The 288,358-nt window shown below is 37.3% G+C and overlaps 3 protein-coding genes and 1 pseudogene across 4 annotated transcripts in view; 1 reads left to right on the top strand and 3 right to left on the bottom strand.

Annotated features, from left to right (window-relative positions):
- Window positions 1–40,231: 40,231 nt before the first annotated feature.
- FAM171B (family with sequence similarity 171 member B) lies at window positions 40,232–102,050 on the bottom strand. Its single transcript, XM_032406547.1, has 8 exons — window positions 101,644–102,050; window positions 64,274–64,507; window positions 58,616–58,708; window positions 55,306–55,464; window positions 51,448–51,618; window positions 47,637–47,753; window positions 42,959–43,082; window positions 40,232–42,694 (listed from the first exon to the last, which is right to left on the bottom strand). Exons 1-8 carry the CDS (start codon window positions 101,882–101,884, stop codon window positions 41,350–41,352), a joined length of 2,484 nt encoding a protein of 827 aa, XP_032262438.1. The 5' UTR covers window positions 101,885–102,050; the 3' UTR covers window positions 40,232–41,349.
- Window positions 102,051–106,029: 3,979 nt separating this feature from the next.
- LOC116640701 lies at window positions 106,030–111,797 on the top strand (annotated as a pseudogene).
- A 4,497-nt stretch (window positions 111,798–116,294) lies between these two features.
- ITGAV (integrin subunit alpha V) lies at window positions 116,295–210,776 on the bottom strand. 2 transcript variants are annotated; one of them, XM_032406568.1, is made up of 30 exons: window positions 210,270–210,776; window positions 199,516–199,643; window positions 171,014–171,105; window positions 168,406–168,520; window positions 163,188–163,249; window positions 161,170–161,215; window positions 158,327–158,452; window positions 156,415–156,459; window positions 155,389–155,432; window positions 155,241–155,297; window positions 152,927–152,979; window positions 152,317–152,519; window positions 147,511–147,702; window positions 145,291–145,336; window positions 143,827–143,934; window positions 141,833–141,891; window positions 140,136–140,290; window positions 131,999–132,136; window positions 130,291–130,358; window positions 129,485–129,632; window positions 128,863–128,955; window positions 126,475–126,554; window positions 125,445–125,525; window positions 124,849–124,954; window positions 124,097–124,255; window positions 122,779–122,889; window positions 121,173–121,286; window positions 120,968–121,075; window positions 120,244–120,366; window positions 116,295–119,988 (listed from the first exon to the last, which is right to left on the bottom strand). In XM_032406568.1, exons 1-30 carry the CDS (start codon window positions 210,452–210,454, stop codon window positions 119,893–119,895), a joined length of 3,141 nt encoding a protein of 1,046 aa, XP_032262459.1. In that variant the 5' UTR covers window positions 210,455–210,776; the 3' UTR covers window positions 116,295–119,892. The 2 variants fall into 2 exon arrangements, with proteins under 2 accessions (XP_032262459.1, XP_032262450.1); XM_032406559.1 differs by having other exon boundaries at window positions 199,516–199,646.
- Window positions 210,777–283,612: 72,836 nt separating this feature from the next.
- ZC3H15 (zinc finger CCCH-type containing 15) overlaps window positions 283,613–288,358 on the bottom strand; it is a 21,069-nt gene continuing 16,323 nt past the window's right edge. The window contains exons 7-10 of the mRNA XM_032406580.1: window positions 287,533–287,679; window positions 287,266–287,367; window positions 286,403–286,526; window positions 283,613–284,431 (exon numbers count right to left, since the gene is read on the bottom strand). Coding sequence (XP_032262471.1) covers window positions 284,241–284,431; window positions 286,403–286,526; window positions 287,266–287,367; window positions 287,533–287,679 — 564 coding nt within the window. The 3' untranslated portion in view covers window positions 283,613–284,240. The remainder of the gene's footprint in view (window positions 284,432–286,402; window positions 286,527–287,265; window positions 287,368–287,532; window positions 287,680–288,358) is intronic.

The raw sequence follows: 288,358 nt of genomic DNA on the forward strand, positions 1-288,358 counted from the left end.
AAAACGTCAAAGAGTACAGAGAAATTGACCCCACCCCCTGATCCTGATGCAAGGACAGTATGAAAAAATAAATATGCTTTTCTGACAGGGCTGCAGTAAAGTCCTTAGAAGGAATACAGGCTAAGGCAAGAGGGGAGGAAAGGTGGGAAGGACTGAAACATTTTATGGAAAGATCACAGGTGTAGGGAGCTCATGGTAGTGGAATCAGAAGTCCAGAGAAAAAAAAATTCAGGAGTTTGGATGGGAAGGGGAGTGAGCTGTTAGGGAAGAAAGGAAACACAAAGTATTATAGCGATAAAGGTGAGAATAAAGAAGATGGGACTTCACTTGAGAAGTGACCAACAAATGGAAATTTAAGGCAGAGTGAACAAGTTATTTCAAAGTTTTAGTTGCTGCTTGGTTGTGGCCCCGGGTGGAGAGACTCACAGGTGGATGTGACCTTCAGCACAGGATGCTCCTTACACTCAATTTCTCAGTGGCAAATATATGATGCCCAATCGTGTTGCCAGGTGTCATGGCAACAAAGGCATATAAGGAGGCAGCAGGAGTCTAAATCAACAGAAGGCTGTTGGGCAGTGGGGCTGTGCACTGGTGGGAAAAGTAACCCAGAACCCAGGGCCAGGTGAGGGTTGGGGGACATGGTGGGAGACTTGGGTGAAAGGAGGCTGGCAGTTGGCTCAAACCCTTTTCTGTATCTCAATCTCCCCTAGCCCTGCAGTACAATCACAGAGTGGAAGAGCTGAATGAATTTTTGGAGATCCTGGGGTGGGTTGGTTGGTTGGTTGGTTGGTTGGTTGGTTGGTTGGTCAGAGAGAGAGAGGGCGCACGTGCACAAGCAGGGGGAGCGGCAGGCAGAGAGAGAAGCAGGCTCCTTGCTGAGCAAGGAGCCCGATGTGGGACTCAATCCCAGGATCCTACGATCATGACCCAAACCGAAGGCAGGCGTTCAACTTACTGAGCCACCCAGGTATCCCCCTAGGGTTTATTTTAATGAGGAAAATAAAGTTTAAAGGGTTTTAATGTCTCACCCAAGGTGAGAAGCCAAAGCAAAAACAAAAATTCACATTTTCTTGCTCCTAGTCTGACACTAGAACACAGTGATATTCTTTCTCAGCCTCTTTCTCTGAGTCTCTCTCAGCTTTTAATTGAGGGAATATTATCCCATTTTAAATAAATCTTTTTCTGATTCTGGCTAGAGAATGTTTTCTGGAGCTTGTAAAGGCAGAATATCTTTCTTAACAGTGAAGTATAGTTGTAGAATTAGTATTGTACTGAGCAAATACCTTCATGAATATTATCATGATTAATTACTACATATATAATGTGTTTCTTGTGTATATGGTAATAAATATTTTTATTCAAAGAAGCCATTATAATGAAATATTCAAAGGTACACATTTGCAGGAACATTTCCAAAAGCAATTAGAAGATTAAAAATTGATGGAACTGTTTTCTAAGTGATGTCTACTGTGAAACAAGTTCTACTTTTAACATGTTCTTTGAAGAGGATGACCAATTTTCTTTAAGTTAAAATGTCATTATGGTTGAATGAGTGAATGATCTCTTTGGAGCAGAGGGAGCATTTTTCAAGTCTGAATAGGAAACATTGATTTGTATAAGACAATTTGGCATATCATAGAAGCTTAAATCACTGGAGAGGCTCTAGTGTTTGAAAGTTGGATTTCAGCATGTGAATAAATTGTACTGTTTTGTGACCATCTGTTCCATACTGAAACACATTTGTCACATGTATACTTGTTCAAATATTTGAAATCCTGAGAGAAAGGACTAGAAGATATAACACTAAAGATCAAATTGTGCTTCAGATGCAACTTTAATTTAGTAGTAATATGCTGGTATATTATTCTTACAGTACAAAGGAGTAAGGTAGCAATATTTTAAGTAGTTGCTTTTATTTTAAAAATGTCAACAATGGACCAGAAGTATATTTCAGTGATATTTCAATAGTATCTGGATAAGACCATTAAGGTATAGTGACAAAAATTCCTCTTTCAAAAAATGCCATCAGGGCACCTGCCTGGCTCAGTCAGCAGAGCGTGCAACTCTTGATCTTGGGGTTGTGAGTTCAAGCCCCACGTTGGGTGTAGAAATTACTTTAAAAAAAAAAAAAAACATTATATAAGCTAAAACTTTAGAAGAAATATGTGCAAGCTAGAAATAATTAAATAGATCCCTTTTACACTTTATAAAACCACTAAAATATGCTAAAGTTAATTTTCCAAAGTTTCACACACCTATGTCACTGATTACTTAAAATAAAAATAGCAGTTTCCTCCTTACTAGTTTTTCATTATTATGGATAATTAATGACTCTGAAATGCTAAAATTCTAGTGTTTGCTTCAGCAGCACATATATTAAATGCTAAAATTCTAGATGTTCATTACAGAAGAAAGAATAAGAATCTAATGGTCATGGTTTTCAGTTGTAAAATTTTTAAAAATAAGTTATTTTGAAGAAAAATCAAAATTATTAAAATACTTTGATCCTGATTATTTCAATAAATTTTGAAGTACTAATTATATAGTTTAAAATAACATATGAGGGACACCTGGCTGGCACAGTAGGTTGAGCGCCAACTCCTGGTTTTGGCTCAGATGGTGATCTTAGGGTCATGATCTCAGAGTCGTGGGGTCAAGCCCCAGGTGGGGCTCCAAGCTCAGCATGGAGTCTGCTTGAAACTCTCTCTCCCTCTCCTTCTGCCCCACCCCCTCCGCATGCTAGCTTGCTCTCTCTCAAATAAGTAAGTCTAAATAAAATAAAATAATGAAACCATGTTAAATATGGCATAGATTTTGAAATTAAAATATGGTACCAGCACTGATTTACATTATTTTGTTTATAAAAATCTTCTCTCAGGGGCGCCTGGGTGGCTCAGTCATTAAGCGTCTGCCTTTGGCTCAGGTCATGATCCCAGGGTCCTCGGATCAAGCCCCGTAACCGGTTCCCTGCTCCGTGGGAAGACTGCTTCTCCCTCTCCCACTCTCCCTGCTTGTGTTCCCTCTCTTACTGTGTCTCTCTCTGTCAAATAAATAAATAAAATCTTTAAAAAAAATAAATAAAATAAAAATTTTCTTTCAGAGATATAATTTTAAAAATTCCAGTTCCTAATTTTACTGTAGACTGTAGAGGGCTAAGAAATTGTGTACAAAAATATAAAACAAGAATATGATAATGATAATTCTCAAATGTAATATTTTTAACTTTCAATTGATTGTTTTGACAATAGGAAGCTTTAAAATATGTTACTTTATATTGTTACCAGGATAAAATTCACCCAAATTCCTTCTGAATAATTAGTATTTTATATGATGTTAAAAGTATTTTAAAATTAAATCTGAAATACATCATATCTACATGTATTCCCTAGCTTCCCAAATGCCTTCATTATTTCAAAGGATGATATCAAAATGACAGTACCCTATTTCCTAGAAACCAGAGAGTCACAGAATTTAATGAGAGACTATTACATAATTTAATGAAAAAGAATATTTTCTAGAGAAAAAAATGACCAAAAGAATATGAAAGAATATATCTTTAATGTTCTATATGAGAATTTAGCTATCACAATTCCTAGTGGTTCTTCACACAATGTACTAAAGATGAACTTTTTTCACTTTTATTGAGGCATAATTAAATAAAATTGTAATTTAATATGTTCATCATGATGATTTTATATATGTATACATTGTGAAAGGATTCCACCTAAAATATAGATATACATATATTTAGGTTCTACTCTTTCAGCAAATTTAAATTATATAAGACAGTGTTATCAAGTATAGTCACTATATGTTATTCTTGAGGAACCTCCATACTGTCTTCCATACTGGCTACACCAATTTACAATTCTACCAACAGTTTACAAGTGTTCCCTTTTCTATATATCCTCACCAATGCTTGTTATTTCTTGTCTTTTTTTTCTTTTCTTTTTTTTTAGCATAGTTGACACACAATGTTACATTAGTTTCAGGTATACAACTTAGTGATTTGACAAGTTTATACATGATGCTACATTCACCACAAGTATAGCTACCATCTGTCCCATTACATCGCTATTACAGTATCATGGACTGTATTCCTTATGCTCTGCTTTTTATTCCCGTGACTTACTCATTCCATACCTAGAGGCCCATATCTCCCTTTTCTCTTCATCCATTTCACCCAACCCCCACCAATCTTCCTTCTGGAAACTATCAGTTTGTTCTCTGTATTTACAGTTCTAATTCTGCTTTTTGTTTATTCATTTTTTTAGATTTCCATTTATGAGCGGAATCACATGGTATTTGTCTTTCTCAATCTGACTTATTTCATTGATCATAATACCCTCTAGGTCCATCCATGTTGTCTCAAATGGTATGATCTCATCCCTTTTTATGGTTGTGTATGTTCCATTGTATATATATACCACATTTCCTTATCCATTCATCTGTTGGTGGACACTAAATTTGCTTCCATGTTTTGGCTATTGCAAATAATGCTGCAGTAAACATAAGGGTGCATATATCCTTTCGAGTTAGTATTTTCATTTTCCTTGGGTAAATACCCAATAGTGGAATTATTGGATCATTATTTTCCACAGTGGTTATAGCAATTTACATTCCCACCAAAAGTGCCTGAGGGTTCCTTTTCCTCCACATCTTCACCAACACTTGTTTTTTGTCTTCTTGATTTTAGCCATTCTGACAGGTGTGAAGTGATATCTCATTGTGGTTTTGATTTGCATTTCCCTGATGATTAGCGATGTTGAGCCTCTTTTCATGTGCGTCAACCGTCTGTATGTCTTTGAAGAAATGTCTGTTCAGGTCTTCTGCCTGTTTTTTAATTATTCCAATTATTTCGTTGTTGGTTTTTTGGGTTGTTGGTGTTTTGTTTTTGTTTTGGTGTTGAGTTAGATAAGTACTTTATATATCTTGGATGTTAACCCCTCATTGGTTATATTATTTGCAAATATCTTCTCCCATTTGGTAGGTTGCCTTTTGGTTTTGTTGATGGTTTTCTTCACTGTGCAAAAGCTTTTAATTTTGGTGTAGTCCCAATATTTTATTTTTGCTTTTGTTTCCATTGCCAGAGAGGAGATATCTAGAAAAATGTTGCTAAGGTCAAAGTCAAAGAAATTACTGCCTATATTTTCTTCTGGGGTTTTTATGGTTTCACGTCTCACATTTAAGTCTTGAATCCATTTTGAATTTATTTTTGTATATGGCATAAGAAAGTGGTCCAGTTTTATTCTTTAGCGTGTAGATATCCAGTTTTCCCAACACCTGTTTGTTGAAGAGACTGTCTTTTCCCTATTGCATTTTCTTGCCTTCTTTGTCATAGATTGACCATGTAAATTTAGGTTTATTTCTGGGCTATCTATTCTGTTCCACAGATCTATGTCTATTTTTGTGCCAGTATTTTACTGTTTTGATTACTACAACTTTGTATATATCTTCAAATCTGTAATTATGATACCTCCAGCTTTGTTTTTCTGTCTCAAGATTGCTTTGGCTATTTGGAGTCTTTTGTGATTTCATGCAAATTGTAAGATTATTTGTTCTAGTTCTGTGAAAAGTGTTGGTAATTTGATAGAAATTGCATTGACTCTTTAGATTGCTTTGGGTAGTATGGACATTTTTTTAAAGATTTATTTATTTATTTATTATTTTAGAGAGAGAGAGCTTGCACATGACTAGGGGGAAGGGCAGAGGGAGAGAGAGAAGGAGAGAAGCAAACTCCCTGCTGAGCATGGATCCCAATGCATGCTTGATCTTCCAATTCTGAGATCATGACCTGAGCTGAAATCAAGAGTCAGACACTTAACTGACTGAGCCACCCAGGGGCCCCAGTATGGACATTTTAATATTAATTCTTTCAATCCTAGAGCATGGAATGTCTTTCCATTTGTTTGTGTCATCTTTAATTTCTTTCACTGGTGTTTTAGAGTTTTCAGAGGACAGGTCTCATCTTTGCTAAGTTTATTCCTAGGTATTTTATTCTTTTTGGTACAGTTGTACCAAAATAACTGCATTTCATTATTAGTGTAAAGAAAAACAACTAATTTCTGTGTACTGATTTTTTATCCTGCAACTTTGCTGAATTTATTGCTCCTAGTAGTTTTTTTGGTGGACTCTTTAGGGTTTTCTATGTATAGTACCATGTCATCTGTGAATAGTGACAGTTTAACATCTTTCTTACCAATTTGGACACCTTCATATTTCTTTTTCTTGTCTGATTGATGTGGCTAGGACTTCTAATACTATGTTGAATAAAAGTAGCAAGACTGGGTATTATTTTCTTGTTCCTGATATTAGAGGGAAAGCTCTCAGTTTTTCACCAATGAGTATGATGTTAGCTGTGGCTTTTTTACATATGTTACATTGAAGTATGTTCCTTCTAAACCCAGTTTGTTGAGAGTTTTTATCATAAATTGGTTATGAACTTCATCAAAGGCTTTTTCTGTACCTATTGAAATGATAATATGATTTTTATCTTTTGTTAATATGGTGTATCATGTTGATTGATTTGCAAATATTGAACCATTCTGGCATCCCCAGAATAATCCCCTTTTGATCAGGGTGAATGACATTTTTAATGTATTTTTGAATGCAGTTTGCTAATATTTTGTTGAGGACTTTTGCATCTATGTTCATCAGGAATAATAATGACCTTATTTTTAAATAAATATTTATTAATATAGTATGATTGATACTATTAGGAATTAATATGATGCAATTAAGCAAATTGACTTAGATCAGTTTACAAGAGAGAAGATGATATACCTAAGGTCACATAAATTGATTCTTGCCACCATTAAATGTCAAACAGTTTTGACCCTTGTTACTAAAGAGAAACCAACTAACATTGAATCAAGGTAAATAATGCAGTATTTTAGGAAGTTCAGCTTGCTGGAGTCTGGGGAATAGGTTGGGAAAAAAATATAAGAGATAAGAATACCAGTGAGGAGATTGTTACTATAGCCCAGGTGAGGCAAGAGTCAAGGTACAGCATGGTACGATAGAACAAGTCCAGGCACTGGCGTCAGAGAGATTTCAATTCAGATACTGGCTCTACCACTTATCAGCAGGTAACTGTGGGGGAGTTCACTTCTATTTTCTCAGAATCAATTTTCAATTTTATAATGACCTTTTCTGTTATTACTTTCTCCTAAAGTCTATTTTGTCTGAAATAAGTAAAACTACCTCAGCTTTCTTTTAGTTTCCATTTGCACGGAATATCTATTTCCATTGTGGCACTTTTAGTCTGTGCATTCCATTGATCTATATATTTGTTTTTGTGCCAGCACCTTACTGTTTTGATTACTATAGTTTTATAATATAGCTTAAAATCAGGAAGTGTGATGCCTCCTGCTTTGTTTTTCTTTCTTGGAATTGCTTTGGCTATTTAGGTCTTTTGTGGTCACATAAATTTTAGGATTATTTTCTACTTTTTATAAAATGCCATGTGAATCTAGATTGGGATTTCATTGAATATAGGTGGCTTTTCATAGTATGGACATTTTAACAATATTCTTCCAATCCATGGACATGGGATAACTTTTTATTTGTATCTTTTTTCTTTTGTCAATGTCTTACAGTTCTCAGTATAGAGATCTTTCACCTCCTTGGTTAAGTTTATCTCAAGTATTTTGTTTTTTATGTAAGTAGGATCAATTTCTTTATTTCTTAGATAATTTATTGTTAGTGTATAGAAATGCTACTGATTTTTATTTAATTTTGTATCCTGCAAATTTGCTTAATTCATTTAGATCTGGTTTTTTGGTAGGATCTTTAGGATTATATATATATATAAAATATATCACCTGCAAATAGAGACAATTTTACTTCTTCAGTTCTAATTGCAAAGCATTTTACTTTTCTTGCCAGATTGCTCTGGCTAGGACCTCCACTATGTTAAATAGCAGTGGTGAGAGTGGGCATCTTTGTCTTGTTACTGATCTTTGAGGAAAAGTTTTCAACCTTTCACCATTGAGTATGATGTTAGCTGTGGGCTTGTCATATATGGTTTTTGTTATGTTGAGATACATTCCCTCTATATGTAATTTGTTAACAGTTTTCAAAAAAAAAAAAAGTTTTCATCACTGGGGCCCCTGGGTGGCTCAGTCGTTAAGCATCTGCCTTCAGCTCAGGTCATGATCCCAGGGTCCTGGAATCGAGCCCCGCATTGGGCTCCCTGCTCAGCAGGAAGCCTGCTTCTTCCTCTCCCACTCCCCCTGCTTGTGTTCCCTCTCTTGCTGTGTCATTCTCTGTCAAATAAATAAATAAAATCTTAAAAAAAAAAAAAGAGTTTTCATCATGAATCAGGGGTGACTAGGTGGCATAGTCAGTTAAGCATCTGACTCAGTTTCTGCTCAGGTCATGATCTTGGTGTCATGGGATCGAGCCCCACGTTGGGCTCTGCACTCAGCCTGGAGTCTGCTTGGGATTCTTTCTCCTCTCCCTCTGTCCCTCCCATTTGTGTTTGTGCTCTCTCTCTCCCTCTCAAATAAATAAATCTTAAAAGAAGCTTTCATCATAAATCAATGTTGGATTTTGCCAAATGCTTTTTCTGCATCTACTGAGATGCTCATATGATTTTTTTTCTTTTACTCTATTAGTGTGAAGTATCACATTGATTTTGTGAATGTTGATCCATCCTTGCATCCCAAGGATAAATCCCACGTCATTTCATGGTGAATGATTTTTTAAATGTCCTGCTGAATTTGGTTTGCTAGTTTGTTTGGGTTTTATTTGTTTGTTTGTTTTTGATAATTTTTGCATCTATATACATCAAAGATATTAGCCTGTAGTTTTCTGGTGGTGTCCTTTTCTGGCTTGGTATCTGAGTAATGTTTGCTTTCCTCCTCTTTGATTTTTTTGAGAAGGATTGGTGTTAAATCCTTAAGTGTTATAAAATTCACCAGTGAAACCATCTGGTCCTGTGCTTTTCTTCATTGGGAGATTCTTAATTACTGGTTCAATCTTCTTACTAATAATTGGTCTATTCAGATTTTCTATTCCTTCCTTATTCAGTTTTGGTAATTATACTTTTCTAAGAATTTTTCCATTTATTCTAAGTTGTTCAATTCATTGCTGTATAGTTTTTCATAGTAGCCTCTTGTGATCCATTGTATTTCTGTGGTATCAGTTGTAATGTCTCCTTTTTTTTCAAGATTTATTTATTTTAGAGAGAGAGAGTGCAGTGGGGAGGAGCAGAGGGCAAGGCAGAGAGAATCTGAAGCAGACTCCGTGCGGAGCCTGATCAGGGCTTGATCTCACAACCCTGAGATCATGACCTGAGCTGAAACCAAGAGTCAAGATCCTTAACTGACTGCACCACCCAGGTGCCCCATAATGTCTCCTTTTTTATTTATGATTTTTTTAGTTGAGCCCTTTCTAGTTAGTGTAGCTAAACGTCTGTCAATTTTTTTTATCTTTTCAAAGGATCACATTGTAGTTTTGTTTATGTTTTCTATTTTTTCCTGTTCTTTATTTCAATTATGTCTACGTTAATCTTTATTAAATTTTTTTCTTTCTGCTAACTTAGGGATTTTTTTTTCCTTTTTCTAGTTTCTTAAGCATTGAGTTAGTTTATTTGTTTGAGATCTTTCTTATTTCTTAAGTAGGTATTTATTGCTATCAACCTCCTTCTTAGAACTGCTTTTACTGAATTCCATAGTTTTGACATATTGTGTTTTTATTTTCATTTGTCTCAAGATATTTTTTTATTTCCCTTTCATTTCTTTTTTTTTTTTCCTCTATTGGTTATTCATGAGAGTGTTATTTAATTTACATGTATTCATGAATTTTCCAGTTTTCCTCGCATTATTAATTTCTAGTTTCATACCAGTGTGGCCACAGAAACAATTTCAATCTTTTTTTCCAGTTTTATTGAGGAATTATTGACATACATCACTGAATAAATTTAAGGCATATAGCATAACAGTTTGATTTACATATATTGTGAATGATAACCACAATTAGTTCAGTTAACATCCATTCTCATATAGATAAAATGAAAAGAAAAGGAAGAATAAAGGAAAAAATTTTTCCTTGTAATGAGAACTCAGGTTTAGTCTCTTACCAACTTTCATATATATCATACAGCAATGTTAGCCATAATCATCATGTACATGGCATCGCAAATATTTATCTTATAACCTGAAGTTTGTACTTTTGAGAACCTTCCTCCAATTCCTCCTTCCCCCACTACTTGCCTCTGGCAACCACAACTCTAATTTTTTTCCTATGAGTTTGGGGCGGGCTATTTTTTGGGGGGTTTTTTGTGGTTTTTGTTTTGTTTTGTTTGTTTTTAAATTCTACATATGAATGAGATATACAGTATTTGTCTCTCTCTGTCTTAACTTAATTCACTAAGCATAGTGCCCTCAGGGTCCTTCCATCTGGTTGCAAATGGTAGGAATTTTTCATTTTTATGGTTGAATAATATTCCATTGTGTGTGTGTATACACACACACACACACACAAACACACACACACAAACTTCTTTATCCATTCATTCATTGAAGGAAGCTTAAGTTGTTTCCTTGTTTGGGTTATTGTAAATAATGCTTCTATGAACATGGAAGTGAAGATACCTTTTTGAGTTAGTGTTTTTGTTATATTTGCCTATATTCCCAGAAGTAGAATTGCTTGGATCATATGGTTGTTCTATTTTTAATTTTTTGAGGATCCTCCATACTGTTTTTCATAGTGGCTATACCAATATACATTTCTGCTAACAGAGCCCAAGTGTTCCTTTTTTCCACAACCATGTCAGCATTTTTTATCTCTTGTCTTTTTGATGGTGTCCATTCTAACAGGCATAAGGTAATATCTCATTTTGGTTTTAATTTGCATTTTCCTAATGACTACATATGTTACTGTTGGCCTTTTGTATATCTTCTTTGAAGAAATGTCTATTCAGGTCCTATGCCCATTTTTAATTTCATTATTTGTTTATTTACTATTGAGTTATATGAGTTTTTTTATGTTTTTGATGTTAATCACTTTTCAGATATATGATTTACAAATATTTTTTCCCATTCCATAGGCTAAGCTTTCACTTTATTGATTTTTTTGCTGTGTGGAAGTGTTTTAGTTTGATATGGTCTCACTCATTTATTTCTGATTTTGTTGCTTGTGCTTCAGGTGTCATATCCAAAAAATCATTTCCAAGACCCATTCCAATGAGTTTTTTTCTGTTTTCTTCTAGGAATTTTATGGCTTCAGGTTTTACTTTTAAGTCTTTAATCCATTTCAGGTTAATTTTTTGAGTGGTGTAAGATACAAGTCCAGTTTCTTTTTTTTTATATTTCAATCTTCTTAAATTTGCCAAGGAAATATCTTTTTCCATCCCTTTGCTTTCGGTTTTTAAGGCCAAAGTGAGACTGTTGTAGGCAGCATGTAGTTGGATCTTATTTATAATCCATTCTGCCATTCTATGTCTTTTGACCAGAAAATTAAATCTATTTAAGTATAAAGTTGTTATTGATATATATGGACTTGCTATTGCCATTTTGTTAATTGTTTTCTGGTTGTTTTGTGTATCCATTGTTATTGTTTTGGTCCTGCTGTCTCTTTAAGATATGGTGTCTTTTGGTATTGGTATGCTTTAGCTTCTTTATCATGTCCTTTTGTGTAATTACCACAGGTTTTTTCTTTGTGGTTTCTGTGAGGACTATATAAAATAGCTTAAAATTGTAACACCCTATTTTAAACTGATAAGAAATTCAATAAAATTCCTAAACTTTATACTTTTACTTCTCCTGCTCGCATGTTATGTTGTTGATATTATAGTTTGCATATTTTTTATATTGTGTGACAACAGATTATTGTAGTTATGGTTATTTTTACTGTATTTGTTCCTTCACTTATAAACTAGAGTTTTAAGTGAACTGCATACCACCATTACTATATTATAGAATTAATTTTGACTGTATATTTACCATTACCATAAGTTTTGCATTATTTCTTAAGTTTTGGTGATACGACTTAGCATATTGTACTTCCACTCAAAGAAGTTCCTTTAGCATTTCTTAAAAGGCTGGTCTAGTCCTACAGACTTCTTCAGCCTTTGTTTGTTCAAGAAAGGCTTTATCTCAGGGCACCTGGCTGACTCAGTTGGAGGAGTGTGCAGCTCTTAATCTCATGGTGGTGAGTTCAAGCCCCATGTTGGTTATAGAGATTACTTAAAAAATAAATAAAATTTTAAAAAAGAAAGTCTTTATCTCTTCTTCATTTCTGATAGATAGCTTTAGTGGGTATAGAATTTATATTGACAGGTTTCTTTCTTTCAAAATTTTGAATATATCATCCCAATCTCTCCTGGACTGAAACATTTCTGTTGAGAAACCCACTGATTGTCTTGTGTGGGTTTCCTTGTATATAATTACTTTTTTTTCTCTTCCTACTTTCAAAATTCTTTGTCTTTGACTTTTGACAATTTAATTATAATGTGTCTCAGTGTATGTTGACTTATCTGAATACAATGTATTTGGGGTCCTTTTTGCATCATGGATCTAGATGTCCATTTCTCTCCCATTAGGGAAGTTTTCAGCTTTAGATATATTTCTGTCCCTTTCTCTTCTCCTGGAATTCCCATAATATGGATATTGTTTCTTTTGATTGTGTTCCATATGTCTTAGAGGTTTTCTTCACTCTTTTCATACTTTTTTCATTTTGCTCCTCTGACTAGATAATTTCAAACATCTTCTAGATTATTGATTCTTTCTTCTGTATGGTGAGTCCTCATGTGAAGCTCTCTATTGAATTCTTCCTCTCAATCATTGTATTTTTCTAGCTCTATGGTGTCTATATTTCTTTGTTTTTGATCCTGTTTCTTTGTTGAAATCATTCTGTTCATGCATTGTTTTCCTAATTTTGTTTAGTTGTCTGTCTAATTGTTCTTATAGTTCAATAAACTTCTTTAAAAGGATTATTCTAAATCTTTTGACAGTTCACAGATCTTCATTTCTTTAAGGTCAGTTATTGGAGCTTTATTAGTTTCCTTTGGTGCTGTCATGTTTCCCAGATATTTCATGATCCTTGATTCCTTACATTAGTATCTGCATAGATGAGTAAGTGGTCTTCTCGTCTAGACTTTTCAAGTTCACTTTCGCAGAGACAGTTCTTCATCAGTCAGTTCAGAGTGGGTTTCTGGATAAGTCTGCCAATAATGTCCTTGGTCAGGTGGAACTTGCTAATCTCTGTTTTTTGAGGGTAAAGTTAACTGCCCAAGTTCTGAAGTTGGAGGAGTGCCACTGGCCTGGAACAGTTGGATAGGATTTCTAGCTTGGTTCCAGCCTATGTGAGGCTATAGGATGGGTTCCGTGGTTGCCTGGGTTCTCTGATCAGGCTTACTAGGTGGTTCGAATTGGGTACTATACTCAGAAGTAGGGTTTGGTTATGAATTAGCTTTCTTGCCATGGCTGGGCAGCAGGATGTACCTCAGGGCCTGCACAGCTCATTGTTTGGTGAACCAAATCTGGCAAGACTGTATACTGAATTCGCTGGCCATATGGGAAAGGGAAAGCCATGGGCTGGGCTCTATTCAAGTACCACTGTAAATAGGGCTGTTAGATAGGCTATATAGCTTCCCGTGGGCTCTGATTAGGTTCCCTGGCCTGATGTACAGATAGCCATATTCAGCAATGGGTGGTATTACAAATATTCCCTGCCTGAGCACAGTGAGAGAACCAGCTCCAAGGCCAGTAAGGCTCTTTATAGTCTTGACTCATGCCAAGCTGTGCCCTAAGTTCCCTGGCCAGAGTCACTGGCTTTGGCCTGCAGACTATCAGCTCTGCCTGCTGGACTCTATTCAAACATTGCTGGGTTCTGTAACTTTCCAGGCACTCTGGCCAGGCTTTTTGGTTGAATGGAGCTGAAAATTTCATTGAGCAATGGGTGAAACTATGAATTAGCTTCCCCACCTGGGTGGGGTTGGGGAATCCTCCATGCCTGCCACTGGCTTTGTTGGTGATCAACTCTGCCTACTCTGCTTGAGATTTGCTTGGCTATGCAGCTTCCAGATATTCCTGCCAGCCTTTTTGGTCGGTCAAGGCTAGGAGCTTTACTCAGCAGTATAAGGAGTTATGACTCAGCTCCCCTGTGTGTGCTGGGGCAGACCAGGCTACAGGACCAGCAAAACTCTTCAGTTGAGGACCTGAATCAGGGAGAACTTTATTCAACTGTTCTCTGCTCAGACTGTGCTACTGGTTTTGTTCTACCAATGAGCAAAGCTGCTGGTTATAAGTACTAATTGGATACTGTAGTTAGGAACCCAGTCCTCCAAGATCTGAGTGCTGGTTCCTGCAAGCCCCTTTCCCTTCTATATTACAGTCATATTCCTAATTTTCAAGCCCTATAGATTCTTCTGCAGTCCTTGTTGGGGAGACCAGAATTAGGGCTCCCAAGAAATAAACAGCAATGTTGAAGGAGCTGGTTGTCCACTCTGGGCTCTCTTTTCTCAGGGGAGATCTCTCAGGGTGTTGCTGCACCAGCCTGGGAAAAAGGCAATGTAGTCAGCATGTAGCTACTCCCTCTACCCATCTAATGCAGGCTGTCTTGGTCTTTGTGGTACAGGGAGGTGCTTCAGCTTCACCCTTGTGTTCTAGAATTCTCTTGGTGGTGCTTTGTCCATGAATAGTTATTAGTTGTTCTTCTTGTGAAGGTGGATGAAGTTAGGAACAACCTATTTTGCCATCTTGGTGATACCATTTTCCTGTTGAAGATTTTTGTGATTTCTAGTTTCATAACACTATTGTCAGAAAAGATGGTTGATATGATTTCAGTCTTCTTAAATAATAAGATGTTTTGTGGCCTAACATATGATTTATCCTGGAGAATGTTTCATGTGTGATTGAGAAGAATGTATGTCCTGCTCCTGCTGAACAGAATGTTCTATAAATGTCTGTTAAGTCCATCTGGTCTAACATGTCATTTAAGTCCAATGGTTTCTCATTGATTTTTTGTTGTTGTTGTTCAGATGAACTATCCATTGATAAAAGTGTCAGATTGAATTTCCCTACTATAATTGTATTGCTGTCTATTTCTCCCTCCCATTGTATTAATATTTGCTTAATATATTTAGGTTCTCCTGTGTTGGGTGCATAAATGCTTATAAATATTATATACTCTTATTGGATTGACATCTTTATCACTGTATATTGTCCTTCTTTGTCTCTTATAACAATTTTTGGCTGGTATTCTATTGTGTCTAACATAAGTATATATACCTTTGCTTTCTTTAGGTTTCCATTTGCATAAAATATCTTTTTCCATCTCATCACTTTCACTTGTGTGTCCTTAAAGCTGAAGTGAGACCCTTTTAGGCAGCATATAGTTGTCTTGGTTTTTTATCCATTCATCTGATCTGCATCTTTTTTTCCCCTAAAGATTTTATGTATTTATTTATTTACTTACTTACTTATTTAGCATAAGAGTTGGGGGAGGAGTACAGGGAGAGGGAGACAGAGAATCCCAAGCAGACTCGATGCTGAGTGAGGAGCCTGATGCAGGGCTCAATCTTAGGATGCTAAGATCATGACCTGAGCAAAAATCAAGAGTTGGATGCTTAATTGAATGAGCCACCCAGGTGCCTCATGCTCTACATCTTTTGATTGGGGAATTTAGCCCATTTAAGTTTAAAATAATTATTGATAAGTATGGACTTTCTATTGCCATTTTAAAAATTTTTCTGGCTGTTTTGTAAGTATTTTGTTTCATTTTCTTCTCTTGCCCTCTTTCTCTGTGATTTGATGATTTTGTAGTTATATGCTTAGATTTCTTTCTCTTTACATTTTATCTATTATAGGTTTTTGCTTTGTGATTACCATGAGGCTGACATAAAATGCTGCGTATTTATTGATGTGGTTTTGGAATATACATGAGGTTCAGTGAGGTGGAGCCTGGAGCCAACAACCAAGAAAGAATTCTCGAGATGTCTTTGGTGCAAAATGGTGGTTTATTAAAGCACAGGGACAGGACCCATGGGCAGAAAGAGCTGCTGCACTGGGTTTGTGAGGGGTGGCTGATTATATACTATGGGGTTGGGGGAGGTAAGGAAAAAGGGAGGTTTCCAAAGAACTTTCATATGCTAAAGAAGACTCACAGGATACCGAAGGCCTCGCCATTGTCAAGTTAAGGCTGTTTACCTCTCTAGTAAGGCATTAACAGTAGGATAGTTGGGAGCTTCCTGGAAGAACATTATACTCTGCCCACTTCAAGTATCTGTGGATGGGCTGCAGGTTATAAAGACATTTGATTGTATTTACATTCCTTTCTGGAAGCTATTGCTAAGGCTTTTGTAAGTAAACTGAGGGAGACTCAGGTCTTGCAGGATTGTGATCTCTATAAGTTAACTATTTTTCCTTTAGGGCAGCCAGGAGTGCCTGGGGCGAAGGTGTTGTGGGGTGCCAGCTTCTGCTTCATCTTCAGCTTGCCTTCTGTTCCCTCATCATTTATAAGTCTACTTTAAGCTGATAAAAACTTAACTTTAAAGGCATACTGAAGCTCTACATTTTTACATTCCTCACATTTTGTGTTTTTGATGTCACATTTTACATCTTTTTACCTTGTTTAACCATTAACAAATTATTGTAGCTAGAGTTACTTTTAATGCTTTTATCTTCTAACTTTTATACCTGAGTTATAAGTGATTTACCCATCATCATTATATCATTGCACTATTCTGAATTTAGCTGTATATTTTCCTCTACCAGTGAGATTTATTCTGTCATATGTTTACCTATTACTAATATTCTTCCTTCAGCTTGAAAAACTCCCTTAAACATTTCTTCTAAGTCTAGTCTAGTGATGATGAACTCCTTCAGCTTTTACTTCTGGAAAACTCTTTATCTCTCCTTCAATTCTGAATGATAACTTTTCCAAGTAGAATATTCTTGGTTGGCAGTTTTTTCCTTTCAGCGCTTTGAATATGTCATGCCACATCTTTTTGCCCTGTAAAATTTCTCCAGAAAAATCTGCTGAAAGTCTTCCCTGTACATAAGTTTTTTTTTCTCTCTTTCTGATTTTACTATTCTTTCCTTATCTTTAATGTTTGACAATTTGAATATAACATGTATTGGTATGGGTCTCCAGATTTATTTTGTTGAATTCTATGGGTTTTCTAAATCTGGATATCTGTTTCACTCCCCAGGTTAGGAATGATTTCAGTCATTATTTCTTTAAATAAATTTTCTGCTCCTTTCTCTCATTTCTTCTTTGTCTTAGATCCCTACAATGTAAATATTGTTCCTCTTGATGTTGTCCCATAAGTCCCTTAAGCTATTCCCCCCCGCCCTTTTTTTAAATTCTTTTTCCTTTTTGCTGTTCTGACTGGATGAATTCTACTGCCCTGTATTCAGGTTCATTGAGTCTTTTTTCTGCTTTATCTAACTTGATGTTGGGTCCCTCTATTTAATTTTTCTATTCAATTATTGTATACTTCAGCTGGTGCTCTCTTATATTTTCTGTTTGTTAAAATTCTTACTTTTTCATGCATTGTTCTCCTGAGCTCCATAAGCATCTCTTTATGACAGTTATTTGAACTCTATCAGATAAATCACTGTCTCCATTTCATTAAGGTCTATTTCTATAGTTTTAGCTTGTTCTTCTATTTGGAATATATTCCTTTGTTTATTCATCTTCCTTGAATCTCTGTGTTGGTTTCTGCACATTAGATAAGTTAGTCACCTCTCCCAGTTTTGAGGAACAATCTTGTGCATAAGATGAATTTTATTGTTTACCTGTGTCTGAGCTCTTGGTTGTCTCTCAATTTTGTGTGATTGTCCAAGTTGCCTTCTTTGTTCTGTGGCTCACAGTAGTTAACAATGTACCAAGACTGTCAGTGTCCCAAAGGAGAGGATCATAGTCAGCCCCTGGATGAAACCTGTTTGGCAGCAAGACCCTCAGGCAGCAGCTGGGAAAGTATGTATTTGGGTGCCTTCCATGGAGAAACTGGGAGATGAGCTTTTTTCCTGCTCCCCCTGTGCTGGACCCTGGGGAATAGCCATGGGGTGGGGGTGGGGGAGTGCAAGGAATGTTCTGTACCCATTAAGAACTGCTTCTTTGTTTGCTACTATCCTGGGGGACTTGTGAATGCAACCCCTGGGGAAACAATCAGTTAAGAACTATTTCTTTGTTTGCTACAGTCATGTATGAATCTTCATGAATTTAAGTCCTGCTTGCTATCAAAGCCAGATGATCTAGGCATCTGTCTCTTGGTTGGCAGCCCCAACAGCTGGGGTACCAGACATATGTACAAGTTCCTTCCCTGGAAAAACTGGTTACTTGGAGTAGGTTAGAAGAAGAGGTCAATGGAAATATCCACAGGCTTCCCTGGTCTTGAGAGAGGACCACACAGTCATCCTCTATATAAATGTTAAATTAGAAGTCTGACCCTCAGCAGTAGCTTTTAAGGTATACAAATAGGCCTCTTTCACAGAAAGATGAACGTGGGCATTTTTTTGCCCACTGCCTCTGTGCTGAGCCCTGGGGACATAGCCACAGTGAGTTCTTGCAAGCCCCTTAAGAACTATTTCTTTGTTTGCTATAGTCTTGTTGGTCCTTCTGGATGTAAACCTCATTGGTTTTCAGAGTTAGTTATTTGGGGGCCTGTCCCTCAGTTGGAAGTCTTAAAACTTGGGGCACCAGATTTGGGATCCAAACATTTTGCTCCTCAGTTTGAAGCTAGGAGTTGAGAGTTCCCTCCTGATTGTTTGGCTCTATGCTAGGAGTGAATTTATGACAAAGGTGTGTCTCAGCCTTTCCTACCCATTTCAGTGTAGTTGATGTGGGTATTTTCTTGTTTGCCTGATATATAGGAGTCACTCAACTAGTCTCTGGATTTCTTTCAGGGGGACTTGCTCCATGTATAGCTGTAGATTTAGTTGTGTGCTTAGGAAGAAGTTAATTCACAAGATTCCTATATTGCCATCTTGGATCAAAACTCCAAGAAGTTCTTGTCTCCTTTTTTTGAAGACTTTATTTTTTTTAGGCAGTTTCAGTTTTACAAGAAAATCAAGAGAAAGGTATAGAGATTTATCATATACCTCTCGCCCTCATGCATGCATAGCCTCTCCTATTATCAACATCACTCACCAAAATGATACCTATTTTACCAAGGATGAACCTATATTGACATATCATAATCACCAAAGTCCACAAATCACCAAAACCCATAAAGAGTGAACTTTAGGGTTCTTTCTTGGTATTGTACATTCTGTGAGTTTGGACAAATGTAATAACATATATCCATCATTGTAACATCATACAGAATATTTTCACTGTCCTAAAAATCTTCTATGCTCTGCATGTTTATCCCCCCACCACAATGCCTCCATAGTTTTGCCTTTTCTAGAATGTCATATTGTTGGAATTATATGGTATGTAACCTCTTCAGATTGACATCTCATTTAGTAATATGCACTTAAGTTTGCACCAGGTCTTTTCATGGCTTGATAGGTCCTTTCTTTTTAGCTCTGAAAAACATTCCATTGTCTGTTTTATACATTCACCTACAGAAGCCATGTAGGACATCTTGGTTGCTTCCCAAACTTCCTTTTTATACAAGAAGATATTTCCAAGGATTGTTTTAATTACAAAATGAGTTATTTGTGGTTCCTTTGTTTCTTTTAATTTTATAAAATTTTTGTTGTGGTTAGACCCCTACTATAAATTCTGAAAGTTTAAAGAGTTTCTCTTCTACAAATATTATTCCATTGAAGGTCTATTCTTTTTCTTTTGAAAAGGCACCTCAAATCAGAAAAAAATCTTTTCAAAAATAATTTTTATTCAATATATCACACTGAGGTTCTATGCTTTTGACAGAACCAAGAGACTGTGTGTGTATATATATGTTTGTGTGTACACAGGTATGTCTATTTTGAAAACTTTACAAGGAGCTTTCAGGAAATTGTTAGTTTGAAGAGGTAAATGAATAACTACAGAAACAATTCAAATTTGATATAATTGTTCAGAAAACAAATTAACTACTCACCATATTATTGAATTTTTGTTCCAAGGGACAGAGAAGGTCCTCATCCTCCAGAAGCTTAATATCTACCAGGGAGGGGAGATAGGTAGACAACCTACGTAATTTTAAATATGAAAATGAACAAAAAATAAGGGCAGGATAATATAATAGGAAGTGTCTAGGGATTAGGGTTCAGAAGCCAACTTAGATGGGGTAAGAGAAGGTCTAAGGAATTCAGCAGAGATTTTTTTTTAAGATTTATTTCAGAGAGGGGCACCTGGGTGGCTTAGTTGTTAAGTGTCTGCCTTCGGCTCAGGTCATGATCCCAGGGTCTTGGGATCGAGCCCCACATCGGGCTCCCTGCTCCACGGGAAGCCTGCTTCTCCCTCTCCCACTCCCTGCTTGTGTTCCCTCTCTCGTTGTGTCTCTCTCTGTCAAATAAATAAAATCTTAAAAAAAAAAAAGATTTATTTCAGAGAGAGAGCGCGTGTGTGTGGGTGTACCTGTGCGTGCAGAGCAGAAAGGCAGAGGAAGAGAGAATCCTCAAGAAGACCCCCCACTGAGTGCAGAGCCTGAGACAGGGCTCAATCCTAGGACCCTGAAATCATGACCTGAGCTGAAATCAAAAATCAGCCACTTAACTGACTAAGCCACTCAGGCATCCCTCAGCAGAGACCTTAATAACAATAATCAGAAACAGACAGGAGCATCCCAAAGAGGGAAGGGCAAATGCAATATTCCAAGGCCAGAAACATCTTAGAAGTTTCAAGGAATTAGAAAGAAAAAAAAAAAAACAAGGTGAGTTTAAAATACACTGTTCCAATGTGGGGAACAGTAGTGGAAAGAAATGCTTTTATAGAACCAAGGAAAGAATGGACCAGGGGATGCATATAGAAAGGCAGAGCCTTTTCCAGATAATCAATGAGGTTCCCATAACATGTAGTTCAGATCTCAAAAGATTTTACTTGGCAGAGATGAGTATTAGAGTTGTGCTTCTCAAACTACATTGCTTACACATCACCTGGGAGATCTTATTAAAATGTGAATGTGAAAAGATAGCTGCCATTATTTTTGTTTTCTTACATATCATTTGAAGGCTATAACAGACATATATTTTTTTAAAGATTTTATTTATTTATTTGACAGAGTGAGAAAGAACAAGCGGGGGGTGGGGCAGCAGGCAGAGGCAGAGGGAGAAGCAGGCTCCCCACTGAGCAAGAACCTGACACAGGGCTCCATTCCAGGACCCTGGGATCATGACCTGAGCCGAAGGCAGATGCTTAACTGACTGAGCCAGCCGGGCGCCCCTATAACAGACATATTTGAGCCATGGTTCAGCTGTGCACTGTCCAGTGTGGTAGCTACTAACCACATGTAGCTATTAAGCACTTGCAATGTGGCTAGTCCAAATGATACAGGTCATAAATGTAAATGCACCCAGGATTTTAAGACTTAGTATGAAGGGGTGCCTGGGTGGCTCAGTCGTTAAGCGTCTGCCTTCGGCTCAGGTCAGGATCCCGGGGTCCTGGGATCGAGCCCCACATCGGGCTCCCTGCTCCGCGGGGAAGCCTGCTTCTCCCTCTCCTACTCCCCCTGCTTGTGTTCCCTCTCTCCCTGTGTCTCTCTCTGTCAAATAAATTAAAAAAAAAAAAAAAAAGACTTAGTATGAAAAAAAAAAGGTAAAATATCTCACTAATTTTTTAATATTGATTATGTGTTTAAGTGACGCTTTTTGGATATATGCTTAAATAAAAATATTATTAAAAGATAAAAAATAAAATGTGAATGTGAATTAAATGTATCTCGGAGCAGCACTGACGAGTCTACATTTATAGCAAGTTCACAGGTGATGCTGATGCTGGTCTAAGGAACTAGAAAAGTAGGAAGTACTTAGAAAAGTATTAGGTATTAGATTTACAAATCTTGCTCATCATCGAAATCACCTGTCTTCTGGTAAATATATTTTGTTGTGGACTCATCCACTTGGAATTTTTGAAAATAGAACCCAAGAATGTTAAAACAAAAACAAAACTCCTTAGGTGGCACAGCTACCAAGCTTGAAGAGGACTGACAAAATACTACAGGGCAAGGAAATAAAATATGGTAAGTAGGAAGGTATTATGTATAAATACAAATACATAAATATAAGTTAGCCACACTCTGTTGTTTAGAAAGATGTTTTACTGTTGTAGACTTCAGAAAATAATCTCCAGCTGAAATCAACCAAAGATTACTTTAAAATGGGATAACATAATGATCTCTGGATTAAAAGATCAAGAGAGAAAGTTCAAGTTGCTGAGAGAAAGAATAAAGTGGACCGGAAACTAAGGAAATGTTATTCCTGTCAGATTTCAGCTACTAATCGGCTTTGTGGCCTGGGGTGAGCCACTGAAACTCTCTAACCCACACTTTATCATAAATAAAATAAGATCTCTGAAGTTTCTTTTAGTGTTTAAACTCTAGGCCTCTCTAGTAAAGAAAGAATTCTTATTCCCACCTGGTGGGAATTACAATGCCATGTCCCCTAGGGCTTTTTTCCCTTTTGTACTGAGACTGGGCAGCAATCCTTTTGTAACCAAACTAACCTGAGTTCACTCCTTGGTGAGTTACTGTCAGGGAGTAAGAATTCCTGTCCCCTCAAAGATCCTTCTAGCTGGACTAAGAATCAAATTGACATGAGACAGATTAATAGGAGAAAATCAAATTTAATACCGTATATATAGGGAATCTGCACAGACATGGAAATTCCAAAGACAGGCAAAATGAGGTATATATGTCATCCTGAACTACAGGGAAGGGAGTCGGGGTCTGGGACTTGAGTAAAGGAATGCATTTCATAGGGTGATAAGAGCAGATGTTTGGTGATTAGATATTTGCCCTGCCATACAGATGGATCACTCAGATAAAATTTATCTCTGTTAATAGCCATTATTCCGGGAAAGACCACCAACTTAGCTGCTTCTGTGTGATTAAGGGAAGGACAGAAGTTTCTCTTGAGCCCACAAGGGCTCAACTGCCTTCAGCTCAAAATAATCCACATACCAAAATGGCACATTTAGGGTCGGGGGGACCTGTCCTGAAACCCTTCATTACAGATGGAGACCAGGTGGAGGTGTCAAACAAAGGACATTTTATTTGCAGCAAATAAGGAGATCACAGGGAATAACTTCCAAAGCCATGATTCATGTGGGGGGTGAGGAGGTTAGGGTTAGGATGACTATTCAGAAAAAGGAGTATTGTCATCATATATAGAGGTGGGCATAAGGTTGCAAAGGCATACTTAGAAAACATGCCTATACATGTACCTATGTTATGTTAATGAAACTTGTGCTCCTCCTTGGGGGCAGATTTTAAGGATAAAAGTAACTGTCAGACGCCCCATGGTCCATCTGCACAGATGTGAGTCACTGGTCAAGCTCAAATTGGTCTCAATGCCAGCAGGAGCTCTTCTTGCTGATTGCCTCTAAAAGATAAGGTTAATATATCTGTGAAGACAAAGGGGGGCCAGTTGGGGTCTTGCTGGTGATAGTTATAACCCCATTAACCCTCTGGGTCACATTTTCACCATTGTGGAAAAAGGTATCTGTGTTCCCTTATTGTGGACACCCCAAAACTTCATCAATGATCCTTATTCCCCACCCAAGTTTCTGGAAGGAATACCAGTAAAGTACTCTCCTCATCACCATAGAAGGTGAGATGAGGGGATAGCTCTCTTCATAAACACCCCCTCTCCAGAAAGGGTGCTTCTCTGCTTCCCAGTCTTCCTCTTACATTAATAAGATAGGGGTAGGGAGTGCGAAATTTGCACCAATTCTGCAAAAGGGTAGGGCTCAATAACCCCTTTGAAGAGATGGTTGGCCTGATAACTGAGCATTCTCTGTACTTAAGACACATGTTTTTGTTCTTCTATGGCTAACAGGAGAGCTCCTATATTTTGGTACATTCTCTTAAAAGTTTAGAATATATTCAAAATTTGAGTGAAGAGATCAAGAAAAATTTTCTAGAAGCATTTTTTTTCTGAAGAAAATTGTATAATTACTTTAAAATTTATAACTTATACTTCAGATTAATAAAAATTTAGAAAAAAATACTGGGGCGGGGGTATGTCAAAAATAACCCAGGTTCCTTTGACTTATGAGTCACTGGATAACAGGCCCATTAAAACCCTCTTTTAATGCCTTTTCAAAGTTGTTAAATCATTCTAGAGAGCTGAACAATTATTATAGTTCTCTGAGACAATATGAAGTATGAGAGGCAAACTATGCATGAGAGCAGCTGAGCTGTATTGCCCATCCTATTAAATCCCATAAATAATGTTTATTGATTTATAATTTGTAATTTGTAGAGGCTGCTTTTAGGCAAACAGGGTTGAACAATGGAATGCAGAAAGGCCCACAGCGACCACCTGGCTGAATACAGGCAGACCCATCAGACTGCCCACCTCAAAATATCTATAGACCCCAACTAACCAATAGATTACTTACAACTAGGCACAGTTCCCAAAAAAAGGAAAGATTCTGTATGTAGCCCTATTTCCTCATCTTCTCACTTTAAAAAGAGCCCCCACCCACTGCCTCGTTGCAGACAGCCCCTCCCCTGCTGTCCCGCCCGCCGCTCCCTTGCAGGTGTGTTCAACAAACTTCTATCGCCTTCCTTCTGCCTCAGGTGAATTCTTTCACTGCCTATGCCACCAGCTTCCACCTGATGGTCACTCCACATTTGGGGGCCCCCATCTGATCAAGAGACACCCCATTTGGGCACCACATAATTGACTTACAAAATTATATTAGTTTCGGGTATGTAACAGTGATTCTATATTTTTATACATTATGAAATGATCACCTCCGTAGGTACAGTTTGTCACTATACAAAGTTGTTAAAATATTATTGACTATATTCCCTGTGTTGTACGTTATATCCCTGAGACTTACTTATTTTGTAACTGGAAGTTTGTACCTATGATCCCCTTCACCTATTTTGCCCATCCCCCAACCCCTTCCCCTCTGGCAATATAAATTTATTCTCTGTATCTATGATCTGTTTCTGTTTTGTTTTGTAGATTCCAAGTATGAGTGGAATCATACAGTATTTGTCTTTCTCTATCTGACTTATTTCACTTAGCATGATACCCGTTAGGTTCATTCATGCTATTACAAATGGCAAGGTTTGATTCATTTTTATGACTGAGTAGTATTACGTTGTGTGTGTATATACATCTTTATCCATTCATCTATCCATGGACACATTGCTTTCATCTCATGGCTTTTGGAAAAATGCTACAAAGAACATGGGGTGCATATATCTTTTTGAATTAGTGTTTTCATTTTTGTTGAATAAACACCCAAAAGTAGAATTCCTGGATCATACAGTATTTCTATTTTTAAATTTTTGAGGATCCTCCATACTATTTTCCACAGTGGCTGCACCAATTTACGTTCCCACCAACAGTGCATGAGTGTTCCCTTTTCCCCACATCCTCATCAGCATGTGTTATTTCTTGTCTTTTTGATAATAGCCATTTTGACTGGTATGAGGTAGTATCTTATTGTGGTTTTGATTTGCATTTCTCTGATGATTATTGATGTTGAGCATCTCTTTATGTGCCTATTGGCCATCCATAAGTCTTTGGAAAAATGTCTATTCAGGTCTTCTGCCCATGTTTTAATTATGTTGCTTTTTTGTTATTGAAGTGTATGAGTTCTTTATATATTTTGGATATCAATCCTTTATTGGATATATCATTTGCAAATATTTTCTCTCATTCAGTATGTTGCCTTTTGGGTTTGTTGATTTTTTTTTTTTTCACTGTATACATACTTTTTATTTTTGGTGTAGTCCCATTTGTTTATCTTTGCCATTATTGCTCTTGCCTGAGAAGACCTATCCAAAAAAAATATTGCTAAGATCAATGTCATATAGCTTATCCTCTATTTTTTCTTCTAGGAGTTTTATGTCTTACATTTAGGTCTTTAATCCATTTTTGAGGGTTTTTGTGTGTGTATGGTGTAAGAATGTGGTCCAGTTTTTTCTTTTGCAAGTAGTTGTCCAGTTTTTCCCAGCACCATTTGTTGAAGAGACTGTCTTTTCCCCAGTGCATATTCTTGCCTTAATTGTTGTAGATTAATTGATCATATAAGGGGGGGTTTATTTCTAGGCTCTCTATTCTGTTCCATTGAACTGTGTGTCTATTTTTGTGCCAATACCATTATTAGTGCAGCTAATTTGATTAGTACAGCTTTGTAGTATATCTTGAAATCTGTGATGGTGATACTTCCAGATTTGTTTTTTCTTAAGATTGCTTTGTATGATGGAGTCTTTAGGGTTTTCTATATATAGTATCATTTTATCTGCAAATAGTGATAGCTTTACTACTTTTTTCAATTTGGATGCCTTGTCTTGTTTTGTTTTTCATTGTTTGGGTTTTTTGGGGTTTGGTTTGGTTTTGGTTTTGGTTTTTTTGCCTGATTGCTCTGCCTAGGATTTCCAATACTATGTTGAATAAAAGTGGCAAGAGTGGGCGTCCTTGTCTTGTTCTTGATCTTAGAGGAAAAGCTTTCAGATTTTCACCACTGAATATGATTATTAGCTGTGGTTTTGTCCTATAAAGACTTCATTATGTTGAGGTATAGTCTCTCTAAATCCTCTTTGTTGAGAGTTTTTATCATAAGTGGATGTTGAATTTTGTCAAATGTTTTTTCTGCATCTACTGAAATGATCATATGACTTTTATTGGTATAATTCACCTGTGAAGTCACCTGGACCTGGGCATTTGTTTTGGGGAAGTTTTGATTACTGTTCCAATTCTGTTACTAGTAGTCGGTCTGTTCAGATTTTCTATTTCTTCATGATTCACTGTTTGAAGATTGTGTGTTTCTAGGAATTTATCCATTTCTTCTAGATTGTCTAATTTGTTAGCATATAATTATAGTATTTCTTATTTGTATTTCTGTAGTATCAGTTGTAATTTTTCCTCTTTCATTTAGGTCCTTTCTCATTTTTTATTGATGAGTCTAGCTAAAAGTTTGTCAACTTTATCTTTTCAAAGAACCAGCTCTTGGTTTCATTGATCTTTTTTTTGTCTCTATTTCATTTATTTCTGCTCTGATCTTTATTATTTCCTTCCTCTACTCACCTTGGGTATTTTTTGTTCTTCTTTTACTAGTTCCTTTAGGTGTAAGGTTAGATTGTTTGAGTTTTTCTTGTTTCTTAAGGTAGGTGTGTATCACTGTAAATTTTCCTCTTAGAACTGCTTTTACTGCATCCTAAGGATTTTGGACCATTTTCATTTTCATTCATTTCTATGTATTGTTTTAATTTCCTCTTTGATTTCTTCATTAACCCATTGGTTGTTTCATAGCATGTTGTTTATCCTCCATGTGTTTGTGTTTTTGCCAGTCTTTTTTCTTATGAATGATTTCTAATTTCATAATGTTGCAGCTGGAAAAGCGTGATATAATTTCAGTTTTCTTAAATTTATTGAGAATTGTTTTTGTAGCCTAACGTGATCTGTGCTGGAGAATGTTTCATGTGCACTTGAAAGGAATGTATATTCTGTTGTTTTTGAATGGAGAGTTCTGTATATATGTTAAGTCCATCTAGTCTAATGGGTGTTTAAAGACCTTGTTTTCTTATTGATTTTCTGCCTGGATGATATCCATTGATGTAAACAGGGTGTTAAAGTCCCCTATTATTGTATAACTGTCAATTTATCCCTTTATGTCTGTTAATATTTGCTTTATGTGTGTAGGTGCTCCATTTTGGGTGCATAGATATTTATGATTATATCCTCTTGTTGAATTGATTCCTTTATCATTATGCATTGCCCTTCTTTTCTCTTATTACAGTCTTTGCTTTAAAGTCTTATTTTGTCTGATAAAAGTATTGCTACCTAGCTTTTTTCTTTTTTTTTTTCCACTTCCATTTCCATGGAATATCTTTTTCCATCCTTTTACTTTCAGTCTGTGAGTCTGAAGTGAATTTCTTGTAAGCAGCATATAGATGGGTGGGTCTTGTTTATTTATTCATTCACCACCCTATGTCTTTTGATTGGAGTGCTTAGATCACTTACTGATTACTGATAGATATATACTTATTGCCATTTTTAAAATTTGTTTTCTGGTTATTTTTGTAGTTCTTCTCTGTTCCTTTCTTCTCTTGCTCCCTTTCCTTGTAATCTATGATTTTCTGTAGTGTTATGTTTGGCTTTCTTTCTCTTTACTTTTTGTGTACTTACTATAGGTTTGGGGTTTGTGGTTACCATGAGGTTCTTATATAGCATCCTAAGTATGTGATGGTCTATATTAAGTTTATATTATGACTACTTATATTTGAGCACATTCTTTTTTTTTTTTTAAGATTTATTTACTTATTTTAGAGAGAGAGAAAGCACATACAAGCAAGGGGAGAGGCAATGGGAGAGGGAGAGAATCTCAAGCAGACTCCTCACTAAGCAGGAGTTCGACGTGGGGCTTGCTCTCAAAACCCTGAGATCATGACCTGAGCCGAAACCAAGAGTTGGCCACTTAACTGACTGGGCCACCCAGGCGCCCCCATTTGAGCAAATTCTTAAACTTTTTTACTCCCTTCTCCATGTTTTATGTATATGTTGTCATATTTTACATCATTTTATTCATAATTTTCTTCTAATTATGTTTTTTTCTTTTCTACTTAAGGAAGTCCTTTCAATATTTCTTATATAAGACCTGTTTAGTGGTGATGACCTCCTTTAAATTTTGTTTGGGAAATTCTCTCTCCTTCCATTTTGAATGACATTTTTGCTAGGTAGAGTATTCTTGGTTGTAGGTTTTTTTTCTTTTAGCACTTTGAATGTATCATGCTACTCCCTTCTGGCCTGTAAAGTTTCTGCAGAAAAATCAGGTGATAGCCTTATGGGGTTTCCCTAATACATAAAATTTTGCTTCTTTCTTGCTTCTTTTAAAATTCTCTCTTTATCTTTAATCTTTGATTTTTTAATTATGTGTCATGGTGTGGGCTTCCTTGGGTTCATCTTGTGTGGAACTCTGTTTGCTTCCTGAACCTGGATTTCTGTTTCCTTCCCCATGTTAGAGAAGTTTTCAATTATTTTTTTAAATAAGGTTTCTGCTTCTTTCTCTCTTTTTCATATTATGTGAATGTTTGTTTGCTTAATGTTGTCCAAGAGATCCCTTAACCCTTTGATATTCATCTTGAGTACTTTCTATTATCCTGTCTTTCAGATAACTGATCTATTTTTCTGCATCTGCTAATCTATTGCTGATTCCATCTAGTGTTTTTTTTTTCATTTCAGTTGTGTTATTCAACTCTGATTGCTTTGTTTTTTATATTTTCTCTCTCTTTGTTGAAGTTCTCACTGAATTCTTCCAATCGTCTCTCCAGTCCAGTGAGCATAGTTATGATCATTACTTTAAACTATTTATCAGGCATATTTCTTATCTCCATTTCATTTAGTTACTTTTCTGACCTTTTATCTTATTCTTTCATTTGTAGCATATTCCTGTCTCATCTTGCTTTACTCTCTGTGTTGTTTCTATAAATTAAGTAAAACAGCTATTTTGCCTAAACCTGAAGGAATGGTTTTCTGGAAGGTCACCCTCTGTGCCTATTATGTGTGCCTGGTGACTTTGGCTGGCTGGCTGGCTAGAACTGCAGCTGGTGTGGACTGGGGATCCCAAAGCACTTCATGCTGGGGCTGCCCTGGTGGGATGGCTGGAGCTGAAGTGGACATGTCTCAGGTGGTCCTGGGTCTCTTCACATAGAGAATGCCCTGTCAGGACCTAAAGCTGAATTGGGTACAAGCCAGAAGGTCCTGGGGTGCTCCACACAGGGTATCCTGGGAGAGAGGCTGGAACCAAGCTAGGGTGCAAGCCAGGGAAGGGGGGGTCACAGAGTGCTCTGTGCAGGGGTTGCTCTGGCAGGGTAGCTGGAGCCTAGGTGAGGCACCAGCCAGGGGTCCTTGGGTGCCCTATGCAGGGGGCACTTGGGCAAGACAGCTGTAGCTGAAGTGGGTAGGGCAAGTCAGAGTATCCCAGGGTGCTCTGTGCTGGGGGTACCTTGGCACAGCAGCTAGAGCCAAGGTGGAGTGCAAGCCAGGGTATCCCAAAGTGGTCCATGCAGGGTATGCCCTGGTGGGACAGTTGGAACAGAGGAGGGCCCCAGCTGTGTTTTCTGGGGTGATCCCTGTAAGAAGCACCCTGGCAGGTAGCTGGATCTGAAGCAGGCATGAGCTAGGAGGTCTTGGAGCACTCTGCACGGGGAGTGCCCTAGGAGCCAAAGTGGGGTGGGCCTGGAGTGTTCCAGGGTGCTTTGCCCCTGTGTCACCTTGGCAAGATGGCTGGAGCTGTAGTGAGCACTGACCAGGAGTGTCCTGCTGTGTGCCATGCTGAAGTTACCTTGGTGGGATGGCTAGAGCTGGTGTGGGCCAGGGGCCTGGACCTCACTGAGGCAGTAGACCAGCCAGAGCACCTGGACCCTGCTCCTGTCCATGATATCAAGGAGGAGAAGGAATGTAAACTGTGGTATTTGCCAGCTCCTCCAACCTGGAAAGAGTTCCAGCAGCTCCCTTGCCATTTGGGAGGGTTCTAGGGTTAGTTCCTTTATATTCAAGTTGTTCTTTTAAACCATGGCTTTTTTTTTTTTTTTCCTGTAGCCCAGGGCATCCAGGGTTGGAGAGGGCTGGGGTCCAGGGCTCACTGATGCAGCAGGCCAGCTATGACTCTCATCTGTGCTATCAAGATGGAGGGGGAATGTAAACCGTGGCTCACCAGCCCCTTGGACCTGGAGAGTTCCAACAGCAACCCCACTGTTTGGCAGGGTTTTAGAGCTGGTTCCTTTATATTCCAGTTGCCCTTTTAAACCACAGCTTTTTTTTTTTTCCCTGTGTCCCGGAGCAAACAAATCTGCTCATGGTCCTGCAGTACTATTTCTCCCCACTGCAGTTCACAACAAGAAGTTGGTCCTCTTCCTTACTGTGTCTTTGTCTATCTTGCCATTCTCTATCTCTGTGTGGTCTCTCTGTCTTTTGTTGTACAGAAGCTGTTCAGTTAGCCCTAGTTCTTCTTCAGGAGGAATTGCTCTATAAATAAGTGTATAATTTGGTGTGTCCATGGAGGAGATAAGTTAAGCGTCTTCCTACATCACCATCTTGGAGTGGAACCACATCTTATATATTTTTATTTTATATATCTCATGTATTCTGAACTATTATATTTTTTTAAACTAATTTTACTACTTTTTTCTTTTACCCTTCATACTTGCTTTATAAGTGGTTGAGCTACTACCTTTATTTATTTACCTCGTCCGGTGAGACTTTTACTCTCCTATATTTTCTTATTATTAATTAGCACCTTTTCTTTTTAGCTTAGAGAAGTTCCTTTAACATATCTTGGAAAGTTGGTTTCGTGGTGAAGACCTCCTTTGGCTTTTCTTGTCTGGAAAACTCTGAATCTCTCCTTGGATTCTGAATGACAGCCTTGCCTGGGGAGGGACTTCCTGGTTGGCAGTTGTGCCCTGTCAGCACTTTGAATATGTCCTTCCTCCCTTCTGGCCTGTAAATAGTCTGTGGAGACCTACCTGGATATGCTTATGAAAATTCTCTTAGCCGTGTGTTGCTTATCTCTTATTGCCTTTAAGGTTTTCTTAATCCTTTTATCCTTAACTTTTACCATTTTAACTATAATGTTTCATTGTGTTTCTCTTTGGGTCCATCATGTTTGGAACTCTCTGGGCTTCCTGGACCTGGATGTCTGTCTCCTTCCCCAGATTAGAGAAGTTTTCAGGCATTATTTCTTCAAATAATTTTTCTGGCCCTTTTTCTCTCTCCCTTCTGGGACATCTATAATATGAAAGTTATTTCTGCTTGATGTAGTCCCAGAGGTCTCTTAATGTATCCTCACTTCTTTTAATTCTTTTTTTCATTTTGCTGTTCTGTCTGGATGTTTTCCATTGCTTTGCCTTCCAGCTTGTTGATTTGTGCTTCTATTTCATCTGTTCTGCTGTTGTACTCCTCTAGTGTATTTTTCAGTCCAGTTATGACTCCTGTTTGGTGCTTTCTTATATTTTCTATCTCTTTGTTGAAGTTCTTGTTGTGTTCAGCCAATTCTCCCAAGATCAGTGAGCATTTTTATGACCATTACTTTGAATTCTTTATTACATAGGTTGCTTATCTCCAATTCATTAAGGTCTTTTTCTGGGGATTTGTCATGTTCTTTGGTTTGGAACATATTCCTCTGTCTCCTCATTTTGCCTTTTTCTCCGTCTATATGTATTAGGCAAAATGGCTACCTCCCTTAGCCTGTATTTTTTTATTTTTTTTAATTAACATATAATGTATTGTTTGTTTCAGGGGCACAGGCCTGTGATTCATCAGTCTTACACAACACCCAGCGCTCACCACAACACATACCCTCTCCAATGTCCATAATCCAGCCATCCCGTCCCCCTCCGCCACCCCTCCAGCAACGCTCAGTTTCTTTCCTAAGATTAAGAGTCTCTTATGGTTTCATCTTATTTCATTTTTTCCTCTCTACCCCTATGATCCTCTGCCTTGTTTCTTAAATTCTGCATATCAGTGAGATCATATGATAATTGTCTTTACCTGACTGACTTATTTCGCTTAGCATAATACCCTGTAGTTCCATCCATGTCGTTGCAAATGGCAAGATTTCATTATTTTGATGGCTGCATAATAGTCCATTGCGCGCACGTGTGTGTGTGTGTGTGTGTGCGCCACATCTTCTTTCTCCATTCATCTGTCGATGGACTTCTAGGCTCTTCCCATAGTTTGGCTATTGTGGACATTGCTGCTATAAACATTGGGGGGCAGGTTCCCCTTCGGATCACTACATTTGAATCTTTGGGGTAGATACCTAGTTGTGCAATTGCTGGGTCATAGTGTAACTTTATTTTCAACTTTTTGAGGAACCTCCATACTGTTTTCCAGAGTGGCTGCACCAGCTTGCATTCCCACCAACAGTGTAGGAGGGTTCCCCTTTCTCTGCATCCTCGCCAACATCTGTCATTTCCTGACTTGTTAATTTTAGCCATTCTGACTGGTGTGAGGTGGTGTCTCATTGTGGTTTTGATTTGTGTTTCCCTGATGCCGAGTGATGTTGAGTACTGTTTCATGTGTCTGTTGGCCATTTGGATGTCTTCTTTGCAGAAATGTCTGTTCATGTCTTCTGCCCATTTCTTGATTGGATTATGTGTTCTTTGGGTGTTGAGTTTGATAAGTTCTTTATAGATTTTGGATACTAACCCTTTATCTGATAAGACATTTGCAAATATCTTCTCCCATTCTGTCGGTTGTCTTTTGGTTTTCTCAACCGTTTTCCTTTGCTGAGCAAAAGCTTTTTATCTTGATGAAGTCCGAGTAGTTCATTTTTGCCTTTGTTTCTCTTGTCTTTGGAGACATATCTAGCAAGAAGTTGCTGTGGTCGAAGTCACAGAGGTTGCTGCCTATGTTCTCCTCTAGGATTTTGATGGATTGCTGTCTCACATTTAGGTCTTTCATCCATTTTGAGTCTATTTTTGTGTATGGTGTAAAGAAATGGTCCAGTTTCATTCTTCTGCATGTGGCTGTCCAATTTTCCCAACACCATTTGTTGAAGAGACTGTCTTCTTTCCACTGGAGATTCTTTCCTGCTTTATCGAAGATTAGTTGACGATAGGGTTGAGGGTCCATTTCTGGGTTCTCTATTCTGTTCCATTGATCTATGTGTCTGTTTTTGTGCCAGTAATATATCATCTTGATGATTACAGCTTTGTAATAGAGCTTGAAGTCTGGAATTGTGATGCCACTAGCTTTGGTTTTCTTTTTCAAAATTCCTTTGGCTATTCGAGGTCTTTTCTGGTTCCATACAAGTTTTAGCCTTTAATGAGTGGTCTTGTATAGGAGCTATACCATATGGGCCAGAAGTACAATCACCCTTGGTCACCAGAGCCAGACACTGTATGGGCATCCCTTGTATGGGCTATATTTCCTACTAGCTATGATAGGCTTGCAGTTGCTGTGCAGGGACGTGGGGCCCAGGGCACTCACCCATCCCACTTCTGTGCAGGATGGCTGGGGTTCAGGGTGCTCCCCTGGCCAGTTGTAGCTTGGTATCTGTGAGGGTTTTGCAGGGCTCAGGACTCTCACCCAGGCTGTTTGCCTCTCCACTGCTGAGCAAAGAGCATGGGCCTCAGGACCCTCACTTGGCCCTGTTGTGGTTTGGGTGTTATCTTGTATGGGTGGGGCTCAGGATGCTCACCCAGCTCAGTTATGGCACATGCTCTCTGGTGCTAGCAGGTTAGAGGGAAGGCACCAAAAATGGTGCCCTTTGGCTCTGTCACCAGCATGTGAGAACGAGATTATAAAAATGTTGTCTGCCAGAACTTCCGTCCCTGGATAAAGTCCTTGAAGATTCCTGTCTTGCCAGTAGCTGCTTTAAAATTAGTAAGTGGGTCTTCCTTGCTTATGGCTTAGACACTTTTCAATCTGTGCTTTTGTGCTGGATCTCAGGGCAAATGAGTTTGTGCACAAGCCCTAAAAGAGTGGGATTTCTGTACCCTATAGGTCTATGATTCTCCTGATTTTTATTGCCCAGATTTTCAATACCAGATATTTTGGGGGCTCATCTTTCCAGTGCCAGCTCAAACGGTTGGGTTGCCTAGTGTGGGGAATAGTCCCTTCACTCCTTAAAAGAGAATCCCATATTTTGGGGATCCTTTCCTATTGTAGGGTCACCACATCAGCAGTGGGGTCCAGAGAAAGGTCATGTCTTTGCTTCTTTTATTCTTCTCAGTGCATCTCTTCTTTTGTTGTGAATATATTGAATTGTTGTAAATACATTGTTCATCTAATTCTCTAGTTCCTCCCTTTCAGAGTAAAATTATTCTATATATAGCTTAAGTTTGTTGTGTTCCTGGGAGGAAGTAAGTTCAGGGTCTTCCTACACCACTGTCTTGGATCCCCTTCCTCCCTAATTTTACATGTCCTCTTTTTTCCCAATACTTAGTGATCCTGATGAAAAAGCACGACAATAATGGCTGTAAGAACTCAGTTATCAAAATGTAACCTTCAAGTGCCAGTTAGTTTGCAGTGATGATCACGAGTTCTTAAATGGAGATAACCTTGGTTTAAGAAGGTTGAGCCATAAAAGCAACCCCTTATAATTTAAATTCATCAAATGCAGTGTCAAAAACCAATAACTAATATTTGCCTAGCCTGTGTTTTTTCCTCTATACTACCTTATTGAAGTTTTCCATCAGCCATGTAACGGCAGTGCATGAGAAATCTAGATGCCTCACCAATCCTTATAATTCAGAATATCTAAAAAAAAAAACTGATCTCTCCCAGACACCCAGTTACCCCAATAATCAGTAGTAAACACTAAATGGAAAAAAATACATGTACTGTAAAAGTACATGTTAATAATTACACACTTCTGTATCTAATGAACACAAATCTTTCAGAAGTCATATAAGTTAGAAATCAGGGTTTTTAAATAGTATTTATCACAGAAAGCTGGATATTAGGGGTAGATTTAAGCTGAATAAATATACTTTTTAAAAATACTTCCTATGTAAAACAAAAATCTATTTTTTCTAGACTGAAATATAGAAATATGTAAAATAAAAATTATTTTGCACTATTTACTCCATGTTGCTTAATAGCCACAATTATACTTTTCAATATTGTATTTAGGAAAGATTTTTAACTAAGCTGTTCAAGTGTAATAAGCCCCGAGACTCCTGGGAATGTAATTATCTCGTTTGTTTTGAATCAGACTGTCTGCAGTTAGTCTAGTGTTTTAATAAGGTCTATAAGGATTAGAATCAGTCAACATATGAATTATGAAACTTCTAGTCAACCTGTACCCTAAAAAAAAAAGGCTAAATCATGTGGGAAATTGGGTATCCCTGCGGGACTGTGGTATATTATTTACAACCATAGTGAGTATAGGAAATGTAAGATTCAGTCAAGAAAGGTTTTGTCATTGAAGGGAAAAAAGAAATCATATACTTCTCAACATGTAAACTTTCCCAACAGAAGCAGGTAGGTCTTTAGCTACTGTAGCTAACAAAGTGGAAAGAAGTGTTACTGCAGTTTTGATAAAGCCAGGTAATTTTAAAATGTGGTCTCTAAGTCTATCTAGTTTAGAAAGAAAATGGTTATCACTATTTTCTCCATTAGAAATTTGCCATATATATTTTAATGAAAATGTTTTTCCATCATTTGCAATTGATTTTATTACCTTCTTGGTATTTAACATTATAAATTGATTATAATCAATATGATTTTTTTCTAGTCAAACTCTGAAAATGTTTTTATTGGAAAAAAAAAAAAATCCAGTTGGGCAGAAGTCCACAGATCCCACCAAAAAAGAGGCTCAAAATAAAGGAAAAAGATAAGAAAGTCAAGGAAAGAGTTTATTTTGATGGAGCAAACCAATCCAAATCTAAGACAATAGAACAGAGTTCTCAAAAGAAATTAACCCCACAATTGCTTCAGAGAGAGCTTACTGATAAGAATTAATCTCCCTGTAAACCATAATAGAGAAATCTACCTATAAAAAGGCCAAAAAGTGATTCTAAGGAGTCTAGATAAAGCAACCCTGTGGTATAGTTTTAACTGGTACTATATCCCAACAGCATGTAGTTTAGGGAAAGGTCCTTAATTAGCTGTCACAAGTGTCAAGTACCGACAGGTGAATCACTTCTGATAAATTTCATTAAAAAATCTCCTGACTCCATCCAACTACCTTTCCTATAGTTCTTACATATTAGTCTTCCCATATTAATTTCCCTTCTGAGATGAGAATGTGATGACTGGCTCATGAACATCATCTGTTTGGCAGCTATGTTTCTGATTGTGATTCATGAAATCTATTTTCTGTTACAATCAGTTCCATGTGAGCTTAGGTTGGGTCCTGCGTGACAACTCTAGAAACTGCATTGTTTCTGTCAAGACTTTAGACTATCCCAGTGGGAGACCAGACCCTGGAACAAAGGTAGCCACAGCCTGGCTTACACTCTACAGGGATCTAGATGGGAGTGTCTATCTCAAACAATAGTGCTGAGGTCTTAATCTGCACTGTTATTTGTAAGTGGATTCAGAGCCCAGTTCCCATTAGAACTAACCAAAGGTATTTCTACTCCCATATTAATTTATAGAAGTTATACAAAATGTCTGAAAACATGGCAGCCAAGATAATGATTCTAAAAGATATTCTAGGGGTGCCTGGCTGACTCAGTCAGTAGAGCATGCAACTCTTGATCTCAGGGTTTTAAGGTCAAGCCCCACCTTGGGTGTAGAGATTACTTAAAAATAAAAAAATAGGAGCACCTAGGTGGCTCAGTCGGTTAAGGGTCTGACTCTTGATCTCAGCTCAGGTCTTGATCTCAGGGTTGTGAGTTCAAGCCCCATGTTGGGCTCCACACTGGGCATGGAGTGTACTTAAAAAATAGTAAATTAAATAAATAAAAATTTAAAGATATTCTAAAACCCCAAAATACAAACTGTCTGAACTTGAGTATGGTTCAGTTAGGTGAGCAGAAGGTCTCTTGAAGGAGATCTAACACCCTAAGTGTGAATAGCCCTTGTGTGATTATATTGTCTTATGTTTAAAGTCCAAATAATTTTTTTAAGTGGAGGGGGAGGGAATAATGTATCATTTTCTCACTTAGGTATTTTGGGTACTGCAATTTTATTTTACATTCTATCACGTTATCTTAAGTCTTCTCATTGAATGGAAAAATAATTTGCCTCTACTCAGCTTTAATAGTAAAAACGTGAACTTTGGAGAACATGAAATACAAAGAGAAATCAAGTTCATTATATAAACAAAGGGTATTCAAATATCTTTATTTTGCCACAGGGAGTGTAATAAAGGAAAAAGTAATAATTGAATATTTACTAGATTAAATGACAGTGTAGGGAGGAATGTTTTGTTAGCTTACCCCAAATTAAAGAATACATCAAGGAGATGCCTGGGTGGCAGAGCTGGTTGAGCATCCAGCTCTTGGTTTCCACTCGGGTTGTAATCTCAGGGTTGTGGGATTGAGACCTGAGTCAGGCTCCATGCTCAGCATGGAGTCTACCTGGAATTTTCTCTTCTCCCTATGCCCCTCCCCGCTCTCTAAAAAAAGTAAATTTTTAAATCAATGCACCAAGTACTTTTTAAATTTATTATCTTTAATGAACTATGTTTAACATTTTACAAATCTTCAGATTGTTACAGTTTTCAGCAGTAAATATAGTAATAATGGCAAATACAATGAAATGTGAGATTCCTCTGTTGAAATACAAAACATAGAAATACTTAGAAACAAGAGGGCAATATGTCAACTTAAGGTCTGAGATGGAAATTAACATGGTCAAATTCTTTACGATGCCAAAACATGGGTAGATGAGTCATTCGCTATAAATGAATACAAACTTTGAGCTTCACCTTTCTGGGAAGTTTTGAGGGACATTATTTGACCCACAGATTCCTAAAACTCTGTATGTATTGATATCAGAGGATTCAAACACAGAAAGTGATCTGAAAATGATTGCCAGAGCAAAGAAGTGCTTTTATTCCTCAACATTTGTGACCTTCGTGGTATACTGCGTATTATAAAAGGGCGTAAACCCTATACAACTGCATAAATATCATAAAAATTGATTTTATAAAGTCTCAAGATCATAATATGTATTCAAAAATACATATAGCTGTGCTTTAGTAAGCGAATCCATCAGTTAATTGAGGGATAATTTTGCTTTTAAGATATATCCAAAGTATATACAAAGGATCCACAAATGTTAACAATTTGTGATCAAAATTCTCAAGAGTTACATTTGCAAAAAACTGTTGGTTTTCAATTTAAAAATTTAAGAAAGTTGTGAATATTGTAGGGTAATTATTACTTGGGTTAAGAAAAAGTAGATGGCTTCAGCTTTTTAACAGGAAATTTGTGAACTACTCACAAATGAGAAGTTACACATTTTTGATCATTAGAAAAGGTAAATTGCCTATACTTTCCCATTGAGAACAGAATGTGCAGTGTATAAAAAAAAAAATTCTGAAACCAAAAAAAGTATTTCTAGAAAAGCCCCTGGGGATACATCTCATTTCCTTTTACATAAGAATGAATAAGTGGCATACTTGAATGATATACCCTTATACCAACATGTGTATTCCATTACCAAGCTAAAAGATGAAACATTTTTATTTAAAGGTAGGGAAAATATAAACTTAAAATATTGAAGTGCACCATTTTACTACATAGTTTCTAACTTCATTCCAACATAACTTATCAATATAAACTGGAGTCAAAAAAACACGAAAGAGAAATGTTACTTGCATGCAAAACTCATTGTTCCAACATGAAACACTAGGTCTATATTTTTTAATTAACAAAAACTGCACATCTGTTTAATTTGGCTAACACAAAGAAAATGCACATTAAAGAAAGATGTTAGCATATTATCCTTCCAATAAAGCAAGTCTATATCAAAGGCACTTCAGCAGAGCACTAACTCTGTAACCTTTTCCAAGTCATTTTCATTTATGCCACTTTTAATGCATCTTTCTGTAGACCAATAAGAAACCTCCTACTCAAAAAACTAAACCTCGGTATTACCCCAAATATTTCTCCCTCCTATGGATTGGATAAAATATGGCAAACTTTTGCCTGTGTTTTTAAGTTCTTTGGGTTAATTCAGAAAGGAGTATTATCTGACAGGTTAGGTGTTATAGGAAAAACTAAAGTAATTACATTACTTTAATGGAAGGAAAAGGAAAACTGGCTGAAGTCGACTATCTTGGGGAAAAAAAAACGGTTGTCTTTCACTGACTATCCATCTATAATTTGACTAAAGCTAATATGGCTAATTTTGCTTCTTTCAAATTGTTTATGTGCCTTGGGTCTCTATGTTGCTCCCATGTTGAATAGAAGAGGATGAGAAATAAAGTAATTTAGTTTTACTTTTCCCCCAAGGGAAAGGGGAAGCTGCTTCAGATATTTGCCTTCATGGAAATTTTAAGAAAAATGGGATGAGCTGATTTTAATTAACAAAGAGCTTTATTTTTAGGACATATGAATGATAATTCAGAGTTGAAGACAATTATAATTAAAAACAGCTGTTGAATGTATTCATTCTGAATTCTTTTCTATATGAAAAGAGCATGGATATATTACTTTCAAAACTAGAAAAAATGTTGCAAATGCTCTAAGTGATTTAAAAAAAACTTTTACTTCTCCATTAAATTGAAATATTTTCTAAAACGTGTTTTATGAATGTCAAGAGAAAAACATCTGGATATATACCCTAATATTCTGAAGGTTTTTTTTGAGTCGTAGGGAAATAGAATTTATTTTCCTGCTCATCAACATTTAAAAAAAAAATGAAATGTTCATTTCTTTTAGCTTCACATATTTTGTTAATAAACTGAAAGTTTCTTATGATCACCTAAATATTAAATTTTAAATCAAGTTTAAAATGAATGAATGGCGGGGGAATAGAAAAAATATCCTAAAGCTGATTTTAGCCTACATGTATCAGTGAGTCTTAAAGATATAGGCTTTTTTTTTTTTTTTCAGATTGCTAAAAGTTTTCCTTGACAGCTAAGCTCATTTCACTATAGAAGCAGGGAAAAAAAGAAAATTTAAAATAAAAATGAAAGTATCAGAGCGTTCATTTTTCAGATTTCTAAATAACAAGTTAACATCTTACCATTTATTCTGTGAAGTTATATCCAAAAACAACCAAAGAGCTGCTATTTCCCTCTCTAACAACCAAGTAGCTTCTTGCCTATCTTACATGAGTAAGATTTATTTTCGGGTTGATACAGAACACATGCCGTTTATTGCAGAAAAGGAAATATTGTTTGGCCTTTAAATTCTAGAGTAACACCAATAGAGAACATTTATCGTTATTTTCACCTATAGGCAGAGGAGAACATAACAGTAATATTTCACAAGACTATGATGCCCAAAGAATACAGTTTCATTTCTAAATGTTTCGCAGGGGCAGGCATCAAAGCAGAGGCAACATTTTTGAAAGCAACTTTAGGGGAGTACACATTTCACTGTTACTCTTAAGAGGGCTAAATTGGCTGAATGAGCAACATTTTCAGATAACTAACAAACATCCTGAAACTATTTTACATTTTGAGCTCTTGGATACTTCAAATTCATCACCCAAAAATAAATGAAAAGAATAGGCCAGAAAAAGCATTCCTTGGTATCTTTCTCTTTCAGTAGTGAATTGCCATTTTACTATTTACTCTGCTTGAGACATGTCCAGGGACCATGAGCTTGCTCAGTCTCAACTTCTTAAAAAGTTCATACAGCAATTTACAAGAAGCAAGAATAAACAACACGAGACAGCGGAGACACAACCACCCTCGGTGTTAATTTATGGGAAGCAGTGGGCGTTCCTCGCGCTTCTTCCAGATATTAGTCTTGCTATCCTTTTTGGCTAGTGGTGGTCTGCCCCTTTTTTTCGTGGGGGATATATTGGCCTCAAAATCTTCAGCAGTGCTTTTTCTTCCTGGAGACTCTTCCCCAGGGTGTTCCATGATAGCCCCACTCCCTCCGTCTAGGATGTGCCTTAAAGCCGGGTCCTCAGGGGAGCAAACAGTGGTCCCACTCTCGCTACTGCTCAGGTCTAAATCTTCTAAGTAAAGGATCTTAGGCGGATGCATGCTTTTGATGAAAGTTTTCTCCCTCTCGAGTTTTCTACTTGAGTGGTGCTCATTCATGTCCACCCCAGAGTCCAAACTCGTGTCATTGCTCTGGGCTCTCTTGCCCTTTTTCAGGTCTATAAAGGAATGTCTCACTTGTGCGACTGGTTTTCCATCAAGAGACACAAACCATGCTCTGGGGTGGGGGGAAGGCTTTCCTTTGGACAGCTCCAGGAGGGTCTGTTCTGAAATTCCTTGAAGCTCTGATGAGAAGGGAGTCATTACGACAGCTTCATTTAGTGTTCCAGGCACAGAAACCGATTCTAGTAAGCTGTTTGAATACCGGCTCCAATCTGAAGTTTGCGATGGCAAGCTCTGTTGCCCTTCGAGTGGGATATTCTCTTCCCGGGCAGCTGGGGGCTGTGCGTGAGAATGCACTGGCATTTTGGGCAATGTCTGTGTGAAGTTCTCTCTGCTTACTGGTTCCATCAATTGGCCATAGACTAACTGTCCCTTTCTTGGCAGAGTAGCTGACTTAGCAGTATGTACCTGCTCTGGAGTGGAGAAAAGGTCAGACGTTTGAAGAATGGCAATGGGTTGGCTGTAGAGATGCATAAGCTGTTCAGGAATGTGGGAATGTCCATACACCTCCTCATTACCTGTGAGGTATCTCTTTTCCTCTTGTGCATCACCTAGAGATGAAGATAGATTGTTGTTAATATGTTTAGGTTGTTTAGACCCTACAGTGGGCTCCAACGACTGTGTTGGGTTTCTTGAGTAATTGTTTTGATTGGCTGATAGAAATGGAACATCTTCATTGTAGATTTTAAAATTGTCCCGAGTTTTTACCATGGAAACTCTTTCTTCTGCTTCTGCCTTTGATGGCTCCTTTTTCTGAGGGCTATATGAGGAGTTTTTGGCATTAAATAACTGTGACTTGTCCTCAGCTTTTAATGCAACTTTGACTGAACTGATATGATTTATGTGTGTGGTTGAAGTTGTCTGGTCTCTCTTGAGGACTTCGAGTTTAGTGATATTTCTTTCTCTTTTCTGTGGAGTACCACACTTATCCCTAGAGTAGAAGAGATGGCACAAAGTGTTTAAAACTTATGATCCAGAAGAGTCATTAAAAAAAAAAAAAAAAAAAAACTATCCCATGACATGTGTATTATATATGCAATGCTACTGTTAGAGTATATCCACTTTTATTTTAATCTACATATTGTAAAAATCAAACTACTTATTTTTATAAATAAACTTTGTAATACCCATAACACACTGACGTGATACTATAATGATAGTTTTGTGTGTTTGTACATATTAATATTTCTCTTACCTGCAATAACAAAGAAGCACAGCAAAAAATCCAATGACAATGACTACTGTGCCTCCTAATATGGCAGTGAGGAACACCGTGTGGTAGGCAGTTATGTCCCTGGAGTCTCCATTTATACCTGAACCTATATACAGAAAATATATTATTTTAGATCAAATTTTCAACCACATCCTATTCTGGGGAAGGCAGATTAAGTATGCGTACACGGTTGTATTTGGTTGCTCCGGTCTCAACAGCAGGCTTCCCAGTGGGTGGAGCATATGTTCCCCACACTTTGGGCTTCATCAGTTGCCTTGTTCTGGTCAATGAAATGTGAGCCCCTTAAATGAGGCTGCATGACATGGCCCTGCCCTCTTGCTAAGATCCTCTAATATATGAACAGTGTATCCCACGGTACTGCCATTCCTGCAGCCTATGTTCTGGAATGAGAACAAATGTTGAACTGAACCAAGCCAAGCCCAACAGTCATGACAGTGGCTTCCAGGCCCGACAGTGAGGAAACTTGCTTCAGCAGGCGGTAAAACTGACCCATGTTGTATGGTAGCAAAATATTTGGTGGAATAAACTAGGAGAAAATATTTCTGTGCCCAGAGGTTTGGGGATAGAATGTTGGTAGTGAGGGTTGACTTATTAGCTATAATCAATTTTAAAAGAAATTTTAAAGATAAATTCAAAAAAGAATTTGCCAAGGTAAGTAGGTATGAAAGGTTTTCTAGAAAGGAAAATTGGAGGACTTGAAGGATTCCAAGTTGCAACTCTTTCAGCCTGGCCTCTAGATTAAGAAGATGCCATGCAGAGGTACAAATGACCCATTATCTTCCCATTATGAGAACACACAGATACACTGCTGTTGGAATCCGCTTAAATGCAATAAAAGTGGATTAATGCACTGGGATGATCAGTTGTAGGCTATGAAGATTCTGCATGAAAATAAATGCAATCAATGTTGAGGTAACCTGTTTTAATATCACTAAGACTGCACTTGGTTCACAAATGTATGTAACAAGTCTATTGATCATTATCAACTAGAGTCTAATATGTATTCAGGATGATAAGGTGATAAGAGTAATGAGACAACTGGTTTTCTGGCAAACTCTACCATGAGAAATGTCCAGAATAAAAGACTTGAGGATCACAAGGTCTTTGGATCCTTTAACTTTCACGTCATCTAATTTGATAAAAATAAATAATAATGATAGTAGTAAAGGTTTTGGAGAATCAGTACTGTGGTTATGCATACAAACTTTGGAGCCAGTGTGCCTCAATTAGAATCCTGGTCTATTTCTTTTTTAAGAAAAACTTGCTATTAAAATTTAATTCTCTTTAAATATATGCATTTCTTCCACCCTCACCCATTCTGGGGAGGAACAGAAAACCCCCACCCCCTCCATTCAGGAGATTCCATGTATAAAGCCTGATATGGTGAGGATGAAGTATAAAAATAGTATTTACAAAAGGGAAGACGGTATCTGTTGCTACCTTAACCTTCAGACACCTCCATTCCCCACCCATTCCCCATCCCCACAGGACCCTTTTGCTCCTTTAGAAAAAGTTCCTGGGAACTCATGTAAGTGTAGAGGCCTCTAGACTTGTACTCAAACCTCAACATCACTCCGTAACATTCTCATTTATTTCTTGGGCAAGTTTCCTTACTTTGTGTCTCAGTTCATATCTGTCAGATCTCACCTATGTGGGTTGTTACAAGGATTAAAAGTTAATACTTACTAAAACACTTAGTGCTTAGCACATGAGAAGCAGTCAAAGTGTTACCTGTATGACACCATTATTGTTGAATGAAACTTCAAGGTTATAAAAGAATAGGCACTCCAGTATTGGCCACACTTTCCTATATATATGGTAAGTAATAATAGACAACAAAGTATAGCATTGCACAATATGAAATTTCTTCAAACAGAAAAGAAGTAAGAGTAACAATTCTATCTGCAGATTCTTATTCAGGATCCAGAGCTGCAATGGAGTAAAGTTTGATAATAACTGGATGAAATTCAACTTCTAAGGATATATGAATATATGTTTCCGCAATAGAACCACTGTACAATAGAACCACTTTTGGAAATAAGAGGCTGATACTGTTGGGTTTCCCCAAAATTTTATATGTAGGACAACAGCAAAAAGTATGCGTGTGTGTGTGTGTGTGTGTGTGTCTAAAAAGACAAAGGCAGAAAAGGATATTTTCACTTAAATATATTTGAAAATGCATATTTAAAAACAGTCCTAAGTACTTGATTTTTAAACTCTACTATAGAAATCTATGAAAAACAACTTGATTTTAATTTCTTGTACTTATTTTCCGAGGAATTCTAGAATTCTATTTAAGACTTATTTAAAAAACAGATTTAGTATGTTATTAACCAAATTTTAAGTAAAGTAGCTCCAGCACACCAGACACTAGTCCATCAGAGGACCAACTTTGATTTTACAAAATGTGATTTTACTCAAAATCTACACTTTGCAGGGGGGGGGGAGGGGGACATTAGGGATCATCATATCCAACTCCTACAATTTAGAAATAAGAAAACTAATACTAAAATGGGTAAGTACCTATTTCAAGGTCAGCCAGATATTTACTGGCAAAGCCAGAGCTATAATCAAACTATCTGTATTTCTAGTATAGTGTTCCTTTGACTGTGATATACTTGTGGGTGGATTTTTCAAAAGCATCAGTAGAAGCTCTCTAATTCAAACTAAATGGGAATCCCACACTTCTATTTTAGTACTCTGATTCATACAAAATCTTTTCCGACATATAAGCTAAAACAAAATTTTCACCTACTCTAGAAAATTATTTGACTTTTGTAATTCATAGTCATCTTATATAAATTGATTTCAGGTATATTTTTCGTGTAAAGTACATTTCTCTATAAAACTCAAGTGTTCTTTAGGTTATTAGAAATGAAATAACTTGCATTTAGTTGAGTTGAAGTATTAAATATTAATTGTTCTTTTTCATCAATATTTCATTATAGTTGCAAATCTAGAATTAAATAAGGCCAGACAGCTGGCAAGACTGCAGGATATTTTGCATCATGAAGAACAAAAGTAACCACCCTCTGGTTTCTGAATAAATAATCTCATAAGCACAAAGTTCAAACAAAAACAGGGAGAACATCCCCCTTGATCATAATGGTTAATGGCTCATATTTCTTCTATTGGAATCCTAAATTTGGGTTTCATTGGAGGGAAAAAAAAGGTCTTGTTACCTTGCATGGTTTAAAATTCAAAGGTTGTCAATATAAAATGAAAAAAATTAAACTATTAAAAAAAGACATTTTCAGAAAGAACAGAGCCTTCAAATTATTAATAGACAGCCATAACAAAGTTAGGTGATTGAATGCTGTAGAGAAATGTATGTATATGTATGTAAAATGTCACCCACATCCTGGATCGGGGTATGCATGGGACTGTTCCGGACTAGCACCTCAGCTGGGAGCCCAGACCCTCAATAAACCAAAAGAATTCTCCGACACATGATTAAAGATGTAGGAATGACCTATGCATTCAACCTCCACACTCCCCCCAAAACTTCACTAAAATGACACTGAAAGTTTTGCTTTGTTTTGTTTTTCTAAATCAACCAGCCCACAGGTTAACGGAGAAAAGGAGAACAAGATAAAAGAGGAAGAAGGCGTTGAAGGCTGGAAAGACTTAGCAAAGCTGGCAACAGGGAAAGCCAAGAAGCAACTCAGCTGATCCCAGTGAGCACCCCAGAAGGCCCATAAAGTCGGAGCAGGCCCGTGGTGCAACCAGTCTACATGACCACAGGTTAGAAGACTTTAAGAAGATTTAATGGATAAAACATGCAATGTTTGAGTATTTTGAGAGATTTACACGACTCAAGATGCATGTGTGATTTCCTTACTACAAATCATACAGATAATCTGATAGCATGTTAAATCTAGGAAAAGTAAAATACTCATTTGTCCTAGAATATGAACAGACGGTTCCTAGTGGACAAGTCTTAGCTTTTGTCCACCTCCAGTTCCTATGTCAGGCCAAACCTTCATTTGGGGTATTGCATGTCTTATCTTGGAAACAGTATGGGGACACTATTTTTCAACAGCCCTTAACCCCAGGAGTGTGCTCATGACCCAAGTCTGGGCCAACCAAATTCTTCATCCCTAGAATGCAGGAACAGTGTGAGGAAAAGACTGCAAAGGGTCAGAGTCAGCCCTATATGCAACAGCAATCTTGCAAAGTCACACAGTCCTGCTAACTGGGGTCCCTAGGATTCCTGGCTTTTGGAATCTAGTTCTTTAGCCTTTCCTGGCATCCAGTGAACTCCCTATATCCTAATTTTATGTAATTTTTATGTAATTATCCAAGAGCTGTTCCTGTTGCTCACAACCCAAGGCTCTAACTGATGTGGGTGGAATTTATTCTTGCAAAGTAAACATTTAATTTGAACAAACTTTATACTTCACAGATTCATCAGATATCATAGCTATAAAGGACCTTAGAGTTCATTGAGCTTAATCTTTTCTTATACACATGAAAAAATATTAAAATAAAGCTGAGATCAAGAGACTAGAAGCTTTTTCCAACATTATATAGTCAGTAAGTGGCAATGTTTACAATAAAATCAAGACCTAGCAGTATCAATTCCAGTTTGCCTATTTGGATTTTTTTTCAAATTACTTTTGTTTCATTTTTACAATACCTCTAGTTCCTGGAAGTGGAGCTGCTATCCAGTAGCCCAAATGTGGTGCATCATATGTCCAAATTAAGTGATTATTATATGCCTTGACTGTTCCCCGGCCATGATTTACCCAAGCACCTATAAAAAGGCAAGTAAAAAATACCAGTTAGTTTATACGTCTTTACTGCTGATAGGAGTTTGCTGATAGTCATGTATAGAATACTTTGCAGGACTCTTTCAAAGATTATGAAAACTCTGGCAATATGTTATCCTGGGATAATACATATTATATCATAATACAGTGCATATTGGGGTGCCTGGGTAACTCAGTCGGTTGAGTGTCTGACTCTTGGTTTTGGCTCAGGATATGATCTCAGGGTCGTGAGATTGAGCCCCACGTTGGGCTCTGCACTTGGCGTGGAATCTACTTGGGATTCTCTCTCTCCCTCTCCTTCTACCTCTCCCCTCATTCACATGTGTTCTCTCTCTAAATAAATAAAGAAATAAAGTCTTTAAAATATATTTATAGTGCATATTATAATAATGTATACAATAGAATGATCTGAATGCTTGTTATGACTAAAGAAAATAAAGTCATTATAAATAAGAAAGTATACATATTTAGGGAAATCATGACTCTCCAAGTAATGTTTAAATGTGCATATCGAAGTATGTCTTAAGGATGTGAATAGTGAAATCCAAATTTATCAATAGGCGGTTATTTGTCCCCTGTTCTGGGATTCTGATTAACACTTATAATGTATATTTTACGGCCTCATTAATTTTTTTATTAAATACTGTTTGGGTCTATTACTAGTGGCATGGCTCTTTTAGAACCAAATTTTTAAGAATATTTTTTTAAATGCTATCTGCTCTGGGGTGCCTGGGTGGCTGGGTCAGTTAAGCATCCTACTCTTGATCTCAGTTCAGGTCTTGATCTCAGGCTCATGAGTTCAAGCCCTGTACTGGGCCAGTGTGGAGCCTACTTTAAAAAAAAAAAAAAAAAAAAAGTAAAATAAAATGCTATCTGATCTAATAAAATGCCATCCATAGACAAAGAATTCAGTAAAACCCAGTTCTTTTATAGAGTTCAGCATAACAACGCTTTTTTATAAATTCAGTGTGTATTTGTACTTGGTTTGTTAATTCACTGTAATGATACATCTACAACATGTAAAACAGTGTTTTTAATAAGGTAGACAAACTTGATGGAAATGGATCAGCTTACTGCTTTTAAATAGTCACATTAAGCATTACATATCTGATATATGAATTCAAATATTTTGTTACTGGAAGGTACGTTAGAGACAAGGGCCTTTGTCAGGATGAACAATCAGAACTCAACACAGCTATTCTTTGAAATGTTTTAAAACAACTCTTTTATTCAACAAATTAGGAAATTCAGGCCCAAATAAGTGGTTTAAAATCCCACTGCTGGTAAATGGACTAGACTCCAGGGCTTAGAGCTTTTACTCCAGTGATTACAACATACTATATTTGGTCTTAGTCCCCAGTCCTGGCACAGAGCTTCTAAATTCTTTGGAGTTTCCCATGTGATAAAAGGTGAAAAGAGTGCTTCTTGTTGTTCATAACAAGCCACTTTCAACCACACCTGACTTTATGTTAACGAGGTGATTTTTGGAAAGTCCCAGGGGGTGCTGGTTGCCAGGTAAAACCCACCATGTGATTACCCCTCGGGAGAGGGCAGATGGGCTGAAGATTAAGGTCAGTCACCAATGGTCAATGGCAATGAACCAGGCCTACATAATGAAGTCTCCATAAAAACCCCGGAACTACAGGGTTCAGAAGGCAGAGTTGGTAAACACATGGAGGTGGTGGGAGGGTGATGCACCCAGAGGAGAGGGTATCCTTTTATAATAAACTGATAATCTAGTAAGTAAACGGTTTTCCTGTGAGCTGTTCTAGCAAATATCGGTCATGGGGACTTCCAATTTGTAGCTAGCTGGTCAGTAGCACAGATGACAAACTGGACTTGCACTTGGCCTCTGAGGTGGGGGCCAGGGGGCAGTCTTGTGGGACTGAGTCCTTAACCTGTGGGATCTGATGCTAATTCCAGGTAGACAGTGTCTAAATTGAATAGAATTTTAGGACACCCAGCTGGTGGAGAACTGCTTGGTGTGAGAAAAACAACCCCCCTCTCCCCCCTGTATTTGGTGACCTGAAGTGAAGTACTGAGTGTAGAATCACACTGAGAGGAGACTTTTTTCCCTTACAACTATCTTTTTTACTTATATAGTTTCCATTCTTTCTTAAAAGCATGTATATATTATTTATTTACTTTTTACGGTAAACATTTGTTTGGATTTTTTTTTTCCCCTAACTACCCTTCTAATTACAGTGAAGTCTCATTCCATCTCTTTGAAGGTTGATGGCTCCCTGTTTTCAATCCACATGATTAGTTTGGGGCTCCAACACAGAACCTTAAGCCTTAATAATAAAATAAAATAAATAAATCTGTACATTCTGTTTGTAAATCACAAACACTGGTTCTGAGATGGGCACGAAAACTCCATTCTATAATTGCAATTAACCCAAGAGCTTGTGCAATTGCTACTAGGGAAAGAATCTTTCTTTCCATTAGACTTTAACCTGGCTAGGTATAAAGTCTGAGCACCTACACCCTTCTTGCCACTCTGAAGGTAAATCCTATCCCAGAAAGGTATTAGCACAGAGGAAACAGGTGAGAGAATCAAGTCCTGTGAAACTGTCTAGGCTCTGTATCCTGACTCATCCAAAACAATTATGGATCATATCCCTTTTTTTGTTTTGTTTTGGCAACTTAAAGACTCCCATCTTATTTATACAGAAACACAAGAACAAAACCAAGGGAAGCAGAGGAGGAAAACGTGCGTCTATTTAGGAGGCTAAACTCAGGGACCAAAATTGGTATCTGAGTTTCTTGTTTTGGGATTTTTTTTTTTTTTAAATAATCATTCTGTATCTTGATAATACAATGTTACTTATTTTCATGAAATTAACATACATTTCTCAATTGCCTTAACCAACCTTTTAGATACAAGTTCATATTGTCTATCAAAACAAAAGCCTGTAAGAGTAGAAATAATTTTTTAAAATGTATTTCTACTTTTCTATTCAAGATCTTGGGGGAGGCTCAGTCAGTAGAGCACACGACTCTTTTTTCTGGAGGGGGGAGAGAGAACATGAGCGGGGCGGGGGGCAGAGGGAGAAGCAGACTCCCTGCCCAGCAGGGAGCTCCATGTGGGGACTCGACGCTTAACTGAGTCACTGAGGGGGCCAAGCACATGACTCTTGATCTTGGGATTGTGAGTTTAAGCCTCATGTTGGGCATAGAGCTTTAAAAAAAAAAGGCATGTGAATGTGAGTAAATAATGCCATTTTTTTTTTTTTTTTTTTTAAAGATTTTATTTATTTATTTGAGACAGAGAGAATGAGAGAGAGAGAGAGAGAGAGCACATGAGAGGGGGAGGGTCAGAGGGAGAAGCAGGCTCCCTGCCGAGCAGGGAGCCCGATGAGGGACTCGATCCAGGGACTCCAGGATCATGACCTGAGCCGAAGGCAGTCGCTTAACCAACTGAGCCACCCAGGCGCCCAATAATGCCATTTTTTTAATGTAGTATACTGACATCATTTTCCCCATAGTTGTATTATACTAATCAAAGTGGGCCAATTTTAGTCATTTTAAAGTGCTTAAAATAGTAACATTTAGTGCCAATAGACATCAATAAAGCTGAAAAAATTTTAATAGTAATATAGAAACATATTTCTAAGAGCAAACATTCAAACATTCAAAAAGGGCAATATCCAAAATATTTTCACCTAGCTCACATACCTATGTTCATATCAAATGTCCAGGCAGGTATGTGATCCCCTGCACTTATATCATTTGTATGTAGAAGGGGGAGAGAAACTTGAATAGAGCCATCCACCTTTAATTCTTTTCCTCCAGAATATATTTTCACACATATTGCAGCAAGAGGAGTCAATTCAAGACTTTCAAAACCTAAAAAAGAAGACAGTTTATTAAAAATCATATGCAAAATACAGGTTGTCGTTGCATACTAATAAAAGTAATATGGGCCTAAAATATTTAAGTCCTTTATCCACCTAGGGTTATCCATTTTAATATCAAATAGATACTGGATCCTCATTAAAGAATTTTAAAATATATCATAAATACAGGTGATAACTATATAACTTGACAAATCAATATGAGCCTAGAGATCTAATTCTTTCGGAGTCATGTGATTTAAGGTCACTGGAATCTAATTCAGTGTTTTAAAAACCTACAAAACAACAACAAAAATACATCTCACTAGTATCCTACCCAAATAAAGGTTCTACCATATCACATCATCAATACAGATATGGGTCTAAAACTTGGTCTCTCCTGCTTCCAAGAGCACCTGTTTCAAGTACGAGGACCAACAGACTCAGTTATACTCCTTAAAGTTACCTTGTGTCAAAAACGTTCTGACTCAAAATGCAAATTTGATAGGTTTGACAAACATGAAACAAAATCAGCAATACTGTTAGCTGATAAAGGTAACAAGCTTTGATGTGCGTTTGATTAATAGCATAATTGAAAGAATATAAACTTAGGCTAAATACAAGTATTAAAATACTAGATTTCAAAGCTTGAAAAGTAGGGAAAGTGAGATTAATAGAATTGGTTATAGTGTTTTGCCTAAGGCTTTAAAGTATGATTATACATATAATTTATAACATGCCTTCTTAAATATCAGGATCTACCTATATTTCTCTATCACTGACAGGAAAAGAGTAGAAAATGCATTTGTTTTGTTTTTAAATATTAGCAATGCCAAAGTAATAATATAACCAGAATATTTATAATGAATAAAGTAATATGGTTAAAGATGTTACAATTTAATATAAATTTTCTACAAATAATTTGGTAATTTTAGATTTCCTAGTTAAATTTACTAATACATTAGAAAGAGTTGACTAAGGTATATTTATTACATATTATTTGCTCTTCATGGATAAACTTGAATCTTCAGCTTAAAAGCTAGAGTTTTGTTCATTCGTTCAGCAAATATTTATAACGAGTCCCTATTGGCACCTCATACTCATCTCGGTTCCAGAGATGCACTGGGTACATGATGTCTTACACTGGCTTGCAATATTTTTTTCACAATCCTCATATTATCAAAAATGCTTTTTTCCATTTCTTTGCCCATTGTCAGTCTTCCCCCCATTCAAATGTCAGTGTGTGGTAGAAGGTACCCTACCAGGGCTTTGAGGAAATTCTGGAAAGGCAATGTAATTGCAGGGTCATAAAAGCTGCCTCTCTGAGGAGGGGATGTGTGAGCTGTGGCCAAATGATTAAGGGGCAATCCATGCAAAGACCTCAGAAAGTGAAAAGCCCCCAAATCAGAAGTGATCTTGGTATGTGCAAGGATGAAAGAAGGCTGAAGGGCAGAGAGGGAGAAACAGCAGAAGGCCTTTGAGTCCGTGGAAAGGAATTCTCATTATCACTTCTACTATACCTGGTGTGGATCTTCAGTTATCAGACAGAGCAACTATTGACTTAATGAAAAACTTCAATTAAACATCTTTGTAAGCTTCCTGAAACACTAATCATAAGATGAGCAAAATAATGCCATACGTATTTTATAGACTAGTGACACTAGTAAAAGTCCAAGGTAAGCCCAAAGAAATGATCAAGTATCTGTTAGTAATTGTAATTTCTTGTATCGAACTGTTTGGTGAAGCCTGCTGGCTTTCTGAGGTGACTGCTTTTAACCCCACCCCCACCCCCACCCCCAGTTCTTTGCCGCCAGTGGCTTCACATGCTAAATGCAGCTGAAGCTGAGGAGCTCAACCAACCCCCCCACCACCACTTGGGATAAGGCCAACTCAAAGAAGAGAATGGTACAGGGAAAAGGATTAAAGACAACGAAAAGGAGGCAACTTGAAAAAACACTTTCGTACTCACAGAGCTCTAGAACTAAGCCACCAGCAACGTGTGGCAACTTAAATTCAAAGGGAATTGGTGCTTTAGTTCCTCAGTGCACTAGTCATCCTTCAGGAGCTCAACGGGCACATGTGGCTAGTAGCTACCACACTGGACAGAGCAGGACAGTCCCATCTGACAGCACTGCTCTGGAACTTTTAAAACGTTAGCAGCATTCTCAAGATAATGAAACATTAAATGAATAATCTCAAAAGCAGGTGGTAGAGGAATGCTGGAAGGGAGAGGATATTATGTCCCCTTCTCACTGAACCTAATGAGTCTCGTCATAAAAACTCTCCAGTGCAACACGAGCTTCCTCTATGATACGGTACACTGGTATCATTCTTGTCAATGTTTGTGCGCATCTGAGAAATCTTGGCAGGTGTCTTAGATTGGCTTCTTCAAGAACTGACCCTGAGAGAACAATTTGGAAGGAAGTACCCATCACTGAGGGAGTGGAAGAGTACAGAGAAGAAGGAAGGAAGCCAAAAGAGGATATATTAAGGAAGAGATGTGTACTCTCTTTGTACTCTTGTCTGCTGTCGAGAGCTTGCCCGTGTGAGGGCCAGCCTGCCTGCTGGACTCCGGAATGTCCTGGGCAGGTGTGTGCAGTAGGAAACACAGGCCTGTAACAGACAGTGAGGGTCACCTTGCTGGAGCATCGCTACAGCAGGTGAGAAAGAAAACAAAACCAAAACATCTACATGTTTATTACTCTAATTTCCGGTTGTTCCGCAAATGAAATGGACCAGAATAGGACACAACTGAAGTCATCAAAATTACAGATTGCCTGAGGTGATTTTTAAAAACAGTGGAGAGTCAGTTATATGTTGCAACAAGTGGCAGAACTGGTGGCACAAATGTGGACGTACAGAGGAAAGAGATTTTTATGGGGTTTATTCATGGGTGCATTAAATAAAATGTAAAATCCCATCAGGCTCTTACCTTTTAGGTCATGACAGCCATAGGTACATAGGCGCTGTTGAATCTGGGGTAGAGCTGACCCTTGAACAACATGGATTTGAACGAGCAGGCCCACTTATGTGGACTCTCTTTAATAAATACAGTACTATAAATGTATTTTCTCTTATGATTTTAACATGTTCCTTTCTCTAGCTTATTGTAAGAATATAACACATATACAAAATATGTTTTAATAGACTGCTACTGGTAGGGCTTCTGGTCAACAGTAGGCTATTAGTAGTTAAGTTTTTGGAGAATCAAAAGTTATACAAGTTTTAACAGTGGGGGGGGGACAACCCCTGCATTGTTCAAGGGTCAACGGTATATATTTTTAAAATATTTATAATTTTACTCATAGGGAATATCAAATATATTTAAGAAAAACTTCCAATTGCTTACTCTAATCTATAAACTTTTTTATGTCTAACAATTATAATTAATTTGATAAGATTGACTAGAAGGTCAAATTATAAAAATATGTATAAACTTCTTTAAATCAAATTTTCATTTTTAAATATATTTTTTAACTTGCAAAGTTATACAACATATTACTATTTCCTATACGTTGTTTACCTCCTTTGGATAGAAATATCCTGCAACTTAAATTTTCCATTAACTTAATATAATGTATGCAGAAGATTCCGGTATAACCTTTTTCATTGGATAAGAGGGAATTTCCTATAAACATTTTAATAACTAGCTTTATGTACTATTTCTATTAACTATGATTATGTAAAAAGTAGATAATACCTGATTTATTGAGAGTAATTCCAGTTGTATACAGGAAATTGTCCACTTTCAAAAATTGTTGTAGAACTGTAAGATAGCCTGTTACATTGCTAATGTGATGGTTGTCGGGTAGTTTAATTAAGGCTTTTGAAAACTGAACACTTGGTTGAGATTTGGCATCTGGAAAAGGGAAACCTCATTAACAAACAGACAAATGCATATCAAGCAGAACATCATTGCTTAGGACACTTTAACATCTCATAATTATTATTTTAAATTCAAAACTGAAATAAGTAAGAAATCTTCCTTTCTTTAGATGACACAAGGCCCTTTACCCTAGAAACTGCTTGATTCTTCTGTCCAGAATTTCTTCACCCTTTTTTTGGGTTTCACTCCAGGGACCCACATACCATTTTAGTCCATATGGTTCACTTGGGGTTTCATTTCTGTAACAGGAGTAGAGTTAATGGTGCATTCCAGAATGGGCTGGAACCAATCCAAGTGTCATTCCATTTATAAATGTTATCTCATGTTAATAACTTTGAATTGACTATCCTTTAATATAACTTAGGGAGTGAGAATTCAGAATATTGATACTTCTGTAATTAATGTATTTTTAACAATCTAAGGGTCAACTCTTAAATCATTAAAACTTATCAAAACATCAACCATTGCTTTGACTTTAAAGGCCACTGATAAAGACAGAAGCAATCAGTTAAATCATTAGAATTTTAAAAGTTCCAGTTTCTAAATAGTTACATGATAAATAAAATGTAATATAATTCTCAAAATCAGTATATAGTTTACATATGAAGCTAGAAAAATAATACCTGGAAAATAAGGGATATAAATAAAAACAACATACTTACATTATTCTTGTTTGGTTAAATTGTTAAATTTAATCGTCAATTGTTTAAATAATCTTATACCTTCCGTCTGATCACTTTACCCATACTATCTACACATTACTCTTTTAAAATGTGTCTTGAATTTCAGATTAATGGAAGCTAAATGAGACATGAAAACTGAATGCAATACCTGACCCTAAAATGGAGTCGGAAAAAAAAAATGTGTCAGTGGACAAAACGGGAATTTGGATGGTAAGTTATCCTATCAAAATAATTTTGCTGGGACGCCTGGGTGGCTCAGTCAGTTAAGCGTCTGCTTTCGGCTCAGGTCATGATCCCAGAGTCCTGGGATTGAGTCCCACATGGGGCTCCTTGCTCAGCAAGGGGCCTGCTTCTCCCTCTGCCTGCCTCTGTCTCTCTAATAAATAAATAAAATCTAAAAAAAAAAAAAAGTATAAAAAAAAAATAATAATAATTTTGCTGAACTGTGCCATGGCCACTTAATATCCCTAATTCTTAGGAATTGCATGCTTAAGTATTTAGAGGTAAAAGGCCATGATATGTGTAACTTACTTTCAAATGGTTCAGAAAAAAAAAAAAAAAGCATACCCAGAGCACAAATACACATAGTAAAGCAAATGGAATACAATGTTATCAATAGGTGACTCTGAGTAAAGGGTATGCAGGAGTTATCTGTCCCTGATTCTTCCAACTCTTCTGTATTGTGAAATTATTTCTGTATTTGAAGTTATTTCCAAATACAGAGTTAAAAACTTAAAATATGTGCCTTAATTATGTTGAAGCCCCAAATTTCTTAGAATTGAAAACATGTACACTAAGTAAAATGTCTGGCTGAGCTTCTCTAAGGTTTGTACATTCCTGAAGTTTCTAATTTCTCCTGCTCCCTTTCCCACAAATACACACAAGCCTAACACATTTTCATTGCATAAACCATACACTTTTTTGATCAAATCCTGGAAAAAAAAATATAAGCGTTTTATGGAAGTTGAGAAGTGAGGATGGGCATTTTCTAAGGAAGGATTTAACATCTGCAGAAACATCCATCCCTTCCTCATTAGCCCTATCAATAGGGAAATGAGGCAGTAAAAGGAAGTGATCTGAGACCTCAAGAGAGCTCCGTGTTATGGAGACGCACCAAGACATAGCTAGTATTTTCCAGACAAATCAGTGTTCACTATTGCTTGGTAAAATGCAAAAGAGTGGCCCATGGACACGTTCGCACTAATCCATTTCATATATTCTGGAGGAAATTACAATTTGTAATGGGGTTTGAAGAGGACAGTAAGGACTAGGAAGGTGCCAAAACAAAACCAAAACAAATTGCTGAAGAGGGACTGTTTTTGTTAAGGTCCCAACAGCATAAAATGTAGCCTCTCTCTGTCATCAGTAGTTCCAATTTACTTGTCATCCGTCTATGCACAATGCCATGTGCACCCATTTGGCCGTTCACCAGCAAACTCGGCAGCTCACAATTCTGTTAAATGCATTCGAGTTCAAGAGTTAAATGCATTCGAGTTCTGCTACTTTCCTCAGTAAATGACTCCAAAATTAATCATGCCTGAGTTTAATTTTTTTCCCAAATAATATTTCTTTTTTAATACTTTAGAAATAAATAAGATACCTTCTGAAAATGAACTTTCACAATTTCTTTTACCATGACTGTTACTGGACTCTACTTTTGAAGATTTTCTGCTTCTACCAGTCATTCCTATTATGCTCAGTCCTAAACATTAATTCCCCAATACAAAAAAAAAAAGGCAAATTGTTGTCATCTATAGAGGTTCTATAGAGGCTTTATACAATATGCAGTAAAAGAGTGACTAAATGCTGGGGTTTCCCCCTAAGGACTATTAAGGAAGATGGAGGGGCGGAGGTGGGGGGAGAGGTAAGCCTGAAACGGTCTTTCTCATGGTTGGTAAAGTGAAACTGGAGACCACAGCTTGAAACAGACCTAAAATAAGGCTTCCTGTGGTATATGCAAGTGGGGTAAATCCCATCTGCTGAGGAAAGACCTTACCTGGTCTCGGGCTTTTCCCTGCTCAGGCAGCAGGCTTAATGCTAGATGCAGGGATGAAGGTGCCTGCAAATTAGAGAATCCTAAAGTTTTCCCAATTTCACTAACCACTAAAGCCCAGTGAGAGATGTGTTTTGAAGAGAAGTTGAGAATCTCTGTGCAACATTTCCAAAAGTCAAATGTACCTACTCGGGCAGGGGTGGGAGGTGGTGGTGGTGCTAAAATGGTAAAGGACGAGTCCCGCTGCACAAAACCCCATACTGTAGTCTGACAGTGAAATAAGAATCAGTTCAGATCAACTTAGAGCAGTACTAAACCTCCCTGATCAATTTAGGGTTTTTTCCAAGGGATAACCAACATTGATTCACTAGTGAAGTACAGTTACATAATTCAAGTGATAATAATCACTTTAAGTTTTTACTTACGAGCTGAGAAGAGTTGTACTTACCAGCTAATTTCCCAGTAATTAAAACAGTGTCTTCAAAGAGCCATATATTTGCTTGGCTTTGCGGGAACAGTGAAAGTGTAACTGATGAATATACTGTGAAATATAGCACAATTAAAATGTTTTATTAAATGTAGGGGGAAACTAGGTAAATATAGTCTATTCCAGCAGTCCCTAAAATGTGGGGGCGAGGGGCGGGGGGAACTGTGGAAACAAGGAAACATAAATGTAAAGTATGATGGAGGGGGGAAATAGAAGATACAATAAAGTGAGAAAAAAAGGCCAGGGGTCAATTTTATTTTACTTAAGCCTATTTCCAGTAGTTTGTACCAAAGTGACTAATGATGTTCCCTAACCCCAGTTATATACGGTCTGGTTAAATGCTTGAATCATCCTGAAGAATCCTCTGCTATTTTCTCTATATAATGGTTACTTGTTATTTCCTTCTAATGATTTTTTAAAAATCTTGGCTCCACAATTCAAGGTTCTCTGAGATAGAGACTACATCCACTGCCTGCTTGTTTTTTTTTTAAACTTCCTGCATAAGGGCGCAGTGCGCTTCATCACACAGTAGGGTTTGCCAGCCTCTGGGCTGGCAGAGCAGGAAAACAGTTGAACACATAATGAACAAATGATCCACAGGCAACCACTGTTAGTAATGCAGGAGGAGGCCAGATCTGCCTGCAAGAGTAGGCGCCTTCAGTAACTGGTGGGACAAGTGCAGAGGACCTGAAAGATAACTACATTATTTCAAGGTCAGAAGAAGCAGGAACGAAAGACCATTTTATAAGAACAGATCAAATAAACTTACTAAAAGTGAGTTCTCATTTGATAGCTTTCCTCTATCCAATATAAGTATTTGAATTTAATAGAAATAACATAATATCCCTAAATCACTTAGGACAGGATAAAACAGATTTGCATGGGAATATTTTTCATGTTTTAAGATATTTCAAAGAGCTGTAAAGGAAATAGAAAAAAGAAGATAAAACACAAAAAGATACGAATGGATATAAAACAAAATATACTTTTTCTTGCAATAGGAAAAGAAGACTACCAGGCAAAAGTGTAATTTCAATTCAGAAGCCATTAATAGACTAATTAATGGCTTTATTAGATTGGAGAGAAAGTGTTAGGGTAGTAGCTTGGACCTTGAGATGACTGTAATTAGGGCACTTTCCCATATTTGGCCACTCTCTCAGTCACAGGTAGCTTAAAATGGGGGCAGCCCTGACAGTTTAAGGTTATGAAACCTGAGGAAAATCTTCTGAACTTCACTAAAATTTACATGTAGATTTCCTTTCACAGACAAAATGTTTCTCATTATAAAAGGGATGAATATCCACTATGGAAAGGTTGAGAAATAAAGGAGAAGAAAGTGATGGTCATCACAATCCCACAACAAAGACAATAACTATTAATATTTCAGTATACTCTTTATGGATTTTTTCCTGTGATTTTTTAAAAAAATAGCATAATATTATATACACAATATTTTTACCCTACTTTTTCATTTAAGGTAATATCATAAGCATTTCTGTCCCTCAATAGAAACCTTTTCTAACATTTTCAAGGTCACATATTTCATTTCTTGAAGTATCAAGACTTACTGAACCACTATACTAATATATACTTAGATTGTTTTCATTTTCACTATTATTGCAAAAATAATCAACATCCTTGTATATGAATATCTGTCAAATTTAGTTATTTATCTATCTGTTTTTAGGAGAGATTACTAGCAGCGGAATACTGGTCAAAGGTTATGAAGATTTTGAAGACTTTTGACACACATATTTCAAAATGGTTATCCAGATCACTTTGCTGACTTGTACTCCCACCAGCCATGTTTGAAGATATTCATCACACCTCACTTTGTCAACACTGAGTATGCACTTTTTAAAAATGTTTCTAAGGTGAAGAATCTAAGAAATGTGTATGTCTTTGGTGTACAAATCTGAGACTATTAACGAAGATAAAACATTTTGTCACATTTAGTGACAAATCATTAGTTTTTCTCTTTTTGAAAATTGCTAGGTCATAATTTTGTCCATTTACCTTATTTATTTAGCCAGGGCCTTGGTGTTTTCTTACTAATTTGTATGAATTATTTGCATATTAAGAATATTCTGGGGTGCCTGGGTGGCTTGGTTGTTAAGGGCCTGGCTTCGGCTCAGGTCATGATCCCAGGGTTCTGGAATCAAGCCCTCCATCGGGCTCCCTGCTCAGCCGGGATTCTGCTTCTCCCTGTCCCATTGCCCCTGCTTGTGTTCCCTCTCTAGCTGTCTCTAACTCTCTGTCAAATAAATAAATAAAATCTTAAAAAAAAGAATAGTCCTCCTACCGGCACCTGGGTGGCTCAGTCGGTTAAGCGTCTGACTCTTGGTTTTGGCTCAGATCATGATCTCAGGGTTGTGAGATCAAGTCCCACGTTGGGATTCTCTGCCTCTCCCTCTGCCCCTCCCCCTCCTTGTGCACTCTCTCACTTGCTCTCTCTCAGATCTTTTAAAAATATATTACTTCTTATTGTCTCATATTTTTCCTTGGACCTATTTCTTAGAGATATAATCAACAATTTATTAGCTTCAGGTGTACATGATTCAGTATTTGTATATATTGCAAAATGATCACAGTAAGTCTAGTTAACATCCACCACCATAGTTACATTTTTCCCTGTGATAAGAACTTTTAAGATCTATTCTCTTAACAACTTTCAAATATGCAATACAGTATTATTAACCATAGTCACCATGCTATATAGTACCTTTTTTAAAAATAGTGAAATCTGCTTTTTATGACCTCTTTCATTACTTTTAAGTTTATGCAGGCCATCCTAATTTTTAAAAAATCACGTAGTTTTTTAAATTTTCTTGTATTTAATAGGATTTGATTTTCCACATTTGAACTCTATGAGAAATATATTTGGAATATGAAACCTAATTCATTTACTCCAGATAATTAACCAAAACATCCTAACACTACTTACTGAATACTCAGCCTCTTCTCACTGATTTATAATGGTACCTTATCATAGATTACATTTTCTTATACATGTTAGTATCTGATTTGTATCACAGAGTTTTAATTGTGTATCTATATAATATTTTAGTTATTTGAAATGGCAAATTGCCTCTAATAAATATTCTTTTAAAATGATTTCCAGGTTTTTTTATACATTTATTCTCTGAGGATTATTCAGCCAGGATTTTTTTTAATGCATTAAAATCTATAAATTAGGAAGAACTGAAATCTTTACAATATTCAGGCTTTCTAAAGAAATTATAATGTTTTGCCATTTACCCAGGGTTTTAGTTTTTAGTTTTCTTTTTTTAAGGTCTATCAGTAACATTTGGTAGTTTTATTTTCCCAAACACATGGTTATTTCACACTTTTTTTTTAGGTTTCCCTGCATATTTTGTTTGCCCTTGTTGTTCTGAGAGGGATTTCATTATTTTCCATAACCGCTGACTACTTCTGGTATATAAGAATATGTATTGATTTGTACCAATGCTTATTCCACACTCAGTAATTCTGTCAAATTCCATTAATTCCATTAATTTTGAGCATTTTAAGATTCATGCTTTGTAATTTTCCAGGGATATGATGATAACTGGAAATAGTAAATGTTTTGATTCTTTCTAATAGCTATTCCCCCTTTTTGGTCTGTTGATATATATTTGCTCTGATAAGAACTTCTGTAATGTAAAATAATATGGACATCTGTGTTCAGTTTCTTATTTTATTAGGATCACCTCTAATATTTTATAGTTAGTATGATTTTGAGATATTTACCATGTTAAGGAGATCTTTGTGGTCCTAGTTTTCATGGAGCTTTTATGTTCTTAGTTATGCACAGATGGTGAACTCATAAAACGCATTTCAGACAGTTGTCAGTGTTATCATCTGATAGTTCTAATATGATATGTAAAATTAATAGAATGACACATTTGACATCCTTATAATCCTGTAAAGAAAAATCCTACTTGGTCTTAACAGAAATCTCTATTTAAATAATGGTGAAATTCTTTTTTACTATTCTGTTTAGGATTTTTGTATTTAGAGTTATAAGTAAGATTGGTCTATAGAAGAGTATTTGTATGTATGAGAGAGAGCACATATTAGAGCATTTAATTTTGCATTACTTTTGTTAGGTCTCAGAATCAAGGCTGTACTGGTTTTATAAAATGATTTGGAGTACCTTTTTGTTTTTTAATAGCCTTTGAATCAAGGCTATTTTTACTCAGGATATTTTATCCATGGCTATTAGTCTACCTCATCTAAAATCAACATAATCATTTATAATATCACAAAATTGTTTTAGGTTTTATAAGATTATTTAAGATTATTGCCATCAAATTTGATATAGAACATTTTTATGGTTTTTAAAATTTTATATATATTTTTCTCTTTTACTTGCCTGTTTAGATTAGCCAGATGCATGTGTAATTTATTTCAAAGAGCTAGCATTCTGTCAATTATCTCTTCTTTAAATTTTCTAATTAATGTTCATCTACTTTCATCTTTATTTCCTTTTTCCCATCTTACTTTTGGTTTCTTTCATTATTCTAACTTTCATTTAGTGATTAATTGTGCTTGATTTCTGTCTTTTAAAAAAACTAAAGCATGTAAGACCATGAATTCACCTTAGACATATCCCTATTCAGACTTTTGAGTCATGATTTATTAAATCTCATTCACAGGAATCTTAGTTTATCTAATTCATTTTCCATTTTCTTTCTCATTCTAAACTTGAACAGTGGTTCAAGAATTTAAATGTTTCCAATGTGAAACCAAATAAAGTATCTAAATTCTAATAAGAACCATCACAATTAAAAAAAAAGAAAAAAGATAGATTACCGAATGTATCACACTTCCAATCAGCCAGACTTGCATTCTAGTATCTTGTATGGCCTGTACTTCCCAATATCCAATTAGTCACACTAAGTCCTATCAATTGTTATTTTTTCCCCTCAGATGTATTGAGATATAACTGACATGACAGTGTAAGTTTACGGTGTGCGTGATGATTTGATATGTGTATATATTGTGAAACGGTTACACAGTTAATTACCAATTCTTTGCTCAGTACGCCTCTGGTACTCACCTTCTTTTCACCCCCTCTCTTGCATCAGGCTGTGGTTACCACCCACCAGGAGCACAACCACAGCTTTGGAACAAGGCTCCCTGCTTTTGGCCTAAATGTCATACACTGTTAAATAAATTCAGTTTCCAAACAACTTACAGTTATGGTACTCAAGAATCTGTAATAACTGCCTTATTATTCAGCACATAAATCTAAACTTTGTGCCTCCTCTTTTGAGAGCATCCTTTCTTCATCTGGCCCACCCTGCTTCTGGCTAACCCTCTGGGCATGCCAAGCCCCTCTCCACCACCTGCAGACAAGCTTTGTACCTGAACAGAGCTCTTGCTCAGGATTCCTTCAAACCTCTGTAGGATAAATAAATTAATTATTTAATTAAAAAAAAAAAAAAACATGTTTTCTTCAAACTGGCACTCCTTCTAACCTCTCTGTATTGACTTCACATAGATTTTCTCATTTTCAGTTCACCAGAGCAAAAGATTCCCAAAGAAGAAAAAACCAAAAAACAAACAAAAAACCATTCACATTTAGTAAAGGCAAAACACTGTGTAAGTGCTTACTTGGCATTTTTCTGGTCTTCCAAGGCAGAGGTGTCAACACGTAGCCATCTTTGTAAGCAATAATGGTTAAGCTGAGTCCTAATTTATAGAGTACTTTTATCAACACTGCTCCATTGTTTTTAGTTACTGTGGAATTTGTTTTCGTGTAGTTTACAAACACTTCTACAACTGCTTGACTCAGGTACTGACGACTGATGATGTCATTCACCTGCACTTTCAGCATAAATACAGACACTGGAGGAGAAAAAAAGCCAGAAATGGCAGCACGTTAGATCCTAGAATGTATATGTCGCTATACCTTAAAATGTCATTCAAGACATCTGAATAACAGTACAAAACTGCTGATAAAATCTGGAAATACATAATGTATGGATGAATTGATAGAAATAGGTATAAAAACATTCCAACAAGTTCATTATTCTTTCTAAAACTGAAAAAATTTGAATTTATTATTAATAAGACAGTGTTATTACTCCAATTTTTTCTGCCAATAAAAAAAAGGAAAAGGAAGCAGTGAATCTGAGGGGAAGGGAGGTTCGCTCTTCAGAAAAACACATTTTTACTTGGCCTCACTAATCCTAATGCTACCAATTAATTCAAAATATAGTCAAAGTTCCTAGAATAAAATGCAGTCTCACCAAACTAGTACATGGCTGGCTCCTTTTTTTTTGTTGTTCTGTTGTCTGGAAAGCAAGGGATGTGTTTCAAATTACAAAGTATCAAAACAACATCCTTAAAATGTCAAAAAGTATTATCTGTTAAATATATATAACAAAGCATAGTAAGATAATAAATTGAGGAAAATCAAAATTAACTTATTTCTAACTTAAGCCTCCAGCTTTATAGATCTTGACGATGTGTTCATGAATTTCCCCAACGTTAATGTCTTGTTTAAAAAGAACTTGTATCACCATGCAAATGCCTTTGTAAAGCATGTATCACAACATCTTTGCCAAAGATGACTTCTCTTCCACTACTAATGGGCTTTGGAGTCAGTCAAGGTCAATCACTGCCATCCCCTAGATATGTGACTTGGGGGAAGTTAACTTCTCAAAGTCCATTTGCTCATCTGTAAAATCAGGAGAATAACTACTTTGAGGTAATAAAATGAAATAATGCAAATAATGTGCTCAGCACAGTGGTTGGTTTTCACTTAATATCATTATTAATAATAAAAATTATTACTCCATAATTGGAGACCATTTCACAAACATCAGAGTCATCAGTAAAAAATACCTCAAGAGGGTTGCCTGGGTGGCTCAGTCAGTTAAGTGTCTGACTCTTGGTTTCTGCTCAGGTCATGATCTCAGCATCCTGAGATGGAGCCCCACATCGGGCTCCCCACTCAGCGAGGAGTCTGCTTCAGATTCTCTCTCTCTCTCTCTTTCTCTCTCTCTCTCACTTTCTGCACCAACCCCCACCCCGCACATGTGCTCTCTCTCTAAAATGAGTAAATACATCTTTTAAAAAAATACCTCACAAGGACTTATTTTGTGGCTATACATTTACGAAACCCCATTTTACTCAAAATTTTTAGCAAGAACAGCATGTCAGGTAAAAAATCCTCGTCAACACTGAGCTGCAATATCAGCTATCAAATTATTGTTACACCTTATGTATTCTAACTTTATTAATATAAACTAGACTTTAAATTGTTTTTGGACCATACCAAAGACATTTTAATTACAAGTAGAACTACTGCAGTAATCACCCAGTCCTAGGAAAGATATAATCTAGCAAGCTAGAAAAGAGCTCTGATCCTTTCAAGAATCTAAAATTGAAGGGGCGTCTGGGTGGCTCAGTCGTTAAGCGTCTGCCTTTGGCTCAGGTCATGATCCCAGGGTCCTGGGATCGAGCCCCACATCGGGCTCCCTGCTTGGCGGGAAGCCTGCTTCTCCCTCTCCCACTCCCCCTGCTTGTGTTCCTGCTCTCACTATCTCTCTGTCAAATAAATAAAATCTTTTTTAAAAAAAAAAAAATCTAAAATTGAAGTCAAATGTTATCCAAACACTATTTTATATATATTCGGACACAAACATTTTTAGTGTATTTCCTCTCATGAATCTTCATAAAATATGTTAGTACTATACATAATAATTATAACCACAAGAACTAACATATGTTGAGCCTTAATGAGCCAGGCATTGTGTTAATTTTTAAGTGCATCATGCCATTTACTCTTCAAAGCCCTCGTTACAGAAACGTTATTGCTTTCTTCGTCATATATACTGGTAACTGTGGGTTAAAGCAGTTTGTTAATCAGCCATGGCCAACCCACAGCAGAGAAAGGAAACAGGACACAAACCTGGGACCATCTCTCCTCAAAGCCTGTGCTCTCGAGCCACCGCACTGTACAGCTGCCTGACTGAACTCTTCAGGCGACTCCAGCCAGAGCTGAGAGTGCAGAGATGGGGAGAATGAATTGGGGAAAGAAAAGGGACGATTATATCCTAGACAGTCATACCTTGAAACGAGGCTCCATTAGTCTGTCTAAAACACTGTTAATTTCCAGGACAACAATCTCATATATATTCAAATATATATGGAGACTAGATAAGGCATCATTTCACATTATAAGTTCACCCCATTACTCTAAAGATAAAAAAAAAAAATGTTTGTAACATTTAAAATCAAAATATGAAGAAGGGCTGGGTATAAACATGTTCCTAATGCCAAGCCTCGCATGTATATTATCACAAAAATCTCCATATGCCTTTGTAACGTGTGTGATATCAAGTCCACTTTACCAGTGAAAAAATGAGGATTCAGACAGGTAATGTGGACTGCCCCAAGGCTCACATACATTAAGAGGCCCTGTCAGCCTTCAGTGTCCCCATGAATGACTCCAAAGCCATCTTTACGCCATGTAACGGAGTCTTGGGGTCATACTACTAAAATTAACTCCAGGACTATGGTGTTGCAATTACTGAGAAATGCTTATATAACATCAATTAAAAAGAAAAAAAAGGGTGTTCCCCAGCACACACACACACATGCTAAACTATGGCCTCAAACTCAAGTGGGAAATATAACTGGGGTAAAAACATAAATAAAAGGTTGTAATATATGTGACATGATGGCCACCTAAACCAAACATCCTTGAATAGGTCTGCCGAGTACAAATAGCTATTTACGTGTGGAGGACAAGAAGTTGCCCCATTCAAAATAATTCCCCCAGCCTCCTAGCTCCTAATCCCCTCGATGAAATTCACTGAGCCACTAGCACAAAGCGCCTAACTAATGGGGGCCAGAAAGATTCTGTGAGGACCTCAAAATGTGGCTGAAGATACACAGAAGCTAGTGGTTTCTGGCACGGAAACATCTTAGAAAGTCTATGCGTGCCTACCCCCTGTGCTTTCCCAAGTCTCCCTGCCCCCTCTCTTTCCCAAGGCTGGTCATACAGCCCCTCCTGCTGATCCGTGAGCTGTACCATAATCCCTCCCCAAAGGCCCTTTATTCCTTGTAGCCAGAGTCAGACATGGTTGCTTGCTTCCAAAGCAAGCACCTTAAATGATAGAGGGTACAACTGTAAACATAGGATGTGTTATTTAATGGGCTACCCTATCCTTCATAAGAGAAGGTGAAGGAAGGATAATGTTATGTACCAGAAATAGGATAAAGCATATGAGAAGGAGACAGCACATAACTAAAAGGGCATTAAGATTCTCTCATAAAATTTGATAATGGGTCTTATTCCAATCGAGTATACCTACAATGGCTCCTACAACAGCTTATTCAGGAATGGGAATTTTGATGAAATCATTTGCTCCAAAGATTAATTTCAGAAATTCTCAGAGCCTTTGATTTATAGACAAATTCCAATGTATAGTAAGATCTTGAGCTAAATTCATTTAAAAAACTCTATGTATTCCATCTGTTTCATCCCGTAAAAATACAGTTGCCAAAATAAGATACACTAAAGCCTCCTGACATTCTGAAGCTGGGTTTGATTAATAAATGTTTCTAAAACATTTTCTAATCCAGAATGATTTTATTTTTCCACATGTAATCATTATGTTAAAGACTAAATTTGATGAGAAAATGAATATCAAATTCAGGGAAAAAAATGACTTGCCAAGGTCAAACTTTGGCTTTGTGCACCTTGGATCTCATAGCCTCAGGACAGGATGTAACCCTGACCAGCAGAGTCTTCTCTAGCTCAAACTGGAAAAAACTAATGGTATTTGTGACACACACACACACACACACACACACACACACACACATACACCAAGCCCAGTGCTAGAAACTTTATACATGTTGTCCAATTTCATCCTAATACAAACCTGCAAGACTTTTCCCCCGTGTTAAGGCAAGGAAACTAAGGCTAAAATTGCACAAATTAAGAAGGGTAGAGGCAGGATTCACAGACAAGTTCATCTGACTCCAAGTCCCATGCATTCTACTCGCCACATCTCTCATTGAAAAGACTTAGATCGGGTTTTCAGCATATTCCGCAGCTTCCTTATTTCCTTCCAGCCAGTGCAGAGAAGGAAGTGCTTGATTTGCTGCTGACCCTCTGAGCCTCTCACCCCAGCCCCCCACCTGGTTTGTCTGGCCAAGCATAAGCAACAGCAAAACCAGCATTGAAAACAACAAAAACAAAAAGTCTCAGCTGGAGGCCTGCTCACTGCAATTAAAGGAGCATGAACAATTCTTTTTCCTCCAAATAAAAGGAAAAGTTGTAAAGATCGCCTACTCGTGACTTAATTAGGATGCTTCTGACTTCCATGATGTCAATAGCTGATCAGGCAAACAGGCCTGGCAACCAGAAGTTTTATATATATATATATATAATCTCCATATATATATGTATATATCCAGATATATATATATAATCTCCATAACAATCCCCCTTACTGGTTCTCTCCAACAAAAATACTTTGGCATTTAGATGGGGCAGATTCTGTGGTTAAATATGTAATTTTCAACCACAGGTGCTTTTGTCTCCATAATCTATCTACCCTTCTCCACTGCATTTTTCAGCTTTCCCTGCACTCAGTATTTTCTCTGTCACTTAATTATAATCATTATGTCTTGCCCACATAATCTTCTTTTCAATATGTCACCATTAGTTTAAAAACGGTTCAATATCAAATGATTTCAACTGAACCCTTAGAAAACACATAATCTAGTTGTTGAGAGACACAAAAACAAAATGCACATCAATGAGCATGGTCCTAAGGTTGCTGGGGAAAATTTTAACTATCACATGATTAAAAGCATTGTTCAGTAGTGAGAATCACTATAATTCAAAAGACTAATGTATACATAAAGAAGTGCTCCTGAAAAAGCATGTTAGAACCAACACTATATTATAGTTTTGCTATAGGATAGAGACAGGTAACTCAAAGTTGAGGAAGGGTCTAAAGCTAGCTATTTGTTTGGCTGTCATCTAGAGCTTCAAGTGGGGTGGGCTGATAAATTATAACCCCACTTCTTTTCAAGAGAACTTGACATCATCTTATTATGTTGTTACCATTATGTAGGTTACAACTGTGCCCACAGAAAAGCCACCTTATTTTCAGATTTCTCCAGTACAAAAACTAGCCGACTTCTTTCCCATTATATTTCAAGCATGTACAATCATTTCATTTAACATATAACATTTTTTCCCTCTAGGAATATAATGCTAAAAACATGTTAGGTTTATAAAGCTTTTATAGACAGATCACAGACCAAATTGTTAAGTATATGACACTCTAACAAATAAATTTTAAAACTTTACTGAGGTTTATGCATTCTAATGAGAATGAGACTAAAAATGAAGAGCATAAAAATATAGTGGAATGAAATACTTGGTTGGGAATAATTAGAAATATTCACCTACAGGGGTGACTGGGTGGCTCAGTCAGTTAAGCATCTGCTTTCAGTTCAGGTCATGGTCTCAGGGTCCTGGGGGGCCCCATGGCAGGCTCCCCTCTCAGCAGGGAGTCTGCTTTTCCCTCTCTCTCTGCCCCTCCCCCATCCCACTTGCGTGTTCTCGCTCTCAAATAAAATCTTAAAAAAAAAAAAAGAAAGAAAGAAATATTCACCTACATTACTTCACCCATCAAATGTTTATTGACTGCCCATTTTGAGCCAGATCTGCTCTAGCAGGTATTGGGAATACAAACATTAAAAAGACACTGTTTTGCCTTGAGGATTAATTTAGAATCTATGTACATAACAATTCCTAGAATAAGTATCCATCTTGAAGAGAGATACGTGCACTCCCAGGTTCACTGCAGCATTATTCACAGTAGCCAAGATATGGGAACCTAATGCACAACAGTGGATGAATGGATAAAGAAAATGTATATACATATAGTGGACTATTACTCAACCTTAAAAAAAAGAAGGAAATCCTGCCATTTGCTACAATATGGATGGACCTGGAGGACATTATGCTAAGTGAAATAAGCCTGACACAAAAAGATAAATAATGTTATGATCTTGCTTATATGTGGCATCCAGAATAATCAAATTCATAGAAGCAGAGAGTAGAATGGTGATTGCCAGGGCTGAGAGGAAGGGGAGGTGGTGGTCAAAGTGTACTAAGTTTCAGTTACATAAGATAAGTAAGTTCTGAAGACCTACTATACAGTATAATGCCTATTGCTAATAACACTGCATTACATATTTAAAATTTGCTAAAGGGAAAATCTTTAAGTGTTCTTACCACAAAAAAGAATTGATAATAATAATAATAATAATAATAATAGGGGTGGGAAGAAACTTTGCAAGGTGATGAATATGCCTACGGCCTTGATGGTGGTGATGGTTTCATGGGTATACTCCAAACTCATGGAGTGTATACATTAAATATATACTGCTTTTTACATGTCAGTTATATCTTGATAAAGTAGTTTTTAAAAATATCCAAAAAAATGTGAATTTAATACTTACTTTAGAATCAATTCCCACTATCATTTTTTGAACAGGGAGAATGCCAACATTTTTATTTCAGATCTCCAAAGCGCCTGCCCATTTATTCTCTCCTGTTTTCCATAATCTGACTTTTTGGTTCATTATAGTAGAGACTTTGTGGTGAGAACCCAAAAGATGACAAACTTCTGGCTATGACCCAAATCAGGCTTTATTCATTCTTCACCATTTTCATATAAGATATCTAGTCACAGAAATTATAATTTAGAGCTAACTATACAAATATCTTGTAATGTAAACATACAAAAATCTTGTAAACAGAAAACATCTGGTCCCAAATTTAAATGTCTGTGTATTTAAAACCTTTAGTAGAGACATAACAATCATGGTTTCACTAAAGAGAATATAAATTAATTCCCAACTCTTTAGCCTGGCATTTAAAATCTAAGATCTGGCCACCACCTTCCTTTCTAGCCTTATCTATTCGGGGATTGACAAACTACAGCCTACGGCCAATTCTGACCCACCACTTAATCCTGTAAATAAAGTTTTCTCGTCATACTGCCACAGTACTCATTTATGTATGGCCTAGGGGCTGTTTTTGCTACAACAGCAGAGTTGATAGTTGCCTCAGAGGCCACATGGCCTACAAAGATAAACAGTTACTATCTGGCACTTTCCAGAGAAAGTTTCCCAACTTCCGCTCTATATTGTCACATAAATGGGTCAAAGGTCACTATCCAAGATTGACCCACTTTCCTGCTACATTATTCATTTCCTTCTTTTATCTGAAAATACATCCCCCTTTCTTTCCATCTCTAGCCATCAAAATCCTACTCCATTCTTCGAAGTTTAGCTCAAATAAATTTGCCCTTATTTCAGTCAGATGGGACCTTCTCTTCTGTACCTACTAGTCTAATGGCACATGATACATTCTGGTCTATGTTTTGCTTCTGTTTATCTGGGAATAAGTTTCTTCACAGCCAATATTGTCTCAAACTCAACCTTGTGTTTTGCCGGAGTTTAGTAAGGGGTTCAGAATATGTATTCTAGATGAATGGAACAAGGGTCAGGAAGAAAAGCGGGAAGAAGAGTAGGAGAAAGGAGAAATGAAGGAAGAGAGGTAGAGAAAGGAAGACAGAGAAGATCAGAAGTGGCCCAAGAATGGTAACTGTAGGATTTGCACAGAGGCCGCCCGGAGTTACAGCCAGCTTTCCAGCCCCCGTATCGGGTACAATTTGAGTTTAATCCCACAGTTATCAGTGAGAAATATATTATTGCAACAATCACAACAACGAATAAATATTAAATTTCCTTTTCCTTTTGGAAATTAATACTATTCCCTCTTTTTCATAAGAATATTTAACTTGGAAATTTTCACTAGAGGATAATATGTAAGTAACAAAACTTGCTAAATAAATATCATGCAATTGTATTACGGCAAAGATTAAATCTAAAAGTTTTACTTTTACTATTACAAAACAATACCAGCAGTTTTAAAAGTCTTTCTCCTAGGGTACCAGCACAATTGCCCTATTTTAATTGGAAGGAGGGTTGAAAGATTAGGAAAAAAAGCAAGGACAACAAAGAAGCTTGTAAAGAGAAAGGACCACATTATTCACATTCTATAAAGCAGAGTGGAAAGGGCTGCAACAGTTTAATCTTTACAGCATTTCAAACATGGACACATAGCCTTCTTTTAAAGGAACAAAAGACTGCTGAATTAAAAACAAAAAACAACCAAACCTCACTAAAATAGAAAAGTCTCCTTTTCGTTGCTTAAGTACCAGATTGGATCCAAAATTCTTATTGGCTCTGGAATTTTTTTTTTTTTTTTTTTTTTTTATCTGACAGAGAGAGAAAGCACAAGAAGGCGGAGTAGCAGGGAGCAGGAGAGGGAGAAGCAGGCTCCCTGGTGAGCAAGGAGCCTGATACGGGGCTCGATCCCAGGACCCTGGGACCATGACCTGAGCCGAAGACAGACGCTTAACGACTGAGCCACCCAGGCACCCCTTGGCTCTGGAATTTAACAAACAAAAAAAAACTGTTCCTGTTTGAAGCAGAAACAAATTTATTTGCAGTAAATTAATATTACAGAGAAAATGTCAAATCTAAGAAGAAATCAAAGAAATAGAATAAGGACATTATCTCCAAAGGTGAAACATGTTACAAAGCAAGTAAAATACACATATTCTCCATTACGTCCAGAGGCTTAAACAAGTATGATTCTCCAAAACTAATGACACGGATAACGTAAAAAGAGCACATAGCGGGAGCGCTTGAGTGGCTCAGTTGGTTAAGCGCCCGACTCTTGATCTCAGCTCAGGTCTTGATCTCAGGGTCGTGAGTTCAAGCCCATGTTGGGCTCCATGCTGCGGAGCCTACTTAAAAAATAAAAATAAGCACATTGCAAACGACTCAAGAGGGAACAAATGAGAGGGCTGGGCCCTTAGCCCTTGGACTCAGTTCCTTCTTGCCCAACCCAGAAGGCCTTTTCCTCAATGGAAATAAGTCAGTCGGACTCTAGCTCCTAAAACATATTGTCCAGGCTCACTCCAGGTCATTTCACATCCTGACTTTTATCTTTTCTTCCCAATTTTTCATGCTGCCTCATAATCACTGAGAGTTACTCCTTCACTCACTCACAAATTCACTCAACATTCCTTTATAAACTGTGCTATACGTGGAGGCACTAAATGTGGCAACAGAAGATCCTAGAGCCCCGAGAAGAAAAGTGAAGAATCAGTTTTTCACTTGTTTGAAAAAGCATTGGTCCTGGCTGCCACAGAAGTACTGGGCACCTAACTCAGACGAAGGTGAAGGAAAGGGCTTGCCAAGCTCAAACGGCACGCCCCATCGTTCCAAGCACATACAACAGCAGGCATCCGTAACATAAACCTTCCAAGGGCCACATCCCCAGGGGCTAGCCAAGGAGCAATGATGCGAAGGCCCCACTGGACACCTGCAAGAATTGAGCAACAAAATCTGCCGTTAACACTCTTCCCACACCCTCCTTTGCCATAATCCCTTCTTAACATACTACATAATTTACTCATCATGTTCATTTTCTGTTTCCCCTTCTAGAATGTTAGCTCTATGACGTCATGGACTTTGTCTTATTTACTCCTGTATCCTCAAATAACAATCCTGAATTTTGAATGAATGACTGAATTAGTGGATGAATACATTTACTCTGATACCAGTAAGTAAGACCACTGGCTCAGAAGGACTTAATAATTGCAAGGGAGGATGCAAATGTGTGAAATGAGGTAGATGAGCCTTGAAGTAGAGGGTGGGACAAGGAAATGTGTAAGCAACCATTTCTGTGCGCCGACCATGTGTAAGTTACATACTTCAAGCTAAATACAAATTCTTTGATTCTTTACCACTTCTTCCTGCAGTTCATTCTTTCAACAGATATATTCATTCTTGTAATGTTGAGAAAGAACTTCAAGAAACAAGATTAGGGCAACCATCGTTGCTTTTCTTTAGGAAAGCAATTATAAAGGCACCTGGGTAGCTCAGTTGGTTAAGCGTCTGACTCTTGATTTCAGCTCAGGTTATGACCTCTGGGTTCTGAGATCAAGCCCTACCTTGGGCTCCACACTCTGGGAGAGTCTACTTGAGGATTCTCTCTCTCTCTCCCTCTCCCCCAACCCCCGCTCTCTCTCTCTCAAATAATTCTTTAAAAAAACAAAAAGAAAAGAAATTATATGAAGATTAGGTTCCACCAATTATTACTCAACTTTAAGTAATTTGTTGGATAATACTCTAGCATAGCACCAAGAAACCAAAATTGAAGTTGGAAATAAAAATGGAAACAAGTAATATAGGTGAAAACAAAAAGACTGCTATAAGGGAAAAAGCCCCATTTGGGAAAATAACTAAAGAACATTTTTAATATAAAGTTTTTATGAAATCTATTTCACAAAGACCTATGTTTCTTAATAAATTGCTATTAAAAGGAATAACCATTAGGAATCTTTGACTAGTTCATGTTTCCCCTGGGTGTTTCAAATACGTTGATAATCGTATATGGGAGAAACAAGAAGAACTCTGGAGAACCATCACTGTTCCCTCTCACGAATGTACCAATGGAAATTGGGTTAGATGTGTTAGCTAGGGTACAATACCTCTAACACGTTGGGGATGATTTAAGTATGTTTTCATTTGGACACACAGTACTATAACCTCCTTTGCAATTTAGTGACTCGGTGTTCTTAAGTATTCCCAATTAGTATAGTTTATGAAGTCTAAAGAGGACTATGTCATCCAGACCAAAAAGAGAATCAAGTTATTGCTATTTATATGCCATCCTGAAAAGGATTTGGCACACCAAACCAAAAATATCCCCCAAAAATTATCCCCCAGAAATATTTCCCACCAAGTGTCTAGAAAGGATGTAAAAATCTCCAAACAGCAAATAACTGTAGAGTGTGATTACTATTTTGAGCTGCACAATTCTAAGCCAGGGGACCTGGAGTAAGAGAGAACTCACTGCTGAAGTCCACGTTAACACATTTCTCTCGCCTGGGCTTTAAGGTAGGTCACCGGTCTGTGCCAACTGGCATGGCCTGCAGCCTCCACTTCCTGCCAGGAGAACTCTCGAGCACCAACCAAAGACCGGCATCTCTACACCCCATGTAAAGGACAGCCTACTCTTTACCCTGCAGCAGGAAAGTTTTCTTTTACCATTGTTTATAAGACAAATTCAAATTCTAAAGACAACTCAGAATCAAAGAATACGGTGCTATAAAGTACTTATTAGTACAGCACCTTGAATCTAGTGAAGCATTTTTTAAGTGCCTATTTTTACCATATCTTAATGCTGCAAAGAAATAGTGTGACTAATCTCCTCTCTTGAAATGTATGCCTAGGCTTAGCAGTTGAATATCTAAAGCCAATGAGCTAATCAACGAATATTTAGTAAACAAATCTTCTGTAATACCCAAAACAGAAAAACATCAAAAGCCTGAGATTTGGGACCACAGTCATTGATGCTCAAAGCCATGAATGGGGACATAAATTCACAGGGGTAAATTTTCATTCAGGCACAATGATAACATCTGTTGGATATCACACAAACTGGGGTGAGTCCATAATTCAAGGTACTACCCTCAAATCAATGACATTACATCATTGTGAAGTTGGGTGTTCCGTGATGGTTCTGATAAAAAGCAAATACTGAATGAAAATGAATGTCGAACAGGAAATGAAGACAGCAGTGTTCAATCTCATTCTGAGGGCTGAGAAGTTGTGCCCTGCCTAGCATATTATGTAATTAGCAAGGATGTATTATTTTTTTCAAATGACTACTAAGTTGTTGTTAGTTCACACACACACACACACACACAAATTACTGAGGCACTAAAGGTCTGTGAACCAAGAAAGTTTAGGAGCCTCTGTATCTGTTTGTTACACAATTTTATTAAGTACCTACTATATGGAAGGTCTGTACTAGTCACTGTGAGAGATGCAAAGACGTTAGTTGCCTTCAAATATGTACATGAAAGAATCAAATGGAAAGAGACACAGTACCAAGAAGAGAGCATGTAAAGTGGTTGAGCTCAGGGAAGTGTAGGATTAAACTACTCTGGTTAACAATGCTAAGCAAGAAATGAGTCATAGGTGAATTCTGAATGTACATCTTTCTACAATGTGCCTGTTCACTTTATTGTCTTAGCATAAACATTCCAGGAAACAACTGTTTTTCAAAAACACATGTGTTGTAAACACACATGTGTCTACTTAACTGTTCTCTGAATGCATGACTAATTGTTTGAATGAACAAATAAGTGAAATATTAAATGAACCTCTTACAAAACCTCAAGATTATCAGTTTGTATAATGTGTTACTATTGTTACCTTTTCTAGTACACTCAACTCCCTTGGCCTAGGATAGTGGTTCTCAACCCTGTGTAAACATTAAAATCATCTGGGGGATCTTTTGCTGTATTCCCAGCCCCCACTCCAGTCCAATTAAGTCACAATCACTGCAGATGGGGTCCAGGGAATCACATTTTTAAAAGGTCCCAGATGATTCTAATGCACAGCCAAGGTTGAGAACCACTGACCTAGGATAAAAAATAAGCATATCCCAAAGGGAGAGGGATATGACCTAACGCCATCCTCTTCAGTTCAATTGTTCTGTTTCTTTTAATATAAAAGGATTTAAATTACTTCTCTTGGAGTGCAATGGGAGTGCCCATTTAGTCCGGGGCTTGCTGGTGGCCGCTCTGTTGCACAGCCCTAAAGGCATGAGCACCCCTGAGAACCAGAGTTGTGGGATACTGATGTGAAAGAAACTGACCTGAGTGGCTGCATCTCTTAATTGTTATTGTTAGTCCTTATCTCCGTGTCCTCCTATTTAAAAGGGTTTGGCTTCACTCGATATTTTTCTTTTTTCTTTTTTTTAATGTTGTATATAGAAAATTTAGAAAATACAGAAAAAATAGAGAATAAAAGTTATTTCCTAATTCAATTTCTCAAAAGTCATTTGGATTCCATCCAGTACTTTGAAAAGCATACTGAAAAAAAAAATCAAACAGATTTACAAAATTAAGATTATGTTGTATATATGTGTATACCTGTGTATATGGTTATATAAGTGTGAAGTAAGGTGCGAAGGAAACTCACCGAATTAATATTGACTATATCAGTTGGGTCATGAGGGGGGAGCAGGATACCATTTCGCTTGCCACAACATGTGACATGACTTACTGCAGTGAGCTTTCATGACAGGCAGGAAGGAATAAAGAAGCCAATAAAGACTGTTATGAGCTGTTTTTTTTTTCAGTTAAGATCATATCGTGAGCATACATCCATGGTATTAAATATTTTTTAAAATTACCACATTTTACTATTGAAGAACATCCTATGGGTTACTATTCATTTAACTTTCTCCTATTAGTGTATGTTTAGTCATTTCTATGTTTCATATTTGCCAACAATGCTTTAGTTAAAAATCCACGTACATAAATGTTCCCCTGAATTCTCAGCTATTTCGTTGGGAGGAGAAATAGGTCAACAGTATAAACTGTCTAAAGCTTCTTGATTTGTATTACTAAAATGCTTTCCAGAGAGTGCTACCAATTTATACTGTAAACAGGAGAGCATTCATATTTTATTTTACTGCAGTCAATATATCAACATGACTGCTCCCATCTCCCCAGGGAGTTAATATGAAAAACAATATTCAGTAAAGTTTTGAAATCATTCTATTGTCCTTTAAGTTTACCTTTTACTCCCAACATTATTAGTTGCTTTGTTTTGTTTTTTCTTCATACCTCTTGATAGGGTGAGAGCGTCTCGTATGAAGAAAATTAAATACACAAACAACAGCCTAACAAAGAGCAATAAGAGCCCAACATCTATACTCTTTGGTTGTTTCGGGACTGCACTGGTGAATTCACAGTAAAATCAAGTGGAAAGGATTTAATAAAACATCCATTTTCTCTTTTACAGAGGCTTTCTTCCCTTGTTCTTTCTACATGCAAAGTATGTTTAAATCAATAAAGAGAAAATGGAATTTATTTAGAACCTGCCAGACACATGCTTCAGCGTGTCTTTTAGAAAGGGTTTGAAACCTACTGTCAGTATTTCATTAAAGCAGATGAGACCCACCCTGCTGGGAGAGTGGTTAGATTTAAACAGAAGGAGTCCCAGCCTTTTCTCCAATGCTTCTCTGCTACCTTAGTACAATGTAGCCTTTTCCCTGTCATTAGACATCTGAAAGGAATACTGACCAGGAAACAGAAAATCAGGTACTACAAGAGAGAACACCAAGTGCCGAAAGCATTAGCACAGCATCAATTCCCTGACACGTACAAGATGCAGCTAGTATTAGTAGATAACCAATATATTGCCAGACCGGGAAATTGCAAGCAAAACAAATCATTCATTAATTTATTTTCTGGGTGGAAAAAGTAACATGAAATTGAAAGATCTTAAAAGACAAAACATACGACAATGCATACGAAGTATGCATTTTATATGAAAGAAAGGTCCAGAGGTAGCATTGCAATATTTTCAAAACTTCAGGTATCAATTAAATTCACTTGAGTACACACGCACTGAATACTGATCAGGCATCAAGTAAAGTGCCAGGTCTAGAGGGAGCATGTGCAGAAACTGTGCTAAATTTTTATGTATGTTATTATATGTAATATTACCCAGTTTCAAGTCTGAAGTAGTTGAAAATTCAGCAGGAAAGGTGTACAAAAATAATATGAACAAAGTACTATGGGTATGCAGAAAAGGGAACTACGAATTCTAAATGAGGGATGTTTTCAAGTAAGAATTAATTGAGGCTGAACTTGAAGGAAGGGATAAATTTTAAAGTATGAAGTTGAAGTATGGACACGTAAGGAAGAAGGAACAGATGAGAAAGGGCACCAAAGTTGCAAAATAAATAAATAAATAAATAAATAAATGCAATGTTAAGGGAATGACAGTCAGTTGTAACAAGCAAGAGAAAAGGAGTCTGAGAACAACGGGAGATGACTGGATCGCATTCCATTGCTTATGCAATGAAAGGTTGAGCAGGGTGACAAGAACTTTCTTGTGAGGAGTGGACCATCTCACCGGGAACTATTTGTGAAATGGACTTGGATAGTAAGAAACGGAAGGTAGCTACTGAAATAGTTCAGGATCAAGTAAAGAAAGTCAAAATTAGGGCAGAGGCAGTGTAAAGAAGGATCAGAAGCAAAAACATCATGCGGCAACTGATACGATATTGAGATTGAGGCCAACTTAAATTATTCTCTTATTTCATAATAACTGAGTACCTGATACTTGTTGGTCAAGGTGAAAAGCACTGATGTTTAGCCAAACAGAACAAGATCCTGACAGGGGCCAGGAAGGCTAGTGGGAGGCTGCGGACAAGTCGACAGGCCATTTCAACTGAGAGCCCAAAGTGCTCCAACACGTCAAATGCTATGGAAACACAGAGCAGGGACACCAAGCCAGACCTCAAGGGTCCAGAATGTTTTTTTTTTGTTTTGTTTTGTTTTTTTTAACAGTTCTTGACCTGTTTTTTTATTTTATTTTATTTTATTATGTTAATCACCATACATTACATCATTAGTTTTTGACGTAGTGTTCCATGATTCATTGTTAAAAAAAAAAGAAGAAGATAGTAGGAAGGGAAAAATGAAGGGGGGGAAAATCGGAGGGGGAGATGAACCATGAGAGACTATGGACTCTCAGAATGGTTCTTGACAGAGGTGAAAGTTAAGCTGATACCAGAAAGCTCCTCTTACCTTAACAATAGAAGCTATGCAGACAGGAGAAAATTCTAGGCAGACTGAGCCGAAATGCTGAGTCTTAAGCTGGCAGAGGGCAGGAACTACAGACAAGAGAGCATAGAATGGAAGGGAAAAGGAGACAGAGAAGAAAGAGGGGCATTTGAATAGAAGCACCCATTAATACTAGACTCATCTACTCTCCTTCTGGAAAGAAATATAAATTAAATGAACTTTCAAATTTGCCCATCCTGGTCATTAGGATAAAACTCCACTAAAGAGGCTTCCCCTCTCTATACCAGAGCCAGCCATTTTTTAATCCCTTTGACAATCTGATGGATCAATGATCTCTCTTCACCTCCACCCCCCCAACACACACATATACAAATGCATGGACCCATAAATATGCAAAAATTTTGCATGCAATTTTACCGAGCTCAAAGATTCCCATAAACTAAGATTCTAAATATTGCTAAGGTCATCAGCATGTTCCCAGTTTCATATTTTTTAAAAACAAGAATGACTCTTGTAGGGGTGCCTGGGTGGCTCAGTTGGTTGAGCATCTGGCTCTTGTTTTTGGCTCAAGGTCATGATCGTGGGGTTTGAGGTCAAGCTCTGAGTTGGGCTCCAGGCTTAGCAGGGAGTCTGCTTGAGATTTTCTCTCCCCCTCCCACTAACCCTCCCTCCACCATGCACACTCCCTCTCTAAAATAAATAAATCTTAAAAAAAAAAAAAAAAAAAAAAGACAACGATAGTAGGAAGGGTAAAATGAAGGGCGGGAAATCGGAGGGCAAGACGAACCATGAGAGACTATGGACTCTGAGAAACAGAGGGTTCTAGAGGGGAGGGGTGTGGGGGGATGGGTTAGCCTGGTGATGGGTATTAAAGAGGGCACGTTCTGCATGGAGCACTGGGTGTTATGCACAAACAATGAATCATAGAATACTACATCAAAAACTAATGATGTAATGTATCGTGATTAACATAACAATAAAATTTTTTTTAAAAGCCAAAAAAAAAAAAAAAGGAACACTGTTGTAACCATACTGCTAATTTCAAAACTGTGTTTTAACTTTTGGGTATGCATCAGTCATTTTCCCCCAGAGAGACAGTACAGTCTATTTTAAAAGCCAAACAGCCAGAGTTCCAATCCCAGCTCCATCTCTCACTATTTATGTGATTATGACAAGCTATACAGCCAATCTGTACCTCAATTTCATCTATGAAATGAGAACAATAGCAGCACCTAAGAGATGTGCCTCATTGGTTCTATTGGGGAATTAAATGAAATAATATATAGTGCTTAAAGTAGCACTTGGCCATGAACATTATTAGTGTTTAGTCTTATTTCTCTATACTTGTAAATATGTTTTTTAGCTTCTGAAAATAAGTCTCTTCTGATAATTTTTGAAGAAATGCTCTGACTTCACCAAAACCTCCCCCATAAAGTTAGCACATATTTTATACACGTTTTACCTTGTATAATTTGGCCTTTCTGGAAATCTTTCTCTTACTTTAAGAAGTTTATAAGAAGGCATTTATTTCTATGAAACTAAACAATCACAATAAGATACTTTCACATGAAAGACAAATTATATAAATATAATGGAATAGAATAACTAATATTTACTAAAAAGTCCTGGAGCAAATTTTGATAAATGATCCACATTTGTGAGTTGTCAATTAGGAAAAAGACTTCATTTGTTTTTATTACTTCTATTAGGCAAAGACATTAATCATACATTTTAACCTTCATTTAATTGATCTGGAATGAACTGGATAGAAAAGGAAGTCTAGTTCAAATAAGAAATTTTATGTATTCAACATTTACTAAGCAAAAGAGGTTAACACTGGGTGCCCATCGAGTTACATTGTTCTAAGTTTCTTGTATCTATTAATTCATTTCAAGTCTCACAAACCCATTTTAAGTATTACTCTTCCCATTTTAAAAATGAGAAAATGGGATTCAAAAAGGAGACTACTCAACGTCTCATTGTGAGAAAGCAGTGAAGACAGTGTGGTGCTCAATTAAAGATATACTTTCTCAAGCAGAAAATTGAGGCATCTAAGATGTGATACCAGCCATTATGAAAGATTCTAGAACAGTAGATGAATTTGTATAAAATTCTTTTCCCTATCTCAAGCAATGCTAAAGCTGTACAGAAGCAAATTTATTACGCAACCAGATACACTGCTTTTTTTCCACTCCCAAATCTGAATACAAGCTTCTCTGAAGAGAAACTATATAACCCAATTTCTGAAGCAGTCAACTCTAAAAACAAATTATACATGCAAGAATAAAAGAAGTATCCCACTCCTAAAACAGACTGTTCTGTAACCATGGTAATAGGTAGGCACAAGAACAAACATTAAATAAACATGCTTAATCAGTATATAGTTCTATAGCCTTAGAACCACAGAACTGGCTTGAACCCCCTTTAACCAATAAATCACTGACAACTTGCCTCTTTGAACGCCTCTCTGTAAGGCAACCAATCAGCGACGATCTCGAGAATCAGCCAATCAGGAGTGGACTCACCACGCTAACAGCAAGCCAGGGAAGCCAGCTTCCGTGGTTAATATCATCCCATCACCACCTCTGCAAATTCTCCAATCTCTGAACTCAGTACTTGCCCAGAATAACTTCAGTTTCTTCCTCTGCTGAGAAAATCTCTGCCTGGCCAACATGGCTCTCCCTATCTTTAAGCACTAAATTCAGCACTTTGTTTTTTCTTTCAGATATCAAATGGTAGTCTCATCCCTCGATACACAGCATGCTGTTTCAACCTTAGCAGATACTGAACACAGTATTTTCCACATTAAAAAATAATTTCACTAACATTCTTCTAAGCCTAGTACTGCTGCATCCTTCACACCAGTACTATGCCTGTAAGGATTGTTTTCATTTTAAAAGCTTTGAAAGCAATATTACTTCATAAATAAAGTAATTCAGGAGAAAAGAATACATATTTAAATAAATATGATGCATCAAATTCAAATAACTGTACATCTTGCATAAAAGTATAGGTAGTTTTTAAATGTTCTAAATTTCTTGAAGCTCACTGAGAACAGAATAAAGAATGTAATATACACAGATTTTGAAGGACTTTTGAAAGATTTAAATTATTTCATCTATGTCTGTACCCCACTCCTTACACAAAAATAAAGTCCAGATGGGTTAAACACTTAAATATGAACAGAAAAACTTTTAGAATTAAATACAGAGGGCTTTTTTAAATTACATCAGATTAGGGAAAGAACTCTTAAGCCGGATACATAAATGTGATGATTAAGAAATTTCGTTACATCAAAATATTTCAATTTTTCCACCAAAGACTCTAAAAAACATTGTTAAAAGACAAGCTAGACACTGGAAAAAGGAATCTGCAAAAAATATAAACTACAAAGATTGCTATTCAAAAGAGATGGAAAACTACCAAATCAATAAGAAAAAAAAAAGAGAGAAAAACAGACAATGCATATAAAAAAGACAGCTCACAGAGAAGAAAAGTAGAAGAAAATTTTGAAAAAAATGCTGGGCACCTATCATTAATCAAGAACATGCAAATTGTACAGCTACTTTTGAGAGCTACTTAGACAGACCTAGAAACACTAAAAATGCACATACTAATTTGGTGATTCCATTTCTCTGTATGAACACTATAAATTCTTAGACTCATCTAAAAGGAGACACCTGCTAGTTTGACCACTGCACACAGAATAGCAAATTGCTAGATAAAACCTAATTGTACATCAGTGTGCCTTATTTATATAAATGGAATATTATGCAGCAATTAAACCCAACTAATGAAGCGTGAATGTATCAACAAGTCCCCCAAAATGCTGTTGAATGAAAAAGATCAAATTGCAAAAGGATACGTATAATATGTACATACATCTATTATAGTTTTCAAACAAAAAGATTGACACCCACTTCAGAATAATTATTACATAATATATAATAATGTAATAATAATTCTGGATAATGTGGGGTAAACGAATGAAAGTGAAGCTTGAGTCATCTCCAATTTTTATTCCTTAGGGAAAGAAATCTGAAGCAAATACAGCAAAAAGCTAATATTGGATTAATTTCAGTGATGAGTACATGGATATCCATTATATATAGACTATATGTCTATGTTTGAAATATTTCATAATTAAGATGAAAATGTCTTAAATAAAAATAACAGAAGTAGAGGAATTTATTCCTACAGTGAAGATATGAATAATCATAAAAATACAAACCAAAATCCTAGTTTCTATTTCCTGCCTTAAGTTCTACCAGCTAACCTTCCTTTTAGACACAATAGGCAAAAAAAAAGAAAAAGAAAAGAAATTGATTCCTTTCCAACCACCCCTTTATTATGTAGGTTCTAAAACTGTGTTGATCAAATAGCAGGTAATTAAGCTGTAAACAATCAGAAAATCAGCCCCTTAATAATTGAAAGTCTGTCTCACCTTACCTCCTGTTCCCACAGCACTTTAAAACTCTAGTGGGCATATTATAACATCTTGCCTTGTATTATATGTTTATGTCCATTCCACTTATAAATGACAGGTATATTGAGAATAGAAAACCTGCTCTTCAAAGTCTTTGCAAAAAGAGACTGCATAGTAAACGATCATCTGCACTTGCTATATTCAATTTGAGTGTTATACTATATGCCCATCTCTATTTGACTGTTTGAATAATTTTCCATCTTAGAATCTCAGTATATATTTAATTTTTAATTATTGGACTTTATAGACTAAGAAATTACCATCTCTAAAGTTTTCTAATTCTTTCTCTTACAACAAAGCCTGAGAGAATAGCATAACCTGCTTTATTTAGGCTAAAAACTGAGTGATAGGGTGCCTGGGTGGCTCAGTCGGTTAAGTGTCTGTCTTCCGCTCAGCTGGTGATCCCCGGGGTCCTGGGATGGAGCCCCACATCCAGCTCCCTGCTCAGCGGGGAGCCTGCCTCTCCCTCTGCCTTTGCCTCTGCCTCTACCTCTCTCTCTTCAGTAAACTCTAAAAAAAAAAAAAAAAAAAAAAAGATTTAAAAAAAACAATGATAGAGGTCAAATCTTCTATTTAGCTAACCATCAATTTAGACATAGCTGTCTTATTAGCCTTTGCCACACGTGCCAATCAATTTCACCCAACCAATCAAGAAGCAAACATTTATCCACGGACCCAACTGTTCAGGAAGCTGTTACTGCCAACCCCGCACAAGTCCAGGGTTCATACTGCGTTCCTACCCTTTGCAGGGCTCTGGGAGTAGGGAGGAAAAAGATCAGTTTGACATGCTCATTCCTCTGTTTTCAGTTACATTCAAAGAGGACAAAAAATAATTCCCAAACTACTTGCTCTGATTTATTTTTGTCCTACCAGCTTTGCAAACTTCATCTGGTTTATTTTAATTTGGACACAACCCCTATCATGACTAGGAATTTTTAATAAAGTCCTGATGAATTCTATCTGGCCTTTATAACTCATGACTTTCTCCTGCTTCCTAGAGAAATAAGAATGGCAATTTCTGAACACCTTTCTCTTAACGTGGAGTTTATAATTCTATTCCATTCTTTTATCCCATCTCTTAATGAAAACTGCTTAAATGTGTTTTGTGAATATTGTCAACATTAGAAAATTCTGAACTGGTTAGGTGCGGCTGCCATACCAATTTAAGAATTCCATCAGCTTCGAATTTCACAGAACGCAAGCTTTTAGACCTAATCAATATGTTAATCAATCAGCGGCCTCCATCAGGGTGTAAATGGCCCTCTATGGTGGAATAGTAACTGGTGATACTAGAGAGAAATAAGCTTTACTACTCCTCTGAGTATGTATTCAAAAATAGGTAAGATTTCATCTGCTTTGCAGAATTCTTTTCTAAGAAGAGTGTTTCAAGCACACCATTTCAATGGACAAATAATACTCCCCAGCACAACGCCAAGGCTAGCGAAGAGAGAGAACTGCAAAACATTCTTGTTTTCTCCATAAAGAAAAAACACTATCCTTTGAATACAAAGTTTTCCAAAGAACCAGAGCCAGTATTCATTGGCTTATTTGCATGCTGAGAATATTCTAGCTCATTTTAAGATTTTCTGGACAGAAAAAAGAATAATAAAAACTACTGTTTGAATTCAGTCTTTCTTAAAAGCCAGTTTGTCTTCTCAGCGAAACAAAAGGAATCAACAGAATAGTGAAAACTTGAAGCTCACAGATGAATACCTCACTCTGATTTTTGGCTTTCAAGTATGTTTTACTTGCTTGCTTGCTTTAGGTAACATTCCAAAGACAATGTTGTTTCTAGGTTGCTTTAAAAGAAAAACAGTAATTTTATTCCACCATATACTTCAATATTTCTTATTACAGAAACACATATGCACTTTTAGAGTCTAATTTACAAAGAAACATAATAGAACAATGAAAACAAATCTACCTTCACTTACTAGAAAGTTGTGAAACTGGCATATTTACCTTTTCTGTGTACCCACTCAACCCTTACGAACATACTACCAAGAATATATATCAAGACAGAGTATTCGTACTTCTGAAATGTTTCATTTACTAAAAATAATCCCTACTAATAATAGTAATTGATAAGTATCTGTTAAGTCCAGGTGTTTCACATGTATCAACTTTAATACTTAACAACATTCTGCAAGGCACACCTAGGCCCAAGACCACACCTAAGACGACGGAGCAGATTGTTTAATCCCAGTTGCCCAAACTCCCAAGCCCATGTTCTAACCACCAAACCACACAGCCCTGGAATGCTACCTTTCCTGGTAAAGCCATCGACCACGGAAGCACGGGTGTGAGTGCACAGAAGCTGACTTCCCCCCCTAACCAACCACACCCGAACCCTGCCTCGCTTGACTCAGCTCTCCAAGGCGGCCATACCGGCCTTCGTTTAGGTCTCAAATTCACCAAGGCCGTTCCTCTCCAACATTACAGTCATAAACTAAGAGTCAGCTAGTCACCCAGTGTTTTAAAGTGCCAATAAAAAAGTTTAATGAGGGGCGCCTGGGTGGCTCGGTCGTTAAGCGTCTGCCTCGGCTCAGGTCATGGTCCCAGGGTCCTGGGATCAAGCCCCACAGTGGGCTCTCTGCTCGGTGGGAGGCCTGCTTCTCCCTCTGCCTCTGCTGCTCCCCCTGCCTGTGCTCTCTCTCTGTCAAATAAATAAATAAAATCTTAAAAAAAAAAGTTTAATGACTGCTCTGATGTATCATACTTTCTGTGACAAAGAGGACTTTTGCTTGATAATTATTGAAGACTGATTAATTAAATGTACTTGTTTGCAGTGTAGATTTAGAAACTTGTTTTTATAATTCAGAGGCCCTAGGGCAGTATTTTGAGGAGATGAAAAGGTTCTTCCTGCAATCCTACATCTAAATTAGCACCGTGAAGTGCGGGAAAATGAAGGTGGGAAAAGGAGGGGAGCCCAAGTGAGAAGCATGAGGTGATCATCATGGACCAAAAAGTGACAAAACTAAGTGTTAATGAGAGACAAAAAATAAAAGTAAAAATGGAAGGAAACAAATATATAGGGCAGGGAAAAGAAAGGACTCTAAAAAGTGCTACAGGTTTAAGCACTATATTTTGGTATATTAATATCATGACTGACTGATGATGGTTCTCAATCTTAAAGCATCATGTAGTATTATTCAATTCATCATCTTCAAATTCATTTTAATACCATCAGCATTTGCCCCAGACTCATAAGTCTAAGGACAAACACACTTTTTTTAATTACCATGCATTTTGGAGTACCAACTGTGTGTCTAGCACTGTGATAGGCAGGAGGAGTAGATACATAAATAACAAAAAACAATTAGAGTTCCTTAGATATTTCTCTTAATATACATAGTCGTAACATGGTACAAATCAACATGCTTTCCTTGAGCACTTACGGAGTGTTAGGCATTCCGGGATGTAAAATGGGCGAATGAAGATATTTATGCTCTGAAGGAATTCAGAGGCTCAAGAGAAAGACAAAATAAACACACCAGAAACAATTCCAGACTAATTTAAAACATGTTATCAAATACTGAATCACCAAATAGAGATTGTAAGTGATCTTGTAAGAGAAAAATAATTATGGACTGGAAAAGCTCCATGGACAAAGTAGAGCAGAGCTGGGTTTTGGGGAGAGTTCTGGATAAGACAGCAGTAGGGCAGGGCCACTGGGGAGAGAAAATGTCAACAAATTTAAAATTTGCTTGGAGTTAGGACTTAGTGCAGGAAATAACTAAAAAGCCATATCAGGCTCAAAATGTTAACAGAAATCCAACCAGAACTTGCTGAGGCAAAAATGGGAATTTATCAGCTCATACAAGGAAAGGCTATACAAGCAAAACATGAGGATTAACAGTTATCTGGCCAGATCTTGGGAATGACCGAAACCAGGAACTCCATCTCCGTGTTACTGGCTTCTCCCTTTCCACTCACAGGCTACTAGCTCTATCCACATAGTGGGGAGCAAAGCTGATGAGAACTCTTCGGTTTTACTTCTTAACCATTTCCACCATCAAACGTGGATGGATGAGGGCAGCAAAAGAAAGGGGAAGAGAGGTACCAGACAATTCTATATATGACCGTGTAGAAGTTACATATAAACAACCGACCTTGATCAGTAAGAAATGACCAAGGAACAAAATAAATTGGAGGCCTAGCAGAACCTCTCACTTTGGAGAGTCCTATAACTGACTAAAATGCTACCTTTATACAAAGCACAGTCCTACCACAATGTGGTGTACATGCAATATAAATAAAATGTTATTTGCACAAATATAACAAGTCAGCAAAGTGAACCCTTCTTAAGAATTTGCCACATACAATCTATAAAGTTTATTTATTCATTTGTTACTTGAAGCTCTACTTTTTCCTCAATTTTATATAGTTCCCTAAAAAGTTGTTAATTATTTTACCATTTCAAAAAAATGATTACTTGTCCACCAAAGGTTACCTAGATGTTAAGAGAGGCATGCTGAAGCTTTTAGGGGTGAAAGTCAGGAAGCACACGACTAAGTTTCAATTGGTTCTGCAATACCGAAGGCCCTGTGAGCGTGCGCGCCCCCGCGTACATGGAGATAAAGCAAATTATAACAGAGATGAAGCAAATATGACAAAATTTTGACAACTGTTGCATCCTGGTGAAGAATATGTGGATATTCATTATGCTATTTCAATTTTCCAGTATATTTCAAAATATTCATTATAAAAAGTTGGAGGGAAGTAGAAGCCTGACAGAAGACTTCAAATTTTAATGACGATATAATAAAAGCTTAAGAAAAGGAAGCAATGTTGCAGGAAGATGCATGCAGTATGGGTATGGTCTGACTTAGAGGGAGGAAAAGAATAGCAAGACCTACTAGGTTATTGTAACAGACCCAACAAATGGAGCAGGGGCGGGGACAGAGCAAGTGGCTGCAAGAATAAATCCGACGGAATGGACTAAAGACACTGTGATGGGTACTTAAAAGAACTCATCGAGTGACAGGCGAGCGTATGAGAGGGAGAACCGAATCAATGCTGACGCCGGGTTCTCCACGTCAGGGTCAGAGAGAGGACTGAAATAGACACGATGGGCGGGGCGGGGGTGGGGCAGATCTGCTGGGTGAAGACAAGGTCTTCCACTAAATAGATTTATATAAGGTCTCTTCCATGTAAATACAGTTCACATTTCGAATGGTGGGACACGTGGTACAAAGGGTAAGGGAAGCCCTGAGAGACAACACACCACACAAGTAGCCTGAGAGGCTAATACACTGGGGCTGGAGCCCAAGGGAGAACAGCCCATATGCTCTCCCTGGTAAGCCACCTGTTTGAGTGTCTCAATCCCCCTAGCCTGGAAGATTTACAACATTTCAGGAGTTTAAAAAAAAAAAAAATTCAAAAACTGCATGATAAAATGCTTTAGGTGGCAGGAGCAAACTTCAATTGTATCCATAAAAATGCATCAATGTATCTAGCTTAAGTAAATGTGATGCCCTTTCTCTTGCTTTAGCAATTTTCAGCTAAATGGCCTCTTGCTAGGAGTCCAGCTCTAGCTTAACCTTAACGGAGAAAAACTTCATGAATACATAAAATTCCTCTCTATTAGGTGTCATAAACTTTCTGACTTAGCAACAAACCAAGCAACTGTTTTGTGTAATTACATTTTTTAAAAGTCTCAATTCGGATGGTCAACCACAATCATTAACAGGATATATTTTAAATCACTCACTTCTTTCGGTGAGGTATGGAAATGGAATTTGGGGTCACTGAAGGGGAAAGAAGAGGAGCCAAGTCGTTTTCACGACAGATTTGGAAAATGGCCACCAGGCTGGCACAGATCGGAGAGAGGGGTCCTAGGGGACATCGACACACAACTGCTCTGTTGTGTTCACGCTGAAGACTGACATATTAAGAAAACAGCACAATGTGGTCAAGGTGGTGACACCCCAACTGTTTTCATGGCAAAGTATTTCTGCCGTGTATCAACGTGAAGGCAAAAAGGACTGACTGCCAGGTCACAGCAGATCTACACTCAAAGAAATGGGCTTATGCTTGAATTCTGGATTCAATTCCTTTCTTTAAGAGAGGAGTGCATACCATCAGTCTGGTGTCTTTAAGAAGTTTGTGGGCACTGTGAAAGAAGCTACATTATTTTTTTTTTCTTTTCTAAAAATCTCAAAATGATGAGCCATAGAGGTAGGAAATAAAATTCTAGAGAATACCAAAGGTAAAACGGAATAGAATTATTATATTGTTATCACAGAAGGAAATGGAAAAAAATCTAAATTAAAAGTAAGAAGATAATGTCCTTCTTTTGCTTTTTTACATCCCTTTGAAACTCACTTTAAGTGTGCTTTCTTCCAGGAAACAGGCCAAATGATTTAGCCCAAACCTGTGTCTCCACAGTATCCTCTCTACACTCCTGCAACATAGCACTCGCCACACTCTATTATCATTTATGGTCTCTTTATCTACAGCCCCACTGGGTGTACTCTGCAATCAGGGGTGATGGAGTGCCTGGCAAACAGTAGATACTCAGGGAGCTTTGTTTAAAAAAAGAAAAAAGAAGACGAATGAAATCAGTCACTGTAGGAATCTTATTATCTCTGGCCCCATATATAAACCAATATATGTTGTACTGAATTTGAGTAAATACGTTCCTCTTCCCAGATATGTTTTTGATACCGGGCATTCTCTTGATCCCAAATATATATATACTTTGGCCACTTCATTCTGAAAGTCCTACAGCCTTTTCCCTATATAATATCCTTTTCCTATATATACTTTCCAGAGAAGCCAACTCAAGCATGGGAATGAAAGAAGGTATTCAATCAAATATTTCTCTATATGGAGTCATTCACTTATTCAATAAATATTTATACAGGAATACAACCCCAACCAAAACAATTATTGCACCTGGCCTCGTCTGACTTCTAATCTAGAGAAGACAAATATGGAAATACAGAATGGGTGCCTAGCTACAAATCAACCACATACCTTGAACAAGTAGGAGGTGCTTATGGGAGCACATAACAGAGGAACCTCGCTCAGTTTGGAAAGTCAAAGAAAACCTGTTTAAAAGGAGCATTTAAGTTAACATCTGAAGTTTGAATGCAATTAGCCAGGTGAACTGTGTGTGTGTGTGTGTGTGTGTGTGTGTGTGTGTGTGTGTGTCAAAGGCCCTGAGGCACAAAATCTGTCACACTCAAGGCACAGAGAACTGGAGCTGAGACTAGAATAGTAAATCCCGCAAAGCCTTGTGGGTCACGTTAAGACCTTCGACTTGGTTCTCAATGTCATGAGAAACGCAATCAGATTTGGATTTAAAAATAAAATAACCACTATGGGGGTGGGGGAGCAGAGGATCCCCATGGTTGCTCTGGGGAATATGGATTTTAGAGCATCAAGAATGGACATAAGGAGGCCGCTAGTGTGCTAACCTGTAGAGCATAAGAATAAACAATGCCAGTGAGGCACTCCACTGGTTTTTAATAGCAATAAGGGAGGAAGGAAGGTTGGAGAAGGTGGTCAAAGTTAAAAACTTCCAGTTTTAAGATACATAAATTCTGGGGATTATAGTTAGAGAAAAAAAAAAAAAACAATAAAGGAGACTTTTCTATTCTGGAAGGAGTGGTGAAAAAAATCAAGGGTCTCATTTTAGACATGCTTAAACTGAAATACCTGTGATATATCCACATAAAGATGTCAAAATAATTGGTGGATATATTCAGGAGTGAGCTCTGGGGAGTCTTAGCATATAGATGGTATTTAAAGCAACTTAAGTGGATGAGATCACCTTGTGAGAGGGAAGAGTGAGAAGAAAAAATACACTATCTTTTCTATTTTTATGTTTTAAAATATAAAGATATTTTAATTACCTCTATATTACAGTATCAAACAGTTTATGGTTGTAATATTAATACTTAAGCATCACTTTTTTTTAAATAACATAATTATTGCATAGCCAATTATTCAAAGCTATAGACTTGATATTGTCTATTATTGATAAGTAATGCCGATGGGGAGGACAGGTGAGTGAACTGGGTCAGCCGATTTTCATGTGCCTTTGTGAGACCCAGCTTCAAGCTGCTGGATCTGTGATGGGCCCCACATACAGTCCCTGCCAAGAGTTGCGGACCATGAGCAGCTCCTCACGTACGCGGGGCACAGCGGTCACAGTCAGAACTGGATTCGGCAGGAGGGCCTTTTTCTTGTCTGCGCCTCACGCTGTTCTCTGAAGCGGCAACTTTCCAAGTCGCAACGCGTGCTATTATTTACCTTTGGAACATCAGAATGTGTTGAAATACTAATGTCTCCATTTGGATTTTCAAATGAAAGAAAAATTCTGCAACATAAAGTTGTTCCTCAAAACAAAGAAAATTCTTCACTCTGCTATGCACTCTTCGTAGCATCTAACTTTTCCAATGTAATAAGTTATTAGTGAAACCAGGAAAGGCATGAATCAAAAAAGTGAGTAGAAGAATACAGGTTTCAGTGAGTTTTAGGAACACTATTAATTTTGAAAGCACAAAACAGCACCAGTAATGAATGCAGCAAGTTCAACTGCTGGCCGACTTAAATCGCTGTAAACCAAAATGACTATTTTGACCCCCAAACTGTTTAAAGACCAAAGATTAATGTGTGTTTCAGTGGGTGGGGAAAGGCTTAGGTTTTTATAAATGCCTTCTTGGGGAATTAATAACAACCAAGGTAGGTCCTCATCTGCTAAAACTGATTGAGGTTTATAATCAGACCTAGAGGGATTAGAGGACTCACAAAATCATCAGAGCCCTTATTAAGATTATTAAATTAATCTCAGTGACCCTATCCTTCCACAGGATGGCCAAAAGCCAAGATGCAGAGAGTTTCTGGGTTGACTGCCAAAGAATTCTGAACAGAGGGTTTTTTCAGGTATAAGGTATCCCACCAGTTTATTATATAACGAAACCTGGATATAAAGCAATCCAGAGTCATGTGATTTACCAAAAGAGATCTGTTGCATATTGGTAGCCATTCTACAAATGGGATGGAAAGCCAAAGGACGCAAGGACTGACCAAGGCACATGGATCCCAAGCAACCAGTTCTTGTAAGGGTTAAAGCCTTGGGCAGGATTAGTTATGCTGTTGTCACATTTACTAATTTTACCCATCACGTGCACACAACAGAGAAACTTCACATGCTAAGAACATACAAAACTGTTATTTGAGTCTGAATGTTACCTTTGTCCTCTTCTTACTGAGTCCACTCACAAAGGCCTCATTAACCATGGCCGGTTTTCTTAACATTTCTGGGGTCAAGGATTCCTTTGAAAATCTCTCAGATACTCTGAATACTAGATAATTGCAGACTGCATCATTAATTTCAGACTATCCATGAACCCCCTACACCCTCCCACTAACTGCTTAGAACCTCTGTCTTATAAGGTATAAAGGACAGTGAGTCCCCTCTACACACAGGGAGGAGAAAAATCCACAACTTGTGAGTACTTTCCACTCCCATGAACATACTTACCTGACCCCGTCTCATACTCATCACAGTGAGTGATATTACTTCTGACTCCTTTCTCTTCAGACTCCAAAGACTTCACCTCCTGCATTTTCACATCCCTCACTTAACCAAGCTTTATTAATTCACAAGGCCTTCCCTCTTTGAAATACTATGGTACAGAAGGAATTTTAAAATACACATTCTTTCAATTCTTCTCATTCACAAACTTGAATCCGTTGATAGGGAAAGTTTAGACGATAAAAACACTCACTCATCTTAGTCATATTTACTTGGAGGGAAATCATCAGATTATCCTTAACTCTCAGCTTTATCCGACTTTGTAACTGCCGGGTGAAACCACAATGTCTTTTCAGATACAGATGTGTTCCAGCTTATGTCACATACTTTTCAAACACTGCCAGGGCAAAGCACTTAGGGGAAGGTCACTTCTACCTCCTAGTTCCAAGAGCACAGGATTTCAAGAAGGCTTACTATAATCTGCAAAGTGAAAATTGTGTATTTTTAATTATTACATATTTTCATTGACATTAGACACTATAAATAGCATTGGAAGATCAGATTAGTTGTTTCATACATTACTAAAAAATATTTTTCTTGTTTATGATCATGGATGAGAGTTAAACTCTGATTAATTTAGGAAGTATTAAGTCCAAAATCTAATAGCACAAATATACAAAGAAACTACACTTTGGGAAGTACTTGTTTCACGAAGAGAAGGTGTCCGTCTTTAAATGCAAATATTTGGAATACACCAATTCATTTAAACATAAGTAGATAGATTTTTTTTCTAACTTCAGGTGTACAAATTGAATTAATCATAGTTTATGTTTCATGACATACTCTTATCACTAATTCATGCATGGTTCATTTTACTTAGTGAAATATTTAAATAAATCCTACTATTCCCATTACTTTTGGTGACCTTTTTTTCCCCTTACATAAAAAGCATGGCCTCCCTATTTTCATTTTTACAATAAATAGACATTCTTTTGATATCTTTGGTAATCTTGTCTCAGTCACCCAGACATTTATAAGTAAACTCTACTCATACAAATGTGAAAGAACACGTTCAAAGTTTTGAAGAAACACAATCCATTTAACTATATTGAGCATATTTTGACAACTTAATTTCCATCCTTTCCAAAAACAGGGGTTCAAGCAAGGGTGGAACGGGTCACAAAATCCAGTAAGTCGGAAACTCCAAGACACTTCCAACTTCTATTCAACTCCTGGTTATAGTTAATCCATTAGGAAAAACAAATCATCCATCTATCCATCCTGTTTCTCTTTCTGTGACAATAAAGCAGAGGAGTAGGTAGGTGGGAATAAAACCACGGATGCTGGATTTACATTACAGAAAGGCCAAAGGATATGGAATTATACAATATCCCTAGAGTACTTACCACAAAGATAAGCCAGGGTCCTCACAACATGAGCTCTGGGTTGAGCTTGGACATTTCTACCAGGTTCCAACTAACTGGACACCTTAAACCAACCAGCATTTAGGGCCATAAATAATGAATTGGTATTGCCTTAGCTGTGTAAGTGTTCTAAATGTCAGCAGAGCTAACAAATGAATTAAAACTATATAGTTTTTAAATAATATTTCTTCACTGAACAGAAACAAAACTGAACTAAGTACAATAACTGATAATGCAATTATTTTCTAAATTATTATGATATAGAAACCTCCTTTAGAAAAAAAGCACATTAAATAGAAATCGAGATCTCACTCACATATAAAAAATTCATTTTAAATCTTAATTTCTGTGCAAGACATAGAACCTTAACACGGAGATCTTAACCAGCATTATCAGCTGAAGTTTTCATAGAGGCATAATACAGGATTGGGGCGTGTTACAGTCTGGGTTCACTAGATCCCAGCAGCAGATTTGACATGTTAGTAAGGACAGAAAATGATTACCATTTCCTTGACACACTCTACCCTACGTGAAATGAAATACGCTACTCAGAATCACTCATTTTAGGCCCAAGTGAACTGGCCTTTATATTCACAGATCTTATCGTCAAGTACTTAAGAATACTGCCTGGTTCTGATGACACAAACAGTCGTAAGAGAATTTAAAAGGCTAGAATCTGGTATGTTTTAGACATATGGATTGTGCTTACACAAAAGGTGAACTAAAAAGACATCTCCAAACAATCTGCAAAGCAAACAGAGGCTGTTTCTGAAGCTTATGATGTACTGCATCACAACACACAGCTTTCGAAGTTTTAGAATTTTCCAGGTAAATACTACAAAGTATACTTTTTACCAATAGCAGATGGAAAACATTGTTTCTATGTCCTAGCTAAGGCAATTTGGACAAAAGGAAACTAAGACACATTACACTAAGCCCAGGAAATGAATGACAATGCTGCAGCTAACCTAGTCAGAACGTTGAAAGAGAATCGAGTTCAATATTTATATACTTGACTGCGGGGGGAGAGGGGAGTTTTGTTTCAAAAAAATATTTGGCTGTTTCTGTTCAATCACATTAAAAACATTACAGAACCACCACCCAAACAAACTGAACTCAAATTCAACACAATGGCATGTGTTTTTCAACCAGTAATCAACACCAAGAAATAGCTCCCTTTGGTTACTAAAATCCTGGAAAGAAATCATAATTACCCCATCTGGGAATATGGCCTTTAAAGCATGAGTACTTCAGATAGAACAGTCCATTTCTAATCCCACTTCTCCTACTGATTTTCAGATTCATTGAAATAGAAAAAAAAAAGTAAATAAATGCTTTCATGGATGGGAGATTTCAATCAGGTTTGTTTAAATCAACAAGTTTAAATCAAGTTCTTTGAATTTAATAGAAAGTATATGGTAATACTCTATCAAATGTCATAATTTTTAAATTAAATGTTATTAAGTGTGGTGGGTTCCAGCTATACAGAATAGGGGAAAAAATGTTTTAACTTCATAAGCATACCGCTTGGCCCAGCAATTCCACTCCTGGGCATTTACTGAAGAGATACGAAGATGTGCGCACCCAACGATTTGTCCAGGAATGTAGCAGCTTCATTTACAATAGTTAAAACTGGAAATAACCCAAATAGCCATCAATAAAAGGAAGCGCTAAACCAAACTGGAGTAATTCCTACAATGGACAATGGCTCAACAGTAAAAAGAAAGAAACTACTGAACATGGAACAGTATGGATGAAACCTCTGAAAATTAGACAGAGCTAAAGAAGCCAGACACAAAAGAGTACATGCTACATGATTCTATTTTACGAGGCTCTAGAAAATGCAGAATTAATCTGTGATAAAAATAATTAGAATGGTGGTTGTCTCTTGATAAGGGACAGGGATTGCCTGGGAAGGGGGCGGGAGGGAACTTTCCACGGTGATGTAAAGGTTCTATACCTTCATAAGGGTGATGGTCACATGAGCCTATCCATTTGTCAAACATACAAAATAGTACACCTAAGGTATGTACATTTCAATGTATGTACACCCCCTTCCAAAAGAAAACCCCACACAGTGGAAATGGGTGGATGTGTGGGTGAAACATTCAGCCACTGTTAAAGCTGGGAGACCAGTATGGGCTTTTTAAACACTGTTCTGTTTACTTTCCATGTATTTGACATTTTCCAAAATAAAAAGGCTAAAAATATATATCAGCAAAATGTACAATCAAAAACTTTATACCACGAATATGTATCTCTCAAGAAGCTTTTTCTGCATCCAGAAGACATTTATAAAAATGCATGGAGGTGCCCTGTATCTGCACTTCATGTGGAGAATTTGAAATGGAGCTCATTATTTTCTCTAGCTCCCCTCGCCCCACCCCCAGCAGGCCTCCCATCTAATGGGCCATCAGAGTGAATAGGATATGGTTTCTCAGCTACCACCAGCCCCCAAATCAATTCTCCCCTGATCTCTCAAATATTTATTTCTAACAAACACTGGGGCAGATGGAGAAACCCGAGCTACTGCCTACACTGGAGAAAACAATTGATTTGACAGATCTCTCTCTATTCTCACTGCTCTCTAAAGATGGTGTTTTATAAGTTAATGAGAAAACGAAAATTCACTTTTTTTACATCCTGATTATTTCAATCTCATATTCAACTTCTTTATTTCTCAGGAATACAAAGAGATATAAATTTTTAGATTAATAGTATCCAGAGAATATGAATCAAGGTCAATGTTCAATTTCTCTACTATGGACTGACAAGGCTCAGTCACATACCAGTCACTAAATATGCTGTATTCGTTTTCAAAGTTTTGCCTGTGACAAGTCCTATAGTTCTTCACATAATGTGTCCAAAGAATCAGAAGTGCCAAACAGAGTCAAACAATTAACTCAAGCTCCATAACAGCTATTTAAAGGTATATTAATACCTCCTAGGTCATAACAGGATTATAAGTGCACTTGGGTGAAGAATCTTGACAGGATGTAATAAGTGGACTCAAGTATTGGCATCAACCAGTTCTCTATAGTCAGAATAGGATAAACACTGAAATTTGCTAAAACTAAAGATCTAAACTTCACAACGTCTACTTACAAATATTTCTACCTAACATTCCTTTATTTTTACATATCCCCCATTACATTCCAGTGCAGAATTTCACAAGATAATGAAATAGCAAACACTCGGAAAGATCCTTGATGCCAGAATTTTTGTTTATTCATTTATTCATTCATTCACTCATTCAACAAATTTATCCGTGCCTATGTGCAATAGATGCTCTTCTAGGTCCTCGAAATATATGAATAATTTAACGTAATAGTGAACAGAACAAAGTTCATGTCCTTATGGAGCTTATGTTCTAGGGCGAGGAGGCAGGTTTATAGGAAGGGCTGAGGGTAGTAAGTGCCATGGAGAAGCAGTAATACAAAAGGGCATGCAGATTACTATTTAATAGAGCTGGTCAGGAAAGGCTTCTTTGTGACAGTGACATTGAGCAAACCTGAGGAAAGTGAAGTTCCAGAATTCCAGGCAGAGAAAATGGCAAGTGCAAAGACCCCATGCGGGAGCCCATTTACAAAACGAAGACACAGGGAGCCAGTGTGGTGTGGATGTACTGGAGTGAGTCGGGGTCCAAGAAGTTAAGAGACAGGAGAGGGAGGGGCACAGGGAGGAGCTAAGCCTCGATGGACTATTTTCAGTGTCTGGGCATCTAGTGTGAAAGAGCAGGGCAGCCACCAGAGGACTGTGGGCAGAAATGATGGCAGAAATGATCCTATGGAATGTTTTTCAAGAGATCACTAGCTGTGAGAGGAGAACAGACACTAAAGGAACAAAGGTTGAAACAGGAAGACCAGTTCAATCCAGAGATCACGATGTGCTCAGAGGAATATTTTAACTCGTTTGTTTATTGGTTGTATTTCGTTATACGACACAATATTCCAGTAACTAAAATCACAATCAACTGAATTGCTCTCTTGTTTGCCACTGGCTTTGGGGAGTTCATTTTTTGAGGGAAAAGCAGGAGTCATAATCCGTTACTTTTCAGGCTCTAGTTTTATCTGCTAGATAGTGATTCCTTTATTTTGATTAATCTCATATGTAAATAAGACAAAAACTGCGAGTTTCCCAAACAACAACCTTTTTCAAAATTATTTTCACGAACATCAGAAAACAAGTATTTTAATTTGCAGCTCAATACAAAAGTTGTCCTATGATTGTAGTTTTTCATAACCTTCATCACAACATATACCAGAGTGGTCAAAACCCATTTACCTAATTAATATTCCTGAAAGAAGATATATCAAAATAAAAACACACAGCAAACCACAGAATCCATCAACACTCTCTCAGAATTCTGTTTTGTCATTGGTTTCTGAAATCCCTCTCATAATGAAGACAGGCTCTCAATTGCTCTTCTGTCTTTAATTTCCTTAAGTTTAGCAAACGGCACATCTAACAACAGCCTCGCCCAAACCATGTTGGTAGCACTTTCAGTTATAAAAGCTACCTAGGAAAACCATCATATACTGCGTATCTTTCACGACTTCTAACCCGCTTGAGTGTTATTAATTGGTTTAAGAGGGTGTCAGAAACACATGCTTTCCTGCACACTTGGTGATTTCATCCTCTGCTCGGAGCACTCTGAGAAATTAAATCATCCTGTCATGGACCGCAGCTGCGGTGCCTGAGCAGGGCTCTTCGATGATGAGCAAGCGGTACAAAATAAGAGGCTGATTCCACTCTTGGAAATCTCATTTTCAACATCTCGTATATTACCAGGCAGGATTTTAAAACAAAAACAAATGTTAAAATATAATTCACTTTGGTTTTGCAGGAAACTAAGCCCACTTGCCAAAAAAACTGATGGCTTTTTTTTTTTCTTTCTAAATAGCAGGCAGCCTCTACAGCAGGGAAGGGAACTGGGGTGGGGGTGGGGAGAGGTTATTAAAATGGATAGTCCAGCTTTCTCTTTACCCTGGAGCTTTAATGGGGGGGAGGGCGGGAACTGAGGGACTGTTAACGGCCACATATTCTACAGTATATTTCCGCACCCTCACTGAATAGCGTCGAGAATCTGCCTCATTAAGTTCTACTAACAAGTAAGGAGATTACCCTCTCTGGAGGCAGGCTTTGCTGTACTAACATCACTACAGACTTTATCTTACCGGTCCACCTCTTCTTTTCCCTTTTCCTTCAATTACAAATCCTGTTCCATTTTGTTTTATTTCATCTTATTATATTGAAGGAATTCTTGCAAACTGATTTAAACCCTTCCTGGGATAAGAAAAGCCAGAAATGAAAAATAAAATATCAAGATTTCTTTCTCCAGATCTAAATTTAAATATAGCAGGCAGGGCGAGATGATGAAAAGGCGTGTGGGTGTCTATTGCAAGATTTTTCAGTCTCTAGGAAAGAAAAGGATAAAGAACAGAATGCTAAAGGGATTTGAGGTGCGTGCGTGCGTGTGTGTGTGTGTGTGTGTGTGCGCGCGCGCGCGCGCGTCATTCTCAGGGCAGAGGGAAGAATTCAGGAAGAAGAAAGGGAAAAGAAAAAGATCGATCAAGGCAGTCACTCACCCCTACTCCTCCCGACCCCTCCCCACCCTACTGCAGTGCTCCGCGCTTCCCAGAAAGCTCACCACCCAGAGGGCAGTTTCCCGAAACCAGAGCATAGCCCGAGTCCTGGGCAGGCAGTCTGGGGAGATCGGGGAGACGGGAATGGGTAGGGACAAGCGATGGGAAGCGAGCTGGCTAAGGAAGGGGCGAGGAGGCCAGCGACGCGAGCCGAGATCCCCCGCGGTGATGGGAGGGCAGGGCCGGGCTGCCGGGACCTACCTGGAACAGTGACGGTGGAGGATGCCCCCGGCACCTCTGGCCTCTCCTCCTCAGCCTCCTCCTGCTGCCGTTCCTGCTGCTGCTGCTGCTGCTGCTGTTGCTGTTGCTGTTGCTGGATGAGGCTGAGGTCGGAGCGGCTGAGCTCGGCTCGAGCGGCCGCGGGGACCAGCCGCGCCTTCAGCAGCAGCGCGGCCAGGCCGAGCAGCAGGGTACAAGGGACGCGCCGGCTGAGCCTCGCCATGGCCGAGAGCCAGAGGGCCGCGGCGGCATATTGCGGGGCTCCCGGCGGCGGCGGACGCCCGGGCTGCGGGCTCCGGCAGCGCCCGCTCGCTCGCTCCCTCGCTCCCGCTCTCGCGGTCTGCCTCGCACGCCCTCACCAGGAGGAGGAGGCCGGGAGGCAGCGGAGGGGGAGGGGGCGGCGGAGGAGGGGGAAGTTAGCATCCTGGCGCACGTGATGCGCAGGGCGGGGCGCGCCGGGAGCCCGGGGCCGCGGCTCAGCTGTCACCGCGGCGGAGCTGCTCCGGGGGCACGGGCTCCGCGCAGTGCTGGGGCGCTGGGCCGGGTGGCGGCCTCCGAGGGTACATGACAAAGAGCCTTTCCGGGCGCTGGTCGTCCAGCCCTACGGAGACACCTGGAAATTTTGCAGAAATGTGAATAAAATTCCCACCACCTGACCCCAAAGTAGAGGAGAAGGTGGTGTATGGATTACTCTCCTAAAACACTTAACGCAGCACCCACGGATCAATTAGTCGGGACCTCTTAGCCATACGGGCTTTGCTGCATCACAGCCATGATTGATTAACAATTAAACCGCAGTTCTACCGATTTTAACTTCCTCTTTCTGCTCAAGTGGGAATTTCTATGTTCTCGAATATTCTTAATTACATTTTGTCTGATTGTAGCATACACTTTTCATTTGTTCAAAAAAACATTTCCTAAATGAGTACTAGGTGCTTACTATGTGCTGGCATTTAGTCAGGGGCTTGAAATAAGCAAGATAAATCCCTGCATTCTGGGAGCTCCTACCTGTTAGGGCAATATATAAGCAAATTACCATCCAGTGTGGTGGTTGCCCCTGGAAACATACTACAACGTGCGACGGTTGCACTGAATTTGGAAGAAATTATGTGGTGTATGGGAGCACACTATGGAACACCAGGGGAGGCGGGCTTATAAAGAGTAAGAGTTCCACACATAGATGGGTGCAACTAGGTGGTCTAAAAACTGGAGCAGTGTGTGTGTGTGTGTGTGTGTGTGTGTGTGTGAAGCCCAGAGGTGTGTAATAGCACCCACCGTGTGCTTGGAAAGTTGTGAGCAATGATTGTGACAGAGTGACAATGTTTTAGATCGAAAAGGAGAATGAAAATGAGGTCATTAAAAAAAAATAATAGCAGACACTTCTATAGAATTTACTGTACCCAGGCACTATTTAAGCACTTCATATACATTAATTCCTGTAATAACTGCGGTGGCTACATAAGGAAATTGAAATTTAGGCTGCAGGTGATTATGAAGTAGTGAAAGAAACCAATCAGGGGAGGGACTTGCTACCAGTCCGCCTAGCAGGATCACTTTGCTATCAGTATGGAAGATGGATTACAAAAGGATAGATTGGAGGAGAGGAGGCCAATTTAGAGGTGTTCCCCAAAGTGGTGAGGAGATGCTGAAGTCTTGGAAATGAAAGGAGAGGAAAGTCATGGCAGATTCAGTATTTAGGGCTAGTATCAACAGAGATAGTTGATTGTTTGGGTGGGGAACGGAGAAGGAGAAAGACACCCAAATTGTCAGACTGAGATCTTGGGTGGCTACTAATGGCATCATAAAGATTAACCGGCCAAATGGACTGCAGAGTAGATGAGAGGCCGTGCGTGTTCAGTTGTGGCCTCTTTGCTTTTGGAGTGCCTGTGGACACTCCGGACATCTCCTAGTATAATGCAAATGTGATCTGATGGTGACATCACGTCATTTACCATCATAGTTGATTTAGCTGATTTGGCTGATTGGATTGTCCCATTCCACACTCACCATTTTTCTTTTCTTTTTTAAAGATTTTATTTACTTATATGACAGAGAGAGAAAGAGGAGAGAGAGCAGCACAAGCAGGGGGATTGGCAGAGGGAGAGGGAGAAGCAGGCTCCCCACCAACCAGGGAGCCCGACTCGGGGCTCGATCCCAGGGGCCCTGGGAACATGACAGAGCCACCCAGGCGCCCCGACACCATTTTTCTGCGTGGTCCTCCCAATGTTTCCAACTTCCTGGAAAAAGAAAAACAAACTTCTCAGTAGTGGAAATTTATTCTTTGCTCAAGGGTATGAAAATAATACCTATATAACCACAAAGAAACTAATATTAGTAATAATAATTAAAAAAATAGGCATTTTATGTATGTAATCTCATGGTGTCCTTAGAGCAATCCTACAAAAGAGCTTTCACTATCCTGTTTAGCAAATGGAAACACTGAGAATCAGAGAGGCTAGCTACTGTCTTGGCAAGGCTGAGCTAGTAATATGTGATTTCATCTTTCTGCACTGTTGAAAACTTTTACATGAGTTTGCATTGCTTTTTAGTAATTTTTAGACAAAAGGAACCATGTGAGCTATGTAAGTTTTGGAAAATAGATGCAAAAAGTGAGGCCCTTCACACTAAACACCATTGTTCGATCACAGCTTTGCCTTGCCTGTGTGAGCAGGAGCTACTGGGTGGGAGGCTGAATGCAGAGAGCCTTTATTAGCCTCATCAAGCTGTTTTTGTTGCATTTTCTTCCAAGTTACCTCCGCTCCTGGAGAGAGGAAAGGAGAAAATGGAAACAGCTCCAAAAACCTGACTGGCAGATCAGAAGGAAAGGAATGTGGCCAGGATTTCTGTCATATGCCTTATGGTGGCCAAGTCTTCTTTAATATGTTAGAAACTGACCTTCCAGGGGCAAAGCCACTGATTTCATGGCCCCAGTAGACGGTGGACATCAAATCCTTCAATACTATGGACTGTTTAAAGAAATAAGCTTTGTCTATCAAGACGGTTTTTAGATGATTTTTAAGTGCTCCATTACTCATATAGCTTATGCCTAATTTCTGTACAATATACAAAAGCCATATTATCTGATGCAACCAGGGCTAGTAATGAATCAAAAAAAGTTGGTCAAGAGACAAAAAAAAAATCAGTATGTCTTAAATATGTTTTAAACTGCTTATTTTACCTTAAAAAAAGCAAATGTACATTTATTTACCCATCTTCTGATGTAGGACCAAGATTGTTTTTAAGTATATAACCACATTCTAGGGTTTGAAGTCATAAACCACAATTATAATACACCTCTATTACTTACAGTTTAAGTGGAAGGAATTCTTAAACACTCTTGACAAGCAATCTGAGTGCCAGATCTTTCTATTTAAAAATTTTCCCAAATTTTACAATTTTTCACCCATTTAGTATTAAACTTTGTTTTCATAGAAAAATACACTTTGTTCAAATTTATATTTCATTGATTCCTTAAAATACATAGAACTGGCAAAAACAACTTTAGGAGCAAACATAACTGACTTTTGGCACACACACAAACCAACCGGGGAGAGCCAAACCAATCAAACATTCAGGAAGGTGTATCCCGCTAACTGCGTGTGCATTACCTGTCAGTCAGTGTGTTTTACAAAGGAGTGGAAGATGCTAGTGCCATCAGAAGGCAAAGCACACTACCATATATATATTATATAATAATTCTTCCCTGCCGAAGATCTACTGGTGCTTCCCAATTTCTCTTAGCATGAGGTCCATAATCTCTAATAGACTTACAAAGCCATTTACAATCTATCCTCCAATGACCCGGGCTCATCTTTTAATATTTGCCACATAAATACACACACACACACACACACACAAACACACACACACACACACACACACACACACACACAGCACTCCAAAGAGGGAGAGAACCAGAGAGAGAGAGAAAAGGGATTTCTTTTATTACCTTGAACTAGACTTATTTGGGTTGCCCCTAGACCTTCATATTGACTTCCTCTGCCTGGAACTCTACTCCCTCACCTCTTTTACTGGTAATCTTCCATAGAGTGTGAAGGGTTAGTTTAGATATTACTTCCTCCAGAATACACTTCCTGACACCCTTAGCTTTGATTAGGTGCCCCTGCCATGAGCTTTCACATCACCTCATATTTCCCCTTTTCTAAATAATAGAGCTTTATTATTTAAAATGGATACTAACTTGCCTGTATCCTCACTAGTATATGTGAGGCTAGGACAGGCCACAGGACCAGGGCCCTCATGTTCCCAGCTCCATCTCCAGCTCCTACCCCAATGCTTAACACTGGTTGTTGATTGCCCGCTGAATCAAAACAATAAATCAATGTTAAGAAGCAAAACTGTTGGTTAATGGAGGAAGGCCCTGAAATCAGACTGCTCTGGTATCCACCACTCACAGGTATGTGATTTACACAATATTCTAGGCCTCAATTTCCTCAGCTGTATAATGGGAGAAATAATAGAGCCTCAAGGAGGTAACAAATGAAATCATATATAAAAATACTTAAGTTTCTTGCTATAGAAACTGTTCAGTAAATGTCAGACACTACTTCTTTTATTAATATTGGTATGGTCTGTTTTATTTTTATATATTTTATAATGCATATAAAATTTCATGTTATATGTAGTCAATTCTCATTTTACTTGGTAGTTATGGTTTTTTTTTAAGTTTTTATTTATTTATTTGACAGAGAGAGACACAGCGAGAGAGGGAACACAAGCAGGGGGAGTGGGAGAGGGAGAAGCAGGCTTCCCACTGAGCAAGGAGCCCGATGCAGGGCTTGATCCCAGGACCCTGGGATCATGACCTGAGCCGAAGGCAGACGCTTAACGACTGAGCCACCCAGGCACCCTGGTAGTTATGTTCTATAAATTGACTGCAAATACTAAATTAACAACTGCTGAACCGTAGTTCCCAAGAGGAATACAGAGTTAGGTTCCTGTGAGTCTCTGGTCACAACATTTTCATCAACTAATCAATGCATAACTCCTTTTATGTGTATTTCTGTTTAAAGACCCCTTATTTATTATGTGTTATTGGTTTGTTAACATTGAGCTCACAGCCAACAATACTATAACTCATGCCTGAAAGAAGCTTATAGCACACATGTACTTTCTCTGTAAGGAACATCACAGCCTTCTTGGGCATAGGAACACGACAGAGCACTTCAGCACTGTAATCAGTGGCTGTTTGAAACAACAAAATAACCAAGGGAAAGTACAAAGCAGAAAAAAAAAGAAAAAAAAAAAACTGGTACTAAGTAGAAGACCAAAGGGACACTTAATATGAGAGCTGAAAGAAGGAAGAGCATCACCTTGTTTGACTTTAGCTGGGAATGTGAATGTTGTGTAACTCAAATTTTTCACTGCTCTGCACATTTCCATGAATAACCACGAAAGTACTGATTTGGGGGTTACAAATACATTTCAGCAAATAGGCTAATTCACAAATATGGAATCATGAATAATGAGAGCTACTGCCTATGTGTGTGTAATCTATATATAATACATTTCTTTTGATGTAAGTAAGAAAGATTGGATAAAAGAAATTATAAGGAAACCAAATAATTCTGGAAAAAAAAAAAACATGAATGCTGTCAAGAATTAAGAAAGTATCCACCCCTGCAGTCCCAGAATCCAAGCTTGCACTAGTGCAAGGCTAGCCCCCTGGGCACCAGGCTAGCACCTTCAGACTCAGCCTCCAGTTTAGCCCCTATGGCCCCAAATTCCAGGCCTGCTCCAGTGCCAGACTGGCCAGTGTGGTCCCAGTCTAGGCCCACCACAACACTAGGCCAGCACCCATGGACTCAGGCTCTAGTGGACCCAAGGTCCAGGACTGCCTCCTTGGACTCATGCACCAGACTTCCCTCCAACAACATCCATCAACATCCACAAATCAATCATTGTGATACACCACATTAACAAAATGAAGGATAAAAATCATATAATCCTCTCAATAGATGCAGAAAAAATATTTGACAAAATTTAACACCCTTTCATGATAAAAAAAAAAACTCCCAATGAATCAGATATTGAAGAAATCTCTCTCAATATGATAAAGGCATATATGACAAGCCCACAGCTAACATCATACTCAGTAGTGAAAGCTGAAAACTTTTCCTCCAAGATTAGGAACAAAACAAAGATGTCCACTCTTACCACTTTTAATAAATACAGTACTGGAGGTTCTAGCCAAAGCAATTAGATAAGAAAAAGAAATAAAAACCATCCAAGCCAGAGAGGAAGAGTAAAATTGTTTGCAGGTGACATGACCTTATATATAGAAAATCCTGAAGACTCCACCAAAACTGTTAGAACTATTAAACAAATTTAGTAAAGTTGTAGGATACAAAATTAACATACAAAAATCAGTTGCAGATCTATACACTAATAATACACTATTCAAAAAAGAAATTAAGAAAACAATTCCACTTACAGTAGCCTCAAAAACATAAACAAAAAAACCTTAGGAATAAATTTAACCAAGGAGATGAAAGATCTGTACACTGAAAACTGTAAAACACTGGTGAAAGAAATTAAGACACAAAAATGAGGGGTAGATATCCCTTGTTCATGAATGAAAAAAATTAATATTGTTTAAATGTCCATGCTCCCTATAGCCATCTATAGATTCAATACAAACCTATAAAAATTCTAGTGGCATTTTTCATAGAAATTGAAAAAATAATCCTATAATTCATATGGAACCCCAAAAGAATGTGAATTAGCCAAATCAATCTTGAGAAAAAAAAAGTCTGGAGACATTATACTACCTTTCAAATTTTGCTATGAAGCTGTAGTAGTCAGAACAGCATGGTACTGGTGTAAAAACAGACATTAGACAAATGGAACAGAATGAGGAGCCTAGAAATAAATCCAAATATTTATGGTCAAGTGATCTTTAACAAGTTGTCAAGAACACAAAATGAAGAAGGACAGTTTCTTCAATAAATGCTATTGGGAAAACCAGTTATCCACATACAGAATAATGAAATCAGACCCTATCTCACTCTATAAACAAAAAATCAACTCAGAATGGGTTAAAGATGGGGCACCTGGGTGGCTCAGTCAATTAATTGGCTGCCTTTGGCTCAGGTCATGATCTTGGGGTCCTGGGATTGAGCCCTGCATCAGTCTCCCTGCTCAGTGGGAAATCTGTTTCTCCCTCTCCCTCTGTCCCTCCCCACCACTCATGCTTTCTCTCTCTCTCTCTCAAATAAATAAATAAATAAGTAAAAATCCAAAATGGGTTAAAGACTTAACTGCACTACCTAAAAACTATAAAACTACTGGAAGAAAACACAGGGGAAAACTTCTTGATATCACTCTTGTCAGTGATTTTTTGGACATGACACCAAAAGCACCAGCATTAGAAGCAAAAACCAAGTGAGACTACATCAAACCTAAAAGCCTCTGTAGAGCAAAGGAAACAATCACCAGAGTGAAGGGACAACCTATGGAATGGGAGAAAATATTTGTAAACCACACATCTTATAAAGGGTTACTATCCAAAATACATAAGGAATTTAAACAACTCAATAGCAAGAAAACAAATAATCCAATTTAAAAATGGGCAAATAAAATAGCCCAGAAATAGACCATGCAAAAATTGTCAATTAATTTATGACAAAGAGACAAGAATATACAATGGGGAAAGGACAGTCTCTTAAGTAAATGATGCTGGAAAAACTGAACAGCAACATGCAAAAGAATGAAATGTCTATTTGACACCATATACAAAAATTAACTCAAAATGGATTAAAGACATGAGGGACTACTGGTTGCCTCAGTTGGTGGAGCATGCGACTCTTGATCTCAGGGTTGTGATTTTGAGCCTCACGTTGGGTGTAGAGATTACTTAAAAATAAAATCTAAAAAAAAAAAAAATGGATTGAGGACTTGAATATAAGTCTTAAAACTGTAAAACTCCTAGAAGAAAACATAGGCAGTAAGATCCTTGACACAACCTTGACAGTGAGTTTTTGGATCTGACTCCAAAAGCAAAGGCAACAAAATCAAAAATAAAAAAAAGTATAAGTACATCAAGCTAAAAAGCTTCTGCACAGCAAAGGAAACCATCAGCAAAATGAAAAGGCAATCTATGGAATGGGAGAAAATATCTGTAAGTAATATATACAATAAGGGGTTAATATCCTAAATATATAAAGAACTCACACAAATCAATAGCAAAAAAAACAAACAATATGATTAAAAAGTGGGCAGAGGATCTGAATAGACATTTTCCAAAGAAGACATGCCAATGGCCAACAGGTACATGAAAAGAGGCTCACCATCCCTAATCATCAGGGAAATGCCAATCAAAACCACAATGAGATCTCATCTCACACCTGTTAGAATGGCTATTACCAAAACAACAAGAAATAACAGATGTTGGCAAGATATGGAGAAAAGGGAACCCTTGTGCACTGTTGATGGGGATGTAAATTGGTGCAGCCACTGTGGAAAACAGTAGGGAGGTTCCTCAAAAAAGAAAAAATAGCAATACCATACAATCTAGCAATTCTTCTTCTGGCTGTCCAAAGAAAATGAAAACACTAATTCAAAAAGATAACTGCACTTCTATGTTCTTTGTAGCATTTTTTTCCCAATAGCTAAGATATGGAAACAACATAAGTGTTCTTCAATGGATGAATGGACAAAGAAAATGTGTTACACACACACACAATGGAGCCATAAAAAAGAATGAAATCTTGCCATTAGTGACAACATGGATGGACCTTGAGGGTGTTATGCTAAATGAAATAAGTCAGACAGAGAAAGAAATACCTTATGATCTCATTTATATGTGGAATTAAACAACAACAAACCAAGCTCATAGATACAGCGAATGGGTTGGTGGTTGCCAGAGGCAGGGGATGGAGGGTGGGAGAAATGCGTGAAGAGGGTCAAAAGTTACAAACTTCCAGTTATAAAATAAATAAGTTATGGGGACATAATGTACAGCATGGTGACTATAGTGAAATACTGTATTGCATATTTAAGAGTTGCTAAAAGAGTAGCTCTTAAAAGTCCTTTATATATATATATTTACAAAAATATATATAGTAACTATGCATGCTGACAGATGTTAACTAGACTTGGTGTGATGATCATTTTGCAATATATACAAATGTCCAATCATTATGTTGTACACCTGGAACTAATATAATGTTAAACGTCAATTATACCTTGATTTTTTAAAAAAAAGCAAAAAAAAGAAAGAAAGAAAGAAAACCAAATTGACCTACAGAATCAACACAATCCTTCTCAGAATCGGAAATGACTTCTTTGTAAAAATTGACGAACTGATTCTAAAACTCACTTGGAGTTGTATGGGACTCCACAGAGCCACAACAGTCTTGAAAAATAAGAATCAAGTAAGTAGATAGCCTCACTGGCATCCCAGCTGGCTACTGCTCTGTAGAATGCATAGATTGGGCCACAGCTGAAATGAGTTTGCATAAAATTAATGGGAAACATCTTCCAGGAGCCACACCTGCAAAACATTTTAAACTAAACTCTGCCACTTATGGGAAATAACCAGATAATAGCCCCATGTACTCCCCTTTTCTGGGCGGGAGGCTGACTCCAGATGTGGATGGTGGTATGTTGTATGGTTGATTGTCAGTCTCCTGTTGGGGAGACAAGGTGGTCTTGGATCAGACAGGTATGTCTAAGGGTTTTGGTTTTATGGAATTCATGGATGAACTGGAACAGAAGCAAATGACAGAATGCCAGGGAACAGTGGGACTGGGGTCTGAACCAGTGCTTCTGAGCATGGCAATCACTAAAGTGAGCCTTTATTAGCCAGTGGAATATAATCAGATGTGCATTTAGAGCTACCGCCAGTGTTACCAGCAGTACCAGAACTGTGTCTAGTGGAGGTATGACTAGAACACAGGCAACAACAGGTATAGTTACTCCCAAAATGGCTATCCCCAGAGCACTACACAGACATAGGAAGAAGCTGGAGATAATGCACCCAATAACCCCAGGCCACAACTGGGTGTGGCTGAGGCCAACAAGGAGTTCATGGAGCAGAATGAGGACTGTATGGTGCACTAATGGACTGTCACTGGTAGTCCCTGTACATTGTATCTTCAGAGAGCCCACCATGACAGCCAGGACAGAAGACTAGCCAGAATAAACGATGTGAGGGAGAAGACAGAATCCTTTTTAAACAAATTATTGCAAGAACTTTTACCTTTTTGGAAATATGATTTTTAAGATGTCAGTAATCAACTGTTCCTTAAATTATGACTATTCCTGCAATACTGCTGTCTTCATTAATAATGAACCATTTCATTTGAGTTTGAAAACCAAGGGACCAATTATTGAAGAGGGTTGAACAAGGTTGACATTTGTATTTCTTGGAACAAGAATCATTTACCAGGTAGGGCTACCCACACTCCTGGGGATAAAGACAGCTTAGACTTATTAACCAAAGTGGATCATATGATTTAAACAGTTACTAATGCTCAGGTTTAGAAGGCTTCTCAGGTGACAGACATGTAAGCCATTAAGATTACAGTCAGAAAACTGTATTACCTGCCGTATGTCAAAGAGTGGGCAATTTCATCTGTGGCATTTCAGGTAACCATCTATGTGCAAGCCCTCCAACCCCACTCTTGTGTTTCGTGACCTTAATTATATAAATTCATTAAATAAGTATAAATTAAAAAAAGAGAGAACTCAGGAAACCAGGACTTTATGATTTGGAAAATTCTCAACATATCCAGATTGCAAAAGATGCCAAAATTAAGAGATTCACTGTCAAGTTTGCTGTACAGAGAACACAGAGACTACACAAACTTTTGCTAATATCTCAAAATTTTCTTTGAAGAGGTTAAATGTATGACTCATAGATCTCCTCAAACAACTCAAAAGCCAAAAATAGAAACAGGATTATTTAGGAAAGATCTGTGGAGTAGCGTCTGGGTGATGGAATGAATCTTCTTGACGTACACAGGAGATCCATGAGGTTCCTGAAAATTTTATATCAGCAGAACCACTGTCGGCTTTGTCTAAAAGGGATAAAGTACAAAATGAAGAAGCATATTGGGCCCACAAAATGTTCCCAGTGGAAATAAGCTGATAATAATACTCAACTGCAAATGTGTGCTACATTTCATGGTGGGGGCTGGGGTGGGGGAGGTGGTAAAGGACAACTCAGATGGTGGAGCCGTGAGCCACAGAGAATTATCCACAGACTTTGAAACCAAATGGAGTTTCCCCAGCTGGATTTCAAAGTTGCTTGGGACCAGTGACTTCTTTTTTTCCTTCTACTTTTTTTCCTTTTTTTGAACCGGAATGTCTATAATTGTTACATGCCTGCCCCACCATGGTATGTTCAGAAAGGATAACTTTGTTTCTTTGGTTTCACAGGTCCACATATAGAGAGAAATTGTATCCCAGGTTGCATCGTAACCCAGGCCTTTCTCATACCTAATTTAGATGATTTAGATGATGAGATTCAGGACATTCAAACTAATGAGATTAAGGAGGGCTTTGTGACTTTGAGTTGATGCTGTAATGGTTTGACTTTTGGGGACTTTGACATGGTTTAATGTATTTTGTATATGAGACTGAAGTGAATCTTTGAGGGCCAGACTGTGGTGGAGATAATGCAGCCCCCCTGCCCCGCAAAAAAAAAAAAAAAGATGTCCATGACCTAATCCCTGGATTCTGTAAATATATTACCCTTCATGACAAAAGGACTACACAGTAATTTAAAACTAATTTATTATCTAGGGTATGATAAAACAATGAGGCTCATCCAATGACCAAACCTGAATGGATCTAGGAGAGGACGTGGAGTGGGTAAGGTGAAGAATTGGATGTGGAAAATTAGAGGTGAGAAGAGACCATCTCTGTATGGTGGGCAAACCACACTCTCAGGTCTGTTACTGAACCCCTGCTCCACTGCAGCTGCTTTAGAGTTCCCTTGGGAGGCTAGAGCTGTGAAATTAGTTACCACTATGTCATCTCTGTTACTTGGGGATCACTGAGTACCTGTGGGATGATTGTGGAAAGACCCTTGAGGTTCAATTTGTGCTAGTAATTTAATACCACATGGTAGTGAAATGTTTGGCTTTGGTTTAGTAGTCAAGGTTCAAGTCAAAGTCAACGCTGGTATTACTAAGAAGTAGGAAATTCGTTTATTCTTTAATAAAGTCTTCCCTCTCGTTTCCTCACTAAGTATACTGAGAAATTCAAAATCATTCACTGTCTGCCAGTTAGGTGATAATACCTCTGAATTTTGAAGGTGATTATGTCACTTATAATCTCAAAAACAACTTTCACTGCACTGTTCAAAGATGAGAAAATTTATGACACCAACTTTCTTCTCTCCTATGGGAAATTTACAATGTATCTTACACAAGATCAAGAATAATTCCTATTACTCAGGTGGTGAGCATAATTCTCCAAATTAAGTACTACTAATATATATCATTTAGTACTTTTTGTGAATAACCTTGTAGTCATTAATTAATATTCTGAATACAAAATTGGCTAAAAAGTAATCCCTAAAGATTCCATTTTGACACTCTAATATCTGAAAAATGGTATAAAAGAATTTTGAAATTAATTACTTTGAACAAATTAGATCTTTTTTTAATAACATGAAGGTAAGTTACTGTGTCAAGTTCAAGTTCAAAATCTAAATGCTCCTTTTATTAAAACACCACCAGTTTATATATTTGTTACTTTTCAGGAAATAGGGCTGACAAGGGAAGTGAACCAGGGTGCAAAAGGAAATCAAACCATGTAACTCTAGGCAATTCAGAACAGTTCAGAAAGTGAATAAAAATATTACTTGGAAATGTATTGATGTTGCACCAACTAATATTCAGGCATCCCAGCCTATCCATTAGATAGTAACAAATCTATTTTATAAAGGGTCACTAGTAATCTAGGCAGTCTTGCACAGCAGAAAGCACACGGGACCAGGAATTTGAATACATAAGCTTTAGTTCCAATCCTGCCAGTACGAATTTGGACAAGAAATGAACTCTGGACATCATTACCAGTATGTAGGGGTGAGGTAAACCCAGGCCTTTCTCATACCTAATTTAGATGATTTGTGGTTTTCAGCTGTTGGACCATGATGCACATAGATGGTGTTTTTTGTGATTGTCCTGTTTAGGGTTCACTGAGCTTCCACAACTGTACGGTTGCTACATTTTACCGTATTTTGCAACTTTTTGGTTTCAAGTTAGTCTCTCCCATTTTCTCTCTCCTAACTCCTTTTCTTTTACACCTAGATTGACCCAGAGTCACTGAGGCTGTTTATTTTGTAATCCACACCATCACAACCCCCTGCTTCACCCCCATGTGGTGCTTCAGTTTAGGTGAATTCTATTGCTCTCTAAATTCACTCATTCTTCCTTCTCTTTGTCTACTTTTAATCCCCCTCCAATGAATTTCTGATTTCAGGTACTGCATTTTTTAGCCCTAGAATTTCCACTGAGTCTTTTATTAATTTCCAATCTCTTCTGAAATGTCCATAATTTTCTAGTTTTTAACATATTTATCATTGTTACTTAAAGTCCCATCTGCTAAATTGTTTGTGGGTCTGTTTCTATTGACTCTTTTTTTTCCCCTTCAAACTATGGGTAGCATTTTCTTTTCTTCCCATTCACACACACACATAGACACACATACATGACATTGTGGATGGAACATTGCGGTCTTTATAGGTGGTGTCATCTTCCTCTCAAAGTAACTGCCTAAAGGAGCAAATGAGTTACACGTGGATCACCTTAAATTTGTGGAAGCTTGGTTTTATGCTTTGTTAGGGTGGGCCAATGGCTTTGTTCTTCATCCTAGGGCTAATCAGTCGATCTTGGGATATAGTACTTATTCCTAAGGCATAGATCCTCCAAGGTTTCAATGGAAAGACTGGGTGTTTCCAAGCTCTGTCACTGGGTAACACTCAAACTCCAATCTCATTTCTCCTACAGTAGACAGTAGCTGAAATAACTGTTCAGCTCTTCCAACCTTCCATCTGCTGTTTTCCTTTTGGGCCTCTTGGAGTCTCACTAGAGCAGGGTCATGGTCAGGGTCAGAAAAGGATTTGAGGGGAAAACATTCCTCCCTCCCACAATGTGGCTCCTTTCTTTCCCCAATTTTTAGCCATAATGGCAGTCCCGCCATTCCAGGAAATGAGGGCCCTTTTCGGCTTGCATTCTATCCAACAACAGAAAGTAACTTCCAGGAAAAAGGTGGTTCCCCTCTTTAGTAAGAGTCAAATCCCCTCCAGTTTCTGCCTGCTTTTACTAACTTCAATGTTTTCAAAAAGTTTTTTTTTCTTCTTATTTTGTTCATCACTTACCATTATTATCTGATAAAAGCTCTCCTGCCACTACTGGATTGAAAACCCCTTTTACATTTTAAAATGTCTGATTCTGTGATTTGTAATTGGTGTATTTTAACATTAGGTTCCTTTTGCTCTTTTTGTGTTACTTTTTCTCAAATAACTAACACTCTTAAGGAATTCAGACTTTCAGAGAGGCACCTCTTTGAGGTCATCCTTTTATCACATTATCGCTAATTAATCATGTGATTAAAAAACAAAAAGTCACAGAGGGAACTATAAAGTCCATACACAAACGTGGCACCATATGCTCAAGTTTATTGAAGAGACACAGGTTGCACATTGGAAACTAAGCAGAACACTGTACCAGTTTTACTAACTCAAATCAAGTCAGCAAATGACAAATTTTAGAAGACACACGCTTTGTCTCACCCAATGTGGGTGATCATAAGAGAAGCTAAACAAAGAAAATTACTGTGTTATTAGGTACCAAATTAATTTGATATATATAGCTTCCAAGTTAGTTTAAGATATTTCAAAATGTTTCAAAACTAGTAGGGAATAGGTCATGTCCAGCCTGAAATAAAATGTAGAATGTACCTTTTAGGGGTAAATAACTTCATTTGTATATCCATAGCAGAATCCCTCTGTCCTACTAACCAAAATTCTAATAAATTTAAATCTCTGTTTAGATTAGGTTTACTAAATTAACAATGACTCTGAAAATTATCTAGGTTTGGTTACATTGTTATATTGCACTTGAGAACAATGACAACAAAAATCAAGGATTTGGTACCTCTCCCAAGAAGTTCATTACATATCAGAAATTATAATGAAATACAAGCATATATGCCTGGGGTTTATTGTTCAAACTAGCCTATCAACAAGTTAAAAGGCTGGTCTCCAAAACACTGTGTATTATTTTATTTGCCATTTTTGATCCTATATTCAATTTCTGAATTTTATATTTTTTTATTTACCAAACTACCACATATACAAACTATCCAAGAGTACATACAAAGTGACATTAAGATAGGTAATGGTCATACACATGTCTTTCAAAAATGACTTATTCTTATCCAAGCTTGGCACTATGTTCTGCAACAAAGTGTCTATCAACTAATAGATTGTTTGCCTTATAAAAAGCAGCTGATCTATTATATACTGTACTTTTGCCACTTAAATCTCTCTTGGGGTCATCATTAACTATCAAAAGTCTTCCACAGCCCTCTTAAGGAAGTCAGTATAAGTATAGTCTCTTTTACTAATACTTTAATTTTCTTGTTATATGAAGTATTGATGAGAATTTACTATGAAGTAGTAGTTTCATAACACAGGTAAAATTGTGGCACTGAAGTTTTAATTGTTTTATACTTCAGAATTATGAAGACCTATATCACAATTATAATAATAATAATAATAATTCATCACAAGAGAAAAGTAAAGGGGGAAAAAAAAGAATATCCCTCACACAAACGTTTCTCAAAATATCAATTCTGAAATAAATGCCTACGTAAGAAATCAACAACAGTATCAATATTTCTTACCAATATTAAATGCTTTAAATACTATCTCACTCATATTTTTAAAAACTGATCAGATTATTAAAATTTTACACTCAAAATGGATTTTAATTCTCAATAAATCATAACACAGTAGTATTTAAAATGTTTGAAAATTAAAACAGTTTTCATAGAACTACCGTTTGACATTTTAACCAAATACATTCACATGCTGCTTTAGGGTAAAAAGAATCCCAACATTTTCCCAAACATTTTCCTCAAAGAGTAAGCTTCCAAATAATTCTTCTACCATATTTTTGTAGAGATATACATTTTCATTTTTTAAAAGAAAATACTTACTGCTTAAAACTACATTTCATAAAAGGGAACTTAAAACATCATGCTTCCAACAACATCCTTCAGTCTCCCATACAAGATTATGCAACTTGAGAGAGGCCATAAAAGTTTTAGAACAGACTGTGCAAAAGCAAACAGTAACATTTTTTTTAAAAGAGTGAATTTCTATCCAACATATACTTTCAGGGATGACTACTATTAGGTGGGAAAACAGGTAGTGAAAGTTGTCAACTTAGTGCCTGTTTGGTGGCAGACCCTAGGATAAAAATATTTTTTCTTAAAAAAACTTTAGACTTACTGGTAATAAAAATACTTATTGCATATGACTAAGATCTTTTAAGCTACTAGTAAAATCTATATTACAAACCTATTAATTTTGAGATTCATTAAAGCTAAATACAGGGTCTTGTCATGTTCTAACATATATAACTCACATTCCTCTGTTTTATGAATACATTCTAGCTTAGCCACTTGTGTAAGGAATTAGAACACAAGACATGGCAAGATAAATTTCAATTATTTTTAAAACATAGAAAAATATTCAATTATTTAAGGGAAATACTTATCACTGCCTAATGAGGACAGCAGTTAAAAACCTACTAAACTCTCAATTTCTAAAGCATAACATGATGTAATTGCACAAAAATAGGTATAATTAAGTCATTCCCAGACCTTGAGGAACTGTAAATAAATCACATATTCCTCTAGAAGAATCATCACCCTACAGGCATATAAAACTACAATGTGCCACCTGTGCAGTTTTTATATAAAAATCCTAAAAAAGTAATTTATGTTAATAAAACTACAAAAGTTTTAAAAGGCTCCCAATAACTTGAATTGCTTATAAAAGTAATTTTTATACATTATTTTGATAGCTGAGACTGGTTTTACACATGATACCGTGCTTAAACTAAGGTAATATCCATGTGAGTAGCATCATGCTATTGTTAGAAGGACCAGCAAGCTACTTTAAGAATTTCAATTCCAAGCATTTCTCATGGGGTTGGGAGGTTGTAATTTGTAAAGATTCCTCATTGATCTTAACCCATTCTCAGTTAAGTTTTGGAAATATAAGGAAAAATACATATATAGGAAGAAAATAAATTAATCCCAACTAAAAATTCTTGCTCTAAGAGCATACTACTACTAAGCAACTCTATCAAAGAACTACAGTCTTTTAACTTAAATGCTTTTTTTTTTTTTTGTATTGTAAATAGCCAGACTAAAACAATGGAATACATGGACTTTGGAAATGATTCCCAACTGCATATGGCTTTAAGCATGATGATGATTAGCGGAAATTTATCTATTACACAAAAGAGGCATTTTTGATCATAGAATTTTTAGTATAGGTTGGCTTAAAGGATTTGAAATAGAACCTAAACATACAAATTAAAATGTAAGGAAACGGACTGTGGATTAAACCAAAATAAAAATGTAATAGCACGTACCCAATTTTCATATTAAAAATACTGTATCTTTGTTATTACAAGAAAGAATTTGGATGGATCATGCTTTTTTTTTAAAGTTCTACCACATAGGTAATATTAAAATCCAAGTTCATGCAGTTATAAAGTTAGTAGCTTAAAAACTCAACTGTAGTGTAATGTATATTAACAATAAGTTCCTGTACAAAAGATGTGGATCCTAAGGTCCAGATATGGATTGCTTTAAAACAACAAAAGCAACAACAAACAACATCAACATACAAAATCAGAAACAATAATTCTAGGAGGTACTATTTTATATAAAGTGGTAACTCAGGCACTACCTGTCTTATGTACATTGAAGAACTATCACTTGAAATTTTATTATTTAAATACCTAAAAACACAAGTCAGTGGGTGTGTATTACACGTACGTTTGAATTTAATTATTACAAAAAGTTGACAAATATTGCTCTCGTTTTGTGGTTAATACCAATGGGCACCGTCAGCGGTAGAGTCTTGGAATTTCATTCCTTGCGAAAGAAACTGAAACCTGTAACGAAGTCGGTAATTCTAATGGGTCAGGATATAGCATAACTTAAAAATCACAGTTAAGTTTCTGAGTTTCCTTCACCATTTTCATGAGGTTGAAGCTGTTCCCTTTCTTGTTCTTCTTGAGGTGGCCGGACACGTTTAAAAAAGCCCATCTGTTAGTTGAAGAAAAACGAACATTACTGCCACATCAGTTAAGAAAATTAAAAGTACTAAGCGACTGTATTATCACTTAAGAAAATTTGAGTGGCACTTGGTACAACTTTTCTCCCTTCAAATATATGGTGCTTATCATGCATCATTAAAATTTCCTTTTTTCCTTCTTTTCTATTCTTCCTTCTTTCCCTTCCTCCCTTACCCTTTTCTTCTGCTTCTCCTCCCCCGCTGCTCTTCCTAAGTCCATTACTTACCCTGTACATTACAAATACCAAAACAGCCAGTAACAGCAATCCTGCTAGCACTGCTAAAATGATCACCCACACGGGCACAGGCATGGGTGCGGGCTGAATGCCCCAGGTGACATTAGTGGTAACCTGTTGGGGGAAAAAAGGTTTTGAGTTTTAAAAATAGTTCACTGAATCACTCAACAAATGTCTCAATGCCTATTACATTTTGTTTTAATGGTATTCACATTTTCTTTTCTTGTATATGATAATCTGTGATTATATATTTGGTATTGATAGCATGCATGTATGCACATAAAATTCCCAACAACAGGTTAACTTCAAGGTACCTCTGAAGTGATTTTTAAATAATCAAATCCAGCTTTGATGTATTGGTCCCATTTTTCATCCTCAAATTATAGATCTTTAAAATCTTTAGCTTTCACCTATTATAGTTAATTTCCAACTTTCTAACTTCGTGGGGAAAAAATTCCCTAAATTTTTTTTTAAAAAAATTCTCCTGGGTGAAGAACCGAGGAAATCTCTTACATAGGGATGCTAAAGTAAAAGGTCTACCTTTAATAATTCTGGAGTGAGGGAGTAAAATAATATTAAACTAGGTTATAGGCCTATCAACTAACTTTTAAATTATCAAAACAGTTAAGGTGTCATTATTTAAAATAAAATAAAAAAAATATCTGTGGCATTGAACTAAGTGCATTTATTCCATTTCCCCAAATCAATGACTTACTACTGTGGAGTTGAAGATATCCTCAATTGGAAGGTTCTTATAAGGAAATTCAATGACGTTAAAAGAAGCAGATGACTTCAGAGAGTATGAATGATTCTGGTTTTCTTTCTGTATGGAAATAACCATGAAATGATTTCCAAGATGTGAGGCCTTTTGCATATCTTGGAGAAAATGGATAGACTGGTGAATGCTGTTATCTACTTACATTCATAAAGGTCTCGGTCCACAGCAGGGACTTTACATACAGGATGGCACTCTTTCCTCTGTCTAGTCGCCCAACCTGACAGACAATCTTCAAGCACTCAGCAATTCCACAACCCTGCCAAAACAAATTCTTTACTTACAAGAAAAGGTCTTTCTATCATCTCTTCAACATATGAAAATTAGACATTTTAGTTATTTTATGTGAAGGCTAAAGAGATGATCCAGATTCTTTTGCCTTATAAGAATAATGTTTAAAATGATAGGCTAATAGTGGAGTCTATGAATGCTTTTTGTTAAAAGGGGTTGGTTTTAGGGGTGCCTGGGTGGCTTAGTTAGTTAGGCGTCTGACTCAATCTCAGCTCAGATCTTGATCTTAGGGTTGTGAGGTCAAGCCCCATGTTGGGCTCCACACTGGGCATGGAGCCTACTTAAAAAAATAAATAAAATAAAAATAAAGGGGTTTTTTGTTTTTTTTTTATGTTCAGTTAGCCAACATATAGTACATCATTAGTTTTTGATGTAGTGTTCAATGATTCATTACTTGCATAAAGGGATTGATTTTAATGTGATTTGTTATGTAAGGATAAGATCTATAATATTAAAAGATGTATTTTTATGGCCAGAAGTCAACATTCTTCTAGAACATTCTAAGATTCTAGAAGTCAACATTCTTCTAGAAGTTACTATTCTTAGGTAAACCCAGAGCATGATGATTATAGTAGGACATAAAAATCAGATCATAATATGCCTATGGAAAAGAAAAACAGAATGAATCTTGAATAGCTAGTCTATGTCAGACCTGTAGAAATCAAATGGCATGCTGATGGTCCTTGCTACATTCAGTGTTTTTATCAGTAACTGGAAGGCAGGCAGTCAAAGAAATCTGAGATGTGAGCCCTGGAACACTCTATAGATTTAAAGGTCTGGAAATGAGGATTAAGAGGTAGCTAGTTGCGATAGGTGAAGAACCAAGAGAGTAGTGTCTTAGAAGTGAATGAGGAGTGTTGCACAAACAAACAAGTGATGAATTGTGCCAAAAGTCACTGGGAGTTGAGGTGGATGAAAACTAAGAAGACCTATGGAATTTGGTGATGTGAATGTAATGGGTGCTCGCTAATGAATATAAACACTATGCTGGATTCCCCGCTAGTTGATTGTTTGCAGATCTGTTAAATTTCAAAAACTTAAATGATAAGCCACTTTATAACATTATAGTCATTACCCAGGCTGACTCAACAAAAGTGGATCATAATGCTAATTAATCTTGTAATATATTTTTGTTGAGGCCTCCAGGGTTTTTCTTACAATATTGCACTAAAGGCTCCAAGATTAGAATGAGGTCAAGAAAGAGGTCAGTTAGAATACAGCCAGAAAAATAAATTGGAATATAAATTACTTTTATTAGCAATCTACAAAGATAGATCATTTGAAGAAAATCTGGCATTAATTTGACTAGGAACAAGGAAAGTTAGAGGAGTGAATAGTATAAAAATATATGTAGTTCTTCCAAGCACAGCTGTTGTTATTTTTGAAATGTTCTTTGGCAGCAGTTCTATAATCACGTATTTTCAAATGTTTAAAGTGCTTGTTGTTGAAGTGGCACTTACCAAAGTGTGAACATCTCCTTCACTAAGGGTGAGATCCCGCTTGGTGATGAGATGGTTCCGGTCACCTTGCCCAGGAACTGTGTCATTCTTTTCGGTTTGTGAATTTGAGATCTAGGGTTACAGAGAGACTGGTGGTATATAATAGTGGAAACATTTTGCATTGACATTTTGGCATAAACTGTTACATGTGATTAAAACATGGTGACTAAAAATGTGTTAGGACAAATTTACCACTTAATATATGGTGGAAAGTAAGCACAGAGTCCTTAATATGTGGGAAGTTACCTCTGCCTAGCCATGATTTTCTTGCACAGCTAGAGGGGAGACCGATAAAACACAGGAAACAGTCTGAAATTTCACGGTGCACGTCTGTGATGAGTGTCAATCATGAGTATATATCATTTCAAAAGAACCTTTTGTTCTGTTTTCTTAACTTCCCCTAGTCCAAATTGGGCAATAGCTTCTTATCCAAATACGTGTGCTAGGATGGAGAGGACTATATCCAAAAGTACAGAATTCCACAAAATGACATTTTTCTAAGTCATGGAAGTCAAAAAAGCCAGGTTAAGTTAAATGTCAGATCTTTTTCCAAAGACAAAAATTTCAACAGCAAAACACCCGACACAATATCATATGTGGATAAAGCACAATGCAATGGAACCAAAGTCAAACTGGGTCACTCCATAAATATATGATTCATTAGGACTTCTCAGAGTAAGGAATTAATCCTTACTCGTTATACAAATAAACAATGTAATCCTTAATGTACTGGTTATGAAGAAAGATATTTTTGTAGAGTGGGTTTGTGTATTAAAATAATTGTTTTATTTTGGGCACCTGGGTGGCTTAGTTGGTTAACCGTATGCCTTTGGCTCAGGTCATGATCCCAGGGTCCTGATCGAGTCCCGCATCAGGATCCCTGCTCAGCGGAGAGACTGCTTCTCCCTCTACCCCTCCCCCCTACTCAAGATATCTGTCTCTCTCGGGGAGCCTGGATGGCTCAGTCGTTAAGCGTCTGCCTTCGGCTCAGGTCATGGTCCCAGGGTCCTGGGATCGAGCCCCGCATCGGGCTCCCTGCTCAGCGGGAAGCCTGCTTCTCCCCCTCCCACTCCCCCTGCTTGTGTTCCCTCTCTCGCTGTGTCTCTCTCTGTCAAATAAATAAATAAAATCTTTAAAAAAAAAAGATATATCTCTCTCTCTCAAATAAATAAAATCTTTAAAAATAAATAAATGTTTTATTTCATGCATTTCTCTCATAGATTTAGAAAGAAAAGCATTAAATATCATCATAATAAAGAGTTGCTATTAAGCACATTACCTTAATTCTCAAAGGGTTGATCTCCATATCTGAAGTGCAGTTCATTGGCCCATCAATATCATATTGAAGGATGTATAACAAAGTGTTATTGTTATATTTGTAAGGCCACTGAAGATTTAACATTGCCTTGCTGAATGAACTTGGACCATTGTTTCTCAGCTAATGGGGAAAAGAAAATGTAAATAATCTGAACAAAACTCTATTCCAGAATCCTCCTCCTACATCAACTTTAGGAATCATAAGCAAAGGATCTGAGTAACAGCAGAGGTTCCATAGTTACTCTGATATTACAATATGATCACATTCGTCTCTAGTATAGGGCAGTCAGTATGTGTCAGGATGAAAATATAAACAAGAGGAAAATACAAAAAAGTTTTTGATGAAAGATGGCATAGAAAATTTTCTTAAAATTTTGATGATCTGCTACAGGCACTTTCAATTTTTAGTTAGGACTGCAAAACGTCCATATGAAAATACTCAACAATGACCTACTGCTTTTGTTCAAGTAGAACTAATTAGTTTTAGACAACAATTTGTATAAAGTGCATTCTTTAACCCCTTGAACCTACTTGTCTTAAAAAAAAAAAGGAACTTCTGAATAGGGAAAAAAATTCAAAGAAATCTCCAATACATCCTTAAACAATGCAGAGTTTACATAATCATTAAAGAGACTTGTTTTTTATAAGTAGCCTATCTGTTCTTCTCTGTAAAGGCTCTCTACCACGTATCAGTTAAAGCTAACAACTGCAAACCTCATAGATGTGCTGGACAACTGGCCCGACATCTTCTTCAGTCTCGGGGTTCTCCTTATGCTCCCAGTTTGGAATTGGAAGAAAGATATGATCAGGACTTGAGACTCTAAACAATGACCAAAGAAAACCTACCATGAATACCAAAATGATATGGTCAGTTCATTTTCAAAAGTATCCTGTATCCAAATTAATCAAATCAGACTAATTAAAAATATATATATTTAAAAGAAAAAAAGCCATACGTACATGTGAACATGCACATATACCTGCACACGAACTACTCTTTATTGAATCTAATGTAACAGGTGAATTGGTAAATGAATTTGCATAAAAGTTCAACACACTTATTTTGTGCCTGCTGTTGCCACATCTGGTTTATTTCCAGAGAGTTACCAAATAAATATTTGGGGCTTTGGAATACACCTAGAGCCTTATTTCTACAGAAGCTATAGCTCTAGTAAAACTACCATGACACTTGGAGGGATACTTCCCAAAAGAAGCTATTGAGCCTTGCAGTTGCTTTTAAAAAGCAATTGCATTTTAAAGCAGTTTAAAACTCACAAGAATGAGACACTCAACTCAGTAATCATACTGACCCTCTTATCTCAACAGCAGCTAAGACAGCAAGGTCAACTCTGTAAGATACAACTGGGCTTACTTTGTCAAAGAGATTGGAGCTGAAAAAGAAAAAAATATATTTAGGCCTGAACTGAGCATGATCACCATCAAAGACATACAGAGGCAAATGCAGTGAAACTAAAAATGAACAAATTAAATGCAACAAAGAAAGGAAAAACTTACTAAAATAATTTTCATTAGCACTTAATTGCAAGAAGACCAAATTTTACTTCTTTTACTTTTGTTTTACAAGCTCAAAACTAACAATAAATTATTCTTATGATAGAAATATTGATTTTTAAAATGGTATAAGAAAAAATGAAAAACATATTTTCTACAAAGATGTTCAATACAATTTGAAAAAAAATTAGAGGCAGGGATGCCTGGGTGGCTTAAGTGTCCAACTCTTGATTTCAGCTCAGGTCATGATCTCATGGTAATGAGATCGAGCCCCGCATTGCACTCCATGCTCAGCGCAGAGTCTGCTTGAGATTCTCTCTCTTTGCCCCTCCCTCTGCTTGTTGGCTCTCTCTCTCTCAAAATAAATAAAATCTTAAAAAAAAAATGAGAGGCAACTTAAATGTACACCAATAAGGAAATGGTTAAACATATAGAGATGTGTTCAGGTAAAAAAAGAATCTTATTCTGTAAAAGAAATTGATACGACATATAACAAAATGTTCACAAGAGTATCTATGGGTAATTATTATTTTCTTTCTATATGTTTCTAGATTTTCCATATTTTTAGTACTACATTAATATTTATACAAAACAATGAATATTATTTTATTTTTAAAAACGGTATAATCAACCTTTAAAACATTGTAAGTGAAATTTTAAAAATAAAATTTAAAAAATAAAAAATAAAATAATAAAAAATGATATAATCAAGTACTGAAATTTTAGCCTCTTCTATTCCATAACATTTAGAATATGTTACATAATAGATTTTTGACAAATAACATTTCCTCAATAGTTATTACAAACTGAAAAAAGTTGTTTCTATACCTTTGGATCTGTAAATCGAATTTCACAGAAGTATCCATCTCTGATTGCTGGTGCACACTGAAACGAAGACCAGCTAGGAGCTAGAGGGGGAGGAAAGGATAGTAATGTTAATTAAAACAATGTCTAATCAGTGAAATTTAAATTCCAATGTCCAAATAAAAAAGAGTTGTTCCAAGGGGAGCCTGGGTGGCTCAGTAGTTAAGCGTCTGCCTTCGGCTCAGGTCATGATCCCAGGGTCCTGAGATTGAGCCCCGCGCATCGGGCTCCCTGCTCAGCAGGAAACCTGCTTCTCCCTCGCCCACTCTCCCTGCTTGTGTTCTCTCTCTCGCTGTGTCTCTCTGTCAAATAAATAATAAACAAGATCTAAAAAAAAAAAAAAAAAAAAAAGAGTCGTTCCAAAATAGGGTTTTTTTCTGAGCTTATAATAAAACTGAAAACACTCTAACAAAGATAATTAAATCTGATCTTCTACTGAATCTCTGATCTTCTACTGAATCTCTTTTATTTAAGTTATATGGGCCAACCATAAAGGAGCCTACTTAACAATTATTAACATAATTTTATCTCCTCATAATAATACCTAATATTAACTTTATAAAAAATGCAAAAGTGAGTATCTGTTGATTCAATGAAGGTACAGCAATTCTGCACACTGATTTGGTGACAGGAAATTAACAATTGAACTTGTGTTAATGGAGCAGGAAGGAAGAATGAATGGGTTTAAAGAGCGAGAGAACCTGGCTACACAAGGCATGAGAGGTAGGGCTAGAACCAGAACTTCTCTATGCCTATCACAACTCCACTGACAACAATCATCCTAATTCCTGCAGGGGAAAATTGTTCTTAAAGAAAATAACTGAGCTAACAAGGTAAGAGAAAGCAGGCTTCTTGGGGATCATTTATGATACACAAAAATGAAACTTCTGGGGGACTTCATCAAATTGCCTCTCACTTTAAAAAGCCTGGAGGGGGCCACTTGAAATAACTTGAAATTATCTACACTGGATGAGCTGTGAGTGAGAAGGCTAGAGAGAATGAGAACATAGAAAAATATGTCCACTTGTTAATGAGACATTGTTAAATACATGTAGAAAAACTCTATTCAGGGTACTTTGTTCAAGTCCTCCTTCCTAAGAGACCATGCATTTAGAAATAATAATGGCATTTAATGGAAAATATACCTGAAGAAATATGCAACTTTTATTGAAATATATTTGACATATAACATTGTATAATTTTAAGGCATAAAACATGTTGATTTGATACATTTATAAATTATAATATGATTGCCATTGTAGCTATAGTTAGCATCTCTATCATGTCACATAATTACCATTTCTCTTTTATGGTGGGAATAAAAATCTAGTCTCTTAGCAAGGTTAAAGTTTTTTTTTTTAGATTCTTATTTACTTATTTATCTGAGAGAGAGAGAGCATGGGGGTGGGAGCAGAGGGAGAGGGAGAAGCAGACCCCACACTGAGTGCAGAGCCCGACACAGGGCCCGATCTCATGACCCTGAGATCATGACCTGAGCCAAAACCACAAGAGTCAGACGTTTAACTGACTGAGAGACCCAGGCACCCCCACAAGGTTGATGATTATAATACAATATTGTTTATATTCACTATGCTGTGCATTAGATCTCTAAGACTTATTTACTATTAGTTGCAAGTCTGTACCTTTAAACAATATCTAACAGGAAAGATAAATATGGACTATGTAAGCCCATATTACCACAGATCTTCAAATTACCAAAGTCTTTGTGCTATAATTAAATTTTATAGAAAAAGTAACAAGAAAAAAAAAGAAAAAAACATAAGATGAAATATACTCCCATTTTTCCTTGACACTAAGAATTCTCCAGATATATGTTTGTTTACTTTTTAGAGCATTTCAGAAGCAACCCATTGAGTTCATTTTCTCAAGCTCCTGGGCTCCCTTCTCCACCTCAAGGGGAACCTGATCCAACTAAGATGCTCTTTGATTCTACCTGGGACGATGATAGAGAGTTCCAAATTCATGAGATAATTCTATCACACTTAATAATGATAGTCTTGGTATTTGTCAGAATAGCTTTAAGGATTCATTAAAGCATTACGTAAAAATATCAGAGTTACAATTTTAGTTTTTAGTTTAACCCATGTTCTCAATCCATTTAGCAATCTGAAGGCAGTATAAATACTGCTTATTGAATACAGCGTAACAGCACAATCCATTATTTTATTATCTTAGTCAAAATCAAACTCTGCTAATCATTATATTCTAAATCAAAACCAACTTAAAGACACTATTCTGAAGTATTTTTTAAAAAAAATTTCTATGGAAAAATCCACAGAAAAATATGTTTTCTTTAAAAGAAAAAAAATCCATTTAGTTAAAATATCTTACATGAGTTCCAGCCTTCATTGGGTTTCCAAGATCACATACCACCTGGCGGGTTTGGTTTTCTGTCTTAAATGCACAGGAAAGTCTTGCTAAGGCCTTTGATAGACCCAAAAAAAAAAAAAAAAAAGATTGAAAGGAAAATAAATTAATAACAAAACAAAAAAAAATACACTATAAAATTCCCAGACAATATCATGCAGTTGGATAGTTAAGTTTCTTGTTTTAAAAATATATCCATCCATTTGAGCAAATGGGGGGTGACTACGGGAGAAGCCAGAATTGTGTACAATTGCCAAATATAAATGTAAAGGTATTTCTGAAAGATCCCTGAGGATCTAGATACATAACCTTATTACCCCTAACAAATTATTTGATGGACAGGCTAAGACACTATCTATCTGACCTTGTTTCAGGCACTTAGCTAGCAATTCTAAAAATGTCCTATCAATGCATTATGCAAAGTATTAGGCTTGAAAGGAATTATGTAAGATAGGCACTCTACGGCCTAGCAATTTAGCCTTAAGTAGAATGGGTAAGCTTGTACTACACTAAATAGGGGAGTAACTCATTAATGTTAATGAGACCTATGAGTGCATTTCGGTTTTTAAAGAGGCAGCTTGCTTACTTCACTATTGCGGACAACCCCGATGAAATCAGCCTGCGGCGGGATGGAAACAATGAGCTCAGCTTCATAGGCACCTTCTCCTTGATTTTGAGCCTTAACAATCAATGTCAGAGGATTGTCGTCCCCAATATGGATCTTCTTTTGATCACTGCAAGTTAATACAAATCTAGACAATGAAAAAAACCTGCACAGGGAGAGCATGGTTGTTCAAAGAAACAAGAGAAGTACATAGCACTGACATGTTCAACAGTGTCTCAAGATATTTTAAGCCTATTTCACAGCTCAACAGAAAGCTGGAAATAGCACACTGGGGGCAAATCCAATGCTTTTCTCAGTAAAAAAAAAAAGCATTAATGCCACTAATATATCACTACCAGTCATATCTATTACTGAAGTAATTTTATATCTCTTTGTAGGTACTTATTAATTCCCTGACTTTTTTTCTAAAAGCTGAATTAATCACTCATGATTCTCAAAATATTCTTTAAAATTTATGTATCATAAAATACTAATCAGATTCCTTTAGTTAACAGGGTATCTACAATGAAATATATCTTTAAGAGGATATAATGTTACTTTGTAACACTACTCATCCTGCATGGAAATAGATCTGTCAACCCAGGCAAGTAGTGAAAACAGTGCATATTTTTCTGAAGTTCAATACTGATAGTTTTACTACTACAGAAAATCATGAATTATCCTCCAGTATAACCAGTTCACATTAAAATATACTATTGCTTTCAATAGAAAAGTGTGTTCTTCCATTTAAATTTCTTGTTATACTGTTTGTTTGGAGCAAAACTTACCTATCTACAGAAACTTCCAATTTGGGTTTGCAGACGTTGTCTTCACCACAGTCAAGCAGAATATGGGCCTAGAAAAAAGCATTTTATTTTTTCTACATGAAAAAATACAAATATAGGACACATACGCAGTGTAAATCAATATAAATCAATGTGTACGTGGATGTATGTGAATATACATAAACACACATATATTTATATACACTCATCAACTTGTTTGCATACCTGAATGTAAAAAGTATCACGGCTGCTTTGTTTTTTTTAAGATTTATTTATTTTAGAGAGAGAGAGGGCATCCGCATACACGTGCGAGCAAGGGGCAGAGGGAGAGAGAGAGAAAGAATCCTCAAGCAGACTCCCCACCGGGCGCACAGCCCAACACAGGACTCAATTCCAGGACCCTGAGATCATGACCTGAGCCGAAATCAAGAGTCAGGTGCTCAACCGACTGGAGCCACCCGGGAGCCCCATGGCTGCTTATTTTTAAATAGGTCAGTGTAGCTAGTCAAGAATGAAAAACAAGGAAAACATTCATAGGATATAATACAATTAGGTGGAACCTTTTAGTTCTATCTCAAATTAAGTTGTTATGATTCTGGAATGAAGTGTCATATAGAAGAGAAAGTACAGTCAAAAAATGAAGATTAAAAAAAAGAAGAAAAGAAATGAGGATTCAGCATGAACCTGCTGCTGCTAGCTAAGTTGTGTGATCTTGGGCAAAACAAATTTCCCTTTTAGAATTTCTTTTTGCAGACTATGCCCCTGCCAGCATCATGGAAATATGGCTGCAGAGTGTAAAAGAATAAAGAGCTGTGGGTACACAGAAGCAGTTCTGACAGGCACACCAAAGGGAACGGAAACTGGACAAATGAGTCCAGCATATACATGGCCATTTGGAAGGAGATGAAGGAAAAGGGACTAGAAGCATTGAAGTTAACCAATCTAGGATGGATGAAATAAGCAAAAACCTGAATTTTCTCCCCTTAGATCTGGAGGCTAGAGCAGTACGGAAAATCCAAAAGAGAGAAATAGTGGGAAGTAGAAGAGGAGGTTGGGCAGAATGTGAAAGAAGGAATCTAAAAATTTTTAAAAGAAGAAAGAAGAAAAAGAGGAAGCCATTCTTGGTTTGTCTATTGTTAATATTCAAAAAGCTTCAAGCCCACGGGCAGACAAAAAGAAGAGAGAAAATTTAAAGGGGGAAAATAATGAAAGACTTCCTCTTCCAAGTCACAAGGGATATGCAGCTACACAGAATAAAATTACACGATACAGATCTTAACTGTCAATTTAACTGGAATGAAACAACAATATACGTGAATTACTTAAATGACATAGATGTAATAAATAAGCAGTTGCATATGTGTACACATATACTATTTTTTACAATTAAAATGTAAATAAAAGAAAACATAGATCTAAAACTTGTTTAGCAAAATACTAAAATAGTATGAAAATACACTGGCACTTTGTTTTCCTTGAACTATTTTACTGTTTTATGTGTATGAAATATGACCCTGTCTTTCTCTGCATATAACTAAGTTCTGAGTGGCTTCAAATACTTCTGACCTGAAAATTCAGATTCCTTCCTCTACTTCTTTGACTAGAAACCCAACATTTTAAAAGCAATCCCTTAGGATATTTAAAAAGATGAATTGTAAGACTTTAAAAAATTAATGTATAGAATTAGTGACAAGTGGAGACAGTCCAGTACCTGTCGACTAATGTTGGCAGGAGTGAACTGGTTAAGAATGGGTTGCAAGCCTGTTGCATCAGCAGCTGTTCTGTAATCCAACCGATACTCCATAAAAACAGTAATCGGAGTGAGTTTGTCTCTAAATTCGGATTCATCCTAGAAACAGAAAAGCTTCCAATCAATGATAACGTCAATCTATCAAACTATCTAGAGAAATCTGTAGGTGTGCAACACAAAGCCAGCCATATTCAACCCTGATCCAATTCTACCAAAACTCTGAAAAACTACACTTATATAAGAGTATCTAAAAAGATTTGTTATTCAGTGAGAACCCTTAATCAATTTTTGTTTATAAGAGAATACTTGATTCATACAAAAATATATGACGCATGTTAATAAAACAGTCACTCCACACCTAAAATAACTAGAACATTACCAATAATGCTTAAGGTTATGTGGTCCCGTCTGGTTTCTTCCCTTGGCCTTCCTTCTCACAGGTAACCACCATCCTAAATTTTAAGTACAATGTTCCCTTGTTTGTTTTCAGTATTTCACTATATTGTATATTTGTCCTTAAACAATATATTTTTCAGTTTGCTTTTCCTTTTTTGTTTACTTCAAAGTGAGGTCATATGTATTCTGGATTTGCTTTCTGTTCAACACTCTTAAGATTCATCCATGGTGTTAGAAAGAGCTGAAGTTAATTTTTACTGTTGAGTAGTATCTCATCATGTATTAAATCCACAATATTATTTATCCATTCTCCTGTCAAAGGTTATTTGGATTGTTTTGGGCTTTTTGATTTTGCTATTACAAAAAAAAAAAAACAACAAACCAAACAATTCTACATAGTGGCAAATAGATTTCTGAGCTCTAGAAAATCATACCATATTATTTTCCTAAGTCTTCACAACTTACACTGCCATCAGCAATGTGTAAGAATTCCATTAATTCACATCTTCACCAATAAATAGGTACTGGCAGACTTTGTTTGAATGCAAGATGGTATTTGTTCATAGTTACATCTTGAAGCTTATTTATTTATTTTTTATTTTATTTATTTTTTGTTTTATATTTTTTAATTTAAATTCAATTAATTAACATACAGTGTATTATTAGTTTCAGAGGTAAGTTCAGTTATTCATCACTCTTATATAATACCCAGAGCTAATTACATCACATGCCCTCCCTAATGTCCATCACCCAGTTACCCCATCCCCCCACCATCTCCCCTCCAGCAACCCTCAGTTTGTTTCTATGATCAATATTCTCTTATGGTTTGTCTCCCTCTCTGAAATTCATCTTCTTTTATTTTTCCCTCCCTTCTCCTATGATTCTGTTTTGTTTCTTAAATTCCACATGAGTGAGATCATATAATAACTGTCTTTCTCTGACTGATTTATTTCACTTAGCATAATACCCTCTAGTTCCATCCACATCACTGCAAATGGCAAGATTTCATCTTTTTTGATGCCTGAGTAGTATTCTGATATATACATATACTTCATCTTCTTTATCTGTTCATCAGTCGACTGGCATCGGGGCTCTTTCCATAGTTTGGCTATCATGGACATTGCTGCTATAAACATTGGGGTGCAGGTGCCCTTCAGATCACTACATTTATATCTTTGGGGTATATACCTAGTAGTGGTATTGCTGGGTCATACGGTAGCTCTATTTTCAACTTTTTGAGGAACCTCCATACTGTTTTCCAGAGTGGCTGCACCAGCTTGCACTCCCACCAACAATGTAAGAGGGTTCCCCTTTCTCCGCATCCTCGCCAAAATCTGTCATTTCCTGAGTGGTTAAATTTAGCCATTCTGACCAGCGTGAGATGGTATCTCATTGTAGTTTTGATTTGTATTTCTCTGATGCCGAGTGATATTGAGATTTTTCTTAATGTGTCTATTGGCCATTTGTATGTCTTCTTTGCAGAAATTCATGATCCAATTCATGATCGTGGAACGTTTTTCCACTTCTTTGTGTCTTTTTCAATTTCTTTCATGAGTGTTCTATAGTTCACTGAATACAGATACTTTGCCTCTTTGGGTAGGCTTATTCTTAGGTATATTATGGTTTTGGGTGCAATTGTAAATGGGATCAACTCCTTAAATTCTCTTTCTTCTGCTCATTGTTAGTGTATAGAAATGCAACTGATTTCTGTGCATTGATTTTATATCCTGTCACTTTGCTGAATTCCTGTATGAGTTCTAGCAATTTTGGGGTGGAGTCTTTTGGGTTTTCCACATAGAGTATCATGTCATCTGCAAAGAGGGAGAGTTTGACTTCTTCTTTACCAATTCGGATGCCTTTTATTTCTTTTTGTTGAGGCTAGGACTTCTAGTACTATGTTGAACAGCAGTGGTGATAGTGGACATCCCTGTCATGTTCCTGACCTTGGGGGAAAAGCTATCAGTTTTTCCCCATTGGAAATGATATTCACTGTGGGCTTTTTGTATATGGCTTTTATGATATTGAGGTATCTTCCCTCTATCCCTACACTGTGAAGAGAGTTAATCAGGAAAGGATGTTGTACTTTGTCAAATGCTTTTTCTGCATCTATTGAGATCATATGATTCTTGTCCTTTCTTTTATTTATGTAGTGAATTTATTTACTTATTTTATTTATTTACATTGATTGGTTTGTGGATGCTGAACCACCCTTGCAGCCCAGGAATAAATCCCACTTGGTTGTGGTGAATAATCCTTTTAATGTACTGTTGGATCCTATTGGCTAGTATCTTGGTGACAATTTTTGCATCCATGTTCATCAGGGATATTGGTCTGTAATTCTCCTTTTTGGTGGGGTCTTGGTCTGGTTTTGGGATCAAGGTAATGCTGGCCTCATGGAACGAGTTTGGAAGTTTTCCTTCCATTTCTATTTTTTGAAACAGCTTCAGAAGAATATGTATTAATTATTCCTTAAATATTTGGTAGAATTCTCCTGGGAAGCCATCTGGTCCTGGACTCTTGCTTGTTGGGAGATTTTTGATCACTGCTTCAATTTCCTTGCAGGTATGGGTCTGTTCAGGTTTTCTATTTCTTTCTGTTTCAGTTTTGATAGTTAATACATCTCTAGGACTGCATTCTTTTTTTCCAGATTGCTTAATTTGTTGGCATATAGTTGTTCATAATATGTTCTTAAAATTGTATTTCTTCAGTGTTGGTTGTGATCTCTCCTCCTTCATTCATGATTATATTTGGGTCTTTTTTCATTTTGATAAGTCTGGCTAGGGATTTATCGATCTTATTAATTCTTTCAAAGAATCAACCCCTAGTTTTCATTGATCTGTTCTGTTCTTTTGGTTTCTATTTCATTAATTTCTGCTCTAATACTTACTAATTCTCTTCTGCTGGGTTTAGGCTTTATTTGCTCTATTTTCTCCAGCTCCTTTAGGTGTAAGGTTAGGTTGTATATTTGAGACCTTTGTTGTTTCTTGAGAAAGGCTTGTATTGCTATATACTTGCCTCTTAGGACAGCCTTTACTGCATCCCAAGAATTTTAAACAGTTATGTTTTCATTTTCATTTGTTTCCATATTTCTTTTAATTCTTCTTTAATTTCCTGGTTGACCCATTCGTTCTTTGGTAGGATGCTCCTCAGCCTCCAGTTATTTCAGTTCTCTCCAAATTTTCTCTTGTGATTGAGTTCAAGTTTCTGTTCCTTTCTGGTCTGTTACTTTTGGGCTCTCTCTTCGCTTAAAGGATCCCCTTTAAGATTTCTTGCAGAGCTGGTTTGGTGATCACAAATTCTTTTAGTGTCTGTTTGTCCTGGAAGGTTTTTATCTCTCATTCTATTTGGAATGACAGCCTTGCCAGATAAAGTGTTGTTGGCTGCATGCTTTTCTCATTTAGCACCCTGAATATATCATGCCAGTCCTTTCTGGCCTGCCAGGTCTCTGTGGATAAGTCTGCTGCCAGTCTAATGTTTCTACCCTTGTAGATTAAGGTTAAGGTTGTCTTTGCTCTTTGTCTCTGAGATTTGCAAGCTTCACTATTATATGTCAAGGTGTTGACCTAATTGTATTGTTTTTGAGGTAGGTTCTCTGTGCTTCCTGGACTTGAATGCCTGCTTCCTTCCCCAGATTAGGCAAGTTCTCAGCTAGAATTTGCTCCAAAATACCTTCTGCCCCTCTTTCTTTCCTCTTCTTCTGGGATCCCAATTATTCTAATATTGTCTCACTTTATGGTATCACTTATCTCTCAAATTCTTCCCTTGTTATCCAGTAGTTGTTTATCTCTCTTTTTCTCAGCTTCTTTATTCTCCATCATTTTGTCTTCTCTATCACTAATTCTCTCTTCTGCCTCATTTATCCTAGTAGTTAGAGCCTCCATTTTTGATTGCATCTCAATAGCCTTTTTTTATTTTGACTTGATTAGGTTTTAGTTATTTTATTTCTCCAGAAAGGGATTCTCTAGTGTCTTCTATGCTTTTTGCAAGCCCAGCAAGTATCTTTATAATTGTTATTCTGAACTCTAGGTCAGACATCTTACTTACTGTAAGATGATACTTATTAGGTCCCTGACTGATTAGGTCCCTGACAGTTAGTATTGCCTCTTGTTCTCTTTTTTGAGTTGAGTTTTTCCTTTTTGTCATCTTGTCCAGAGAAGAATAGATGAATGAAAGAACAAAATACTAAAATGGCAATGATGACCCCAGAGAAATATACACTAAACAAATCAGAAGAGACCTGAAATTGAAAAAAAAATAAAATAAAAAAATAGAGAGAGAGAGAGAGAGGAAATATAAACAGACAGGTGAAGAGAACAGAGCAATACACTGGATCCTGTATGTATTTTGGTCTGTTTGCTAGAGAACTAGGTCCCAAAATTGTAAAGAAAGAAAAACTTATATGTGTACAAAAATAAAATTAAATACATTGAAAGGATAGAATGTAACTGTAAAAATGAAAATTAAAAGACAAAATAAAAGGAAAGAAAACAAGAAAGAATATAAACAGGTGAACAGAACAGAGCAATACACTATATCCTGGGTGTATTTTGGTCTGTTTGTTAGAAGAAAGTACATCTGAAAACTGTAAAGAAAGAAAATTAAATACAAAAATAAAATGAAATACAATGAAAGTATACAATGGAACTGTAAAGATGAAAATTAGAAAGACTTTAACAAAAAAAAAAAAAGGAAGAAAAAAGGGAAGAGAGAACATGATCAGTCAGGTGAAGAGAACAGAGCAATACACTAAATTCTGGGTGTATTTTGGTCTGTTTGTAAGAAGAAACAGCATCCCAATATTGTAAAGAAAGAAAAACTTATATATATACAAAAGCAAAATTAAATACAATGAAAGGATAGAATGTAACTGTAAAAATGAAAATAAAAAAAGACTTAACAAAAGAGTTGATAAAATAAGAAATTGGTTGCAAAGAAAAAGAAAATAATTGAAATTGAAAGATTACAGAATCATGAGAAAAAAAAAACATGAATTCTATATACTCTTTTCCCCTAGCGCTAGAGTTTTGCAGTTTGTGTGATCTGTGTAAACTTGGTCTTAGCTCGATGTTCTTGCAGATCTTCTGGGGGAGGGACCTGTTGCGCTGATTTTCAGGTGTCTTTCCCCGGGGCGGAATTACACCACCCTTGCCAGGGGGCCAGGCTGAGTAAGTGGCTCCTGACTGCTCTATGCGGCTTTTGTTCCCTAAAGGCTTTTTGCGCTGCTTTAGAGGATGAGAATGAAAACGCCGCCTCCCAATCTCCGGCCCCTGAGCCAAAAGCTCGCACCCCCAAGTCCTCGTGCACCCTCAGGGAAAAACAGACAATCACTCTTGTCTTCCTGGTCTCTGTCCACCCTCTGTGCTCACCCAGCCTGTGATTGAGCATGTCTATCTCAGGCACATGACCCTGTTTGGAGTCTCCAAACCCTGCAGACTCCTGCAGCATGCACCTGCACCACTCCTCCCCGCTCCTCCCGGGGAGGGAGGGGGCTTTTGCTGGGGTTCTTCTGCTTGCTGGGCCCCTGCTTAGAGAGTGGTCACCAGACCGTGCTGTGGTTGGTGGTTTATGGCAACCCCGAGCTGAGAGCCCACTCCTGGGCTCACTGGTTGCAGCTGCTTCCCCACTCCGATGCCTGGGAGCTCTGCCACACTCAGGCACCCCTGGTCTTCCTGTGACTCTGAGGATCCTGAGACCACACTGCCCCGCCTAGGGTTGTACCCTGCTTTGCTACCTGGGCACCTTTCAGGCAGGGACATCCCTCACTGGAAGAGATTTTTAAAAGTTCTGATTTTGCACTCCGCTCCTATATCACTTTCTTGTGCTGGCTTACAGAGGCCCCTTCCCACCCCCACCCCATTTATCTTCCCATATATCGCCTTGGATTCACTTCTCTGCACCTCCTACCTTGCAGAAAGTGGTTGCTTTTCTATTTGTAGAGTTGCAGCTATTATTTTCTTAGATCTCCGGTTGAGTTTACAGGTGTTCAGAATGATTTGATAGCTATCTAGCTGAATTCCTGGGACCAGACAAAACTCAGGTCTCCTACTCCTCCACCATCCTGGAAAACCTCCAACTTGAAGCTTGTTTAAATCATGAAGAGTTATTTAATTCAATCAAAAGCTTTTCCTATATTTAAGACGTTCATGTTTTTTCTTCAGTCTTATTCATGTGTTAAGCTATACTTCTATATTTTTAAGTTAACCCACCCTAGAATAAATCAAAATTGGTCTACTTATTTTATCTTTTCTAATAAACTGCTAGGATTTAGTTTGCTTATATTTGATTTAGTAATTTTACATCTATGTCTTTCTGAAAGACTGGCATGAAATTCTTGCTTGGACTATCCTCCACCTTTCTGGGCATCAATTACACTGGCTTCATAGAATTAAGTTGGACATATTTTCTATTCTTCTATCCCTTCAAAGAGCTTAATATTGGAATGTCTCGTTCTTCATGGTTTGGTAGGTATCACCTATAAAACCATCTGTGTTTCCTTTGGTGTAAAGATTTTTAACTGGCAATTCAATTTTTAGAATGGTTTATATGGTTATATGGCTTTTTCAGGTTTTCTATTTCTTCTTATGGCAGTTGTGTTATAATTTTCTAAGAATATCCTTGTTTTGTCTAAGTTTTTCTATGTCTTAGCACAAGGTTATTACAATATTCTATTACTGTAATCCCTTCTTCACCTGTAGCTATGTCCCTTTTTAATTCCTTATTGTGTGGAATTAAATTTGTTTTGTTTTGTTTTCCCTCAATTTTTTCTTGATCAATCTTTCATTTAAATTAAATAGCATTTAAGGCTATACATTTACTTTATTTTCTGCTTCTGTGACATCCCACACATTTTGATAAGCAGAATTTTCATTATGATTCATTTCTAAGTAAATTTCCATTATGATCTCTTCTTTGATCCGTAAGTTATTTAAAATCACAATTCCTAATTCCCAATTTATCTTTATTGTTATTGCTTTCTAAAAATTGCACCATGATCAAACAGTGTATTTTCTATGATTCCAACTTTTTGAAATTTATTTAAACTTCCTTTGTGACCCATATATGGTCAATTTTTGTATTCTATATAAGTCTATTAAATTGAGGTGGTTAATTATGTTGTCTTCCAAATCTTCACTGATGTTTTTGTATTTTTTTTTATTATTATGTTATGTTAATCACCCTACATTACATCATTAATTTTTGTATTCTTTTTAAAAAGTTTTATTTTTTCTTTAAACATTTTATAAAAATTCGTATTTTGTAACTGATAATTCCAACACCTCAAGCCTTTGCAGGTTTAAAACTGTTTCTTCTGGGGCAATTACTGCTCATCCTTTCCCCAGCCACTCTGGATCACATATTCGCATACAACTCACAAGTCAAATTTTGCCAATGTAGTTTTTTTAACTGATTGCTTCTTTTTTTGGACCCTGGAGATTTTTTTTTATGTTTTGAGAATCTAGTGATATTTAAGAAATACGTTTGTTATAATTTATTCAGTAGCCTTGTTGTAGAACAGCCATTTGGAACATCCAGTTTGCCATGAGCAAAAATCCATTACTCAGATTTGATACTTTAAAAAGTCAAATTTTCTCAAGTGTTTTCTTTTTGATTTAATACCAAAAACTTTATACACAGTGAAACTCATTTAGGTTAAAAAAATAGTAAAAAGTAAAAGATAATGAAGCAGAAAAGCATCTCTTACCCGCAGATATGCTATTAGTTCCTCACACTGCATTTGTCCCCCTCTTGAAATGGTCATGTTCTTAGAGTGACCTGGTGACCGGTTATGGAGAAATAGTGCTCGTCGAATTGCTCCTTTTTGCTTGAGCTTATCCAAAAGAAGCTCCACCTGGAAGTCTATACAAACCAAAGGATTTATAACTAACAATCTTTATGGACATGTATCTCTCCTAGATACCTAGAGTTTTCATGTAAACAGAGATATTTATTACTTAAGAAGTAATTTCCTTGTAATTCACTAAAAATGTCTATACAATGTAGTGAGACTATAACATTAATTCTGAATAAATATTTAAGAGTAAATAATCAATCCAATAATCCCCAAAGTAATGTCATATATTAATCCAGACAATAGATAATGATAGTAGTAAAATAACTATCAGATGAAAAGGAAATTTTTTCTTTTACTTTAAGCTGAGAGGAAGAAGTTCAGAGCATGAAATGTATGTGAACTAAGACTTCCACCATTAATGCGAGTAGCAGCAATTTTTCGCTGATTGAAATTAAGAAATATTTAATAATATGTACCCATACCATTTTATTAGACACTATGATGAATAAACAGTTTGCATCACCTGCAACTACTACTTCTATTGAAGCTGCCATATCAGATTGTCAAATATGTCCCTCATGAAGCAGGTGACCAAAGTTGACTGGATCAAGAATTATCTTAAAACAAATGTGCAACCAATAGTCTGAAGCACAGTTGTTAGGGGGACTTCCTTCTAAGATTCAGTACTTCTTTAAATAGTTTCTTCAAAGTGGATAAGAGTGCAGACCAAGTTTCTAAATTTCTCTAAATGTTGAACTTCATGTCAAATTGGGTGAGAACACAGGGTTATTTTGCTTCCAGTTCTGTTCCACCCACCCACACTGCCCTCCTTGTGTTTCTCAAACACACTAAGCAGACTTCTGTCTCAGGCCTCTTGAAATTGCCATTTCCTCTGTGCAAAATACTCCTCCGGACATCCCCTAGGTCCTTCACTTCCTTCAGGTCTTTACTACTGAAAAGTCATCTTCCAGTGACGCCTTGCCTTGCTCCTCTATGTGAATTTTCATGCACAGACACATACCCAAAAGATTCAGTCTTCTTCCCCTGCTTTATCATTACTTCTCAGCACTTGTCACTATCATAATCACAAATCTTGGCAATAATCACTTAGCTCTCCTACCTTGCTCTCCGGACCACATAAACCATTTTCTGGAAAGCAAGAGTCAAGTTAGGAGTTTGCCATGTGGGTTAAATTTAGTGGCCCAGACTTCTTCTTCCAACATTTCTAAAGCACCTCTACTCCTGAGATTGCTGGGGGCTTCTCTAAGACATAAAATACCAACTCTTCCGTAGATCATCTATTTATAAACAGTGATACCCATTTCCCCTAGAGTTCATTTATCTCTCATTGGTAATTGTTGAACTTTCTGAAGGCCATATTTACCATTCAGTGGGCTACTTTGTTCACAGTGTCAATAAATAAATATATATTCTATCTGAATTAACTTAAAAGTCAACAAGGTAATGATGTGGCAATGTTAAGTGTCTTTAAGCATAATAGTCAAATAAAGAACAATAACAACTATTTGTGTTAACTATTCAAATATCTTAAAATACTTTGAGTGCTACAGATACAGAATTATATAATTTTTCCATAGAACACTTACTAAGTTTCGTGGGAAGTGCTCCTTTGCCATCTGCCTTTAAGCAGAACTTGACATTAAAACTGCAGAAAAATAAAAATATACACAAATCCTATAATCCAGTTTAGACATATTTTTGAATAAATCACCCCCAAATCTCACATTTCTAATACACAGTTTATATAGTGAAGCCTTTTATATCTTTTCTCATGTCTTCATATTATTCTTGAAACATGAAACTACATAGAATAACTTAGCTCATGCTTTGGTATTTTAAGCACATTTACTTTCATGGTACCTTGATGAAAGAAAAAAAAAGGAAGAAAAAGAAAAGAATCTCCTAACTTCCTCTCACATTTAGAGAACCTATTGATAAATCTCAATGAGGGAAATGACCAACCAGATTTAAAATAACATCTCACTTACTAAAAATCTCCACCAAAGCTTCCTTTAATTAGAAAGCTCCTCTAGAACAGTGTCTGTCACGATTTATTAATGGGTTGTGAGTGGGTTTATTAATGGGTCATGAAATTAGTTTAATGGGTTGGGTTAGCCACCGTCTTAAAAAAATAAATCAAATAAATAAAATTGACTGAAAGATAAGATTTCATGGAACTTTTGTTTTAATTACATACATGTCTTTAGTGGATTATGATGCAAAATGTATTTCATACTATCTGCCATAATCGAAAACATATGAAAGCTACTGCTTAGTGTATTCGAAGCCTTTGAATTATTTGCATAATTTAAAATATATTATTAGCAACTTCACAGGGGCATGCAGAGTAAGTGAGGGGAAGAAAGACAGTAAAACTTAAAGCCAAAATCTGAAAACAACTTTACTGCCAATCAATATAAATTAAGAAAAATATTACTAAATTTTTAATGCAATCCAATGAAAGAAATAAAATTTTGAAAAATGTTTTAATAACTATAATAATTCAAAAACAAAATCAGGAAAAATATTTTTTCATTAGCTCTTCTGAAGTAAAATTTTCCCAGCTTCCAATCATTCCACCCTGCATTTGTCAGAAGTTCTCTGATTTTTCTGTGTAACCAAGGAACATAAAGAACAGTATTCTCCAAAGTAGAGTACTCATGGTAATTTTAGTAGTAAATGGGTCAAGATTTTTCTTAATTTAATACTTATTTTGATATGTATGAGAAAGGTACTGGGTTTCTTTATCTTATTTTAAAATGTTTTTAAGTAAAACATGAATCAATTTAGAGAAAAAAAAAAAACTTTAGGGACGCCTGGGTGGCTTAGTCAGTTAAGAGTCCAACTCTTGATCTCAGCTCAGTTCTTGATCTTAGGGTCATGAGTTCAAGCCCCATGTTGTGCTCCATGCTGGGGGTGGAGGCTACTTAAAAAAAAAGAAAGAAAGAAAGAAAGAAAGAAAAGAAAAAAAAAACTTAAAAAATTATAAATACAGGTAGAATGAAAATACAGCAAAAATCATATAATGTAGCAAAAAATAGCATACAAATAATGGAGACTTGCAAAACACTGGACTAGAAAAGAATTCAGACATTAAACTTACAAAAAAAATTATAGTTTTCTTTAGAAACTGGTAAGGGAACAAGTAGAAGAACAAGCATATTATACTGATGAGATATTACTTATACAATAGATTTAATATATATAATACTTTTCATGCAGCTATTCAGATATTAAATCTGGAAAAGATATCTTTTAAAAATTAAAATGTTCATGGATCTGTTTAGAATTAAATATAAATGAGTTCAAAGATCTTATTAGCTTTTTCTCCTTTTTGAATATATTCATTGAGCATGCATCATTTTTTTTAAATGAAGTTCATACTGGTTTGTAGCATATTTCTAGAGCCTTCTACATATGTACTTTGGAACAGTATTTCCATAATCCAATCTATGAAAAGAGAGTATACTCACAGAAACTGTTGTACCAATATTTCAGCTCCCCACCTCATTTTCAATTGTTTTCATAATGACTACACCAATAATCACCATAATAACTATTATTAAACTAATACCCTTACCAGGAAACTTTGAGATCTGTCCCAGGCAGTGGGCAGGTTTTATTGTCTTGATTTAGAATGCTAGGGTATACTTCAAGGCCAGCATTTACAGTTATGACTGGTCTGGCCCTGGTTAAAAAAAAGAAAAAAAAAGTTATTTGAAATGTTAGATTGACCTAAGCATTTTATTAGATTTACATTCACTGCATATATAAGTGCAATGTTTACTAAAGCATAGTAAAAAGAATAAAAACAACCTAAACACAGAATGACAAACTATTCCTGTTTGCCAGGGACTGTGCTGATTTTAGCACTGAAAGTCCCATGACCTGGTAAATCCCTCAGTTCCAGGCAAAGCGGGACAACTGGCCAACCTATCTGAACTCAGTCCACCACAGCAGAATGGTTAAACACGTCGTGGGCATCTACCTAATGCAATGCAATACAGGAGAGGACATGAGTAACATAAATCCATCTGTGTGGATGGATATGAGATAATCTTTAAGATACATGCAAGATATCATTTTTATATGAGAGAGAAAAAAACCCCATCATATACAAAGGATGCATACACACACACACACACACAATTTTTTAATGCACAGAATATTTCTGGTAGGGTATACTCATAAACTAGTAACTGACATGAGATAAAGTATGTTTTTTTGTTTATGCCCTTTCTGTACTACTTGAGCTTTTACTACATGCATTATTAATTCTTTGATAACAATTTAAAAAACTGAAATGATAAAATAAATAGTTCTCCAAAGTTCAGATGCACAGATTTAAACACTATAAAACTCTAGTAGGCTCAGGTCAGTGTGCCTATCTCAATCATGATAAATCCTGGAATGGATATGAACGCACAGGTGGCGCCAAGCTGGCCCACATAAATTCCATTACCCAGAACTAATGTTAGTTATCCTGGCACGTATAAACACATCCCATGGAAGTGTAAACACCTTAATCTACTTGCGATGCCAGATGGTAGCCTAAAGCATGGGGAATTGATTAAATATAGAGAATAACTGGGAACATAGATGAAGCTGAGAAATACAGGTATGTGGATTTCTACATATTGCTCTAATAATAAAAATACTGATTTGGGGAGTTATTCCATACTGCCCTTGTGGTCACAGAATGCTGTGGCATAAACATCAAGTTAATTTCTTGCCTCTTTAGAAGAAAATGTAAACTCATATAAATGTTAAAGAGATTTAAAATGCAGAAGAATATTTTTAACACAATTTAAAGAACAAAGTGGGAAAAATCTGAATGCTTTTCTAAATTAAAAAATCTACAGCTTTCTCTACTTTGGGATTTCCTTGTATAAATGCTACTTGCCTGCAGCAAGACTTGAAAGAACAAACAAATTTTATCATTACTTCAAGAAAATTAAACTGAAATTCAAGCACTGGACTTAACTATAAAACTGCCAAATAATTCAGAATATTCCTATATTACAGGAGATGGAAACATGCTCACCTGTATAATACAGCTCTATCTACACCAAAAGCTCCTACAATTAAGTCTTAAAAGAGAGTAGAAAAACATGTAAATAATAATAATAATAATGTTTTTTAATTCACATACCATTCTATAAAACTTTCAGTGCATATAATAAAGATTTAGATATAGTTTCGAAACTATTCTTCATTAAGTGGTTGTAAGATAATATCTAAAAGGTGAAAACATATGAAAACTCTAAATAAGCTATCACTGAATGGCAAACACTCATCATAAAACTAATCTTTCATCTGGGTAGATGAGTATCTTTTTAATGGATACTTCGTAAACATTAGCAATAATAAGGAAGTGCATGTCCACCAAATACATATACCCTCAGAGGAAAAAGTTTTATAGGTGCCTGTGGATTTTACAATTTCATTATAAAATTCATTATAAATTTAAATTTCATTATAAATTTTTTCACTGTTCCAAAAAAACCAAAAAAGCACATTATATATATGTAGAATACTTAGAATAATAGCAGGTAGCATTCAAATTAACAAGAACAGAATGCATTAATTTTTATATGCAAGCTGGTAACAACAGGTTCACGATTACGAAAAAATGAAATAAGAGCTCCCCAAGGTAAGTCTGAGGAAACTCTTTCGAAGCAAAAAATACATGAGAAACCATAAAGATCGGTAGACTGGATTACATAAAAATTAAGAACTTTTTTATGCGCAAAAACCAAATGTGACAAATGAAAAATATATACATGTCAAGGAGTTAGAATCTTCAATTAAATATTTAAGGCACTGCCACAAGTTAAAAAAAAGGAAAGAAAAAAACAACATCCCAACAGAAACAAAGCAAAAAAAGAAAAAAAAGAAATTCACGAAAGTAAATATATATACAAATAAATAAAAATGCTTACCTTCCCTAATAATTAAAAATTATAAAGTAGAACAAAGTAACATTTTCCACCTATCATATAGTTTAAAGTTATTTTAAAAGAAACAACAGATGACCCTCAGTGTAGGCACAAATATGGGGAAATGATCACTCTGGTGAGTGCTTAAAAAAGTTGTGAAACCTTCTTTTGGAGGGAGTGGGATTGTAATTTGACAATATGTTTCAACAGACTTTTTTAAAAAGTGCATATCTTTGACAGCAATTCTAGAATTTTGTCCTAAGGAAATAATCAGAGATATGCCCTGGAATTGCATGCAAGGATATAAATGCCCAAACATAAAGTTAAATAAGATATGATACAGACATTTATAGAATGGGAAACATAAAATTCATCTTCAGAAGAATAATTAATAATACGGGGAAATATTCCTGATTTTAAGTAAATAAAATATGCTATTAACAGTGCCTAAGGCATACTTTTATCTTCTAAAAAACTGTATGAATGCATTGGAAAAAATTATTGAAAGATATGCTTTGCTGTATTTTCTAAACGTTCCATAACAAATTTATTACATAAATAACCAAAAAAATCTCTTGAAATAACACTAACAGGTAAAAATGAACTTCCTGTCCTATTTCTAAAAGTACTTCAACACACTTGTATATTGGGCTCATATGAACTGTTTCAACAATAAAGGTAACCAATTCTTCTGCATTATATTTCATTTAAAGAATGGACCCAAAATGATCCAGATCCATTATAATACTCCAAAGTATGGAAGAGCTAGAAAAAGGCCTCCCTTCCTGTCCTGGTTCAAACCCACAGGCAAACCTCAGGCAAATCACTTTTTTCAGTTTCTTTTCTCATCCATAAAATGGTGTAATAAAGAGATGAGCTGGCTTATATTCCTCACCAGCCTTACTGGGAGAATTAAATGAGATGATGTATTGTTTTTTAAATGACAATGATTAGTCAAGTCCATAAAAATGCTAGACCATTAAAAACAAACAAAAAAAGACCATTTAAAAAGTTAGAATGAACATTCAGCTTTTGTTTCTAGCTTCTACAACATTTTTCTCTGACATTTCATTACAGGCTTTAGGAACAACAAGAGACGAAACAGAGTATGTGTTTTATATTGGAAGCTCCCAGGAAATAGAGCTGTCTTCGCTTCAAACCCCCTTCGGTGATGAGAACAGTGCCTTCAGTATAGCAGGGGTATGAACAATACTTGAAGTATTTAATTGAAATGACTCATAACATAAATCAAGAGAGCAGTAACTAAAACTATTTCTATTAGGACTGAAAAACCTAAGAAACTCTATGTATTTCTAGGAAAGCACCTGGATATCCATTTCTGTCTATATCCGTGGCTCCTTTCATTGAATAGCCAAAGCTTGGTGGCATGCTCCGAGCAGCCCACTTCCCTTCAAGGATTTGAGATGGTACTGCATTCAACCCTGTTAATCTTCCATTGAAAATATAAACAATTCCTTTTTTATCTTCACCCCCATATGGTGCAGCAATTGCAATATCTGTAGGGGAAAAAAAGAGGGGAGAGGGGATTTGGAGACAAGTAAAAAGGAGAAGGGGAAGGAGAAGGAAAGAAGACGGAGAGTGGGAGGGCAAGGATGGAGGGAAGCAAGTCTTAGTACTTATTATTTACAAGGTGAAGATCTTAATACAGATATATTCTGCTTTCCAAACATTCCCCTAACACCACTTTGCTTTTAGGTAAGACCTCCGTTAGTACCTGTTTTGCTAATTGAAAGAAATCCGAAGAGGATTCGCTTTTACAAAGAAAAGCCAAAATAGCATTCAGCGTTTGTTTTGCAATGAACCCGTCTAGAGGCTGCGTGCACCCTGAGCAGCAAGAGTGGCACCCCTAAGCTCTTTCCCGGGGAATTACATCCAGCATCTCAGCATCAAACCACCATAGCACTGAACTGTGTGAGCATCTGTACTTTATCTCAACTTTTTTTTGCATCCATTAGCAAGATGTGTCCTAAGGTATCACAAAAGTCTGAGAGAGGTTACTTTTTGGGTCTGGGAAATTTTTCGAGTCTGGAAAAATTTTCCATATAAATTAATGATAGTTGCTTCTTCACTTTACACCATTTCTGTTTATGAAAATTTTTTTTTAAAGATTTTATTTATTTATTTGAGAGAGAGAGAGCACACATGGGCAAGGCAGAGGGAGGGACAGAGGGAAAGGGAGAAGCAGACTCCCCGCTGAACAGGGAGCCCAATGCAGGGCTCGATCCCAGGACCCTGGGATCATAACCTGAGCTGAAGGCAGACGCCTAACCGAATGAGCCACCCAGGTGCCCCTCTGCTTATAAAAGTTTTCATAGGAAGGCTCTACACTTCAGGATAGTGGCGGCGGGGGGGGGGGGGGGGGGGGGGGGGAGGGGAGATGGACCTGTATTCATACAACCCATTTATCACAATAAATACTGATTCAAAGTTTAGTAGCATATTCTTTATTCAAAAGCAACAACCTAATTTAAGGAGATTCAAGCAAAGCTGTGTGGAAATGACATTAACTTGGAGTCAGATATTCTGGGTCTTACCTTGGATAAATCGCTTAACCTTTCTGGACCTCAGAATACCTCATTCTTAAAATGGAAAGAAGGGGACATGTCAAAAGGTTCATCTAAGGTTCATTCCAGCTCTCAAAATTCTAGTTTTGTTTTTTGAAGTAGAAGTCAGTCTGCCTTGGAAATTTGAAAGTTATGACTTCATTTCAATCTTGCTCAACTTGTATTAAGATAACACAAATAAATAAGAAGTTTGAAATTCTTATTAAAAAAAAATGGTCACTACGACCTTTTCTAACTCTGAAATATATTATAAATATGTCCACTTCCCTGTGTCTGCTGGCACCATCCTAGACAAGCCATTCTCATCCTTTCCCTGGATCCCTAAAGCAACCTACGCGGCTCCCACTTCTGCTCTTGCCCCTAAAACCCACTCTCCTCAAAGCTGCCAAAGGTTAATATCATGTCACCTTCCTTCTGAAAATCCTTCAATTATTTCCCAAAGCATTTAAACACTACCTGATTTGTCTATTCATTCCACCACCACTCCTCACATCCCACCCCCCAGTTCTATCCCTCACTCACCCTTCCTATCAATCCTGGTCTTTTCCTCTGTTCCTTAAACATACCAAGCTAGTCCCCATCTTCGGATTTATACTTGCTGCTCCCTCTGCCTTAACAGCTCTTGCTCCAAGGCTTTTCAAGCTTTGTTCCTTCTGTTTATCCAAATCACAGATGAAATATCATCTTATGAGAGAGGTTTCTCCCTGACAATGAACCCATGCACTCTCCCCTCTCACTTACACTGTCTAGGTACTAGACTAATGTCTAGTATTGACTAGACTAATGTCACATTAACCTGCCTTTTTTTGTTTGTTTTAACCCACAGCCTTTATCACTGTCTGAATCTCCCCATTATGTGTTTACTCTATGGTTCCTCTACAAAACATAACCTTCACAAGAGCAAGGATGTGTCCACCTTGCCTGTGACAGCCCCTAGGTGCCAGCCATTCCAAACTGCCTTAATTATATCTTAACATACACAAACTGCTTTCAGCCTCCTCGATGCTGCATGCCCTGAGACACCAAAGACACTGTGATCGCTCGTCTTTTATGTAAGACCATTATGCCCAGGAATATCTCGAACACTGCCACGGCTGCATTCTAATGTTTACTTTTTTACATAAAAATTGCCCCTGGTGATGCTAAATTCCTTAAGGACATGCATGAGCTCCAATTTATCCTCTCCTTTTTAGCCCTTAGAACAGTGCATGGCCTGCAGTAAGAACCAACTAAGAATTTGTTATTCTTAAAAAAAAAAAAGAAAAGTAGTATTTAAATTATACAAGAGTCCTTCTTTTATCTTTCTTAAGTTTCAAAGGTAAGCATAACTTCTAACTTGACATATGCATTAAGAATGTATTTATCAGGGGCACCTGGGTGGTTCAGTCATTAAGCGTCTGCCTTCAGCTCAGGTCATGATCCCAGGGTCCTGGAATCGAGCCCCACATTGGGCTCTCTGCTTGGCGGGAGGCCTGCTTCTCCCTCTCCCACTCCCCGTGCTTGTGTTCCCTCTCTCGCTGTGTCTCTCTCTGTCAAATAAATAAAATCTTTAAGAAAAAAAAAATGTATTTATCAAAATATAATTTCCCAACAGAAGACAACTCCAGTGTTGAGAAATCATTTAATAAAAATTATCTTTAACTTTTCTAAACTTCTCATTATTTTATTTATTCTAATCATCTTCTCTCTTGGCTGACATCTGTTCAGTCTGGAAAGTCCTACTTCTTCACTCAACTGATTCCTTCCTTTGATCATTTCAGTTTTTATTTTCTGTGTTTTTTCCCTCTTTCTGGAGGGGTATTGACAAAAACTGCACATTATTGTAGAACATAACGTTACTGTTTTGTTTTCAGTATCCCTCTTGATGATACCTAGGGTTTCCTAGTGGGTGTCGGTAGAAAGGGAGGAATATAAGATGAATGGCATAACAAAGGGCTAATGTCATCAGGTTTGAACAAAGAAAAGATCCAGGTTATAACTAACAGTTCATTTTATATATATAAACTATATGTGTGTGTGTGTGTGTGTGTGTGTGTGTGTGTCTAATCTGTAAGTATATATAAATAGTTACATAAACACAGCTCAGATCATTCACAATCTATTATTCTGGGTAGTAAGATTCCAGGAGAAACTTGGGGAGAACAAAATCCTCCTCTATGGTATCCATCTCTAGAAGTAAAATCTGTTTGTAAAATCTTTGTAAAACTTCAGTATTTTTTATCTGTTGTTTTAATTGTTGTAGTCACAGATCACACATTTGATAAAAATACAGAAAGCAGAATGAGATGTTGGCCAGATCATGATATTGAGGAAATTTTCTTTACAGTGGCTGGAATACCCTTAAGACAAAGTGACAGCAAACATGCCCAGGATCTCCCAGAAAACCCAGAGACAAAGGTCCTGCTATAGCAAGGAACTCATTACATTTATTCAAGATAGAACCTTAAATTTGGCCCTATGTTTTCTAGGTAGTTTTGTTATCAATAAGTAATAGCTTAATCTGTTCTATGCTATTCTTTTCAACTTCTATTTTAAACTTTACACCAGAGTTCCATTTGGTTTATGCTCTCTTGGTCATAAAAATCTTTAGGAAGCAAAAAAATTTTAGGAAGCAAGACGTCTCTGTGAGTAGTTCTCACTAACACTGAAAACATCTAAGGGTTAATCTCAGAAATGACACTTCCAGTGCATGACATAAAACTACCCGAGAGGCAGGAGTGGAGTGGTCTTGAAGCCTAAAAAATGTTTTACTTTTCCACTACTATTTGGAAGATATGAGTCAACTGTATTTTTGAAGTTTTCTCTTTAATTTATAACTTTCTTTAAATTTTAAGGGGCATATTCCTATATATTACCGATTATTCAAAAAACCAACAGTTCAACTCTATTCTGTGATCTCTAGAGAGTTTTGTAATAGTATTTCTTTTTTAAAAAGCCTTGATAATTTGTAATCTAGCTTTTATTCTAAAATAAAAGCCAACTTTGATTTTTAAAGATACTTACAGATATTCATTAAATTATTAAATGGGACTATAATAAAACAATGAACTTATATTTTTTACTTGCCCCCACGAGGGGAGTTATAACCTCCTTCAGAATTTCTTAGACAGCCACAACAAAGTTATGGCTTTAAAAATATGAATGGCAAATCGTACTTTTGAGGGATGCAATTATAGTCAACATGGCCTTGACAACGTACCTGGGTGCGTTTTTACATTTGTATCCATACAGGACAGTAGAGGGCGCTGCTGCTAAGCAGGACAGAGACAGAAAATCACTCACCTTACACTGGGCTCCCTGGGAAGGCAGATTTCCTCTCAGAAATTAACTGTTGCAAAATTCTAATTTGAGGCTATATGAATAATAACTCGAGAATCCATTTTTTTAATTTTCTCTGCTTTTTAACAAAAAAGAGCAACTGTCGTTTAACCTGGTGTGTCACTGTCAATCACATGCTTCTTTCCAGGAAGATTTGCTAGTATGAACTTCAATAGATGAGGGTAGACACAAAATTAGGAACACACCATTGCTGAACATTGATCTTACCGTTGAAGCCATCCTGGTCCAGATCTCCCAAAGGTGCTATGGCACTGCCGAACCTCGCAAAGACCTCAAACCCATTCAGCTTGGTCGTCTGGAAGTCTCCTGAGGCTCTTTGCAGAGACACAGATACCTGCCCCACTTCTTGGAGTTTGCCGTCAGAACCACGATCCATGAAAAGAGGTGCTCCAATAAACACATCTGCGTAACTAAAAGAACAGAATCTTTGTCACCAAAGCAAGATCAAATTCCATCTATTAATAGTAATTTTTTTCTTATTTAAAACTCAGTCTCCCTCTTTCCATATCTCTCATAACCAAACTGAAGCATAAAATCATTTCAAATTCAAACCTTCTTCCATGAGTAATTCATAAGAAACCATGAGTAATTCATAAAAATTATTTTATTCCTTCACATCATAAAAGCTACTGAAAGAAATTATGAACAACATAGAGGTTTTCTCGTATTCGTGATAAGATTGCTTCAAATTGGTTCCTTAAAAAGAAAGATTAGCAGGAAGAGGACAAAGAAACAAAAGAAAAAAATGTTTAGTTTTAGTAAAGCATTCATAAACATGAGAGGAAAACTGTTCCTGGAAACATCTTTTTAAACTTACTCATCCCCATTAATGTCAGTGGCAGCGACAGAAAATCCAAAATATGCAGCCATCTGGATAACAAAAAGAAAATGAAATGTTTACACTTCATCCAACTAGTTTGGACAGTTAATATTTGTGGTATATTTATCAAACAGAAAGGGTTATTTTTTTTTCTCTGCACATAGTGCTTCAATCTTAATTTCTTTTCTTTTGTTTATTCTACCAACACTATCAGGTAATGAGGCTTTTTTATGTTCCTAGATTTATGGGCAAAACATATCCCATGTATATCATTTCAGTGTCTTCAACACATCCCACTTAAGTCCACGCATAACCAGTGCTCCTGCCCAGGCCTAAACTACTATCTCCCTTTCTCTCTACTACCCATCATTGCCAGACATAGACACACTACCAGAAAGACATACAGTCATAGACAGAAGTTTTAAATGAGCCCAAGAAGTTATCAGTGGGAGTTTATGCAGTAAACATAATAGATAATAATTATTAATAGATCATAAATGGCTCTTCCTATGTGAAAACACTGCTACTCTCAAGAAATCACTCTTTAGAAAGACACTGGAATGACTATGTTCTTGTCTCACGTCCCAACTGATTACTTGCCAGGGGCTTTGCTTTTGAATTATACACAGTACAAATGTTTTTGGATTTATTACAGGATTATGTGTAGAGAGAAGGAATGTCCTTTCCCCCACTACAGGAGACTACTGGCCATCACGGACAGAGTAGCCTGGCTGGAAATAAATGTGAAAAGAAAAGTTCTAAAGATAACCCAACACGCAAAGCAAAACTAAAAGAGATGACAGTTTAAAGATGAACTAAGGTGAGGAATGAGTCAACAAACCAAAAAAAGGAAAGTTAGCAAAGCTTCCAAAATTTGATTAGTGGAGCTATTAAGAGGGAATGATACGGGAGATTCCTACATTATCTATTTTGGGTTGATTCAGTTAACTACGACAATGATAGGGGCAGTCTGCATTCAATTACAAGATCAGAGCATGTGTATGAAGTGCATTGTATTTGCACTGCAATTTAACAGAATACTATGGTCAGGTCCTAGTCTTGCAGGATGCTCTACTTAAAACTGTAAAGAAAGCAGGGCATTTACTGCGACAAATTTTATCCTGGGCACCAGGACTGGAAGGTTTTCATTTGATTGTTACTACAACCCCATATGGAAGTTACCAGTATCCCTATTTTTACAAATGATCCACCGGATTTACAATGGCATATACCTTTGTCGGATGCAGTAAGACTGAGAATTTAGAGCCTAGCTCTGTCTTAAAGCAAAGCCCGTATTCCTCCCCCCCACCACAAAACAGCTGAGGAGTAATAAAGAAAGCATCGTGGACTGTGTACAACATGATCCAGAGACACACATGGGCATCCAACAGGAGAAGCTGCTGGAGGTCAAGAAGTCACAGCCACACAAAGGGATACCCACCCCTACCACAACGGGCCCGTCAGCTGCAGGCCATTCTGTGCTGTGTACCACCCCTGACAACCACACATGGGAAGAGGTTTCTGGGGACCATGAGTCTACTTCCTTATCCTATCGATCCTCTTGCAAAGCCCAATAATCTCTACTGAACAGGAAGTGGGCTTCAATCCCACCCAGATCTGCAAACTGGGAGACATTTATTTTTCCTGTACCTGCTAATTTTCCCTTTGTCATTTCTAACCTGTCATTTAATTCTCTGAGATATATGATACAAAATGCTATAAAATGCCTGTACCGGCAGAGAATGTCTAGTACCTAAAACTACTGCTTTTTCAAAAATATATGTATTTTTTATTTAAATTCAATTAACTAATTAATTAGTTTCAGAGGTAGAGGTCAGTGTTTCATCAGTCTTATAATTAAAAGTACTACTTTTTAACTGAAATGTTTTATTTCATGTACTACATATGAAGTTTACTTATAATATCTATAATTTACACATCTGTGCCATGCTTTGTTTTGCATCTAATAAAATTAAAAGGCATAGATCATTTCTTAAAGGAGAATTTAATGTTATCAGCAAAGAAAAAGGAAGTTTTATGGTTTTGTGTGTACGACAGGTATGTGTGCAATTTCTGTATTTCCTTAAAAAACAAGCCATAATGTGCAATTACAAAAGGCTCTGCTTACATAAATTACTTTGGTTAAAGGTCAATTCTTTAAAGCTTATTTTATATTTACAATATTGAATATTAAACCAATATTTATTATATATTCAATGTAAACCATTATGATATTATCAAGAAAAGTTTTAAAACGTTAGGAATGCTGATGTTAAAATGTTAAATGAACAAAAACATTTTAAAAGCATACCTGCTCACCAGTAAAATTGTGTAAGGAGGACATGTTTTTCCCATCATAAATATAAACCTGTGGAGGAAAAACAAAAGCATATGGAACACGGTAAAATATAAGATAAGCCAGAGATTCTTTTTTTTTAGATTCCTTTTAATTTTCCTACCATTCCCAAAGTCCTCGCTGCTCTTGGAACACCTGAAACAAAGTCTGAAAAGAAAAACATAATTACTCATTTTCAAGACCAATACCGAAAACTGCAGGAGGAAATGGGTATATCAGAAAGCTTTAAGCTCTGTTTTATTATTTCAGTAGAAAACAAATTTAAAAATCTTAAAAATTGGTACTCCAGAATAAATGACCATAACATTTTTTAACTACAAAAATCAAATCTTTACAAAATACAGAAAGATTCTTGAGCACCCTCAAATAAATGTATGTATGCCCTCAGGCATTTGTAATCTTGGAGCAAAGTGAAATAGGGTAGAGGTGGCAGTGACACAGGAATGTGGTCAAAATCAGCTAAGGTCTCTGATTCCTAAATTGAGCTCTGAAGGAAGATGGATGGACAGAGAATGGGGTAACAATCTTACAGGCAGAGCCCAGAAAGTTAGAAATTATGTCTACAGGAAGAAGAAACTAAAGCCCTTCCACGAGGACTTAAACTATTGAAAGCAAGAAGGAAAGGGGCGCCTGGTTGGCTCAGTCATTAAGCGTCTGCCTTCGGCTCAGGTCATGATCCTGGGGTCCTGGGATCGAGCCCCGCATCGGGGGGCTCCCTGCTCCGCGGGAAGCCTGCTTCTCCCTCTCCTGCTCCCCCTGCTTGTGTTCCCTCTCTCGCTGTGTCTCTCTCTCTCTGTCAAATAAATAAATAAAATCTTTAAAAAAAAAAAAAGAAAGCAAGAAGGAAGAAGCTGAAGAAAAACTACGATGCCTGGGGCTGGAAAGGAACAGCCGGGGAAGACACAGGGGTCCCCAGCAACCGGCTGGCTCAACCTTCAGCAGCTGCTAGAGAAAGTTTAACATAGACCAAGCTCAAGTCAATGTACTAATATCTCCCTCATTTCTCTTGTTACATTATATAGCAATGGTTTCAAACTCTTTAACTGCTGAGGTTTTTCAACGCCACCTGTTTCAAATGCTTAGTCTATATTTTTAAAGAAGGATTAAATATAGTTTAAGTGCATCATACCATCTATGCCATCGCCATTAAAATCTCCGACAGCCACAGAATAACCTAAAGGGGGAACAAAATGTGAAACACCATCAGGGCACAAACAGTTACCTACAGCATACTTGCTGAGTAGGCTTTCCTTGGAAATATTTTCAAGTAGGACTGACTCCTGAACAAGGGGCTTGAACTGCACAGATCTACTTATACATGGATTTTCTTCAGTAAAGGTAGTACAGTTCTGTAAATGTATGTTCTCTTCCTTATGGTTTTCTTAACATTTTCTTTTTTCTAGCTTACTTTATTGGAGGAATACAGTATATAATATAGATGACATACAAAATATGTGTTAACTGACTTTATGTTATTGCTAAGGCTTCTGGTCAACAATAGGCAAATTAAGTTTTGGGGGAGTCAAAAGTTACATGCGGATTTTCAACTGCGCAAGGGGTTGATGCACCTAAGCCCTGCATTGTTCAAGAGTCAAAATAATTCCCTTAGTAATGTAATATTTTGTTCTCTAGGGATAGTAGATTCACTTACTATATACATGTGAATATAGAATAATAGATTCACATGTATATAGTAAGTGAATCTAAAGGAAATAGTTAAACACTCAAATAGTATATCTCTATTAGAAAAATAAGACTGTTTTATCAATTTTACAAAGGAGTCAGTTAAAAACAGTAAATTTCTTATAGAGAAGAGATCAGAGATTGCCAGAGGCAGGGGGTGATGGGATGGGCAAAATGCATGAAGGTGGTCAAACGGTACAAACACCCCCTTATAAATAAGTCATGAGATGTAATGAGAACATGGTGACTATAATTAATAATACTGCATTGTATACTGGAAGTTGTAACAGAGTAGAATTTCAAAGTTCTCATTACAAGAAAAAAAAATTTGTAACTATGTGTGGTGATAAATGTTAACTAAACGAATTGTGATGATTATTTCACAATATATAAAAATACCGAATCATTATGTTGTATACCTAAAAGTAATATAATATTACAAGTCAATTATATCTCAATTTCAAAAAAATGGTAAATCTGTAATTCATCCCAAAGGAGCAACAAATAACAGATTTCCTCAATCAGCAAAATACTACTTCTGTCATATGTACTTGGTTTAATAAAAGAAATTTAAAGGGAGGTAACAAAACTTAATAAATCTTAAAGACCATAGTTTAACACCATGAATAATATAGTTAACAGAAGCCTAAGAGTCAGACTGCCTGGGTTTGAATCTTAGAACAGCAAGTTATTAAGTGAGTGACTTTAGGTAAGTTATTTTGCCTCTTTGTGCCTCAGTTTCTTTCCTATAAAATGGGAATAATAGCAGTATACTTTCACAGACTTGTTACAAAGATTAAGTAAATTATTACAGATGAAGCACTTAGAACAATGCCTAGAATATGTAAGCATACTTTAAAACTTATCTATTATTATTGGCATATCTAGGTGGCTCAGTTGGTTGAGCATCCAAGTCTGGATTTTGGCTCAGGTCATGATCTCAAGGTCTTAAGATTGAGCCCCATATTAGGCTCTGTGCTGGGCCTGGAGCCTGTTTAAGGCTCTCTCTTTCTCTCTCTCTCTCTCTCCGCCTTGCCCCACCCCCCATTTGAGCACTCTCTCTCTCAAAAAAAAAAAAATTAAAAAATAAAAAATAATAAATTTTTAAAAATAAGAGCTTTCTATTATTATTAATCATTGTATAAATAACTGCTCTTAAATTTCAACTACTGAAATATAACATAACCTAAGTACTCAATAACAATTTGAAATTGTTATGTTCCTGTTCTTTGTATTTTTTAAAAAAATCTTAATCTATTTCAACATAAAAGATTTTCCTGCTTAAAGTAGCATATGCAAATACAGGAAAAATAACACTGCAACTCCATAAAATGAATCCATATTTTGGTTTTACTCACCCAAATAACTGTCATCAAAAATAGCTTGAGCAGTCCGAGTTGCTAACTGGTTATTATACTTGATGCTGTAAACTTTGGGGTCATATTTAGATACGATTTCTGCCACTTGATCCGAAATGAGCTGACCTGAAAAATATATACAAAATAAGTTTCTAATGGGAATTTATGATGCAGATGATAAATGGCACCTGCACACACAAAAATAGCATTAGAGATGAATATTTCCAATTATTAGCCTTAAATAACTCTCCATAATATTAAATCTGAAATTTAATAATTTTAAAGTCACAATTACTTCTATTCAAGCTAGTTCTTTAAAATTAGTCACTGCTAGTAAACAAAAATTATGAATACAGGATTTGTCTTAATTCACAAAATGATGTTAAATAACTGGAATAATAAAATCAAGGGCTGTTTCCCAAACAAATCCATCAGAATTTGAAAAGTCTACTGAAATAATTAAATACTTTTACTTTTGGTTCAACTTTTTTTTTCCCCCCACAAATTATTTGGATACACCTTTATGAAGAGGCCTGAATGGGTGAGTTCACTTTTCTTCACAACCTTAAGTTATCAGGTCGACAAGAAACCTAAAGCACTACACAAAAATCAGATTGTTCCCTACCCCAAGAAAGGCTGGGTAATTTATCAAAAGTCATCTCCATACATGAAGAAAATAATCTCTTCATTTCTGCTGTTTTGGAAAAAAATTCATAGCTAATGTTTATCAGTCTGTTCCAATCTGTCCAGTCACAAAGGTTGAGTCTATAGGGGTAGGAACACTTTGTTTGGGTCACTATTTTATCCTCTGTACCTAAACAGTACCTAACACATAGCAAGAACTCAATAACTATTTCTTGAATCAAAGAACACAGGAAAATCTCATCATCTCTTTTGAATAAAACAATATAATTTTATCTATTTGTACAGAGATAATTCTGAGATCTATGGAAAAATTCATTCTGACATACTTATTAATTCAGAATAAAACCTGCTGATTTTAATCTTATTAAAACAAAATATTCTCTGCCCAGCCACTGAGTCTTTCAGTTACATATCCTAGACCATTTATAATAAAATTCCAATCAACACAGTATCAATTGTCTATACCAGTCCTAGTTTTTAAATAGGTATAATACTCAAGGTATTAAAAGAACTAGTCATCTAGGGGCACCTGGGTGGCTCAGTTGGTTAAGCGTCTACCTTCAGCTCAGGTCAAGATCCCGAGGTCCTAGGATCGAACCCTGCCTCCCTGCCTCAACCTCCCTGCCTGAGCAGGGAGCCCGCTTCTCCCTCTCCCTCTGCCACTTCCCCTGTTTGTGCTCTCTCTCTCAATCTCTCTCTCTCAAATAAATAAATAAAATCTTAAGGAAAAAAAAAAAAGAACTAGTCATCTAAACATGTTCACAGCTGTGTCTCTTAAAAAGGCAGAGGTAAGAAGCGGTCCTGACTGAGAATCACAGAACCAGTCTTTGGTTCCCAGGCATTTTCAACAGACACCTCCCCCCCCTCCACTGAATGACATAACTAGCACAGAAGAAAAAAAAAAAATCAACAACAACAAATCCATGTTTTTTATCTTACTAGAAAGCATTAATATCTCCTGCTTTAATCTTGTATGCAATTAAACTGCTAATTTTGTTTTCATTTTAAAACTGTAAAACCCAATACAATTTTCCCAAATCATTTCATTTTCCAATAGATGTATAATTAATAGAAATTCAATTCTTCTGTTTCAGTTAGTATGCTGATCCATCTTTCCCTGATTTTTCTCTTTTCTTCATTTTCTCCTTTGCCATCCCTTTCAACTTTTCACTTAGTCCTATTTCCCATCCCTTCTTATTTTCTTTCTTTACTGTAATTTTTCTTCAGTAAATCTCTTTCTTTAGTTTCCTTTTCTATGAAGCAAAAGTAAGCATGGGTTAGAGTACAGAAGTAAAATTCGGAATTAGAAAGTACTTGCACATTAATATAGTCATAGATTTTTCCAGTTCTTCCAAATACTGGTAATGCTTAAATATCAGAATACCAAACAACAAAAGTTCTGACCTTGTAAACACCACTTTTTAGCAGAAAACAAACATGTGAATATATCAGCTAAATAAATAACCATGTGTACCTAATGATACATGAAACATAAAGTAAAGCAAGTAAGCAAATTTAGTTACCTGTTTTCAAACTGTCAGCAAATAATGATCTGTTATGCATTTGTACAAATGGTAATTTTGTTGGGCCTCCCAGAATGACTGAAGAATGTGTTTTATCTTTATATTGATGCCAATTTAATTACATTCTTTTGAAATCCTCTATTTTAAAAACTCCCCAAACACAAAGAAATCATTCTTGATGTCAGTAATTAATGAGAAAATAACCATTTAAATATTCTAATGAGCAAATTTGAAATACTTTAAAACCATGAGCTTTCAGAATGCCACAATTTGCCTGTCATAAATCAGTTCCACACTTCCTAATGTTTATATCATAGCCTCTGGAGTACAGAGATGAAGAAGCATATGCCACAAGCAATAAAAATAAATTGTTCTAAATTACTTCATAGATTTACTTTATAATTTACTTTAAAAATATTGTTTATTTTCTCCTAGGAATATATACCTATATATATTACAATATGCCATATATTTTATTTTCTATATATCAAAATATATATAGGATACTACAGTCCTTTTAAAAAAAGAATACTGTGTAACAGATAGTGATTATATATTTAAATTGTATTTTTCAATTTCTTTCTTTAAAATAATTTGAAAAATCTCATAGGCATCTAAGCCAAGGGAGCATTAAACACAATCATTACCGAGTAATTTAAAAAAATATTAACCTACCTTGCCAATAAAAGCTACCAGGACCACCAAGAAGTACTCTGTCAGCCTAGATTAAATCAAACAACAAAAAGATACATATTTAAAAACAGGTAGTTTGAAAACTGAAAGCAATGTAATACACATAAAAGCTATACATACATACACATCTAATATACATAAAAGTTATATATACACATATATACTCATACAACAAAATCATAAATCTCAAACCTCTCTAACTCATTCTCAGTAAATTTTCATTGCATCTTATCTAAAATACAATAAAATACAATACAAATCAAAAAGAGTTATAATGCATTTAATATATAAAATACATGAAAATACACAAATACATACACACATTGATTCTATAGACCTGGCTGCTTCACATACTTGTTATGAAGTACTACTGCAAAATATTTTTGAGTTACAATAAAGACAAAAAATCATTGATTTTGTCTATTTGTGACTACATAGGCAAATTTCCTTTATAATAATCATTAAAAATTCTTTGGCTAATGAAAAATTATTTTTCATGTCCTGCAGATCTAAACAGAAATGAAGTTAGAGGGTAAATTTTTCAGGGTGTATTACATATACAAATTACACTTGACTAGTATTTCTTGTATCTGTAACAAACTGTAAGTATCTAATTCAAGGAAACTGTATTTAGGGTTTGAGCATATTTTGGAAATTTCTTCCAGCTGGAGAGAAAAAAAAAAGTTTTCCCCCTCCAAACATACATATAGCCCTAGGAAGATTTCAACAGACAATGTTCCTGAGCTGGCTATGAAAAAGATACTTCTAAATTGTCTACTTTAAAAGGATACCTTTTATTTTAGAAATGAGTTGAAGAAAGTAAACAGTTAATTTAGCAATGAATATTCATGTACGAGAATATTTCTGGGGTTATAGTTGCATGGGCATAGGTACAGAAAACATGGACACTTTTTTTGAAACAACACCTATTTGAAAATATTTCATGAAAGTTTAAAGCTAATATTTATTAATATACTTCTCTTTGTTTTGCTTCCTCAAATTTTGAATTATTAGTAATTATGAATAAATTTTGAATTATGAATCTCGAATTGAGTTATTTAAATCAATTATGTAGTAAAGAAAGTCAACTATAATTATAGTCCTAGTCTAGAAAAAAAAGTTTTTAGTAAAGATAAAATACAAATTTTAAAAAATAAGAAAAGGCTTTATTAATTTTCTTAATCACATAATTACATAGTTTCTACTGTTTTAATAAATTTAAGGTATTTTCTAAGAAAGCCATATTAAGCTTTCTAAGGAAGCTCTACTTTTAATCAATATATGTAAGATTTCTCTAGGAGTGATTAATATTCTCAATTTGACATTCAAAATGTTCATATATCCCACCCAAAAAAAAAAACAAACAAAACACATATACAAAAGAAAATTATAGAAAGAAAAATACTTAAGAAAATTTTCCTTTGAAAACATACACTGAATTGTTATTTTAGGAAAACAGATAAAAACTATCAACTCTGGAGAGCATACTAGCTTAGTGAAAAATACACAGAGCCACACATATGAATTTTTTTACAATAATTAAGTTGCTCCTGCTTTACTTGGTGTCTATAGGCACATAATTGATGGCAAACATGCATGTTTCTCAACTTTTATGTAACGAAACTACAATTTTGTAACAAAGCTCCCACTAACAAGATTTTATGAAAAATCAATTTCAGTCAAACAGGAAAAACTTTATTATATAAATTTATCTAACTGGAAATTTTAATATTAAGTCATAATGGTTATCTGTATCTACTGAGGAGATTTTCTACTGTCCTCCATTCCCATTCTGATGTCTATTTCAAATAAGCAACGTCTGCTAGGGAGAGAATAATATAAGGCAAAGATTATCAAAATGCATGGGTCATTTTTATTAGCTGTTTTCATAAAACAGGTAATAGTTATAGAGAAGTTGAAGTATTGAGCAATTAATTTTTAACAATGGTTTAGATAATGAGATAGATCTGAATCTCATTCAGTCTTAAATGAGAACTTACTTTGGTAAAATCAATGCTGAATCCTCCTTGACAAAATCCCTGTCCATCAGCATCAATATTTTCTAAAATAAAAAAATTGGAAATATACACAAACCCAAAAACAAACACATAACAGAAAACAAAACATGAGAAAAATCTGTATCACTGTAATCATAAGATAATGTACCATGAATTGGGAATGTTCATTCACTCAAGCACTTACTGAATTATTCTCACATTCTGAAAAAGTTAGTATGTATTTTTATCAGCACCATTTTCTTAGATATGGCAAGAGAGATCAAAGTACCTGGAATGGTCACCAGGAAACAGAAACATCACCTAAAATGGTAGATTTAAAACTTATTTTTAACCACAACCCACAGCAAGATTATATAACATAACCCAGACAACCCAACATATACATATTATGTGTGTATATAATAGATATATAAATAAGACAAAATTTCACAAAACAGTATCAGTATTACCATGTACAATATATTCTGAAATTTTCTATTTTATTTCACTCCATTTTTAAAAAATTACTGGTTACGAACCACTATTTTGATTTCATAAAACAAAGATGAGTTGTGATCTACGAGTTAAAAATTCCAATCCTAGGGGCGCCTGGGTGGCTCAGTCGTTAAGCGTCTGCCTTCGGCTCAGGTCATGATCCCAGGGTCCTGGGATCAAGCCCCATGTTGGGCTCTCTGCTCAGAGGGAAGCCTGCTTCTCCCTCTCCCACTCCCCCTGCTTATGTTCCCTCTCTCGCTGTGTCTCTCTCTGTCAAACAAATAAATAAAAAATCTTTAAAAAAAAAAAAATTCCAATCCTAAATTCCTATTATTACCCTACAGTTGCTAGCCTACAGTCTTCACAAATTTATTACGAATACTAGTAAAGAGATACATACATTCCTAATACATATTTACTACACATATATTTTATAGCCAACAACCATAAAAAATCTATTGAAAACGTAGTTCAGAATTTTGGGAGAGAGCCGGACCCTCATTTAATGTTCAGCAAAAAGCAAAATATGAAACTATCTTCACAACATATTTAGAACTGCAGTCTAATGAACGTGAACACCTTTAAACATGACACTTTCAATTATTTTCCAAATGGTAACAGACTCAGTAGTTAGACTCTTTGGTGGTTACCTTTTATTTGGTAGTTCTCACAAAAGGGGACAATTTCTGGACAATTAGCCAATTAATTTAAATTAACTCTAATCATGAGTAATACTGTATCTAGAATACAGGTAAGGATGAACCTGAAGACTCTCCCTTGTTTTATTTTGAGGATAACAAGGAACAATGAAAACAATACCCTTTAGTTATCAAGGAATTCTTGTAGCCAATGTTACAATACATAAATAATTATGCTATAGTATTACTATATTTCCCACCCAAACACAGGAACCAAAAATATCTATTTTCAGTACAACTGAAAGGACAACTTCCAAAAATTTTTGTCAAATACTCCCATCAAAAATTTTGAACACATTTTAAAAACCTGGGAACTGCCCCAAGATTACACACTTAATAACTAAATTTAGAATTTGTTTTAGAAAATAGCCTCAAGAGTGTAATGCTACCCCAATGTAAATTTTTCTAACCAAGAGGGAATGGGAAAATGTGGGCTGGGGTTTCCAGCATCTAGTGAATCACACTGAGGAATTCTGCTCTGACCTCAAGTCAGCCATTTATTTCCTTTATTCAAGTTGTATTCAGGGGAACTATTTCAGGCCATTTATAAAGACATCTCTTTTTGATTTTCATACTGTATATGTATCTGCTTTATTTGGTTTCCCAGAATGTCCAGCTAGAAAACAGGACTGTCCTTTAAAATTTTCTTAACAGGTACGTATTAAACTGAGTGTTTATGCCAACGTAAAGAATTTTATGGTAACTACAAGCTATTTCAGTGAAGGTTTTTGTTTTTATTCCTATAGATGAATAATATTTCTCCTACTTGTCAAGCCTGACAGCATTATAAACAATATTACTGATTATGATAGTAAGAGCACCTTATGTTTATTAAGCCCCTTCCATGAGCCACGTACTGTACTAAAGCATTTTCCAAGGCATTATCTTTTAAAATCTTATGCAATCCTATGAGAGATACTATTATCATTCACAATGTACAGATAAGGAAGTGAAGGCTTACAGAAATGAAGTACCTTGACCACAGTCAGCCAGCTAGTAAATAAGAGAGCATGGATCTGAGCCCAGTGTGTCCACACCACTAACCTGCACTATCTCAAATCAACAGTGTACTTATAATTTCCTGAGTAACTATCAAGGGGGAAGAAAAGGCAACTAGTTTTCATAACTGAGAAAAATCTATGTACAAATAATGTCACCAGAAAGTAGAAGGAACAAAGAACGCAGCCTGAGCATGGAATTGAAAGTATTTAAGTTACATGATTTGTGGCTCTGGAACTTTTAGAAAGACACCTGGCCTATTGTGTAAAGCCATTAGGTCACAGATAGTTATGAAAAGCCAAAAGCAAACATATTCAGGAATAAAGAAATTTTTTACAGACAGTGAAGTTTCATGCCCAGGGTGTCCACACAGGTCATGTTGAAAACAAACGCAAACAAACAAAATGCCCCACAAACTACCACTACCAAAACAAGCAAAATTATCAAGTTAGCACTGTAGCCCTTCAAAATTGGCATTCCCAAGCAAAATCAATCATTGGTTGCATAATCTATTGAAGCATGAAGAAAATACAAAACACAAAAATTGTACCTCTAAAGTCTTTTATCTGAATCAGTGTTTTACACCAAGAGTGAAACAAAGGCCTAGAGTGATTAAGTAAATCACGCATAGCTACAGCAGGTTGTTGACAAAATTCGAGAATATAACCCAGGTTCTCAGATTCCCGCTCCTGAGCATTTTTCCCCCTCTCTGGTCATGTTGCCCCTTGTAATTTGGGCCTGTAGGTAGCTTCATATTGCAAAGGCTGAGCCAAAAAGCATGTACAATAATCAAGGGATACTGAAAGCCAGATTTATTAGGAAGAAAGGCATTCACTTTGATTTTTGAAGTTATTCTTTTGCTTTTTCTAAGATTTGAGGTTTTATTATCTGATCAGGGATCTGCAACTTTTTCTGTAAAAGACCAGATACTAAATATTTTAGACTTAGGGGGTATATAGTCACTGTGGCAATTACTCAGCTCTCCCTTTATAAATAACACGTAAACAAATGGGTGGGGCTATATTCCAATAAAATTTTATTTACAAAAAGAGGCTCACAAGACAGTTTGCTGACCTGATTTGGTTGTTAAATACTTTAGAAAATAAGGTTTAAAATGATTTTACAATTTCTGTGCCTATATGTAAAATTTCTGTGCCTAAACCAAATAAACAAAAGACAGATGCATCATGCAAATACTGCCTTCATCCTTTAAACACATGTTGAGTAACTGGTCATCACTGAAGAGGCAAAATGACAAAAACTATTAGCCTAACCTGGCAGTATATCCATGATGGATCATCATTAGAATGCTTGCTTTCAGAAGGGTACCAAGTACTCTTACACATCCAGAATAATCCAAACCTGTATTTGTGAAAGCTGGGTGTATTTTTTATGGATAAGCTGTGGTTAACACTGAGGCCACTGAAATGGAAAACAATTCCCATTGTTAGTATTACAAGGAAAGGATTCATCTGGAGTAAGACCTGGGTTCAAATCCTCACTAGACCACCCACTGCTATAAGAGGTAGGAAAAAATTACTTGCAACTGTCTGAATCTCAGCTCCCACATCTATCATGTGAGAATAAGGGTGATTTTTACATGCATGTCCACCATGTAAGTGGTAAGTCACAAACCTGGCATGCAAGAGTTAGCTCATTCCTCACAGCTATAAAATTATCTTTTCAAAATAGGATCGTTTTTACAATACAATTAAAAACATAATTTAGTTCTCGCATTTTCCACACACCACAAAGACAACAGTACCGTGACCAAAACAGCAACATAAAGGTGATGATACAGATAGGATCAAGCACTGAGTGCAGGGCTGCCAGCCTCCTCTGTCCTGTGTAAGTGTGCTTTCTGACCTATCCTAATAAGTAATGCAGTTCTGGGGAGGTATCGTTCTTCTGATGTGTACCTCTCACGTACAACAAATAGAGTCAAGTTGGTGGGTTAAGAAATAAGTATTAATAATAATCATTTGCAATTGCTTGGAGGTTCAAGTGCTTAGAATTTTGAAGACTGAACAGTTCCTCTGGCCTGGTGTCTTAAGTCACCTAACATGGAAAAAAAGAATTTAGCAGTAACAGTCCTACATGTTATACCTCTATTACTAATTCTCTCTACTGAACTACCTGGTGACCAATGGAACAAAGAAAGGGGCACCTGGGTGGCTCAGTCAGTAAAGTGTCTGCCTTCAGCTCAGGTCATGATCTCAGGGTCCTGAGATCGAGGTCCACATCGGGCTCCTTGCTCAGCGGGGAGCCTGCTTCTCCCTCTGCCCCTCTCCCCTGCTCGTGCTCTTTCTTTCTCTCTCTCTCCAATAAATAAATAAAATCTTAAAAAAAAAAAAAAAAAAAAGGTACTGGAATCTCCTTTGGAAAAGCATTATCAAAATTTTAAGTGCTCAAAATCATCTTTAGTCACAATATGAATTTCATCTGAAATTTCAAATAATATTAGACAACAAAGTGAGATCTTTCGGATCATCAGAAGAGGAGTAATCTTGATAACATTGACAGAGAAACTCTGATTTAAAAGAAAGAAAATCCAGGAGTGCTTGGCTGGCTCAGTCGGTTTTGAGTTTGAGCCCCAGGTTGGGTGTAAAGATTACTTAAAAAGTAAACCTTTAAAAAAATTTTTTTAATTAAAAATAAAATTAAATGAAAATTCTAACTCAAAGTCCTGAGCTCAATGTTTCACCTTCCTATACAAACTCTAGCTCTTTAAGATGTATTTTTTTACATTTAACATCATTATTAATATAAAGCTCTAGTTTTTAAATTTTGGTATCCATTAAATTCCCTTATAGAGTTTCCTAAAAAGGAAGGTACCCAGGCCTGACAAAGACCTACTGCATCAGAATCTTTTGTTCTAGGGAGTCCCACACGTATGTTAGAGAAGCTCAATGGAGCATCTTTTGACTCACACATAATATGTCTACAATTTTTAAGACACACACGCACATTTTTAACAAACTAGGCTTTCCAACCCTCTTTTAAAAGCTGGTACAACTTTCTATACATACTTGATCTGCATGGAGCATACTCCACAGTCTTTGTTCCATCCTGAAGAAAGCATGTTCCAACAGGCTCCCTCTCCTGTTTCATTTCAGTCCTCCAGTGGTACAGCGGGGCACAGGCCTGAAATCAAAGGGGATGGTCCACGGCATAAAAATTCCCTGAAAATATTAGTGTTTCAGATAATCTGTACAACTTCAGAATTCAAAAACACTTTCTAAGCATTAATAAAAATTAATCAAGCCTGTCTTATACCAAGAATTCCTTATCACAACAGTGGATACAGATTTAAAAAGTACTTCCCTCACATATTTTTTTTTTCAAAATAGTTAGCAAAACTATTTCATGTAGCACTTTTCTTGATGTTATGCACTAAGCTGATGGTCACAGATTAAATCAACATTTGAACTAAATAACATTCTCATGCATGTAGAATATACCCCTAAATTATAAAGCAAGTGATTTATTATTAAGAAAAAAATAAAAGACTTTGCAGTGCTTATTTTACATACTTTCCAAATAAATTATGACTTTTTTGTTTTCAGAGTTACAGATTTCAACACCATGTACAAGAAGTGGAACAATAACATAGTAATTTACCAAAATGTGACAATTTAATTCTGGAAAAAGGTTCAATTAACTTTCTGTAATACTTTCTTGAAGCAAAACATTAACAAAAACACTGCAGACATTAATAGTAGGTTATTTTATATTTACCCTGAAAAAAGTGAAAGGAGATGATTATTGCTACTTTTCTACATGTACTTGATGTTTCATGTACAAGGATTATTTGCTCCTTCTGCTTATTTCTGCTTCTTTGCTTTCTGCCTAGAGTGCCCCCACTCTCAACCTCATCTTTTATTTCCAGCTGGACAGACACATCCTTTAAAGCTCCTTTGAAATTTCAGCTCCTAAACAAATTCTTTCCTAATGCCCCACAATAGGATTTTTAAAAACAGTAATAAACACAATGCAGATAATTAAAACAGGGAAGGACTTTCTAAGGAAATGAAATTAAAGCTGAAATCAGAATAATGAGGAGCTAGCCAAGTGAAAATCAACAAGATGAGCATAACATAGTCAGAGGGAACAAAAACACTAAGGTACTAACTACAGTGACTTGTCATGTGGAAGGAATAAAGACCAGTGTAGCTTAAGCATGTGAGGTGGGGTAAGATGATGCCAGAGACAAGAGCCAGTGACCTGATTATGGAGATGCTCACAAGCCAGAAGAAGCAACGATTTGTCCTCTGAGCGTGATGGAAAACCACTTGACTGTTTTAATCGAGAAGAAATGCTCTGATTCACTCTGGTCCTCCTCTGGAGAATGGATTGTAGTTGGGGCAGGAGAGGAAGCAGAAAGAGGAGGACAGCACTACAGGAACCCAGGTGGGTAATGATGGTGGCTTGATACAGGGTGGAAATAGTGCAGATGATGATTATTTATTGATGGATGTGGGATATATTCTGGAAGCAAAATTGATACAGCTTGCTGGTGGATGGGGTAGGGAGTCATGCCTCTAAACAAGTTGGGGAAGTTTTATATGGAAACAGTTATCTTTTTGTTTTTTCCCTTTTTAAATTTTTATTTATTTATTTATTTATTTATTTATTTATTTATTTTATTTGAGAGAGAGAGAGCACAAGCAGGGGGAGCTGCAGAGGGAGAGGGAAAAGCAGGTTCCCCACTGAGCAGGAAGCCCGAAAGGGGGCCCAATCCCAGGACCCCGAGACCATGACCTGAGCCAAAGGCAAATGCCCAATCGACTGAGCCACCCAGGTGCCCCTGTGTTCTTTCCTTTTTGATAGTGGGTAACAAAAGTTCTATTTTAGCCATGTTCATTTTGAGTAATAATATAGGAGATATCCAAATGGAAATGCCACATAGCTTGTTTGGAAATATGACTTTGAAACTCCAAGGAGAACTAGGAGCTAGAGTGACAGATTTGGGGATTATGACATTTGGATTTTATTTATAGCAATGAGACAGAATAGGAACAGCCAGGTAAAAGGTGTAGTTAAAGAAGATGGGGGTCCAGAACACAGCCTAGGAACAACCCAATATTTAGAGACTGAGCAGAAGAGGAGACTGCAAGGAGCAGGCAAAGAAATGGGAGAAACCAGGAAAATACAGTGTTCCAGAAGCCAAGGGAAGAAAAGCATCTCAAAAAGAACGGGCTAACTGACCTTGCTGAATGGTGCTGAGACGACAAGAAACATAAGAACAAGTACCAATGATTTCAGTGACCTGACAGCCAAGGGTGACTTTGGCCATGCCTACCTGAGCCTGACTGCAGTGCTGGGAAGACAATGTGAAGAAAGTAGAGATGGTCACTGTAGAAAACACTTTCAAAAAGTTTCTGAAAAGGGAAGCCAAGTAATGAGGCATAGCGGTGGGGAAGAGGCAAAGGGAAGGTTGCTGTATTTTTAAAGAGAGGAGGTACTAGTGTGTTTGATTAATCATAGGCCCACTAGTCCTAAACCTGGCTGGATAGAAACATACTGACGGGAAGTATCAACAGGGGCAGGAGAAAGGAACAACGTAGGAATGAAGGTAGAAAGTAGCAGAACCCAAGTGACTAAACTCACCTACAAGGAAGTAACCAAAAGACTTACCAGAATTTTATCCTGTTTTGATCTCACAGATGCTCCAAACCACTGGTGAGACTTAAACTCCAATGGATCATCCTTGGCATAATCTCTATTGCCTAAGAAAAATAATGTGAGGGGGGGAGAAACAAAATATATATTCTTAGTATAACAGAGTTTATTTCAATCCAGCCAGGTGTACAAATAGTGTAATCAAATAGCCTTTGATTAATCAAATACCACATTAGCTATTTATCTCATGTACTTTATGAATGTCAGGAACTCTCAACTAATCAAAAAATAAAACACAGGATGACTAGAAGTGTGTCAGGGTTGTATTAACTATTACAATGCAGATGTGAAAAAATAATACTAAGTTTCCCAACTGCTAAGTTGTAGGATAATTAACTATTAAACAAATACTTATAATTACCTACTATATTCCCACAAGTTCTGTGATATAAAGATGTTATAAAAACAAAAAGCTACTGCCAGGATGCCTGGGTGGCTCAGTCAGTTAAGCGTCTGCCTTCAGCTCAGGTCATGATCCCAGGGTCCTGGGATCGAGTCCCACATCTGCCTCAACTGCTCAGCGCGGAGCCTGCTTCTCCCTCTCCCTCTGCCTGCCGCTCCCCCTGCTTGTGCTCTCCCTCTCTCTGACAAATAAATAAATAAAATCTAAAAAAAAAAAAAAAAAAAGCTACTGCCTTTATAAAACACCAGTAGCAAAAGACTAAAGTAAAAGACTAAGAGAGTGCAAATGACATTATAACACAGGAGTCAGAATCTAGAAAACATGATTTGGCTGGTGGGAAAAAGAATTAGATTTGGCACACTGCATGCAAGTACTTATTTTCAGTTTACGTTACTGAGAAAATTATTCCTAATGTATCAGCCACTCATGTAAAGCACTGGAAAAAGGAAAGGAAAACGAAAAGGAAAGAAAAGAATCCTTTCCATTGAAAAGCTGTTAAATTGGTCAAGGAAAAAAAATATGGAAACATACCCATAAAGCATTTGGGGAAAGAGAGACTTTTTTTTTTTTTTTTTTTTGAGAAAGATACTAATTATTTTTAAAGTCTAGTCTGTTCCTCTTAAAATCTACTTATAATAATCATTCTTTAGAGATATATATTCCAAGGGGCATCTGGATGGCACAGTGGGCTGAGTGTACGACTCTTGGTTTCAGCTCAGGTGGTGATCTCAGGGTCCTGAGATGGAGTCCCACATCAGGCTCTGCACTCAGCCTGGAGTCTGATTGAGATTTTCTCTCCCTCCCCTCTGTCCCTACCCCTACTCGCATGCAACTCTCTCAATCTAAAATAAATATTTTTTAAAAAAACAATATATATTTCAAGAACTATACTGGACAAATACAGCAGACAAGGGTCAATTTTAAGACTGCCAGCCAATGTGTAAAAATCATCAAAAGGTTTGTGTTAAATCCATTCCCTAAATTTCATTCATCTAAGGTAGTGCTTATGGTTATTCAGTTCCATTCTGAAGACTTAAGACCAACTGAAGTTATAAATAATTAATGAGAATTTCAATAATGCCAGGTGTCTTACAGACAAGGTAAAGGGTATAATACTGTTCACTATACTATTCTTTTACCTTTTCATTATTTTTTTTAGATTTACTTATTTATTTATTTGAGGGAGAGAGAGAAAGCATGAGAGAAAGACAGCACATGAGTGGGGGGGGAGGGGCAGAGGGAGAGGGAGAAGCAGACTCCCCATTGAACGGGGAGCCCAATGTGGGACTCGATCCCAGCACCCCGGGATCATGACTTGGGCCAAAAGCAGATGCTTAACTGACTGAGCCCCCCAGGAGCCCCCCTTTTTGTTATTTTGAAAAAATTTTCTTTAATGTGTCAATCTCCAAAGGCCTCTATCTGTATCTGTTCCTTGTCAGTGGTCACAAAGATACATTTTGTAAGTAGAAGGAAGGAGAGATGGAACTTAGCTAGTATATGCCCTTCACCATGAAAACCAAGGTTTCCCAACAGTAGTTGGCTTGCCTCTGAAGCCTATGTTCACCTTGCCATCACCACTAGGAACAATACATGTCAATGACCCATAGATCACTAATCCATCCGTCAATGGACTCCTTTATATTTCCCATCCTCCTACAGTTAGGTTAAAGCCACATAACTAGTCCTTGCCAATAAGCTAAGAGCAGAAGCTGCAGATGTCGCTTCCAACAGTTCAAGTAACTTAAAAGTGGATATGAGCTCATTAATCAGCAAAGAAATGCAAATCAAAACCACAATAAGATAACATCTCACACCAGTTAGGATGGCCATTATCCAAAAACAAACAAAACAAAACAAAAAAACAAAAGCTAACAAGTGTTGGAGAGCACGTGGAGAAGAGGGAACCCCTGCACACTGCAAGTGGAAATGTAAATTGATACATCCATTATGAAAAACGGTATGGAGGTTACTCAAGAAATTAAATATGGGACTGCTGTATGATCCAGGAATCCAACTTCTGGGTATATATCCAAAGGAATGAAATCACTATCCTCAAAGGGGTATCTGTATTCCCACGTTCACTGCAGCATTACCCGTAATAGACAAGATATGATAGCAACCTAAATATCTACTGACGCATGAACAGACAGTATACAGAATATTAGTTAGCCATAAAAAAAGAAGAAAATCCTGCCAGTTGAGACACTGATGGATCTAGAGAATATTATGCTAAGTGAAATAAGTTAGACACAGACAAATACTCCATTCTATCACTTATATGTGGAATCTAAAATAATCAACTCATTAGAAAACAAATAAAACAAATAAAACAAAAAAAAGTAGATATGAAATCTCCATGTTTTCTCTTACCCATCCATATAGAATCACATGATACAAGCAGCTTCGGCCCAAGCTTTAAACTATAAGAACAGCCAAATGACCCACACTAGATGACGATATGAGCAAGAAATAGTCTTTTTTTTTTAAGTGAAATTTGAGGTTTTGTTTGGAAATAAAGCTTGACTGAAGTATAGCCTAGTGTAGCTTGAGTAATATACATTCTGCTATTTCCAAAAGGGCCTGACCAACAATTACAAAGAAGTTTAGCCTCTGGACGAAATGGGATTCAACTGATAATTTTCAATGTTTTAAACCATAAAATTTATGATTACAAATACAATTTTTTTATTCCACTGCAAGCTAACTGTTCTCTTACTGTGCTACAGACTTTCTATTCTATTCCTAACTACAAAGGAAATGAAGGCATTTACCTTACCCCCTTACATTAATGAAGGAGGTAAAATGCAGCATGACTGAGAAACAGGGGTGCTTGGAAAGATTCACGTCCACTCATTGTCCCGAGACCATAGACAAATTCAGGTAATTTAGCCCAAGGGAACTGAGTTTATGAGCTAATAATGCATGTGAACGAAAAGTGTAACATTCTCAGAATTGCTACTTCCTGCTTCTGCTTTCATTTAAAACAAAGCCTTTTCAGCAAGACCCTAAAGATGTCCAAGCAGAAACAAAGCTTTTCTTTATTAGAAGAAATCTTTGTCTATACCACATCAGAAAGGTTCAAATTAAGGCTCCATATATTTCCTCATAAGCTCTACAACTGCCAATTTCAAAAACAAAATGATGCAGAACCAATATCACTATATTCTTTGTTGGGGGAGGAGGGTCTTTATTTTTTTATGTTTTTCTAAATTTTATTTTTTTATTTAAATTCAATTAATTAACATATGTATTATTAGTTTCAGAGGTAGAGGTCAGGGATTCATCGTTTTTTTTTAAGATTTTATTTATTTGACAGAGAGCACAAGCAGGTGGAACAGCCGGCAGAGGGAGAGGGGGAGGGAGAAGCAGGCTCCCCGCTGAGCAAGGAGCCTGAAGAGGCTTGATCCCAGGACCCTGGGAACATGACCTGAGCTGAAGGCAGATGCTTAACTGACTGAGCCACCCAGGCACCCCATCATTAGTCTTATATAATACAGTGCTCATTACATTACATGCCCTCCTTAATGTCTGTCACCCAGTTACCCCATCCCCCCACTGTCTCCCCTCAAGCAACCCTCAGCTTGCTTCCTATGATTAAGAGTCTCTTATGGTTTGTCTCCCTCTCTGATTTCATCTTGTTTTATTTTTTCCTCTCTTCCCCTATGATCTTCTGCTTTGTTTCTTAAATTGCACATATGAGTGAGATAATATAATCGTCCTTCTCTGATTGACTTATTTCACTTAGCATAATACCCTCTAGTTCCATTCACGTCATTGCAAATGGCAAGATTTCATTTTTTTGATGGCTGAGTAGTATTCCATTGTATACATATGCCACATCTTCTTTATCCATTCATCTGTCCACTGGCATCAGAGCTCTTTCCATAGTTTGCCTATTATGGACATTGCTGCTATAAATATTGGGGTACAGGTGCACCTTCAGATCACTACATTTGTTATCTTTGGGATATATACTAGTATTGCTATTGCTGGGTCACAGGATAGCTCTATTTTCAACTTTTTGAGGAATCTCCATACTGTTTTCCAGAGTGGCTGCACCAGCTTGCATTCCCACCAACAGTGTAAGAGGATTCCCCTTTCTCTGCATCCTCGCCAACATCTATCATTTCCTGACGTGTTAATTTTAGCCATTCTGACAGGTGTGAGGTGGTATCTCACTGTGGTTTTCATTTGTATTTCCCAGATGCCAAGTGATGTGGAGCATTTTTTCATGTGTCTGTTGGCCACTTGGATGTCTTCTTTGGACAAGTGTCTGATCATGTCTTCTGCCTACCCATTTCTTGATCAGATTATTTGTTCTTTGGGTGTTGAGTTTGATAAGTTCTTTATAGATTTTGGATACTAACCCTTTATCTGATAAGACATTTGCAAATATCTCCTCCGATTCTGTCAGTTGTCTTTTGGTTTTGTCAACTGTTTACTTTGCTGTGCAAAAGCTTTTTATCTTGATGAAGTCCCAATAGTTCATTTTTGCTTTTGTTTCCCTTGCCTTTGGAGACGTGACTAGCAAGACGTTACTGCAGCTGAGGTCACAAAAGTTGCTGCTTGTGTTCTCCTCCAGGATTTTGATGGACTCTTCTCACACTGAGGTCGTTCATCCATTTTGAGTCTATTTTTGTGTATGGTGTAAGCAAATGGTCCAGTTTCATTCTTCTGCATGTGGCTGTCCAATTTGCCCAACACCATTTGTTGAAGAGACCGTCTTTTTTCCATTGGTTGTTCTTTCCTGTTTTGTTGAAGATTAGTTGACCATAGAGTTGAGGGTCCATTTCTGGGTTCTCTATTCTGTTCTGTTGATCTATGTGCCTGTTTTTGTGCCAGGACCATACTGTCTTGATGATGACAGCTTTGTAATAGAACTCCGGGATTGTGATGCCACCAGCTTTGGTTTTCTTTTTCAACATTCCTTTGGCTATTCAGGGTCTCTTCTGGTTCCATACAAATTGTAGGATTATTTGTTCCAGCTCTGTAAAAAATTTGATGGTACTTTGATAGGGATTGTATTGAATGTATAGATTGCACTAGGTAGCACAGACATTTTAACAATATTTGTTCTTCCAATCCATGAGGATGGAACATTTCTCCAATTCTTTATGTCTCCCTCAATTTCTTTCATGAGTGTTCTATAGTTTTCTGAGTACAGATCCTTTGCCTCTTTGGGGAAGTTTATTCCTAGGTATCTTATGGTTTTTGGTGCAACTGTGAATGGGATGGACTCCTTAAATTGTTTCTTCTAGCTCATTGTTAGTGTATAGAAATGCAACTGATTTCTGTGCAATGATTTTATATCCTGCCACTTTGCTGAATTCCTGTACTAGTTCTAGCAATTTTGGGGTGGAGTCTTTTAGATTTTCCACAAAGAGTACCATGTATTCTGAGAAGACTGAGAGTTTGACTACTACTTCCTTGCCGATTCGGATCCTTTTACTTCTTTTTGTTGTCTGATTGTTGAGGCTAGGACTTCTAGTACTATGTTGAACAACAGTAGTGAGAGTGGACATCCCTGTCATTTCCTGACATTAGGGGAAAAGCTCTGTTTTTCCCTGTTGAAAATGATATTTGCTGTGGGCTTTTTGTATATGGCTTTTATGATATTGAGGTATCTTCCCTCCATCCCTACACTGTGAAGAGATTTAATCAGGAAAGGATGCTGTACTTTGTCAAATGCTTTTTCTGCATCTATTGAGAGGATCATATGGTTCTTGTCCTTTCTTTTATTTATGTAGTGTTCTTTTATTTATAGAGTGTATCACAATGATTGATTTGCAGATGTTGAGCCACACTTGCAGCCCAGGAATAAATCCCACTTGGTCATGGTGAATAATCCTTTTATTCCTGTTGGATCCTATTGGCTAGTATCTTGGTGATAATTTTTGCATCCCTGTTCATCAGGGATATTAGTCTGTAATTCTCCTTTTTGGTGGGGTCTTGGTCTGGTTTTGGGATCAAGGTAATGCTGGCCTCACAGAAAGAGTCTGAAGTTTTCTTTCCATTTATTTTTGTTGAAACAGCTTCAGAAGAATAGGTATTAATTCTTCTTTAAATGTTTGGTAGAATTCCCCTGGGAAGCCATCTGCTCCTGGACTCTTGCTTGTTGGGAGATTTTTGATCACTGCTTCAATTTCCTTGCAGGTTATGGGTCTATTCAGGTTTTCTATTTCTTCTTGTTTCAGTTTTGGTAGTTAATATATCTCTAAGAATGTATCCATTTCTTCCAGATTGCCTAATTTGTTGGCATATAGTTGTTCATAATATGTTCTTAAAATTGTTTGTATTTCTTTGGTGTTGGCTGGTGATCTCTTTCACTCATGATTTTATTATTTTGGGTCCTTTCTCTTTTCATTTTGATAAGTCTGGCTAGGGATTAAGCAATCTTATTAATTCTTTCAAAGAACCAGCTCCTAGTTTCACTGATCTGTTACACTGTTCTGGTTTCTATTTCATTGATTTCTGCTCTAACCTTTATTAATTCTCTTCTGCTGGGTTTAGGCTTTATTTGCTGTTCTTTCTCCAGCTCCTTTAGATATAAAGTTAGGTTGTGTATTTGAGACCTTTCTTGTTTCTTGAGAAAGGCTTATATTGCTATATACTTGGACTGCCTTTGCTGCATCCCAAAGGTTTTGAACAGTTGTGTTTTCATTTTGAACAGTTGTGTTCTCATTTTCATTTATTTCCATGATTTTTTTTTAATTCTTCTTTAACTTCCTGGTTGACCCATTCATTCTTTGGTAGGATGCTCTTTAGGCTCCATGTATTTCAGTTCTCTCCAAATTTCCTCTTGTGAGTGAGTTCAAGTTTCAAGCATTGTGGTTTGAAAATACGCAGGGAATGATCCCAATCTTTTGGTACCAGTTGTGACCCAGTATGTGATCTATTCTGGAGAATGTTCTATGTGCACTCGGGGAGAATGTGAATTCCGTTGCTTTAGGATGGAATGCTCTGAATATATCTGTGAAGTCCACCTGGTTCAGTATTTCACTCAAAGCCCTTGTTTCCTTGTTGATCTTCTGCTTAATTTGTCCACTGCAGTGAGTGGGGTGTCAAAGTCCCCTACTATTACTATAATTTTATCAATGTGTTTCTTTAATTTTGTTATTAATTGGTTTATATAATTGGCTGCTCCCATGTTAGGGGCATAAATATTTACAATTGTTAGATCTTCTTGTTGGATAGACCCTTTAATTATGATTTAGTGTTTTTTCCTCATCTCTTATTACAGTCTTTGGTTTAAAATCTAATTTGTCTGATACAGGATTGTTACTTTCTTTTGATGTCCATTAGCATGATAAATGGTTCTCCACCCCCTCACTTTCAATGTGGAGGTGTCTTTAAGTCTAAAGTGGGTCTCTTGCAGACAGCATATCGATGGATCTTGCTTTTTTATCCAATCTGATACCCTGTGGCTTTTGATTGGAGCATTTAGCCCATCTACATTCAGAGTAACTACTAAAAGATATGAATTTACTGCCACTGTATTCCCTGTAAAATCACTGTTTCTGTATATTGTCTCTGTTCCTTTCTGGTCTATGTTACTTTTGGGCTCTCTCTTCACTTAGAGGATCCCCTTTAATATTTCTTGCAGGACTGGTTTAGTGATCACAAATTCTTTTAGTTTCTGTTTGTCCTGGAAGCTTTTTATCTTTCCTCCTATTTTGAATGACATCCTTCCTGGATAAAGTGTTCTTGGTTGCATCTTTTTCTCATTTAGCACTGTGAATATATCATGCCAGTCCTTTCTGGCCTGCCAAGCTCTCTGTGGATAGGTCAGCTGCTGGTCTAATGTTTCTACTCTTGTGGGTTAAGGTAAAGGTTGTCCCAAGCTGCTTTCAGGATTTTCTCTTTGTCTCTGAGACTCGTAAGTTTTACTATTAGATGTTGGGGTGTTGACCTATTTGTATTGATTTTGAGGTCAGTTCTGTGCCTCCTGGACTTGAATGCCTGCTTCCTTCCCCAGATTAGGCAAGTTCTCAGCTAGAATTTGCTCCAAAATACCTTCTGCCCCTCTCTCTTTCCTCTTCTTCTGGGATCCCAATTATTCTAATATTGTCTCACTTTATGGTATCACTTATCTCTCGAATTCTTCCCTCGTGATCCAGTAGTTGTTTATCTCTCTTTTTCTCAGCTTCTTTATTCTCCATCATTTTGTCTTCTCTATCACTAATTCTCTCTTCTGCCTCATTTATTCTAGTAGTTAGAGCTTCCATTTTTGATTGCATCTCAATAGCCTTTATTTTGACTTGATTAGATTTTAGTTATTTTATTTCTCCAGAAAGGGATTCTCTAGTGTCTTCTATGCTTTCTTCAAGCCCAGCTAATATCTTTATAATCTTTATTCTTAACTCTAAGTCTGACATCTTAATTATATCCATACTGATTATGTCCCTGACAGTTAGTACTGCCTCTCATTCTCTTTTTTGCAATGAGTTCTTCCATCTTGTCATTCTGTCCAGAGAACAGATGAACGAAAGAACAAAATACTAAACTGGCAACAACAACGCCAGAGAAATATACACTAAACAAATCAGAAGAGACCCAAAATCAAAAAAAAAAAAAAAAAAAAAAAAAAAAAATTAATAAAAAAAGAGAGTGAATATAATCAGATACGTGAACAGAACAGAGGAATACACTGGATCCTGTGTGTATTTTGGTCTATTTGTTAGAAGAAACTATATCAAAAAATTGTAAAGAAAGGAAAACATATGTATATACAAAAATAAAATTAAATTCAATGAAAGGATAGAATGTACCTGTAAAGATGAAAATTTAAAAAGACTTAAATAAAAAAAAAGAAGAAAAAGAAAAGAGAGAATATGATCAGTCAGGTGAAGAGAACAGAGCAATACATTAGATCCTGGGTGTATTTTGGTCTGTTTGTTAAAAGAAACTGTATCCCAAAAGTGTAAAAAAAGACAAATTTATATAAATACAAAAATAAAATTAAATACAAAGAAAGGATAGAATGTAAGTGTAAAAATGAAAATTAAAAAAGATTTTTAAAAAAGGGCTGATAATATAAGAAATTGGTTGAAAAAGGAAAGAGGAAAAAAATTAAAATACTAAAGGATTGTGAGAAAAAAACCCATAAATTCTATATACTCTTTTCCCCTAGCGCTGGAGTTTTGCAGCTCTCCATGATCAGAAACTTGGGTCTTAGCTGGATGATTTTGCTGATCTTCTGCGGGGAGGTGCATGTTGCACTGAATTCTCAGGTGTCTTTGCCCCAGGTGGAACTGCCCTGCCCTTGCCAGGGGACCAGGCTAAGTAAGTGGCTCTATGTGGCTTTTGTTCCTTGAAGGCTTTCCATGCCACTTTAGAGGATAGAATGAGAATGGCAGCCTCCCAATTGCCAGCCCCAGAGCTGAACGGGCCCCCACTCCTCAGTGAGCCCTCAGGGAAAAGCAGGCAATCACTCTGGTCTCCCTGGTCTCCAACCACACACCGTGCTCACCCAGCCTGTGACCAAGTGTTTCTATCTCAGGCACGGGACCCCCTTTTGAGTCTCCAAACCCTGCAAACTCCTGTGGCGTGCACTCGCACAGCTCCTCCCAGGGGAGGGAGGGGGGTCTCGCTGGGGTTCTGCCACTTGCTGGGCCCCTGCTCAGAGAGTGGTCGCCCAACCAAGCAATAGTTCCAAGTTTATAGCAACTCCGAGCTGAGAGCCCACGTCTAGGGTCACTGATCACAGCCGGCTTCCCTGCTCCAATGCCTGGGAACTCTGCTGCACTCAGGCACCCCTGGTTTTCCTGTGACCCCAGGGATCCTGAGACCACACTGTACCACCTAGGATTCTGCCCCACTTTGCCACCTGAGCACCTTTCAGGCAGGGAAGTCCCTCACTGGAACAGACTTTTAAAAGTTCTGATTTTACACTCTGCTGCTATATTACTTTCTGGTGCTGGCTTACGGAGGCGCCTTCCCCCGCAGTTTATCTTCGCATATGTCGCCTCAGATTTAGTTCTCCGTACCTCCTACCTTGCAGAAAGTGGTTGCTTTTCTATTTGTAGAGTTGCAGCTATTCTTTTCTTAGATCTCTGGTTGAGTTCACAGGTATTCAGAATGATTTGATAGCTATCTAGCTGAATTCCTGGGACCAGACGAAACTAAGGTCTCCTACTCCTCCACCATCTTGGACTATCCAAACAATTATTCCTGCCTACAAGACCTGATCCAGACTCTTCAAAAATATCAATGTCAAGAAAAACAAAAAAGTAAGGAAGATTCAAGATTAAAAGAGAATGAGACACAGTAACCCAATGGAAGATATGATCTTTGAATCTTGTGTCAGGGCATCTGGGTGGCTTGGTCAATGGTTAAGCATCTGCCTTCGGCCCAGGTCATGATCCCAGGGTCCTGGGATCGAGTGCCACATTGGGCTCCCTGCTTCTCCTTCTCCTTCTGCCCCTCTCCCCTGCTCACTCTCTCTCTCTCAAATAAATGAATAAAATCTTTAAAAAAAAACTTAGGCAGGAGTCTTCAAGAAAATACGTATTACCCATTGCTTTGATTGCTTTCAGTTTCAACAAGGCCACAACCTCAGATTAACAAATTTTCAAGAAGTTTACTCAACAGGAAGTTTTCCTTTACCAATAAGAACTTTCTTCCCAGAGATCAAGCCTTAAAATACTTGATTCAGGCAGAAGTTTCATTCAGAGGAAGCGTGAATAGAGGGGAGGGTGGGGAGAAAGAAAAGGAAAGTGTAATTTCTGAACAACTTGACAAGAAGTTCATTCATAACCTGGCTGAAATTGGCAGCAATTCTGGAGCCTGAGTGAAGTAAATATTTTGAGTCACAGCCCTGAAGTCACCCTTTCAAGTGACGCTGGAACTCCACAGGCTGCTCGGCCCACACCACCAACCTTGAAACGGGAATTAGACACAGACAACTGCAGAAATCGCAGTGCTAGATGAAATGCCTCCTCAGACAAAAGTCAAGAAAGAACAAAAATTTCTTTTCTTTTAAGATTGATTTATTTTAGAGGAGGGGGAGGGACAGAGGGAGAGAGAAAATCCTGAAGCAGACTCCCCGCTGAGCACAGGGCTCTACCCCAGAACCCTGAGATCACGACCTGAGCCGAAACCAAGAGTCAGACGCTTAACTGACTGAGCCACCCAGGCACCCCAAGAACAAAGATTTCTATCCATAGTTCTAGAAAACACCTTGGAAGACTAGCTCTGATCTTCCAAATAAATTAAAGGGGAAAAGAGTATCTCACGATGGTAAAAATGAGAAGAAACTGCCCCGTGTTACATAAATTAACATAAAACTGTACTATCACTTTCAAAAATACATAGAGGAAAATATTGCTAGAGAAACTTGATGTTAATTAACAAGTAAGTCACTAGAGGGTTGGAAAATGTAATGTCTTTTTTTGCCTGCTTTTAAACTGTCAATTGCATTTTGTCAGACTCCTGCGATTGAATACTTCAGGACAGAAGCATATTGAGCAGAGTAGAGTGTCACAGCTTTAGACTCTGCCCCCTAATTAGTAGCCAGCTCTTCTCATTTCTTCTCATTTCCTTGGAATGTCTCAAAAGACACTGTTGAACATTCAACTTGCTCTACGGGGGATTTTTTTTTTTTTTTAAGATTTTATTTATTTATTTGAGAGAGAGAATGAGATGGAGAGAGAGAGCATGAGAGGGGGTAGGGTCAGAGAGAAGCAGACTCCCTGCTGAGCAGGGAGCCCGATGTGGGACTCAATCCCAGGACTCCAGGATCATGACCTGAGCCGAAGGCAGTCGCTTAACCAACTGAGCCACCCAGGTGCCCTGGGATTTTTTTTTTTTTTTAAGACAAAGTTATTTTATCACCCTAAAGCTAATTTTTGTTGTTGTTTCTTCTTTTCATACCTAAAGAATATCCTTTGGAGCAACAAGATTATATCATCTCTTTTGAAAAGGCTAAAGTCAGAAAGAATGAACCAAGGCAATAAACTTCTATTTGGAAGTTACCTGGTGTTTTTACTCATTTGGTTCCTATTCATAACTATATGACTCTATGGATAAAGAAATTATTTAGGTCCTCAGAGAGCTTATTCTTTGCTCAAATAAGTGACTGCTATAACAATGTAATATATAGCATCATGGTGACTATAGTTAATAATACTGTATTGTGTATTTTAAAGTTGCTAAGACAGTGGATCTTAAAAGTTCTCATAACAAAAAAAATTTGTAACTATGTATGGTGACAGATGTTAACTAATTGTGGTGATCATTTTGCAATATATACAAATATCAAATCATTATGTTGTATATATGAAACGAATATCATGTATCAATTGTACCTCAATAAAAACAAAATAAAATGAAACAATGCTACCCCACAGTCATCCTTTTATAAAATAAACAATTTACAAGCTTTTTTAAGCAGCTTTTTACCTCAAGCATAACTTTTGTTCAGCTGCACTTCACATAAATTTGCCTCAAAGAAAAATCTCCCAATATTGCTTACTTATTTTGAAAATTAACAGGCCAGAGAAGAAATCTCTTTGATCATTCAGTTAAATAAATCATGGGTACCTCCTACATCTAAATGCAAGGAGTATATAGCAGTAAATGAGACAGATAAGGCCTCTGGCTTTCAAGAGAGAGAAATAATAAGCAAATAATTATATAAGGTATCTTCAGGGAGTCACAAATGCTATAAAAGATATTTGAGAGAAAACAATGAAGAGGTGGTCAGGCAGTGCTGGTATTTGTAACCTAATGCTACTGTGAAATAATGTATTTCACTGATTTGGAGTTGCAAATATTAAGACACTATTAACATCTTTGAAATCTAAGTATTACATACAGTCAGTGGTGACTTAAAATTAGCATGTTTTAGAAATACATATAGTACATTTTAACATCAATGGCACTATTACATTTACAGTCAACTGATTTTTTTAAAAGGTGCCAAGAAAATTCAATGGGAAAGAAATAGTGTTTTCAACAAATGGTGCCGGGACAATTGCATATCCTTACATAGGCAAAAAGATTAATGAGAAACCTTATCTCAAACCATACCAAGAAAAAAAAAATAGATCACACACTTAAATGTAGGAGCCAAAACTATAAAATGCTTATAAGAAAATAGGAATAAAAAAAAAAAGAAAATAGGAATAAACCTTCAAATCTTAGATTAGACAAGATTTAGGAAACCAAAGTCCAAGAGATAAAAGGTTGATAAATTGGACTTAATCAAAATTTATAACTTTTAGCTTCAAAAAACATCACAAAGAAGAGTGAAAAGACAACCCACAGCATGGGAGAAAATGTTTGCAAAGCTTATATTCAATAGGAGACCTGTATCCATAATTAACACACACACACACATACACATACACACACACCTCCTCCTTGCAACTCAAGAATTAAAAAAAAACAGCCCAGTTAAAAATAGGCAAAGAATTTGAATAGATGTTTCTCCAAAGGGGATACACAGATGGCCAGTAAATACATGAAAAGATGCTCAACATCACTAGCCATCAGGTCTACACAAATCAAAACCACAATGAAATATCATTTCACATTCACTAGAATGGCTATAATAAGATAAAAGAACATATGTCCATAAGGATGTGGAGAAACTGGAATCCTCACATATTGCTAGTAGGAATGTAAAATGGTGTCGTGTGGCCAATTTTTAAAATAGTTTGGCAGTTTCTTAAAAAAGTTAAAAAGAGTTACTATATGACCCAGTAATTCCACTCCTAGGTATCCAACCAGGAGAAATTAAAACATATGTCCAGATAAAAACTTGCACATGAATGTTCATAGCAACATTATTTACAGTAACCAAAAAGTAGAAACAACCCAAATGTACATTTACTAGTGAATGAATAAACAAGGGTTCAGGGAATGCTACTGGGCAATAAAGGAGGAAAGGAGCACTGATACATGTGACCACATGGAAACTGCCAGATGCAAAAGACCACACAGTGTGTAATTCTATTTATATGAAATATCCAGAGAAGGGAAACACATAGACCTAGAAAGTGGATTTGTGACTGCTCGGGGTTAGGGGTGCAAATGGGAGAGTGGCTAACAATGAAGATGAGGTGTTTTTTTTTTAAGGTGAGGGAAATACTCTGGAATTAGATTATAATAATATCTGTGTAACTCTATAAATATGGTAAAATTCACTGAACTGTACACTTAAAAATTGCACACCAGTGAATTTTATGGTAAATTATATCTCAATAAAGCTGTTTTAAAAAACAAATGACAAACTTGTCAAGTGCAAAGATAACTGCAATACTGAGCAAAAATATATGTATATAATAAAGACTGCTTTTCAAAATTAACAGAAATAAAAAGATGCATTAGTAGGGTAATAGATCAAGAACAAGAATAGAGAATACAAAAAAAAAAAAATAGGAAGAGCTAATAAACATATGAGAAAAGACTTAACCTCCCTAGAAATCAGAAATACAAATTAAAACATAAATGTTTCACCTGTGGGACTAAGCAAGACTAAGAAAGCTTGGTTCAGGGATAGGTTGTATCATTTTTTCCTATTTAGCAAATATGTATCAGAAGTATGTTAAAAAACACATCTCACTGGCTTCTAAGTTTCATTTTTAGAAATCCTAAATAAATAAGAATACGAACAAAGACTTAATAAGCATGTTCAATGCTTTGTTATAATAGCTTTATAAAAGCAACAAAATGCCCCACAGAATAGGAGATTGAGCAAATTATAATTTTATGTGTATGTACACACACAAGTATATACACAGGCCACAGGTACATACAAAAACATACTATACACACACATACAAGTATATCCTATGGCCACTAGTTTCCGAGGTGGTTGGGATTTCAGAGATTTTTTTTTCTTTTTGCCTCTTGGTGTTTTCTCATTTGTTCAACCAATGAATATGAATTATTTATATGTTTTAAAAGGTGGGGGAAAAAGTAGTGTGGATATGTATTAATCTTCACATATAAAAGCTTTAGTCAGGAGCTTCTACAACCCCCCCACCCCTGCTTTTTTTTTTTTTTGAGAGAGAGAACATAGGCTGGGGAGGGGCAAAGAGAGAGAGAGGGAGCAAGAGAATCCCAAGCAGGCTCCACACCCAGCATGGAGCTTGACTCAGGGCTTGATCTCACTACCCTGAGATCATGACCTGTGCTGAAATCAAGAGTTGGATGCTTAACCAACTGAGCCACCCAGGTGCCCCCTACATCCCCTCTTAATCAACTTTATGTTTACATTTTCATCTCCCACACATAAAGCAGTTTTAGTTCATAAAATTCAAAAACATTTAGTAAATTGAGTTAAGCATTACTATTCCTATTCCTCTATTCTATGTTTAAATTGTTTTAGAGTCAAACTATAGAGCAGAATATTGCAAAAAATAATTCATTAAAAAAATCAAAATTCTAGATATTACTGAAAACCAAAATGGAGGTTAATGATTTCTCTGATTTAGTAACAAAAGTTTCTTAATTTAAGAAACTCTGATAGATAATATGTAGCAGTTAGATATTAGTATTAAAGGGTGATTTGCTTCATAAACTTCAAAATGTCTTTAAAAGTCTTTAGAAGCATAATTGTATTCACTTAAAATGACACAAGATAAAAATCCCTAAGCTCAGAGTGTTTGGAGTTGCAGACAACTGAAAAATAATTATTTGTGAATATAAAAGTAAGTTCTGAAATCACAATCTATGAACACGAGAAAGTGTTACTAATTCACACAGAGGTGTTGAGAAACATCTTTTATATAAAATTAGACTGTTTTCCAAAAGCAAACAAGAGTCAAAAGCAGAGCCAGAAGAAAACATGATGAGGCTTGTTTCATTGGGATTTGTATTTATTTATTTACTGAGTTATGACTACCACAGGGAACAGAGAATCGAAATCTCCTTCTCCTTCCATGAGCAATTCTGATGGTTCTGTTGGAGCCAGCACAAAGAATACAGGCCCTTTGAAAACATCTATTGCTTTATCAATGCTGGTTTGTTTCCTCCTAGCAATGAGAAGGAAATGATCCTGAAAGCATCTAACAGTTTAAAACAAAAACTCTTTACTGAAGATTTAAAAAAAAGCAGCCAAATCAATGTTAAGTCTTAAAATAATGGGTATGAGTCAGGTCAAAGTGGGGCAGGAATAAAATGGGTTTTAAAGGTTCACATAAATTTAGTTTTGGTGAAACATTTAAAGTGTTAAAATAACAACTAACTGCATGTGTATTAGTTGACTAGTAATAAAGGAAATGGATTAATTGGATTAACTGATTTCTAGGTTGCCTCCCAGCTGTCCAATTGCAGAAAGGAATGCACCAAGGAATGACAGGTTATATCAGAAGAAACAATTTCATTTAAAAAACCAAAATTTCTGGGGCGCCTGGGTGGCTCAGTCGGTAAAGCATCCAACAACCAACTCTTGCTTTCAGCTCAGGTCATGATCTCCGGGTCGTGAGATCAAGCCCTGCTTTGGGCTCTGCACTAGGCGTGGAGCCTGCTTAAGATTCCCTCTCCTTCTGCCTCCCACGCACACACTCTTTCTCTCTCTCAAAAAAATAATAAAATAAAATAAATTTAAAAAATAAAAAAAATTCCTGGGAGGCATCTCGCTAGCTTAGTAGGCAGAGCATGCAACTCTTGATCTCAAGATCATGAGTTCAATCCCCACCTTAGGCCTTGGGCTTACTTAAAAAATAATAATAATAAAATAAAATAAAGCCTTAAAATAAATGTATTTTGTATTAACCAGGGAAGGGAGACTATTTTTTTGTGTTTTTAACTTTCTAATCTGCAGTCCTGTCACAACTGTAGAGATACCTAGACAGAACTGTGAAAGAAAATGCACAAAGAGGACAAAGTCAAACAGGCTGTTTTGAGATTGCCTGATTATTTTAATTGCAATGAATTACAAACTGAATGGCACAGAGGCCAGAGAGCAGCTAAAAGTTTTCTATTTTCTATTAAATACAAAGTGTAGTAATATCCAGAAAATACTCCACAGCGTTCTTCTTGACCAGAGAACTGGCAAAGCCAGTTTGTGGGTTTGCCCACAGCCTACAGCCAAGCCATTCTGGGAATAAGTGGTAAGTGTTCCAGCAAGCTGTTTTGGGTAGGCAAGGGAGTAAGCTGACTTCTGACCTTCTCTAAGACAGATACTGATAGTGAGGGGTGACATTCATTCACTGAATTTGGAATATAAACATAGGAGCTTCTCCTTCTTTTAAGGGACATATTTAAAAATCATGAAGGAAAGTCCATATTTCTAAACAGAGACTTTGGCCAGGTGCTACACGTTCTCCTCCTTCAGTGCAAATCCCCAGTCTAATCTTTTTGGAAGAACTGAGAAAAACTAGGCAGTAGTCAGTTTGTTCACAACATCTGCTTTATAGAAGAAGCATGTTGCAAGGAGAGGATTTTCCCAAATGTCACCGTAACGGGTCAAAATGCAAACAGAAATATAATCCATTTAAGAATATCTACAATTATCTTTATTTCTTTCGTTTTCTGTAATTACTCACTTCCCCACAGCTGTTGTATGGGCATGACATAACAACTCTTTCTTCACTTGTGTACCTCTTCATTGTTTACAAAATACCTTCAGACATCATCTCATTTGATCCCCAGGATAACCCTTAGGGAAAGGTAATATGTTTATTTAACAAATGGGAAAAACTGAGGCTGGCAAACAAGTCACTTGCCCAAGGTCACATCTAAGGAGTGTGAGCCTACCTCTTCTAAGTCAAATTTGCATTCCTCATACTCACAGAGCCAAAGCAAAAAGAACAAGAGAGAGAATAAGACCAACTTATACAAGTATGGTCTAGTAGACTACTACCTAAAGTAGCTAGTATCCAACAACAAAATATATAAAAGGGTAACAGAAAAATGCCCCTATGCCCAAAGATCTCCTCGTCCTAATCTCCAGAACTTTACATGTGAATGTGTCTTCATATGGCAAAAGGAACTTTCCAGATGTGATTAAATTAAGGATCTTGAAGTGGAAGATTACTCTGGATTATTTTAGTAGACCCAACGTAATCACAAGAAGGGGCAGAAGAATTAGCGTCAGATGACGTAGCCTAAGGAAGATCAGATTAGCCATTGCTGGCTTTTAAGATGGAGGAAGGAACCGCAAGCCAAGGAATGTGGGTGGCTTCTAGAAGCTGGAAAAGGTATGAAAACAGATTCTTCCCTTGAGCCTCCAGGAGGAAGGCGGTACTGCCAAAACCCTGACTTTAGCCCAATTCACATTTTGGACATGTGACCTCCAAAACTGAAGATAATAAATTTGTGCTATTTTTAAGCCACCAAGTTTAAAGTAACATGTTACAATAACAATAAGAAACTAATTCGGGCATGAAGACAAAATTCAGGCAACAGACTATATCTAGTGCGCTACGTGAATATTCTAGATATTGTTTTGCATCCCAATATATTTTAGAATATTTTTATTTCCTAAAATACATTAATCTTAAATTAAAGCATGTTAAGCTTTCCTTAAGTCCTACTTTTCCACATCCACATTCAGATAAATTAACTATGTTTTCTACATATCAATCATCTTCATGTAAGACAAACAAATCACACCCCAAAATTATGTTCTCATTTTCACTAATTCTACAATGGTTCAAAGTTCATATTATTCTGCCAATTTAGGGAAAAATTCATTTCAGCCATTATGCAGACATTGGTTAAAACCTACGAATGGTGTGCAGTCATTACATCAATTGGTTTAAAAATCTAAGAGGGCAACTATTTCAAAGCAAATTGTACTATTTCAATCATTATCCAAATATGTAAAATAAGACACTAGGTTTTTCTTTTTTCCTAGTCGTGACTCTGTTTACATATAATGTCAAGAAAATCAGTAAGAAAAAGAAAAATAAAGAAGTCACACAAAAGGACACAACTAGAAATGCAATAAAGGTGATGTTTAGAAGTTAACAACAACAAAAAAATTGCAAGCAAAAGTCAATAGCTTGAAAAAAAAATAACACATGTTCGAGAGCTAAATTTCACAAATCCAAGAGATAAGAAATTTTAGGCTGAGGTTTCCTTTTGTTCCTGCAGGCTTAGTCATACATAAATATCATTCAATAATCAAAGTAGCAATTAAGCTTGCCATCTTGCACTGAATTTTCTACTAAATTAAACTTTCAATCACAGAACGCTATGTTTTCTCTTACTGTTTAAAAGGCATTATGTACAATATTTTGAAGATATCCATGATAATATCCATTATTTCATATAACATATATAATTCTACTAAAAAAATGACTAATAAAATTAATAAATCGGGTACTGAAAAGCGTTATTTTCTCTGTAATGTTCATATCAAACCTATGTACTATGGCAAAGAACAAGATCTATCCACTGAGCTCTTGATCCTTTTATTTTTAATACAGTGCTCTATATGTGTTAGGCTTTATGGTCACTGGATTTGGTTAGGCTGCTAGTTTAGAGTACCTCTTTAAAATTCACTTAGATGTTTCTTCAGCTTACTTTCAACTTCATTTCTCATCATGTCCTCAATGCCTTATTGCCCTCACACTATATATAGAAACTTGATACTCACACAGATACCACGTATGCGGGTCACACAGAATTACTTTTCTTTTTTTTTTTTTAAGATTTAATTTATTTGTGAGAGAGAGAGACTGTGTGTGTGTGCGCACACAAGCAGGGTGAGCGGCAGGCAGAGGGAGCAGACTCCCCAGTAAGCAGCGAGCCTGAAGTGGGACTGGATCCCAGGACCCTGGGATCATGACCTGAGCCGAAGGTAGATGCTTAACCGACTGAGCCACCCAGGTGTCCCCACACAGAATTACTCTTCATTTATAACATCTTTTACCAATCTATGCAGGTACTGTTTCCTCTACGTGGAACCCTCTTCTACATCTGGTGAATTCCATCTCCTTTTTCATTAGCTAGCTCAAATGTCACCAACTGCTTAGAAGCCTTCCTCAAAGGTACCAGCAGAGTTTGATACTTCCCAGTTACGCCTTCTTTATTTCGGTATAAATGTATTTGTGTCTACTACTCAAAGTTAAAGTGAAATAAATGTAGATTGGTCTTCCAACCATATTTCTGAAATCTTCCCTCCTTCCCTCACTACCCAAAATCATGCTCTCAGGTAGGAAGAAAAGCACACTAAGCATATTTATCTTTCTTCTGTAAGAGTTTCTTTATGCCATCTTAAAATCAAGTATTATGCCATCTTAAAATCAAAATCCAGACTTCCTTCCTTTAGCTACTACTATATGTCTTAATGCATGTGACCAGCTACAGTGAAACTGACTTCTAATAAATTATACACTGCCTAAATATCCAGGGACATCTTTGGTAAACATTAAAAGTAAAATTAGCCCCTGAATTGTTTATTTATCAGTAATATATACACCTTGTATTTGTAAAGAATGCTTTCTTTCTATTACCTTGTTTTCTAGCCAAAAAGAGAAAAATGCACCCTTTTGCTTCTATACTTTTTCTTCTTTTGAAAGACACTTTTATTTCTCTATACAAGCTGATAACCTATCATTTCTTAGTTGTGCGAGATAAGCCAGGCTTTTCCTGACTTTCATAGGCATGAGACTTAGACTCAGCCCTTGATCAAATACTACCACAAAAGCTTTGAATCTCTAGCAAGTGATGCAAAGAGGCAGAGATGGATAAGAAATTATTCTCATGGTGTCCCATGGTCAACAACAGCAATTCCAGCAGCAATAAAACACAGTACCAACAGTTCCTCTGCTAGCTTCTCTTGCTCGTTTTCAGAAAACTAGTGAGTTACCAATATCCTTCTAATAAATTTCTGTTCAGCTAAATTTAGCCAAAGTCAGTTTTTATTGCTTTTCACAAAGAACCCACCACCTATATGCAAAATACACACTTATGCATTCTACCCTAATGCCAGGTATCTCTCCATACACTAGCATACAACAGGGAGCAAAAATAAGTTTGTTTCCTGGTTTGGAGAACTTAGTCTGGCCAGGAAAACAAATACATCATAACATAACCAGAAAAAAAAAAAAAGAAAGAAAGAAAAGAAAATCAATGTAAATTTTAGCTTAATGAAACAAAAGAGCTGTGTTTAGTGCACTAAGACTGCTTGTATAGCAGAACTTGACTAAAAGGGAGAGGAGGGAAACTGGCAAAGGGTGTTCAAAATATACTATTTAACAGCAAGCATTTATACATCTCCAAAAAGCACCCTTCTGTAAAAATTTTTATAGTGATTCTGGAGCTAGCTGAGGTTTGTTCTTTTTACAGGAAGGGATAAAGTCACTATTCTGCTTTTTTAAAAGGATAAACAGCCAGGAAACAAAGGAGCCTACAGTACTTCACATAGTTACAAACATCAAATGTTGCAGCAAAAATCATCAGGGAGGCTTTTCATGTTCAACTAAACTTTCAGACTCACAAAACTACCGAAGGCCACACATACCAGCAGTCTATTTAGAGAACATAGGACAGAATCAGACATACCTCCCGAATGAGAGTGCTTACATGAACTTGCCTGTGCAGAAGTACATACATACAGCTGTCCAGAGCTCTTATCTTGGCCTCACCAAATGACAGTTCAGGTATGAAGAAACAAGATCTGGTGGGTAGAAGAGCTACCCTGGCTTCAAAGCCTCATGCCCCACAGGAATGGTATCTCTTGTAATGACTCCACAGCCAAAGGTTTCAGAATGCCCACAGAGGACATACCATTTATGAGTTAACTGTACTCAGGGAACCCCAAAGCTACGTACGGCATCCCCATCATGTACTTTCAGTCTATTGATAATTTCAACTAGTCTAAATGCAATTTACCAACCAGGGACCATTTTTAGCATAAGCAATGATATCTAGGCACTTAACCACTCAGGATCCAGTAAAATAGAACAAAAAACTTAGTAAGATCAAATTGACATGTAGAGTAGGAAAGGGTTTCAACAACCATTTTTCAACAGCTGACTATTTATAATATGCAATTTTACTGTCCCTCTATGTATTATTCAGTTAGGCTGCATTATCCTGTAGTAACAAGCATCCCTAAAATCTATAAGTTGAAAATAACAAAGAATTATTTTGTACATGTATATTGTAGGTTAGTAAGCATCTGTGCTTCCTCACTCAGGGGACCCAGGCTGATAGAGGCTCTATCATTTAAACTATCACTACTCACTATAGCATCTGGTAAGGGGAGAGGCAGAATAACACCCCAACTCCTACACCCTTCTACCCACAAATGATACACTTCTACTCATGTTTTATTGGCTAGAAAAAGTCACATGAGTGTACCCAAATTCAAAGGTTTTCCCCAGTTTTAGAAACATGATACTGATGAACAGTTGTTAATGTCTACCACATCATATAAACCAGAGCTAATTTAAATAAAATGATTTTAGGAATTTTATTTTCAAAATATTAAAAACACGGAGATGGAGCCCTTTTAAGCATTAAAGTCCCTTTTACACCCAGAAACACAACAAAGTAGCAGATAAACTACCTAATTTAAATTCTTCAGGATCACCCCAGGAATGTATTACAGAATGTTAGAAAGGGAGGTAATTTTTCCAACCAACACTGGAAAGGCCTGTTCTCTTTTCAAGACACTACAACATATAGCAAATATAAAGTAAGTGAAAAAAAAGAGTCACAGGGCAAATTCAACTATAGCATCAAGAAGGTTTGGAACAATAAGGGGACATGATAGTTCCAGACAGAGAGCAGAGACTTTAAAACAAGGAAGGAATGGTCAGTGGGGCAAACTGTGAAAGGTGCAATAAGATGAGGGATTCCAAGGGCCCACTGAGTAGGCAGCCACTAATGATTTCAGTTGGAGTCACGGATGGGTTGCCAGACTAAAGTGGCTGGACATGGGAAGTGATGAAGAGGATTCAATATCCTGCATGTGACGAAAAGGAGAAAGAAAAATAAGAGGAGATAATGTTCAAGGAGAAGCTGTTTTGATTAGTTTTTCAGGTAGAAACAGTTTAAACATGTTTGAAAGTTAAAAGAGAAAAGAAAAAAAGAAAAAGGGCAAATGTAAAACAGGGACAGAGCGATAAATGAAGGAACAGGCAGGGTCCATGAGAAGGCTGAGGGAGCCGGTGATAACAGTACAAAGCAGCTTGCATTTACTGAGCCACTGTGATGTGCCAGTCCCCGTACCAAGCCCAGAACACGTCTGAACTCACACATTTTTAATATCATTAATTTTTGAAAGAACTTACTTTAACTTAAATGTAACTACTTAAAAAAACAATGTATACAAGCAACACCGCACCAGGGAGAAGACAGTAACCTGTGCAAGTTAAACAGCTACAAATGGCAGGACCAGCGTCTGAGCCCAGGGCGGCCCCCTCAAGAAACCACACTCATCCCCTCAGCTACTGTTTCCCTTGACAGGTGACTGAGATGACAGAAAGACAGACAGAAAAGCCACTATCTCCCTTGAGATGCTGGAAAAGATAAAAGACATTTGTGGTGCAGAGATGCTTATGTGTTTGGGCTTGGATGGAGTGAGAGCTCCTCAGGTGAGAGGTGTAAGGCAAGTTTAGGGGATGCTTAAATTATAAGCATTTCTTCCACAGTCAAGACACAGTCTGTTTCTAGATACACATTGTCTTGACTAGATTACTGCAAACTATATTGTCCTCTTTTCTTAAATTGAAATGAACACCATGTGGACAAAAATTATAATGTTAGAAATGAATGTATTCTAATGTAAAAAATGAAGTCTTAATTTGTATATTCTTTTCATGAGGGAAGTCTCTATACAAAATGATTACATAAATATCATAAGGAAAAAAGGAAACAGACCAAAAATACATATCTGTACACATATAACTAAAGAACTTTATTTCTTAACTATAGTAAAAGCTCTTATGATTCATTCATTCATTCACCCATCCAATTTACTGAGCCGCAACTTGTGCTAGGCAACAGGCATTGTTCTAGGCCTTGGGGTTTCAGCAGTGAATAAAACAGATTAAAAAAAAAAACAAAACTGTCCTCATGGAACATACAAACTAATTGAGAGAATGAGACATTAACCAAAAATAAATACCTTACATAGCAATGTGAGCATTCCAGGGAAAAATAAAGCAAAAAAAAAGGACAGAGTACAAAGTGGGAAAGGGGCAACTGCAATTTTAAATAAGATGGTCAGGGAATTACTGAGAAGATGGTATTTGAGCAATTTGTGAAGCTAAAGGTGGAGCGGGCACCCGATGGACATTTGAGAAAACAATGTTCCAGGCAAAGGAAAGAGCCCATGCAAGGGTGAGGTGGGAATGTGTCTTTTGTTTATGAGCCCCTGCAAAGCGAGGCTGGAAGAAAATGGAGGGGAGAATAGAAGATGAAGGTAAAGATACAAATAGTGGGCTGGAATACTCAGGGACCTCTCAGCTAATATGAGACAGATAGGAAGATACTAGTGGAATATGAGCAGGAGTATTATAATCTGAATGTTTTAAAAGAATCACTCTGGCTGCCGTAGAGAATAGTCCAGGGGTATCCAGGGCAGAAGTGGGGAGAACAGTGAGATGTGCCAGCTCTCTTCCAACTGCCCCTCCAGGTTTCCTATGCACCCTGCTCTTTGCCCAGGATGCTGGCCAGTGTGAACTCACGGGCTGCCCCTCCTGTTGGCTCCCAGAGGGATCACAGTGGGGAGCACACACAAGATCACAGAGAGGAAGATGGGTGAGGTCAGGGTTTTAGTCGCCTGTTCCTCCCTTCCAGTTACTCTGGGCTGGCTACTGCCCTCTGACAAAAGCCACAACTCCTATCTTGTGGCTCTCTCCACCTAATCATCTGGATTCTGGTTAACTGCTCCCTTTCCTTAACTGCTCCCTTTCCTATCCCCCTTCAGACCTAAAGGCCCAATTTTAATGAGACCTTGCACAGTACTTTTTGTAAATAGTCCTTTTACTAAAAGCACCTCAAACTATCCCAATTTAAGTATACGATCTCTTTCCTGGCAGTACCCCTAATTCAGGAGTCCAGGACAACAGTCCAGGTGGGAGACAATGGTAGCTTAGACCAGGATGTTAGCAGCAGAATGTCAAGAAGCAGATTTTGATTTGCCAACAGATATAATGTCAAGAATAACTCCAGTTTTGGGCCTAAGCAACCAAAAGGATGGAATGCCATCAACTGAGATTCATTTCTTAAAATCACAAATCAATAGAAAATATGTGCAAATATATTAAAACTGGCATGCAGGACAAAGAATACTATTGCTTACAAACAAATGCAAAGATGCTTCTCTTACCGTTAAAGAAATGCAAATTAATATAACCATATAAAACAATATAACAAATGTAATATATGATATAGATACATAATATATAAAATAACATGCAATATAAAACTGAAAAAGATAAATTGACCAAAGACAAATATGGTGATAAATGGTGCTGTTGTGGATGTCAGAAAACATAATTGAAAGAGCATAAACCTCTGTGAAGAGTAATTTGCATTAACTATCAAAACTTTAAATATACATATTTAAAAATCCCCTGCTAGGACTTTATCTGACAAACATACACATTTGCACAAATACACGAGTACGAGATTTTTCACTACTACAGTGTTTATATTTACAAAAGACTAGAAACAACCTAAATGTCCAGCAACGGGAAATATGAGTTAAATAAATTAGGTTATATATACTAAAGTATAAAACACTATCAGTGATTTGCAAAGAATGAGGTAAATCTACATATATCAATATGGAAAGGAAATATCTACAAAAGATTTATATTGCTGGAGGGGGTGGGAAAGAGTCAGGTGCCTAATAGAAATATTTAGTATATTATTATTTGTGAGGGTTTTTTTTTTTTTTTTGAAGGAGATACACATATGTAGGAATAAGAAAATTCTAGAAAGATCAAAAAAATTGTGTAGAGCAATTGCCTCTAAGCAGGCTGATGTTAGAGACTCCTATATTTCATTGTATACCCTTTTGGACTATTTGAAATTTTTTGACCAAGTACATATATTATTTTTTCAATAAACAAAATAGTATATAAAGCCGGATTTCAAAAAAGTAATAAATTATCTTATACTGCATAAAAACCTATGGTGCTGAATACAGAATTATATCTGAACAATACAACCTATAAAAACTGAACTATAGTTTCATTTTATTATTTCCATTTTGTTAGAAAATATAAATGCCCTGACCATTAATATTTTGAATCAATGGTATTTCTCCATTTGTGGTAAAGTTGAGCCTATTTACATACTCTTGGGGTTTTCCAAATGTCAGCCATATATGGAAAAAACAACAGGGTTTAATGTAGATGATTTCAAATGGAAAAAAACAAACGTGACCTGATTTCTATTAAGAGTTAGTTAATGACTGACACTCATTTTGGCACTGATCAGGATGTCAAATGGAACAGTCTACATGATTCCTGTTTCACTAATATAATTCCCAGAACTAATATATTTTAGAACTAGCAGGAAACAACGATATGGGGAAAAAAAAATTAGTTATCTTCAGGCTTACCTTAAAATATTCTATCAAAGCCCAGGAAATCCAAATTGCTAAAAAAATTTTGTAAAACTATTTTACCAGAACAATGTCACATTATTTCTTTGAAGATTCTCTAAGTTTTCACAAATGTAGATAAATATACCAATACAAATGTGTACAGGATTATATATATTTTATTTCACAGATATAAATTAAAACTCAACTTATTTCTTCTCATCTTCCTTATGCAATTTTTCTCCTCTCTACCATAATCCTGACTGACACAGAAATTTATCTCTGTAGATAAGATTTTAATATTATCCAAACTATAATGCATAATTTACCCAATAAATGTGGGGTAAGATTTTTTTTTAAGTCAACCAAATCTACTTGAATATAAAAGACTCCTCAACTGGTTTTGGTAGTACCACTCAAGGCTTAGATTTCATGATTAGGGAGTTGATCTACAATTGTCAGAGAGTCATTCTTCAATTTTTCTGACAGAGAGAAGGACAGAAAGCCTTGCTCCCTCTTCTTAGAAGAGGTACGAAAACATTTTAATAGATTTTCCCCAGATTTCTACAGACTAACACTATTAGTTTGAAATTGAAGACACCCAAAACAGTGAAAATACAATGTTATTTTTAAGGCTTTTATATACACCACAAAATTGTAAGAGAAAATAATTTAAGTCTTTTGTCTTCAGGTAACTTTCTCTGGGGATGTGAGTTGCTTATATACATTGTTTTATTAAGTAGTTACATTTAAGTTAAAGTAAGTTCTTTCAAAAATTAAATGACATTAAAATATCTCAAATGGGTGGAATGAAAGGATTCAGGACAGCTGTCCCCCCACTGCTGAATGTACCACTTTGGCATATGGATTATTTTGAGCTGAAGGCACTTGAGATCCTGCGGGCTCAAGAGAAACTTTTGTCCTTCCCTTAACCACACAAAAGAAGCTAAATTGAAGGTCTTTCCCAGAATAACAGTTATTAACAGAGATAAATTTTAGCTGAGTGACCCATATGTATGGTAGGGCAAACATCTAATTATCAAACATCTGCTCTTGTTTTGTTTTTTTTTAAAGATTTTATTTATTTATTTGAGAGAGGGAGAGAGCATGAGTATGAGCAAGGGGGAGGGACAGAAGGAGAGGGAGAAGGAGGCTCCCCACTGAGCAGGGAGCCCTACTTGGGGCTCCATCCCAGGACCCTGGGATCATGACCTGAGCCAAAGGCAGAGCTTAACCAACTGAGCCACTCAAGTGCCCCAAACATGTGCTTTTCTTATCACTCCATGAAATGCATTCCTTTCCTCTGAAATCCCAGGCCCCTAGCCCCTTTCTTAGTTCAGAATGACGTATATACCTCATTTTGCCCAACTATCTTTGGAATTTCCATGTCTCCGTGGTTTCCTGGTACTTACGCCTATTAAATCTGATTCTCTCCTGTTAACCTGTCTCCTATCAATTTGATTCTTAGTCCCGCTAGAAGGACCTTTAAAGGAGACAAGCGTTCTTGCTCCCCAATAGGAGGGAAGGGAAAAGGGGGAGAAATATCAAATAGTATAAATTAAGAAAAGGGACCACTGCTTCAACCTTTACCTGTTGCATCAAATTCGATTGGCTGGCACCCGCGGTGAGAAGACCAGTCACACTTGAGGACTTGTCCTCCTTCCACAATCCCAGGCTGAGTAGTGTTCGCTTTGGGTGCTCCTACCAGAAGAAACATCCTGCTAAAATACAAACGGGGAAGATAAGATTTTAAATGGCATAAAGCATAAACAATAACTTATAATTTAGGAAAAGTAATCATTCTCTTGCTATTATTCACAATTTTTTTTAAAACCATTCACTGAGAGCATAATCATTTGGTGTTCTTACATACACACATTATTTAACATAGTTACTCATCCTAATAACATATTATAAGGCAAACTTCAGGGTTACATCTCATTTAAAAATGTGTGCTGGTCAAACTGTACACTTTAAATATATACAGTTTATCATATGTCAATTACATGTCAAAAAAGCTGTGAAAAATGTAGGCTGGCTGGAGTCTGGAACATTTTGTTTGGATTTTTGGTTTTATATTTTGTGTTTTGGGGGTTTTGTTTGTCTGTTTTTGTGGTCAGCTATAGACTTTCTATATCTTGAATGCTAAACAAAAATATATATATATATAAATGATTCTAAAGTATGGCAATTCTATGGGATGCCTGGGTGGCTTAGTAGGTTAAGCGTCTGCCTTTTGCTCAGGTCATGATCCTGGGGTCCTGGGATTGAGCCCCACGTAGGGCTCCCTGCTCAGCGGGGAGCCTGCTTCTCCCTCTCCCTCTGCCTGCCACTGCCCTTGCTTGTGCTCTCTGTCAAATAAATAAAATCTTAAAAAAAATAAAGTATGGCAATTCTAAATATTAATATTTTTCCTTTTGGAAAACTTGTTTCAGAACTGTTCTATTTCATTTTAAGTGACTAACAGATTTCGCTCTTCAGAGGATTAATCAATCCCTGGCCAAAGAATAGGATCAGTATTCAATTTCTTATCAGGATAAAATGAGCAGAAGACAAAATAATCAGGAGTTAAGTTTTTAAGCAAAAGAGACTTTTTCTTTAGTTTTTTTCCTATTCATTCAGAGAAAGAAATGGATTGAGTGTCCGCTCTACATAAAGCACAGTGCTGGGCGCTGGAGGCACCAAGATGAATAACACAACCTTGGTTCCTGCTCTTGGTGGAGTTTACATTCCATTTGGGAAGAATATAACCAAGGAAATTAGTCATGGTTACAAGTGTTCTGAAGGAAACCAACAATTGGCTGAGAGAGATTATTTGGAAATAGGGAGAGGAAACCTTCTTTAGATAAAGAAAAGTTATCTTTAAGGAATGGAGGGGAAAGACCTCCTTTAGATAAAGAGAAGTCTAAGGAAGTTTTCTGTAAAGAATGAAGAGAGACCTCATTTAGATAAAGTAGCAAGGAAATTTATTTCTAAATAAACCGAGATGTAAAGGATTAGAAGGTCACCAAGTAGTGTTTGTGTGTCAGCGGTCAGGGGCAAGGGGAGAAAGGTGGGATTAGGGAGTGGCATGAAGTGGTAGATGGGAGCACCCAGGTAGTGGGACAAAGACCCTAGGCAAGAAAGAGTCTCCAAGAGTTTCAAGAAAAGAGGTGTGGCTGAGGCAAGAGAGCAAGCTGAGAGTGACAGAAGATAAAGGTGGAAAGCTTGGCAAGAGCTAAATTAAGCAGGGCAATTCAGATAGGGTAAAACTTTGGATTTTATCATAAGGTCCATCTGAAGCCTTGGATTTTTTTTTTTTTTTTTTAAGCAAAAGGATGACACAATCTAATAAAGAAAACTAAATTTGGTGCCTTCTGGGAATAGGATTAAGGAGGGAAGGGAGCAAAATGGAACAAGGAAAGCAAGAGATTTAGCAGCTTTGAGATGATAGTGACCTAGATTGGGAGGGCGGATGGAGAAAGAGATAGGTGCACAGACTTGGGAAATATCTGAGGGCAGAATGAACAGGGATCGCTTAAGGGGGAAAGGGAAGATTAAAAATGTCACCTAGGTTTCCTTCAGGAGTGCATGAATAGGAGAACCATTTCCTGAACAAAAAAAGCTTCAAGAATAGGGAAGCAGAAGGCAGATTACAGGAAAACCAAGAATTCAGTTCTCAATGTCAGTCAGAAACATCTGCGAGACACCTAATTGCTAGTCAGGAGCTCTGAAGAGAGTTTTGCCTTAGAGATAATGTACTGAGAATGTCAACTTAGAATAGATGGGTTCACACAGAGAGAAGCTTCAGAAAGAAGAGGGCCAAAGAGCGAGCTCTGAGGAGCAAGGGCATTTAGGACTCAGGTAGAGGAAGAGCAAAGAGTAAAAGAGAATGAGAAGAAATTGATTTAAGTATAAAAGAAAACAGGATATAGTTATACACAGAAGGCCCTAAATAAATGCTATCACCATTATTTCATTTCCTTATTAACAGTCACTTAAATTCTAGCAAAGAAAATACTTAATTGCCTTTCACTTTTTTGTAAAGTAATGAACACATTTTAATATGGGATGCACTCATTTTAACCTTTATTTATCAATTTCAATTTCATTTCTTCTGGGTGGTATTTGCTAAATCATACTTAAACTAGTCAAGAGCTGGCTGCATGAATGGCTGGGTTACAGGAATCCTGCTTTCTGATATTTATCTTAAAACTCCATACTCAAAATAAAGGCAAAACTCCCAACCGAACCACACCCTGTTTAATAAAGCTTTATGCAGTCATATTTGGCATCAGTAAAACATCAATGCTGGCTCTTTCTCATCATAGCCAACTGAGTTTTCATTCAGCAGGAAAAATAAAATAAGGTCCCAAGTAAGAGAGCCCTTACCCCCCATGAATAAGAGAGCACTAAGCGTTGTCATCCTCTCCTTACTGCAGTAGAGCTGGGGAACAACTAAATTACATATATATGTATGAAATTTTCCATTTCAACAGGTCAAAAATTTGGCCACAAAAATCGTAAGACTTCCCCCATTCATCTGGATAAAATGATTTTTGAGTCCATGACAGGGAAAAAGAATATTTCAGACAAGTGTACTTTTCAAGGTCTATACCTGAAAAGACATGGAATCAATTCCTGCAATAGTCCTAATAAGCATAATACAAGCACAGGTATGCATATGATTTCAGTGCTACGGATAATAGCCAGGTTCCAGATGAGGACAGAAAAGGTGGTTCTCAGAATTTGCCTAGAAATCTATAAGCAAAACTCATTTCTGGACCGTCATCACAGTACATGTTACAGAATCGTTTATAATTTTTTTTTCAAAGCTTATTCTTCCTACCTTATAATAAATTGCTTCCTTGAAAGTGGGGGACTCTAATTTATCTTTGTGTTTGCCACATAACCAATACTCAAGAAAAGTTTTTTACTTTTTTTATTTTTTTTAAGATTTTATTTATTTATTTGAGACAGAGAGAGCGAGAGCACAAGCGGGGGGTGGGGGGTGGGGGTGGAGGGAGAAGCAGACTCCCCGCTGAGCAGGGAGCCTGATGCGGGGCTCAATCCAGGACCTTGGGATCATGACCTGCGCCAAAGGCAGATGCTTAACCAACTGAGCCACCAAGGCGCCCCAAGAAAAGTTTTTTAAATTGACAGGTAAGTAGTAAGTAAATTGGATAGTTACAGGTCTCAATCTTAAAATAGCCATGTATAAATAGCCATTTCCACTATCACCAACCCCTTGAGAATGCAGAAATCATCCTCTATTAAACATCCAATTATTTAAATTACCCTTAAAATAATTTATGTAACATATCTCTTCTTAATCTTGAGTTTCAGATACTTTCTTTACTTGGGCACTATAAGACAGAGAGACGGCTGGGAAGTTACTAGTGGATGTGGACTTAGGCAAAGACAGAAAAAGGACACAGTAGGAGGGTTCTGACTGAAAACTGCACTCCACTGGCAACACAAAGCTCGCCTTCCTTGGATAAGACCAGGAACAAGGCTGCTGCTTTTCATCAGACCATTTGCACATTGTAGGCATGAAATGATAGTAATTAGATGTACTAATATGGGTGTTCATCATGTTTTCCTAAGCGTACCTTCATGTGCAGTCTTGCACATTGGTGAAATGCCACAGAAATGGTAGAATAATATAAAAGGAATGTGTGAGCATTGTCAATTTGTAAATACTATGTTAATGGGGGGGGGGTGACCTGAGGAATAAAAGTGCTTTGTCCAAAGTGTCAACATGATATTTAAGTTACTTTTAAACAGTATTATGGAAAGTTTATAAAAGAGAAAAATGGAAAGACAGAAAAAGTAAACTACCTTAGATAAATGTTAAGTCCTAAGAGGGAGTAGTATAGAGGAAAAATTAAATATTTGTAGAGAACAGGGTATAGGATGATAAAAGAGGATATTTGACAAAATTAAAGAATATAAAAGCAACACATATTACAGAAAACAAAAGCCTGTTGATGTGTATTCGGAAGGTGAATTTTATTTCTGCCACAATAATAGAACAGTCTGTTAATGAAATGCTTTATAAAAATTAAGTAATTATTACTTTAAGTTCATCTAAGAATTAATGTCTACAACAGCTTAGTTAGGATAAGAGAAGTTACAGCGCTGAAAAAAACTTGCAATATAAACAACACTAATAGACAGTCTGATACTATAGGTTACAATCACCCAATATAAATTAATTCAGAAAATCACTTCTAAATCTCTGAGCCTCAGTTTCCTCTTCTATATAATAATGTCCACTATAATTACTTTCAAAAATTTCTGAATGTGGATAGTAGACAACAGAAAAATCTGAAAGCATCATAAAAATACAAGATGATGGCACTGGAATTAAAAACAACTAATAAAACACTCTAATAAAGTAGGAAATATAATAGTCAACATCTGTTTTCAAAGGGCTTTTTTTTTCCGTTTCCTCAAAGGACCATTAATTAACTTAAATGCAAGATCTCAAGAGAAAAAAAGGAAGAAGAGTACCAAATAGGGTACTTGCAACATTTCCTGACAATGGTGAGGAGCTGGGGAAGATACACAGGGTTACTTAAGGCTGACAAGAGATTTCACTGCTTAGCAGCAAAAATCTGAAGCTGAGCAACTTAGTTTCATATGCCTACAGCTTTCTCCTGCTAGACTCCATCTCCCTCCAAAAAGTTTACCCATGAACAGTATCAGGATCCTCATCCTCACCATTCTTCTCAAATGACTTGAGACATTTCCATTATATGATTTCAACATTGAGGTTTACATACATGAGCACACTATTAATTAACATTATGCCAATAAATTCTAAAAGATAAAGGGCAGAGTGTGTGCTGGGGGAGGAAGGAAGAGGAGTAGAAGAAAGAGGTAGAGGAAGTGGGGAGAAAGTCAGGGAGAACGTTGGGGGGCAGAGGATGGAAAGAAGAGGGAAGTGAGGTAGAGGAGAAGTGGGGAAAAGAAAAAAAGGGGAGATGAGAAGGGAGAAGGAAAAGGAAGTGAGAGAGACAAGAGGATCAGAGAAACCAACCAGGAGGATGCCCTTCAGATGCACTTCCTATCCAAAGTATACTTTAAGGGCAGTTGCTTCAGGGAATGTGACCTTCAGTACCAAGGAGAGGCAACCAGCCAAACAATGACAAGTCCTTTTTTTAAACCCTCCAAATGAACTAAGTTATTTGGCTGCTTTCAGCACTGACTTCTCCAAGATAAAGCATGTTTAATATAGTTGGCTGACTCTGGGCAGACCAATGAATGAGCCTTCATCAAAAGCAACTTTTGAAAAATTATCATACATATATGAAAAATGAGGATAAAATAGCACGGCATGAATGTTTTTTCAGAGCTGTAATTCCAGTCTCAGATTTACTTTTCATAAAAAAAAAAAAAAAATGCTACAGAGTCAACATTTATATGATGTAAAACAGGCACAGTAACTGTAAATTCTATACATTTTCTGTTTTCTTTTATAAGGTCTTATAAACCCTGGGTCTTAATCAGGAGAAATCAACAGAGTTTGCTTTTTAAATAATAAGGCTGTAGTCTATATATGTATATTATTTATGATAAGAATAAAGAACCAATATAGCCAGATCCACACTAAGTTCACAAAAATGAGCTTGCATCACCTTGTAAAGGGTTATGAAGATGGTTACAACGGTGAGGGGGAGAAATGGCACATGAATGTTGAAAAGGACATGCAGATTGTGACAGATTGAAACGGTCTTCATCCAAGTAAAGCAGTCTGGAGTTTCTCTCTAGCCACGGGAGCACTGCTGAAGAAATTTTAGTAGAATACCAGATCAAAAAGATGTTTCAGAAAGATAAAACTATTAGGAACACTTAAGATCTAAGAGCCAAATGATGGGCAAAGTGATGAGGATCTGAGTGCCACAGCCCACTCTTAGGACCGTGCTGAAATAAGGAGGCTGAAGTCGCAATGGAAAGCAGAGATGAATGCAAGAAACATTAACAACCAAGAATTTCTAGGACCTTCTGTCTGGTGACTAATCACTGACTAATATTAGCGGAGTACAGGAGGAGAGACAAAGAAAAATAGAAAATGAGAGGGAGGAATATGAAATTATTTCCAGGGCAACAGAGAAAATGATGGCACCATTAATAGAAACAAAGGTGCAACTGACCCCACTTGGTGAAAAAGAGCTCATTTTTAGTTGAGGTAAGATGGGCTAGTCAAGGAGAAATGATCCACAAGCTGTTGGAATATGAAGTTGGAGCTCTATTTTTAAATCCAAGATGCTGCCAGGGAAGCAGTTTTATTTTAAAAGCTCTCCAGGTGCTGCAAACAGGAAGTTATGATGGAGAACTACCAAATGTTCTCCAAGACCTTCTGTGACAAGGGCACACTCACCCTCACCTTGCCCTTGGGGTCACAGGAACATGAACTGTAAATAAGTCTTCATTAGTGGTTTTTTTTTTTTAAAGATTTTTTTATTTATTTGAGAGAGAGAGAGCAAGTGTACGGAGGGGCAGAGGGAGAGGGAGGTGAGAAGCAGACTCCCCTCTGAGCTGGGAGCCCAACTGGGGCCTCGATCTCTCCACTCTGAGATCATGACCTGAAATCAAGAGGCTGATCCTTAACTGACTGAGCCACCGATGGGCCCCAGGATTCATTAGTGTTTAATAGGGAAAAAGGCAAGAATTCTAATCCAGTGTTGCTTATTATAGCATTATTTAATAATAAATATAGATGTAAAATGAGAACCATATAACTTATATTTGAAGAATAAATAAGAAAATCATCCAATTACTTTCTTCTTAAAAATTAAAATTTGAACAGGAAAATTAAATGGAATTTAAATTTCATACCCTGTCTTTTGATCCCACCTTGCCCCCTACCCCACACCAATCCACCCAAACAAATAAAGATTGAAAACCCGAGGTGCCTGGGTGGCTCAGCCAGTTAAGCATCTGCCTTTGGCTCAGGTCATGATCCCAGGGTCCTGGGATCGAGCCCCACATGCTGAGCAGGGAGCATGCTTCTCCCTCTGCCACACTCTCTCTCAAGTAAATTTTTAAAATCTTAAAAAAAAAAAAAAAAAGACTGAAAACCCTTCTGGCCTCAGTGTCCTCATCCATAAGAACGAGTTTATCCGCTTCCCTACTTCCCCTGGTGGTTTGTGCTATAGAGTGAAGTGAGATATCATAAGTACATAAGTAAAAGTGCTTTGTAATTTATAAAATAGGCTAACCAACATAAGATATCATTATTATAATTAAACCTGGGGTACAATTTTTAATTTTTCCAATTATTCTCCATAAGATAAATGTGACTCTATTTCATGGCCTATATATGATCTTTAAATTTTATGTAAGTTTGGCAATATAGTCACTGTAAATTAATGCATACAAGAAAAAAAGTTATGGAATGCTAACTTTTTTTTTCATAATTTCTAAATCACAATTTTTGTGACTTTTCACTTTAAACCTAGGACTCATTACTGGAGGGATTTTCTTGAGGACTCACCTTAATATTTTTCCTTAGTTAATTTATTTTTCCTTTTCTTTAATAAACAGTGATTCATTACTTTTCACAACAATATGGAAATAATTCAATACCAATTTTTAATAACAACAAAGTGAGATCTAAAATAATTGCTGTGGGTACTTATTTATCTTTTTTAATTTAATTTTATTTTTATTTATTTTAGAGAGAGAGAGAGAGCACACAAAGGAGCAGGGGGAGGGGGAGAGGGAGAGACCGAATCCCAAGCAGACTCTGGGGCTGAGCTCAGAGCCCAACACAGCTCAATCTCACGACCCTGGGATCAGTTTGGGCGCTCAACTGACTGAGCCACCCAGGCGCCCCCCTGCTGTGGGTATTTAGACACCAAAAGAAACCAGAAGAGACAGGAGAAGACTTCATTACTGTTGCTTCCTCATTAAACCAGGCATTCTTCCTTCAGGAGAAAGGAATCTTTAATTAGCAAACATTTTTTTTCTTTTTTCTTTTAGAAGTTTATAATCACACCAAGTAACAACAACAATAAATGCAGCAGCTAAATAAACGGCATCCTCATATACCTTGGATTCCAATGCTTGTTAAATTTAAAGGCATCTTTTACAAAATTAAGCATAATTTTACATTAATCTTCGTTAAATCTGAAAAGTTCAGTAACTAGAAATCTGTTTCTATGTATTTTTTTTTAAAGTCTCAAAATTGATGTAAATTTTTTAAGGTAGGCTATATCGAGCTCACTTGTCTATCAGTAACAAAGTCACTGATGAACATTTCAAAATATTATATGGAACCAAACCCAACTCAATTTTACCTTACCATTGAAGGCCCACATGAGAGGTCATGTAACCTGTGGGTTCATAATATATTTGATGACTATAATGATTAGTCAAAGATTAGCCATCCAGCCTTGTAATCAAAAATAGTCAATATCTCATGCCAACCGTTCGATATTACTGCATTTTCCATAGTAACAACACTTAAGGTTTATCATCTTGTCGTTACCTTTATACTACTGAACTCAGAGGATTGCCACAGAATTACTCCCACCATTTGCAAAACATTCCATCAACTATGAAGTATTTAAGTGTTAACTCTTGCTAATTTAAGTACCAACTCTTGACAAAGGACAATACATATTTTTAAAACTATTAGAATTTCTTAATTAATTAATTAAATCTAAAAGAGCACCCCTGAGAAAATCTGTACCATAAAGGCACACACTTAAAAATATCTGGAAACAGGGGCGCCTGGGTGGCTCAGTCGTTAAGCATCTGCCTTGGGCTCAGGTCATGACCCCAGGGTCCTGGGATCCAGCCCCCGCAGGGAACACCCCGCAGCCTCAGCAAACACCTGCTTCTCCCTCTCCTACTCCCCCTGCTTGTGTTCCCTCTCTCGCTGTCTCTCTCTCTGTCAAATAAATAAATAAAATCTAAAAAAAAAAAAAATCTGGAAACAAAAAACCTTTTAAATAACAGATAAAACTGACAAAATGATTAAGTCAAATGACAAGGTAGAAAATGTTGCCCAAGTTAACAATTATTTTTTTATCATTCTGGAAAATTTGTGCTCAAGAGAAAGCACTGAAACTGGAGACAACAAACAAAACTGAGTTCACTACATAAAACAATGTCTAGTTTCCACTAACTGCTTCCAACCAATTTACTGCTGCAAAGGTTGTCACCAAAATGAATGGTAATCAATACTTGCACGATAAGAATAAATCCTGCTGAACCTTCTAACAGTCATGAAATAATATTTAGATCATCCTCAAATTAGGCACGAATGAGTTGGAAAAATGGTCCTATCCAAGTACTGACCATCAAAATTAGCCTCCCTCTCCCCCCTCAAAAATAATACCTTCAATATAGAGAAAATATAGAAGGGGGAAAAAAGTTACTATTTCTAAGAGCTTGTAAAGAGCCCTAAGAAAAGTTTTGCCTCTTGAAAACAAGATTTAAACCTCAGAACACATCTAGTGAACATTTATTAAATCAGTATTTCTAACGCTAATATGGGGGTGAGGTGATGACAATGAGGTCAGCGTTCAGTAAAGTCAGAGACAACTTTGAATCCAATAATGACATTAACTCTGTTACAAATCCTGACGGCCTTTTGCAACGCGAAACGCTGGCAATTTGAAAACGTAACTGAATTCTTAAATACTGCAGTATTCAAATGACCTAGAGTGAATGAAAACTCAGCAAACACCCTTGTTCTTTCTGAACAATGACCTAAATAATGAATCACTATAAAAAGAACACATGACACACTCAATTCATCTGTTCACCCTCACATGTGCAAAGGTCTGTCAGTACCAGAGATAAGACACAATGAATTCACTACGACAGTCTGGTCATTTTAGTCATCAGAAAGTCTGTAAAAGGAGTAAATGAGAAACAGAATCAGAGAGGCGGAAAGTGTGGGGGAGGGCTCGTGCAGGGAGAGCGAAAGGGACTGGTGTCTAAGTCTGTGAAGCAGACAGGCTACGGGGAAGGCGAACTGGTACCCGAGAAAAAGAAGTTCGGAAATGAGACGGTCCAAGTCCGGGACACCAGCGGAGGCGGCGCGGAGTCCGGCGGGACCAGCCTTTGTTGCTTTCCCACTTCCCCCGAATTTTAAGCACAAGTCTGCCTCAAAGCTGTTTCTCTTGAGGAGAGGAGAGAGGGGAACTGAGGGGAGGTGGTGGGGGCCGCGGGGGTTCACTTCCCCAGATATTTCATCCACCCAGAACCTAAAGCCCCCAGTGGGGGTGGGGGGCACAGACAGACAAACGCCGGGATCCCTCCCGGAGACTCTCCCTCGGGAAACAGAGGGTGGGTGCGCGCGGTGGGGGAGGGGGCTGATTCCCCTTCCAAGTGCGGCCACTTACGAAGACGCGCTGGGCACGAAGAAATCCACCGCGAAGCCGAAGTAACTTCCTTCGGGGCCGGAGTATTCGGCAGGACTGTCCACGTCGAGGTTGAAGGCGCCGCAAAGAGGCAGCAGGAATCCGGGAAGAAGGAACAGGAGGCGGCGAGGGCGAAGGCGTAGCCGCCGGCGCGGCGGAGAAGACATCGCCGAAGTGCGCGCGGCGCGCCGAGGCCGGAGCCGCGGCCACCCCTCCCGGAGCGCACGGTGTCCGCGGCCCGCCGCCGCCGCCTTCGCACGCCGAAACTTGCCCGTCACTCGCTTCGCGGCGAGTCCCGGACAGCGCCGGAGGAGGCAGGAGGGCTGAGCTGCCGAGCGGCCGCCCGGGAAGTGGGGCGCAGGGCGCGCGGGGCGGGGACAGCAGCGCCGGCGGCCCCTTGCCTCCCTCCAGCTCCGCCGCTCAGCGCTTGGGCTCGGGCTGGGGACTGCGCGGGTGAGCGCCGCACCCCCCCGTCTGAGTGCGGCGGCTGGCGGCGGGAGGAGGCGGCGAAGGGGGAGGGGCCGGCCCGGGAGGCCGGGCCGCCGCGCAGGAGGAAGTGAAGGAGGAGAGTCGTCCTGCGACTGGGGAGAGCTGAGCGCACTTCCGTGCGCGGTGTCGCCTCCTGTCCCGGGAGCGAGGTGCCTGTGCCGAAGCGGCGGTCCCTCAGAGTCCCCGGCAGCGGCCGCGCTGTCGGACGAGGGCCTCAGACCCAGCTCCAGAGGGCTAGTGGTGGATGAAGGGGTGGCCGAGCATCCCAACCCGCTCACGTCCAAGGGCACCCCACGCTCCCCGGTCGCGCCGGGAACTCCCCTGCGACTTTTGTTTAGAAGTGAGGAAAGCTTTCTTCGCCTCTCGGTTTCTGCTCCTTAAAACCCTGGCAGGCTCTCACAAACGGAACTCTATAATTAATGGTCGTCCCCCCTCCCCTCCACTCTCCCACACACACTGAACTTAATTATAAACTTCCAGAATGCTAGCACAGCCTCTTCCAGGCGAGTTGTGTTAAAGCTGAAGTTGAAGGATCGGCAAAGCAAAGAATTGGCAGTAATAGTTTTAAATCAAGTCGAACTAGTCGAAACCTTATTATAGTTTATTAGCTGACGTTGTGTGATTTCGAATAACTATCACTGATTTAAGACATTTGGGTAGAAATATCATTTTAGAGTTGGAAGAAGGAATGTGCACCATTGAAGTAAGGCCTCTCTGGACATGTTGCTTTTGGTGTGTTTCACGGCGTCCAGGCTCCTGACAGTTCGACTGAGAGACTTGAGAGCAGGATCCCTGACCTCTTTCATTATATTCTGTAGTCCTACCACCTTGCCAGGCAGAGTGAGCCATCAATAAAATGTTGAATGGAGTTGAAATGATGAGTAAACTTTGCCCAGGGACGTGACTTTCCTATATTGTGTATCATGTGCTGAAGAATTTGGTGAACAAGACTGAGAGTCTAAATGCATTGTATAGACCTTAACAACTTACAAGTACTAGAACAGTAATTTTGGATTATTTTCCCAAAGTAGCTATTAAAACTCAATCACAATGCACATTAATCTCATAGCTTTTAATTAATCCTGTGAAGGAATATGTATATAAGGAGAAATGAAATGTCTAGTTTGAATTTATAGTACTTAATTGCGTTATATATTTTGATTCTTAAATTTGTCTAAAAAATATGCAGCAAAACCTTGCCCATGTTTCACACACCACGGCCCAGCACTTGTCTAGTCTAAAGGAAATTACCATGTGAGACGGGTGATCCTATACAAAAACACAAAAATACAAATGTACCTTTCCCCTCACTGTGTTCCAGATGCACCTAAGAGGCATAAACTCAAAGGGGCTTTTATTCCTTAAAAGCCTGATAACCAATCCCCTTGGAAATCCATCCAGACAAGAAGGGCAGAAGAGTGTGGAGGTTTAAACTTAGATGAAAGTTTAGTTTTAGGAAGCCCTCCCACTCCCCAACTTCTGATCCAGGACAGAGATCCAACAGACCAGAAGAAGGGAGGAAGAACAACAGGAAAAAGAAGAATCCAAAGCAATAGCAACATCTATGTGTATTTCGGCAATACCAAAATTGAGTGAACTCCGGACCTCATTTCTATTAGGAGACAATGAACCAGACTAACTCAGTGCCTTAAGGCACTCTGGGTTACAGGGGCGCCTGGGTGGCTCAGTCATTAAGCATCTGCCTTCGGCTGAGGTCATAATCTCAGGGTCCTGGGATTGAGCTCCCTGCTCAGCAGAGAGTCTGCTTCTCCCTCTCCCTCTGCCTGCCGCTCTGCCTACTTGTGCTCTCTAGCGCTCTGTCAAATAAATAAATAAAATCTTTTTAAAATACTTTTAAAAAAGTACTCTGGGTTATAAATGCAGGCATCTTGGGACACCTGGGTGGCTCAGTCAGTTGGGTGACTGCCTTCAGCTCAGGTCATGGTCCCAGGGTCCTGGGATAGAGCCCCTCATTGGGCTCCCTGCTCAGCAGGGAGTCTGCTTCTCCCTCTCCATCTACCCCTTCCTCCCCCTCGAATGCATGCACCCGCGTACACTCGCTCTCTCTCAAATAAATAAAAGTAAATAAATAAATAAATGCAAGCTTTTTTTTTTTTACCAGAGTAGTCATGCTTGAGCAGTCAGCTACCTAGCACCTTGCAAAGTGAGGGAATTTATTACAGTGCATATTAATTCAGCCAGCACTTATGCAGGATCCACAGTGTGCCAAGGTACTGCGTGCATGGGAGAGGGAGAAGCATATTTTATTCTATGGAGGAAAAGCTCTGCCTCTCCCCCAGTCCAATGACACTGCTCTTTAACTACCTTATAACAATTCCCCAACTTAAAAGAACTGGATAATAATATATCTGCATTAAGTATAATCACTTTCTTATAGACGAAATAAAATATTAGCTGGTAAAAAAGAATTTGACTTTGAATTTTATCCTCTACCAATGCTGTCCTTTCATTAGAAGCTTGATTCCATTGGTTTCTGTAAATTCAAATGCCTGAGTTCAATTCCTGAATTCATTTGGTACTAGTTCTGTGACCCTGGGCATATTGTGTGCCTCAGTTTTCTTATCTATAAAATGGGAAGGACAATAGCACCTACCCATAGAATTGAACAGTACTTGTTGCCATCAATACTTTTACTACTATTAGTTTAGTACAGTAGTAATAGTACATTTGTGTGACACTAATTTGTGACACTCTCTTAGTTCTCCTAGTACCTATCCAACAGTTCCTTCAATAACCGTTATCCAACTAGGACTCCACTTGGCTTTGTCTCTGCACACACAATAGCACAGTCTCATTACTCCAAAATAATGTAAGAGAAATTTCAAATTTTTATCTCTCAACATCAAGATGGATTCTGGTCATAACTCATGGAAACCCTTCTGCAAACCCCTTTTTCCTACTCTCCGTTACTCTACGGGCTTTAATCCACTAAACCCTACAGTGTTGCCATTGCTTTTTTTGTCTGACTCTCTCCTGCCTCTCCTCTTTCAGCTATTAATGAGGGAGATTTACTTGGCCTAGCAGGCTTCATCTCCACTCCCACCCCCAGTGCTGCCTTTTCCTATCTGAAAAGATAAGAAAAGATTCCCAGCCAGGACCGGGTGCTCCTTGGGTGGTTGGGAAAGGAAGGAAAGCAGAAAATTTGTTTCCTTTTGAGGTTTTGCTTCCTAATCTACCCCCACCATGTTAGGATTATCCAAGTCTTTGTCTTGGTTCACTGCATTTCTTGTTCTACCACTCTCTTCATCACCACACTCTTACCACTCCCCACCTCACAAAGTAGCTTTAGCCATATTAAATTAATTACTTCCAGTTTCCCCAGAATGACATCTTGGTTCACAGGGCTCTATCTTCCTAGAAAACATTGGCCCTCCTCTTCAACCACTTCCCCCAGCCTTCTTCCTTCTGCCACATACAGACTTACACAAGGTCCTCTATCTAGCTATTTCCTCCTCTTCTTTCAAGATGTGTATCAGGCCACATCATGTCCTCCAGGAAGCCTATAAAGAACGATGACTTAACTGTTTTTGTATCCCTTGCATTCAACACTGAGCCCAACAATGGAATTAATTCTACTGTCCAAAGACTTAATAATAACTAACAATTCTATTAAGTTTCCTCATTATGTGCTGGGCACTGTGCTAAGCATTTTGATATATATTAAATCACTTATTAGTCATAAAATCCTATCAGATAGGTTCTATTAGTAGCCCAAATATAAAGATGAAGAAACTGATTCTCTAGGATTTGAATAATTTTTCCAACATCGCATATCCTTGTGGGCAAGGAAGGGAGCTAGTGATGATCTCCAAGGTCTTCCCCATGCCTGAGAACCTGGACCTTCAGTGACCTCCCCAGGCCAACTAGGGTGGTTGTTTATAACCCCCATGAAATGAAGTCATCTGGTCTCATTCATGTATCTTTCCCCTACATGAGGCAAAATAAAGATACCCAACTGAGGATAAACTGGCTCACAGTTGGAAATGAAAAGGGGAAATGGTTCTCACCCTCATTTATAGGTCTAATCCTCATCATAACATTTTCCTAACAGCGAGAAATCAGTCATTTGTTGCCCTTAGATTAGACACTCCTTCCATAAACTAGCAAAAGTTTGTTACAAATATAAGGTCAGATAAATGCTGAGGAAAATGGGGAAATATCTTAGTTCTCCTGTTGAAAGAACGAGACAAAGATAACTTACTTTTGGGGGCGCCTGGGTGGCTCAGTCGTTGGGCGTCTGCCTTCGGCTCAGGTCATGATCCCAGGGTCCTGGGATCGAGCCCCGCATCGGGCTCCCTGCTCTGCGGGAAGCCTGCTTCTCCCTCTCCCACTCCCCCTGCTTGTGTTCCCTCTCTCGCTGTGTCTCTCTCTGTCAAATAAACAAATAAAATCTTTAAAAAAAAAAAAAAAAAAAAAGATAACTTACTTTTGTATAAAAATCCTAAGAAGGTAACATGTATAAATGCAAATATTAAAAATTAATAATGATATCACTACATAAGCTCAAGTGCAAAGAGAAAGTTAGTAAGTGGATTAAGAAATTATACATAAAACATATTGTTTCCACTAGAGTCAAACTTACATTTTAAATATCCAGCCATATTTCCTCCTGGGGATGTACAATTATTGAGCACCTTTCTTGTGGTCCTATTGCCATAAGAGTCCTTTTTTTTAATTAATTAACATATAGTATATTATTAGTTTCAGAGGTAGAGGTCAGTGATTCATCAGTCTTATATAATACCAGGGCTCATTACAACTCGTGCCCTCCTTAATGCCCGTCACCAAGTTACCCCATCTCCCTACCCTCTATCCCCTCCAGCAACCCTCAGTTTGCTTCCTATGATTAAGAATCTCTTATGGTTTGTCTCCCTCTCTAATTTCATCTTGTTTTATTTTTCTCTCCCTTCCTCTATGATCCTCTGTTTTGCTTCTTAAATTCCACATATGAGTGAGATCTGTTCATGCATAAAAGTCCTTTTTCAAACAATCTTTCAGGGTTTGAATAACCTATGATAGAAGATAGTAGAAAACTGAGATTCAAAGCACCGAATCAGAAGTCACAATACAAAGTAACTTTAATACCTGTAAATAGGAAAACAAGCACTTGGAATTCCGTGCCCGAAGGGAGCCGAGCATGGTGGGCAGGAAGCTTTGGTAAGGTAAGTACCTGTGCAGGTCTCCTCAAGTCTTCCAAATATGCCATGTTTGGAACATGGCAGGAACAGACCACTTCCTCTGTTCCTGAGGTTCTTCTTCTTTTTTTTTTTTTTTCTTTTTCAATCTGGAATATCTTCTTTCACCTGCCTCTCCCACCCCAATTCCACCCAAACTTCAACATTCGGCCTAAGACTCATCTTTTCTGGGAAGCTTTACATAGCTTCAGTCTCTCCCTTCTCTTTAAAAATGACTTGTATTTCCAAGGGCGCCTGGGTGGCTCAGTTGGTTAAGCGACTGCCTTCAGCTTGGTTCATGATCCCGGAGTCCTGCATCGGGCTCCCTGCTCAGCAGGGAGTCTGCTTCTCCCCCTGACCCTTCCCCCTCTTGTACTCTCTCTCTCTCTCACTCTCTCTCTCAAATAAATAAATTTAAAAATCTTTAAAAAAAATAAAATGACTTGTATTTCCAAGTCTCACCCACTCACAACTTAGCATTTAATTATTCTTGTACTTGTTTCTTGGTGTTTTTGACAGTATTTGAATAAAATTCTCTTTAATATTAATTCTTGATGTTGTCAGGCATCTAGTATTTTCTTCCTAGTAAAATTATCAGTTCCTTAAAGTCTTTTTTTAAGCTGTTTTCTTAGTTTATATATTCTCCCATAACATTGAATACAGTGCTGAATTTATATTTCAAAAAATCACAAAGAACTTGTTGAAGAATTGTCTGTAAAATTGCATGAGAGAAGCAAATATGTTGATCTCCCCCACAGCTTTACTGAGGCATGACTGACAAATAAAATAGTGTTAAACATGTTGATCTTACCTATCATTAAATGTTCAGTGCCCAGCACAGTTCCTACTGAATTGCAAGAAACCAAGAAGTACTTGCTGAAGGATAAATAAACAAATGTAAGAATAAAATAGCAATTTTCAACTTTATAAATTGAACACAGGAAGGCAATAACTAAATAAATATTCTTATATAAATGAATGAATGAATATATTTTTCAAGAAGTAGCAAAGTACAAGAATATATAGTAAGTTCCTTTTATAACTAGCAAAGAAATGGGATTAAACTACTAACTTTATCTAGAATAGTGTTTCGAAGATTTGTAGCTGTTTTTCATTCCTGGTTGCATTTTGGGATTAGGGCTTGGGTCTTATGAAGGAGATAAAAATTAATCACAAATGGCAAGAAATGTCCTCTGCATTCCTGGAGTTCTCTGCATCTCATTGTGAAAAAGCACTGTGCTCTCAAGATAGGCACTTTTTTAAAGTTTATTTATTTAAGTAATCTCTACACCCAATGTGGGGTTCAAACTCACAACCCCAAGATTAAGAGTCTCATGCTCTTCCAACTGAGCCAACCAAGTACCCCTAGGCATTCTTTACTTCAAGGACATGTCTGGTGGTTTTCCGAATTTCCCTTCAAATAATCAACATGATGTAAAAATGTAAAAGGAAAATTGTGTATATTATTTTATTTAAACTAATTAAAGATTATAGCATCCTTTTATATTATAACTACTTAAGAGGATTTAATTTGTTTTGAGGCTTGAAGTGTTGATGTGTGCTAAGACATCAACCACATTTCTCAGTATAGCACTTGTAATACAAAAAAATCCATGTTTGAAAAAGGGTAATGCTGTCTAAATTACTCTTCTATCACTGAAAAGTCAAGAGTCTCAGATAGAGGCTTAGATACAGAAACAAAGTGTTTGTGGTATGTCCAGAATTAAAAATAATACATTCTTAAATTTTTAAAAATAATACATTGAAAAAACAGAGTTTCAAAAGAACACTATGTTTTATTTATATTATGAGTCATAAAAGGAATCATGGTATAATTTAAAATGTCTCTGGCACTTGATAAATGATTGCTAATACTTTCCTCCTACTAATCATTTTATATAAATGTAGCCTTGCTGTTACTGGAGATTATAACCCAAAACTTTTCATTCTTTTTTCCTTCAGATGAATGATAAATATAAACAGTCATAATCAGAAGATCTTTAAGAACCATAGTCTACAAAGTTTTACATATATTTATTTTTTCCTTGGGAAAAAAATGGCAAGAAAACGTCATTAATGACAAAACACAACATTTTCCTACTGTATATGTATGTATGTCTATTATGTGTATATAGTTCCTGAAATTCTTTTCCTCAAATACATGCTTTAATCCTACTATTGTTTAGTAGTATGTCATCTAAATGATTATTGAAATTTTTTTTAGTAAGTAAAAATAAACATATCTCAAAAAGACATAGCTAGACATATGTCTACAAAACAGATTTTTCAGGAGAAATTTTAATATCAAGAACATAACAAGGTGATATTATTATATCTGTATAATACTATTAAAGTATGATACTATGTAATACTATTGTGGTATCATATACCAATGAATATTGTTGATGTTATGTAACTTAGTTCCATTACATTGGTATTCACTTTTTCATGCCCTATTATATAAAGAGCTATGTAAATCTGATTTTTAACACAAAACATAAATTTATTCACATGACTATTGCATTATTTTTCTTTTGACTCACTCCATTTATACTGGTCTTATTAAAGAATATGTTACTCATTCATTTATTCATTGGATATTTATTATTAAGTGTCCCCTATAAGCTCAACACTGCAATTAGAGCTTGAATTATGAAGACAAATTAGATATGACACCTGCCAGGAACTCACAGTTTAATTAGACAAATACTTAAATAAATAATACTAGCTTCAATTTATTAAGGGACATATTTTACTATGTGCCAAGTGCTCTATTAAAATTCTGTATATGGATTATGCTTCTTCATAAAATATAATTACTGCATGTGGGTAATTTTATCCCATTTTACAGATGAGAACAGTAAGTGTGGTGATGTTAAAATATGCTCCCTTTGGGAGTACCTGGCTGGCTCAGTTGGTAGAGCACGCAACTCTAGATCTCAGGATCATGAGTTCAAACCCCACATTGGGTGTGGAGCCTACTTTTAAAAAAAATATTTAAAATATGCTCCCTTCAGGGTGTCTGGGTGGCTCAGTTGTTTAAGCATCTAACTCTTAATTTGAGCTCAGGTCATGATCTCAGGGTTGTGCACTGGTATGGAGCCTGCTTGGGATTCTCTCTCTCCCTCTGCACCCCCACTTCCTGTGTACTCTTTCTCTCTCTCTCTCAAGTAAATAAATAAATAAATAAATAAATAAATAAATAAATAAATAAAATCTTAAAACTAAACTAAAATAAAATATGCTCCCTTCAAGATGTAGAACAGAACTCCCCACCTCTTGAGTGTGGGCTGGATTTCATGAATTGCTTTTAATGACTAGGATAAAGAAGTGGCTGCACTTTTGTTGACTAGGTCTTAAAAGGCACATGACTTCCTTTGGCCCTCTCTCTCAGTTGGGAAGCCAGATGTCATCTGGTAAGAACATACAAGCCACCTAGGGAGGGGCTGACATGGTGAGAACCTGAGGCCTCCTCCCAACAGCCACTTGAGTGACTTATCTTCAAAGTAGATTCTTCTTCCCTGTCTGGCCTTCAAATGATGGCATCCCCTGACAACATTTAAACTCAAGAGAGATCCTGAGCTAGACATTATCCATCTAAACTGTTCTTTAATTAATGATGCACAGAAACTGAAATAATCAATATTTGTTGCTTTGAGCCAATACATTTTGGGGATAATTTGTTACTGGGTAACAGATAACTAACACAATGAGTTTAGAGAAATTATGCCATTGTCATTAGGGTCACAGAACTAGAATGTGTTAGAGATGTCCCAGACAGTCTATATAGCTAAAGTGACCATATAATTTATTGTCCAACAGGGACACTGTAGAGAGTAACAGGGATACTGATAATAATTATATGGTGAAACAGCTATGTCCTGGAACTATCCAGGGGAAACTGGGGGGTTGGATCACTCTTATTACAGCCTATGCTCTTTACTATTACACTACTCTTTCTCCTGTATAAATAAGTATATACAATGTGACCAGTCCAACACCAGAAGTAAAGTACAGGGAAAGGATAATCCATCTGCCCTGCAGAGACTGCTAGCTACCTATTCAAGATTCACTGTCTCCTTGTTTGGTCATAAAATTCTTATATTGTGTGGTGGCAATAATGTGTCTAGCTGGAAAAAATAAAAAACAAACCCCCAAACCCCTGCATTTCCCAGCACCCTTCTAGATGGCCAAAAGATGTCAGTAGAAGTCATTAGGTAGAGGGGCACTTCAGTGGCTCAGTTGGTTGAGTGTCCAACTCCTGGTTTGGCTCCGGTCATGATCTCATGGGATGGAGCCCCATGTCATCATTGGGCTCTGCACTCAGCAGGGAGTCTGCTTGGAGATTCTCTCCCTCTGCCCCTCCCCCCCTTTAGAATGCATAAATAAATCTTAAAAAAAAAAAAGTTGTTCAGTAGAGCTACTAGCCTCTTAGAAGAGGGCTAGCTTAACTATCAGGAGCCCTTTTTCCTCTGCAATTTATTTACAGTTGATGCCTGGGACATGGATGTGATGGCTGGAGCTGCAGTAGCCTCTATGACAACATAAGGAGGCATACGTGGCAAAAGAGGTCATGGTGTAAGAATTACAGAGCAGAAAATCTGGGTTTCTGATAGCCATGAACACATCATTCATGTCTTGGACAATAAACATGAGGATTATATTCTATGAGAGAAAAATATACCTTTATCTTTGTTTAAGCAGATATTGCTAGTGTTTTCAGTTACACCTTGACTAACCTATTCCTGATATACCCACCTTAATTCCTCAAAGAATAGATTTAAATTTTGAGCACCAAATATCTGTATTTTTACCCTAATGATTCTAGATATATTGACCACTCTTCCTCCTTTTTCAAGTAGCTAAAACAGAATCATTGTCTGTCAGTTTTCTTTTCTTCTTTTTTTTTTTTTTTAGGGAGAGTGCGCATGAATGAGTGGGGGTGGGGATGTGGGGGTGGGGGATATAGAGGGACAGAGGAAGAGGGAGAGATAGAATCCTAAGCAGCCTCCACAATCAGTGTAGAGCCCCACATGATGGGTCTCGATCTCATGACCCTGAGATCATGACCTGAGCCAAAATCCAGAGTTGGATGCTCAACCCACTGAGCCACCCAGGTGCCCCAACAGTTTTCTTGATGATACAAATCAGTTCACTTTTTAGTGCCTAATAGAGGTTTATATGCTCTATGAAAGCTCTCTCAATTGTTGGTTTTAATAAAACAAAAATGAGTTAAGTTCTTATGAACAATACTCTTAGATCAGCTGGTACCTTCACCAATTTTGTTCCTTCTAAATGATTCATTTGGGGGGTTTCCTAAACTCTCCACTCTTACTTCCTCTAAAAACTTGAACACTAATTAAGGATTTCCACCTTTCAGTCATTATGGAAATGTGCCAGGGGATTTTCATTAAATGTTAAATATTTGGATTTAATAGGAAATGATTACATTCACTAAGAAGTTAGATACAGAACTCTTAATCACATAATTGCATTAGGTCTAGCTCATAGAAACATAAAAGAATTAAATAAAAGGCTTGGTGCATGTTCAGCATTGTTGTGAAGCCTAAAGGTATTTCTACAGTTAGTTTTTTTTTTCCTTTTGAGTTTTAGAAAAAATAATTACTATTATGGAGATGGTTACATTAATGCTACTCTAGGCATAAATGAGATTCTTTAAGAAACTGGGCTAAGTTTTTTATTCTGTTTCAGGTCAGTTAATCTATTTCGGTTTAGAATTCTTTTATTATTAACAAAATTTTTAAACAGTTACTGTAGGGACGCCTGGGAGGCACAGTCAGTTAAGCGTACAACCCTTGGTTTTGGCTCAGGCCCTGATCTCAGGGTCCTGGGATCAAGCCCCATGTAGGGCTCTGTGCTCAGCTCGGAGCCTGCTTAAGACTCTCTCTCCCTCCACCTCTGACCCTCCCCCCTACTCTCTCTATCTCTTTCTCTAAAAATAAATCTTTAAAAATATATCTTAAGGGGCGCCTGGGTGGCTCAGATGGTTAAGCGTCTGCCTTCGGCTCAGGTCATGATCTCAGGGTCCTGGGATTGAGTCCCACATTGGGCTCTTTGCTTAGCAAGGAGCCTGCTTCTCCCTCTGCCTGCCACTCCCCCTGCTTGTACTCTCCCTCTCTGGCAAACAAATAAATAAAATCTTAAAATATATATATATATATATATATATATATATATATCTTAAAAAAAAAAGTTACTGTAATAATATGCTCCCTATAGAGAATAAATCTTTTCATACATCTAAAAAAATCCAGGATAAGGATATAGAAGAAACCTTCAAGGACAAGCTAACAATTATGTCTGAACCAAAATGCAGTGGTGAATGACATTCATTAAAAATAATTTAAACTAAAGTTGAATGATAGAGATGATTTGATAGAGATGTAATAGATCTGTCTTATCTACTAGAACTTTTTGCAGTGATGGAAATATTCTGTATCTATATGTATTGTATTAGCCTATATGTAGCTATGGAGCACTTGAAATGTGGTTAGTGTGACTGAGAAATTGAATTTCAAATTCTGTTTGGCTAGGTGTATTCACACAGAGGTGAAAGAATGCGGTTTGTTGGATTCTGAGGTCTCTTTCAACTTTATACTACCACAGCTACAAAAACGAGTGGTTAAACTTTATTTCTTCCCCATGTCTTTATTCTGCACCAAATTTTCCCTGTTTCTTATATCTGGAATTAAATAATTCATTAATTTAGTCATCACAGTACTACAATGTGCCAAGTGTGGTGGAAAAAAACAAAATCCGTTCTGGCATTAACATTTCTAACCTTCCTGATTTTCCTTCTTACCGCCTTCATTCGCCCTTCCTTTCTGGGACAACTTTCTCATCTTCAAATGTGATGACTAGATAGAAGGCTGTGGAGACCTTACCTAAATGCTGGAATTTCCAGATTCACCAGAGATATCTGTGCTCGGATAGAGCAAAGCCACAGGAATTGATGGGTTCATGGCAGAGCACTAAGGGTTCTGACTCAGATTCTAGTTGATTTTAAAGTAAATAAGGTGCTATTATTTGCACATCTGAGATATGCTCCTGGTGGGCTGGAATTCCCACTCTTGCCAGCATCCTTTCCAATGTTTCCCAGGATTCTCGAAGGATCCTCAGCTTACATGGAGTTCTCAATCTTACTTGCACCTCGTTTCTGCATCTGGTCTGTTCACTCAACCTGCACATACCCTCGCTCAACCCAAACATGGAACATGGTCCCTTTTACATTGATTCCACAAAGCAACCTAAAAGCAAGTTGGTCACATGCAACAGAATTCTGTAGAAAGTTTGAGGGTGATGGTGGATACGGTATGTTGCAGGTGAATATTAGATAGACCTGTTCTTTAAAGCCCTCAGCATTCCCTCCATGGGAACCCCTCCTGCGTGTGTCTCCTTCTCAGACTCCTGACCTTCCATCATGTTGTTTGCACCCACCTCTACCAGACACTCTTTTCTCTTCTCCTCACTCTCAGGCCCCGATTACTTCCCTCTGGGCCAAGGCTGTGTCTAAATCTTTCTCATTTTTATATTCTCAGCAATTCAGGCTTCTTTGTTTTGCCCAATTTTTCAAACCATGTTTGGGACTTTATATTGTCAGACTCAATTTTTCAAGTAAAAAATATCTTCTTATGCGAAAAAATATTCTGGTTCCAGATTTTAAAATAAAATTTTCTCTTTTTCATATAACTATATATGCTATATAACTATGTATTACTCTAAAGTAGTTTCAGAGAAGACTTGTCATAAAATTAATAAAAGGTGTTATGGGGACTGTAAGGCAGGGCTCTTCAAGAGCATTTATGTTTCCATTATATTATAGCCATAACCAATGTGGGCTACATAAGATTTCGCGACCATGTCTGAGAATTTTACAACCTACTTCAATGCTGTCTTCAATAGGAAATATTTCATGAGCGTTGGAAAATGGCATGACAAATATTTGGAAAACAAATCATATAAAAATGAAAACTGTCTGAATTTAAGACATGTTTGAGGGGTGCCAGGTGGCTCAGTCAGTTAAGTGATTCTTGATCTCAGCTTAGGTCTTGATCTCAGGCTCGTGAGTTCAAGCCCTGTATTGGGCCCCACACCGGGCATAGAGCCTACATAAATAAATAAATAAATAAATAGATACATACATACATACATACATACATTTTTTAAAAATAAAAAATAAATAAAATAAAATAAAATAAGAATTCAGCCATACTGTGAGGATGCAATGTTAAATAGAGAAAATGGAGCTTTAAAAGGAAAAAAAAAAATTATTTTTTTTCTTTGAGTTGACTTACACAAGCAACTAGGTAATAATAATAATTTTGACAGCATTATGCCATGTCACCTACAGTACCTTTCAATGATTCCGTAAGATAGATTCACATATGTGTTCACTGCGTGTAAACCCTTCCTGAGACATGTACGACACCATGGCACTGTGGCAGATCCTTCAGGGCTTTCAAGAATGAAGTGATTGTTAGGATTCTTTCAATTGCAAGTGCCAATACCAACTCACATGAGCTAAAGCAAAAAGAGAATCGATTGGTTCACATAACCAGGAAACTCAGGGTTGGTTCTGGCTTCAAACATAGCATAATTCCCAAGGAATGTAGTCCCCATGCCCTTCCTCATTTTCCCCTCTTTTCCAGCTCTGTTTCTTTCTTTGTTTCAGTCTTATCCTCTCCTAGTGCTTCAGGCTAGATTGCAGATAGTTATCTGCAATCTTAGGTTATGTGTCATAGTTTAGCAATCCCATCCCAGCTGGAAAAGCTGTCTTCCTCTCAAATAAGTATATTGACTCCAGGCTCTCTTTATAGTGATTGCTGGCTCTCTTTATAATAATTGCTCACCATTGAACCAGTTACTATGTTCAGAGGAGTGAGATATTATGGTTGGCCATGGCTTCGTCAGGTGATCACTCCCGTGGCGAGGATGTGGCACAGTATTGTAGCAAATAGGATGTTCTTAACCATTCAGGATGGAGCAAGGGTGGTTCTGCAAAGAAAGGGATGAAGCCACACATGTTTGGTTTTTTCTTTTTAGAGAAAGCAAGAGAGAGCATATGCAAGCGGGGGTGGGAGGTTGGGGGGATGGGCAAAGGGAGAGGGAGAGAGAGAATCCCAAGCAGGCTCCACACACAGCATGGAGCACCCCAGGGCTTGATCTCACGACCAGAGATCATGACCCAACCTGAAATCAGGAGTTCGACGCTTAAGTGACTGAGCCACCCAGGCACCCCTGTACCCAAAACTTTTAATTTCAATATTAATCAGTTATCTAGATTATAAAACATTTAAATCTCCCCCTCGGTCCTTGTTACTATTATGTAAATCTGTTTTTGTTAGTTATAAACTAAGTGTGAAAATTATTTGATCATTAGCATAATATTTTTGTGGTCAAAATGCAATGTTGGCTTAACACTTTTTCTCTGGATGATAAATGATAAATTTATCTTTAGATATTGTGGAAACTATGTCAAATATAACAAGCCATTTCCTCAGTTAACTCTGGTTTTGTAGCTGCCATGGTTTGAAAATTGTTTCTTGGTTTAGCCATACTTTGGTTGCTACTATATTTAGAGACAACTTATTTTAGCCTTGACAGAAAAAATTACTATTTTTATAGGAATTTTATTGGCTAGAAAGCGTAATTTGTGTTATTTTTCTACTCATGCTGTCATGGTATATAGAAAGAAAGAAAAAAACCTGTTGTTTGCATCACATATTTTTACTAAATGTGTCTCACATGCAAGAAAGTGAAATACAAGCTTTTTTTGGGTTAAGACACTGAGATTTTTGAGTTAATTTGATACTGTAATATATCCTAGGTAATCCTGACAGATACAGATGTGAATGCAAGTAATCATAATTTGTAAGCAAAAAGATTCTCACAATAATTCTGTAAATATTGTAACTTTTCTCTTATTACAATATGCATCATTTATATTCCAGGCATAAACACACATACATTTGCATTATTTCCCTAATAGTGAGTTAATTCCACCTTTTTTCCCTAAGAGAAGAGAAAAAACCATAACTCAGCGGGTGTCAGAGAGTCTTCAAACCCATAAAAGCCAGCTGGATCCTCCGTATCAACTCTCTGGACATACCTATGATTGTTTTCCTTATTCCTTACTTCCCCAACTAAAGTCCCACAATCTGAAACTAAGTAACATTTCCTTTAGGCTTTAACTCCCTCTTATTCAAATGTTTCTTGGCAATGGAACCTTCTCTTCCAATGGCATGTTAATTCACAGAAACAGGACAGACAAAAGCAGGACCCAGACACTTCAAGGATCATGACACAGCACAACCGAGAGCCATGCCATTACGCCCTCAAACCAGGTTAGTTTTATGACGCCCCTATCGTGTGGATATGAGGAAGGTGGACACAAAAGTAAAAGCCTGAGTTGTTTCTCTCAAGCAGATTCACTTTCACCTTTCTGTCATGACTACAGAAGATTCACCTACAGTTCATACTGCTCTCCACTCACTTAAATAAACTTCCCCAAGCATCTGCCTTCCCCATTGTCCTGTCTCCTCCTTTCACGATGTTCAAGAAAATCTGCACACCCTTTTCCTGCTTCTATCTCAACTTTGCTGCATTTCTTATACCTGACCTCTTACTTCAAGACTCTAGCCCATATCACTTTCACTGAAAATCTCCCACTAAATCTTTGTTTCCCAAGGAGGACTGTTACTACTACCCCACGCCAATGAATCCGTACTAGGCAAATGAAGAGGAATAAAACTAATCATATATATATAGCTCTCTCTTCTCATACAACATTTAAAAAAAATTCTGTCTGTACCTGGACACTGAATATGGTGATGCAAATGTGCAGTGCCCAAATCCAGGAGCAACGCTGGTAGGTGCGACGCACAATTATAGTGGCCACCTGACTTAGGCGGGCTCTGTGCTGAAGGAAATCTGCCCTGTATAAAACATCATTTCTCCCATGTTCTATTGGTCAGTAGCAAGTTACAAGGCCAGACTAGGTTCAAAGTATGGGAAACAGACTCCGTTTCTTGATAGTGATGAAGCATTTGTGGCTGTATTCCTCAACACACAGTCAAGTATTACAAAGAGGTATTAGGTACTTAATACTTTTAGCCTTCATGTCTGCAGGGATTGAAGTGGTTACCAAACTCCTAGCATATGGGATTTGTGGGCTTTGCTTTTTTTTTTTTACGCTCAACATGGGGCTTGAACTCATGACCCCAAGATCAAGACTCGCATGCTCTACCAACTGAGCCAGGCAAATGCCCCTTGTGGGCTTTGCTTTTAAATGGAATTTTCTGGAAAACAGTATGGAGGTTCCTCAAAAAGTTAAAAATAGAGCTAGCCTAACCCAGCAATTGCACTACTAGGTATTTACTCCAAAGATACAAATGTAGGGATCCGAAGGGGTACGTGCACCCCGATGTTTATAGCAGCAATGTCCACAATAGCCAAACTCTGGAAAGAGCCCAGATGTCCATCGACAGATGAATGGATAAAGAAGATGTGGTATCTATATACAATGGAATATTATGCAGCCATCAAAAGGAATGAGATCTTGCCATTTGCAACGACGTGGATGGAGCTAGAGGGTATTATGCTGAGCGAAATAAGTCAATCAGAGAAAGACATGTATCATATGACCTCACTGATATGTGGAATTTAAGAAGCAAAACAGATGTGCATAGAGGAAGGGAGAGAAAAATAAAACAAGATGAAGTCAGAGAGGGAGACAAACCGTAAGAGACCCTTAACCATAGGAAACAAACAGGGTGGCTGGAGGAAAGGAAGGTGGGGGATGGGGTAATTGGGTGATAGGCATTAAGGAGGGCACGTGATGTAATGAGCACTGGGTGTTATATGCAACTGATGAATCCCTGAACTCTACCTCTGAAACTAATAGTACACTATATGTTAATTAGTTGAATTTAAATAAAATAAATTTTTTGAAAAAAGGAAATGTAAAAAATAAATAAAGGAAGTTTCAGCCTGTATTCGCTAGAAACAAGTTGGTTTGTTTTCAGGTCCTGAAACCAGGATTGCCAGTATCATGACTCATTAAATATAAGGGTCCAACCTCGGCAGAAAAAATGTAGCAGCTCAGAAAAAGAGTTGGTATGTAGATTTCCATTTTCAGCTATTCAAAATCAACTATGGAATTATTTAAGGAAAGTCATTAATATACAGAATTGCGAAATTTTCACGACTATTTTATTCAGGTTTTTCTGATAAAAATTTTCTAAATTAAAAATTTCAGAATTGGCTAATATAAAGTTAGTTTCTTCTTTTACTAGAGCTTTATGCTTTAGTGCTTTTGATAACAGCAAGAGGTCTTATTTAAAAATGGTAAAATTGTAGGACAGAGTGAAGGATCGAAGCCAACCTGACAAGTTAGGGGCAAGAATTTAAAATTAAATCATTCTAGGAGAAAGGACTGAGATACCAGATTGTCTGTAGTTACCAAGCCTGTTGTGAGTCAGTGACAAAGGGAGGGTGGACATCAAATCCACACCCGCATCTCTGCTCAAAAATGTGCTACTTTATTTGCCAATTATATGCAGTATTGAGAAAACAGATCTAAAATGTATTCTTGGAAAGTGGCCTCTGAGGGGCTTAAACAGCAAGTGATTCTTAAGAAAAATACCAGCCTCTGAGTGCAATAGTGGAACAAACCATGAAAATGTCTTTTAATCAACTAATAGAAAACATGTGATTACAAGCACTTGCCTTTGCCTGCAGCCTCAAGTTGAAGTGTTTTATATATTATACTGTATCTAACATTTGCTTTGGAATTTTTTTTTTCTTTTGGTTTAGACTGAAGGAACAGTTTGACCAGGTTTATGTCTTCCTGAGTCAGCAAGTAAATTTCCCATTACTCTCCCATGTGGGTGAGTCACCAGCCCAGTTTAGGAAAGTCACAGAGGCCTGGCTGGCTGGGCGGGATGAGAAACATTACAGTCAATCAATCAGTCTAGACAGCTTAGGGGGCAGCCACTTGGCCATTTATGGTATCATTTCCTCTTTTTTCTGGAACAGCCCAGAGAGCAGAGACACTCCTGGGAATATAAACAGGGTTACCAGATTTCGCAAATAAAAATACAGAATGCCTGTTAAATTTGGATTTCAGACAATGAATACTACTTTTAATATACATATGTTCCATGCAATATTTCTGACCCACTCTTACTTAAAAAAAAAACAAAACACCAAAACATCACTTACCTGAAATTCACATTTAACTAGGCATCCTATATTTTATCTGGCAACCCTGAATATATGAATCTCACCCTGAATATATGAATACCACCATTTATTACTTTGCAGAATGTCATAGAAATGAGTCTGTTTCCTAAGTTTTAGAGAACAAAAGTTGAGCTACTTTCTTTCATGTAATTACTGCCTAACATCAAGAAAGAAAAAGTTATCAAAGACAAGAATGCTGTAGAGCAGTGATTCTCAGACTTGAATGTGCATATAAGACACATTGGGATCTTGGCAAAATTGAGATTCTAATTCAGCATCCGGAGGTGGGGCCTGAGATTCTGCTTTCCTAACAAGCTCCCAGCTCATAGTAATGATGCTGGTCCATGGACCACCCTTTTCAGTAGCAAGGTTTTCAGTGTTTCTCAAATTTGGCTGCATATTCAAATCCCCCAGGGGAGCCTTGAAAACTCTTTTTTTTTTTTTTTTAAAGATTTTATTTATTTATTTGACAGAGAGATACACAGCAAGAGAGGGAACACAAGCAGGGGGAGTGGGAGAGGGAGAAGCAGGCTTTCTGCTGAGCAGGGAACCTGATGCGGGGCTCGATCCCAGGACCCTGAGATCATGACCTGATGCCCAAACTGCATCGCATCCAAGTTAAATCCAAATTGCTAGAGGTGGGAGCCAGGTGTCCGTATTTTTAAAAGCTCCTCAGTTGCCTCCAGCACCCAGTTAATGTTGAGAACCACTGTCTTTGATGAATCCACTTTGTGCAGGTTAATGTTTACTATCACTTGCCTGGGAAGCAAAGCCTTTCAAAAAAAATCGGAATGGTGGTTATTACCCACTAACTGTAATCTTGAGAAACTGAAATGCGAAGAATTGCCACCACTGTCTTTTCAATGCGTCCACTTACAGTTGTGCTTTCTAAGCAACTGAGAAAAGCAATAGATTTTATTAACTGTTAGATCACTAAATATTGTCCAAATTTGGAAATTTTATGTCTGTAACACACATTTTTCTGTGAGTCTAAAATAATTTATTTCTCTTAATATTTCTAATAAAAACCAAACAGCCACCACCTCAGAGTCAGGCTGGCTTGGAAAACACTGGAATTTATCATCTGTTACTCTTCCTGAGGCTTGGCTAGAATCAAGGAATGTGACTTAAGGAAGAAAATCAAATCTTCACATTCTTGTTGTTTTTTACATAAAGACATGGCAACAAAAATAAAAATGTGCCTTCAAAGCTGCTGATAAAAATGTAGCATGTAGGGGTGCCTGGGTGGCTCAAATGGTTAAGCGTCTGCCTTCGGCTCAGGTCATGATCCCAGGGTCCTGGGATAGAGCCCCACATCCGGCTCCTGGCTCAGCAGGGAGCCTGCTTCTCCCTCTCCCCCTGCTCATGCTCTCTCTCTCTCCCTGTATCTCTGTGCCTTGAATGAATAAATAAAATCTTAAAAAAAAATGTAGCATGTATATAACACATATTTACACAAACTAGGTGCTAACATAAAGTTAGCTGTGGGAAATTATTATAAAAGCCTTCTTAGCCAAATACCTCCCTCTTTTATCTTCTAGTTTTGTCATGTTAGTGTCATCCATTTTTATCCCATCTTCCCTTAAATGACAATCTTTTCTGTAGTATTGCTTAGCTTGAGGAATGCTTTTGGGGTTTCCTGTACTTTACACTGGAGTCTTATCCCACAGGTTTTTGTTTTGTTTTGTTTTGTTTTTTTACTTTATCTTGTTTGGGGTTTTTTTGTCCATGTCATTCCTCATGCATTATTTTTTCCTTGTGTTCATGCCTAACCTACACCCTCCATCACTTCTCTGCTCAATTTCCTACCTTGTGTCCAAACATTCTAGAGTCTGTGACTAGACTTCCCACTTTACCAGCCGCCCTCACCAGCCCCAGAAGTTATCATGCCCTGGGAAACAACCTTAAGAAGCTCACACATGTCCCTGACCCTGGGTGGCCCAAGCAGCCGGTTGAAAGGCTGCCAACATGACCAGTTGGCTCAGAAGAGGCACAACAAGACCATTAGGGGGTGGGTGGCAAATTGTTCTGCAAACATTTAACTGTGGGTTCTCTCCTTAATGTGCCCTTTCAGAGGACCTAGGAGAGCAGCTCTTAGGCAACAGAAGTCTCCCATGAGGAGGAAGTTAATCTGATCTGTCCTCCTACAAAGTAGCCACCTAAAAATATTTTTGTTCTGAATAATGGTAGTTTACTCTTCCTGTCATGAGAGGCTTATACACATTTTTTTAAAACTTGGCCTATAGTATATCAGTGTACAATACAACAAAATAGTAACTGAGCTAATATATATGAAGCACATTGTGTTTTTATATGAATTAGGCCTTTTTTTTTTTTTTGAGAAGGGGGGTGGAGATGCAGAGGGAGAGGGAGAGAGAATCTTAAGCAGGCTCCATTCCCAGTGCAGAGCCTACTCCATTTCACAACCCTGAGATCATGACCAAAATCAAAAGTCGGACGCTTAACTGACTGAGCCCCTGCACTGGGTCTTTAAATCTTTGTGACAACCCCAAGTACTGTTGCTACTCTGATTTTAAAGATGAAGAAATTGAAGAGGCGCCTGGATGGCTCAGTCAGGGACTGACTCTTGATCTCAGGGTTGTGAATTTAAGCCCCATGTTGGGCATGGAGCCTACTTTAAATAAATAAACAGATATGGAACCACAAAAGACCCCAAATATCCAAAGCAATCTTGAAAAAGACACACAAAGCTGAAGGTGTCACAACCCTGGACTTCAAGTTATATTACAAAGCTGTAGTCATCAAGACAATATGGTACTGGCACAAAAACAGACACATAGATCAATAGAACAGAATAGAGAGCCCAGAAATGAACACACAACTATATGGGCGATTAATCTTTGACAAAACAAGAAAGAATATCCAGTGGGAAAAAGTCTCTCCAACAAATGCTGTGGGGAAAACTGGACAACATGCAAAAGAATGAAACTGGACCACTTTCTTACACCACACACAAAGATTCGAAATGGATGAGAGACCTAACTGTGAGACAGGAAACCATCAAAATCCTAGAGGAGAACACAGGCAGTAACCTCTTTGACATTGGCTGTAGCAACTTCTTTCTAGATCTGTCTCCTGAGGCAAAGGAAACAAAAGCAAAAATGAACAATTGGGACTTCATCAAAATAAAAAGCTTCTGCACAGCGGAGGAAAAAATCAACAAAACTCAAAGGCAACCTATGGGATGGGAGAAGATATTTGCAAATGACACATCTGATAAAGGGTTAGTATCCACAAATATATAAATAACTGGTAAAACTAAACACCCAAAAAACAAATAATCCAGTTAAAAAATGGGCAGAAGACATGAATAGATATTTTTCCAAAGAAGACATACAGATGGCCAACAGACACATGAAAAGATGCTGAACATCACTCATCATCAGGGAAATACAAATCAAAACTACAGTGAGATATCACCTCACACCTGTCAGAATGGCTAAAATGAACAACGCAGGAAGCAACAGGGGTTGGCAAGGATGTGGAGAAAGGGGAACCCTCCTCTTGCACTGTTGGTGGGAATGCAAACTGGTGCAGCCACTGTGGAAAACAGTATGGAGGTTCCTCAAAAAGTTAAAAGTAGAACTACCCTGTGATCCAGCAATTGTACTACTAGGTGTTTACCCAAAGGATACAAAAATACTGATTTGCAGGAATACATGCAACCTGATGTTTATAACAGCATTATCACCAATAGCCAAATTGTGGAAAGAGCCCAAATGTCCATCAACTGATGAATGGATAAAGAGGTGGTATATATACACAATGCGATATTACTCAACCATAAAAAAGAATGAAATCTTGCCATTTGCAGTGACATGGGTGGAACTACAGGGTGTAAATCAGTCAGAGAAAGACAAATACCATATGATTTCACTCATATGTGGAATTTAAGAAACAAAACAAATGAACAGAGGGGGAAAGTGGCAAACCATAAAACAGACTCTTAACTACAGAGAACAAACTGATGGTTACTGGAGGGGAGGGAAGGGGATGGGTTCAATAGGTAATGGGTATTAAGGATGAGCATGGGGGGGACGCCTGGGTGGCTCAGTTGGTTAAGCGACTGCCTTCGGCTCAGGTCATGATCCTGGAGTCCCGGGATCGAGTCCCGCATCGGGCTCCCTGCTCAGCGGGGAGTCTGCTTCTCCCTCTGACCCTCCCCTCTCTCATGTGCACTCTCTCTCACTCATTCTCTCTCTCTCAAATAAATAAAATCTTTAAAAAAAGAAAAGGATGAGCATGGGGTACTGTATGTAATTGATGAATCACTAATTTCTATACCTGAAACTAATATTGCACTGTGTGTTAACTAGCTGGAAATTAAATAAAAACTTGGAGGGGAAAAAAAACAAGCCTATGGGGAGGGGACAAATAAATAGATAGATAGATAGATAGATAGATAGATAGATAGATAGATAGATAATGAAGAAACCAAAACTAAGAGAATGGTGACTTGCCCAAAGTCACACAGATAATTGGCAGTAAAGCCAGGATGTGAATCCAAAAAAAAAAAAAAAAATCAAGTTAGAGGAGAAACCCTGATTAGTTTAGCTACCATGTATTTAAATATATCCAGGGCCTCTGCTATGCTATACCACCTCTTAGAGTTCTTGCAGGGAATAACAGGGTCCTAAAGGACTTTGAGTACTGATGATAATAAATGCAGTAACTGTAGTAGTTTTCTCCAAACGGAACCAGTAGTTAAAGAGGTTATTAGAAGTGTTATATAAGTGAATCACAGTAATAATTTTATTTCCTTTTCAATTTTCTTTCAGTTTTTCTGATTATAACAAAAATCAAGTCTCCAATTGGTGCTAATTTGTATTAACATCCCCACTCATATTTGCTAATCTTCCTTTTTTTTTTTAAGATTTTATTTATTTGAGAGAGAGAGAGAGAGCACAAGCAGGGGGAGGGGCAGAGAGCGAGGGCAAGGGAGAAGCAGACTCCCCGCTGAGCACAGAACCCTAGGCAGGGACTCCATCTCAGGACTCCAAGATCGGGACCTGAGCCAAAGTCAGATGCTTAACCCACTGAGCCACCCAGGTGCCCCGCTATTCTTCCTTTTTAACAAAGAAGGGTGGGGCCTTGGAGTAGGGGTATTTAGTAAACGATAGTATCTATTGAAAATTTAGTAACATTATTTTATATTCATTCTAAGTTTACCTTCCATTTATGAGAAGTGATTCTGTTTTTCTTTTGTTTTGTTTTCCATTTATGGCAGGACTGTATATGCTCTTATAATAAAACTTCAATACCTTTTTTTTTTAAGTACGTAATAGAGTGGATATGTAGATATGTTAAAAATCACATCATTGGTCCTTCAATTGCTGAAGTCTGGAATACTTTAAACAAAATAAGAAAAAAACAAAAACAAAAACAAATAGATTCTGCAGTCTTATTTCCGCTAGCTGCATGAAAATGTTTGTTAATTCCTAGCCCTAAAGAAGACAGAATGTTAACTGCTTTTGAATTCCCCTAGTCGCTAGACCTGAGGGTTCTAAGCTATGGAAAAGTTCATTTTCCTCCCTCATTCTGTGCTCTAAGGCTGTACTGTATTGTAGAAAGAGCTTTTGACTCATGTTCAGAGGCTACAGGTTGGGTCCAAGCTCTGCCACTAAACTTAGGCAGGTCCTAATACCTCCTTTAATTCAGTTTCTCTATCAAGAAATAAAGGCCCAAATTAAATTATTTCTTCTAGCCTTTTTTTAAAAAAATTCAAGTTTTTATTTAAATTTTAGTTAGTTAACACATATGGTAAAATTGTCTTCTAGTCTTTTAATCTGTGATGCTGCAGTCAATGTACTTTCAGTGATCTGCACAGATATTTGCCTTTATTCTGTGAAAAAAAAATTTTTTTAAGATTTTATTTATTTATTTGACACAGAGAGAGAGATCACAAGTAGGCAGATAGGCAGGCTGAGGGAGAGGGAGAAGCAAGCTCCCTGCTGAGCCCGGAGCCCGATGCTGATGTGGGACTCGATCCCAGGACCCCAGGATCATGAGCTGAGCTGAAGGCAGACGCTTAACCGACTGAGCCACCCAGGCACCCCTATTCTATAAAAAGTAATAAAGGGAAACCTCACTAAAAGGAGAGGAGAAAGGGGGAACTATTCCACTCAACAGTCAACTACAGGAAGAATTGTCAGTTACAGACTCCAAGGAAAGAGTCATCAACAGGAAAGAATCACCAGTTACAGGCAAACAGGCAAAGATGTACATTGAATCTTCTACAAGAAATCCACTACTTCAGCAACTCAGCTAATGAGAAACCGCCAACGGACTTTCATTCAAAACAACCCCTCCCAACTTCTTCCTTCTCCCTGACAGTCCTCTCCTTTGTTTGTGCGACTTGCTTATGGTTTTGCCATAGCTTTTATGTCCCAAATTGCAATTCCATGCTATTCCCAAATAAGACCATTTTTGCTGGTAAAATAACTGTTTTCTTTTTAAGGTTAACCCTTCCAAAGTGCTTATCTAATGGATCTTTGTGTAGATCTGTACAAATAACTTCCGTTTTTTGAGAGGATATAAACAAGCTGATGCTTAATTTTGTCAAGCCTCCATTTTTATCAAAAATGACTAGATTTCGGGGCGCCTGGGTGGCTCCGTCGTTGAGCGTCTGCCTTAGGCTCAGGTCATGATCCCAGGGTCCTGGGATCGAGCCCCGCATCGGGCTCCCTGCTCAGCGGAAAGCCTGCTTCTCCCTCTCCCACTCCCCCTGCTTGTGTTCCCTCTCTCACTGTGTCTCTCTCTGTCAAATAAATAAATGACATCTTTAAAAAAAAAAATGACTAGATTTCAAGGCTCATTTGGAGATGAGAGGAGGGTGCTCTTACAGATTGGCTGCCTGTTACAACCCGGTATTATTCTGGAGGAAGTGAGGCTTTCTCTTCCTTTACATGGTTCAGAGAAACTCGCCTAAATTCCAAGAATGCCAGCAGCGTTTACCAGACACTGCCCTTTTCCCTGTGTTTGTTTATTTTTACGTTGGGCACAAAGTATAATTAATTACCACTAGTCACCGGGACAGAATGTAATTATCGCCTGAAAGGATGACCAAACTGCCTTCTCTTTTTGAATGACTAACTGCAGAGAGACACTTCTCCAGAGCTGCTTATGTGCATGATCAGCTCAGTGAGTTGCTGACCATGTTCTGGATTCGATGGCCCAATTTTAGTCAGTGCCCTTAAATCTGCCAGATTCTGGTTGCCTGACAAAAGCTAAAATCAAATTACATCCTGAAAATGCAAAAAGGCAGAAAACACATGACCAGTCTTTGTTAGCTGTATCATAACCCCCTAGTTGTACGATTCGGCTTTCAATACACACCTTTTTGAAAGTTGTAGCATACTTGGAGGAGAAGAGACACACTCTACCCTATAATCAGGCATTAGTTAGAAAAAGGGACACATTACGTTTACGCATTACAGTTTGCCACTTGGCATCAACCACATAATTCTCCCATTCTATTCTTCTTTGTGTTCACTAACATTTTGAGCACTTTATGTATGAGATGGCTTTCACCAGACATCATGGAAAATGTGGAAAGAACAGAATGAGACTTAACTGCATTGAGATCCTGGAAACACAGAGATAAATACCTGCAAAATAATGCTAATCTGACAATAAGGGCAAAACAATGACTTTTTCATTAACAATAACCTTTATAGGTCCTTGCACTGGAAACTATCTTACTTGAAAACAGTGAAGGATTTGTTAAATGTCCTATGCAACAAACCTCCTAAGAAGAGTTGGCTATAAGAACAGTAGCTCCGTGACCTGGATATGACACGGTAACAGTGTTTCCCTGACTGGGTTACTGCCAGGCCTCTAGAGCAATCAACCTTAGCAAACCTTCAGTTGCCATGGTTGTTCAGTTTGGAGTAAACATCTGTAAACTGCCTGTTTGTCCGGATTGGTGGAATAGTTAGGGAGCAGAGAGCTAACTGGAGCAGAATCTGTATTTTCAAAACAGTCAATAGCCTCGAGCTTGGTTATGTATCACTTCCACCCAGCAGTCTCATCCAGACTCCTCCCCCACTCATTCAAAGGACCACATAGGACAAATGACAAGCAGTTCAGAAACTTAAAGTGAATGGGTTATGTCATTCATGGTTAAAGCCACTGATGAATCTTGTCACTTAGTGATTTATAAAAATCTTCCCGTGGACCTTACTAAGTTCAAAACCTTTTTTGTTGTAACTTGTTAAATCCCTGTAGAAAGGCAAGGGTTTAGTTTTGTTTTACCTCAAGCTCCTGCATGTGATTTTTAGTAATAAGCTTACTCTAAAGAGGTTTTGCCATCAGAGTGAGGTTTTCCTATGGAATTCAATAGCTTAGATTTTGACCAGTAGGAAGCTAGGGCGGTCTGATGTTTAGAGCACAGTGTGGGACACATAAAGCTGGGTTTTGAGGTCCAATTTATCACTTTCTAGCTGAGTGACCTCGGGCAAGTTATTTAACCTCTCCATGACTATTTTTCTTTTCTAGTTGTTCTATGTGGTCATTTTTTCAAATCCACCTATCCTTTTTTCCTTGTAATTTTTTTCCTTATGTTTCTCCTCCTTCATCTGTTTACTGTTTTTCAAGAAACTTATTTCATAGCCTATTGCTTATTATTCTGTTTTCTCAGGTTCGTGGAGGTGCTCATCTCCCCAATTACAATATCTGCTCACCCGCACTCATGACAAATTATTTTCCTACGTATTCTAGAATTCATCAGGGGTGGCTTTTGCTAGGGAAATTCCTATGGCTTTATTTCTGGAAGTGCTCCTCAAAATGCTGTTGCATTTGTTCCTACCAGACATCACTGACCATCATTGGTCCAGAACCAACTCATTAGGCCAAGATAAGTTTCCTTTTGGGGGCTACTGGACAGAATTTTTCTCGTTCTCCTTTCACCAAGGATGGAGACCTTGCTGGGTCTTGGTGCATATAGAAATCTCCGTTTCAAATCTCTACCTTGTCTCTTGTTTCTGTTGAATGGTGAGGTCCAAATCTCTAGCCTGTAAGACCTATTTCAAACATATTGTGCAGACATATTGTCAGCTCACTTTACCACACCAGGTTTTAGTTTCGTCTTAATGCCTGGTGGTTTCCCATTCTTTTTTGCAAGGTTACCTAAGTATTTAAAAAATAATTTATTTTACTTTGTCTTATGGTGTTGGTAGAGAGGGCTCTTACTATTTAGTCCTCCATAACACCAGAACTGTGTTCTCACCTCTTGAAACCTGGATATCTGTGTATGAGATATAGGGATAATGATGGCTTGACATACCCTGCATGGTTTTGGTAAAAATTAAATGAAATAAGGATTAAAGTGCTTAGGGATGTGCCAGGTACATAGGTAAATGCATAATAAATATAAGCCTTTAGTGGCTGAATGCTGTTGCTGGTATCGTCAGGACTTACCTGGGACTGATCTCTGGTATGACTGTTGACACTTGATGAGATCAACAATTTGATAGGTCTACTGTCATCCACAGAATTAACTTGGTGGTTCTCTCTCTGCTAGATGCAATAGCATCTTTGGTTGTCATAGTTGGCTACCCTAGCAAACGAGAGAGACCAGAGGGCTTGGGATCTACCAGTATATCTCTCCCCATAAAGGTGGAGAGTTGAGAGTAAGAAAACTAACACTAACGGAGGGAGGGGAATTAGTAAAAGGCCAGTAAGATTAGTGGTAAACTAGGACAGGTTTTTAGTGGCCAGGATAAAGGGCCAAATACCAGAAGCTAAATTTGGATATTGCAAATTTAGTCTACTGAAGGCTAGTTATCGAAAATCCAAAATCAAAGTAGGGTCATATTTTGGAGGCATGGAAAGAAGCTTTCAAAGTGCAGCATAAATTAGTGTCACATAGCCCCAATATTCCAGGAATTTCATCTAGAAACAAGGCAAAGTAGAATGTGAAAATTGGCCAGCTTCTGAAAAGTAGTTTTGATCAACCAGGACAAGTAGAATATGGATCGCCAACTAATAGGAAAGCAGTGAAACTCCCCACAGAAGATCATAACCAGAGTTAGAGGCCTGGGGGTAGGGAAACTTCAAGCACCTGAGCTACCCAAGCAAAATTCATCCAAATAAGTAAAACATACCACATAAGCCCTCAGGGAGATTACTCTATGTTATACTTGGAATGACCCAGGTCGGACACAGGAGTGGGCTGGGCCTGGCACGCAGTCTACAGGAAATGCAGCAGAGATACAGGGTCCAGAGGAAAATGAGAATCCAGGCCGACAGTACCACTGAGGTGTCATTCAGGAGAAAGTTAACAAACAGACAAAATTCAGGCATCAGGTAAAAGCCTGAAATCCAGAATGTCAGAGTGGAGGGTTTGAAATTGCACACAGGTGGTGGATCATGAAGGGATAGGTTGCGCTGCCATTTGAAGAGAAGGTTACCTAGGCCCTCCTCTTGGGGAGAACAGGGGGCACCTCGAAGAGCATTGAGTTTATTCAGACCCAATTTAACATTCTTCATAAAATAGCCTGATATGAGGAAACCAGAAACCTGAGAAGCGTGAGTCTTGGTAGAAAATGACACATATCATAATCATACTTGAGTGTGGAATACTTTCTAAGTATGACTTAGAATGGCAATTAAATGAAAGAAAGGTTGTAAACATCTGAAAACTGGGCCCCATGTGGTTAAATCATGGCTCACCTAGGCAGTGGAATACAATGGTGGCATTAACAATATAATCACAAAGAGTTTTAATAACCTAAAAATGCTCTTGGTCGATGCTGCTTTCCCTCTCCCACAATAGCTCAAGTTCTTCCTTTCCAACCGGAGCCCAGATGAACGGCTCAGAAAAAGAAGGGTGGAGAGAAAAGAAGGCCATTCTGCCATCAAGGAGGTAGTGACTGGAAAATCCACCATCAACATCCACAAGCACATCAAGAAGTGGGTTTCAAGAGATGTGCCCCGGGGCGCCTGGGTGGCTCAGTCGGTTAAGCATCTTCCTTCAGCTCGGGTCGTGATCCCGGAGTGCCGGGATCCAGCACCGCATCGGGCTCCCTGCTCGGCAGGAAGCCTGCTTCTCCCTCTCCCACTCCCCCTGCTTGGGTTCCCTCTCTCGCTGTTTCTCTCTCTCTCTGTGTCAAATAAATAAATAAAATCTTAAAAAAAAAAAGAGAGAGAGAGAGGCGTGCCCCATGGGCATTCAAAGAGATCCAGAAATTTGCCATGAAGATGGGGAACTCCAGAGGTACCCTTTGACACCAAGGCTCAACAAAGCTATCTGGGCTAAAGGAATAAAGACTGTTGCATGCCATGTCCAAATGCAGTTTTCCAAAAGTGTAATCAGGATGAAGGTGCACACAGAAAGCTATATAGCTGGATACCTATGTACCTCTCACCACTGTCAAAGATCTACTGACAGTTAATGTAGGTGAGAGCTAACAGCTGATTGTCAATTAAAGTTCTAAGACTGCATAGAATAAGCTTTGCTATGTCAAATGGATAAAGGAGATTCTTTTCTTTTAAGTTTTTTTTAAAGATTTTATTTATTTATTTGACAGAGAGAGAGCGAGAGACAGAGCACAAGCAGGGGATACAGCAGGCAGAGGGAGAAGCAGGCTTCCTGCTGTGCAGGGAGCCTGATGCAGGACTCGATCCCAGGACCCTGAGATCATGACCTGAGCCAAAGGCAGACGCTTAACCGACTGAGCCACCCAGGCGCCCCAAATAAGGAGATTCTTTACAGAATTATAGATTTTATCCTTTAGAAATTGTGTTCAGCTGCTAGTACTAAAGAACTAAAATGCCAGTTCTTAAGCAAGAGAGAAGTTTGCAATTCTCTCACACAAAATAAATCTATGGCAAAGCAGTTCCGTAGTCATCAGGCACCCCATCTCTTTCTGTAATCTTCAAAGTTGGCTAAAAGAGTTGCCCATGCTCTGGCCCTTGTATCCATGCTACAGGCAGAAAGCAGAAAAAAAGAAGAGCAAAAAAAGTTCATGCTAATGGCATGTCCTCTTTTGAATGGGTGTTCCCAGAAGTCTCACTGATTTTAGTTAGAATGAAATTGGGCAGAAAGTAACAGATGCTCAGAACAACAGTGGCTTAAGTATAGTCAAAGTTTATTTCCTTAAGGAGTTTGGCAGCCTAGGGTCGATATGGCACCTCTGCTCCAAAATACCCTCAGGAACTCAGGCTCCTTCTGTCTTGTTCTCCTTCTGTCTTGTTGGATATCTCTTGGTGATTTCCATTCCAGGATCACCTCATGGATCAAAATGGCTGCTCTAGCTCCAGCCACTGTATGACATTGTGACTTGTAGTAAGAAATATGTATTTGGTCTTCATGGTTTCTAGGACAGAACTCCTAAAACCCTTGGAAGTTCCTAAGTGATCAGGTGATCAATATAGGTGTCTTTTGTTATTCTTAACAAACACCTTTCAACTACACCAGAGTTTATGTAATGAGGTACTTTTTGAAAACTCATAAAGGTAGGGGCTTACTGGCAGAGGAACCAACCATAATTAGGTGCTGGGAGAGTAGTTGCCGAGAGAAAACATGGAAGGTCTACACCCCTTCCCCCATACCTTGCCCTATGCATCTCTTCCATTTGGCTGTTCCTGAGTTATATCCTTTTATAATAAACTGCTAATCTAGTAAGTACACTATTTTCCTGAGTTCTATGAGTCACTCTAGCAAATTAATCGAGCCCAAGGAGTGTGTTTTGTGAACTTCTGATTTATAGCCATCTGTCAGAAGCACAGGTGACAACCTGAGCTTTCAACTGCCATCTAAAGTGGGTGGGCTGGGGGGCAGTCTTGGGGGACTGAGCCCTTAACCTGTGGGATCTGGCACTATCTCTAGGTAGATAGTCTCGGAGTTGAGTTAAATTGTAGGACACCCAGCCGGTATTGCAGAATTGCTTGGTATGTGGGAAACCCACACATCTGGTGTCAGAAGTGTTTTGAAGTGGAGTGTTCTGAGTGGAGGTAGAGTACTGAGAGCAGAGAGACACAGAAAGAGTAACAGGAGTGTTTTTCCCTTTACATACCGTATCTATAATCTAGCCAGCGGAAAAGACAAAGAGATATGGAAGAATAAGAGGCAAACAGCTCACATGACATGCCTTTTCAGGAAGTTTTCTGGAACTCCCATACAACCTTTCTGCTTATCTCTCATTTGTTAGAGCTTAGTCATATGGCCACACCTAGCTTCAACGGAGATGGAGAAACACAGTATTTTTAGCCAAGTGCATTAATAAATCAAATAAAATCAAGATTCTATTGCTATGGAAGAAAGGACCACAGATATCAGTTAGGCAGTTGGCTGTCTTTGGCGCATCTACACAGTATGATCACAACTATATGATTTTATTTTATTTTATTTATTTTTTAAAGATTTTATTTATTTATTTGACAGAGAGAGAGAGACAGCGAGAGAGGGAATACAAGCAGGGGGAGCGGGAGAGGGAGAAGCAGGCTTCCTGCCGAGCAGGGAGCCCGATGCGGTGCTCGATCCCGGCACTCCGGGATCACGACCCGAGCCGAAGGCAGACGCTTAATGACTGAGCCACCCAGGCGCCCCACAATTATATGATTTTAAAACAGGAACAGCTTGTGGAATGAGACAGGGGCATAAAGACATATACATGTTGATTAGAACCTAGGATTGGAGAATGAGCCAGAGCTTGGGAAAAGGGCAAGGGAGGGCAGGCCGGCTTAGGCAGTATGTTGGGCAGGGTATGGGCGTTCATAAAAGTGTTGAGAAGTTAAGAATAAGAAAGGAAGGAATAAAGGGAAGGGTCTCAACTGGAACAAATGCTGAGATTGAGGGTCTGAACAAATGTGCTCCAAAAATATATCCTTTTTTTTCTTTCTCTTTTGCTTAGCCTCCCTCACCGGCCACTTCTCCCATTGTAGACTCTCACAGGGGTGACCATCATCTCTCTTTTGAAATAGTTATGTCAACCCTGAGTTAGCACTTATTTGTGTAACATATAGATCGATGGCGTAAGCTTCATTAAAGCAGGCACACTGAACTTTTTTGCCAGTGATTATACCCCCATGCCCGGAGTAGTGCTTGGTACATAATAAAAAAGCAAACACACACACCCCCAAAAAAAAGCCATTTGCTGAATTAATGAAATGAATATGTAGAAGACACAGTGATAGGAAAAGAATGCTGATAGAATGCATAATGACAAGGTCTGGAACAGTGCCTTTCGAAGATCAAAAATACATGAATTTGTGAGGCATCACATTGTTCCAGAATAGTCTCTGCTATAAGCAATTGCAAATTGGAAGATGCCAATTTCCTTGTAATTATACATTATTCTGTTCTTTTCTACCAAAAGATAGATCTTACATATATTCTTTTACTTTATCTCTACTTGAATCATCTAGTCTCTGCCAGACCCCGGGCTATTCTCTTCTACCCAGCCCCAGTCCTGTGACATAGATAAATTAACATTACCTGACTGGAATCCAAAACAGCACTACCAAGATTCACAGGAGGTTGTAATATTCCTTCCCATCTTACATTAGTGCTACTTACTGGCTGTATGATCTTGGAAAATTTATTTAACTGATCTATGCCTCTGTTTCCTGATCTGTAAAGTGGGAATAATAAACCCACATATCAGATTGTTGAAAGGATTATAGGAGGTAATCCATGTAAAGCTCTTAGCAGTAATTGTCTCCTCACTTGCATTCAGCATATGTTAACAATTATTACTTGGTCAAGAAACAGAATGGTAGGAGATGACACTCACACTTTCCGTGGGTAGGCAAGACCCTTCTCAACAGTGGCTGCACAAGAGAACTGCTGGGAGAAAGGACTGTAGCGGAGGGGACAGTGAGAAGGCAGGAGAGGGTGGAGGCAGGGAGAGGGTTTTCCAAAGTCTCACAGCCAGTAAGTGGCAGTACTATGAGGTGGGAAGGAGGGAGAGGGTAATGGAGTCCCACCCATAATGGCTCTTGGGGAACTTCCAGGGTTAAGTGGAAGGTAGAGAAAATCTGACTTAAAAATTTCCTCATAGAGGGAGCAACAACCCTGGCTGTAACCACGTGAGTCATGGGTTCTGGAGAAAAAACAGCACTGACTCAATGGATTGAAGAGAAAGGGAGTTTCCTTAAGGACTAGCTCCTGAATCAGCCATTGTTTGGCTAAGATAAAATATACTGCACTTGCAAGTTGTGGTAGGCAAAAACAAAACACATAAAACTTTCAAACACAAACTAGTTGAAGAAAGGAATTTACTGGTGCACATAACTGAAAAATCCAGGGGTAAGAAATTCTTTTTTTTTTTTTTGGTTAAGGTTTTATTTATTTATTTGAGAGAGAGAGGGAGAAAGCACGAGCTGGGGGGAGGGGCAGTGGGAGAGGGAGAAGCAGACTCCCCGCTGAACAGGGAGCCTGACATGGGGCTCCATCCCAGGACCCCGGGATCATGGCATGAACCGAAGGCAGACACTTAACCGACTAAGCCACCGAGGTGCCCCAGAAGCTCTTGACTTCTCTCTCTCTAATCTGCATATGAAGATCCACATGTGACATACTCATGCTTCATTCTAAGGCTCCTAGTGGTGACAAGAGAGTTGCAGTAGCCCCAGCCTCACAACATTTCCGGTTAGAGTCCAGCATGAAATAAGACTGCCAACTTGACAGCTCCAACAAGTCTGGGAGTCTCAGCATGACTGACATGCTTGTGAATTAGTAATGGGCACCATGTAAAATAATGCTCTGGCCAAGTCTGGGTCACATGACACACTCCAGAGCTGAAAGTGGAATTAACTGCATGGTAACCACATGGACTGAGAGTGGGGAGGGAGTCAATCCCTAACTAAACATAATTTGTGGGCGGTCACCAGCAGTAGGGTAAATAGATGCTTGCTGGGCAGCCAGAAAAAATGTTTCCCACACTACCCATTGCCATGTGTCATAGGCATTGGTAAAATGCTACTATATTGTATACAGTGGGAATCCTGAGAAAACATACCCTCGCTTTCGCATTAGGTATGAAATTCCCTTAAGAGTTAAAGGGTACCAGTAATTGTTTCACACTCCAGCTTAGAGATGCTTAGCAGGGTTGTCCTACTCACTGGCATGTGATTCAGGCTATTTTTTCATGGTGATGCCATTGTTTCTCACCAGCAGCTTTGTCTCCCTCTCACACGGCAAGCTTCTAGAAGGCTGGGGTCTACCCAGTGCCCTACGTAATGTTAGTATCAATACCTGATTTTGTTCAATGACTCATTGACTTAAGGGTTCTCTTTCCAGTCAGATCTGACACAGTCAGAAGCATTTGAGCTTTTGTTGGCTGCAAAACAGGAATTATAATTATTTTTGGCAAGTGTGAAATCATTGTAACTCATGTTCTTTGGAAACACATTTTGAACAAAATCCTGCTGACTGGAAAGATGTATACAATCCCTCCACAGAGCAATTGCTCATTCAACAGTTACATTTTAAAATGGAAACAAAATTACAAGTAATTAATTTGGATCATTTACCAACTGGTTTTTAGCAATTAGGCCCATGCTACTTTTCTTTTGAACATGGACAATTTTTCTAGAGCAGGAAAATGAACTTTTTTCCCTTTCAATTGTAACTAAGGTGTCAATTAATCAATTTAAAGGTCAATTAGTCAATTTAAAGGTTGAAACGTTTACTTAAATCTGAAGCATTTGAACCTGAGCTCTGATCCTGGCAATGGGGTGTCTAGGGCGGGGGGTGTTTGAGAGATAGAAAGATACAGACAGAGAGACAGGGACAGAGAATGATCAAAATTGATCAATTATCTGGGGAACGTGGAGTTCAGGGTGAGATAAAGTGCTAAGAAGCAAAATCAAAGTCTGACCAAAATAAGAATCTAAGAGAAATAAACAGAGAGGATGAATCCAAGCAAGAGGCAATAGGAAGTAAGATGAATACTACCACTACTACTAATAATATCATACATAATATATTAATAATAGTATCTGTATGATTCTATATAATTATAAAGTAAGAACTATCTAAGTGCTTCACACAGGAATATATATTCACTATTCTAGGGTACAGGTTTAATGAGGGTAGAGAATGTGTTTATTTTTTGTAGGTCCCCTTGCTCAGTAAATATTGTTGAATAAAATGAGACTGGATTTGCCAAAACAAAACAAGTGGGATAAGGCATGGAGGATCAGGGACAGATACAGGGACATTCGCTGAGCAGCTAACTGAAATTGCTGACTCTTCGTACAGGGTGTCCCAGGCTTGGTTGTGGCTGAGGAGGGACTGTTCAAGTGCTTTAGAGCATACCAGACTCTACCCAGATTTTGTCCATGTTCCAAAGAGAATATAAACCTTGATGTTCATTAAAGCAGCCATCAAAAAGCAACTAACTGAATGTGACATCATAAAATCAGTCCCTGTGTTGCTTTCTTTACCTTATCTTGCTTCCCCTCACTAACCTCCCCTAACCTAGTCATGCATCCCAGGGTATTCTGGGAATTCTAAAGTGGGTGCTCTACATCTCTGCTTGCAGGAATGCTGGGTGGAGTTTGTTGCCTGGTATTAGGCTTGTGTGGGGGTGTATTTCTGGAGCTTCATACTGGTAGCAGCAATGGAGGTAACTGTCCTCAATAACTGAGTGTTGTATATACCTACTTCTTCTCATAACGCATTGCTCTTGATTCGTGCTAACTCAGCATGTCCCAAGAGACCATCAGTTTATTCTGCCAGGCCTGCATTTAAGCAGCAAGGAATTTCTTATTTCCACACGAATGCCTGCATGTCACACAGCCTCTATCATGTTTCCTTAGCTAAGCAAAGTGTCTTAGTAGTAAACTGAAATTTTGAAAGAAAATACAACACATTCCTGAGTTGGGGGAATAGGAATGAGGGGAAAGAGGCATCTCTAGACAAGAGACTACCACTTAAATACATATTTTACAATGGAAATCAAGTCAATGAAAAATAAAACAGCTGAAGGATGCTCTTTGCCACTTCCGGAAGGCCATCTAGATTCTGGAAAGTAATCTGGGATTTCATTATTGATGCAACCATATAATGGTTTGATCACACAATAAATAAGATAGTTTTCATTTGCAGGCTACCAAACCGATAATAACCTATTTGTGACAAAGAGAAACCTTGAGTTGTTGAAATTGCTAGGTCTGGGAGAGTGGAGTATGAGTTGGGAAGGTTTCAATAGCAAAGCAATATGAAAAGGACCATTAATATTTTTCAGCTTATGAACAGTTGGGTACTAGAGGGAGGCTGTGTGTGAATTCTAGCTCTACTACATACTAGTTGTGTGAGTTTGGATGAATTTTTAAAATTCTCTGTATCCCAGTTTCTTTATAAAGTGGAGATAAGGAGCACCTGGGTGGCTTAGTCATTAAGCATCTGCCATCGGCTCAGGTCATGATCCCAGGGTCCTGGGATCGAGCCCCACATCGGGCTCCCTGCTTAGCGGGGAGCCTGCTTCTCCCTCTCCCCCTACTTGTGTTCCCTCTCTTGCTGTGTCTCTGTCAAATAAATAAATGAAAATCTTTAAAAAAAATAAAGTGGAGATAATATTAGTTCATGTTTCATAGAGTTATTGGGATGATAATTGAATTAATACAATGAAAAATCTTGGAACAATGCCCTAACTCATTGTAAAATTCAGTGTATATTGCCACGAGTACTATCATTATTATTACATTCACATACATCTCTAAACTCCTCTATGTAAATCATTTTTCTTCTATTCCTTGTTTCTGAATCTGATTGGGTATTAGTTGAAGATAGACTATCCTTTTAGATTTCATCATCTTCATCAAGGCCAATCCTCAAGTTACTAAGTGGAGGGAACTCAGCTAGTCTCAAAATATCTCACGTCTCTGCCTTGTCATTCATTTCTCTCCCGGGAGGGTTTGGGAGAAGAACCTAGGCTGTGTGGTCCATGCATCTGTCATACGCTGAATTGGTACATTCTGGTCTTGCTCTCCACCACTCAGACTTGGTCTTATGGGGAAGATTTGAACTTATCTAGCTCTTCCATGATAAGCCTACTATTTCAGAGATATAATATCATGTCATTTGGTCATATTTTCTAATCTAGTTTTTATCAATAATGAAGCTGATATTTCTCCACCAATATGACTTCAATGTCTTTTTCTCAGTTGGTTTTGACTCAGAGAGAGAATAAAACATTATTTATTGGATCCCCAAATTCTCAAAACCTATCATGTGTAAGGTTCTAGGAGCTTACTGTAGGTGATACATTGATGATTAAGATACTTTCTCTTCCTTAGGGAACTTGAAATCTAGTAAAAGGAATGACAACTTTTTTTAAATAACTGTAACACAATATTAATACTTAAAATAATAAAAACAAATTTTATGGGCAATTCAAAGGAGGGAGAAATCACTTCCATCTGGAGACATCAAAAAAGAAAAAGGAAGAGATAGTATTTAGTGTGGTTATTACTTTGGCAGACTGCATTGGGGAAGAGTAGAGAATTTTAAGCAAACAGCAATGCCATGAAGGCAGAAAATCATGAGTGTGTGTGTCAGGAGAGGGAGGGTGGTGAGGAGATATCTGTGGAGAAACAACAAATAGTTTATTCTGGCTGAAATTTAGAGTATAAGTAAGGAAGTAGGGGAAGAGGCTGGGCATGTATGGGCCATATAGTGGAAACCCATGGACAGTTTTTCAATGGGACACTAACTTTAGAGGTGCATTTAATGAAGATTAATCAGGCAATGATACACAAGGCAGATTCAATTCCAAGGTTGAAGAATGGGAATAATTGGGGTGGAGCTTATTCCCTATTTGACTCTAAAGCCTTGGTTTATCAAAATCAAGCATATAACAAAGATTTATGTTAGAGGGATAAAACAATTAGCTCAGACTTGGATATTGAGTTTGAGATGCCACAGGAACATTCAAGTGAATTACTCTAGTCACTTCTGGCTCCATTCTACCCTTTAAGTGGTAGGAAAATAGACTTCACCTCTTTATGGCAGGAAGTACAAAGGATTTGTTGCCACTTTTAATCAATTACACCAATTCTGCAATTTATTAGCTCTGTAATCTAGGGCTTTTAAAACTTTCTCAGCCTTAGTCTCTTAATATGTCAAAAGGAAAACCTCATAGACTTCTGGAAGTAAGAGAACACATAGATTTACCTTGCACAGGTCCTGGAATGGGAAGGTTGCTAAGAAATGATAGCTCTCACTATCGTCATCATCCTTACAGTCAGGTTCAAATACTGGCTCTGTCATTTACTAGCTGTGTGATCATTTCGCTCCTTTAAACCTTGGTTTGATCATCTTCAAAATGGGGATAACTAACTACAACTATGTTTGTAAAAATTTAATGATCTATACCTAGAACTTCTCAGGATGACAAATTGTTGTGAAGATTTAGTAAGTTCCTGAATGTAAAGCATTCAGCACAATAGCTTTCATACAGTCAAGACTCTACATATTAGCTATCATTATTATAATTACTACTACTACTACTACTACTACTGCTACTACTACTACTACTATAATCGCCTTAGATAGATACCTGAATATCACCTCTCCATTAAATGTGGGTTCTTTAAAGAATTTTCTCAATACCTATCTTACTTATAAAATTAGGTAGATAGATATTTTAAAATATACATTGAATATATCTAGAGGACAGTTTACTCTGTGCACCAGGAGTTCAGGGGTGTTTGAGCTTAAGGTGTGAATTTTAGAATAATATGCATAGAGATAATACCCAGAGGGAGTATAGGGAGAATCCAGAGGGAATACAGGAAGAAAGGAGGGCTGTTAATCCTCACTAGGTGTGTGCTTATAGCACATAGGAGGAAGAAGAGAAGCCAGAAAAAGACATATAAGGAAAGATTAATGTCCAAAAGTAGAATGCTACTAGTCACAATTCCAAGGAAGGAGAAAATTACACAAAGAGAGGGGTGTCCAAGACTGCTAAATGGTTCATAAAAGCTTGAGAAAAACTGTAGGATTTGCTAAATATGGGGTAATTGGCAATGTTGAGAGAACAGTTTTAGAAAGAGAATCAAGGGTGGAATCCAAATTCCAAGGGACTGAAGAGTGAGTGGGTAGTGGGAAAAATGGAAGCTATAATGGTAGCCTATTTTGAAAGACGTTTTGGAAAGAAGAGAAGGAAAAAAATACGGTAGCAACCTAGGCAGTAGTAAAGTCAAGGGAAAGATCTTTATAAGAAGGGAGAATATTTGTGGGAATTCAAACCGGGAAAGTAATTGAAAACACCATCAAGAGAGGTCCTTGATGAAATAAGATCCTAAAGGAAACAGGGAAGAATGGGAATAGAGCTTTATAAAGGCAGATACATCTTTCTTGGAGGCAAGAGTAAAGAAAGGAGTGGGCAGATTAAAATTGCCAAGTAATACTGAGATATAGCAAATGGAATTGCATGAGGTCTACACCAGATATCTTGGATCTTACTGGTAAATGAGAAAGTGACTAGTATATTCTTTTTTTTTTTTTTTTTTAAGATTTTATTTATTTACTTGACAGAGAGAGAGAGTAGCAGAGGGAGAGGGAGCAGCAGACTCCCTGCTGAGCAGGGAGCCCGATGTAGGGCTCGATCCCAGGACCCTGAGATCATGACCTGAGCTGAAGGCAGACGCCCAACCGACTGAGCCACCCAGGCGCCCCAAGTGACTAGTATATTCTGAGAGATTGCCAGGAATGAGGTGGGAGCTGAGGGGGGAAGGGGAGCCATATGGAAGAGCTGCTGTGGAGAGTTGACTGTAACTGAATGTAATAATTTCTGGGCAACAATGAGAGCTTAGTTGAAATTAGATACATTAAATTGTTGTAGACCCAACCTACTGACTTTCCTAGAAATGTTTCGTGTCCAGGGAGTTTAAGCAGAGAAAGCTTGTTTTGCATGATGTTAATTGTGATAAGGCTGAGGCAGGAATGAGAAGATAAAAATGACAAGGACACCATGTGGTGGCTAATAGTATATTCCCGACACGGCTTGGTATATTATTGACACAACAAGTGAACACAGAAAAGAGAGGATAAATTGAAGAAAAGAGAGAGTTCAGGACACACATGGATACCATTAGGATTAAAAACAAGTTAAGATCATGAAGAAATGGAAGGACCTAAAGTTAAGGTTAGAATGTGGATTTTCAGGGTTTAAGATCTTAGAAGCAGAGCAACAACAAGTAAAATGAAGTCTAGGGAGGACTTGTGGAGTGGAACTCTGCTTTAGGAAGTCCAGAAAGCAGTGAGGAAAGGCAGTGTAAGAATATGATCCAGTAGGTCAGTGAGAGTGGCCTGGCCCCAGGCCCCAGCCTGACCTACTCTCTAGTTAGGTGACCCCATGGAAGTCATAAGCCTTTCCACATCTGTTTTCTCATTGGAAAATGGGGGTCATGTTAGTGTCCAACTTTTAGAATTGTTGTGAGGACTAAATGGGATAATATATATAAAGTGTCTCATGTCTGATGCCTAATAAGGGTTCAAAGTATAGTTTTTATTAATATTTAGTGTTGCCTTCCTACATTGTCATGAATCATACATCAGTGTCTATCCTTGGGAGGATGACATGGCTTAAGGTGAAAAGGAAGACTATAAATTGAGCACTAAAGTCAATGAAGAAAATATCAGGTATTAGAGATAAGTGGATAATTGGGTAAGGAAGGTTAGAAAGCCCAACTAAAAATGCCTCCTACAAGAGAGATTGACTACCCCCAAACAAGAAATTCCCAGGTAGAACTGCTCCAAAGTTTAGTGCCACTGGCTTAATGATATCCTGAAAGACCTAGATTCTGTCTCTTCTTGTTAGGCTTCTTAGGCTGTTTTCCATCATGGCCCCAGTATCGGCAGCTTCGGTTTCAGGTATCTTTAGGAAATGAATTTGAGGGATCATTAGTGGATCTCTTTAGGATGTGAGGGGGTTAGCACCTATTGATTTCAGGTCAGGGAATAAGACAACAGAGAAGCGCCATTTCATATTTTGTTATGCAAATGATACTGCAATGAGCACCCTTGTAGATGCCTCATTCTACATGTGTATAGTATTTTCTAGGATGATTAGGGAGATACAGTATTCCAAAGAGGGCACATTTTATTTTATTAAAGATTTTATTTATTTATTTGACAGATAGAGAGCACAAGTAGGCAGAGAGGCAGGCAGAGGGAGAGGGAGAAGCAGACTCTCCACTGAGCAGGGAGCCTGACGTGGGGCTCGATCCCAGGACCCTGGGATCATGACCTGAGCCGAAGGCAGACGCTTAACCGACTGAGCCACCCAGGCGCCCCGAAGAGGGCACATTTTAATGTTGTCGAATCTCACAGATGGCATTACTGCTTTACTCTTCACTCTGATTAGTGGTATATAAAAGTAAAAATTCCCATACTTCTCATCCAAATTTTCATAAAATCAGACTTTTAGATATTTGCTAATCTGGCAGATGAAATTATATTTCATTGTTCTTTCAGTGTGCATTTTCCTGGTTACTAATGAAGTTGACCATCCTTTCAAATGTTTTCTGGGTCATTTGCACTTAATTTTCTATGAATTTCCTGTTCATAACTTTTGCTTGCTTTTCTGTTGGGTTGTTCATGTTTTCTCAATTTATAGAAATACTTTATATAGGCTGTATACTGCATAGAAATCCTTTGATTGCTATTTCTTTTTTTTTAAGTAGGTACCATGCCCAGCGTGGAGCCCAGTGTGGAGCCCAATGTGGAACCCAACATGGGGCTCGAACTCACAACCCCGAGGTCAAGACCTGAACGGAGATCAAGAGTTGGATGCTTAACCAGCTGAGCCACCCGTGATTGCTATTTCTATCTTTTGTCTTTTCGCTTTGTTGAGGGTGTCTTTTTTTTTTTTTTAAAGATTTTATTTATTTATTTGACAGAGAGAGAGAGCACAAGCGGGGGGGAACAGTAGAGGGAGAGGGAGCCGCAGAGCAGGGAGCCCGATGCGGGGCTTGATCCCAGGACCCTGGGATCATGACCTGAGCCGAAGGCAGACGCTTAACCGACTGAGCCACTCAGGCGCCCCCGTTAAGGGTGTCTATGGCAGGAAACAACTTCTCATTTGCACAGAACTTTTTGCACTCTTAGGTTCTTAGGCTGTTTTGCTGGCAGTAACTAGTTATTTCACCTTTAGGATCAACCCTGCCCAAAGTCAATCCAGGAAGCTCCCTGCACATTGTTACTTGAAGGGTAAGGAGAGAAAGACTCAACTGCTTAAACGTATTTCAACCCCTGAGTCTGATGCCATCAAAATTCCCCCCATGAGTCACTCCCAAGGGACTTTCTGGGAACTTGGATTTTAACTGAGCAAAAGGTGATATTATCCTGCTCAGACATATTAATCTATTAACATATTAACATTGATTGTGTTTTCTGGTTACAAGTTTCTGCCATTCATTTTTATTGGAGGGAGCAAGGTATACAGGGAAAGTAAAGAACATCTGAAACACAGTGCCTGGCCCATGTTATTGAAGCACTTTTATGGAGGGCTTCGATAGCCAGAGGCAGCGTCGGGGCACATTTTCTCTTTGTCAGGCAAGGAGAAAGGAGAAAGACAAAAGGGAATACTCTCAAAACAAACTATGATTTTTTTTGTCTCCCTTTAGCCAAAGTTCTTTTTGTCTCCTAATACTTGGGCTACTTGCTGATCAATATCAAAATGTGATAGTTTTCCACTGAAATTAGATGGCATTTTGATTATTCTCTTATTAAAGCAAACTTAAATAAGCAGTTCTACGATTATGACTTAATAGATCCTTTTGAATATGCCTCACAAAAGAGTTCTACGATAGAGAAAATCATTTGAGATTGAAAATGAGGGGACTACAAAAAAAGTGGCATAAAAGGTTTGTCTTTTGCCATGTTAACACATGCAAGAATTTATCCCATCCTTGTAAGTGGTTTTAGTCTCTGAGAGGAAAAATATTTAAAGAAAGCAGATGTTGATGAGTCAGATTTAAGCTCTTATAGTTTGAAACACATGTTTTATTTGTATATAGAGCTGTTGTTTGGAAGGCGGTTGGCTGAAGTCCTCAACTAAAACCCTAAATGGTGGCTTTTCCTGTGCTGTCAATACCGAAGAAGTTGAGACTAGAGGATCTCTAAGAACACTCCCAACTCTTATAACCTACACTTTTTTAATGAGCTTTATGCCTTTTTTGCTTTTACCCCTGTTATGTAGCCACCAGATAATATTGCCCCCAGACCCTTTTCTCCTCCGGCTACTTCTTTAAGTCACTGTCCAACCTTTAACACTGAGGGACTTAGGAAGAAAGAGAAACTTTCAAAGTGGGAGAATGAGAGCAATTCATTCACTGTTTAATAAATACTTACAGATTTCTTACCATGTGTTGGACTAACCACAAGTAGACAGACTAACCAAATCATCATAAGCATGACTATAGATAAAGATCAGTGCTACGAAGTTTCCCTGTAACAAAGGACTGAAGACCTGACCAAGGAGTCACAACAAGCTTCTCTCCGGAAGAACCAACACCTGAGCTGAGATCTGAGGAGGAATAGGGGTTACACAGTGAAAGAAGGTGGGTGAGCAAAAGCATTCACAGGGGTCCTGTAGCAGGAGGAAGCACAGTGTGTTCAGGAGCTTGGAGGCAAGGGGATACATCATCCCCCGAGATAGTTAGGAGAAAACAGACAGGACTTGGTAATGATTTGGATAACTGGAGAGAGTTCTCTCTCATATTACTTGCTACTCTCTTCCTCCCTCTTTCTTTCCTAGCAGAGAATACTTCAGCCAGGCATTGTTTTAGCACTTTCTATGTATTAACTCAACGATAGCCCAATGAGTATGTGGTAGAATACATGAACTCAGGACCCTACTCGAAAAACCTCCTCTTAGACCTTTTCTGCCCCTCGTATACTGAGCTATCCTTAAGATAGCAGACAGTTTTTGTAGGGACAAGCCCAGGGTTATTTGAGAAAAGAAACAAACAAACAAAAAAGATAGGGGTATGCAAATGTGTTTTGCTCATGCTGAGTCCCAAGGCATGGGATTTAGGGAGAAAACTACTGAAAACCACAACCTATTCATGTGTTATTTATTTAATTGTGATGTATAGTATTTATCGAGTGCATATTGTACCAGGTACTGTTCTGAACACTTCAAATACTAGTTTATTTAATCTTCACACCTACGTTATTATTATGGCCATTTTACAAATGAGAAAACCAAGAGAAATCTCCAAAGATGTACAGCTATTAGCAGTAATGGGAAGTGGGAGCAGATCCCACCACGGGGCAGTCTGTCTTCCAAGGCCACACCCTTAAGCACTAGGCATCACTTGCTCATTTGCATGACTGCCAAAGCCTTGCTACCTCCTAAAATTATTCTCTTCTTCATTCTCTAAAAGACTCCCTTATTTACATTAGGGAAGAAAGACCCTCATGACAAACATAATATAGTCACTGAATTAAGAGGAAAACAGGGAAACTCTGGTGGACCTCTCTGTAAGAACAACGACTGAAATTGCCTTTTCTTCAACAAATGAGAATATGGAAGTCATTTTGTGGCCAATGAACATAAAATACTTAAGATATGCACCAATCTACCGTGTAACTCTAGATTCCTGAAATTGATAGTATGAAAATAACTCCAAGGCTGCTTCTGAGCAGGGATTATAGTTAATCCTACACCACTAAAGTAATTACAGTAGAAAAAAGAAGGACTATTTTCAATAAAGTTGCAGAATTTCTCTGATTTGCATTAAGCATTTGTCATTTTCTTGGCATATGTTTTTCCTTTCATCACCGAACTGTATGAGAAACCACGTGTTTCAAGTCTGCCTCACTCTCATTTGGGTTCAAATCAAATTCCACAGTGTTCTTTTGGAAGAAGGGGTTTCCCTGAAGTTGAAGAGTTTCCTCCACTTTTGTTGAGATCTAAAGAAGCAGGAATTTCAGTTCCTCTCATCACTTTAATCACTTTCTTGCTACTTTCTTCCTCGATCTTACTCCCCCCTGGCAGATAAAGCATTTCTGTTGTATTTTCTACGTGCCAACCACTGTTCTAAGCACTGTACACTTACTAACTCAACAATACCCCATCAGTATATGGCAGAGTATATGGGTCTAAATGCAGAGAGGTTGGAAGTCAGCGCAGTGGAAGCATATAAAAGATCTCTTCTAAATGCTTCTAGTCTCTCTGTAAATGAGAAACGGACTATACTCATTTTACAGATGAGGAACCTAAAGCACAGAGGGAGTAAGCAGTTTGTTCAAGACCACATACCTGCAAAGTGGCAGAACCACGATTCAGATCCTAGCAGTCTGACTGCAGAGTCCATGACTCTTAGACTTCACACACTACCGCAAAACTCCTCCTTGGTTAAATTCGACTCTGTACTTCCCCCTGCCTGTCCTTGGGAAGTTGAACATAATTGAACAAAAATGATCATGCTGATTGTTCTCCTTTCACATTCAGACCTTGGCATAGCCCTAAAAGCCTACTTTACTTTCCACATCAGTTCATTTGTGGATCATTTCATACCTTCTCTCTCTTCAAACCTTTGCTGCCACTTCTCCAATCTTCACTCTGCTGAGGACTTATTTCCCATTTCATTGAGAAGAAAGAAACAATCAGAAGAGAACTTCCATGTGCTCCCACCAACACATCTACTGATCTACTTGCATTGGGCCCCATGGACGCTGCCTGACCTTTTACTGTGGGTGAATGTCTATGCTCCTACCTAAATCCAATAGCTTCTTATTGTGCACTGAACCCCATTTCCTTACCTTCTCTAGGATTGGTTTCTTTCAAATTTGTCCTCTTTACTGTATCAATTTTCATACCTACTAAGTTATTCCCATCAGTATATAGATATTCTATAATATCTCCTATATTAAAAACAAAAGCAGACTTTCTGGGTTTCAGGTCTGGCATGGAAAGAGGTAGGTACCTGGGGCACCTGGGAGGCTCAGTCAGTTAAGCATCTGCCTTCAGCTCAGGTCATGATCTTGAGGTCCTGGGATCCAGCAGACTCCCTGCTCAGGGGGAAGTCTGCTTATCCCTCTCCCTCCGGCCCCTCCCCCGCCCCCGCCCCCGCCCCCCCCCCCCCCCCCATCATGTGCCTGCATGGCTCGTGCGCGTCCTCTCGCTCTCTCTCTCTCAAATAAATAAAATCTTTTTTTAAAAAGAGGTAGGTAATTATCAGTCTGTCCAAAAAATAAGTAAAAAGCTGAACAAATTGAAAAATCAACAATTTTTCTTAGATCCACCAGAGAAGCGAGGTCACAGGCAAACCACTGCCTCCAAATTTGAGAGACAGAGAGGCAAATATAGAAAGTAACAACTTACTGGAGCAGAAACCTGCATAAGAACCATTGTTGCAATAGGAAAACCTGAATTGTAATTGATGAATTACTGGAGGCTCCGTGTGGACAAGTCTGAGAGTTAAAAACTCCAGAGAGACTCAGTCCTCAGAGGCCCCCCACAATTTTGTGAGTTTTATCTCTAGAAACTTGACTTGGTTCTCACAGTGAATATCAGAGAAAAATCTGTTCGTGCTTCTGGCAGGGGTAAGAGAAAAGAGACTATTTTGCAAGACCATTCTCTTTTTAACAAGGCCTGCCCACAAGAGAAACTATTTTATAGAACCTAAAATACTGAGATTTTATCAGAAGGGAAATACCCAATTCCAGCTAGCTCTAGCCTTCTCCTCAAGCTGGGAGAAGAGAAGTAGCCCACTCCAGCCCCCATTAGCCATCTTGTCCCACGGAGGGGGCAGCAAACACTGAGATGCATTTGTGGAATTCGCAATTTAGAGGGACTTACAAAAGACTGAGACATAATAGGACTATAGAATCCTTTCCCTGCCACATTACTAAAGGCCTATTTACCACAGTTAACTTTACCTAGTATATCATGTCTGGCCATCAAGGAAAAATTTAAAAGCATATTAAAAGGCAAAAAAATACTGTTTGAAGAGACAGCATGCGTTAGAACTAGACTCAGATATCTTAGGGATGTGGGAATTATCAGACCAGGAGCTTAAAGCAATTATGTTTAACATGCTAAGGGCTCTAATGGATAAAGCAGATAGCATGCAAGAAGAGATGGGCAATATAAGCAGAGAGGTGGAAATTCTAAGAAAGAAAAAATAGAAATACTAGAGATGAAAAAACTGTAACAGAAATGAAGAATGCCTTCAATGTGCTTATTGGTAGACTGGACACAGCTGAGAAAAGAATCTCTGAGCTTGAGGAGATCTTAATGGAAACCTCCAAAACTGAAAAACAAAGAGAAAAAAAAAAAAAAGATTGTAGGGAAGAAAACAAAACAGAGAACAGAATATCCAAGAACTGTGGGACAATTATAAAAGGTGGAATCTATACATAATGGGAATACTAGAAGGAGGAGAAAAAGATAAATGAAAGAGAGAATATCACTACAGATTCCACAGACATTTAAAGGATAATTACACCCTTCGCAAAAACTAACTCAAAATGGATTATAGACGAAAATGTAAAACACAAAATCATAAAACTCCTAGAAGATAACACAGGAGAAAACCTGGGTGACCTTAGGTATGGTGATGATTTTTTAGATACAACACCAAAGGCATGACTCATGAAAGAAAAAATCGGTAAGGTGGACTTCATTAAAATTAAGCACTTCTACTTTGCAAAAGACAATATCAAGAGAATGAGAAAACAAGGCTCAGGGTAGGAGAAAATATTTCCAAAACATATCTGATAAAGGACTGTTTTCCAAAATACACAAAGAATACTTAAAACTCAACTATAAGAAAATCAAGAACTGCATTAAAAACAGAGTCAAAGACCTGAACAGTCAATCAAAGAAAATATAGATGGCAAATAAGCATATAAAAAGATGTTCAACATCATATGTCACTAGGGAATTGTGAACTGAAATAATGAGAAGACACTATACACCTCATAGAATGGTCAAAATCCAGAACAAATACCAAAAGCTGGTGAGGATGTGGAGGAATAGGAATTGTCATTGCTGGTAGGAATGCAAAATGATACTTTGGAAGACAGTTTGACTATTTCTTACCACACTAAACATATCTTATCATAAGATCCAGCAATTATACTCCTTGGTATTTACTCAAATAAGTGGAAAAGTTATACCCACACAAAAACTTGCACATAAAGATGTTTATAGCAGCTTTATTCATAATGGCCCAAATGTGGAAGCAATCAAGATGTCCTTCAGTGGTACATCCAGATAATGGAGTATTACTCAGCGCTATAAAGAAATGAGTTATTGAGCCATGAAAAGACACGGAGGAACTTTAAGTACATATTACTAAGTGAAAGAAGCCAACTGGGAAAGGCTACATACTGTATGATTCTAACTATGTGACCTTCTAAGAAAAGGCAAAACTATGGAGACAATAAAAAGATCAGTTGTTTCAGGGGTGGAGAGGCGGGGTGGAGGTTGGGGATATGAATAGGCAGAGTACAGAGGATTTTTAGAGAATTTGGTTCTGGAAAAGTCAAACTATGGAGAAAGTAAAAGGATCAATGGTTGCTAGGGTTTGGGCGAGAAGAAGATGAACAAGTGAGCATAGGATGTTTAGGTCAGTGAATCTATTAGGCAGGACACTATAATGGTGGATATGTGTCTAAGCCCATATAATGTACAATACCAAGCGCAACCCCAATGTAAACTATGAACTTAGCGTGATAATGAAATGTCAATATAGGTTCATCAACTGTAATAAATGTACCAATCTGATGTGGGGTTTTGATAGTTGGGAGGGCTCTATATGTGTGTCCTCAATGGGTATGTGGGAAACCTCTGGCCCTTCTGCTCAATTTTGCCATAAATGGAAGCTCATCTAAAAAATAAAGTTAATTTAAAAACAAAGCAAAACAAAAACAAAACAAATAGAAACAAAACAAAGAACCTCCCTGGACCTCACATTCCCTTCCAGCTGCCACCTCACTTATCTGCTCCCTTTTAGAGGAAAATGCCTTAAAAGAGCTGCCTGTGCTCACTATTTCCCCTCTTCCCTTCTCTGGAATCTATTCGCACCAAGCTTTTGCCCTCACTACTGCACCAAAATGTGATGAGTTCTCAGTCCTCATCTTCCTTGAAATATGAGTAGCTTTTGACACAGTGATCATTTCAGTTTTTTTGATAGACTTACTTCACTTGGCTCCTGGGTTTAATATTCTCCTCCTTCCTTATGGGCCACTCTTTCTTAATCTCCTTTACTAGTTTTCCCTCCTATTCCTAAATGCTAATCATTGGAGTGGGCTGAGCTCACTTTGGTCTTCTTTTCTGTATCTATACTTACTCTCTTGGTGATTTCATCAAGACTCATGGTTTCAATTACTATGGATAACTGAGAATGTCTCAATTCATAACACCCAATTTATGGGGCTGTGGGGAGAATTAAGTAAGTTAATATCTACAAGGCACTTAAATCTGTATCTGGAACAGAGTAAGAACTTTTTATATAATCAGCTAGAAACTTGCTAGCTGTCTAATAGGCATCATAAATGTTACATATTCAAAACCAAATTTCCAATTTTTCTCTTTTGGGTTCCCCCTCCTGTAGACTTTTCCAAACATCAATTACTTCCTATCATATTCGTCATCTAGTCTATGAGAAAATTTTGGTGGTTCTACCTTCAAAATATATTCAGGACCCAACTCTTCCCATTCTCATCACTATATCCTTGCCCAAGGTACAATCATCACCTTCCACCTACTCTATTGCAAATTTACTGACCAGTCTCCCTGCTTTCTCTTATCTCCCTTTGGTCTAGTTCAACACAGCAACCAAAGTGCTCCTCTTAAAATGTAAGTCAGATCACGTCTCTCTTTTGTTCTAAATCCAAGGGCTGTACATCTTACTCAGGGCAAAAGGTTAGATTAATCGGCCTTGTGCTCCTCTGATTTCATCTATCACTCTCTGTGTAGTTCACTCTATACTTCAGCACATTAGCCTCCTTGCTGTTTCCCAGCTATACCAAATATATTCCTCCCTCCATTACTTTTGCATTGGATTTCCCTCTGCCTGGAATATCCTTCCTCCAGATAATCTGCTCAAATGTCTGCTCATCCCTTCTTGCCTTCTGTATCTCCCTCAAAAAATTTCCCTCTCTCTTGCAGTATCATGGCCACCAGGAGAGGACCTCACCTGTAGATTAAGTTAAAACTTCAAAACCATGTTCTTGATGATATCTTTTGAGCATCTAGATCAAGCCTTGCCTAATGACAGCCGTAACCTTGGACTGTTATATGAGGCAGCCATGCCCTTTAGAGCTTATTACCATTTCTGGCAAACAACTTGGAAGGCATTGGATGTGAAAAATATCATTATCATTAGTATAGTTTAATCGTAATTTATTATTGTTCATATTTTAATGTGGTAGAATTGCATAATGATGAGTATTAGCAAAAAGAAAATTGAATTTGTGTAAATAAAGGATGGAGAAATGTATTGCTTAATCTTTTCTTCTAAGACATTATTATGTTGTACAACATGAGAAAAGAGAAAAGACAGGGGAAGGAGACAAAGGGAAGGGAGCTGACAGTTATAAATTGTTAGGCCTTGTGCTAAGTGCTTCACATGCATTTTCTTCTTTAAAACTCAGCATCCCCAGAGCAAACATTTTCTTCCACACTCTACAGATGAGGAAGGGCATAAGGTTAAGGTCATCTGGCTATTAAGGGGAGTAGTGAGCACTTGTGACTAGGGCTATGTTACTCCAAAACCTATCCTTTTGCCATTTTCACCATGCTGGGTTTGGTCTTTAAATCTTTCTACAATAAATAAGTACTATTTATTGAGTCAGTGAGTGAAGCCAAAAACCAAGTGGAGAAAAAAATTCTTTTCAGTCTGCAAATGTCAAGGGTGATAATATGTGGCTGTGTTCTTACCATTGAGCTTAAAATCTTGTAACTCAGGCTTTTGTAAAAATATGAGGAACAGAAGAAATTTTCCGTCAGCACTTTTAATGAATTAAAGATTGGTAAAATGTTACTGCATATAGGGACAATAACCCACCTATTTCTTGGAACTCATTCTATGAGGGAGAAAGATATGAATTAACCACAAATAGAAAAATCAGCTCATCTGTTTTTTATCAGATGCAGTCAAATTTAGTATCTAGGGAAAGAGTTGGTTTAAGAGTCCCCCTGAACTTGCTTTTTAGTGGACAAGAATTTTTGAATAGTGTTATGTCTAAGAAATTATGATTATTCACTGTTATATTGTGGCTTAAAGTGTATCACATGAGAAACATTTAGAGGAGGATAATTTGATATCTGTCCCAAGAGAAATTAACTTCAAACTACCGTAAGGTATCAGGTTAAGTCACTCAAGTAACATTATTTATTAAGTGCCTATTTGTGCTTTGAACTCTGTTGGATACTATGTACAAAAAGAGCATGGTGTACTCAAACTAGTCCATAGCCTCTAGAAATCCTCGAGGGGCCCCTTCTTTTGTGAGTTCCCAGGCAATGCAAAGGCTGTTTGGGATGAGCTATATCCTGGGCACAAAGCAGGCATTTAAATTGGCCAGCTCACCTCCTTCATGGAGTAGACCTGAAATAAGGGCAGGGTATTCTTTCAAAATCCTTTGCATGACCAACCTACAATTAATCCTTTAAGTGTCTTCTCAATTAATCTGTCTTGCACACAAATTACTTTTATTGCTATTCTTTGACTCTATGCCAAAATACTTTACATATTCCCAGTACTGAGATATGGACAAATGGACACAAAAATTTTCCAATAATCCTTATGAAAACATATATTTTTAAAAAATCATCATTTGGGGTTTTCATTGGGAGAGCTGCCCTACAAGGTTTATTGTTGATACTCTAGCCATGTCAGTTTGGTATCTACTTTTCCTGTTAGATCCAATGTTTAGTTCATTTGTTGTTGAAAATGTCCTCACTCCCATTAACATTTTGTGCTGTGCCAATTAAAACAAGTTTTTAATCTATACAACATTTTTTTTGTGCACTCTCTCAAGAATTTGTAATAGCAGCCAATCTCCATTTAGGGCCACCAGTGTGCTACCATGCTTTCCTTTTATATAACAAGGAAGTTGTTCATGGTGTTATATCATACAGTTAAGATATTCCAAGAAAAAGTGTATTCAAGTCCAAATTAGCCACACCTTTTAATACACATATGCAGCAGTGTCTGTACATGGATGGGAAAACCACTTGGCAAATAAAACTACAACACAGCTGGGGGAGGAGAGGGATGACACATTGGCTATGAATTTTCACTTCTGACGCCAAGAGGGCCCTTATGCCTGCCCTTTTGTATTCTTCAATCCACTCTGGGCTTCTGAGGGCCCAGATTCAAGAAACCCTTATTAGTGGGGGTTACCATGCCTTGCTTATATGGTTTCTGGAGATTGGGTGAGGCACCTGATTGTTGTGAATGTGTTCAGGCATGAGGCAGTTTTCAGGAACCCTAAGAAGTGAGAAATCATGACTACCAGGTAATCTTATTCTTTCTTCTTTATCCAGTTATCCACAAACTTTGTCAGTTTGTGGTCTGTGCTTAAGTATGGTGGACAAGGTGGAGGAATGTAAGGAGAGAGAAACATGTCTTTTATGTTCAAACATGGGACGCCAAAACATTTTTATAATAATACCTTCCAATTTAGTGGGAAATATGAAGCTCTCACGTTACTTTACTATTTTTTTAGAAAGAAAAACCTAAGGTAATGGTTGAAAGACCTTCACAGTTGATAGAAATTAACTTGAAATTGAAGTCAACTCTGGAAATAAGAATTTTTTCATTTTAATGTTGAATATATGAAATAACTCAAGAATAAATTTTGTATTTTCACACTGGACATTGTTTCAAAATTTTCATTTATCAAGTTAATTGGACAGTTCTGTTTAATTCTTTTTTCTGGGTCATCTAATTCAATAAATATAAGAATTTGATCAATGTAGTTAAATCAAATCTAATTTATGCTTTATAAATGGGTTAATGTCTACTGAATTATAACATATTAGACTGAAACATTAATAACAACTATGTTTAAAAGCTATTGCTGAGTAATTCATTAAGGACTGGAGGAAGCTAGAGTGGGCGGGATATGGAAGGAAGGGGAAAAGTCCTCATTTTGGAGATCAGAATCTGACCCTTTTTGATGGTGTAATATAGTCAAGTAGAATTAACGTGGCTACTGCTTGGGTTTGATGAAACTGACTGCTTAAGGTCACCATCTCTGGTCACATTCAGGACTCAGTAAGCAGCAAGGCCTTTTTAGCCATTTTAAGAAACAAGCTGATTAACTCTTTGCTGTGTGTCCTCTTTCTCAAACCATCTCAGGAACGAGCTTTCTGCAGTCTTCATTCTCCTGCACAAGCTAACTCAGGACTTCAAATCTTACTTTCTGGCCTTAACTAAAGGTCAGCAGTACTAGATTGACTTAAGTCATTAACAGCCTTAGAAGAATCCAAGAATTTGATTATTTTGGAAAAAATACCAAACCTAGAATATTCTTTTACTTTTGGCAATGTCATTTGACTGTGAAAACTTGCTTTTGGATTTTTAAGACCCTACATCTTAACTATGTGGTTTTTTTGTTTTTGTTTTTTTTAACCTATGATTTTTCTTATGCCTAGAATGTTTCCAGCCATGAAATCAGAGATCTCTCATGACTCCACCTCTCCTCTGATTAAACCGAACTATGAGCCCTACTTACTCATGTTTATGTCCCTCTGCACTTCAAGATTTAGTTAAAGTATTATTTTCTGTGGGATACCTTCTTGGTCCTCCCTGTTTTGAGTTAGGTGTTCCTTTCACACACTCTCAGAGCACACGTGCATATCTCTGTGACACTATTATTAAATTCATCCATTTATTTTCCATCTTCCCCAGTGGACTAGTGCCTTGTGAAGAGTTTTGTTTTGTTTAATTTAACTTCTGTTATCCCTAAAGCCTAGTAAAGTGCTTGCACATGGTACCTGCACAGCAAGTGTTTGTTGAATAAATGAAAAAGTTGAGATGCTTAACAAAGGAACAAAATTGTGGGGATGTGACTTATTTTTTTTTCCTCCAAGCTTGACTGAACTAGTCATTGCTAAGTAAACACAGCACCCAGATGGTCAGTTTCTATACTGATTCCTCCTCCTCTAATGATTTCAAGTGAATTACTGAGCAGTTAATGCTATATATAACAAGAGCACATTATTAATGGGGATGTTTTGGTCATTCTGATTAAAAAGTTCTAGTTATAAAGATGATTGTGAGGATAATGTTACACTGAAAAGAAGGGAATGACTAGATCCAAAAAATGGAACGAATGGATTCATTAAATGGCTAAGATTTTGCCTTCGAAGTTCACTGGTATCATTGCATCATCATTTGGGTTCCAGGGTTCAGTATTCATTCTGAATGGATCTGCTGTGCTTTGGCCCAATTAATTCATCTTGCAGATCCACTGTCCAGAAGTGAGTAGTTGAATAGACTCAGATATTCTTCTAATTAAATCACAGTAATGTTGACTTTTATCTTGATAATCACAATAGCCCCATAGTATACTAGCTGAGGTTAAAAATAAAGAAGTATTCATAAAATAATGTCCAAAAGGCTGACTGATATTTAATTCTGCTTCTGACACTTAGTGGCTATTTGACCTTGGGAAATTTTCTTTTTTTTTTTTTTTTAAGATTTATTTATTTATTTGAGAGAGAGAGAGAGAGAGCATGATTGGGAGCAGTAGAGGGACAGGGAGAGAGAATCTCAAGCAGACTCCCCACTGAGCACGGGGCTCCTCTCAGGACCCTGAGATCATGACCTCAGCTGAAACCAGGAGTTGGATGCTCAACTGACTCTGCTACCCAGGCGCCCCAGGGACATTTTCTTAACCTCTCTGAGACTCATTTGCTTTTTATGGAACAGAGGGATAAGAGTACTCAGCTCACAGAGTTCTTGTGAGGAATACATGAGATTAGCATGCAAAGAATTTAGCAGAATGCCTGGTTTACAGTAAGTGCTCAATAGATATAAAGTGCTATCATCATCATCATTACTACTACTGCTTCTACGTGTGAGTGTTATCATGTGAGTGTTGTTCCTTCTCAACTCTACAGGGTTTGAACCCCAAGTAGAGGAAAATCACATCTAAATTTAGTAATTAAAAAAATGCAAATAGGTTAAAAAAATCCTTCACAGTACCTTTAAGTATCCAGTAAACAATTCTAATATCTTGTTTTTATAATTATAATGCATTTATAATAAAATATAAATCTAAATATTCATTTATATACATACTTTATATTTTAGGAATTTAGGCATAGTCTCATAAAAAGGAAACTTTGTGCCACTTAACCTATTGATATGATGTGAAAAGAGGGTTTTGTTTGTTTGTTTTTTTTTTTAATCTCTACACCCAACATGGGACTCAAACTCATGACTCTGGGATCAAGAGTCACATACTTTTCTGACTGAGCCAGCCAAGCACCCTGAAAATAGTTTTTAAGACAAGAAAATACTTATTTCAATTGATGCAGAATAAGCATTTGACATAAATCAATACCCTTTCATGATAAAAATGAGGAATAAAAGGAAAGTATTTCAACATATTAAAAGCCATATATGAAAGACTCACAGTTAACATCATGCTCAAACATGAAAGACTAAAAACTTTTCTTCTAAAAAGAACAAGGCAAAGATGCCCACTCTTGACACTACTATTCAATATAGTACTGGATGTCTAGCCAGGGCAATTAGACAAGAAAAATAAATAAAAGGAATCCAAATTGTAAATTTGTAAAATTGTAAAGCAGGAAGTATCTCTGTTCTCAGATGACATGTAGAAATGCATGTATATGTAGAAAATCCTAAATATTTCACACAAAAAATTGTTAAAACTAAAAAACTATTTTAGCAAAGTTGTAGGATACAAAATCAACATGCAAAATTCAGTTGCATTTCTATACACTAATGATGACCAATCTGAAGAGGAAATTAAGAAAAAGTCCCATTTATAAGAGCATCGAAAAGGATAAAATCTTAGGAATAAACTTAAGAGGGAGAAAGACTTATATAGCGAAAAACTATAAAACATTGCTAAAATAAATTGAAGGAGATAGCAAAAAAGTGGAAAACTTTGGAAGACTTACCATTGTTAAAATGTCCATACTACCCAAAGAATCTGCAGATTTAGGAAATCCTTATCAAAATCCCAACAATATCCTTTGAAGAAATAGAAAAAAACCTAAAATTTACATGTAATCCCAGGGGACCCTGACTAGCTGAAACAATCTAAAAGAACAAAGTTGGAGTCGTCACACCTCCTTACTTCAAGATATGCTACAAAGCAACAGTAATGGTATATACATACAACGGAATATGATACAGCCTTTAAAGAGAAGAAAATACTGTCACATGCTACAACAGTGATGAACCTGGAGGACGTTAAGCTAAGAGAAATAAGCCAGTCAGAAAAAGATCATTTACTGTATAATTCCACTCATAAGAAGTATCAGAAGTAGCCAAAATCATAGAAACAGAAAGTAGAAAGGTAGCTTCCCAGGGCTTGGGTCAGGGAAAAGGAGAAAGGGGAAATTAGTGTTTCAGTTTTGCAAGATGAAAAAGTTCTAGAGATTTGTTGAACAACAATGTGAATATACTTAATACCACTGAGCTGTTACAATTAAAAATGGTTAAGATGGTAAATTTAATGTTATGTGGGGTTTTTTTGCTATATACACACAGACACAAATCTGAAAGTCAAGGGCCTCTGTAACTACACTTCCTCCCTACTATGATTATACTACATAAATACCATAATACAAAGACAACTACTGTTAACAGGTATATAGCTTCAACACCTTTTCTTTTTAACAAGATACACACACACACCTATACACACTTTTCAATAGAGTTCTCATACTTGCCTTTCTTTTTTAATAGTCAACATAGTATCGTGGTCCTCTTTCCATGTCAGTATGTGGAAAAATCTACTTCATTCTTTTTTTTTTTTTTTAAGATTTTATTTTTAAGTAATCTCTACACCCAGCATGGGGCTTGAACTCAAGACTCTCTATTGAATGAGCCAGCCTGGTGCCCCTCTACCTCATTCTTTTAAACAGCTGCATAGTACTTCATTGTATGGATGTGCCATATTTGACAAATGTAAAACCATAGGTCTCAGAGACTATTAACAAAGGAATGAGCACTTTAATGATAAAAATTTTAATAATGAATAAATATTCATTGCCTAAAAGCACAGCACTGGAGGGGGGAGCACTAAAATTAATGAGAGTTCCTGTCTTCAAGCAAATAATACTCTATTATGGAAGCAAAGATATATACATTAATAAACAAAGTAGAAAGATTGGAATGTGAATTTTAGACCACCAATTTGGGGGAATCAAAGGTGATTTCAAGGGAATGTGTCTTCAGAATATTCAAGGTTAGGAAGGATTTAGGAATGTGGAGATTGGAAGACTAGAGAAGAGCAAGAGAATACTTCACAAAGTAGGAACAGGTAGATAAGACATACAAAATTACAATACAATAACATAATAGCTATCAATTCCTCAGCACTTATGTACTAAGTACTTGGTAGCAAGTACTAAGTACCTACGTACCAAGCTACATTCTTTACATATAATACCGTATTTTAGCCTCACAACTGAGGACTATTTTATTCCTATTTTACTATTTTAACTCAGGATCAAGAAAGGTAAGAATTAACATTTTGAGTTATTTGACTAAAGAAATGATAATGTTGTGACAACACGGATGGACCTTGGGGGCATTATGGTAAGAGAAATAAGTCAGAGGAAGACAAATACTATATGATCTCACTTACATGTGGTATCTAAAAACAAACAAACAAACAAACAAACAAACCCAACTCATTGAAAAAGAGGTCAGATGTCTTGTTACCAGATGTGAAGATGGGGATGGAGAGATTGGCTAAATGTGGTTAAAAAGTACAAATTTCCAGTAGAAGATAAATAAGTACTAGGGATTTAATGTACAACATGGTGACTATAGTTAACACTGCTGTGTATTATATTTGAAAGTTTTAAGATGGACAGCAACATGCAAAAGAATGAAATTGGACCACTTTTCTTACACCATACACAAAAATAAATTCAAAATGGATGAAAGAACCAAATGTGAGACAAGAAACCATAAATATCCTAGAGGAGAACACAGGCAGTAACCTCTTTGACATCAGCCATAGCAACTTCCTTCTAGATATGTCTCCTGAGGCAAGGGAAACAAAAACAAAAATAAACTATTGGGACCATACTAAAATAAAAACCTTCTGCACAGTGAAGAAACAATCAACAAAACTCAAAGGCAACCTACAGAATGAGAGAAAATATTTGCAAATGACATATCTGATAAAGGGTTAGTATTCAAAATCTATAAAGATCTTATACAACTAAACACCCCCAAAATGAATAATCCACTTAAAAAATGGGCAGAAGACATGACTAGACATTTCTCCAAAGAAGACATACAGATGCCAATAGATACATGAAAAGATGCTCAACATTACTGATCACTGGGGAAATACAAATCAAAACAACAATGAAATTTCACCTTACACCTGTCAGAATGGTTAAAATCAACAACACAGGAAACAACAGGTGTTGGTGAGAGTGTGGAGAAAAAGAAACCCTCTTGCACTGTTGGTGTGAATGCAAACTGGTGCAGCCACTCTGGAAAACAGTATTGAGGTTCCTCAAAAAGTTAAAAACAGAACTACCCTATGATCCAGCAATTTTACTACTAGGTATTTACCCAAAGAATACAAAAATACTAATTCGAAGGGATACATGCACCTCATTGTTTATAGCAGCATTATCACCAATAGCCAAATTATGGAAAGAGCCCACATGTCCCTTGACTGATGAATGGATAAAGAAGTGAGACACAGGGGGCGCCTGGGTGGCTCTTCCTTAGGCGTCTGCCTTCGGCTCAGGTCATGATCCCAGGGTCCTGGGATCGAGCCCCACATCGGGCTCCCTGCTGAGCCAGGAGCCTGCTTCTCCCTCTGCCTGCTTCTCCCCCTGCTTGTGCCCTCTCTCTCTCTCTCGGTGTCAAATAAATAAAATCTTAAAAAAAAAAAAAAGTGATACACACACACACACAGGAATATTACTCAGCCATAAAAAGAACGAAATCTTGCCATTTGCAATGACATGGATGGAGCTAGAGTATTACACTAAACGAAATAATTCAGAGAAAGACAAATACCATATGATTTCATTCATATGTGGAACTTCTTTCTTTCCTCAAAGATTTTATTTATTTATTTATTTGAAAGATTGAGAGAGAATGAGCAGGGGGAAGAGCAGAGGGAGAGGGAGAAGCAAGACTCTCTGCTGAGCAGGGAGCTCAATGTGGGGCTCCTTCCCAGGACTCTGGGATCATGACCTGAGCCAAAGGCAGATGCTTAACCAACTGAGCCACCCAGGCGCCCCCATACGTGGAACTTAAGAAACAAAACAAATGAGCAAAGGGAAAGAGAAAAAAGAGAGAGAGAGAGGGAGAGAGAGAGAGAGAGACAAATCAAGAAACAGACTCTTAACTATAGAGAACAAACTGACGGTTACCAGAGGGGAGGTTGGGGGGGTAGGTTAAGTAGGTGATGGGTATTGAGGAGTATACTTGTGATGAGCACTGGGGGTTATATGGAAGTGTTGAATCACTATATTGTACACCTGAAACTAATATTCTACTGTATGTTAACTACTGGAATTTGAATAAAAACTTTAAAAAGAGTTTTAAGAGAGTAGGTCCTAAGAGTTCTCATTACAGGAAAAAAAAACATTAAAAAATTTTGGTTATATATATAAGATGATGGGTGTTAACTTACTGTGGTAATAATTTCACAATATATTTAAGTGAAGTCATTATGCTGTAGACCTTAAACTTATACAGTGCTGTATGTCAGTTATACCTCAATAAAACTGGGGAAAAAACAGAAATGATAATGTAGGAGAGGGAAGCTGGAACCAGACCAAGGTAGGCTTGGAAGACAACGCCTGAATGTTCAGATTTTTTTTGTTAGACAATTTAGAGCCATTGAAGAATTAGGAAGATGGAAACCTCATGATTAAAGCAAGGCTTTGAGAAGGTAAGTCTGGTAGTGCTTTGGATGATTAGTTATAGGAAGGAAAGGAAATAAGCTAGATTAATTAGAGCACAGTGACCATATGCCCAGGTTTGTAAGAGGCAGTTTCAATGTATATCAGTTGTACTAGTATAAGTATGGACTTTCTTCACTCCCCATGTCTTTTTCACACTCAAAAATGTCCCAGTTTGGAAGATAAATAATATAATTATGAAGGCAGTTGGGAGCCTAATACAGAATAGTAATAGAGGATAGTAAATAGAAAGGAGGATGGATATGAGAGAATCTTGGTGTGGTAGAATAATCAACAGGTATTTTTTTAGTTCAAGTAGATGGATAATAAAATCTCAATAACAAGGAGGAAAAAGGAGAAAAAGAAGAAAAGGAAAGAAGAAACGATTAAGGAGAGAAAAATGATGACTTTAACTTGGAATCTGATACAGTGGCAGGATATTCATGTTGAGCCATGCTGTAGCTTATTAGAAATGTGAGGCTGGAGATAACAGTTGCCCATATGGAAGTGATTATTGAAATCATGAAAGTGAATGAGATTGCCAAAGAACAGGAAATAATTAAAGATGACAAAGAGGCCTGGAGGACCTCAAGGAAGGCCTATTTAGAAAAACTCTCAAATTGTAAATACTAAATGAAGTTAATAGAGAGTTGAATTGATCATCTCGAGCCCAGTCAAAATGATCAACAACTCCCCATGTGGAATGATGAGTTTGAAAGTAGCTGGTCAAGAAACCAAAGGGCAACTTCACAAACTTTCCCGCTTGTTATCACTTTGTGACATTTGCATTAACATTTTTCTTGTGAATGTGAATTCCTCCCAAGTATTATAACCATAACACATATTCTTAGCCCAGGACTAGAGTGATTGATGAAGATACAGATGAAGAAAAGGTTTCCCTTCTTCCCTTCTAGGTTCTTTGGCTGGTCTCATAATTAAATTGGCATAAAACAGATTAACAGGAGAAAAACAAATTTCATTTCATGCTCATGGGAGTCCCAAAGATAAGAGACTTCAAAAAGTGACCAAAGCAGGCAGCTTTACAGCTTTCAGACAAAGAAACAATATTTGTGAAGATCTGACAAAGAGGTTTGGGCTTGAGGTAACAAATTAAAGAAGTAACAAAGTTTGCTTATCCAGCCTTCTTGGCCTTGATTTCCCTATCTCTGGCAATAAAGATGCTTTCTACCTACCTGGTATAGGAAGAATACCTTCACATGGGAGATTTATTTCCTGCTTTCAGGGGGACAAAGAAGGATCAGAGTGTCCTTTTTCCACTGGCTATTTCTTAAGTAATTTTAATTCAAAATAATCAATATGCTGAAGTGGCATATTTTGCTCCCCTTCAGATATAAGAAGGTAAATATTGCAGTAGGAGATGTGGGTCACTTAAGTGTCTACATTCTCTGTCACTCACTTTCCTGTACATGACTAAAGAACAGAATTCATCTCTGTATTATCAGTGCCTTCAGAACTACAGGGTATATTGACAAATCGTTTAGCATTCATATGTAAAAGCCCATAACTTACTGTTTGATTTATATCTAGAGATGTAAATCTCACCCAGGAAAGACCAGGTACACCTTAAAATTACTATATAGAATTGATAAACATTGATAAAAAAAGAGATTTGAATTTAATTTTAAGACTACTTTGAAAATTGAGAAAAAGGTGCCTTAAAAATGTTTACATTTTATAGGGCAAATTCATTTTCTTTTGCCCTTAAAACAAAGCCTTATGAAAGCACTTCAAATGCAAAACTTCATGTACTGTGCAGGAAGTTGAAATTAAACGCGAGTACCCCCATGGGTTTTAGCTTGTCTCTTTAAAAAAAAACAAACTTCAATGTTTCAGTAAGTACCAACAACATTTATAATTAGCTACAAGTCTAACTGAAAGCAGAGACTTTGCAACCGCTATGCTCTTTTCCTTCATTTAACAAAATTCACTTTTTGGAGTAAAAACAGTTTTAAAGTAAACCACATATCTTTCCATATATCTGAAAACAAATGGCACAGTCAACTGGAGTTAATTTATGAGGAAGAAAATAAAGGAGTACAATGAATCTTTCCAAGCAATTTCAATACATTCCAAACCTTAACCTACTGTCAAAAAGACAAATAGTGCAGCAACTCTGCTAAGCCTCTCTGAAAAGCAATGTGTTTTTAATACCTGCTTGGGAAAAAAAAAAAAATGTATGTATCCAGTTAAGAATTCAGATTCTTTGCCAATATTGTAAAATGAGTTCAGGCAGTATGGTAATCCACCATATGCAGAGTTCATTACTCATCAATGCAACCAATTTTTCCAGGTTGGTATTAGGACTTTCACATGTAAAACTGAAAATTTTTAATATGATCATCATGGGAAGCTTGTGCTTGATGGTAAAACACATTCAGTAATAAGTCGTAAACAATTAATGGCTAGAATCTAGCCAGACACTGTGTGTTTGACAATCATTAATGGCTTCCTTTGTTTTGTTTTTTTTAAAGGACTACAATAGTCATATTAAGAAAAAATCTGTAAACCATTTTTGGTGATATGTTTAGTAAAGAATAGCCTATGCAGAGGCTGAGAAGTTTTCTCTTTCCCAGGATTATACAGCTAAACTATTATATCCATGATATGTTCAGAGGATGAAGCAAAATAAACTGTTGTCTTGTATGTTCCCTGAATTTCCAGAGCCTAATTTTTAAAGTGGAGATCTTGAACAGGTTGTTACTACCACTTCAAATGTTTTCCCCATTTTTAGGATGATGTTAATTTCAGTCTTCATCATTAACATATAGGCAAGTAAGTGAACCAAGAAACCAAAAGTGGTCCAAAATGTTTCTTGAGATCCAATTTAAAGCAACAGCTTTTAACCTAACCATATGGAAATAAAAACAGAGCATAAAGATATATACGTATCTTCTCTGAGAAGGTAATCCACTGAATATTTTAGCTTCTATAAATTTATATAGTTTTAAAGAATTTTGTTAGTTATTGTGGCTTTTACATAAAAAGTCTTAGGAAAGAAAAAGCAGTAATTTGGGGGAAACTTTTTTGTTTCACATAATCATTTAAATACAGATACATCTTTTTAACAGTGAATTCAAAAGATGTATTGTAACAAGATCATTCTTTCAGCCACTCCAGTAGATCTCTTCATTAATTTCCCCTGAAGTTTTTGACATTTACTTATATTTGAGTTGTTTTCATGAGATTTTAATATTTCACACTATAATCACACAGAATTTCTACTCAAATGTTTAACCATTAAAAGGAATCTTAATAGAATAAAGCAAATTGTTCTTTCTTGAATATGAACATTCTTGATATTTACAAAGCTATTTCTGTCAAGTAGATTTTACTAGTACTGACTAAAAACATAAGCTACCTGGGTAAACATAACGATCTGTGGTTAAGAATTAATGGGGGGGTTGGTACTTTGTGAACCCCCACACTTCTGCAAGATTTTGAAGGTTCAAATATTTCCTGTATTAAAGAAGTAGTGCAAATCTAAATTTAGACACTTCCACTTTTAGCCAAGGTGTCACAGTGAATCAGATTTACCTTCTGCTTGAAACAATTAAAAAAGATGTAATATATAAAACAATGGTTTTCAAGGCACTGAATATCAGACAATAGGTAGTGATCCCTAATAGAAAACAAAGGTGGGCCCCGTGATTGCTCCCAGCTAACTCCATGGAGTTTCCAGGCCATTAGCGCAGGAAGGGGAAACCCAGAAGGAGAGGAGTCTAGGAGGGCCAAGGCAACTACAATTTGCAAGACAGAGTACCAGAGAGAAGAAAGTCACACACAAAGCCACTCTAGAGATATTTAGAGGGTGGCTTCAACTGAGTACTACTGACAAGCCCATGCATTTCAGGAAAACTATCCAAGGCTGGAGGAAAAAAACACCTAAAAGTTTTAGAATAATACTCAAAGCTCAGACAGAGTCAGAATAGTTCCTGCTCTCACCAATCAGAGAGGAAGATCTCATAATTCATGGGACATCTGGCACAGTACTCAGAAAGGTTTTGCCTCACTTGTGCGGAAAATTACGACTAAATCTGTTCCTAAGTAACTTAACTACATACAAAACTCAAGCATATTTACAGAAATACAAAAATATCCAGCACTCAACAAAGAATAGTTCAAAATGTCTAATCATCCAATTGAAAATTATCAGGTGAAAGAAGCAGGAAAATATAACCCATAATGAGAAAAAGACTCCACCAATCAAAATTAACACAGATTACAGCTAATAAGTGAAAATAAATAAAATGAAATCATATATTCAATCTAAAAACAAGGTAGTAAAAGGAAAGAGGGACACAAAGAACAGAAACAAGAGCAAGATGGTAGACTTTAACCCAATCAGATGTGTAAATGGCCTAAGCACCCCAATTAAAAGGCACAGATCATTAGATCAGATAAAAAAGCAAGAAACAACTACATGTTGTCTAAAAGAAACCCACTTTAAATATAAAGACATAAATAAGATAAATGTAAAAGGATGGAAAAGATATGTCATGCTAGCACTTATCCGTAATGACACAAAAGGACTGAAAAACACTATTGACCAACTTGACCTAATAAACATTTATAGAACGTAACAACCAACAACAGCAGAAATGCACGTGGGACATTCACCAAGATTAATCATACTCTGGGTCATAAAATAAATCTCAATGATTTGAAAAGGATCCAAGTCAAAAAAGTATGTTCTCCAGTCACAAAAGAATTAGGAATCAGTAACATGATTCTTGAAAATTTCCAAATATTTGTGAAATAACACATTTCTAAATATCTCACTGGTCAAAGGAAACTAGAAAGTATTTTGATCTCAATAAAAATGCAAATTTATGGGATATAACGTATCAAAACTTATGAGATGCAGCCAAAGCAGTAATTTCAGGGAAATAAGTAATGTATGCTAATACACTGAAAACATATGAAATGGCCAAACTCCTTGAGAGACACAAACTAACAAAGCTTACACAAGAAGAAATAATCTAAACACTCCTATATCTATTAAAAGATATTGAATTTGTATTTGAAAACCTTTCCACAAAGGTGGTTTCACTGGTAAATTCTACCATATATGTAGGGAAGATATAACACACATCATCTTCCAGAAAATCAAGGAGACGAAATATTTCCCAATTCATTCTATAAGAACAATATTACCTTGATCCCAAAACCAAAGAAATTATAAGAAAACTATAGACTAACTCATCAATTACAAACATAACCATAAATATTCTAAATATAATTTTATCAAATCAAATTTAACAATGTATTAAAAAATACATTAGGATCAAGTAGAGTTTATCTCAGGAATTCAAAGTTGGCTTCACCATATTAACATGTTACAATTAAAAAAAGCCATATGATCACTTCAGAGGATTCAAAAGCCAACACCTGTTCTTGATTAAAACAAAATAAAAACCCCTCCAACTCTCAGTAAGTTACAAACAGAAGGGAACTTGCTCAATCTTATATAAGGAATCTATGAAAAATCTACAGCTAACATTACTTACTGGTGAAAGACTGAATGTTTTTCACCTAAGATCATGAACAAAGTAAGAATGTTGGCTTTTACCACTTCTATTCAATACCTTACTAAAGGTCCTAGCCAGTGCAATAAGGCAGTTTGGCCTTTTCAAAAATTAATTTTTTAAAATTCTTAAATAAAGGGTCAAGTAGTAAATAAGTCAGGCTTTGTGGGGCCGTTTCATCTTTGTAGTAACTACTAAACTCTATCATTGTAGCATGAAAGCAGGGAAGACAATACATAAACAAATGTATTTGAATAGAACTTCATTTACAAAAACAGGTTTGCCGACTCATGCACAATAATGCAATTATGCAAGAAAAAGACATAAAACATATCCAGATTGGAAAGGAAGAAAACTGTCTTTATTCACATATGACTCTCAGATGATCAACTATGTGGAAGACTGTGAAATCTACAAAAGGAACTACTAGAATAAGTGAGTTTAGCAAGGTTGCAGAATATAATCAAAATGCAAAATCAATTTTCTGTATATTAACCAATAATTGTAAACTGAAATTTTAAAAAATACCATTTACAATAACATCAAAAAATATGAAATACTTAAGGATAAATATGAGAGATGTATAAGAACTATATACTGAAAACTACAAAACACTGTAATTCAAAAAGACCTAAATAAAATGGAGATATATATCATATTCATCAGAATCAGAAGATTCAATACTGAGATGTCAATTCCTTGCAAATCTGATCTACAGATTTAATGCAAGCCTGATCAGAATTCTAGCAGTATTTTGTGTTTTTGTTAAAAATCGGCAAGCTCATTATTCTAAAATGCACATGGAAATGCACAGAATCTAGAATAGCCAAAGCAACTTTGTAAAAGATTAACAAAGCTGGAGGAATTATTCTACCTGATTTCAAGACTCTATTAGTATAAAGCTACAACCATGAAGAAAGTATGGTATTGATATGATAGTCAAAGAGATAAATGAATCAAAATACTTTAAAAAAAACCAACAGTTGAATTGTCAATTGATGATTAGTTGATTTTCAACAAAGATGCAAAGGCAATTCAGTGTAGAACAGTCTTCCAATAAATGGTGCTGGAATAATCAGGTTGTTCACCATGTGCAAAAAAATTAACTTATATCCATACTTTGGACCAGATAAAAAATTAACCCTAAATGGGTAACAGACCTAAATTAAAACTGATCACATCAAGTGTTAGTGAGAGAATGTGGAGCAAATAGAACTCTTATAAACTGCTGGTGGAAAAATAAAACAGTACAACCACTTTGGAAAACATTGTAGAAATTTCTTAAAAAGTTAAAAATATGAACTAGACATTCCACTTTTATGTATTTATCCAAAAGAAATGAAACTGTACGTTCATACAAAGACTTGCATGTGAATATTTGCAGTAACTTTATAATAACCCCAAACTGGAAATAACCCTAAAGTGTACCAACAGATGAACAGATAAACAAGTTGTTATATCCATACAAGAAAATACTACTTAGCAACAAAAAAGAATGCACTATTGATACCTCCAACATCATGGATATATCTCCAAATAATTATGCGGAGTTACAAAAATACATATGATTCTATTTACATAAAGTTATATAAAATGCAAATGAAACTATGGTGATGAGTGCTTGCTTGGAGAGGTAAGGACTACCAAAGGCAAGAGGAATATTCTGGTGGGGATGAATATGTACAATATATCCTAATTGTGCTTATGATTTCACAGGTACATACATTTGTCAAACATAAAATTGTATACTTTAAATATGCATATTGTGTCAATTATACCTCAATAAATCTGTTTAGAAGATTAATGAAAAGCCATTTAGTTTTTCTTAAAAGATTTTATTTATTTGAGAGAAAGAGAACGAGTGGAGGGAGGGGCAGAGGGAGCAGCAGACTCCCCATGGAGCAGGGAGCCCGACTTGGGGCCTGATCCCAAGACCCTGAGATCATGACCTGAGCTGAAGACAGATGCTTAACCTACTGAGCCACCCAGGCGCCCCGAAAAGGCGTTTAGTTTTATCAGAGGAATTCAGAAATCTCTATCAATTTACCTCTGAAATTTGGCTTATTTTACACCTTTAAATGTTAGTAACACTGTATAAGCTCACAGTTTGAAAAATAAATTTCATTTAGGGCTGTGGCAAAAATCTCCATGTGAAGGCCATTGCACAGCAAATTCCAATGTGTTATTCTATTTCTCATAGAAAAGCTCATTCTCAGTTCTACAGACAAGTATGATGATTCTTACTTATGTATGAAATTAAATCAGATACAAAAACATAAGTACAAGAATAAACCTGTTAGCAGCCTAAGTTTGTTGTCAAAGCCTCTGAAATATTGGCTCACTTTAATTTTTTCCTGTGCTTTTATTGTTTGCCTCTGGACAAGTTCTGACAGTCAATTTTGCACTTGGTCTTCTGATCTTCAACTATCAAAGAGAAGAGAAAATGAAAAAATGGACAGGCTTTTGAAAACTGTTAGCACCATTCAACTCTGTTCAGAAAGAATGAGCAGCGAGTGATATGCATTATGCATTTAAGAATCTTACTGAAACTTAAAAAAATCTGCACTTATTTTCATCTGACTTCAAATAAATTGGCAGAGTTCTAGGCAGCATATAAAGTTTGTATTAAATTATAATAGGTGTAGGGTGCTTGGGTGGCTCAGTTGGTTAAGCTTCCGACTCTTGATTTCGGCTACTGTCATGATCTCAGGGTCCTGAGATCCAGCCCTGTGGTCAGGCTCTGTGCTGAGTGGGGAGTCGGTTTGAGATTCTCTCTCTCTCCCTCTGCACCCTCCCCACTAAAATAAAGAATTTAGGAAATTAAGAAATTTCTTTCTTCCTTTTATATATGCATGACACATGTAAAGGATGAAGAGATTTATGTTTCTGCCCAGATGAAACCTTTTCATTTTACGCAAATGAATTATCAAGAAAATTGATCCTAAACCGGTTCACTTGTTCTTGCATTCCTGTATTTTTAAAGAGTATTATGTTTGTACAGTAGCATGCTGTATATGGACATAGGGTTCTATGATTAGCATAAAACTATTGTCCCAGCGAATGCCTCCCAGCCTTCTAAACACTGTTTTCTTTCAGACAATTCACCTGTGTTAATTCTGTCACTTCTAATAGTGATTCTTACTGTTTTAAATAGAGTATCAACTCTCATCTTTCATACAGTTTTGACTTTTAAAGATATCATCAATCAGAAACCACCTGTGTAATAAACCTACAAATTAAATAATCTTAGTTATTGCTAATATGGGATGATCAATAATTAAAAAGAATTCTTTGCTGTCAAAAATCTTCTTGGGAGGGGGAGGGGTGGCATGAGTGTCAAGGATGAATGGGGTCTCCTGTATATAAGCCATTTCACTCATCTAAGGGTCCTTGAAGGCTGCATATTAGCTGAGTCTTCACCCTCCCGTTAAAAGACTGCGCTGGGGAAAAAAATTAAAAAGACCAATCAAGTAAGTAAAAAATGGCAATGATTAGCTCAAACTAGATGGTATCATAATTCTTTTTAGTCCTGCTTGAAGATAAATTGGCTGAAGCTATTAGCAATTAATCCCCCCACCCCCCAATAGGAGTGGAAGATAGTTCTGGAGTATAAAAGAGATTATTTACTTTTCCTTCTATGGTGGGTCATCAGTGCAAGAGGTGTAGGAATACCTAATAATTCTTAGCATATTAGAAGAAAAAGATCTCTATGGAGTAAACGACTAATGTAGTTAGTTAATTAGCTTGAACACAACTGAATGGGTAGCAGCTGGTATAGTTATGCCTTATGTCCAGAAATTAACTGGCTTCTCAGTCATGTCAATTCACAAATTATCAAAAGGATTTAGTTACTAATTCAAGGATGAACATTACTATTAATGCAGTGAATTCTACTCCTCCTACATTGAACTTTTCTAAGTGAAATACATACAATATATACAATAATCACAATTATGAAGTGATCCACGCAATTAGTGTATTTTAAATTGAGGGGTTTCCATTAACTCAAGTACTTTCAATTATACATTCTCACTCTATTTCTATACATGCTATAAACAGGATTACTCAAAATTAGTAATTATCAATTAAATATGGAAACATCACAAAATTCTTAAAATATGTAGAGTAGTGAAAGTGGTACTGATGACCTTTGTCACTGAAATACACAGAACCTTAAGACTTCGATAAAAATAGCTTCAAGGATTCACAGGTAGAATAGAATAAACTGATATATGTTCCTTTGAGAACACTGGTATAACCTAGAGATTAACTACCCAAAAAAGTGGTAAATAGGAAAAAGAGCATGGGCTGATGAAATCTCCTAGCTATTAAGGGGAAAATGAAAAGTTCTTTACATTTGGGATAATAATCTCATTTTATAGACCATAAGGAAATAAGTGCAAAATCATAGTTCCCCTCCTGTGGAAGGCTTACACTGTAAGTTTCTGAATGTCTAAACCACAAACCTTTTAAAATGAAGGTAAGTCACATAACTGAAATTAGATTACAGACATATGTTAACAATGGGATTTATATAAAAGAACAATTTGTAAGAAAAAACTATGGAGTTCTGTGTAAATGGGTTTGAAAAGAGGAGCCATTTTCAGATTTCCTGTACTAATATACGATAACTGTACTGTGAATAATACAAAACCATATCGAATGGTCTCTGAAATATACTATATGTTATTTTAGAAGATTTAATTTTACATTTTTATTTTCTCATATTATATATTCTCATCTCATACTTTTGCATTCTCTGAGCATACACTGATTGTATTTATAATGGAAGAAACCTAAGGGCAAGATAGGTGAAGGCCATCTTAAAGAATTGTAGGTATCAAAAATTACCTCCACTGTAGCATTTCCCTTTGACTCACTTATTAAAGAAAATTTGGGTTTTCAAAATCACATATTTGCTGTAAGGTAGTAATACGTTAAATTAAAGAACTAAAGAGGGGCACCTGGATGGCTCAGTCGTTAAGCGTCTGCCTTCGGCTCAGGTCATGATCCCAGGGTCCTGGGATCGAGCCCCGCATTGGGCTCCCTGCTTGGCGGAGAGCCTGCTTCTCCCTCTCCCACTCCCCCTGCTTGTGTTCCCTCTCTCGCTGTGTCTCTGTCAAATAAATAAAATCTTTAAAAAAAAAAATAATAAAGAACTAAAAGCCTTAGGTATACTTTTGTTTAAATAGGCCTTTCATATACATTTAAAAAACACACACACACAACTTAGGGTCTAAAGTAAATGGACTAACGGTAGGGTCTAAAGTAAATACAATTATTTGGTAAAGTTTTAGATGATTTCGAAAGTGAAAAAGAAAAAGATGGGGCACTTGGGTGGCTCAGTCGGTTAAGCGTCTGCCTTCGGCTCAGATCGTGATCCCAGGGTCCTGGGATCGAGCCCCACGTCGGGCTCCCTGCTCAGTGGGGAGTCTGCTTCTCCCTCTCCCTGCCTCTCTGCCTATTTGTGCTTTCTCTCTCTCTGTCAAATAAATAAATAAAATATTAAAAAAAAAAAAGAAAGAAAAAGATTGCTTGGGTTATAGCTTTAGAAAGTTTTAAACTCTGGATTATTTTGAAAATGTTTCATTATAAAATATAATTAGTAACATTTGAAACTTTTTATAAAGAATGAAACAAATCTTCCATAGATCAAAATTTTGAAACTTTTTATATACAAAGTAAGTATACCTTCATTGCATGTGGGAAATAAACTTGGTTCATGTTCTACATTTGAAAAGTGTCAATTACAGTACAAGTATGAGTAGATAGGAAGTCGATTTCATTATCAACTTTGATATTATCATTTGACAAGATTTACAATTATGTTTTCTTAGGTTTTACAACTGCGAAGCACTTTAACTGCTATATGCAGATGAAGAAACTAAGATTCAGATTTATTTATTTATTTTTTAGATTTTATTTATTTATTTGACAGAGAGAGAGATAACGAGAGCAGGAACACAAGCAGGGGGAGTGGGAGAGCGAGAAGCAGGCTTCCTGCCGAGCAGGGAGCCCGATGTGGGACTCCATCCCAGGACCCTGGGATCATGACCTGAGCCGAAGGCAGACGCTTAACGACTGAGCCACCCAGGCGCCCTAAGATTCAGATTTAAAAATCAATTTACCTGAGGTAGAAATGAAATTAGGGCCCAGTTTACCTGACTTGTTCATACTATTATCTTAGTCTAATGCTTTAAAATCCATTTGTATTTGCAGATAACAAAAGAAACACGGTACTAATATTTGAAAATAAAATGACAAAAAGGTGCTAGCACAAATTTGTCACTTATAAATTATGTCCATTTAAAATGTATCACCCTAATTTTTCAGGGAACTCAATGACAAAGACCCTCAGCTCAGTTTTCTGGTGGATTTGTTTACACTCTTTCATAGTAATCAAACTGTAGCATGTACTATGGTTAACACCATGGATCTCCACAAATGATGGTTAAGTAGTATTTAGTTCTGTAAGTGATATTTAATTAGGCTGATATCTATCAATTGGGGAATTACTCTGTCCTACAGCATTACCTATAGCCTCTTTTTAAAGTCAAATTCATAGTTTACTAAATTCATAGTAGTACTGTCAGTATTCTACATAGTTCCGTAACCAGTTAAGAGAATCCTTTAAATGTCTGTGCCTTCTGTGGTAACTATAAGAGATAATATTTAGTTAAAATCCTCAAACTATAAATTCTAAGAAAATATTCATATAAAACCTTAAAGAAAAAAGGACCATATTTGGATTTTAATGTATGATGGTCTTTATTTACAACTTTATTGGCAAAAAAGAAGAGGGAAACATTTAAAACAGTTTAACACAGGGCATTGCAGCTGATTCTGTCAGGTTAAAGAAGATTCCTTTTAAATGTCCATCTAATTGTCCAAAGATATACAATACTGAATCTGCATACGCAGTTTCCTTTATGAAATACAGTGCTCATATTTTAGTTTAGGCAGTCTTTGAAACATATAAATACAAAGGAAATGAAATCACTCATTAAAACTGCATTAAATGAAGGGTATTTTAAATTTAAATTTATGTTGTTCTTATAATACATGCCCAATGAAAATCAAAAGCTGGAAAAGCAGTTACACTTCCTACTTGAATGGACAGTTACAACAATCATTTTCTGCAATGACCATTATATTTTCAATTTATCATGAACTACTCTGAACTTACTATGAGATGTAGCCAAAGTCAGAAGACAAGACGTAGGGAGAATATTCCTTTTTTGGAGGAGAGGAAGCCCTCCAGAATCAGCATGGGAAATAAACTCCTGTTGAAGAATTCTAGGTGGAAAAAAATTACTGTAGTCAATTTCAACTCATGCTGAGCTGGCTTAATTTTTTCAGACTTGTTTGGTGTCATTCTTCTAAATCAAGTGTGTTTAATTCTTCTTCTAGTTCATCCAAATCTTCCCCAGTAAAAAGATTTTCATCAACAGGAACAGCATCGATGGCTCCATTTTCCTGTCCCTCCCCTTCGTTGTCCTCTTCCAAATCACTTCTTTCACCATTTTCAGCCCTACCTCCAGAAGCTTCACTTAATTTGTTTTCTAAAAATAAACATTGAAATCAGTAAGGCCGAGAAACAGAAAACACTATTCGATTAGCAACTAACAGTCACAGATACTACATTTTTCCTTTTTCCATGAAAGCCTTCCTTCCCTAAGGTTACTCCAACAAGAACTGATCTTTTTCTAAGCTTAAGAAAGCTTAAGCTATACCTATACCTAGGTGCAAGTATGTCTTGCACTACAGACATTTGATTGCTTAACGGTTTATACATTTGAAAGCAAGATTTATCTTATTCAATTCTGTTTCCTACATGACCTAGCAATTAGGTTTTTAAACAGTCAACTTCCACATAGTATTTTGAATAAATGATTATGGAATCAAAAAGTGTTTATTAGCAGCTACTTAGCTTTTGATCTGGGGAACAGTAGTTAAATCACACTAGTAATGCTGCAAATAGATATGAATCCAAAAACATTTCATCTTATCAAATTGTGAAAAAAGAACCTAGGGCTATGCAGCTACTTTTCTTTACAAGCTAGAAAGGATTGAGAAAACAAAAACGCTGTCTTTTCATGTTCAAAGACACTAATACTTACACAAAGACAATTTTTAATAGCCTAATTTAGATTTTAGCTATTTTAAATACTTTTGATGACAAAAGTCTTGGGGGATTATAGACTCTGAAGTACTTGCAATTCTGCCTACTGTCACCAAAGTCCTACTTCTAAAAGGAGCAAATCCAGTCTTCAGATTGGCATTAAGACAATAGTCTGACAGTACTCAGATCTCAAGAGGGCAAGCCAGTTTTTCATGTTATAACTTGCATTCCTTTATTGTAAAAATAAGGTTAGTTTCTGCTCTCTCAAACTTTGCCTTGATTATATTCTACCTTTTTATCTCATACTAACCAGGCCAAACGTTCACTTCTCTTTAAACTCTTCAGTCAAGGCACCATTAGACATAAATTTTATCAACAAGCCTCACTACCCAGGCTTTCCCCCATTCTCACTCTTAACTAAACTCATTATTTGTATTTCCAGATCTTGTTTCTTTTTTTTTTAAAGATTTTATTTATTTATTTGAGAGAGAGTTAGAGAGAATGAGAGACAGAGAGCATGAGAGGGAGGAGGGTCAGAGGGAGAAGCAGACTCCCTACTGAGCAGGAAGCCCGATGCGATGCGGGACTCGATCCAAGGACTCCAGGATCATGACCCAAGCCCAAGGCAGTCGCCCAACCAACTGAGCCACCTAGGTGCCCCCAGATCTTGTTTCTATAACTAATATCCTTTCATCTTCCATTTTTCTTCTTCTCCCAGATCTTTCTTCCCTGGCGTACAAGCCCTTCCCATGACCATGTCTCCCCCTCAAACAAAGTTTGGAAGAGTGACTTATTTTTCTCCTCATTCCTCTTATCATTGCAGTCCTGATGAAAACTGGCTCCCTAATTCCTACAACTCCTTTCTTATTGCAACTAAAGAATTATTTGCAGCTCTCATCCTACTTAATTTTTCTGAAACTCTTCTTTATTTTTGTTTGTCCTTCTCAGTGTCTTTCCCAAGCTTTCTCTCTTTTGACTACTCTGATGTTTGCAGTGTATTCTACAGTGTTCTCGTGATAAGTATTGTGCCTGGGTGAGTTCATTCACTCTGAGCTACCAATGAAAATGACTTTCAAAAGTTTCCCTCCTGTGAATGTCTACACAGTATCCTATACAATGCCACTTTTGATAATTAAAATATCTCAAAATCATGAGGTTCCAAACTGATTAACTACATCTCCAAATTCATTTTTGTCCCCTTCTACTTTCAGTTAATGGCTTCCATATCCACCTAGCCACCCATTCTACAGCTTCCACGACTCACTACTTCTATATACAGCCAAGCCACACATATTTATGTTACCGATCTGGTACCTGCAGACCTCAGTTTGCCAGTCTGGTCTAACTGTCCCCCCTCCCTCTTTAGACAGCTTTCTAGTTCTTAGAATCACACAAAGGTTAGCATACTTACCATCCTTTTCTGAAGTGTATGTGCTGAATCTTTCAAGACTGGCTACAGTAATACCTGTCTCATCTACATCTCTTGGGATATACAGGCTTAAATCTATGTCATTTACACTCACTGAATCATCAACCTTTAAAAATATAGAAAAGAAAGTTGTTACCTATGAGAACAGTTTTCATAACTTACCTTTACCTCTGACATTTATCTTAGTGAAACAAAATTATTACTAATGCCAAGTGAAAACAGTAACTGACAACTGCCAAAATTCACTCCTTTTCCTAAACTTCTTGGGGGAAAAAAATAGCAATGCCGTATTTCAAGTTTCTTCCTCTGACATAAAGAATATGACGTTTTTATTTTCAAGTCAAAGACAGAGGCTGGAATTTTATACTATAGAAAAAATGAATAATCAGCTATGTTTGCCTGTAACTAAGTGATTCTGCTGTTGTCTCCTGCTCCCTACTCTGTACTTTTTTCCCCTACTCTGTACTTTTTTAGTCTCTGTCCCATTTTTTCAGTATAAAATATTTTTAAAAATCGTTTTCCTTTTAGAGGGAGAATAAAACACATACTTTTTAGCTAATACATATAAGCATTTAACTCTACCCCAATCACTGTTCTTTCTTTATAAAGAACTATAATTTTATTAACTCATTTAATTCTCACAAGTGGCCTGCATGTAGGGATTATCATTGTATCTTTATTACAGATGAGGGTAGAGACCTACAGTATAGGTGATTTCCCAGGTTACAGTCAGGATTTGAACCAAGGCCCCAGAGTTGGTACCCTTAATCATGCTACTCTATTGTTATTCTCTATTGTTTCTCTCCATCAACGTGAGGGAATGAGGTGCCAAAGCTGCTTCTTACCTCATCACCACCTGTTCCCTGGGTGTAACGGGTATCATCTGCTTCCTCATCATCATCATCAACCAGTTCAGGACGAAATTCAAACACCTCACGACCACTAATCTATTCAGATACACAAATATATCAACTCAGGGTAAAATTAAAATATTTCTTGGTCACTGATTTCAGACATAAACATGATTAAATTACAATAAATTCTTGCAAGACACAGAAATTATAAAATGAAAAAAAGAATAAAGAATCTCTTCAGGTGAGTTTGGGACGTACCACTAATGCTTTTCCTGCCTTGAAGTCTGCTTTCCTTCTTTCCATATCTTGCTCAAGTTTATCAATCTTTTCTTGTCTTTTTCTTTTCTTCCATGCAAGAAAAGATTCTAGAGTGATTTTGGTAACATTTGGACCTAGGGCCGAACGCTGTAAAGACAAAAGAGTTGGGTTTTTTCCCCCAAATCACCTATAACAACATTTAATAGTTTTCTCTTAATGCAATTAAGTCCTTGCCTATAACTGTTAAGACATCAAATTCAGAATAAACAGATTTATTTTCATTTTATATAGCAATGAGCAGAATGAGTATTCAGAAATACAAACATTTCTAAACACAGTAAAATACATTATTCTGAGCTGGATTTCTTTTCAAAACTGAAGGTGACTAAAACCTGTCATAAAGAGAAATAGTTTTAACAGAAGTCAATTGCTGAAGACAAAAAATACGAAAAGCACCATGACAATATCCAAGTTTCACTGGTGTTCCTCAGGAAATGAGGAAAAAAACTAGGCAAAAACACCATCTGCTCCTCAGAGCCAATAATCAAGTAATAAATGTATGGAGAAATAATACTTGCTGAACATCTGCCAGGTATTCAGTATTAAATGCTGTGTACACATACGCTAACACACTGATCTCCACAAATAAGCAAACAGAAAGAGATGGGAAATTTATCAAGGTTAACAGCTAATATGTGGCAGAAGCAGGATACAAACAATCCCAAATATACCTGACTCCAAAGTCTCTATTTTCTATTATAGCATAGTGCCTCCTATGAGACACTAAACAATACAGCCATTTAAAAATGAGCAAATGTATATAATC

This window comes from Phoca vitulina, unplaced genomic scaffold, assembly GCF_004348235.1.
Source record: "Phoca vitulina isolate PV1807 unplaced genomic scaffold, GSC_HSeal_1.0 scaffold1, whole genome shotgun sequence".
Taxonomy (NCBI): Eukaryota; Metazoa; Chordata; class Mammalia; order Carnivora; family Phocidae; genus Phoca; species Phoca vitulina.

Bases quoted from the DNA above. Each gene is read 5' to 3' on its own strand.
- ITGAV (XM_032406559.1), bottom strand. From the start codon at position 210,454: ATGTCTTCTCCGCCGCGCCGGCGGCTACGCCTTCGCCCTCGCCGCCTC. The intron at 155,298-155,388 runs GTAGGAAAATTA...TTTCCTCCACAG, and splicing joins CAGCGAGGACTTTGGGAATG to GTTTATATTTATGATGGGAA. The intron at 145,337-147,510 runs GTGCTTTCCTAG...CTCTCTTTTAAG, and splicing joins AGACAGAAATGGATATCCAG to ACTTAATTGTAGGAGCTTTT.
- FAM171B (XM_032406547.1), bottom strand. From the start codon at position 101,884: ATGGCGAGGCTCAGCCGGCGCGTCCCTTGTACCCTGCTGCTCGGCCTG. The intron at 64,508-101,643 runs GTAGGTCCCGGC...TTTCTCCTCCAG, and splicing joins CTCCACCGTCACTGTTCCAG to TGTCTGTATTTATGCTGAAA. The intron at 43,083-47,636 runs GTATTGTAAAAA...TTCTGTATATAG, and splicing joins TCCACTTCCAGGAACTAGAG to GTTCAGGTATAAATGGAGAC.